Source organism: Chionomys nivalis, chromosome 2, assembly GCF_950005125.1.
Source record: "Chionomys nivalis chromosome 2, mChiNiv1.1, whole genome shotgun sequence".
In the NCBI taxonomy this organism is placed as follows: Eukaryota; Metazoa; Chordata; class Mammalia; order Rodentia; family Cricetidae; genus Chionomys; species Chionomys nivalis.
The window spans coordinates 48603044-48876398 of NC_080087.1; the positions used below are offsets into that span (position 1 = coordinate 48603044).

Sequence of the window (273355 nt, forward strand, 5' to 3'; positions counted from 1 at the left end):
TCTTTCATCTGTGTCTTTGGGAGACAAAATGGGAAACATTCCTGACTTACTAAGTAAGCCGTCTAGCAGATCTACATCCAAATCTGTAGGTCTCCTCTGCTGCTGAGCTACTAACTGGCAAAAGTCCTGGGCAGCTCTCACAATATCCGCTTTTCCATCTTCTGGGGACAGCACCTTCACTGCTGAAGGGCAATTTAAAACTAGAAAAAAAAAAAAACAGATAAGGTAATTTTTAAAACACACTCTTCCATATTTATTTCAAAATCAGTTTTATGAAGTAAGCTCAGACCAAACTAAAGACAGACAGCCAGGAACCACTCGAGTCCTTCGGTGTCGGTACCAAACACACCCTTTGCTCCTCTGAAAGGAGCCATGCAGCCCAGGTCACAGCGGTGCCTGTTTGTACATACCAGCTTCTCTAAATCCTCAAAGCAGCTTTGCATTGTGAGTAAACCCTCTACAAAAGACGCTAGCTACAATTTTTGCTATCTAAAAATGCCATCTACACTCACAGTCAATTTAGTAGTAACATAAAATAAAACTTCAAACTAAAGAAAACTGTGCTTCAGTGGAGTATGTGTGCACTGTCCACACACCTATCTGGCTCTGGAAGCGACTTTATAACTATAAGACTAGATAACTGGTAATAATATAAAAGTAGTACATTAAACATTCATATTACCCTATAGAAAAACCAGTTTTGAATCAATTTATATACTCATTAAATTTACTATTATAGACGTATCTGTTCTTGGGCTTCTCTGTTCACAGGGCTATAAAATCTGCATGGTTAAATAAATTCTTAAACATGGATTCATTTCTATAATGTCAATTGCTATTCTATTATTTTCTGAATATTATTTTCTAGCAATATAATTGATTATAATAAAGACCAACAGAGCAAAATAAATGAAGAATGTGACAAAATCCACCCTGAAACACATATGGTCATGTGCCCAGTTGCCCACATGTACTTACCTTGATCGTCTTTGTCATTACTATTTGCAAACTCTGGTGAGTATTTGGAACAATCTAGGCCCAAAAGTTCCTGTTGTTGTTTTAATATTTCATCCATCAATCTGGAATTATTTCTCTTGAATATACCTTAAAAAGAAAATTATGAGCAAAGAGATTACAACCAGGTTAGGTGACACTCTTCAATGACTACCAGATGTTTGCTGTGGATACAATACTAGACCCAAAACAGGATGCATTTCAAATACAGCAGTAATGGCTAGTCTCAAACTAGAATCTAAAAGAAAAGCATGATACACAAGAACTGTGAATATGACACACTAGGACTTGGGAAGGAATTTTAAGAGGTCCCTTACTTGAGACCTTTGTTTACTGACATCCTAAGAAACTGAAATTCAGTGTCCTGGGGGCTGGTCTAGAAATGTCTTTACTCCTGATTGTCGATCTAACATCTTTTCTCTGCAGGTTTATTAGCTAAATTAAATGCTACTGCCTCAATTTGATTTGTTTTATAAGAGAAAGCAGTATAAATTATGCACAAAGTAAAAAAAAAATCAGAGCATAACTGTTGAGAGGCCCTGCTGGTCAGATGTTACAGTCTACCATAGCCTGGCAGTTTTCTCTAGGCTTGGCAACAACGAGGACTCCCTCCTCCCCAGTGAGACTTCCTGCTCTCTACCTGCCCTTATCTGGAGAATGTTCCTAGACCCAGAGGACTGCCGTTATCTGAAAGCTGTCTAAAACCTGGACACCTGATTTATCTCTAGCATGACCTCTGGCACAGTTTCCTGCTAGAAACCTTCCCCTAAGAATTGTCCTAGGAGCTTTGCTATAGATCCCTGTTGCCACATACAGGAGCCTTATGATAGGAGTGTGCCATTTAATGCAAACTAGAGTTTGTTCCCTGGCTTCCCAATCCTATATATTTCCTATACTCTGGAATAAAGTTGAGCTGATTTGCTAAAGTCATCTCCCTGAGGGCTATCTCTGTCATATCCACAGTCATCCAAGCTCGGTTTCTAGCTTCTGCAGCCAATTATCCAGAGGAAGATACAGGACCACGCAAAACTCAAAAAATTTAAACCCAAGTACAAAAATAATTTTTTTTAATCTTCCAACCATGCACAGCAGTTAAGGTTTATGACCACCACATCCCTTAGAGAAAAATAAAAAAAAAAAAACTACATGACACCCATCTAACAATCTAAGTTAAAAAGAAGAAGAGGAGGAGGGGAAAGGAGGGGGTAGGAAGAGAAGGGAAAGGATCAGCAAGCAAATACCAAGCTGGACTCATCCACATAACAGTAATGTGGTGATTTGAATGAAAACAGCCCCCATAGGCTCATAGGGAGTGGCGTTATTTGAAAGTATTAGGATGCATGCCCCTGTTGTAGAAGGTGTGTCCTTGTTAGAGGAAATGTGTCACTGGGGTGAGCTTTCAGGTTTCAGGTGCTCAAGCCAAGCCCTGTGGCTCACTCTCCTTCCTGTTGTCTGTCAATCCAGATAACTCACAGCTACCTCTCTCCAGCACCATGCTTCTCTTCCCTCTAGGATGATAATGGACTAAACCTCTGAAACATAAACCAGTCCCAATTAAGTGTTTTCCTTTATAAGAGTTGTGTGGTTATGGTGTCTCTTCACAATTAAGATAAGCAGGAAAAAAAAAGTTTTCCAACAGAAGAAGGCTTATTACAAGAAGTAAGACTTGGGGGTCTCACAGATGTCTCAACAGGTGGGCAAAGGTGCTTGCTATGGGTTCAACCCCAAAAGTCCACATGGTGAAAAGAATCAATTCCCACAGTTGTCGTCCGACTTCCACACACATGCCCTGGCACACATTCACTGACCACAAATACACACACACACACACACACACACACACGCACGCACACACACACAAATAACAATCTAAATAAATAACTAAATTAATAAAGTGAAACAATTTTTCAGTGCAAGATTTGAACTAAATTCAATCTAGGATATTAAAAAGATGCCTATAGAGAAGCCATCAGACAGGGGAAATGTTAGACAGAGTGGGGTCTGGAACGCATAAAATACACACACAGACTGGCGATGCAAATGTTACGAGGAAAGGACTGAGATGCGACTCTAAGTTTTATTTCATACTGCTGGCCAAACAGATATTCGACAATGTAAAAGCAATGTCTAGACAGGCAACAGGCTCCTACAGGGCCCCACACAGAATCCAGTCGGAGGACTACTATAGCCAACCTGAGTACAGAGAGTATGACGTAAGAGAAGAATGAAGACCATCCCATGGCTTTCATACTAGGTAGTAGAAGACTACATTTTTTTAAAACTAACTTATTTATTTGGGTGGGAATGGCACACACAAGTCATAGCACACACATGTGAATGTCAGAGGACAACCTGAAGGAACTGGCTCTCTTCTTCGACCAAAGAGTGGGGAGAGCCTTGAGAGGTGGCTCAGCAGTTAAGAATACATATTGTTCTTGCAGCAGACCCAAGTTCAGTTTCCATATCAGGCAGTTCGACCACCTGTAACTCTAACCCAAACTGAGCTTATGTCTTCTTCTGGACTCTATGGGCACCTGCATTCACACCTACACATTCCCGTGTGTGTGTGTGTGTGTGTGTGTGTGTGATTAAAAGTAAAATAAATCCTTGTTAAACATGCAAACTTGAACAATGATAGTTACAGATGCCATTAAGAGCAAGTCAAAAGCCTCCCATGTATAATACAAAAATATCTGTGCCACTTCAAAGACCAGATAAATATATAATATAAACATACAAATATCACAAGAGTCTCATATCTATGAGGATGAAGTCCAGGTCCGTCCTCATAGCTCCTCGGAGAGAATTCCTCAGCCCTCTCTCTCTCACTACCCAGAGTTCTCCTTGAGTCTAGTCATTCAGAAGTCTTTAAATCCACTAGGGGGCAGAGCAAGGGTAAAATTTATACAGCAAAATTTAGGGTTCCTATTTAAAGGTATGCCAAGAAGTCTAGTAAAATAATGAGAAATCTCTGTGAGATTAATGTCAAGTCAACCATGTTGAACAAATATTTGAATCTGTAAGTAAGAAGGTGTTGTTTTGTTCTGAATACGTCCAGTTCATTCCAACCACAACTTTTACCTCAAAGTTCTGTAAACAAGCAAATGCAAGCAGGGAGAAGACTCAACAGCCATGGTGCCTACCTTTAATTCCAGCACTCAGGACACAGAAGCAGGCATATCTCTAAATTCAAGGCCAGCCTGGTCTACAGAGCAAGTTCCAGGACAGCCTAGGCCACAGAGAGAAACCCGGGGGGGGGGGGGGGGGGTAGAAGGGGGAAGACACCTGGCTCTCAAACAATCAGAACAAGTTGGGGGAGAGAACAATAGCTCACATCTGTAATCCAGCACTTACGGAAGCTAAAACCAGTGTGACTACTGTGGGTCTGAGGCCAGCCTAGGCTACATTCTAAACTCTAGGACAGCCTGGGCTATGACTTGAGACTGAGGCCTCATCTCAAAGGAAGGGGGTGCTGTAAAAGTAAGTTTTATGCATTTAGGGCCAAGGAATGTAGAAAAAGGCAGAGTGAGAACTACAAATGGATGAGGTAGGTGGGCAAGCATGCAGTTCTAGACCTAAAGGCAGCACGACCTGCCCAGCCACCCAGGCGTCATCTCCACTCTGCAGCACCACCACCTTCATTGCCCACGAATAAGCCAAAAAGAGCGATGGTCTCTACACCCTCGTTCCTTTTGTCCACTGCCATAGTAGCTTCCAGTCACTGCAGCCTTTTTCATGACAAGCACCTTCCAGCAAGTTTTCCTGCCCCTTCCAGAATGTTTCACTAGGCTAGCAAATCACTCAGCTTTGGGTACATCTCCATCTCATCCCATTCCAACTCAGTGTCTTCAATGGCTCCATGCAGTAATAACCCCCTCAACATAAACACTGCTGTCTCTGCTTCGACAGCAAACAGGGAGAAATAATGCATGTTTAGGAAATAAATCAACCTATTTCTTTGTAGCTCTATAATCAACAAAATTAATCAACCTTAGGCTTCTCAAACAGATGTAGTCACCCAATCCCTACCTTTACATGACCTTCAAAGGCCTATGCCTGCACAATTCTCCCAATTCCTTACAGAACAGCTAAAGTGTCATTTCCTTCCAGAGACCTTTCCCAGTGTCTCATTCGTCCCCTAATTCACAAGGATTTTGTTCAAATCCCTTAATAAACTTAATATTGCACTTTTTAAAGTAGCATTAACTTAACCAACCACCTCCATCAATGAACTTGATTCTTACCTGTGAATTTCTAGCTCATTTATCTTTTTTCTCCCAAGTCTCCCTCTAAATAACAGGAGTTCAGTGTTTACTTAAAAAATTGAATTATCAGCACACAAAGTGCCAACCAGCAACAAAACCTGAGGGGCATGAATAGAAACTCTCACAATAGGACACTTCCTGATTGCATGCAGAATTTACAAGGCAGAACGGTTGAGCCCGACTCAGAGAGAGCCTTGCTCTAGGCTAAGCTGGGCAGAGAACAGCTGATAATAAACTATAGTTTCTGCCCAAGGCTTACATGAAACAGGCACAGCTGACCCTATAGCTGACTACATTCTACAGCATTTATTTCATCCACAAAGTATGTGAGGATGATCAGTTTACGATACTCCTCGGCAATCAGAATCTACACGTGTCACATGGTACAAGAAAGACAAGACACAAGGCTGGCTTTGACTGCCATAATTTTTCAAGAAATAGCACAGGGTATGTGGACTTTGGTTTTTTCTCATTTATAATCTACCCTATTTGTCTTCTACAAGGTAAACTGATCCAAAAATGTTGGAATGAAAAAGAGGGTGAAAATTCATATTTGGATTTAACCAATTTGAAGAAAACCCATCTGAAAACACACCTTTGAGAAAGCAGAATATCATACTGCAATTTAGCCAGGTATTTTAAGACCCAGTGGTACATAACTAGACCCCAGCACTCAGAGGACTGTGGCACGAGGACTGAGGACTCCAGACCAACCTGAGCTACACAGTAAGACAACAACAAAAAGAAAGGAACTTTATCCCCTTAACGATAAGGAACTAGATTCAGGGTGGTCAAACAACTGTCCTTAGTGTTGGAAGGATTTGCTCTACAATCTCGGTCTAAATTACTATCAGTCAGTCTTTATTATTCTTGGTATTACTTTTGCTTGATGGGGGCGGGGGAGGTGCATCTGCCATGTTGAAGGAAGGACAACTTTGTAGAGATGTTTTTCCACTTTGAAATGGATTCTGGAGATGCAACTTGGGTTGTCAGGTATGGCAGCAATCACATTTAGCTGCTGAGCGTCTCGAAAACCCACAGTATTAGCTTTTGAAAAACTCAGAACTGTAGCATGTGGTGGTTTGAATGAGAATGTCCCACATAGGCTCATGTATTTGTACATATGGTCCTCAATTGGTGGCACTGTTTAAGGACGCTTCAGAGGTGTGGTCTTGCTGAAGGAAGTGTGTCACACAGTATTAGCACAGCAACAGAGAATTACTACCACAGCCACAGAAGGGACTAATACTATCTTTCTACAGTGTTTTAAAGGACTGAGAATGTTCACAGGGAAAACATGTATTTGTTGTGAGATGTTTGTTTACACTGTGTGAAGATGTATTGTTGTGATTGGTTTAATAAAGAGTTGAATGGCCAATAGCTAGGCAGGAAAGAACAGGTTGAACTTCCAGGCAGAGGAACTCAGAATGAATCCAGGGCTGTGAAGGATACCAGCAAGACATGGAGGGAGTGGACATACAGAATGGAAGAAAGGTAAAAAGCCATGTGGCAGAACATGGATGAACAGAAACAGGCTAATTTAAGTTACAAGAGCTAGCTGAGACAAATCTAAGACCAAGTTTACATAATTAATACATCTCCATTATCATTACTGGGGAGCTGGCAGTGACAAAGAAAGTCTAACTACAAGTATTCTTGTAGAATCCCCTAGTAATCTAATGTACGTTTTGTTATGATATAAGGAATTTCTGTTTTTGTTGCTCTATAACTATCTTACAAAGGCTTGATTTCCCAAAGTTATTATAAACAGATTAGTGAAAGAGTCGTCTTTGAAAACACACATACATGTACACAAGCACAAACATCTCAAATTCACATGAAAGAATAAAATTTTATGCTAGGAAAGCTGCACCTCAGGAAAAAAAATAGGGGTGTGTGTGTGTGTGGTGTTTCTTGATAAACAAGAGGTATGTGCTTTGGGAGCCAAATGTGTCTCTTTTATATTCTAGGAAATGTTTGTAACTGTGGTATAAAAACTAAGTACAAAGTTTAGACAACACTAGAATGCTCCCTGACCAGGGCACACTGGAATGTTCCTACCCTTGTCCTGGTGTACTCTGGAATCTGCAGCAGTGCAGTTCTTTGGTGCTGCTCTGTCACTGACACAAATGTATCCTTCCCTGCTCCATTCTCATGAATATGACACAAATGTATCCTTCCCTGCTCCATTCTCATGAATATCTCTCAATTCTGGTATTTTACCAAAAATGCTTCCGCTGATTTTGTTCAGGTCTCAAAATAGAGAAACTGGTATTTCCGGGACTGGATAATATAGTTCAGAGGTAGAGCCTAGCATGCACTAAGGCCCTAGGTTTGAATCCCAGGACCACATATCAACCAAACAATAAATCAACCAATCTTGCCTGTACTTCATAAAGGCTCTTGCAAAACTCATGTGACATATATAATCAAATGTATAAAATGACTATGAAATATATACTCAAATACTTAAAATACACATTTAACATATCTATTAGAATTTTCATAATTGTTCCTTCTGTAGGAACAATCCTTTTAAGAAACATCTAGCAAAAAGAATTCACAGGACAAAGACAACACTAAAAAAATCTCTCCTAGGTGCCAAGCTGTGCAATTAAAGCAGTGTGTCCTTATATACATGCCTTCAATTTTAATGCCTTTTATTTTCAACTAGAGATCTAAGTAAATTACCTGTTGGTTACCTTCGTTTAAGCTCTGTAACACACAACCATCACACTACTAGAGGAGAGTCTTTAGAGAAGAAAACATATACTTAATAGCACAATCATTTTAAATGAAGAATATATATATATTAAAATTTTACATGACTACTGCAGTCATAAACACAAATCCTTATAAGTCATTAAATTATTTTATTTTATTGGAGAACCTCAGGACACCTCACACATAACAATTTTATGCTAGGACATTAACATACTGTAGCAAGGAAACAAACAGGACTGATGGCTTCAGGTAACAGCTTTAAGCCCTCCAACACAAGTTGAAGACACACAGACTTTCTCAGTTCCAGCTGCACATTTTATTTAACTGTCTGTTTCATTAGCATCGGGATGAAGCACAGGGCTTTTCACACATGAGGCAAGCACTCCTCCCCACCCCAGCAACATCTCCAGCTAAAGTTGCACGTTCTAAAACCAAGAATGTCTTCATAGCTCTGCTAATCTGCTGAACAGTTAGTTCATGGAGAGCAAGAGCTCCATAGTTAAACTGCAGTGATTAGACAGGCATCCAATAGCTAGGGGTGGCTGTTTAGATCAGTGAGTTGGGAAACTACCTGCCTTAAAACGCCTTTTGTGAAGTTTCTATCACTTGATGTCAGTGCCATGACACAACATAGTCAGTCCATAGAGTGACTACTGTCTGTTTTCTAAATGATGAAAATAATATAAATTATAAGAACATAAATTAAATAAAATTTGGTTCAAATTCTAGACCTGTTTCCTTAGGCGATATGTCTCTTAGCATTTAGATTCTGTTTCCAGAGTTGGAAATCCTTTAGAATTATTGCATTTTTGTATAGCATGTACCGCACAGTAAGAATTCAACAGAGAGAATAGCAAGATGACTCAGCAAGCAGAGGCACTTGTCTTTGAGCCTGGAGTCCTGAGTTCAATCCCCCTGGACCTCACACAAAGGAAGAAGAGAACTAACTCCTGCAGGTTGTTCTCTGACCCCATGAAGGTGCTGTGACACACATAGCTCCATACCAAATAGCTAAATGTTCTTTTCAAAAAGTTAAGATAATTGTTACTATTAAAATTTAATACATGGGACCGAAGAGACACATCAGTAGTTAAAAGCATGTACTGTTCTTGCAGAGGACCCAAGTTCACTTCCCAGCGCCAACATAAGGCAGCCCACAGTTGCCCGTAGCTTCGGCTTCAGGGACCTAATGACCTCTTCTGGCCTCTGAGAACACTTTCACTTGAGGAACCTACATGCAAATTAGAAATAATAAATATTTTTTAAAAGGCTTAATCCATAGATTTATCACTATAGTTTAATAAAAAAGTGTTCAGAACAAATTATTCCTCACATCAAAAAATGAAGCAGGACAGAACCTTTCAGAGATAAAGCAAGAGAGAGATGAAATAACTCAAAGAGCCTACCCAAGGAGGCGGACTTGGCTGGATACTCTAAGACTCAATGATAGGATTCTGGTAGAGTCCTTTGCAAGAAAAACGAGAACAGGACATAGTGGGATGCTGAGATAAATGCAAAATTCTAGGAAAAGTGAGGAGTAGGGATGGAGGTTCCCTTCCATGAGTTTCTACCCATGGGAATACAAACACTCCAGATATACCGTTCAATATATCAAATACAACCATGTGTGCATTTGGACTTTCGATAGATCTGGCACCTCTGTAATTCAACATAAGGAGAACAATCATTATTAAGAGTTATACCTCCAGCTAGTATCTATGTCATAGGCCCAAGTAGAACAGACTTAAGTTTACGTTCCCGCTGCAACTCAGTTCCTTATGCTTGTGTATGGGAAGCACAGCCTCTCAGGAGTCAAAGGATGTGTACTGCCTGACCATAGCAGGCATTTAACACCAAGCCATACCCTGAAAGAAGCAAAAGGGAGTAGAGATGACATCCGTGGAATGATTGTCTGATGTACAACCGTGAAGTGCACACACACAGAAAACAGAAATATCTTTAGAGGTACCCGTCATTCTTAGGAGCTCCAGGAACAGAGTAAGAGAGAGGCAAGACAGACTAACTGGAGGTGATGCAGCATGAGACACAAGTCTGAGGTGAGGGTAGACCCACAAGGATCAGAGTGAGCTGGGTGGTGATGGCGCATGCCTTTAGCACCAGCACTAGGGAGGAAGAGGCAAGTGGATCTCTGTTGAGTCCAAGGCCAGCTTCGTTTACAGAGTGAGTTCCTGGACAGCTATGGCCACACAGTAAGACCCTGAATCAAACAACAAAAAAAGGAAGGAAGGGAGAAGGGGAAGAAAGCATTTCCAGCACTCCAAAAAGAAGTGATCATGGGGCTGGAGAGATGGATCAGAGGCAAAGAGCACTGACTGCTCTTCCAGAGGTCCTGAGTTCAGTTCCCAGCAACCACATGGTGGCTCACAACCATCTGTAATAAGATCTGGTGTCTTCTTCTGGACTGCAGGACACATGCAGGATGAACCCTGTGTACATAATAAAAAATAAAAATTTTTCAAAAAAGAGGTGATCACAAAAAAAAAAAAAAAACTAAATATGGTGTAATAAAAGGTACAGAGACCCATGAGAAATAGGTTGAGAAGGCTGGGTGGCACTGGGCAGTCCTGTTAGGGCTAATTTGAGAAATCACTACCCCAAACTATTGCACAGGACAGATTTACAAATAAAGAGATAGAAGCAGAAAGAACAAAATATTTTTGCTGTCTGGTTGCTGGATCTCATACAAAAAATACCTTGCTGACTACTCAAATTATCAATACATGAGAACAATGTGAAAAATGACGTGTGGAGGGGTGAATTTCGGGCCTCAGAACTACATCCACTACGCTCCAGCTCCAAGCCATGATTCATCTTGCATAGCCAAGCGCCAGAGTAGCTTTTGTTCTATGTTAAGGTCAAACTCCATCGTGCAGGGGCATCATACAAGTAGCTTGATAAAAACAGATGTCCAGCTGCCCAGTAAGTATGCTGAATCAGTATTTCCTATAAACATTTCAAGGACTCCTTCTCAAACTTCTCTAAACAACCACACAATAAGCAAGATACCAATGAGGACAGTACCCATCCAGACAATATGCAGGACTGTGTACTTCAAGTGTACAGAAGAAAGTGTAACAGCCCAAAGACCGTAACACCAAATACATTAAAAAAACAGTTTTTAACACAGTCCCTATCATAATCATTTCATAAATCATAATCATATAGACAAAATAACCAACTCTCCTTATGAGAACTGTGAGCTCAAAAATTCCTGACCAATCTTCTAAGAAAATCTCACTTTCCAATGAATGAACACGGCAGAAATTACCATGATAAAAACGTTCCCATGTATTATAAAAAGCACGAGGGCTGAACTGCAGAGCTCAGGGCTGTGTGCTCAACTTGCCAAAGACCCAGAGTTTGATCCCCAGAACCACCAAAAATTAATATATACAAAACATATTTGAAATGTGATTTTCCGATGGAGGGGGTGTTTGTGCGTGTGTGTGTGTGTGTGTGTGTGTGTGTGGTTAGGAGGGAACCTATAGGTCCAGCTTTAGGGAAGCTAATGCACAATCATCTGAATCCAGGTATTTGGGCAGCATAGGAAGAGCTCATTAAGTAAAAAATAAAAATAAAACAAGCCACAAACCTGTAATCCCAGCACTAAAGAAAACTGAGTTAAGAAAACCTTAATGTACCAAGCCAGTCTACCAAGATCTGCCTCTTTCTAAAAAAGCAAGCAAGCAAAACCATCAATTCACAGGAAGAGACATTTCAAAGTACATAAATACAATGGGTATTTTGGTCTAAGGATTAAAAACCATCTAAAACCCATCATAATTAGAATGAATGTTACGTAAATACAGATTTGAAGTTGAAGAGATACAGGATGGAGAAAATAAAATCAATAAGCTTGTCTCCAAGGTGACTGCCTCAGCTCTACCTTGAGGCATGAGCCATTTTCGCCACAGCTGAGAAGTAAAATCTATTTCCTTCACTCAAGACAGATGTGTGACTTCTGCTTAAGCTAGGTCCTAAAGCCTTGCAGCTTTGGTCTGCCCCGGAACACCTGACCTGGAGGCACTCTGTATATAAGGAAGCTCAGAGTAGCCATGTGGGAACCATATGAAGACAGATCTCCTCTCTCCTAATCCAGCCACTGCAGACCAGGAATAAAATGGACGACCCATAATGGCAACCTCTGCCTTCACGCCAGTTATCTGACTGCATCTCTGTAAGTGACCCCAGGAAAACTGCGCAGCTGAACTGACTGAACACATAATTATTTTAAAATACTGAACTTTAGGATCGATTTCTACAAAACCACATATAAGCAAAACAGCTTCTAAAGCAATCATCTTACTTAATTTTCCAACATTCTGTTAAGGAAACTTATCTGTTCCATTCACTGTTCCCAAGGCTCCATTCAAGGCTCAAAATCTTACCAAAGAGGTGGCATTTCCAGTTCACATATAGAGACAGCAGAGTATTCAAGCTCCAAATCCTATCTACTTTTGCGAGTTCCAATGCAAATGTCATTTTCCCTCTTAGAGCCACAAGAGGTTAACAGCACTGCCAAGAGATTTTTGCCTTTTTCTCTCCCTGAAGTCTTTCGCACTCAGCATTTGTGATTCATGTATCAGTCTTCGTTAATGTACAGTACACATCTCCTTGAATGTTATACCATCAGTCTGTGTTAATGTTCAGTACACACCTCCTTGAATGCTATACTTCTATAGCACGGCAGGTATTCAGAAAATGTAGCATTTATGTCTACAGCAATACACATAAACTTTCCTAAGTACCTGTAAGCTTAAAAAGAAGTATAGTGGAGGAAATAGTATAAAGTTAAAATATCTTTGTCTATTCAAAAGTTTGGCTTTCTCCTTGGCCACCCAATCTAAAACTTTATCTCTTTCCTCACTGTTTCCTTTCCGCTATCACCTTCTCTCCCCTACCTTACTTTTCCTGGTTATGCTTCTAAAACTATGTATTTTTTAACACACTAACATCAGATGCCAGACTTAGGTTCTGCTTTCATTTACTTCTGCATGCTCACGCCTGGAAAGGTATGGTATTCATATATACCCAACTTGCTTGCTGTGTGAAAAAATCAGTCAAAAGCCAGGATAAGTAAATTGAAGATCTCTTATTCAAACTATGAAATTATCGCCTAAAAATGCTTTTAAGTAGCACACAGAATCCTTCAAGTCCATTTAGTAAAAATGTTCCTTAAATCTGTTCAGTTCTCAGTCAAAACTTGTTCGAAGTTGACTTCTTTTCATGGCCAATCGTTTTCCTTCTGAGAGCACATGACAAAGGACTTGAGTCACATCAGAAACGCAGTAACAGGAATTGCAGGAACAAGGAAGTGATGTAGTATAATCTCTGCTTGGAAGCAGTTGAACAACTCAGCTTTGTCTTTTCCTTCCTACTGGATATAAGTCAATCCGCATTGCTTAATGTTTTTAATTTCCATTTTTTATTGCCATATTATATCCCTGTAAGACTGACTGCAATGGTTTAAGCAAGAGTTGTGTCATCAAACAGTCTCCTGGCTTCTACTGGTCTCTTGAGTCTTTAGGAAGCTCTGTATTGTCAGCCTCCGAATACACCAAGCTTTACCCTACAGGGCCAATCACCCGTTTCAGATGGACGGGCTCCTGTGGAACCGCGCTCCTTGGTAGTAGGAGTCACTGATTACTACTTACCCTATCCAACCCTGCACTTAAATATCGGGCTGGCAAAGAGTTAGAGGTAAAACCCAGGTTGCTCCTCTAGGGCAAGCAGGCAAGGCAGCACGAAGAAAAGTCATTTTTCTTCCCGAAACCGCAGCCCTAACTCATCCTTACTACCACGGCTTTATCTTTTAAGGAAATACCACTGCATTGGGGCTTGACTGAAATTCAACTCTGACATTTGGAGTCTCCACTCCCCACCCCCATTCTTCAATGCCCTACTCAAATTTCATCTCCTCTACACCAGCTCTCAAGTCCCTGTCTTCAGAATTTCTCTCCTTTCTAGTAGTAACTTTATCACCCCCCCCCCGCCCCAAACGTCACCCATCACCTAGGGTGTGCCTTTCCCCACCAGCCTGAGAGTACACAAGAAGAAGGCAAGATTCCGAAGAATATGTTTGGCATAATGCTTTAGGCGTGTTGCCATGCCGTACGTGCTGAATTTTGTACTTAAGTATGATGAAATTCATGGCCTCGATCAGAACTTACAGGAAGACAACCGCATCAAGTACCGTACGGGCCACTAAGGGTAAATGATCACACATGATCCCGAGCTTCAGAGATCGGGGTGTACTTTTCAAAGACAATTCAAATGCCATCTAACTCCAAAAGCTCATTTGGAAAACCTACGATACGGCTCATGTATAAATCCTTCACCGCCCGGTCGCACTTGAGATAAATGCACTGAACCCCTTTGAAGAGACGCTTTGAAGAATGCACAGACCGGTTACAATTATTTCCCCGTTACTACTTTTGTGACCTTGGGCAACGCAGTTTATGTTTTGAATGAACGTCAGCTCCCTCTTCTGTGAAACAAAGCCAAAACAGGTACCTTAACGGAACATAAGTATTTTTTAAATGTAAAACACACACACACAGCAAAATCCAAAGACTCGGCCAACGTTTAATAAAACTGATTTCCCTTCCTCGAAAGCGCTGGCACTGTGATTTATACCTGAACTCGCAGGGCCTGGCGGGCGGCGGCCTCGCAAGGCGACCTGGAGCAAACTAGCCAGAGGTGTAGTCCTCGGACTCGGAAGCGTCCTCGCCACCCTGCCTCCCACCGGTCCTCACCTTGGTGGTCGTAGACGCTAATGTAGGAGATCCCCACGGCCATACACCACACCACGAGGCTCGCGATGTCCGAGTAGCTGGGCTCCTGCTCCTCCTCGGTGATCACCAGGCCCATGTGCACCGGCAGCTTCTGCAGGGAGCGGCCGTCCGCGCGCCAGCGCAGACGGGGGTGGGTGGCGGTCGGCCCGGGTCCCCCGTGAAGGTGCCGGTGATGACGCCGGTTCCTGCCGCCGGCCGGGGGCTTGCGGAGCGTGAAGACGAGCGGCGCTAGGACCGCGGCGGAGGCGGCGCGACAGCAGCGCCGCCAGATCCAGTTCCAGGTGCCGAAGCGAACGCGGAGCCAGGAGGCGACCGTGCGGTGCAGGCAGAGCAGCGCGTGCAGCACCCGCCACACCAGCTCGTACAGCCCCGTCATACTCCCGTGGCGCTCGGGCACCGTCTCCTCCCTCCGGCCCACACCCGCGGCGCGACGGGGTCTTATCCTCCCCAGCGGCCGGCGCGGGCCATCGCTCCGCGGCCCCCCACCCCCCGCGCCCGAGCCCCTCGCCACTGCCAACACCTCACCTAGCCCCCGCCGCCATCTTCCTCCGCCCTCGGCAGCCCCGCCCCCGTTAGTACATGGACAGTTCTGATTGGCTGCCGGGGCGACTGGGAGGCGAGGCTGGAGTCGCCACTAGGCGACGTGGAAGAGCGTGCGCTTGAGAATGAGGCGGGATCGGGACGCTGGCGCCCCCTGGGGGTCGGGAGGGCGGCGCGCCAACGCCTATGGCTTTTCTCCCGTGCGGTGTCCACAGAGTAGTGGCTGGATTGAGACCAGAGGATTTGGGCATCCGGTGTTGTCCATCTCCTCTCACGGCCATGACAGAAAAGATTCAATCTAAGTAGGAGCCGGGCCTTTAATCCCAACACTTGGGAGGTAGAAACTTGCAGATCTCTGAGTTCGAGGCCAGCCTGTTCTGCAGAGTGAGTTCCAGAATAGCCAGGGGTACACACGGAGAAACTCTGTCTCGAAAAACAAACAAAACAAAACAAAAGTGATCTAAGTGAGTTGGGAATTACAGAGAGAATCCACCCCGTCAGCAAGTGCAGATGTTGGAAATCAACCAGGGTCCCCGAATAGATGCTCCCAAAGTCTAGAGTCTTCTTGGAGAGGTCTCATTACAGTTCCCTGTCCAATCCTCCCACCAGAATAAAACTTCCCAGAGTGGGAATGAGGACCTTCAGACCTAGAAACAGAACTGCCATGGCATCGTTACGGTCAGACTCGGACCCTGTCATCGCTAACAAGTCACATGCTGCCCAACCTCAACAGACCAATGAAGCAAATGACAGTGAAAGCAGAAAAGGGAAATTGATTCAGTGTGGCGGGACTGAGAAACGGATCAGAGTATACACACACACATACATATATATACACACACACATACACACATGTACACACACGCACACACAAGCACACACTGCCCATCTTATATGGCTTTTCTCCCATAGTTCCTTAGTGAAGTTCAAGTGCAGATAGAAAACAAGAGGTATGTGTAGCTAGAAAGTCCTGTTCAAGGTGGTGTACCAGCCACCCACCCATCATTGTGTCAGCCTCAGTCTCCCACAAGGAAGAGACTTTTTTCCAGAGAAAAGTCTTCTGGCTCCAAGTTCTAGTCTTTTCCTTCTCTCAGCATGAGACCCTTGGGGAAATCCCAATTTCTTGGGGTCCATTTTGTTTTAGTAGTCTAACAGCAAAGATCAGGGGACAGAAGTGTCTCTGGAGTTTCTCCATCTCTTCCTGAACCGTTGCAGAATCCTTATGGCTGCCCACCGCCACACATGTGTAAAAGGCGGTCCACCACCTGGCAGCCCAGTCTCTTCATTCATTCAAGTAATTCCGACCTCCAGTTATGAGTTAGGTTTCAGTGTATGGGAAAATGGCATGATGCCTTAGTCATGAGCTTAGTCACCTCGGTCATCTGATGTAAAGTGACCTCTAGCTCTGTTATTTTACAGCCTCAAATTCTAGCAAATCTTCACTTAAACTAATCCTCCAGGCCACGCTGAACTTCCCTGCAGCACTTCTGGATCATCACTGCCTCTTTTCTTCAGCCTCTTCCTTCTGAATTTTTTCCCAGCATGGTGTTACCCAAATTCCAACCCATTTCTCAAGGCTTACTTTATATCATGTGTGACTATAGCATTCGTGGGTATTATGTTTTTATACAACTATATAAATACATTTTTGAATCTGTGTAATACAACTAGTTTTTGTTCTCTACAGCCCCCTTTCCCACTGGGAAATGTCTACATGCCTTAATTTATTTTCTAACCATTGGCTCCTTTTCCAGACAGCCTCATTTCCGTTTGTAAGACTCGCTTTGCTTTAGTTCAAAACTTGAATCTCGTTTCCCTCTTGCAAGTGTTCCTGCCTTTGGCAGCTCAGCCTGAGGAAGTGCCAGCTAGGGCTGAGGGGCACCCTGCACACTTCTCTCCCTTTCGGTCTGCTAGGCACAGCTCTTCTGATAGTAATGGGAGGGGAAAGACAGTGACCAGCAAGATGCAGTCTTCCCCACCGGCTGCCACTTAATGTTCCGCAGCCCAGATGAACTCCTGAGGAAGTCTCTAGACACCCATTGCTACCTGGCTAACTGCTCTGGAGGCACCAAGCCTGCCCCTCTCAGCCAACACCCTACCAAGTTTCTCTGATGTACTCAGTACTTTGTCTTTAATCTTGCTACTCTGGCAAGACCACAGCCATTAATCTCAAGTCCTGTTGGCCAATTCTCAGATCTGCAGCAGCATTAGCAACAGCTTTCCTCCTAGAATAGCATTGGTAAACAATCCCTCTATGTTAAGGATGCTCAGCTTCCTAAGGGATGGAGCAGTAGAGGACCATTTTCGGCTTTTGTGCGTCTCAGTAGACAGAGGTGGAGTGTCTTATGCAGGACAGTTCTCTGTGTCCCTTTGAACTGATATATTTCTTCCTCTTTCCTGGGGGTCCTAGGAATACCTGTAGGCGGGTTTAGAATGCAACACTGTAACACCGAGGTACTGCCCTCAACAACCAGGTCTTTGTTCTAACACCCACCTAGAAATGATACTCTAACACTATAGCTTAGCCAATTGTCCAGATGATAAAGTCCAGTACAGGCCGCTTTCTGGAGTGGCCCGCCTGCAGAGGTAATGAGACATTTGAAAGTGAGGTACCATGCTCCCAGGACAGCTTTTGGGGATAGACTCATCTTGTGTTGTCCCCTCCTGCCTACCTAAATTAAAAGCACCTTGTGTAACTAGGTGTGTGGGTACATTTTGCCTCATTAGACTGAGACAATAGAAAAAGTACATCCAAGGTACCACAGTCTGGCATGGCCTGCGCACCATGAATCTATCTATAGCTGGCAGTGGTTCCCAGCCCCCGTCTTGCCTCTCTACTCAGAGAATGCCTTTCACTCTCAGCTGCTATTCTGAAATAACAGAAAAGCCACAGTGGGGCCTCCTGCTGCATTTTCTTATTTCGTTGTTTGCCCCCAAAGGAACTAATATAACGTTTTAAGGAAACTGGGGTTTCAGAGCATAAGATCTTGACTTATTAAACACATTAATAAGACAGCCTAAATTTGACCAGGAACAAAAGTAATAATAATCACATATAGTAATGCGGCCTGAGATAGGCACGAAGTCTCAAATATTTCAGAGTCAATATTTTCTTCACTTTTCGGTTATAAAATGCATTATTTGAATTCTCACAATGAACAAATGATCTGTGTAGGCAGGTGAAGCCATTTTGTTTTAACAAAAAATAACAGTTGACAGTTAATCAGAAATAGTGGAAAAGGGGCTGGCCAGATGACTTGGTAGTTAAGAACACTGGCTGTCCTCCAGAGGACTAGGTTCTCTTCCAAGTGCCCACACGGCAGCTCATCACCTTCTGAAACTCCAGTTCCGGGGGATCTGACGCTATCTTCTGGCCCCTGTGGGCACTGCATTAGCGTAGTATCCCCCCCCCCCCATAGATGCAGGCAAAACTTACCTATATACATTAAAATGATAATAAATAAAATGTTCAAAAATAGTTGTTACACTAAAGAATGATGACCAAGGAACCAGGTTCTGGCTCAGCAGACCCAATTCTACCCCCTTAAGACCTTCCTCTCCTTCCTGCGACCTCATCCAAGCAGAACTAGCTCTGTGGAGGTTCCTAACGATGTTCACGCTTCCCAGTTAACCGTGTTCCTGCTCTCTGATTGTCCTAAGGACTAAAGTAGTGGTGTGCTTGGATTGCTTCCTGTGTCTGGTTTGTGGTGAGTGCTCAGGAATGTCATCGGCTGCAGAAAAATCAATGAGTTAAAATTCCAATCCATGTAATATCTATTCCAGGGAACTGTAACCACATGACTGAATTCCTTCAAATAGCCTTTAACTTGTATTTTTCCCCCTCCACTGCATGGTAAAAAATAAAGCGGCATAAGTAGTAAAAAAGAGACAGTGTGATCTTCAGTTGGCTACATCCACCAATAATATGTGCGACTTCGGAGGCTCAACAAAGTGCTGAGGTGTTAGCTTCCGTGGAGCATGCGCACCCAGCTTTGGACGACCCAAAGCTGTAAGGCATAAATCTCGGCCTGATGGGCCTCACGCTGAAGCTGAAGCAGTGTGCTTAGGTGGCTGTCTATTGTTCCTTTAGCAGCTTTGCCAACTCCCGGGGCCCGACGACACCGAGCAGGTGATGAGTAGCTTCGTGTTCTCAGTCTCTGTGGTGCTGTTGTCCTAGCGGCAGAATCCTCAACCCATGATGCCCCATGCTCATGTCACCTAGTGGAGTTGGATCCTGGCCTCCTGCACACCTTCTGTCTGGCCTAACCTTTGGCTGCCTCTACCCTCCCCTTAGATGTTGTCCTAAACTTGCCCGAGTGTGGTCTCTGGACCCCCAGCTGACTGGAGGGAACTTAGACCTTTCTTTGGGGCCCTGCTCCTGCTTTGACAGAGGATGAAACCACAGACTTGCCTTTTGCCTTCCCTCCCTCGGCCACACTTATGGGAGACACTGTTCATATTTCTGAGTATTCACGTGTTTGCTTGTGGACGCCATTGTAAAATTTCCACTCTGAGAAAAAAATAAAATAAATAAAGAGACATGGCCCACCTTCTGGGTCATGAAGAGTAAAAAAAACAAATAAATAACTAGAATGAAGATTATTTAAAAACACAGTGTGTCACAGTGTGTCAAATTAGTATTTGCAATTAAGTTGGGAAACCTAATGTTGGGAACCTTAATATTTGCAATGACATCCTTGGTAATAAAAGCTTAAAATTTTCAAAGGAAAGAAAATTAAAATGAGAAGAAATACATGGAAGCCGCATACTGAAGTTGTCAATTTTTTTTTCCTGGAAAAGAAAACTAAGATACACAGTCCAAGCAGCACCCGTGAAACCACTGCCTCTTCCAGCTTCAGTCGTAGCAGCTGGAGACTGTACTGACACACCACTGTTTCCCACACTACAGTTTACGTAAGGGTTCACTCTTGCTGATATCCACTCTGTAGGTTTTGAAAACTCTACAACGTTTCCCCCATTGTGTTATAATACCTACACCATTGCCCCGAAAGTTCTTTATCCTCAGCTCATCCATTCCCCCTCCAGCGAAATCCTGGCAATCACTAAATCCTCTTACTGTTTCCACGGTCGTCCCCTTTCCAGAACATTCCGCAGTTGAGGTTACACAGGAAGTAGGCTACGACACTGCCACCTTTTACTTAGTGTGGATTAAGTTTGTTCTTGTGTTTTCATGATTCCATAAGTCATTTCTTTATAGTGTTAAAATGTTCCACTGCCTGAGTGGGCTTATCCGTCCACCTGCTAAAGGACATCTTGATGACTTCCAAGTTATGGTGCTTATAGATAAAGATGTTGTTCAAAACTACTTAGGTAAATACTAAAAGAATTTGATCCTAGCTCAGCTCGGTTAGTGGATCACATGGTCGGGGTAGGATTTTTTTTTTTTTTTTTTTTTTTTTTTGATTTTCGAGACAGGGTTTCTCCGTAGCTTTTGGTTCCTGTCCTGGAACTAGCTCTTGTAGACCAGGCTGGCCTCGAACTCACAGAGATCCACCTGCCTCTGCCTCCTGAGTGCTGGGATTAAACGCGTGTGCCACCACCACCCAGCCTCGGGGTAGGATTTTTTTTTTTTTTTAAGAAAATGTCAATACCCATAAAATAATTGGGTAAGACTTTCATTGGGAGTCAACCCATCGATTTTATAGACCAAGTTGACAAAAATCCCAGATCTTGACAATAATAAGTCTTTCTCTACAAGATCATTGGCCATCTGCTTCTTCAGTGAGTTGCTCTCCGGTTTCTTTTTTTTTTTTTTAGTGTACATTTTTTTGCTCATGAGTATTACACTTTTTTTTACTCATTACTCATTCTTTTTATTCACTGGAGGAGACAGAGAGCTGGAGACTGAACCCAAAGCCTTGCAAATGCTAGGCAAGTGCTCAACCAATGAGCCACAACCACTACCATCTCCTTCAAGTTCCTTCATCCATTTTTCAGAGCTCTTCAGACAGACATTAAACATATTTTGTCAGGCTTATACATAAACATTGCATTGGAATTCCAATATAAACAGCACTATGTTCTGGATTTCAGATTCCACTTGGCTACTGCTGGTCCACAAAGGAGTGATCAGTGATCTCTGTTAAGCTTGCGTCCCACAACCTTGCTACGGTGCCTGGTTAGTCTAGTAGCATCTCTCGTGGATCCCCTACATCTGCAGCTCTGCCGCCCACAATTTCTTCCTTCCCAACCAGTGAGGCTTTTGCTTGGCTTTCTTGTCTTATTGCATTAGCTAATACTTCCAATAAGATGGTGAAAACCGAGATGAGAGAGGACGCCTAGGTCTCGTCCCTGACCTTGCAGGAAGAGCTCGCAGTTCCTCACTGTGAAATGTGTCCTTTGCAGTTTTTGTAGATGTTCTTTGTAGAGTTGAGCAAATTTCCTTTCATTTCTGGAATAACAATTCAAGAGAGATTTTATTCATGACAGTGTAGTGTGTTGTCAACATTATACTGTGTGGTTCTTTTACCCTTTTGCTTTTTTTTTTCCTCATCCCTATAAAGAAACAAATCAGTTGGTGTACCCCTTTCCAGACTCAAGAGAACATTTCACTCCTGGCAACATTCTTTTTGATAAAAGCATCTTCTTGCCAACTTCTGGCATTTTTTTTTCAATTTATACAAGTTTTGAACTATTTTTGCCTTCCTGTTATACTTGGTGATTTCCTAAAAGTATGTACGTAAGGAATAAACACTGAAGTTTGGGTCAATCTTCAACCACTTTTCAAGGCCATCTAATCTTTATTTACATATTTAAATTAGTTTGTTGGCCCTTTAGATCCATGACTTAAACTTTATAAACCCATATGTAATTTATAAACGCTGCCTTTATTTAATATTGTAAATGATCAAGTTTTATGACCTTGACATTCTTATTTTTTATTGAAGCCTTGCTGTAGCAGCCATATATGTCAGGAACTAAGGGGAGCAAACTGGAAAAGCATGGGGAGCAAGCCGGAAAAGCAGGTCAGTTAAACCAGCAACTACCACTCTCCTTCATACTTAGCATTATTCACTTCTAACTTTTGAAACAGGACCTCATTGTTCCCTAGGCTCACCTTGAACTTGCTAGTGACTGAGGGTGACCTTGAACTTCTGATCCTTCTGTCTCCTCCTCTAGAGTGCTAGGATTAAAGCCACTATACTTGGACTATACAGTGCCGGGGAACACATCTCAGATTCCATGAATGCAAGCAAATGAGCTACATCCCCAGTCATGCACCTTGTTTTTTTTTTTTTTTTTTTTTTTTAAATGGTGAAGCAGAAATTTTAATACTTGCCCATAACTCCGCGCGTTCGGCCCTACCATCCTCTTTCGGCCATCTTCCCGCGCCGCCACCATGGTGCGCATGAACGTCCTGGCAGATGCTCTCAAGAGCATCAACAATGCAGAGAAGAGAGGCAAACGCCAGGTCCTCATCAGGCCCTGCTCCAAAGTCATCGTTGGGTTCCTAACCGTGATGATGAAGCACGGTTACATCGGTGAATTTGAAATCATTGATGACCACAGAGCTGGGAAGATCGTCGTGAACCTCACAGGCAGGTTGAACAAGTGTGGAGTGATAAGCCCTAGATTTGATGTGCAACTCAAAGACCTAGAAAAATGGCAGAACAATCTGCTCCCGTCCGTCAGTTTGGCTTCACTGTACTGACCACCTCAGCTGGCATCATGGACCATGAAGAGGCAAGACGAAAGCACACAGGAGGGAAAATCCTGGGATTCTTTTTCTAGAGATGTAAAACATAAATAAAGAGTCTTTATGGACTGTGAAAAAAAAAGAAATTTTAATACTTTTCAACAATGTTAATTTTTGCCCTTATTTTTATGTGGGAGACATACTGCTCCCTGGATCAGTTTCGTCCACCCTGTTGTGCTTGGCTTCTCCTACAGTTCTGATCTCAAATACCAGCTCTGCAAGGAGTTATTGCTCCATTGTTCCCGTGTTCTGAACATTCTGACTTTTCTGTATGTCGCAGTTAGGGACTTTGTGCCTGACCATTAGACCATGGTTAGGTTGCCTAATAAGTTACCTAGTAACCCACATGCACAAGGAGAATTTCCTCCTTTCCCTCACCCTATATGTACCTGGATTATTCCCTTGAATAAACGAGACTTGATCAGAATCCTGCCTTGTCTCCGTCTCTCGTGCCTCCTGCCCCATCTCATTCTCACTCCCTCTCTAGGGTCTCCGTTGACTTACCTGCGGGCAGGGGCATTTTCTTTTTTCTATTTATTTATTTATTTATTTATTTATTTATTTATTTATTTAAGATTTCTGCCTCCTCCCCGCCACCGCCTCCCATTTCCCTCCACCTCCCCCAATCAAGTCCCGCTCCCTAGTCAGCCCCAGGAACAATCAGGGTTCCCTGACCTGTGGGAAGTCCAAGGACCACCCACCTCCATCCAGGTCTATTAAGGTGAGCATCCAAACTGCCTAGGCTCCCACAAAGCCAGTACGTGCAGTAGGATCAAAAACCCATTGCCATTGTTCTTGAGTTCTCAGTAGTCCTCATTGTCCGCTATGTTCAGCAAGACCGGTTTTATCCCATGCTTTATCAGACCCAAGCCAGCTGGCCTTGGTGAGTTCCCGATAGATCATCCCCATTGTCTCAGTGTGTGGGTGTACCCCTCGCGGTCCTGAGTTCCTTGCTCGTGCTCTCTCTCCTTCTGCTCCTGATTTGGACCTTGAAATTTCTGTCCGGTGCTCCAATGTGGGTCTCTGCCTCTGTCTCCTTTCATCGCCTGATGAAGGTTACTGTTCAGGAGGATGCCTATATGTTTTTCTTTGGGTTCACCTTCTTATTTAGTTTCTCTAGGATAATGAATTATAGGCTCAATGTCCTTTATTTATGGCTAGAAACCAAGTATGAGTGAGTACATCCCGTGTTCCTCTTTTTGGGTCTGGCTTACCTCACTCAGGATAGTGTTTTCTATTTCCATCCATTTGCATGCAAAATTCAAGAAGTCATTGTTTTTTACTGCTGAATAGTACTCTAATATGTATATATTCTATACTTTCTTCATCCATTCTTCCATTGAAGGACATCTAGGTTGTTTCCAGGTTCTGGCTATTACAAACAATGCTGCTATGAACATAGTTGAGCACATACTTTTGTTGTATGATAGGGCATCTCTTGGGTATATTCCCAAGAGTGGTAATGCTGGGTCCAGGGGTAGGTTGATCCCGAATTTCCTGAGAAACCGCCACACTGCTTTCCAGAGTGGTTGCACAAGTTTGCATTCCCATCAACAATGGATGAGTGTACCCCTTTCTCCACAACCTCTCCAGCAAAGGTTATCATTGGTGTTTTTTATTTTAGCCATTCTGACAGGTGTAAGATGGTATCTTAAAGTTGTCTTGATTGGCATTTCCCTGATCGCTAAGGAGGTTGAGCATGACCTTAAGTGTCTTTTGGCCATTTGAACTTCTTCTGTTGAGAATTCTCTGTGCAGCTCAGTGCCCCATTTTATAATTGGGTTGATTAGCCTTTTACGGTCTAGTTTCTTGAGTTCTTTATATATTTTGGAGATCAGACCTTTGTCAGTTGCGGGGTTGGTGAAGATCTTCTCCCAGTCAGTGGGTTGCCTTTTTGTCTTAGTGACAGTGTCCTTTGCTTTACAGAAGCTTCTCAGTCTCAGGAGGTCCCATTTATTCAATGAGGCCCTTAATGTCTGTGCTGCTGGGGTTATACGTAGGAAGAGGTCTCCTGTGCCCATGTTTTGTAGAGTACTTCCCACTTTCTCTTCTATCAGGTTCAGTGTGTTCGGACTGATATTGAGGTCTTTAATCCATTTGGACTTGAGTTTTGTGCATGGTGATAGATATGGATCTACTTTCATTCTTCTACAGATTGACATCCAGTTTTGCCAGCACAATTTGTTGAAGATGCTCTCTTTTTTCCATTGTATACTTTTAGCTCCTTTATCAAAAATCAGGTGTTCATAGGTTTGTGGGTTAAAGTCAGGGTCTTCTATTCGATTCCATTGGTTGACTTCTCTGTTTTTATGCCAATACCCAGGGGCATTTTCATAGTTAATCTTTTATTCACTGTTCCATTTTGTCTTTTCTTTTTATATATTTTAAATATTTTATTGCATATTCATACATGTATAAATCCGCCCTCTATTTCTTCCCTTATTCTCCTCACTTACCCTCCCAACTTCATTTGCTTTCTTGATTTTATATTTTTAATAGCTACTGAGTCTGTTTAGTGCTGCCTATATGTGCATGAGGGTAGACAGAGACTGCTCATTCATTTCCCGGCTGCTGGTAAAGGTTCCGGGGCATCTGTCTCCTTCAGCAGCTACATGGCATCTCTCTGATTCCACTTACGTTCTCTCTATATCTCTGTTCAGATTTCCCACCTGGATTTACTCTACTGAACCATTGGCTGAAACAGGTTCTTTAATAACCAATGGTAATAAAACATATTTACAGCATACAGAGGGGAGTCCCACATCACAAGAGTAGGAGAGCATGGGTAGCCTCTCAGGACCTGCATCACCAGAAAAACGGATTCTTCCTCCTCCGACAGTCACTAACTGACAAAATCTTCTCAGATAAGATTGGGGCTTTGTTAGCCTCATCCCTGTCCATGTTGGGATTTGGGCTGGCTTGAACTTGTGCAATTCTTGTGCTCGCAGTCCCAGCCACTGTGAATTCATGTGTGCAACTTCACTGTCATGTCTGGAAAAATCTCCTTTTGCAAATGTCTTCTCCCTCTGACTCTTACCACCTTTTTGTCCCCCTCTTCTGCTATGATTCTTGAGCCTTGTGGGAGTGGGTGTGCTATAGATGTCCCATCTGGAGTTGAGCACTCCACAGACACTCATTTGCTGCACAATGAATAGGTATGGGTCTCTGTATTAATTGCCATCTACTGTGTGAAGGTTGAATGATGCACTAATCTCTAGCTATAAAGATAAGGACTTAAAGGGCAGTCTATTACTGTGTCCATTTGACAGAATCATAGTACTGGATTCCCTCTATGTGTAGGGGGTGGATGCTTGCTTGTTCCCCGGCTGCCCGGGGACTTCCAAAATAATCACACAGAAACTTTATTATTTAAATCACTGCTTGGCCAATCACTTAAGCATATTGCTAGCCAGCTGTTATATCTTTGGTTAACCCATTTCCATTATTTTATATTTTACCACGAGGCTCATGGTCTATCAGCAAGGTTCCAGCTGGCAGCTTGCATCTTTCCCTTCTGGCAGCACCATGGCGTCTCTGACTCCACCTTCTTTCTCCCAGCATTCAGTTCAGTTTTCCCTGCCTACCTCTATTCTGCCCTGCCAGGGCCAAGACAACTTCTTTATTAACCAATGGTATTCACAGCATACAGAGGGGCTCCCACATAAAAGCCCTACTAGCCAATAACTCGAGAAGAGGCGATCCATACCTGACACTGAACTTTTTATTTAATAGCTTTATTAATTGACTATCTTCTGCTGTGATAAAATACTATCACCAAGGCAACCTAATAGAGGAAAGAGCTTAGTTCGTCTTATGGTTCCAGGGGGATAAGAGGCTGTGCTGTCAAGAAGGCATGGCACCAGGAGGAGAAAGCTAAGAGATCACATATTTAACCACAAACATTAAGTCGTGCAAGAAATGGAGGTGCGGTGAGGCCATGAGCTTTCGAAGCCCACCCCCTAGTGATGTACTTCCTCCAGCAAGTCTGTACCACCTCCCCAAACAGCTCCACCAACTGGGGACCAAGTATTCAAATAACCTGAACCTATAGAGAACATCTCCCATTAAAACCATTATAATAACCTGTCATGTCCGGGGGCAGCATTGTTCACCCGTTAAAGGGCAACTCCGCTGAAACCCATAGAAGGCAGGAAACTAGTAAGACACCCTAGAGGGATATGAAAGTTTGAAGGAGAAATGAAACAGGAAAGCTTCAAGGGGGTGTATGTGGGAAGGCAGGATAGTGAGGGAAGACACTAGCACTAAAGATCTTTGAAAATGTAGAAGCCATTTAAAATGTGTGTGTGTGTCTGTGTGTTTGTGTATGTATAATGGAGCTGTCATTACACACTTTATGACTTGATTTTTTAGTTAATTCCACTGTATACATAATCGTTTATATGGTTTTCTGTTGATAAAGTTTGGGTTTTCTACTTTTTATTACAAACATTACATGAATATCTTTGTGTATAGCTTTTTTTATGCAGATGCATATAAATAGGATACAGTTCTTGAAATGAAGTTGCTGGGCAGACATGTTCGTGAAAACCCTTAAATTATACTTTTATCACAAATGGCATATGCAACAAATATGTAAACCACAAATTACAATAGTGTCACTATGTATCCATAGTCTTTACACTTTCAAAGGCCCCTAAAGAAAGGAAATGACGAGGAAATAGCTTAACATTCCCTCCTTAGGACTGAATACAACAGTGGAGGGAAGGGTTTTCTTAAAACTCCCTGGTGACACATATGTTTCCTTTGTGGAAAGGGAACCATGGGAGAGCGAAAGAGGACTAAAGGAAAAGGATGACAGTGGGAGAGGGTGAGGGGCACATGTGCCATGAGAGAGGGAGAGACTGGGGGAAGAAAGGGACGGGCAGGAGGGGTAAAGCAGCTAGGAGAGAGATAAATATTATAATAGATGTGTATGCAGCTTTCACAATGAAACCCATTCCTTTGAGTGATACCTAAAAACAATGAACCAAAAATAACCCTTAACAGTACACAGCCTACTTTGGAATTTCACTGTATTTCTAGATGAATCCTCATCATGAGCTACCTTTTAAATAACTCACGGACACTTGAGGCCTCTTTAAGCAATTTTCAGTGACTTTGTGATTACTAAGAGAAGTCAGTGTTGGGTATTTCACCCAGTGGTGGAGAACCTGTCCAATTTGCACGAGGCCTTAGGTCAACCCCCAGCATAAGAAATAAAAAGGAAAAGTGGCCGAGAAGAATTAAATAGCTTAAGCCTTACAAACAGTAATCCAATCCAGGCTTGTGGGTGGAGGGTATGGGAAGAAAGTACCTGAAGTTGAACGACTGTAAAGCATTATCTGAATCCATAGTGGAAGCATGAGCACCCCCACAGTACAGACCCTTGTCTCTGATGGTCTTAGCTACTTCTCTGTTTCTGTAGCTGAGCACCTGACAAGAAACAGCTTCATAAGACTAAATGAAAGGGTTTGTTTCACCTATGGCTTGAGGGTACAATCCCTCATGGTGGGGAAACCACAACAGCTGAAGCAAGAGGGCTGCTACTTGCTCACATCTGGGGGTATCAGAGGAAGGAGAATGCCCTGACTTAGTCCTTTTTTCCTTTTATTAGGTCTGAGCCCCAGTCTATGAGATGGCATCACCCACATTCAGGGTGAATCTCTCTCCAATTAATCCTTTTTGGAAATACCCCCATAGATTCCCTGGGGGTTAATCTCCTGCACAATTTTAAATCCAGCCAAACTGACATTAAACATTAATCATCAAGGTGATTACCTGGACATCTGAATAATGGCTATTATGTCAAGTCCTCTATATTGGATTCCTAAGAACAGTGTTTAGTGGAAAACTTACAGAGGGTATTAAAATAATATTTTGCCTTAGGGAGAAAAAAATAGGAAAATATAAGATATATCATTATTGTTTTTGTTATTATTAGTAGTAGTAGTATTTCCCATTATCAGAACTGGGTTGTCACCAGTCACCAAGCTTATTCTCATAAATTGTGCTTTGAGCCATTTGTGTCTTCCCTTTCGTTTCGGATGATACTCCGGCAATCATTCAGTTTTCAACAGTCATCAAACAAGTGCAAGTATATTATGGAAAACAGTTTAATTTCTGGGTCACTTATATGCACAGTAATGAATTCACTGATGTGTATGTGTGTATTTGATTAAGCAAATTTAGCTGAGTAAATTACCTAATTAACTAAAATATGTTAGACATAACTGAACTACAGTCCTTGACAAAACAGAGCTTTAAGTGTGTGTGTGTGTGTGTGTGTGTGTGTGTAGAAGTGGGAAGGGTTGTGTGCATGTGTGGAGATGTAGTAAAGGTTATATTTGTGTGTGTATATATGCTATATATATTTTGAATTTATGGGTCACTTATAAGCACAGCAATATACATATAAATACACACACACACACACACACATATATATATATATTGTGTGTGTTTATTTAGGGGCCTTTAAAAATGTAAAGACCATTGGTATTCAGGGTGATACTATTGTGTTTTGTGGCTTACATATTTGTTGCATATGTCATTTAAGATAAAAATTGAATTTAAGAGTTTTCATGAACATATCTTCCCAGAAACTCCATTTCTAGGAATGTATTCTATTAATATATGCATCTGCATAAGAAACAAGCTATACACAAGAAATAAGATATCCACATGATATTTGTAATAAAAAGTCAAAAAAAAAGAGTTTATCAACAGAAAACCAAATAAATTAATATGTATACAGTGGGATTAACTCAAAAAAACTACAAGTTTTTGAGTCATAGAATCGCTCAGTGCTGGTAAAATTCATGTAACTTATATAAAAGGCCTAGAAGTAAGCTGGGTCTGGATGCACAAGCCTGTAATCCCTACTCAAGGAGTTGGGGGCAAGAGGATCACAAGTTCAAACCCTGCCTGGGCTACAGAGTGAGTTCAAAGCCAACACAATGAGATCCTGTCTCCAACTTAAACATTTTTAAAGAACTGGGAGATTGAAAATTGGTAGAAAACTTGGCTAGCAAGCCCAAGGTTCTAGGTTCAATCCCTACACACGCACACATGCATGCACGCATGAATGCTATGTTGGAAGGCTGCACTCAAAATAAAAACAGATGCAGGGCTGGGGAGTGTTTCACAGTAGAACCCTTATTCAGCAAGCATCAAACCCTGGATTCAGTTCTTGGGAGCACTGAAAAAAAAAACAAAAACAATTCAAAAAAAAAAAAAAAAACAATTCAAGCGTGACCAAACCCCAGCTCCGAATTCTCCTGTCTGTGAGCCCCTCAAGACCAGCTCCCTCACGTGCAAAATGACTAGCTTCATTCTCAAACCCTTGCAAGTAGAAGCTGAGACTCCCCAGAAGGTGTTAGAGCACAGAAATCATTACACATCACACATAACTAATCTTTTTTTAGAGAGAAATATAGGTCTACTCTGTGTAATAGCAAGGAAAATTGTGTATAAATTCTCTGATTGATGTATTTCTGTGTTGAGGAAGGAAATGCCAGTGTACTAGCGAATCTCAGAAGCCTATATATATATAGGGTTCCTCTCAAAGAATTTCAATTTTCATGAAAATTTTGAAGAAAGAAAATATAAACATAAATCAAGTAAAGTAAAAGCTGTGTGAAATTTTAATGTAAAACATGCCAGTGGAGAAAGGTCTACCTTTGGTGGTCTCTTTGCCCAGCTTCCTGACTCCTATTTATTTTCTCTGCCTTGAGGGATATTTGATGGAAATCTTTCCAATCTATGCACAGATAACTCTTTACTAATGAGAACAAAAACTGACTTTGAATGGGGTTTCAAATGTATTTACAAATAGAGTGTACCCAGAAATGGACAGAGAAAAGTACTGTTCTGCCATCTGTGTGCTCCTATTCACAGACAAGCAACCAACCCTCAAGATGCAGCTAACCAGAAGGAAGGCACTGTGGAGCCTGTGGTTAACTCAGAGAAACTGAATGTTATAACTCAAAGCACCATGTGGCGACATCTGTGATAATACACCGCTAACTCACACTTCCTCTTCTGCATTTCTTTGGGTTTTGGTAAAGACCTTTTGGAGTCAACTAGGCCAAATGGCCTTCCTGCCCACTGCCTCCAAAGGTAGAAATCTTTTAGGGAGGAAAACAGACTCCGGAAGTAGTAGAAAGTGCTTTGTTCTCCAGAGAGAAGAGCCTTGGAGAAGCTAAGGATGTCTCCGATGCATGCTTCTGTGTGAGTCCCTCAAGTAGTTTGATCCCTAGCTCCCATACTCAAACCCACCCCACCATGCCACCATTGAAATGATGGAACTTAGGAGTACGGAGTAGTTAGAGGAATTCGGGTGATTGGGGGTTAGTTGAAAGCCATGTCCAGTTGGTTGGCTCCCTTCTCAAATCTCTTTCCTTCTTGGCTGCCGTGAGGTGAACAAGGCCTCTGCTACATGCTCATACCACACAACCATGCACTCAGAGACCACCAACCAAAATAACCCTCTCCTGCAGCTTGTCTGTCTGTCTCCCAGGAGCCTTTCCTACAGCCTGCTGTCTGTCTGTCTCCTAGGTATTTCACTCTCCTGAGAGGAAGGGAATACGCTGTTCTCACCAGACTCCCCAGCTTCTCCGTTTACTCTGTGAATTACTGAGAATTGTTCTAGTAACTTAGTCATTCTGTTCTCGTTGCTTATACTAGCAGTTTGTAGTGTAGGCCATTAACAGCAGCTTCATATAAAAATGTCAACAATTATTTGGTAAAACAAAATACTCTACTTATGGAAAGTTGATTAACTTTATTTTATTTTTTTATAATTTTATTTGACATTATCTTACCTAGGTTGCAGACTAAAGCACAAAATTGTTTCAAAGTAGGAAACACATCAATTGTTTCTTTTCCCCCACATTTTAACTAATCTTAACCCTTATTTCACCTTCAAAAATACAAAACCACTTACAAAGGAGACTTGCATATCTAAATGATAGCGTCTTTCTGAGAGTGAACATTAAAAATCATTTTCTAAACTGAAAACAAAGCTCATCACTAATCTATTTCGTAATCATCGTCGTCATCATCCAGGCTGAGTCTGACGCTGGAAGAGTCTTCCAGTTTTGATTTCTTCTTGATCTCTTTGCTTCTCTCATTCTGGTGTAAGTGGTGCTCGCATTGTCTCACGATCTTCTTGGAAGACATCCAGCTCTCCCCTTGTTGCTCTGCTGGGGCCGCACACTGCCCTCCTTTCACGTCGGTGCCCTTGGCCTTCAGGACTTCCCTGGCACGGAGGAGACTGCAGGTGCAGTTCCAAGGGTTTCCGTCCAGGTACAGGTGCCTGAGCCGGGGCAGCCCCTCCAGGGCCTTGAGGTCTAAGGCAGAGATCTTGTTGTTCCTCAGGTTTAGAACCTGAAGCAGTTTGAGGTCCCTGAGCTCCCTCTCAGCCATGTCCTGGATGGCATTGCCCTTGAGGTCCAGCCTGGCCAGGGTCTTAGGGAGCCTGCAAAGTTAAGAAACAGGAGGTGAGAGGAGGCTCCTTTCATCAATCATTGTTCAAAATCTCCAAGGCAACAGACAGCAGCCGCTTCTCTATACAGTTCCATCTCTTCTCAAGGCAGGAAACGAGCTGCATGTTATGACGTATGAAATTACAAAATGATTCGGTTTTAAACTTTAAAGCATTCCTCTCCCAAAGATATACTAAAAACTGTTGAGGAAATCCTGAGTTGTTTCTTTTAGGAAACAATGTAATGAAATGTAACAAGTTTAAATAATGTCATAACTCCAGCCAGGAAATAATAGAAAACATTCATATAGATTAATTTGCAAATATTTGTAGCATATTGAATTATAGTAGCAAAAACCAACAAAACACTAATGTCCGATATTTTAGAAATTATAAAATAATAAGTTAATGTGTGATTATATAATATTATCATAAAATTTAAATTACTAATTCTATTAAAAAAACTTCTATGACTCAAAATCTAGATGTTATTAAAAACTGATAAATCAATAAACCTAAAACATTTTGTATTGCAAAAGCCTTGTTCAAAGTTAGAGGAGAAAAGAAGAGGAAGCCTCTGTAGCTATGTCATAGACAACTCCCTAACACAGGTGGCATCTGATTACTGAGACAAGACCATCTGAAAACAACATGGAAGGCAGACAGGAAAGAGTACGAAGAAGCTCACTGCTCAAATTGTTAAAGTCCTTTTGGGGGAAGGAATAATCACTTTTTGATGTTTTGTACTGGCTATAGATATCACACTACACAATAAAAGTTCCTTTCCAGCTCAGGAAAAAATCTGTACATATTAAAGATAATTCTTCCTAGCTGGGCAGTGGTGGCACACACCTTTAATCCCAGGACTGGGATGGCAGAGGCAGGCAGATCTCTGTGAATTCAAGACCAGCCTGGCTCCAGAGCTACACAGAGAAACCCTGTCTCGAAAAACCAAATAAATAACAAATAAATAAATAAACAAATGAATATAACTCTTCCTTTCCTGATATCTTTGTAAATATGAGACTTTCTCATATTCTTCCAACAAGGAATTAGATTATAAATTTAAATTTTTCCCACATAAGTACTACCTGATGTTTTTCAAACTAAAAGTATCTTACCAAATATTCCCCATCCATGTTTCCTGGTATCCTTGCTAGTGGCTACCCATGCCTAGTCAGCCAGTTACACATACCATATACTTAGAAATCAAGATATACTTTCTACAGTGTGTTCGTCACTCTCAATAGCATCTGTGTATATTGTTCCAACAGCAAACATTAATTCCCTATGAATTCGGTTTGCACGCTAGGAAATTTCTGACTGTAACCCCTAGTTTTCTTTTCTAGCTGATGACTCTGCTGGGCAGCTGGTGTGTCCCAGTGCCGGCAGAATGCTTCTGGAACCTACAGCAAATGACAGTATTCACTCACCTCAGAGGTATGGACAACAGCAGATTCTGCTCCAGGGCCAGGTTGGACAGCTGAGAACACCTCTGAAGGGCTCCCGCCTCAAACAAGCTGACGACATTGTTGTCAAGAAACAGATGTTTCAGGTCTCGGAGGTCCTGGAATTCTGGCGCCGTCACTTTCTGGATGAAGTTACTGCTACAGTCAAGCTTCTGTAACCTTGCCGGCAGCCTGGGAGGCAATGTTTGAAGCCGGTTTTGGGAGACCTCAAGAGTAGTTAAATTGGTAAGCACCTGTGCCCCATCAATAGAAGACAGGAAGTTCTCTGACAGGTAGAGATGGGACAGGTTCTCCAAGTGTCTCACATCTCGGAACCTAATGACTTTGAGCTGGTTTCTCTCCATCTTTAAAGACAGTAAGGATCTGGGTAGGTTTATAGGAATTTTCGTCAGAAAGTTACCACTGAAACTGAGGAACTGCAAATTCTGCAAAGAAGCGAAGACAATCCCTGATATAAGATGGAGTTTGTTGTTCTCCATGCTCATGTACTTCAGATGTGGAAGGTTCAGTGGTCCAGCTATAGACTCTATATTGTTTCCATCCACCACCAGACTTTGCAAACTGATGAGCGAGGGGAACATGCTGGGAGACAGGGAAGAGATCAAGTTGTTTTTAAGTTCAAGGACTTTTAATTTCTTCAGTCCTTCAAAATCTGATCTATGTAGAGCACATATGGAATTATCGTTTAATTTTAACACTTCGAGGTTGGCTGGGAGAGCACTGGGGACTCGTCTCAATTTATTTTTCCAAAGTTCCAGGGTCCTTAAATTACTCAGAGTTTTGAAGGTGTCATTTTCGACAGACTCTGTTCCACTGGCCAGCAGAATAAAATCTTCCAAAGCCAACAGTCCCGTGAAGTTAGATAGCTGCAAAATAGCAACAACAGCAGCAGCAGTGATAGTGATGATGATGATGAGAGAGGGAGTGGACAAGAAAATAAAGAAATAAATTAAGATTCTGCCAAAAAAAGGCACATTATCATTGCAAGACTAGTGATATTTCAGACTTCCCTTTTGAGTTTTTCTTTAAATTATCTCTTAGAAGACTAATTTAAAATCAAGTCTAGATAAATTTTGAATTTCATACACATTTATAATGTAATCAGATCATTACCCTCCCTAACCCCCTCCACAATTCTTCCTGAATTCCCATCCACATCTGCCTCCCAACTTAGGTCATGAGAAACCTGACTAATGCCGCTCCCGTCAGTGTAAGACATTAAAAGCACTCTTTTACACACTGTTGGCAGATATATGCTATTAGTCAACTCTTGCTACATTTTTTTTTCAGATCCAGGAAATTCTTTTCTAGGCAGCAGTACTTAAAAATTGCACAATGCTTCATGCCCTAGAGTGTTCTTTTGTTGCATTACAATAGCCAGAAGTTCAACAATCTGCAAATGGCTCAGCAGACTGTAAAAAGTTTCTTATCCTAAAAACCACAATTACAAGAGGAAAAATATGAGAAGCCAAAGCTCGAATATCACAGAGTCCTCTGTCACTGGGCTATTACTCAAAATGCTTTCAGTTATGCTAAATTTGGAAAATAAGCCTGACTGTTTTCTATCCCCAATTTATACTTCACCAATGGAAAAGTTTCGCAAGGAGACAAAGGCATCCGTGTGTCCGCACAGCGCACACTGGCGTTGAGGTATACATTGCTGCTGGTGTTCACTACCTTCTCTGCGATCCATCAGCTACATTAATTAGCTCTCATCCTCACAGCAAGTGTTTCCTTGCACTTGCTCGGTATTGACGACTGCCATGTACTTTCTTAAATATTCCCTACAGATTCTCAACTGTCACGGCCCCCCTCGTCCAGCAAGGATGACGCGACCACCAGAGCTCTTCTCACTGCAGTTTTATTCAGGACCTTTTGACAATTGTAAAATCTCTCTCCCTCTCTCCCTCGGGCCCACCTCTCCCAGCCCTTAAGTAGGCCTGGGCCGCCAACCTCAGATTGCCAGGTGGGCACTGCCCATAGGTTCACGCATATGCAAGCAGCTGACAGTCATTGCATGATAATAGCATAAGTCAGGCTTTAGCCATAGGAGTTGATTGTCACAGAGAGCACTCGCTTTCGGGATCGCGGAGGGCGGGAGCCAGCACCATCAGGTGTGACTCCACGCAGCTCTCTACATTGCCATCAGGTGTGGCTTCATGCAGCTCACTACACTCAACAGCATTTCAAGTTTGCCATTGCCAATATTAGTACTGAGATGAGAAAACCAGGAAGTAGTGAGACATTCAACAAGATCTATGGATTCCAAAGCCACAGCATTTTTACTGTGTTTGGCCTATAATCATGACGTTTCAAACGGAACTCCAGATCCGGACACAAATCCACAGAGTTTTAGGAGAAATGGGCCTCCCATATCAATGGGGAATTTCAGTCCCCCCTCCCCAAAGGAACCAGCCTGTTCCACTTGCACGCTGAATTCTGAAATGACCTTTCCTAGATGTTTATCTTTTATATAAAGTCAGAAATAGACATGGACCTTCACTTCCTGACCTGTTGGATCCCCAAAAGAAGAATTAGGTGTTGCTAAAACTTCTGCTTCTCCTCAGGGACCAACCATAAACCCTGATAACACTGTACGAGTCATCTGCATGGATCCGAATGGGCGATTTGTTTGGGACTAGCCAAAGTATGCTGTCCGAGTTTCAATTTGCTTTCACTCCTACTTATGAAGTGCAGAGAGCACCCTGGATAATATATACGCGCTGCCACATCCTACCTGAACCTAGTAGCTAGATCTTTTTCCTTTAACAAGCATGGAAAATATTTTCTTATTATTTTTCTCAGAGTCAGCATAGATTAGTTTTGATGGCTATTAACTAAAATAGCCACCATTTTCTAAAGATTTTCTGTTTCATTTTTGCAAAGTATGTCTATGGACTCTTCAAAGATGACAGCCAAGGCTTAAGAATTGAAATTGCAGGACTGTGGAGGCACACGCCTTTAGTCCCAGCGTGAGGCAGGCTGTGAGTTAGAGACCAGCCTGGTCTACAGAATGAGTTCCAGGACAGTCAGAGTGGTTATACAGAGAAACTCTGCCTCAAAAAAACTAAAAAGAAAAAAGAGAGATTGAAATTGCCCACCCAACCATATGCTGACAGCAAGGGGAAAAGCTACCAGCATAGGTTTCTTATTCAAGTATATATTTTTAGGAACCATATGGCTGTAACATACTTGAGTAGAGAAGGTAGAATTCTGGTGATACTATGGTGAAGAAATCATTCTCTGATGTTGACCATTCGGAATGGGTTTGCTGAGCTGACAATGGGAAAATGAATTTGCCAGACCGGATTTCCCCTTTCTATGACCTCAGCAAGGATGTGTGCACAAAAATGGAGAGAGATGTATTTGCCCTACAGCTAACCTTGGCATGGCTGGCAGCTTCTTTGGGTTTCTTAACAGGACAAACAGGACGAAGCAAGCAATGTGCTATGGAGCAGGTTTGCCCCCACTGGCTTTCCCAGGAGAGGCTTTTCTTCTGGTTTCAGTCTGGGGCCAGCTATGGTCCAACTGTCAGGGTGTCACACACACACACCTTGGGCTCTTTAGAGGTCCAATATATGACAAAACTGCCAGTCCCACAAGGAGATGGCTTCTGGCCTATATGAAGCAACCAGCAAGTAGATTCTTTTCTGATTATGAAAGGAACATTTGTTCCCTATAAATTATCTTAATGTTCTGGGGAAATGTGGAAAGATAATAAAAATAACCTGTAATCCCACTGTTAAGTTGTCCAGTTGGAAATTGATATAACTTCTCTTCCATGTACACACAAATAATAATAATAATAATAATAATAATAATGTACATTAGAATAATTTTAATTGACTACCACAACTATATTCACATTTCACCTCTTCCTTAGAAGGAAATATAACACTTGGGCTTGTAGAAGTTTGGATGACAAGAGTGGGGTGATTTAGCTCTGTTTTGCAGACGTGGACACAAGGCACTGAAAGGAATCTGTACCTCTCAGTGAGAGAGCCCTGGCAGTGTTCACATGGTGCTTTGGTACCACATGCTTTCCATGTCTTTCTCTCAGTACAAGCAAGTACTTCACTGTGGCTTGAAAGTAAATATGAGTTAGTGAACAGCAATATGAGAAGATGGAGAATACAAAGGGGTAAGGATGATTGCTTTCTCATACCACACTTAAAAATGGACTGGATGAAGCCGGGCGGTGGTGGCGCACGCCTTTAATCCCAGCACTCGGGAGGCAGAGGCAGGCGGATCTCTGTGAGTTCGAGGCCAGCCTGGTCTACAAAGGGAGTTCCAGGACAGGTTCCAAAGCTACAGAGAAACCCTGTCTCGAAAAACCCAAAAAAAAAAAGAAAGAAAGAAAGAAAGAAAGAAAGAAAGAAAGAAAGAAAGAAAGAAAGAAAGAAAGAAAGAAAAATGTCCTGGATGTAGAGTGTGGACCTAAACGTGAGAGCTAAACTATACACTCTCAGAGGAAACTACAGGTATAAATATTCCCAACCTTGGGTGAGGTAAAGCATCTTAGACATGAGGCTGGAAGCACAAGTGAAGCACAGACAGACACACAAAAGAGAGACCAGACCAATTCAAAGCAAACAACATCTGTGCACTGAAAGGATGCTGCCAAAAAAAAAAAAAAATGAAAACAGCCCACAGACTGGGAGAAAACTTTGCAAGTAGTATCTATAGTAAAAAACCTATACTTAGACTGTCTGAAGCATGCTTACAACTTGATAATTAAAATACAAGTAACCTCACTTTAAAAAGCATTGAATTTGCATTTATACTTCCCCCAAAACAATGTGCAAATTACCAACAAGTAAATGAAAATAGTTCAATGTTGTTAAGCACTGAGAAGCACAAATCAAAACTGCACAAAATACTGCCTAAGCCATTATGATGGCTACAAGCACAAAGAAAAAAGACAGCGATAGTCAGTGAGGATGCGGAGTGGCTAGAGGTGTCAAAATTGCTATAGGAATACAAAATCATGTATCCACTGTGGAAGACAGTCCAAGAGTTATTCAAAATGCTGGTAGGATCCCCGTTTATGAAAAAAGTATTCCTATGTAGATACCAAAGAAAGGGACTATCTAGGTCCATACAAAAACTTCTGTACTGAAACACAAGTATTCATAGCACTATGCCTCACAGTAGAAAAAATGAAGAATACAATGTCTGATGACTACTATGAAAAATGACCTATCATTCATATGACATATATATATCAGATATTTACTATATATGTTATATTGTATATATATACTATATCATATATACAGTAAAACATATGGTGTGTTGTGCGTATGTATAGTAAAATCCAGACAGCCTTTAAAAGGAGGGAAATTCTGACATAAGCTACAGTATGGATGTACCTTGAGGGTATTCTGTTAAGTTAAAGAAGTCAATCACAGCAGACTCTAAGTAAGGGGGAAAGACTAAATTTATTTGAGGCATGTTATTTTGAGATCCTCATTCATACCTAAGTAAAGAATCCCAGTGATAGCTGAATAAATCTGAAATCTGGGGGAGGTGATAGGGAGAAGAGGAATAAAATGATGAGGTCTTCACTGTTGTAATAAGAGGGGCAAGTGTGTGGTTTAGAACCAAGTGCTAGGGAGGAAACGGCTACTGCTAATGTGGGGGTGAAGAAAACCAGAGCCAGGTCTGGAGAGAGGTGAGAAGGACATAGTGTTAGCACACACTGAGCAGGAATGATGGGAGTTTTGTCATGCTCTGTCAGCAGAATGAACCGCCAGCCATCCGTTGAGAGTGAGGCAGCAGTATTGGCTGGGACACCCAAAGCTGTACTGGGACTGTAGAAGATTGTGGGAGTGTAGGGCAAACCTGAACAAAAGAAAGGAAAGAAGAAAGGAAAATTGGGGTGCTAAAGAGATGGCTCAGAGGTGAAGAGCTCTGGCTGCTCTTCCACAGAAAGTGGGTTCAATTCCTAGTACCCATATGGCATCTCACAACTGTCTGCAATTCCAGTTCCAGAGGATCTGACACCCTCCCACAGACATACATACAGGCAAAACACCAATGCACATCAAATAAATCAAATTAAATTTTATAAAAGGATGAACAAAACACAGATGAGGTTGAAAACCTTGTATTCACAGTGGTTCCAAGCCATCTGATGTGTGAACATCTCCAGCAACACCTACTACTTGTCTAGGTAGAGGAGAAACAAAAAAGAATAAGCACCTTCTTTTAGGTTGAGTCCTTGCTGGAAGGGGGTTTTAATTAAATTAAATAATTTGTAACGTGGGTTGCGGAGAGAAACAGTAGAGAAAGGAGGAAGATAGGAGATAAACTGAGTATCTGGGAGAACGTGGGTAAATTCAGGGCTCTGAGTCTCCATAAGGTAAGAGAGGCTACTGAAAGGAGAAGTCAGGATTTTCGGGATGGAGATGGTCATGGAGGTAAAGGGAAGGATGAGGTATGAGACGCGAATTTCAGAGAACCAAATGATTGAACTAAGATGGCTGAGGAAAGGTGGAATTGAGGAAATGGTCTCATTTTGAGACCAAGGAGGCATGAGACCTGGACACTAGACTAGGCATCACATAGGGAATAAACACTCCCTAAGGATGAAGGACTTAGGATGCATGGGAAACCAATGAACTTGCTGGGAGAGACATGTAGTGTAAAGTGGGCAAAAGGAAAAGGAAGACTATATTGATCCAAAAGCATGAACCTCAGAGAAGCAGGGATTTTTACAGGCCAATCTAATAAGTAAAATTCCTCTTATCTTAAGGGCAGAAGCAGAATTTTTAGTCTTTTATCCTGAATCTCAAGCAGGACAGTCACAATCCCAAACACAGTTAAATTGCACGAACAAATAATAATCCCATTAAAGTGCTGCTTATATTAGTGTTTATAATAAAGTCATACAAAATTTATGTTACTAATAATATGAGGCTTTACTCCAAGTTGGTTTTCTTTCCATATGGGCCTAATTCTGTTAAGTCCAAACTAAATAAATAGAATATACCTTGTATTCCCTGTAGAATAGAGATTGTATTCACGGTGTACAAGCGAAATGTGGTCACTTGGAGCTCTTTGTTTTCCCCTCAAAACAAAGTGTCTTTCATCAATCTTTCTGATGTGACCTGCCCTTCCAAGAGACAACTAAGTCCTGGAAATACCCCTGTTCAACAAGCCTCAACAGGTGACAAATTGGCTCATTCAGTCACAGAATTTGATGAGTCATCAACTGACAACAGAGTGGCAGAATCATTACCAGACTCTGCAGGCAGCTGAGGTCGCAGAACAAATATTTAAGTGTCTCACATTTACCCAGCTGTCTTGTCTAAATGCTAAGACCCAACAGGCAAGGTCAGATTTGCTCTCTGGTATTAGGTACAATTAGAGTAGAAGGGAAAGCAAACAGATACAGATAGCTGTGCTTGTTGAGCCCGGATAGTAATTCCATGCCGTTTATATTAAACTAAGACACTCTGGGGAAAAATTCTCAACCAAATCAAAGTGCATAGGTGTCTCTATTTTGGAGGAGAGATTGCTTTACCTAAGGTCTCTCAGAGAGAGGTTAGCTCTCTAGTTATCAGAGAACTATTTCCTTATCATGCGGCTTGGAGCTCTGAGCCAGTAGCAGGGAATACTGGAGGGGAAATCAGAGAGCCATAGACTTTTCTATCCAGAAGATGACTTATCTAATGCAGCCTTCTCACTTCATCAAGAATAAAAATTGAGGCACGGAGATTTGCTAATAGCTTGTCTAAGATGGTCATGTATCTAGAGAGAGCCCTTGTCTCCTGATGCCTTCTGAAACATCAAAGATCAAACATCAATTTCTTTTAACTTACAAAAGTCAGACAAATCTGTAATACCATTTCCAGAGTCTTCTGGATAGAGAAGCAAACAAATTATCATTTAGGCCACATCATGAGAACTGCAAGTAGCTTGACAAAATTAAAACCACATATCTCCACCTTGGTTTTCAGAAACACCAGGAGCCCAACTGCATGTAAATTTGTAGGATTGAGTCTGGTCTGCCAGTTCATTTTGATAGTTTTGTGATACTCTGTTCTGTTATCTGTCGGATAAAATGAAACCTTTTTCTTTGAAAGAACTTGTTCTCCAGGTTGAGCAATGTGGCCTTTAAGAAAGAAAGAGCCTGTTCTTCACCTGTACTTTGTCAAACCTCGGTTTTAAACTTGTTGGATAAAAAATTGAAATAAAATTCCAACTTTCAGGGCAGGGTGTTTGTGACAAGCTCCCTAAAAAGAAATATCCAGAGGTATAGAGCATCTCACCACTGCCCAGGAAGCAGGTCGTACAAGAGCCTGATTTGGATGATTCAAGATAAAAATCCCCACAACTCAACCGACACCCTGCCCCAAGAATAAAACTGTAGCAACGTCAGAGGAGACCGACAGGGTACCTGGAGGTGCTGGATTCTGCTGTGGCTAATGTAGAGTCTCTTGGTGGAGGAAGGAATGCCTGAAGGTACTTCCATGAGCCTGTAGCATTGGACGAACTGCATAGGATCGCAGCTGCATCGTCCTGGACAGTAGGCGCTGAGGCCATTGCTAAGAGAGAGCCCAAGAAGGAAAGCGCAAAGCAGGAGCATCTTCCAACACAGAAGTTTGCGGGTAGCAAGCCACTGTTTAGGTGACACCGTACTCTTTATACCGTGGACTCTGATAACAGGATCTTATGAATGTGTACTCTTGTCAGTGAGAGAGGACAGAGGGGGAGAACTCCATTTGCCTGGGTTAGCAATCATTACAAAGAGGAAGGGCATAAACATTGATAAGCTGCCTTAATATCGCTAGGTGAACAAAACCCCGTGTTATTTATGGCTTGCTAGTCTAATCTGCAAACACTCCTATTATCTGAAGTTTCCTCGTTTTGTTAAATGTGACACTAAAGAATTAGTGGGAAAAGACAAAGAGCTGGTTTATAGTGGGCCATAAAACCTTTGCATTTTCTGTGACCCTGTATTAAAACCATTTTTTTGCAGGACCCGAGCAAGCAGGTGTTTTCTTCTCACATTAATTATTAAGGGGAAACAGGCGGTTTCTCTCCCTGTTACTGTTTCAGGCGCCCTTTTATTGCTAGATGAAACAATGGGTTACAATGAGAAACATTTAGAGCCGCAGATAAGGAACTTGGTTTACCTCTTAATTCACCCAAACACAATGTTCGGGAAAACAGCTTTCTTAAAAATATTAGCTCTATTAAAAAATGAAATACTAAATAGGCCTATTACCTTGATCTTTTTGTAATGATAGTACAAAGGGCCTTTATTTTCTTCAGAGGGATTTGCTGATTGCGAAATCTTGTAAGGGTATAGATGGACAGGGTCGTGTATCTGGGGTGATTCTCTGATGTGGTTTTTTGCCCTTTACAAAGCATCCCTGCTGAGGCCTTTGGAAGAGTTTAACAGAGAACTGAACTTTATCAGAGTGCTTCAGAGCAACCCTTTAATGCAGAAAAGCTCCAGTGAGCCCTCAGCTCTTTGATATGATTGCAATTTGAAACCAGTTTCACTGACCTAATAACCAATTGATTTGCTATCCAGGGTACCAGTACTATGTGTCTTATAGACGGTTTTCTTCATCTGTGGTTTTTTGCTGTTGTTGTTGTTTAATTTTATCAGAGGTAAACGGTGATAAAAAAGATTACTTTTTCACTAATGTTCTGCCTCTAACTACCTTATTGCTTTTATTTAATAATACTTTTTAAGTTTTCAAAAATTTCCAATATCAAAGTACATAGCTGATTTTAAAAAATTTGGAAGAAAATAAAAAGGTCAGTTGAGATGGCTCCGTGGTAAAGGCACCTGCCTACAACCCTGATGATCTGAGTTCAATCCCTGATAGGTAAGAACTGACTTTTAAAAGCTATCCTGAAACCTTTGCACGCCTGCCCTCACCCCCACCCCTGTCAGACACACACCTCAAAATATTATAAAAATTTAAGAATGATAGCAAGAAGGGGAGACATTCAGCTTTAGTCCTATCCCGAAGTTAAACATTGTTTTTCTAGCCCATTTCATTGCTTTGGTTTTGAAAAGACAAGACAAGAGCTCTCTAGACATGTATGACTTTGCGTGATGCTAAACAGATGACTTGAAGTTACTTTCCTGGTGTGTAGCATCTAATCTGGAGGTGGAGGGTTCCTTTCCCTATCTACTGTGCTAGGAAGTAGCCATAGAGTTGGCATAGTGGATCACCATAATCCCAACACCAGGAAACTGAGGTAGGAGGATTGCGAGTTCCAGACAAGCCTGCTCGATATAGGAAAACCCTGTCAAAAACAAACAAACAAACAAAACAAAAAACACAGAAACTGCCCTGCTGCCCATCTTCCCTTTACTGACATCTGGAACTTCCACATGCCAACCAAAGGGTAGCCACATACAGTTCAGGTTTCTAATTCTTGAACCTGAGTCACTAAGACCAGGGAAAAGCCATCTGCCTCTTCACATCAGAGGACCCAGAGTACTTCTGATGTTTGTACCAGGTAAAGGAATGCTATGTATTTCTCAGTCATGGAAATACAATGGCTTACCCAACAGCTCTCTTCAATATGCACCCCAGAACCTAGGTTTAATCTTTCTGCACAGAAAACAACAGTCTCAAGGAATTTAACTGGGCTTGGATTGGGTTTTTTGTTCAGCTTCTCAAACCAAGTTCCTTCCTTACTTATCTTTACTCTCTGTCTCTACTGAAAGTACTTTTTTTAAAAAAGAAACTGTTTATTGTCTATTTTGCTTCAGTGTTTGTAGAACAGCTTACAACCGATCTGTGGTGTTCCAACTCATTCAGTGTCCTGAGCAGTGAGATTTACAGACCAGTTCCCAGGAGCTGCCTTGGCACTCCCGTTTTCAGTGGACAAGCTCAGTTGCTACCTCTTCAGATCTGAAGAGGTCTGGCTACCTCTGGCTGAGCAACAGCTGTCATTCAGCCCATTTCACCAGCAGAGGGAGCTCTCCAGCTGCATCAAATGGGCTTATTCACACTGCTGAGAAGAATCTGTGCATATAATGAGCCTCTGTAAGGGGTTGATGGTAATGGACACAGTCACCACTTCTTCTGACCTGGCTCCTGGAAAGTTGCTTGAATCAGGTTAACGAAGAGCCTAGGAACGAAGAGACCAGCAATAGGAATGGCTCCGGTGGCAGCACTAATTTTCAGGAAATTTCAATGGCCAGTGTTCCTAGAAAAGATGACCCTGACATCAGCTGAGTTCTCCATGGCAACAATGGTTTGCGCTCCCAGCAGTAGCTTCTCCCAGGTTCTGTTCTGATTTATGATGTAGACTTCACCTCTTCTTCTGTCAGTGTGGCTGTTGTGTCTGGAAACCAAGGCAGCTGCCACCTAAGCGAGTTCCTGCCAAGAGGAGTTCCTCCTCCTTTGTTTGCAGGACTTCAAGGGCTACAGGCATGGTGAGAAAGCTTCCCCTAAGTTATGACCAGAATCAAGAGTACCATAAGGGCCCTTCCTGGGACACCCTGCAAAGTGAAACATGGAACTGCAGGGGAGGGAACAGTACCATTGGCCTCTCTCTGGACAAGCAGAGATGCTGCTAAACATCCTTCAAAGACAGGCTGTAGGAAGGAATTCCATCGGAAGGAAGTTTTGCAGTCCAAAAAATATTAGTTGTGCTATTGTTTAAAAAAACAAAAGCATCAGGAAATGGATATTGTCCTTTTCTGATTTATTAAAATCAAGGATCAAAAATAACTGGCCTGCACTCTGAAGTTACATAGTATTTTGTTTGTAACATTTTGAGAGCCATCACCACAAAAGGCACCATGAAGAACTCCCTAGAAATGTCTTTTAAATGATTATTTCTGTTACGTTAAATGGAGGACTTCAGTCGTGTGACATTTTGATGAATTTTAATTCGTGTCACTGGCTGTCAGCATGAAAAGAAAACTTAGTGATGATATATTTGATAACTTCTTCCCTGCTATCCGTAGAAAACTGAAATCCAGAAAAGAAATTGAGTTGCCTTAATTGCACCTGATCTGGCACTAGGGCAATCAGCTCATGGTCTGGCTACAAACTGACTAGCCAAATGCTAAGAACAAAATATAAGAACAAAAATAAGAACACATGGATTTCTTATGTTAAAAAAGATACTTTAAGGATTTTTTTAGAATGCCTACATGATTCTTTTAAAATTGTTTATTCTGGAGCATGTTTAACAAATGAGTTAAAGTGAAACAGAAAAAAAATGCACACTCTACATTTCATTTTTTTCCCTCCTATGAAATGAAGATAGCTGGGAATGGCACTGTTAGAGTTCCAGCACTCAAGAGACTGAGGTAGGAGAACAGTGAGTTCAAAACCAGCTTGCAAAAGCAAGCCTCAGAACAAATTCTGCCAAAGCATTCTTGTATTTTCAAATCAAAGTTCAAAGAAAAGAAAATGTTGAAGGGTATTTAGAACGTGCTTCTTGCAGAGGCAGTGCTTACTAAGTAACCTTTAGAAACATAAATGAGGGAGGTTAATGAGGGGGCGTTTGTGTTTGATCTGTAAAGACTCGACAAGCTGAGAAGTAAACAGTAACTTGACAGGGAATAAAGAGAAAGAATCAATGACCGGTAAATGCTGATAGCTATTGACAGATAGCAGCCTTAGATAATGAGCTGAGGGAGAGGGTAGGGGAAGAGTGTGAAGTAGGTCTCAGTAGAGAAGAACTTAAAGCTAGTCTTAGCAGAACAAAGGAAAACAGACAAGGTAACAGGACTGAAAAGCTTCTGTCGGGCTTTGTCTATACACAAAATATAGCATCTGGGAAGCTTTAACTGTGGAATAGGAAAAATAATTCTTGAAGCCCAAGTTATGCTGAACTTAATATTTAAGACAGAATATTGTTAAATAAAATTTTTTCTTTAGCCGGGCAGTGGTGGCGCACGCCTTTAATCCCAGCACTCGGGAGGCAGAGGCAGGCGGATCTCTGTGAGTTCGAGACCAGCCTGGTCTACAAGAGCTAGTTCCAGGATAGGCTCCAAAACCACAGAGAAACCCTGTCTCGAAAAACCAAAAAAAAAAAAAGAAAAAAAGAAATATCTCTAATCCAATAGCCAATATAAAAGTCTAGTTAGCTATGCACTGTTACAAGTATCAAAAGTATGTTTGAAAAATAACTGCTTTTAGAATTTCCTAGGTAAATAGTAGACTATCTATTTTGTTGTTGTTTTTCGAGACAGGGTTTCTCTGTGTAACAGTCCTAGATATCCTCAAACGAGCTCTTGTAGACCAGGCTGGCCTTGAACTCACAGAGATTTGCCTGCCTCTGCCTCCCGAGTGCTGGAATTAAAGAGGTATGCCACCACCACGCAGCCAATAGTAAACTATCTTAACTATCAAAGTTATCCATAGTTATAGCATTCCTCCTGTAGTCCAGATTCTAGGTTAGAATTCGAGAGTTTTCTTTTTAAGTGTATGTGTGCGTGTGCAAATACACATGCCCATTCATGTATATAAAGAGGCTAGAGGGTGACCTCAAGTGTCTTCTTTTGTCATTCTCCAATTTAGTTTTTGCAGCAAGGTCTCTCACTGAAACTGGATCTCATTGACTCAGCTAGATGGGCTGAGCAGAAAGACCCAGTCCCTCCTGTCTCTGCCTCCTTCCTGGCACTGAGACCAGAGATGCACACCACATTTGACTTTTCCAAAGAGGGTGTTAAAGGTCTCGACTCAGGCCTTCATTCTTGGGCAGTAAACACTTTATGCATTGAGCCATCTCCAAGGACAGCACCTGGCATTTCAGTATAAGCATGTTGCAAATTTGGGCTTGCAGTCTAAGGTGTTTCCTATGAGTATCACAAAGAGCTATTGACTGCAGATATTTGTAGGAACTTAAATAGGAATGGAGTCCATAAACTCACATGAGGAGAAAGAAGGGAGGCAAGAGTGGCTGAGCTAATCTAAATTACTCCACCAAATCCTCACATTCTTAGAGCATGACAGCAATCCCTTTCCCCGATTATATAAAGAAACAGAGTAAGGATGAGGATGAACACGCCACCCAGAAATGCTAGTTGATTTCTTTTGCCTGACTTTCTTTTTTTTTTTTTTTTTTTTTGGTTTTTCGAGACAGGGTTTCTCTGTGGCTTTGGAGACTGTCCTGGAACTAGCTCTGTAGACCAGGCTGGTCTCGAACTCACAGAGATCCGCCTGCCTCTGCCTCCCGAGTGCTGGGATTAAAGGCGTGCGCCACCACCGCCCGGCTTGCCTGACTTTCTTAAAATTATAAATTGTAGGGGGCTGGAGAGATGGCTCAGAGGTTAAGAGCACTGCCTGCTCCTCCAAAGGTCCTGAGTTCAATTCCCAGCAACCACATGGTGGCTCACAACCATCTGTAATGGGCTCTGTTTCCCTCTTCTGGCCTGAAGGCATACACACAGGCAGAATATTGTATACATAATAAATAAATAAATATTAAAAAAACAAATTATAAATTGTAGCAATGTTATGTAATAAATATAGTAACTATGAAATAAGTACAATATTGTGAGGTTTTTCCATGTTATGCAAATAAAATGGAAACAAACTTCCCTTGCATTTCTTCATACAACTGTTTATAACTATCAAGAGTACTTGATCTCTTTTCCTACTCCTGGCAGGGTTACAGGAAATTAACAGAAACAAGAGATGCTTATAAAGCCTGGAACAGAGAAGCGTTTATTACTGATAGTCTCCCTATCCTGTGACAGGCAGGTTTTCCATAGACTCCCAGTGTCCTCAGAGTTGGAGGTGCTCTAGAAGAATCTCCAGCACTCACTAACTTCACAGCTACCGACTAGCTTACCAGAGGACACACCAGCATCATCCCTCTCTCTAGTTTCCTCAGTCTTCACTCTGTTTGTCTTTAGTGGTGAAACTCGACATGAACAAAATAAGATTGTCAGGCTGAGTATCATGGCTCATGTCTGAATCCCAGCAATCGTGAGGCAGAGAGAGGAAGACTGCCAGGAGTTTTAGGCCAGCCTGGTCTACACGACAAGATCTAGGCCAGCTAAAGATACATAACACAACCTTGTGTCAAGACAACAATGACCAAATAAAATCGGATTGGTTTTATTATATTGTTTTATTCTAAATAACAGGAGCATGAGTTATGAGTTATTGGAAGTATCTTCTCAATCCAACTAAAAATAGAAATATCACAGTCTTTTCTAAGCCATGTGAAAATAAATGTCCCAAGTTCTGAAATGCCAAGTACCAATCCCAGCAAAAGCGACAAATGCAGATAGAGCACACCGACAATAGGTGGCAGCACTTGACCACTGAGCGTCTTCTCCACTTTGCTGTTCTATTGTGACTTGCAGAATTGCAGACTCCCCAGTCAAGACATCCTATGAGGAAATCTCAGGAGCATTTAAAAGCATCGCTGACTACGAATATGTGCGTACACAGGATGTGGCAACTGCTGCACAGCACGATCATGAGAAGGGACAATGTGACATAAAATAAGCCTGAGTCACCCAAGGTTACTTGTTGGGGTTTAAAGGCTGTGACAGAAATGAAGCTGGGTTCTACACCTCTGAAAATTAGGACATTTGTCATCATAAGAACATTGATCCATAAACAAAATGCAGTTTAGCGTCTCTCACATAATAAATTCAATATTTTTAAAGAAATATAATTTATATTTTCACACTAGCAACATGAGATGGAGTTTCTATTCTGTATCCTATTGTTAACAGGAAAGACTAGTAAGAAAGACACCTACATTGAAATCTGCTTTGTGATAGTACTAAAATGCTTAACCTGTCTACAATTCATTTATAAAAGAGTAATTATACCTACCACAGGACTTTTTGAGAATCAAAGAGATAACTCTGAATCGCAGCACATTCTTAATCATTGAAAGCTATTGTTATTGTCGTTTTAAGTATTTTATCATTCTCATATAGTAAATTTTCACTTATTTCAAGTTCCGGGGGGGGGGGTGGTGCGGGAACAGTATCACTAGAGAAAAAGGCCTGGAGCTTCCTCAATGTTCTTGCAAATAATGCATGTGAAAATATAACACACCTGCAGGAGGAAGGGGTAGGCAGGGAAGCTGGAAAGAGAGTTCAGAAGAAGAAGTTGCAGAAGAAGAATTTGGTTCCCAGCACTCACATGGTAGCTAAGAGCATCTGTAACTTCAGTTCCTGGGGATGTGGTACTCTGTTCTGGCTTTGGTGGGCACCATGCACGCATGTTGTACATGGAAGTACCATACAAGCAGGCAAGACACCCATATACATAAAAATCAAGTAAAATACAAGCGACATTAAAAGAAGGTGTTTTATATTATAGTGTATAAGGCCTTATGAGATGGTCTCTGTTTACGCTCAAGGAAGGATTGCATAGGTTTTACGTAGCTAAGTTTGCTGAAGCCAAAATACTTTATTGGTTGATGCTAACCAGTCTTGCATTGGTACTCACTGTGCAAACTAAATCTGTTGTTTTTTAAGTTCTTTGATCAGAGCCACAGAGTGCCATGCAGGTTTTGATTGATAATTGATTAGAAGGATCTGTCCCAAGAACAGCTTACAAAAGATTCTGGACTCAGTCTCCAAATACTCCCGTAGGCGAGGCGGGAGACACAGTTCCTACCAGCTTACTCGAATTAGTCTGGCTTCCTTCCTTCCGGACTGTCTACGCTTTGATTTAGACAGAGGTGGAGGTGGGGAAGTGGAAGAGATGGGAGGCGGGATGCAGAGAAGCCCTTGCTAAATGCTCCCAAATGCACCTTACATTAGAAGGAAAAGTTGTGCGAGCCTCACTAGCTTACGAGCTCAGCTTGAGGGAGGGTCGTTTCATGGGATTTTATGTCCTCGGTGCCTCAACGGGGACATGTATTCAATGTCTATGAATATATGAAAATGACACAGAAAGGGGCACTATCCTAGTTTATAAGATAATCCCAAGGGGCTGCTTTAGAAATACATGATCCATGATGTAGTAAGAGGAGTGCCGAGTGCCCACTGTTAACACTTTCACTTTACCTTCATACTAAGTGAAGTAAATTCTGGAAACTAGGTTACCAAGTTAGGCAACACCGCTGAGGTGGGGCAGCTAGCATGTAGGCCCTGAACGCAGACTTGCCAACCACACAAGAAGAGGCCATTGATTCCGCAAAACCAGGTCAGCAGCTTCCACGGACAGCTTCGGGCAGTTTCTACCTGGAAAGCACAGTCTGGTTTACCAAGAACAGCAAGTGTACACACCCACCCCGCCCTAAGTAAGAACAGGAAAGTCGAAGGGAAAACGTGGCTATTGCGCATGCTCACACGGCCCTCCGCGAGATCCCCCTAGACGCCCCAGCAGCAACTTTCCCAGATGACTGCGGACTGGTTCCCGCCCACTGTGAAGCCAAACTGGCGGATGCCAGTTCCCTCGGCGACTAGGATCCCTTCCTTTCCTCCGGTCCGTCCCTCTCACAAGTAGACGTCTCATCTCCCGGCTTCTCAGGGTTTTGCCAGTCGTCAATATGGCCGCCAGACAGGTTTGCGGAGGCGGAGGTTTCTCATTGGCTAAGGTCTCGTAGCGGCCCCGCCCACTTCCTCCCTCTGGGCTGCGCTGGCTCTGGGCTCCGCCACGCATGCGCGGCGGGGGCGGGCCGGGATGCGGGCGGGTCTTCCGTGTGGCGTCGTCGCTGCTTCAGCCGCGCTGTCTCTGCGGCTCTGGAGCTGCACTGCCGGCGTTGGCGGCGCGAGAGAAGGGAGGGCACCGGCGGAGCTTGTGTGCGCTCGCGAGGGGCGCCGTGGTGCCAGCAGTTCCCCTCAAGCGGGGCGGGTGGCCAGGGTGAGCAGCAGTCGGCGAGGCCCTGGACGGCGCCATGTCGGCGGGCGGCCCATGCCCGGCGGGAGCCGGCAGCGGCCCAGGGGGTGCCTCCTGCCCTGTGGGGGTCTCCCCTGGCGGGGTGTCCATGTTCCGGTGGCTGGAGGTGCTGGAGAAGGAGTTTGACAAGGCCTTCGTGGATGTGGATCTGCTTCTGGGGGAGATCGATCCGGACCAGGCAGACATCACTTACGAGGGGCGGCAGAAGATGACCAGCCTTAGCTCCTGCTTTGCGCAGCTTTGCCACAAAGCCCAGACTGTGTCCCAGATCAACCACAAGCTAGAGGTGAGCCTCGGGGGCTGGCAGCAATGGCATCCAACCCCAGGCTGTCCGAGGGCGTTAGATCCCATTTAACGCCCCAGGACAACGACCCTATAAAACTGGCTTACTGGGGCATCTCTCAGCTTCGAATGTGATCGAGAGTGCGTTTTATACGTGTGTGAAGCAAAGGAGTGAGGAGCGGGTGGGGGAGGAGAAGGATGGAGACCGACGGTGGGTCTTCAGGTTCAGTCATCCACCTCCCAGCATCTCACTGAGGGAGAAAAGGGAGCTAATCACACTATCTGCCCTATGAGTGTTACGTTAACACACATAACCAAGATCCTGTGTCGGGATTTTGGAGCCTGTCCTGGAACTAGCTCTTGTAGACCAGGCTGGTCTCGAACTCACAGAAATCCGCCTGCCTCTGCCTCCCAAGTGCTGGGATTAAAGGCGTGCGCCACCACCGCCCGGCTGATAATGATAATCTTGATAGATATATTTTCAGGAAGATGCAGCTCTGATTCTTTTCATCTCATAGCCCAGATCAGCGTCCATGGCTGTACACAGAGACATGGTTGAACTCTAAGGGAAAGTTCTTAGGGAAATGGAATGGAATATATGTTACTACCGTCCTTCTCGGCCTACTGCACACTTCGTCCTTAAATAACAGACAGATTTGTCTTGAGAGCTCCCTGTCAGTATTCAGATAACTTCTAACATCGAGGTGTATGTGTTTGTGCTTTGCAATATTTCCCACATTTTCGAGTATGTAAAGACAGTCTTTTGCTTTGGTCTCCAATCAAAGGGTGGGGGAACTCCCAAAACAAAAGTTCCAAACCTACCATTTGGTGTGGAAAATTAAATGAAGGCACTATTGCAAGATTTAGAAATAATGGTGTATTAATATTATGTGGAAGACACTTTAGAAGTAGACAATTTAAATAGATAATGGGTCTTTCATTTTAAGGAGGGAAAAAATGAGAGTCCGATGTGTGAAGTTCTTTGTGCCTTAGCTTTCCAAAGATCTCCTTATTATCACTGACTGTAATGATGATAGTGCCCATTGTGTCTAGATTAATGTGTATGCCAGATTTGTTTCCTGTCCTTGCTTAGTGGTCATCAGTCTTCCATATTCACCATGAAAAACATGGTGCCACTAATATTAGATTCGCATCTCTTTCCATATTTAGGACTTTATTGTTCCTTTTTGAAAAGGTTGGGTTGGAAAGTATTTACATAAAAGTATTAAGCATAACTTAGCAGCGGTGGTGCACGTCTTTAATCCCAGCATTTGGGAGGCAGAGGCGGGAGGATCTCTGTTGAGTTCGAGGTCAACCTGGTAATCTGGTCTACAAAGTGAGTTTCAGGACAGCAAGGACTGTTACACAGAGAAAGCCTGCACCGAAAAACAGCAGCAAAATTCCCAAACAAGCCGGGTGGTGGTGGCGCATGCCTTTAATCCCAGCACTCGGGAGGCAGAGGCAGGCGGATCTCTGTGAGTTTGAGACCAGCCTGGTCTACAAGAGCTAGTTCCAGGACAAGCTCCAAAAACCACAGAGAAACCCTGTCTCGAAAAACCAAAAAAAAAAAAAAAAAATCCCAAACAAACAGAAGTATTGAGTATAGAGGAGTGAAAATGTCTTCTGATTTTTATTTTCAGTGAATGATAATTTGTAGAAGCTGAGTAGTAAAATTGTATTTGGTAGTTTTTAAAATAGTATTTTAGTTTTAAAGATCAAAAATGGGAGCTTTTATCACATGAGAACTTACATGAGTATTTACATTTTTAACCATATGTTGGAGATAACTTTTTTTTTTGGGGGGGGGGGTTTCGAGACAGGGTTTCTCTGTAGCTTTGGGGCCTGTCCTGGAACTAGCTCTTGTAGACCAGGCTGGCCTCGAACTCACAGAGATCCGCCTGCCTCTGCCTTCCGAGTGCTGGGATTAAAGGCGTGCACCACCACCGCCCGGCCTAGATAACTGGTTTTTTTTTTTTTTTTTTTTTTTTTGATTTTCGAGACAGGGTTTCTCCGTAGCTTTTGGTTCCTGTCCTGGAACTAGCTCTTGTAGTAGCTTTTGGTTCCTGTCCTGGAACTAGCTCTTGTAGACCAGGCTGGACTCGAACTCCCAGAGATCCGCCTGCCTCTGCCTCCCGAGTGCTGGGATTAAAGGCGTGCGCCACCACCGCCCGGCTAGATAACTGGTTTTTAAGGAGTAAAACAATTTCTAACTTGTTTTTTAAAAATGACTCGAGGATGCCAAACAATTTTACTTTCTGATGTTAGCTATAAAATCTGATTTTGAAAATAATGGAATTTTTCTATGAATAGTAGGTGCTCAACGTTTAAAAAATTCTTAAATACTTTAAAGGAATATTTCTCTAGCTATTAGATCATGCATGTAAAATAACATGCACGTTCTCGTTTTTGTTTTTGTTTTTTTCAGAAATTGTACTTACATATTCTAAGTTTATGTCCCATCTTAGAAAGTAACATTTCTTAAAATAAGAAATGCTCAGACTGGTGTGGTAGCGAATGCCTTTAATCCCAGTCAGTACTCTGGAGGCAGAGGCAGGAAGGTCTCCATGAATTTGAGGCCAGCCTGATGTACAAAGCAAGTTCCAGGACAGCCTCTACTACACAGAGAATCTCTAGCTTGGAAAAGAGAAGGGGGAAGAAATGCTAGCGTAGCACAATGTGAGTGTTCTCAGGGTGTACGCAACTCTTGATTTAGAGATTAAAAACTGGTGAGGGAGATAATTTGATTTTTGTTGTTTATATGTATTTGCAACATATAAACATGTTTCATCTGTGTTTTTCTTGCACAGAAAACATCTTATGTAGTTTAGAAATAGTTGTGTACTGCTGTGAAAAGCTGTCGCTAGCCACACCTTTCAGAGCATCACACATAGAATTTCAGGGGATGCTGTATAAACTGTTGACAATCTACTGTCAGTATGGAAAACTTAGAAGAGATTTTGATGCTTTCTTACTCTGTTTTAATTATGTCCTTGTAAGCAAATGTGCTTGTTCTTTGAACTATTCTATATGGATGTTGAAGCAATATTTGAAGCTGCTTACTGCCCATGTAACAAATGTATACCAAGTTTAGTGGTTTTAGAGATTAATATTAACCCATCTTATAATAAATTGTTTTTATTTTCTCAGGACACGTGTAACTCCAGTGTGGGTAATTTATATCTGAAATCCCAGTACTTAGATGGTGGAGGCAGTGGGATCAGAAGTTTAAGGCTAGCCTGGATTACATGAAACCATCTCAAAACAAGCAAACAGCTCACGTAAATTGGTCTTCTGTATCCTTCCAAAGTGCCACTTTTACCCATTCCTTGTGTTTTTAGGAAATACTTACACTTAAGATTAATCTAGTGATTAGGAAAACAATTTTACTGAAAAAAAATCATGGGTTTCCTTTTAAATTAACTATAAATACCATCCATATAGCTTTTTGTTGTAAATTATATTTGACAAGTATTGTATATAGAGGGTTGGCTATTGAAAAAAATCAGACTGTTTTGAGGTGGTACCATTTCAAATTAAATCTCTCAAACTGCCTACCTGCCTGAGAATTCCTGCTGTGGTGGATCACTTGGTTAAAGCCCAGCTAGAGTCACCAACATAATATCAGTAGCGATGGCAATAGAGGAGCAAAGGCTATGAACCAATGCCTTAAAATAATTCACCTCTGTTTTGGGGTGTGTGTTCTGCTTGTTCTTTCAAAAAATAACAGCAAAACAATACACCTAGGCTGGTCATGGTGGCCCTTGTCTATAATCCCAGCGCTGTGAAGGTGGAAGGAGGAGGACCAAAGAAACCCTCAGCTACACACCCAGGGCTTCATTTCAAAATCAAAAAATATACCTCCTTCAAAATCAAAATATATACCTTCTACAACATGTCTTTCTTCCACAGAGCTGAACTAGTTAGTGTCTCTTTAAAGTGGTTTATTTTCAGATCATTAGTAGAGAAATGTTAAGCCTCGGTCAGAAGTTGGGTTGACATTAAGCTGGTGATATACTTGTCTTTGTGCAGCTTTAAGTTTGTTCTCTTTTGTTTGTTTAGTGTGTGTATGTAAAAAGGACAGAGCTCAACATCAGGTATCTTCCTCATGTTTTGAGAAGGGTCTCTCACTGAACCTGGAGTTTGCCAATTTGGCTAAAATGGACTGGCCAGCAGCCCCTGGGATGCCCTGTCTCTACTTCCTAGTCCTGGGGTTGCAGGCGTCCTTCCATGCCTGACTTTTTACCTGGGTCCAGGGGATCTGAACTCCAATCCACATTCATGCGTTTTATCTTTATCAACTGAACCATCTCCCCAGCTCCTTTATTTTTATTTCTGAAATAGGATCTCTTGAAATCATGGCTGCCTCAACCTCATAATTATATCCAAGGATGACCTTGAATCTCTGATCCCCTACCTTCGTCTCCCTGAAAAAATTACTGTTAACCTAAGACATAATGGATTACTAAAAATTAAGCTAAGAGATACAGAAATATTGTCCCACATTATGTAAAGTAGAGACGCTAGGAAGTGGAAAGTACCGTGATGGGTAAGAGCTCGTGGTGCATTCGCAAATATGGAAAAGAGTCGAAAGCATAAAAGAAATGAGGTGCCAGACCAGTTTGTATTGGTAGGTTGGGACTAAGCTTGCCTTGCTTCATAATTTGTGCCATAGACTCGGGCTTTATTACAAGGAGCAAGCATTTTAACCTGGATGAGTGTCTCGGGTATGAGATTAGAATAGGCTATCCTGGTGTGATATGCGGAAAGTTTGGGAAAATAAGAGTGAATGCAAAAACCACCCAGGAGTTTCAAATTATCCTTGTGACATTATGATAGCATAAAATAAGGAAATTTTTATTATTTTAGGTAGAGGAAAGTATTCAGAACAAGAGAAACTTTAAAGGTAAAAATCAACAGACTCTAGAGATGGATTAAAGTGAGGGAAAAATGAAGGGATTCAGGATGACTCTCTATTGTGCCACTGTTGTGCAGCTCTCTCCCTAAACAGACAGATGGGCGATATTATTAGCAATACTGATATATTGTTAACCTTACTAGTTACTATCGATTAGGCCCTGTCCTAAGGTTTTTGGTTTTGGATTCTTTTCATATGCATATTCATTTAATTTTCAGAGATACATTTATTTTTATGGGTTTTTTTTGTTATAGAAGTGACACAGGAGGCCCACACCTACAAAGCTGAAGAAATCATTCTGTATAAACAAATTTATGTTTGGAAGTGATTAGTAAAATAGAGAGAAAAACATCCAGAAGTGGGTGTGAATAATAGCTTAGAAAAGAAAAAGGAGGCTTCAAGGAAGGTTTTAATTCATTGCGTTTTTAAATGAAAAAACAAATGAGCATGTTTATAAGCTAGCAAGAATCACCCCTTTAAGGAAGAGACTGAGCATGATGGGAAATAGAAGAAGAATATTGTTAAGGTGCTGGGTCCAAATGAGATACCAAGAACTAGTACAGTATGTAGCTTTACATTATTTATATAGCAAGGAGTGAAAGTGACTGGAATGGATGAAGTGAGGGGCTTGCCGGAGTTTTTGTGTAGTTTCTTTATCTATAAACAGGAGCTCAGGTCAGTGACTGAAAGTAAGAGCTAGGACTTGAGAGTGGAGGAGGTTGTAGATACAGGTAAGTGGAAAGGCCCAGTGCCCAGGGAGATGAACTGCCAGGCAGTACTGTGGACCTAGTCGGGGTTGCTTATCATAAGCATCACGAGAGCCTGTGTGCCCTGTGGTTGACTTTATCCAACGGCATTCATCCATTTGTGTATGGACACGGTAATGAGAGTAATACTTAGATTCATCCGGTGTCACAGCAAAGGAGTCTGTTAGATGGACAAGGAAGTTATTAAAATGAAATGGTAATGATGAAGAAATGGAGACAATGTAAAGAAACACAAGAGTTGACATAATGCAGACACACTGGGTAAGACAGAGAAAGAAACGATCGTATCTCCTTTCTTGTAGGAAATGTATTTGTTAGTATATGTAGTCACTTAAATGTCCTTCTAATCCTAGTTTATATTTACCAGAGTGATGTTCAGAGAAATAGTGTCTTCCAAATTGAGTAGAATCCAAGTCCTTTATTTGGACTGACAGGCTCTGCAGGACCTGACCTCTGGATGTCTCTTCAACAGTGTTTCTTTCTGTTCTTTACTCTCACTCTTTATGACCCAGTGCCTTTCGAAAGCACTGACAGTATTCTCAACTTCTTTATTTCAGGATCCCTTGACACTTAAATTTAGGGGGCCCCAGAGAGCTTGATTTCTATATGGATACGTGTGTGTATCGTTACTATTTTAAAAGTTGAAACTAAGAAAGTTGTAAGTTTTAATATTTATTAATTTGGATGGGGATGGACAGTAAATAGGTTTCAATATGTAGTCTGTGCTGACCCTTTGGGGGTTCTCCTGCCTTGAGGCCTCCAAGTATTGTTCTAGCAGGCATACCACCACCATATTAATGTTAATATCATTTTTAATTTAAAATAGCTTTTCTAAAACCAAATTAAAATTAATGAGCAGAATAACAGTGTTTTCTATATTTTTCAAAACTTTTAACATCTGGCTTAATGGGTAATTGTTGGATTCTTGCATCTGTTTTTGTATTCAGTTTTATTGTGATCGCTTTTTGTTAGTAGGAAAAAAATATGACCAGACAGAGATCTGGAGCTTGGTAGGAAGGAGTCTTTTGACAGCCCCTCCACATAATTGTTGATATTCTCTGACAGTAATAGTAGACAAAACTCAGGCGGTAGAAGCAGGTAGATCCCTCTGAATTCCTGGCCAGCCAGGAGTGAGACTGTGTAACAAAACATTTTTTTGAGACATGACAAGAGATATTATCTCCCAAGATCAGACAAGATTTGATGTGTTAAGGGTATATTGCTATAGACATGAGATTAGGTTCTTTGTTATGTTTTATTTTTGGTTTTGGTTTTGTAAGATGGGGTTTCTCAATGTTTTCCTAGCTGTTCTGGAACTCACTCTGTAGACCAGGCTGGCCTCAAACTTGGAGACCCACCTACCTCTGCTTTCAGATGACAAGGTTGATTGTAATGTAGTCAAAAAGCAATAAAGTAAACTATTCATATAATGGGTTTGTTTTTAAATTGTTTTGTTTTTAGCGTACAAAATAATGAGTTTTATTATGACATTCTCGTACATGTTGATCTTTGTGCTTCTTTCCTCTGTCGCCTACATCTTTGCCACCTGACCCCCTCCTGCACCCTCCCCCACTGTTACATTAGTAATATTGGTCTGTCTAGTAGGTTGAGTGGCTCTACTCAGGGATGATTTTGTAATATAATACATGGATCATTTGTAAAATGGCTTACTGATACTATTTTAGGGCCTCCAGTTTTTGATACATCATATAGAATATTTTAGTATTACATTTGTTAGTGTTTCTCATGTCATCAAGAAAATCCTTAGACCTAGACAACCAAGAGAACTAAGAGAGACACATACATGGATCTACATAGGAAGGAGAAAAAGACAGATCTGAATAAATTGGGACTGTGGAGGTTACAGGAGAAGAAAGAAGGATAGGGGGAGGAAGGGAGGGTAGCAGAGAAAATTATATAGTTTAATTAAAATAATAAAAAAGAAAATCCTTAGATTTGGGATGTCGCCAAGCTGATGATATGGATTTCAGGCTTCCAGGGCTCCAGTTCTCACTTAAAACTCAAGTTTGCTCTGTAGTAGCAAACACTGTCATAGTCACTTGCAGGGATGGATCTGCCGCATTTAATTTATTAACTGGGGTTTCTCCCTTTTCTGTATTTTGTCTTTGAGACAGGTCTCACTGTGCAGTTCAGGCTGTCCTTTAATTCTTGATCTTCCTGGCTTACCCTCTTGGTGCTGGGGTTACTTTACAGTAGAAATGCTTTATTTCCATCGTGTCACATAAAAGGTTAAAAAGACTTGTATTCAAAGAGTGAAACATGTAAGAAATTAGTGATTTTTGTAATTCATAAGAGCATTATGTTAAAGCTGAGTGCCTGCAGTGAAGAGAATAGGAACTAGTGGTGCAGAACTATGTGCCTTCATGGTCCTGTGCACATAGGTCAGCACTTTACTTACCAGAGCTTTAGCAGTGCTAGTACAGACATCAGCCTAGGAAAAGGAAGTAATATTTTATTATCATGAAAGTGGCCTGCACCGTGAAACTGTCCCATGGGCCTTGTGAGGAAACTGTGCTTTAGTAATGGCTGAAACTGCAGACAGAAGAATAGTTATGTACCTCTTCTGAGGCTTTTATGTAAAATTTCTTTTACATAGTTTTTAATTGCATATAATTATATGTGTAATATATATAAATAGTAATATATAAAATTGACCCTATACATCTTACCTTACCTCCTTTTTTCCCCCAAGTTTTTTTTAAGGTTTATTCATTTATTATGTATACAATGTATGTATGCCTGCCTATATGTATGTACTGTGTATGTAGTACTTGTATGCCTGCACACCAGAAGAGAGCACCAGATCTCATTATAGATGTTTGTGAGCCACCATGTGGGTGCTGGGAATTGAGCTCAGGACCTCTGGAAGAGCAGCCAGTACTCTTAACCACTGGGCCATCCCTCCAGCCTGTTACCTTACTTCTTATACTTTTTTTTTTTTAAGATAATCAAAAATGCCTCTCAGAAGATTCTGAGACTTTTATTTTTTAAAATAATGCCTGGCACTAATTAGCATATATTCTATTCTTTTAGGTTCACACTGTGCACCAGGCCTCTATAACTTTTGCCAGAGCAAGATGCACCCTTGTTTCATTTGTGTTCGTGTGTGTGTTTGTGTCTGTGTGTCTGTGTGTCTGTCTTCAGATCCCAGCCCAGTGTTAGGTATGTCATTGGAATTCTGTGAATGTGTGATGTTGTGGAAACTGATAAATAAAAATATATTTTCATGTCTAGACTGCAGACCATTTTGGGATGACATAGTAACTAATGAAATTAGTGGTCTTTATGATTGGATAGAAAAAGACTTGTACTGGCTAGATAACATTTTCTTGGGAAACTTTCCTAAGCTACATGAGCACACTGTTTGAAGGCTGACTTGAAATAGCAAGGTATTATTTCCTACACTGTTTGAAGGCTGACTTGAAATAGCAAGGTATTATTTCCCACTTTGAGAAAATTTTTGACCTGTGAATGTGTTTTCAGTGTATAGGATGAGCCTTGTGTTTTAGAATGGGCTTCATTGGTTTCCTGTAATTTTGAAGAGTAGGAAAAAACACCACCTTGAGCATAGGGAGAAAAGAGAAAATAGAGGAAGATTCCTTACATAAAGAGCAAACTAAATTAACTGATCATTTGAATAAGAAGAATAGAAAAGAGCACCCTGCTAGCTGCATTGTCCCCTTGACTCTTGCCACAAGCAAAAAGGCCTGTGGAGAATGATTCTGCTGCTATCAGGTGGTTTACAATCCTTTGTGTAAGGATCATCACGGCACGTCCTTTTAAAAGTTTATTACTCGCCGGGCGGTGGTGGCGCACGCCTTTAATCCCAGCACTCGGGAGGCAGAGGCAGGCGGATCTCTGTGAGTTCGAGGCCAGCCTGGTCTACAAGAACTAGTTCCAGGACAGGAACCAAAAACTACGGAGAAACCTTGTCTCGGAAAAAAAAAAAAAAAAAAAAAAAAAACAAAAATAAAAGTTTATTACTCAGGGTGGGAGCCAGTGGTAACAGATAAGGTGGCTGGGCTTTTTTAGTTGGAGAAGCAGATGATATATAAAGGTTTTCTTAATAATTTGTAGATGAGTATTAAATGACAGTAAGTTGTAGTAAGTTCGTGTGTGTAGTATATGCATGTGTGTGTGCACATGTGCACAGGTGTTATGCACACGGTAGCCAGAGGTCAGTGCTGGGTTTCTTAGTTGCTCTCCACTTTGTTTTCTGAGACAGGACCTCTCACTGAACCTGGTGCACAGCCAGGTTGGCTGGTCAGCTAGCAAGCTCCAGGGAATTCTAGACATGTGCTACAAAGGGTGGGCGCACTGGTTAAGAATTATATGGTGGGGGGGAATAATATCAGCAAGGAATTGTCTTTGAAAAAAATTTACCAACTGGTTATCTAATACCAAGTGGTCAGCTCTGAAAACATACATACAAGTAAAATCACACAGATTTTATTTAGAAAGTATGTATGTAAATATATATATGTATACATATACAACAGTTAATGAGGAAAGAGGCCATAAATTATTAAGGGAGTAAGGAAGGATATACCAGACGGTTTGGATGGAGGAAAGCAAAGGGAGAAATGATATAATTACATTATAAATCTCAAAAATATAAGAAAAATTATTTTTTATGAATGACTGTTTTGCCTGTGTGTGTATAGGTGTGGGCACCACATGTGCCTGTTGCCCACAGAGGCCAGAAAAGCGGGTCCAAGCCCCTGGAACTAGAGTTACAGACAGTTGTGTGCCTCCATATGAATGCTGGGAACCCAGTCGTCTACAAGAGCAGCACTCTTAACCACTGAGCCATCTCTCTAGCCCCAGGAACTGACTTGATAGAACAGTTTAGAAGAGTAAAATGGGAAGTGGAACAGCAATGACTCATTCAGTGAACACCTATGGTTATCTTGTAGCGCTCTGTAGGTAAAATGCCTCTCTGTATCTCCATTTCTGGAAGTACAGATTTTACAAATATACTTTGCAGTATATTTAAAAATTTTAAATGTAATTTATGATTGACATGTAATTATTGTACTTATAAGCACTATTTTTGATACATTTATTACTTCTTTATGGTAAGAATGTGTAAAAACTGCTATTGCAGTTCTTTTGAAATATACACATTATTTTTAACTCAGGCATCTAGCTGTTCAGTAAAACCCCAATGTGTTGTAGGAGGACCGCTTGTTTGTTTGTTCCTGGCTGCTCAGCCCTAAAATAACCACACAGAAACTGTATTAATTAAATCACTGCTTGGCCTATTAGCTCTAGCTTCTTATTGACTAGCTCTTTCATCTTAATTTAACCCATTTCTGTTAATCTGTATCGCCACATGGCTGTGGCGCACTATGTGTGTGTGTGTGTGTGTGTATTTTTTTTTTTTTTTGATGCACTGATTTCATTTCCTTTGGATATACCAAAATTGTGAGCTTGCAGATGGTTGTATCTTTTTGGTTTTGCTTTTGTATGTATGTGTTTGAAAAAACACCATACTGTCCTCAGTGATGTCTATACTATTTGGGTTTCTTTTGTTTTTTCCCCCCTCCATATTCTTGCTAGTGTTTTTCTCGACTTATTTTCATTGATAATTGCCATTTTAATTCATGGGAGGGGTGATATTTTGTTGTAGATTTGATTTTATTAGTTCACTAGTGATCCCTGCTGTTGAACTATTTTTTTTAATGTAGCTGTTTCTGAATATTTTAGAAATGTTTACTCGGGCATCTTGTCCATTTTAAGTGGGGTATTTGGTTGTTGTGGAGTGGGCCTAGTACCTTGTGCACTTTGGATATTATCTCCCTATCCGATGTATAGTCTGCAAATACATTCTTCCATGCTGTAAGTTGCATCTTTAGTTGTTGGCTTGTTTGGCTGTTTCTAGTGTGTTGTAGTTCCTTTGTCTATTTCTGCTTTTGCTACCATGTGTCTTAATTACTTTTCTGTTGTTGTGAAGAAGCACCATAACCAGGACAACTTAAAGAAGAAAATGTATTTGGGTTTGTAGTTTCAGAGGTTTAGTGTTCATGACCGTCATGGCAGCAGGGAGCATGGCGGCAGCAGGCAGACAATGAAACTGACACAGTAGTCAGGAGTTTACATCTGATCCATAAGCACTAGGCACAGAGGTGTAGGCTGGAAACCTCAAAGCCAGTGACCCAGTGGCATACTTTCTCTAACAAGGCCACACCTTTTAATCCTTCTCAAATGGGTCCAACAACTGGAGACAAACATCCCATATATGAGGACCACCACACTGTGCTTTTAAGGTTTTATACCAATAAAAAATCAGGAAACGAAATTTAATAAGGCTCAAAAAATGGACAAATACCTCATGTTTAGTGTTGAAAGAATATTGTTAGACCATCCATACTACACAAAGAAATCTACAGATTTAATCCTATCAAAATACCAATGACATTTGTCACACATGAAAACCAAACTCTAAAATTTGTATAGAATCCCAAAAAGGCCTGACTAGCCAGAGCAGTTGTGAAAACAAAAAGGAAATAAACCACCAAACTGTAGTCCCCAGAACAGCAGTGTAATGATGCAGAAATAGACAGCCCAGAGACGATCTATTCAGATTTAGAGGGAACTGACCCTTGAGAAAGCAAGTAAAGGACAGACTTCAATAAATGGTATGGGGGTAGGGGAAATCCACACGTTGGAGATGTTAGGCTTATTTTTATAACCATATGCAAAAAAAGAAAATTACAGATCAATTCCAAGTGGGTTAGAGATGTGAGTGCGAGTGGTGAAACTGAGAACAGGAGTGAAGCCTGGTGACACTGGCCTTGAGCTGTCTCCTCACTCCTGATCTTGTGACCCAGAAACCACCTTGTGAGGGGCCACTGTCTTAGAGTTGTCCGTCCCCCGTCCCTGTCCCCCGTCCCCCACCCGGGGATGTCTGTAAATGAACCTTCCAGGTCAGATGTAAGAAAATGCAAAGATGTCTACCAAAGAAAAGCTGTATATAATGTTTTGGGTTTTTTTTTTTTTTTAATGTTTTGCTTTTGAGGCAGGACCCCACTGTGTAGCTTTGGCTTTCCTGGAGCTCCCTGTGTAGACCAGGTTGGCCTCAAACTCGCCTGTCTCTGGCTCCAGAGTGCTGAGATTCAATGCATATGTGACCACCAAAAAACAGTGTTCTTTTTCTTTAAAACACCTTTGGAGGATTAATCAAGGTTGAAGGTTAAAATCAGCTGGGTTTGGAATTTTTTTTTCATGTTTGTTCTTAAATGGTTACCCTAAACCCAAAAAATTCAGTGATCTCTGTTGCCTTATGGAAAGTAAGCTTTTATTTACTCACACCCTCTTTTTCCTTCCCTTCCTGACTTCCTTCCTTCCTTCTTTCTTCCTTCCCTCCACCTCCGGAGATGTGCAGACGTCCTAGAAAGGGCTCCTTGATCCATGTGAACAGTACTAAAAAAGACTTGGCTGAGCCGGGTGGTGGTGGCGCACGCCTTTAATCCCAGCACTCGGGAGGCAGAGGCAGGCGAATCTCTGTGAGTTCGAGACCAGCCTGGTCTACAAGAGCTAGTTCCAAGACAGGAACCAAAAGTTATAGAGAAACCCTGTCTCGAAAAAACCAAAAAAAAAAAAAAAAAAAAAAAAAAGACTTGGCTGTATAGTTCTGTAGTTTACTGTTTGTTCAGAATAAAAGTTACAGAGTAACTGAGGAGCTGTTGGCAAGTGATGGCTGCTTGGAAAGTGAAAGTTCCTTTAGGTCAGGAGTTGAGCCTGAGCAGCTACAACCTATGCTCCCCATGCATGGCCCTACATGCAGGTACATACTGGCAGTGCTGAGTAGATTCAGTGAATTTAAAAAATAAATAATAGGATGAAAGAAAGGAACAAACAAATAGAGGGAATTGGGAATGGGCTTGATTAAAATACTCTGTATCCGTGTACAGAATCCTCAGACAAATCCTTAGCACCCAAATAACACACAACCACATACACACAGTTAAAGCAGAACTGTAGTCTGTCAGTCCACTTTGAATAAAAAGTAACGACAAGCAAGGAAAACTTAGAGTGTGCTGTTTCGCTTGTAAACATCTTTAATGAAATTGTTCTGAATAAAAGGCTTCATATTATGCCAGGCTGTGGTGGCATACACCTTTAATCCCAACAACACTCAGGAGACAGGGACAGGCAGAACTCTGTGTTTGAGGCCAGCCTGGTTTACAGTGTGAGTTCCAGGCAGACAGGGTTACACAGAGAAACCCTGTCTCAAAAAAACCAAAAAAACCCAAAAGCTCCATGTTTATTTGAGAGGGGAAAAAGGTATGGTGTACAACAATGAGGTAAAAGATCCTCGAGCTTTTTTTTATTGTTAAACTAACTAGCTTCAGGTCTTGTTTGGCTGTGTGTTTTGAATGAGCTGTTTAAATCCTGATTTCCATTTCCTTAGCTATAAAAAAAAAGTTAAGTATGATAAGTAGAGCTCAGGCACATGCCTGCCATATGGTGGGTAGGTGCTTGCTTTGTGGGAGTGTGGCTTGTCAGGGCACTAACCATATACTGTAGTGATGGAAGCGCAGTTTCCTCTGGCTCCTGCGTGATAGCAATACTTAACAGTGCTGCCCTGGACACCAGAATTGGATGCAGGAATGCGACTTGGCCACTGACCACCTAGGTAGTCTTAGAAAATGCATCTTTAATTGCATTGCCTAAGTATTGTCATAATCATAGTCATCATAGTCTGTTCTTATGGGTTCCTTTCTAGAGCTATACCATGCTGTAGTGTGACCATTCAATAGTATGAAGACACTTTAATAAATCACTACGGAAAGTTTATCTGTGACTAAGTTTTCTTTGACAGAATGCTTACATTTTAAGCAAGAAGGAGTTTACTATATATTACAAAATTTAGAGTAAATTTGAAACAGTCTTATTCCCGAAATTTTGATACCTCCTTCTCCTCCTCCCCCCCCCCTCCTTCTCCTTCTTTTTTAATGTGTATGACTTTTTTTCTGCTTGTCTGTTTGTGAACCATGCATACCTGGCATCGGTGAAGACCAGCAGAGCGTAGGATCCCCTGGAACTAAACTGGAGTTACAGACAGTTGTGAGTCATCATGTGGGTGATGGGAATTGAACCTGGGTCTTCTGGAAGAGCTGCCAGTGCTCTTAACCACTTAGCCATCTCTCCAACCCCAATATTTTTATGTTGAGCAAACTAAAAGAAAATTATTTCATTTAATTGAACGTATATAATAGACCACATTCAAATTGATAACCTGTTCATAGCCCCATTTTTCTTGTCCTTTTAGGATATAGTTAAATTTAGGTGCTGGGCCTTTTCTCCTGAGCTTGAACACACAGTTCTCTATCTGGACAGTCAAGAAACCATGGTCAATGTTGGGAGGCTCTGCTGGTAACATGTTGCAGTCTTCCATGGCTTGGCAGCCCTCTGCCTGAGCTTATTTGGAGAATGTCTCTAGACCTGGATGCCTGACTTCTCTCTAGAGTGACCCTTGAACAGTTCCTTGCAAAAGCTTTCCCTACTGTCCATATGGTAATTAGGTGACATGCTCTGGCTATTTTGATAGGCCCGTTCAGCTACTAATCCAGCTCTATGATAGGAGCATGCCACCTAATGTAAATTAGGTGATTCCCCAGCTACTGTTCCCAAACCTACATTTGCCCTATATTCTGGAATAAAGCTGAGCTACCTACCAGAGCTTCTCCCAGAAGGCTATTTCTGCCTCTGTACAGGCTATACAAAACTCTGCCACCTTCTGCTCCTTTGTCCTTGTGGACTGGTGGCCAACAGACTTTGAAGAAAAAGGGAAACCCACAGGTCAAATTTAGATAAAAGCAATTTTATCTACTCACCTTTATTTCCTGAATGATACACTATAACAGTAACCTTTACAACTTCATTCAACAGTTTGTTTGTTTGTTTGTTTGTTTTTGTTTTTGTTTTTTTTTTTTTTTGGTTTTTCAAGACAGGGTTTCTCTGTGGCTTTGGAACCTGTCCTGTGACTAGTTCTGTAGACCAGGCTGGCCTCAAACTCACAGAGATCCGCCTGCCTCTGCCTCCCGAGTGCTGGGATTAAAGGTGTGCGCCACCATCGCCCGGCTCATCCAACAGTTCTTAAGTTCATTAAGTTGTATAGACTTTGAATCTACTTAATTTTGGTGTGTGATCCTTTGTCTATTTGCAGTTTTTTAAGAGAAAAATATTTTTTAAATGAAAATAAATAATACTATGACAATTATTTCCATAGCATTTTTATAAGTAATCTATAGGTGATTTGAGGTTTGTAGAGCACATAGGTTATATATAAATATTATCCATTTTCTGTAAGGGACTTGAGAGCATTCATGAACCTTTGTATCTACAAGGGTCTTGGAATCAATAACAAAACAGCTGCTTCCATTCTGTAACCCAGAATTCCCCTCCTAGAAACAGTCAAGATAACGACAGGTTGTTTTAGCAGTATCATACCTATAGCCGAAAGGGGTACTCATTGAAAGTAAAAGAAACTGACAAATTGTGTCTTGGTGAAAAATCACATAAAATGAAAACTAAGTATAGCATAAATCAATGCACCATTGAAGCAAAAGACTAGACAGTGAATGTACCCTATATGATCACACTTGTGTAACATCCAAAAACAGACTGCTTGTTTTTAAATTGTGTGCTAGTTAGGTAGATACTTATTTTTGTGTAATATGTTATTTGTATATTGTTCTGGTGTAAGTTATACCTGAATAGCAATGTTATAAAAAGGAAGGGAGGGCTGGGGATGTAACTTCATGGTAGAGCGTTTGCCTAAGATACACAAGATCCTGGGTTCGGTCAGCACCAACAGTGACAGCAACAGCAGAGAACAAGAAGGCCTAGTTTATGGAGGCATCAGTGGAGGCAAAGAAGTGGTGTCTTGGTTTCTTTTCTACTGCTGTGATGAAATGGTCTACCAGGAGCCACTCATGGTGACACAGCCCTGTAATCTCTGCACTTGGGAGGCAGGGATCGGGGCATCTGTGAATCCATGACCACCCTAGTCTTCATGTAGTCCTAGTCCAGCCAGGGCTACTAGACCTAGTTTAAAAACAGGAGCAACAAAAACCCTCATGGGGTAAAGGCATCTGACACACAAGCCCAAAGAACTAGCTTTTTTCTGTTCCAGAACTCATGTCAGAGTGGAAGAAGAGACCTGACTGGGCAAAGTTGTCTTTTGACCTCCTCATGCCCATACCCCCTGATAGTACTAATAATGAAATAAAAATAAAACGTCTATTCCCTGGCAGAAGCAACTTAAGGAAAAAGGGTCTCTTCTGTGTCACAGCTCTGTTACAGTCCATCATTGTGGGGAAATCATAGCAGCAGGAGCTTGAGACAGCAGGTCACATTGCATCCACAGTCAAGGAGCAGAGATGAGGAAATGCTAGTGTGCAGTGTTTTGCTTGCCTTCTGCATTTTATACTGTGTAGGATTCTCTACTCAGAGAATGGTTCCACCTACAGTTAACATGGGTCCTCCAACATGAATGAACATAATCAAAATACCACACACACCCCCAAAGGCCCATCTCCCAGACAATTCCGATTCTGTCTAGTTAGCAGTTAACAATAACTGTCTCATGTGGCATTATTTTTTCCACACCACATTTTTTTTCCTTTCCCTCTCAGACCATCCTTGACTAGTAACTTCCCAAGTCCCAGTCCCTGCACTCTCTTCTTCATGTACCTGTGTTGGGATATTACATCTCTGCTGCTAGTCCCAGTACAGTCTCAGCTTTGCACTTCTGATTTATGCAGACATCTGCATAGTTAAGCCCTGGCTGTCCCCCTCCCCCACTAGCTGTTAATCCTTGTTTTATTTTGTTTTTTAAGACAGGGTTTCTCTGTAGCTTTGGAGCAAGTCCTGGAACTCACTCTGTAGACCAGAATGGCCTAGAAATCACAGAGATCTGTCTGCCTCTGCTCCCAAGTATTGGGATTAAAGGTGTGCACCACCACCCAGCTCCTGTTAATCCTAATGTAACTGATCAGCGGCTGCACTTTGGAAAGGTGTTTGTCTTGTTCTGTTTTTTACCTTATTTTTTAATGTATTGCAGATGCTGTTTTTAACATTATGAAATCCTTTATTTCCATTTATAGCATCGCCATGGTAGCAGATCATTTAGAAAGCCACAACAGTGCTGCTACCCTAAATTGGCCTTCCTCAAAGCTGAGCTAACTCTCTTTGAACTACCTACATTTTTTCTATGACAGTATAGTTCTCTGACCTTTTAATTTTTAAGTTAAAAATTAAATTTTAAAATTCTTTTGAGGGCCGGGCGATGGTGGCGCACGCCTTTAATCCTAGCACTCGGGAGGCCGAGGCAGGCAGATCTCTGTGAGTTCGAGACCAGCCTGGTCTACAGAGCTAGTTCCAGGACAGGCTCCAAAGCCACAGAGAAACCCTGTCTCGAAAATAAATAAATAAATAAATAAATAAATAAATAAATAAATAAATAAATAAATAAATAAAATTCTTTTGAGTTGAATAGGAAAAGTGCAGGTGCTCCCTAGTTGGGAAGAACAAACATGACGGCCGTGTGCAGTACACAACAGTGAAACAATGTTGTCAGCTCTGCAGAAATGGAAGCATGAGGGCCTTGTGCAAGGCTTCTCTGCTGGAACTGAAAACTTGCAGTTAACTCTGACACTTAAGTTCACTATGATCTCAGTACTTGGCACTTTGGCACCTAAAATAATTGCTACACAGTGCAAAGGGAAGTTTTCTGACAAAAAAAAAAAAGAAGAAAGCAGCTCCATAAATTGAGGTTTGCGCTCCTATATGAGCTCTTAATGTGAGGGTCCCAGAATATTGGAGAACAGTAAAAGACCTCTGAACGTGCAGCAACCAAAAATGAATTCAAAATCAAACACATAGCGAACCCAAGGTGTTCTGGCAGCCGTTACCCGTGTTGCACCACACAGGGCTGAGGAACATGCCTGAAGCACCTTGGCTCAGATGCAGGCCATGAGTGACAGTGCTCTTACAGCACACATGGTTTTCTGCTCTTACGGAGTGTACGGCTTACAGAAAACAAAGACCAAATGTTTTCCCATTATTCTTCAGCATATAAAGCTCAAATTCACATATGCTTGGATTATATTGTATGAGAATACTAGATCTTAAAAATTGGTATTTGAGTTTCTGATTTTAGTTTCTTTAGAGAACAAAACAGAAAACCCGGGCCGTGGTGGTGCACGCCTTTAATCCCAGCACTCGGGAGGCAGAGGCAGGCGGATCTGTGAGTTTGAGGCCATCGTGGTCTACGTAGTGACTTCAGGATGGCGAGGATTACACAGACAACCTTGTCTCAAAATAAATAAATAAATAGAGGAGAATAAAAGGGAATAGAATAGTTAAGCCAAGGAGATGGCTCAGCAGATAAGAGGCACTTGCTGTACAAGCCTTACAACTTGGGTTTAGATCCCTTGAACCAGTGTAAAGTTGGTGTGTGTATATGGCACATGATGTGAAGCAAGGACAAGAGAATTTCCTAAAAGCTCAACCTGGAATATGCAGGGCAGCAGCAAGCAAGAGGGACTTTCCCTCCAGGTGGAAGGTAAGGACCAACACCCACGGTTATCCTCTGACCTCCACACACATGTTGCAGTGCTCACACACTGACATGTACACATACAAATAAATGAATAAATACATATTTTGGAGGTTGGAGAGATGTCCAGTGGTTAAGAGCATTTGCTGCTCTTTCAGATGACCCAAGTCAGATAACTCACATCTGTAACTCCAACTCCAGGAACTCTTAATACCTTCTGACTTCATCTAGAACTTGCACATATGTGGCATGTACACATACAGACACACATAAATAATAGTAAGTATTTTTAATTACTAATTTTTTATTGTTAAATGAATTTTGGCTTGGGATTAGGAAAGACTTTCCAACAATTTCTGAAATAACCCTAAGCATATTTCTGCATGTAGAACCAGTTATCAAATGAGAATATTGGTCAGCTCTGAAAAATGTTGAAGGTGCTCTACCTAAAGTTTGGCCAACCTTGTGATATGTGGTCATCTGTGAAGCTCACAACTGAGAACCTTGTAATTAAGTTGCAAAAAAAATTCTTGGAGGTTTTAAGTATGCTTACCATATTGTGTTGGGCTGCATTCATAGCTGTCCTCAGCCACATGTGACCCATGGGCTGCAGGTTAGGCATACCTCCTGTGTCTCATTGTATCACATCTTCAGCCAAGAACTATGTACAAATAAATAAACACACCTCATTATGAAAATTAGTCTTTAATAAGTGGGGAGATTGTATAGTGATTGTTTTAAAATAAACTTATGATATATTACTAGGAAATGTTTGTGTAATTATTTTATATACTTACGTACCTGGGGTTGTGTAAAAGTCCAGTGAAAAGGTTGTAAGAAAGGGAAAGAAGCTGGGAAAACTAGAGAAGTGGAGGGCAGGCATAGGCTCAACGCGCATCTAATTTGAGCACTCAGGAGGCAGAAGGATCTGAAGTTCAGAATCATCCTCAGCTTCATAGTATGTTCAAGGAACCTGGACCAGAAGCCATTGAAATTAATGAACGTTGCAAGTGGGAAAGTTGAAGAAGTCTAATGTAGACTGACAGTTTCTGGGTTGAAGACAGAACCCCACTAACATATTATTCATGGTAGTGACCACCATAACATACTGTCTGAACTGTAATTTCCAAAGCTCTGAAAAGCCTCTAAGAAGGTTTGTTAGAGTAAGCTGTGTGAAATGGAAGTTGCCTATGTTACTAAGAGATACTGCTTATGGCTGTGTTCTCTTGCCTCTTATGTTTTTCACGCTTGGTTTCTGGTCAGCTTAAAATTTTTAATTCTCAGCCGGGCGGTGGTGGCGCACACCTTTAATCCCAGCACTCGGGAGGCAGAGACAGGCGGATCTCTGTGAGTTCGAGACCAGCCTGGTCTACAAGAGCTAGGTCCAGGACAGGCTCCAAAACCACAGAGAAACCCTGTCTTGAAAAACCAAAAAAAAAAAAAAAAAAATTTTTTTTTAATTCTCATTTTATTTGTGTGTGTGTACGTGAGTTCTGAAGGTCAAAGGCTTGGTTGGCAGCATGTGATAGCACTCTTGTCAGCTAACAGTTGGCTAGTGTTTATGTTTTCATTTCCAGGATTATTTTTTTGTCATTCTTGAATAATAAAGAAAATTAAGCACCCTTATTGTTTCCTATTGCTCTCTAAGGCACAACTGGTTGATCTGCGGTCTGAGCTGATAGAGACTCAAGCAGAGAAAGTTGTTCTGGAGAAAGAAGTCCACGATCAGCTGTTACAGTTACACTCCACTCAGCTTCAGCTTCATGCCAAAACCGGTCAGAGTGTTGACTCTGGCACCATTAAGGCAAAACTGGTAAGTGGACCATGATGTACACTTGTGTTTTGCAAGGTGCAGAGATTTATAGCAGAGTCACAGTTATGAAATGTCATGTCCACTGTGAGAATTCAGGCAATAGAAAGTTTACAATCATCTATTCATCAGTAGCATCTGTGTTCATGTCAATAGCTACCTGAAAGAATGGAAAATGCTCTGTTTTAAAATGTTTGTATATTTAAAGGGTAGTTATGATATAGCATAAACAAGTTTTTGTTCTGCTGTTTGTCAGGGTTAAATTCAGCTGCTGTAGCAAAAATCCCAAGTAGCATTGAGCTTGTTCTTGTACAGTATGTTAGCTTTTTTCCTTAGCTAACCTCGAGGCAGGCATCCCAGAACTGATGCAGCCACTATACACACACACACACACACACACACACACACACACACACACACACACTAGGGGTTGAGGTTCTTGTTCGGTTGTGTTCTATAGTTTTTAGCAGATGAGTTCCAGCCTTGGGATTTCCTCTTGTCCGTGTCTAGGCAGGAACAAAGAAGAGTCTAAAGAGGGACAGAAAAATTCTTAACTATGTTAGCCTTTACAGAACACTCGTTAAGTTTCCTCAGTAATTTTTGCCAGTGCCTCATTCACTTAGCCCTAGCTGTATGTTAGTCTGGTGTCTTGGTAAAGTCAGAGTGCTGAGAGTACAGAGAAGGGACCAGTGTAATTAAATACCCACAAGGTTCTTAGCTCTCAGTAGAGCGTAAGCTTTTCTTCTGCTGTTGAACATTGTGTCATATCTATATATTGTTTCTCTGTGAGTTCACTCTAATTATCCATAACGCTCTTAATCACAACAGGCTATGTAAACAGAAAACAAAACTGTAAAGCTTGTTTCAATTTAGCCCATGTATTGAGTGCATTCCATCTGCCAGACATTTGGCTAAATATGTGAAGACGGCAGTAAGAAAGGTAAAGCTTGGGACAGAAAGGCCGTGAAACAGTGCTGTTGGTGTCCTGAGTGCAGAGCATACTAAGTTTTACCTAGTGTCCCTTGATTAGGTTTAACTGGTTTCAAGTACTGATATGTTGAAAATGAATTCAGCATCTCTATTCTCCTAAAGTCCTCATAAACTGAAGGCCTGTGTATCTTTTAATAGTGTCTCATTTAACCACCTTAAAAGACAGATCATAAATTCTTATTTGAGCTATGTAATATTAACATGGAAAAACATTCTGTATTTTCATTATAAGACTTCCTAAGCTTTTTGTTTGGTTAGTTTTATTTGGTTTGGTTTGGCTTGGTTTTTTGAGACAGGGTTTCTCTGTGTAGCCTAGGCTGTCCTGGAATTCACTTTGTAGACCAGGCTGGCCTGGAACTCACAGAGGTACACCTGCCTCTGCCTCCTTAGTGCTGAGATTTAAGGTGTGTGCCACTATTGCCCAGCTCAAATTCCTAAACCTTTAACAGTTTAGTGGGCCAAAATAAAAATTTTTATTTTTAAAAATTTTAGTCTAATAACTGTTGTTTATAGATTTGCAGATATATTTGTGCTAATGGACTTTATCCAACTGATACTCAACATATGGAAGTTTTCCTTATAATGATAATACCACTAGATAAATTTGTTTTTTCAATGGTTTTCTAATTGCAAAACTTTTTTCTTGTATCTGAAGTCTGTCCCCTCTGTGGAGGAGCTGGTAAGTCTCTATTTCTCTTGCTTTATTTAATGTGTCATGCTGAAGTGTTTTGGTGTTTTGTGTATTGCTTGTTGTCACACTTTGTATTTGAAAAGGATGTTAATGCCAGTTTTTTCATGTTCAGATACCTGGAAAGTTCAGAGGGTGCCCGCTGTGCTTTTCTCACTGCATGTGGCTAAAGACTTATCTCTCATTCGTGACTTATAGCCATTATTAGCAGAGCTTATCCATTTTTGAAAACTTTTGAGTCTTGTAACTTGCTCACACTTCTACTTTGGCAAAAATACCTGCATGAGGGTATTGAAGGTGTTTGAACCAGGCCTAGTTTTACCCCCATCAAGTTTCTTTCTGAACTTGTTCCCACTAAGAGGGTGTGCATGCTGATTCCTTCATCCAGTGCACGTGTTAGAGCCTTTTAGTGGGTTTGGGAATGATTGTGTAACCTTTAAAGCATTGCATTTTTAAATCTTTATCAGAAATTATTTTAGACAGTAACAGTATGTAACTTCTTAGTGTCAAGCTAGTCAGATTCCAGTTGACTTATGACTTCACCACTTCTGAAAATACATACTTTACGAGTCTAAAACCTGAAACAAACCTCATGCTTATTACCTAATACAGGAAGGTTAACCAGGAAACAAACTTACAAATTATCTTTAAATCTTAAAGTAATTCCCTTAATTATAGTCTTGTTTATACATTGTTTTAAATGACAGACTGTCCTTGAACTCACAGAGATTTGCCTACCTCTGCCCCCCACCATACTTGGGTAAAGGTGTGTGCTTCCCCATGGCTGGGTTGCATACTTGTCTTAATTTCAAGTCTCAGAGACTGTCAGATTCCTTAGGAATTTGAGTTATTAAAAGAAAGTGTTATCCTCATAAGCATCTGAAACTCATTAGTACCCTGTAATTAGCTCATTGAAGTAACTGGAAGGAGACAGTCCTGTAGTAACATTTCTATAAGCTACACACCCGAGGAATCCGGGTCCATGCAGGCAGTGGAGCTTGGTGAATGGAGTGCTGCTAGTGTGGAGAGCCCCGGGGTCTGTTTCCAGCACCACAGAAAAACGAGGCTAGGTAGCACAGCCAGCCTGGGCTGTGTAATGAAACTGTCTCAGAAGAGAGAAAGGACGGGGGAGGAGATTAGTAATTCCAGAGTTGCTGTGAAAAAGTCTGCATTACTAGCTTTCCAGATCTCTTGCTGATGATGTCTAGAATTGAGTGGGTATATATGTGTGCATGTTTACAAAAGATGAACAAAAAGCCTGCTTTTCTTCCTTCTGTTTGTCAGTTATATAAATAAATACTCCTACCAATGAGACAGGGTTCCCCTGGGATGATACCCATGTTAGGCAAGCACTCTACCATTAAGCTACACTCCCAGCCTTGTATAAAGCAGACATTTATACTGAAATTGCTAAATATCCCACATTTGATAGTGTCCCTTCCACATGTGTACACATACATAATGCACTTAAAATGCAGGTGTATTAAGAATATGTAATACTTTGTATTTGAGCTTACTATTTTTGATGTTGGTCAAAATAGAACAAAGCATCAACTTAATTTAGTACCAAAATGTATTCAACAAATTGGCCAACATTTGCTTATATTTGTTTTGTGTCCCCCCCCCCCTTCTTTATTAAGATGGAACTTGCTATATAGCCCAAGCTGACTTCAAACTTGAGCTGTTTCTCATGCCTCTACCTCCAGAGTGCTAGGATTACAGGAGTGAGCCACCATGCCCAACTGTTTTTTTGCTTAAGACAGGGTCTCCAGTAGCCTAGGCTAGCTTCAAATTTGCTGTATTGCTGAGCTTGGCTTTGAATTCTAGACTGTCGTACCTTGACTTCTCAGGGACTGGGTACATATCTAGTGTATACCTTCTCAATATCTAGAATAAAAGGAAAAAATACTTCATTGCTGTCTGTAACATAGAATAATACCATTTGCCAGCTTTTCAATAGAAAGTTTTTCCTTGTGAGAAAAGGAAAGGGGACTTAGTGGTGAATTGAGTAATGGAGTATAACCATATTTTCTTAGGCTCTGTGGACTTCTGTAAGTCAATAAGAGCAGATCTGATCCGGATGTATGCTATGTGGAATGTTTGGATGGGTTTGGCTCAGAACTAATACCTGTGGCCCCTCAATTCAACTGTCAGAAGAAGTGTGTTTGAACACACACATAGTAAGCATCTGATTTGGAATTTGCCTTGCCTTGGGCAGAACTTGTATCTTCCATTTTCCATTCTGCTTTGACTTGAAGCTTCCCATTTTATACCTGGATCTTGATTCCATGGTCTGTGAGCTTAAATATAGTATATAAACTCAGGGAACAGTGAGCATTAATTCTTGTATATGAACTTACAGTAAAAATTTAGCCAGGTGTGGCAGCGCACACTTTACAGTCTCAACACTCAGAAGTCAGAAGCAGGCAGATCCTCTGAGTCTGAGGCCACCCGGTCTGCAGAGTGAGTTCTAGGGCAGCCAGGACTACACAGAAACTCTGTCTTGAAAAAAAAAATGATGGTGATAATTTGGGGATTATGTCCTGAAATACCTTTAGATTCACATAGAAGGCTGAAGGTGGCTCTTTTATGAGAGCTGAAGATGAATGAATGACTATTTTACTTCATAGGAGGCAAAGGGAAGAAGTTGTTTTCCCTAGAAAAGTCACTCTGGAATCTGCTGTAAGTTACAAGTGCATGAATTAGATCCGGAGAGTAAGAATGCTGTATCCCATAGACACTCTTTCCTTCAAAAATGTTAAGTGTGTGTGTTCTAACATAGTAACTCCAGGTTCTCTGTGCATGGTTATATGGTGTTTTCTTAAAACTTAGAATGAAGCCAGGGACAGTGGTGGCACACACCTTTAATCCCAGAACTCAGGGAGGCAGAGGCAGGCAGATCTCTGTGAGTTCGAGGCCAGCCTGGTCTACAAAGCAAGTTCCAGGACAGGCTCCAAAGCTACATAGAGAAATCCTGTCTCGAACCCCCCCCCCCCCCAAAAAAAAAGAAAAGAAAAAACTTAGAATGAGACAGCAGGATGTTTAAGTGGGTAAAAGGGTAAAAGCTAGCCTGGAATTCTCTGTGTAGCCAAAGGTGACTGGGAACTTAGGATCCTTCCGCTGCATCCTCCTGAGTCTTGCCACCGTGAGCTAACATGGGTGCTTATTATTTTTTCTGTTAATCTAGCTTCTTCAGTCATTTTTACAAAGTAAGTGGACTCAGTGTCCTGCTTAAAGAAGTCTGCTCTGGCTTCTTTTAATATCAGGGTGCATCATGCATGCACTTATGCAAAAGAAGGTCCAAGACGTCTATTCCTGAATTTAAAGGAAGGCAGTCCAGCCAAGCATTGTTGTGTGCATCTGTAGTCACAGCACTTGAGAGATGGATGAAGGATTTCAGGTTCACGGTTAGCCTGAGGAACATAGTGAATCCCAGGCCAGCCTAAGATAGCTACCAAAACTTTATCTTCAAAAGCAAGACAGAATTATCATCTAAAGGGATGGTTAAGAGCATTTACTGTTCTTCCAGAATACCCAGCACCCCATCAACCTGCTCGCACCCTCCAGGAACAGCAGCTCAGGGACCTGATCCCTCCATTGTCCTCCATGGACAGTCCACGTATGTGTGGCACACACACCAGAACTAAATAAAAACATAACAAAGAACTGGAGTCAGCCTTTGTGTTCCAATCCAATTTTCCATGTTTTCATTGTTTGTATTATGTGCTGCACTTGTGTGTATTTTTAAGGAGCACCGTCTCCTGGCTGTAGAATCATAAAGACATTGTTACAAAATTATGTTTTTAAAATTACAATAGGAAAGAGAGCGTGAAGCAAATAAAACAGAAAAAGTAAAAGAAGCTGAGCTTGAAGCCGAAGTAAAGCTGCTAAGGAAGGAGAATGAGGCCCTCCGCAGGCACATAGCTGTTCTCCAGGCGGAAATCTATGGGGCGAGATTGGCTGCCAAGTACCTGGATAAGGAGCTGGCGGGCAGGTGTGTACTAAACAGCTCTGCTTGTATTCTTAGGTGACAAGCGGTTTACTCATCTCTTACAAATGAACCATTTTACTTTCAGTTATTTTGTGTAGCTGTAGGGTAGCAGTGTTGAATTAATATTGGCAGCATTGTTTATTTCAGATGTGTGGGTATATGTGTGTGTCTGTGTGTGTGTGTAGCTTATGCATATAGACTGATGCTAACTTATTGTGAAGTGCCTGTATCTGCAAAGCAATACTTTTCAGTTATTTCCTGCCTTGACTCTGCAACAGGCAGTGCTCATATGATCATCTGTAAGAAATCCCTTGGTCCTTTACATCTGATCATTTTGGTCCTTCAAAAGTAATTTTATTATACAAGTTAGTTCAGTTGACTTTAATATTGTTAGGGGAATTGGTCTCAAAGTTTGGTGACATGCTAGTATCAAAACATTTTATACTCATTTTAATATCTATTAAGAAATGAGATGAAGCAAAGATATTTTAAATTTATTTTTAGATTTTTAAATTTTATTTTATGTGTATGTGTGTTTTGCCTGCATGTTGTATATATACCATGTATACCAGAAGTCAGAAGAGCAGGTCAGATCACTTGGAGTAAGAGATAGAGATGGTTGTGAGTCACCACGTGGGTGCTGAGAACTGAGCCTGGGTCCTCTTCAGGAGCATTAAGTGCTCTTAACCACTGAGCTGTCTCTCTCCAGCCTGGAAGCAAATCATTTTTGTCATAATGAAATACAAATTTTCTAGTGACCTTTTAAAATAACCACTATGTAAAAATAAACTGTCTTTAAAGGAAATGTTCTTATATGGTCCATGTCGGCTAACTACTCCTATTTAATAGTATCCTGATTCAGTTATGCAAGAAATAAAGCATGTTGTCATTAATTTCAGAAAAATGTTTTCTTAGGTTTATTTAAATTAAGTATATAATTAAAGGAGTTCTCATTTTGCTAAAAAAATTTTTTAGCTGGTTTTCTCTTATAGATGCCTGTCCCTTTTATTTGTACAAATTCAGAGAGGAAAGACCTGGGTATTAGTTTTGTTATTAACTAAAATGTATATAGCAGCTACTTAAATTAGTAATTCTTCTCAATTATCTTAAATATAATAAGCGTACTAAAAGCTATTCTCTTTGCCCCATGTGAAGGGTCCAGCAGATACAGTTACTGGGACGAGATATGAAGGGACCTGCTCATGATAAGCTCTGGAACCAGTTAGAAGCTGAAATACATTTACATCGTCACAAAACCGTCATCAGAGCCTGCAGGGGGCGCAATGACTTGAAGCGACCCATGCAAGCACCCCCAGGCCATGTATGTTCCTGCTTCCCACTTGACCTCTTGGTTTGATTATGAGTCTTCTCTGTTCTTTCTTTCCTTCTACTAGTATTTGAAACCTTTACTCAATGTGTGAAAAGAAGGTTCGCTTATTCAAAGCAGTTACATACTTAAAAGGTTTAGTTACCCAACGAAGTTTTGATCATTTTTCTGACTTAATGTTCTAAGAATGGTGTTTCTGCAGACAGTCCTATCTAGCAAACACATATTGTTTGTATTTTAGATCATATTTTAAAATTTTTCTGTATCATCACTGAGCATACTTAAATTTATTAAAAACTTATTTGTGATAAGTTTAATTTGGGAGAACTTCAAGGGAATTTTTGGTACCTACATCCAAACATAGATTTGAAATACCATTTACAAGCCGGGCGGTGGTGGCGCACGCCTTTAATCCCAGCACTCGGGAGGCAGAGGCAGGCGGATCTCTGTGAGTTCGAGACCAGCCTGGTCTACAAGAGCTAGTTCCAGGACAGGCTCCAAAACCACAGAGAAACCCGGTCTCGAAAAACCCAAAAAGAAAAAAAAGAAAAGAAAAAGAAATACCATTTACATTTATTTGGTCTTTGACTAGATAGAATTTGAAGTCTGTGTCCAGTTTTCTGCTTCCATAGCCATCATTGTACAGGAGCATTCTACCTGGATAAATCCTTATTAAATTTTATTATATAGTGCAGACTTTAGCTATAGCAATTTAATATATTGGGCCAGGCATAGTGGCGCACGCCTTTAATCCCAGAACTTGGGAGGCAGAGGCAGGCGGATCTCTATGAGTTTGAGGCCAGTCTGGTTTACATAGTTTGTTCCAGGACAGCCAGAGATACATAGTGAGACCATATCTTACAAAAAAAAAAATAATAATAAAATAATATATGAAGCAGACTTTTCTATAGTGGTTTGCATATTTTAGTACCATATGAACATGGCCATTGTGTTAGTTATTCTTCTATTGCTGTGATGAAACACTATGTCCAAAACAACTTATAAAAGGAAGCATTTAATTGAGGGCTTACTTCAATTTCAGAGAGTTAATCCATGAACATCTTTACGGAGCACAATGACATGCAGGCATGATGCTAAGCAATAGCTAAGAGATGACATCTGCAGGCAGCAGGCAGAGAGAGGGGGGGGGGGAGAGAGAGGGAGAGAGAGAGACCACACCTCCTAATTCTTCCTTAACAGTCTACCAACTAGGAACCAAACATTCAAATATGTGACCCATTCTCATTTAAATCACCACAGCCTTAAACAGTAAAATAACCTGTTGCCTCCACAAACGTTATTATTACACTTAATGAAGAACAGATCACAGTGCATAGTTATGTCGTTGTCTTTTAGAGCCTGATGTTCTGTGTTAACTTTGAGGTCCAGTAGGTCTGAGGCTAGGTTATAAGGGGACACAGTGGTTGGTGTGGGGTGTATCAGTGATAAGGCATACTCAGCTAGCTTTGTGGCATCACCTTAACTAGTTAGCTAGAAGCCAGAAGACCAAAGTTATTTTACATTAAATGCAGACGTCTTAATTACTCTGATAATTATGGACCTTTTAAGTAAAGTAGTGAACATAATAGTACGGCGATGTGCCCGGCTACTGCAGTCAGAAAGACATAGTAGTGATGCAAGGAAAAATGAGAAAGGCTCATAAATGACATTGGAAAGGAAGAGCAGCTCTGAAAGAAATAGTGTGAGCAGAGTTGGCCTGGGCTGAGTCTTGATAACTGTTAGATAAGGAAGTGAGTAAAGAGGAAGCCTGAGCTTTTGCTTTGGCTAACCAAGTGTTCCTTGACTTTACTGATGAAGGAAGTACCAAAAAATGAAAGTCTGTGGGAGGAAAAATGACATCAGTTCTAGACAAGCAGTGTTTGAGGTGCTGGTGTGACATCTAAGAAATCCATCCAATTGAACCTACGACTGGAATTAAGGAAAGAACTCTTATGTTGGAGAGATATTAGGGAAGCAATATTTCTCTGGTATAATTGAAATCATGGAAGTAAGTAGTCAGCGAAAGGTCTATAAACCAAACAGGAATAGGAGGCCAAGGATAGAAACTTAGTATGGCGGGAGAGTTGGCCCCAAAGAAGTCAGGAACAGTCCGATGTAGGTCACCTGGGAAAGCAGCGCAATAGAAACAAAGGAAAAGAGTGGGTTTCTAAGTGGATATTTATTGGCCTCTTGTCAACTTTCTGCTAGGTAGCGTAGTCACTAAAAGTGTCCATTAGATTTAGCAATATTTTTACAATTGACCATAAAGAAAATTGCAGGCTAGGAAATAATCTTAATCATAGTGATTAATGTAGGAGGTGAGGAAGTAAGCGTGTGCAGAGGACAGAAGATAATGACCAAAAAGACGGGGAGGTGGAAGGGATGTTGGGTTGGGCTCCTTTTCTGTTTGGTTTAGGGGTTTGTCAGTATCTTAAAATTGGAAGATTTTGCCGGGCGGTGGTGGCGCACGCCTTTAATCCCAGCACTTGGGAGGCAGAGGCAGGCAGATCTCTGTGAGTTCGAGGCCAGCTTGGTCTACAAGAGCTAGTTCCAGGACAGGCTCCAAAACCACAGAGAAACCCTGTCTCGAAAACAAAAACAAAAAAATTTGGAGGATTTTAATTGGTTAGAATTATTTACCTGCTGAGTTGAAAAGGAGTTTAGGAGAGAGAAAAGGATCAAAGATACCAGAGGGAGTCGAGTGGGCCAGTGCAAAAAGTGTTTGCTTAGCATGCAATAAAATCTTAGTTTTGAACTTAAAAAAAAGGTAAGGGAGGTCAAAGAAAGCACAGTTAAAGGAACTGTTTTTATTTAGCAGGTAGGTTCTAGAGCTCTGGAAAATCAGAGAGTAATTAGTCATTCAAATTGAAAAAAATTCTCAATTCTAAAAATCAGTTAGCATTTATATGGGATATTAAGATATTTTCTAGTGAAGATATATGGTTACTACATTATTCCTTGAAGATACTTATTGATTCCTGGTAATTGTATAATGTCTTATAATCTAAACATATTTATTTACAAAAGGTGAGAAAAAAATACCTTAAAATTTGCCATACCTATTCAACAGCATTTTCATCTTCTAATGTGCTGTTTATCTATACCAGGAGATTGATAATGATTTCTAAAAGCAAGTTATGTATTGTAAGTTCTGTTTGGGTTGTTATTTAAACACTACATCTTTTTTCTTTTTTTTTCTGCAATAGGATCAAGACTCTTTGAAGAAAAGCCAGGGAGTTGGTCCAATTCGAAAAGTTCTCCTCCTTAAGGAAGATCATGAAGGCCTTGGCATTTCAATTACAGTAAGAAGTAGTGCTTCCGGGTTCTCTATGGACAGGGGTCTGGTAGAACCCGGCTCCTTTGGGAAGCAAAGTGTTCTATAGCTCAAAACAACTAAATTTGTCAAGACTAAGGCAGCAACACTTTTGAGTAAAACCTTCTCTGGGTATAAAACTTGGATAAAAAAAGAGCAAATAGGAGTCATTTTGTTTCATATTAGTGATTCATTTCAGTTTTCATTTGAGACTGTACAATATCAGTTCATTTGTTTTCTGGTTTTACCTAATGGAAAAAAAAAAAAAAAGGAAAGATTTAACCACTGGGTGGTGGTGACTCATGCCTTTAATCCCAGCACTTGGAAGACAGAGGCAGGAGGATCTCTGTGAGTTCAAGGCCAGCCTGGTCTACAGAGCGAGTTCCAGGACAGTCATAACTATTACTATTACACAGAGAAACCCTGTCTCAGAACTCCCCCCCCCCAAAAGATTTAACCAATATTTATTTACTTATTAAGTATATACTTAAAAAAAAAATGCCCTTGGGACTGGAGAAATGGGCCAGTGGTGAAGCACAGTGGCTGCTCTTTGAAAGGACCCAGGTTCAGTTCCCAGCACCTGCATGGCAGCTCATAACTGTGGGTAACTCCGGTTCCAGGGGACCTGACTTCCTAGGCACCTGGCCTGAATATGTTATAAAGTCATTACATAGGCAAAACACCAATATACATAAGTTTTTTTTAAAATAGAAACAATATACACAAGCTGTATAAAGTGAGACCAGTTAGCAATTACTATATTTCCTCAGTTCAACATTATATATTTTTCCTTTTTTGAAATTGAGGATTTATACTACATTTTTAAAATTGTCTTAGTTAAAGCGGTACATGATGGTACATGCCTTTAATCCCAGCACTTGTCAAGCAGATCCAGGGGATATCTGTGAGTTCAAGGCCAGCCTGGTCTACATACCAAGTTCCAGTGGGAGACCCTGTGTATGATTATACATAAAATAAAATTGATTCTTCTCATACATACTTTAGTCAGTGTTCTATTGCTGCGAAGAGACTCTGACTGAGGCTGAGGCAACTCATGAGAGAAAATACTTACTTGGGGCTTGTTTACAGTTTCACAGGTTTAGTTCATTATCATCATGGTGGGGAGCATGGCAGCAGGTACGGCACTGGAGCAGTCGCTGAGCAGAGTCACTGGCCTGGCTTGGGCTTCTGAAACCTCAGAGTCCATCCCCAGTGACACACTTCCTCCAGAAGGCCACACCTACACCAACAAGGCCGTACCTCATAGTCCTTATAATAATAATAATAATAACAACAACAGTTCTGCTCCCTGGTGACTAAGCATTCAATTATATGAACCTATGGGAGCCTTTCTTATTCAAACCATCACAGTACACAACAATTTAGATTTGATAAAAGTTCTGTGGAAAAGCCAGGCAGTGGTGGTACACGCCTTTAATTGGGAGGTAGAGGCAGGCAGATCTCTGTGATTTTGAGGCCTGGTCTACAAGAGCTAGTTTAGGACAGGTTCTGAAAGAAACTACAGAAAAACCCTGCCTTGAAAGGAAAAAAAAAAGTGCTATGGAAGGGCCCACAAGATGGCAAAAGTACTATGGAACACTGGTATATAATTTGCTTTTAACAGATTTTGGGGTCCATAATGATTTCATAAAATTTAATGTTTTTAGTCATTGAATGTGGAGGTGCCTCTTTGGTAGCATGTAAAATTTTACTTGGTATTTACAGAGACCCTCTGCTTATTGAAATGAGTTGTTAAGAAAATGTCTTGTCTCTGAGATGGTCTGTAGCTATTTTATAAACTATGAACTAACTAATTGCCTTTGATATTGTTATTGTTAGGGTGGGAAGGAGCATGGTGTTCCCATTCTCATCTCTGAGATCCATCCAGGGCAGCCCGCTGATAGATGTGGAGGACTGCATGTTGGAGATGCTATCCTGGCAGTGAATGGTGTTAACCTAAGGGACACAAAGCATAAAGAAGCTGTAACCATACTTTCCCAGCAGGTGAGTTCTCTTTATAATTAAAACTGGACTGGCATAGATCTTGTTTCCGTTCCTTGAAGCTTGTAGATGTCGTTTGGTCACATTTGCTGAAAAGGACAGTTACGTTTATTCCTTTCCAAAGCTGCTTAACTTTGGACAGATTACATAAAATAAGTCCTCTCTGCGGCAGTGTCATCAGTACAGTTGAAATGAAACCATAGGGTGTGTGATGATACTCAGAACAGGATAGGTAGTTAGGAGCATGATTGGCAGCATCACAGTAATATGGGGTGTAAGAGGAAGGACTGCTGGGAGAAGACTGGTTTAGTCACATGATTGTAACTGAAAGGACCCTTCGCGTTTCTCTAGCCCAATTTTCTTATTTAACATAATGAAGCTGGGTTGAGAGTTGGCTTAATAGTTAAGGATTCTTGCTACTCTTGCAGAGGATGCAGATTCGACTCAACACCTACATGATCCTGAATAATTCCAGTTCCAGGGTCGATCCTAAGCCCTCTTCTGGTTTCCAAGGGCACAGACATTCATGCAGGCAAAATACTAGTATATGAATAATATAAAATGATAGTGATAAATATTAAAGTAGCTAAGCTGAAATTCTTCGAGAATAAAGGATGTGTTCAGAGTTGCCTAACAAATGAAATTATAGAATAAGAATCCATATTTAGGGACTGAAGAGATGGCTCAGCAGTTAAGAGAACTGGCTACTCATACAGAGGACTCGGGTTCAATTCCCAGCACCCACATGGCAACTCATTCCTGCCTGTAATTCCAGTTTCAGAGTATCCCACACCCTCACACAGATATACATGCAGGCAAAACTCTAATAAAAAGAAAAAAAGAATCCATATTTAGATACAGATTTGTATCTCATGTTCTTAAAACCTCTGTTTTCCTCTGAGAATAGGGTTGAGGGAATTAGAACAATAGGGTGTGGGTCATTGACATGTATTCTAGTTTAGAGCAATCATAGTTGAATGTGATTATATGAATAATTAGCTCTACATGAAGCACGGAACATCTCTGTGACATTGTTTAAATAGCTTCAATAAAGGGACGGCCTACTGATAAAGGTTTTTTTAAGAGAGATCTTCTATATTAAGCCTGAAATTTGTGTTTGTATGTATTTCTAACCTTTGATACTGTGACGGAGCATTGTCACCTACAGAGTTTACTTTTTGGAATCACACAATGGAGTTTTAAAAATGACAAAAACAGTCTTGCAATGTTTTAAGTAAGTTTGTAGTTTTGTGTTGGGTCACATTCATAGGTATCCTAGGCACATGTATGTGGGCCGTAGGCTAGACATGGGCATGCCTTTGAGAAGACCACATTATCAATCTACCTTCACGCATCTTATTTTTAATTATGTGGGTGCTGGGACTCGAATCTGGGTTCTCTGCAAGAGCAGCAAGTGCCCTTAACCACTGAGCCATCCCTCAGCCCATCTTCATTCTGTTAAATAAACTAGGCTAGAGGAACGCTAGGGGTCCTTCAATTACAGTCATTGTGACTAAACCAGTCTACTCCCAGCAGCCCTTCCTCTAACGCCCATGTTACTGTGATGCTCTGTCATTTATATGAGAAAGGGTGCTGCTGTAGTCTCTTGAGTTAGTGTGTTCTGGGTTCAGCTTGACGATGTGTCAAGCATAAAAACTGGCTGAAGAGCAGCTATGGGAAAGGAGCTGTGGGTAGGTAGTAGAGAGTGTCAAACACATAGTCTGTAGACATTTCTCAGGGGTAGCACCAGGAAAGCAGAGCGCCAAAGACACTAAGTGGATGGCACACAAAACTGGCATATTCTGTGTTTTCAGAGTTACAAACACAAAACTAGGATGTGGTGACTATAGTCTCAGTAAATGACAGTTATACCTTGGGAATTTTCTTTACCTTAGAATTACTATAATTTTATACTCAAGCCTAAAGTAGTTATTAAAGAATAGCAATAGAAATATTGCATCTAGCCTAGCACAGTGAAATGAGTAAGGACTTCACAGCCAAATTGCTATTTCTTTATGCTTGCTTGTTATATGAGGAAAGCTATGTGTTCTCTTCAATACTCACCAAGGCTTCTCATTTACGAGAAGAGCATGGGAATGCTCTGGGAATCAATAAAAGCTCTAATTTTATGCAATAAATATAGCAATTACTGTTATTACTACATAAATACTTTTATTAATACTTATCTCATTTAAAAGTTTTTCTTTTAAACAAAAGTTGAAGAATTAGAAAAAAGTTGTGTGTACTAATTCACACCCAATGTGAAATCTAAGGCAGGAGGATTGCTACAAGTTTGAAGCTAGTGAGGTTGAGTTGAGTTCCAGGCTGGCGTAGGCTACAGAATAAGTTCCTACCTCAAAGGGAGAACAATAAATCACAGCATTTCTTTTTAACTGTTTGACACCCTTGTATGCAAGTTTATTTAATATCTGCTTAAATAGATTTGCTAAATTTCTGGTAAAGTGCAAGATGACTTGCATTTGTTCCAGTATTCTGTAAATTTCATAGTTAAGCTTCCTTTTTATTTTAGATACATTATTTAAAATACTGTGGTCAGGCCAGGCATACACCAACAATCCATTTTCCTAAGAGGTGGAGGCAGAAGGCTGGAGAGATGACTCAGCGGTTAATGGCTGCTCTTCCAGAGGTCCTGAGTTCAATTGCCAGCAACCACATGATGCCTCACAACCATCTGTAGTGGGATCTGATGCCCTCTTCTGTCATAAAGTTGTACATGCAGACAAAGCACTTATATACATAGAATTAAAAAAAAAAAGTAGAAGCGGGAAGATTAGGAGCTGAAGCTCATACTCAGCTGTGTGCGGATTCAAGGCCAACCTGGTCTGTTTGAGACTTTGTCTTGAATGAATGAATCCTTTGCTCAGTAGAAGGCCCTGTAACCGTAGAAAGAACTCCCTCGTAGAGGAAATCCACAGAGAGTCTGGCCATCATGGCCTCCTGCACTTGCAGCTCTTGAGATGTAGAATTTCATAGCTGACTGGAAAGGAGCAGTACCTGCCATCTCCTCCCGGGATCTGTTCCCAAAGACTGAGGATTGTGTCTCGATGATGGTCACAGTGATCTGACTTTCTGTCTTTACCTGTTTTAGAGGGGAGAGATTGAATTTGAAGTAGTGTACGTGGCTCCTGAAGTGGATTCTGATGATGAAAATGTCGAGTATGAAGACGAGAGTGGACACCGGTACCGTCTGTATCTTGATGAGTTAGAAGGAGGCGGTAATGCTGGTGCTAGTTGCAAAGACAGTGGTGGTGAAATGAAAGGATTACAAGGTAAAAATTGCTCTAATTTTATTACGAATATTTTGAAATGTGAAAGCCTCTGTGTTCGTCATTTTGATGCTGAAGAATGAAAGGAATGACTAGTCACTCTGGAAGTTTTATTATGCACCTCTAAGTTACATGTTTTCTTTTTCTTTTTACACACCAATCACAGTTTTCCCTCCTGCCTTTCCTCCCATTCCCTCCCCAATGCCAGTTGTTTTTGTACATTGCTTTTTAATATTCCACTTGATGAGATGCAAGTACACATGTCACTTCCCATCGCTTACCCAGCTTACATATGTAGCTTCACCTTGAACAAATACTCTTAGCAAGTATTGCACTGCTTAGGTTCCGAGCCTTTTTTGGAGGAATGACTGACAGATGTTGGTTATTCAGACTGTTGGGTGGCTATTGTCTTAAAATTTTTCAGTCTGTTACTTTAGAGAACACAATTGAGAGTATTTATTGCCAGAAATAACACACGAGCTCTTAAGTGAAAATTAGTGTTTTGTAGAACATAGCATCCATCCCCATGAACTTGACTGGTTCCCATATGTAAGTTTGTAAGGAGCTGGAGGGACACACTGATGAGAGTAATTCTTACATAATGCAATAAAGTGTGTCAGCTTTTGAATTGCTACTTATTTCAGCAATCCAGCGTTTTTCATATGACCCATATGTGATTTTACAAAATTCTGTGTGTTCACCTTCATGTGTGTTTGTAATGCCTGAATCCCACCTTGTTAGATTTCTGTGTAATACTAAACAATATTGACAGTTATTTAAAAAGACACTTAAAATTCTCTTTCCCAGCTACAGGTCTATGAAGCTGGTTCTGCATGCACTTATAAGAAAGTAAACTAAAACCTAGAGGCAAATCTAGCTGTCTTCTGTAAAGCCAACAGCTACTGGGGCTAGAGAGATGGCTCAGAGGTTAGGAGCACTTGCCACTTTGTGGAGGACTGGAGTTCAGTTCCCAGCACCCACATTTTTTGTTTTTGTTTTTGTTTTTTTGAGACAGGGTTTCTCTGTTGTTTTGGAGCCTGTCCTGGAACCAGGCTGGTCTCGAACTCACCCTAGCACCCACATTGTGCAGCTCACAGCCTAATGTAACTTCAGCTCCAGGGGGGGAATCGGATGCCCTCTTCTCGCCTCCACAGGCATGTAGACACATGTGTGCATACATATACACATAAGCAAAAATAAATCTGTTAAAACTGTTGTTTTTATGAAATGAATAGCAAGCAGCACCACTTAGGCTGAGACAGTTGAAACTAAGCTTGAAGCCAGTCTGGTCTACCAAGTGAGTTCCAGGACAGCCAGACTTGTATGCTTAAACTGTCTTGAGGAGGGAGAGGGCCACACAATGGACATGGATGAACTATTGTGGAATTTTGTCAGAACCTTACAGTGTTGAGCTGCGATCCTGTGCTTCCGTTATCTTTTTACGATCATGGGTATTAGAAAATCTGTTCACAGGACAGGCTCCAAAGCCACAGAGAAACCCTGTCTCGAAAAAACCAAAAAAAAAAAAAAAAAAAAGAAAATCTGTTCAACTTGGACAGTAGTGGAGCACACCTTTAATTCCAGCACTCGAGAGGGGCAGCAGAGGCAGGTGGATCTCTGAGATCAAGGCCAGCCTGGTCTACAGAGTTAGTTCTAGGATAGCTAGGACTACACAGAGGAAACCTGTTTTGAAAAGCCAAAAATACATGTTTCTTACTTTTTGTTATGGCTGAGGTTAGAAAACTTCTGTTACCTATGTAAACTGCAAGCACTTAAATCATGAAATATGACTCAGCCAAAATGTGTGCCATCTTGATATTACTGTTAACTGAGCCAGATGATGAAAGTTTATCTTTGTTAGGTTTGAGGTCTTCCTATGACTCTTAAATTGGCCAGGGACTCATTGTATAGACCTGGCTGTCTTTGAACATGGGATCTTTCTGCCTTAGCCTACCATGTGCTACCATACCTGACTAAAACACATCTATTGATTATTGTTTAATATAGACCTTTCTTAGCTTACTTAATAGGCAATAGGTTGTAGTCAATCAACCATATTTACTTACAATCCTGTTATTTGTTAGGTAAATTAACCAAAATTTGTTTTAATCTTGCCGACAAATTTAATGTTTAGCAGGCAACTGGCCTGTAGTTTAATGACCTGAAATAATGTGGAAGCAAAATATAGAAATCAAAATATTTGCATTCCAGTAGATAGTTATATAAGTAAAATTGAATTTTTTTTTTTTTTTTTTTTTTTTTTTTTTGGTTTTTCGAGACAAGGTTTCTCTGTGGTTTTGGAGCCTGTCCTGGAACTATCTCTTGTAGACCAGGCTGGTCTCGAACTCACAGAGATCCGCCTGCCTCTGCCTCCCGAATGCTGGGATTAAAGGCGTGCACCACCACCGCCCGGCAAAATTGAATTTTTTATTTTAGTTTGTCAACCCTAAGTTATTTAGAAAACTAGATAGATTTATTCCACAACTTTCAGGTAGCTTCAATAGCTAATACTTTATGTGTTTGGTGTTTGCTATCAGCTATAAATATAATAGTGTTCCCTTAAACACTATTAATTTGATAAGACAGTGTTAGTTTGCCACATATCCCTGCTAATAATTTTTTTCTCAGTAAAATTATAAAACTTAAACATATTTTCAGGCAAATATTCCTGATTTTTCTTCTGTTGCTTTCTTCCAGGATATAAGAAGACAGTGAGTGAGGCACATGAGAATGGGGACATGGGGGCTTCGGGCGAAAGCCCTCTGGATGATGGCACCGCAAGAGCAGCCGATCTGCAGAGCCTGCATCATAAAAAGGCTTACTAGTCCATCCCCAGGCATTTGTCAGACTCGCAGAATCCGGGGCACTAGGGAAAATGGTGGCAAAGATTGTACAAGATCAAGGGAGGCTGTGTGTTGCCTAAAGACAGGCGGGAACCTCAGGGCTTCGTGTGAGCAATTCTAAGTGCATACACCCCTGTTCTCTGTGGTATACCTTAATTAGCTATTGCATGGAAGGCATTTTTGATTTTCCTGGACTCTAAGCACCAAAGCATGTGTTTCCCAAGGGGTATTACTAGGCTCTTAAGTGCCAAGTGGATGCTATTTCATTTGGCTCCTTTTCATATTTAAGAGGACAATGCTAACTGGATTTTCTAAGTACCCTTTAAATACAGCAGAGTAATTGAATCCAAATCACATATTCCCTAAGGATAAACTGTAGACTTTCAGATGGCAGAACTTGACTCACGGAATTGCAGAAATCTAGGTTGACATTTTTGCTTAACTGAAAAATTTGTTTCGGGTTTTTTAAAAAAAGTGTATTGTACATTCCTGTTATCTAAATTAATTCATGATCATTTATTATAACGAGTTTGCTATCCAGTTTATTCAACTGCAGTACAAAATTGTTTTCTTTAGGCAATCCTGTATCAATCAATGCTGCAGTAGAAATAGTTTCTGAAAAGTTACAGTGCATTTGACTTTGGGTTTTTAAAGGAAACACAGATGAGTGTAAAATACCTGTTGTCAATTATGTTGATTGTGTGCATGGCACTGGAACATCACACTATCAGTGTTGGGTCTCAGATGTTCATACGTTTGAGTTGTTCGTAAGTTTCGTCTTGTGATGGTCAGGACACATTACTATGTTGTGAAATACATTGTGTTCAAGCTGCAGTTTGCTTTAAGTACCTGACTTGCCAATCATTTAAAAAGCCAGGAGCTAAAGTGGGCAAGATGAGGTAGAGACATTTTGGTACAGTAACTGTACTGATTTTCATATCAGTATATGTTTGACTAAAGCAATACTCGTGTGCAAACTCTGTAAATGTGTTGGTTCTCTTGTATCAGAACTAAGCAGAGTGCCTGTTCCCTCCTTCCTGACCCACAGCCCATTGCATCTTGCTGGGCAAAGTCAAATACTGTATTTAAGGAGGTGGTGAATTTTGCTATGTCACTGTTTGAAAGAATTTACACCTAGGGGAATACTAGGTGGGAGAAGCTTCCATAGAAGGCTTTTAGGATATTATCATTATCTCCTTTCTTGGTATGCTTGATTTCCCAGATACAGTATATATTTGTTCAAAGTTAAATCTATAAAATGTATATACTTTATTTTGTGATTTCACTATTTATAAATTTAGTTTGTAAGTGTTGCTCATTTCTGGTCTGTGTGGGTGGTTTCATCCTTCAGAGTATCACCATGTTAACTGGTCACTAGAAGTGCACTTCACCTGTATTTTGTTACTGCGGCTGAGATACTTTGTAGTGTAACATTACTTGTAAGCAAGGTTAGTATTTTAATTGTACAGATGAATAAAAAAGTTACATTATTGTTTGCTCCTGACAGGCTGGTAGGCCTCTTAAAAGAAAGATTGTTTTTCCTCATGTATTTCTCCCATGCCAAACACATATCCCACTGCATGGCTTGAGATCTTTAAAGTAGGTGGTAGCTCGTATATTCAGTTAGGTTAAAATATCCATGATAACAGATCTGAAAACACTTTTACTATAACATGAAACCATGTTGTTTCTGTATTCTTTCAACATACATTGCCAGGGCTCCCCCCCCCCCCCCCCCCCCGCCCAAAGAATATGCCTTATATGTATGACTGAATCTTTAGGAAATGTAAGCTATAATCCTTTGGATTTTTTCTTAAGATCTGCACAATAAATGGATAAGATTTTTAGAAACTAGATGGTCATTTTCATATATCCCCTATGAGAGACTGTGTGAGATGGTTACATTGTATATTTAGCAAGAGTAGTTTATGTTTCTGCAGGTCAATGGCCTTTACTCCTCTACTTCATGGTTTGGGAACCCATGAGAGTACATTGGCTTGAACATTGCTGTGAACATCCTGGCACTTTCCCGGGCATAGTTGGGAGTTTATTTTAGATTATGTGGTCATTAGGGCTAAACTGAGTATTTAACTAAACCTTTTCCAAGACACTAAATGAAAAGTGGTTTTTCTGTTTCACATTAATAGCAAAGATGCCCATATAACACTGAAGCTTCTTGGACAAAACCAAAAAGTCGGGGGTGGGGGGAACTATTACAAAGCCATAACAGTGAAAACATGAAAGAAAGGGAAATTGTTGAGTAGAACCTGAGGTGTGTATGCAGATACATTCAGCTTAACATGGGAAATGGTCTGCTGCTGCTTTCTGTTCTGAGCATGATTGTTAAACTAAGTTTAAGAAAGATGAAGCCTGTTGATTAGAATTGCACAATTACAAGATGACACAACCTGTCCATGGTGCTGGAATATTCCCACAGCAGTGGGCTTACGTTGTTTTCATATTTTAAAACAAAAATATATTGGTTCACATGTAAGGTGATTTATGATAAATGTATTATATCTAGTTAAATTGAGCATCATCTTAATTAGCCTGTAAATAAAAATATCCTCTTCTACATTAAAGTGGTATTGATCAGATTTGAAGGAAAATAAATTTTTTTTCCTTTCATTCACATTAAATATTTTGGTTTATTGTGGGTTCTAAGTAGCCTCCATGACTTGTACCAACATCTTATGTAATATTCAAAGGTCGAATCCAGATTCTGGAGTAGAATATTATGGGATGGATAGGAATTAATTGTTGAGTATTAACTGTTTCATCTGAATTGGTTAAAGATATGGTAGTTCAAAGGAACTTCGGAGCAACTCTCGGCCAGTAGTCTATTTGTTTTGTTTTCTTCTTTGTTTGGGAGTTTTTTTTGAGACAGAATTTCTCTCTCAGTTCTGGAACTCACTTCATAGGCCAGGCTAGCATGAATTCACAGCGGTATGCCTGTCTCTGCCTTTGCTGGAATTAAAAGTGTGCACTACAGTCTATTTTAAACCATTAGCAGAAAGCAGGAACCCTAGTCTCTTTGGCTTTGTTTTATATTACATTCTTGAAAGTTAATATTACATAACGAGGACAGTCTTGATAAAAGTGTAAACCGAATCCTATTAGTATTGGAAAGCAAATTCTGCCATGGCAACCTCTAATTTAGAATTTTCCAGATGATGTGTGAAATAATTTTTGGTAAACGTTTATAAACTCCTCCCACCATCAGTCACTGTGATTTAGTCCTGACATCTGTATGTACTCTGGGGGGACTGAAGCCACCGACCGCTTCCTTAAGTTCTCTGAGGAAGAGTTTTTTCCCAGGATGTTGTTTAGCCTGTGAGATAATAAAAAGTGACCTTCATTTTCGTTGTTGATCCATGTCGTGTTTTAGAGAAATTACAGTCTACATGCTATTGGTTATAAACATTTTCTTTAACAATAGTAAATCTTTTTAGGTTATCTTGAACCATAACCACCCTTGCGGCAGCCATGAGAACACATCTCAGATTATCTCCAGCGGGAAGATGTTTAGCTGTCTGGAGACCTAGCTGCCTCCCTTTGGAATTGTCTGTGTTCAGGCGGAGGCTGTGCTGTTTCGGGCGGCTGATGGTCGGTCAGTGACTGACCACGACCGAGATCCCGTGAGGCGTGGGGATTGAAGTTGCAGTCACACATCCCTTCCCCCGCTCCAGTCACGCACCGGCTTTGTGGGCTGGTTCCCTCCACCATCCCCACCCGTTTCTCTTTACCAGTGTTGTCACTAGTAGACCTGTTTGGCATAGAGAATGCCTTTTTCTTGTCGGTATCTTCTTTGAATGGAACCGTGAGTAACACCTGCAGACCAGGAGTGAAGAAATAGGTCTTAGATTGGGGGTGAGGAGCTGCTCATCGTTCCAGAGTAAGTAGGATGGTTTAATTGGACAACTCTAGTGCTTGCACGGGCATGACTTTGTTGCTGACTGTTTCAGAGACAGTATACAGAACACTCTTAGCTTAGTGGACAAAGATGTGTTGTCCTTAGAGAGGGCCACTTGATGTGGCTTCGGGTGCTAGGAGGTTCACATGTCTGAAATGTTTGCATCAACAGCAGAATTTGTGTTTGACATTTGCTTTCCTTCCGGGCATTTGGAATTTTGGTACACGCTAGGCCTACTAACTGACTATAAAATGTGGTCTAAACAAATCTTCGAGAAGCCCATACCCTTACTGTTGGGTTTATCTGTCTTCTGAGCTCATGTTTTCTTGTTTGTGTGCTTAAACCTATATTAAAATATATTTAGTAAACCCTAACTCTGATCATAAAAATTAGTTTTAGAAATAATGCTTTAGGCCCAGGCAGGCTTCGCTGGTGAATGGCGCTTGGTGCTTGAGGATGGTGCGAACCTGCCCAGCAGTGTTGGGAGCAGGTTGGACTGCACGTGGGCCTTTTCTCTGTGCTGGGTTTGTTTGTGTTCTTCTCTTACAAATCAAAGTTATGAGCCTGATCCTGTACTTGGTCCTGTGACCCTTTAGCAAGTCAGTCAATTAGAGGTGTGTCCTGGAGACTCCTCAGACAGTAACTAGGGAAAGATCCACAAGGAGAATTCTCTGGGATATTCAGCAATTTGGACAATTAGAAAAGCATTTCTATAATAGTGTCAGACAGCGGAAGTGACTGTTCCCGCTAGTTCGTGTTGGTGAACTGATGATAAATGAGCGGTGGGGAGGCTGTGATCAGATTGTCAGTGTCTCAACAGTAGAGATTGTCAGCGCCTCAACAGGAGAGCGAGGCCCCCAAGGTGAGAGGACTGAAGGAGGGCGGCCAGTTGTGCTTTCATAGACCATCTTCCTTAAAGAGAGTGGGGAAACCTAGAACCTTGAAATACATGGAAACATTTGAGTGGATGTCCCTAGGCTGGTGACCGCTGGCCCTCTTGTAAAGGTAGCCCACCCTTCCTATTAAAACCTCATACCAGCCCCCCATATCTTGAGATAGTAGTAGCCCCGCTCACTCTGCTGCCTGGCATGCAACAAGGGTTAAGGCCTAGCAAAGATATGCAATGTAAGGGAAAACTCCACAACAGGTAATGTTAGAATTAAGCTGGCATAGTGGCACACTCCTGTAAACCCCATCACTGGGCCACTCTGGAATACATAGTGAGCCCCAGGACATCCCAACCTATGCAGAGTGAGACCCTATTTCCTCCACTACCTAATATTACAATTAGCATAGTCTACCAAGAGCCAGTGGAGTACTCCAGGGATGGGATGATAAGAGGGTGTGGTCAAGAAAGAAAAAGAAATAAGAATGTGTAGCCAATAAGAAAGAATCCTAGTTGCAGGGAGGGGGGATTGATTAACTTTGGAAAAGGATGTTTATGAGGAGCATACTTAACCACAAGGACACAGAACTCAGGAGGGAAAAGAGAAGAATCACTGGATATAATTTTGTCCCCCCCCCCCAAAACAGATATGTTAATACAAAACAGATTAAGACAACGCGTCTGGCATATAAATGTTTTTACAGCTTACCACAAATGTGAAATAAGTCTAAGTTTCTGACCTAGTTACTTTCCTGTTGCTATGGTAAGACACCATGATCAAGGCAACTTAGCAGAAGAGTTTATTTGGGGCTTACATTTTCAGCGCCCATGCCATCATGGCAGAGAGCGTGGTAGCAGGCAGGCGGGCATCACGCTGGAGCAGCATCCAGGAGCTATGTATTGACAACAAGCATGAGGGGGAGAGCTAATTGGGAATGAATGAACTTTTGAAACCTCAAAGCCCAACAGTGACACATCTTAGTCCTTCCCAAACAGTTCTACCAATGTAACTAAGTATTCAAATACGTTAGCCTGTGATGGCCAGTCTTATTCAAACCACAATATGTTAGCCTATGAGGGCCATGCCTACTCAGACTACCACATCTTGTATATACCTACTTAAAATAACCTCAAAATATATAAAGGGAGGGGTCAGATGACTCAATGGGTAAACGCATTGGCCTTAAACTTGATGACTTGAGTTCGATCCCTGGAAACCACAATGAAGGAAGACATTCAACTCTTGAAGGTTATTCTCTGACCGCCACACAAAAGTCATGGCTCACACTATGTATGTGCGTGTGCATGCACACACACACACACACACACACACACACACTAATAAAATAATACATTTGAATTTGTATAGTTATCAAAAATTGGTAGAACCACAAAAATTATAAAATCCATCGTAGCAATACTTCAAAAGAGATCAAGATTTGAACAAGGTTTTGCTTTAAATCTTAAAGTTAATCTTAAAACCGTATTTTTTTTTTTTTTGCATTTGATAAAAGACGACCTGTAGTTTCTAATGAGGAAGATAGGTGAATGGTCTGTATCAAGGAAACTTGAGTAAATGTAAGACACTAAAAGGGATTGTTGTTTTAGAAAAGTAGGTGCAATTTGAGAAAGTGCCAGTAGGGGGCAAAAGATTCCAAAAACTACTGGGCTAGATGGCTTTTTTGAGGATCCTTAGATAAACTAGACTCATTCTAAGGATGAATAAGTTGAAGTTTGGAGAAGTTATGTCGTTCAAGGTTACCCAGTGTCAGTCATGATTTAAATTCCTCTCTTCACTCTTTAATAAGCCACGGAGAGAGAAAGGGAACTACAGATGAATCACAGGCTTTCAGTGTTTCATTTCATTAACATTTTCATTTTTCCTAAATGGTGCAAGGACTGATGAAGCCTGGGTTTGGAACAGTTTTACTTTTTTTTTTTAAATGGTGATCTAGAACTGTAAGTTGATAAAATAGAGGCAGATCCAAGGTTCAGGAGCATCCTCAGCTACATCATGAATTCCCTGCCCCCTGACCTATATGGGACGCTGTATCCAAAAGCAAAGCCAAAAGGACAGAATGGCATGCTTATCTGTAATCCTAGAACTAGGAATGTCCTGGAGACATAAATGACAGAATGAAATCTATGCTCCCATGATAGCACCTATGAGATCAGAACTGTCTATGTGTGTCTGGTCATCTGTGCTAATACTCAGGCCACAGGAAACCTGTTGTTCTGTGCTCACCTGCTAGTCCAGGCTTAGCTGTGGAGAGCTCATCAGAATGCCTCACTTGGGCTGGAGAAATGCCTCGGTGGTTAAGCGCATAGGCTGTTCTTCCAGAGGTCTTGAGTTCGATTCCCAGCACCTATATGCTGGCTCACAACCATCTGTAATGAGACCTGGTGTCCTCTTCTGAACTTTAGGTGTACATGTGGGCAGAATAGTGTATATATAATAAATAAATCTTAAAAAAAAAAGTTACACTCACTCACCCTGTTCTACACACTGAGGCCACACTCAAAAAGTGCTGTCTTAAACTCCCTTCTTTCATTAGAAGGAGCGAAGACATGCAGAGAAGAATGTAATGGGTGAAGAAGCATTGTATGAAGAGGCTGTGTGTGGTCACATAGGCTTATAATCCCAGAACTTGGGAGGCAGAGGCAAGCAGTTCTTTGTAAGTTTGAGACCAGCTACGCAATGAGAGCCTGTTTCAAAAACAAGCTAGCAAAAGGATTGCTATCCATAACTATGGTGGTTTAAATGAGAATGACCTCCATAGTTTTGTATATTAGAATGTTTCATTGGACTGCTTAGGAAGTAATTTTGTGAAGGAAGAGGCATGGTGCATGTATGGAGGTTGCAGAATAACTTGCAGGTAGTCTGTTCTCTCTTTCATCGTGTGGGACTTGGGGATTGAACTTGGGTTTTCAGGCTTGATGGCAAGTGCCTTTAACCCCTGTAGTGGGTAAAGGTTTTAAACTAGCACACAAAGCAATGGTTCTTTTGTTTTGTTAATGTTGTTTTTAAATCATTTATTTTTACTTTATATGCATTGGCATTTTGCCCGCATGTATGTGTGTCTGTGAGGGTGTTGGGTCCCCTGGAACTGGAGTTAACAGACAGTTGTGAGCTGCCATGTGGGTGTTGGGAATTAAAACTGGGATCCTCTGGAAGAGCAATCTGTGCTATTAACTACTGAGCCATCTCTCCAGCCCTGGTTCTTTGTAGTTCACAAATGTGGTTTGAAGACAAGCCTTCCATCCATGCTAAATGGGCCTCTGAAAGTCAGGGCACTCATTTAGTGTAGATCATTAAGAGTTGGTAATAGCAGAAGTGAGGGAGCTTTCATTCCAGCGACTATAAATCCAACCACACTTAAAGGCAGGCTATGGTCATATGTGCCCGTCCTAACATGGGAAGCAGAGACAGGCCATCACAAGTTCAAGGTTATCTTTAACTACACCGAGTCTACACCAAGATATTTTGTGGTACATCAGGGTCTAACACAATAAAATAAAAATAATATAAAAAAAACATTTTTTGTTCCTTTGTTTTGTTTTCGAGGCAGGGTTTCTCTGTGAGCCTTGGCTGTCCTGAAAATTGCTCTGTAGACCAGGCTGGCCTCAAACTCAGACACCCATCTGGCTCTGCCTCCCAAATGCTGAGATTAAAGACTTACACCACCATGGCCTTTTTCTGTTTTCCCTAAGAGCTAGAGATGGCAGGTGGAATATAGCTTGTCATTAATTTTAAGGGGAAGAGGGTTCAAGTCACCTTTGCAACAGAAGAAGGCCCTGTATGATTCTGGAAAGATTTGGGGAGTCCTAACATAGGGATAATTTCTATCAGACACTGGGAACTTTTGTGAGCTTTTCTGTTGTAGTGAGGAGGCTTCCCTCTATTCGAGGAAATTGTCTGTAAACTCTGTGAACATATGCACCTGGCTGTCAAGGTTTATAAAATAAAGTTTAATTGCCATTCTTTCTCTGCAGAGGTCTCTAATACTGGACAGTCTTTCAAAGTTGAAGAGTTAGCCAGGCATAGAGGTACACACATTTAATCCCAGCACTCAGGAAGCAGAGGCAGGCAGATACCTCTTTGTGAGTTCGAGGCCAGCCTGGTCTACATCAAAAACTCCAGGACAGCTAGGGTTCCATGGAGAGACCCTGTCCTACGAAATAAATATTTAAGTAAAAACTTAAGAAGGTAGAGCACAATGGTCTGTAACTATATAACTCCAATTCAATTCCCTCTTTGGGCCTCTGGAGGCATTGCATGCATGTGATACACATACATGCAGGCAGAACATTCATGAACATAAAAAATGATAATTTTAACTTGAGACACTAGGATGTTTTATATGAAAATTTGCCCATTTTGAACAATATTTTTATAGTTCTATGAAGTCCCTTTCCTGCAAGAGTATAAGCTATAAGCATAAGATATAAGACCCTATATCAGTCTTAGCCATTCCTTCCACAATAGGTTATCTCCTATGTTTAGGAAGTTTCATTGCTCCACTTTACAGAGCATGGTCTTTTATCAACCAGTGATCCATTCTGTCTTTCCTGTACTTTGGAGGAGGTGGTCTTTGGGCATTTTGATGAGATGAGGACTGTCTGGGACCACGGCCAGAAGTTTATGTAGTTGTGTAGTACTCTCCAGGAGAATTTGGGTTCGCTACAAACTTCTCAGTCTTATCTGCCCTATCAGTCAGTCCCTTGGCTCCTCATGGATCTGCTCCACTGATTGCCCCACAGTGAATTACTGCCTCCTGTTTAGGGAGCTGTGCTGCCTCCTAGGTTGGGAGAGTACACCTATATTCCACTGGGAAATTTTAGCCATCAACTTTCCGCTCCCCTTCCAGATGGGCAGACACTACAAACCTGTTCTTGGAGCAATTTCTATGTTTAAGATCTTTTCTTGTTCTAAGTGTAAGGCCTGAATATGGGCAATGAACGCTGTTTTAGGGACAGAGGCTTGTTGTGGGAGCTGCGGGCTGCTTCCTGCCCCCAGCTCCCAGCTGCCTGGCTAGCTTATGCCCCAAAATAACGACACACAAACTGTATTCTTTTAAACACTGCTTGGCCCATTAGCTCTAGCCCTTACTGGCTAGCTCTTACATCTGGACTAGCCCATTTCTAATAATGTGTGTAGCACCCCAAGATGCGCTTACCGGGAAGATTCTAGCCTACGTCCACCCTGGGTCGGAGCTTCATTGCGTCTGGCTCTGAAAGGAGCTGCCCTGCATCTGAGCTCATTTCCTCTTCCTCCCAGCATTCTGTTCTGTTTACTCCACCCACCTATGTTCTAACCTATGAGGGTCAAGCAATTTCTTTATTAATTAACCAATGACCTTCCTCTCAGAGGCTGAGAAGCATATTTCCTTTAAGGTCCAGGACAACTAACCATTGTGTGTTCTGCCCTTTATATGAGTTTTCTATCAAACTGTTGCTACCTATGAGCCATCAACCTCGAAGCCACAAAGAGCCATATCTTTAAGCTAATGAAAATTCACGTATTTATTATTCCTGTTATCATGTGTGTGTGTGTCGGGGGGTGGCTTGCACCTGCCTTGGATATTTGTGCAAGCTGCAGGATGACTGTGTGGAGTCCGTTCTGTCCCCTTCCATCTTTACATGGATTCTAGCATTGGACTCAAGCGCTTTGTCTGATGATGTCTAACACTGTTGGGACTTGGTGTGGTGTCTGAACTTCCATGTTGTCCCAAGATTAGTGTAGAAGTCTAGGTAACTAGCAATGTGGTTACAGCCACTGTTTTAAAACAGCTTGGCCACTCTACTGTGACTGAATCTAAATGCTTAGATGAGCAAGTGACTGTGATGGGTCAGTTTGGGGGTTCTATCCCCTAAAGTAGAACTTTGCCTTTTGTGTATATAGATTTCCTGTATACAGACATTACTTAACTCATCGTTTGAATTTGTCAAGTGTGCTTAGACATTTTTCAGACCAATGGAGAGGTTCTTTTTCTTCTCTGAAATGCTCCATATATAACGGTTTGCTGTAAACAACTTGATATTCATATTTGACAAGACAACCTGCTTAGAAACCCTCAAAGTTATCTTAGATTCAGGCTTAGATGATGAGGGCAGTTTCCACTGGGATGAGGGGGACAACATGCAGGCTGTGCAAAGATAAATCCCAAATACTAAACTTTTGGGACAGAGATCTGGCAAGAAAGCCGGGTAACTATGGTGATAAAGTTGCAGTCTCTTTTGGTGATGCTGCCTCCCTGGGCTCCCCCCTCCACCTGCCCAGGATGGAATGTGTCAGACTTGTGTGAGCTGTGTGAGCCAGCTGTATTCAGCACCATGAAAAGCTTGTGAGAGGAAACAATGCTTTAAGGATTTATTTCTGATCATGGTTTCAGTCCAAGGTTGTTGGCTCCAACACTGTGGGTCTGAGATGAAGAAGCTTGAAGGAGTCCTCAGCAGAGGAGACTGGCAATAAGGAAGGAGACAACATGGGAAGAAGTAAATTAAACCCTCCACTGGGTGTGTCTTAGGGAGACGTCCATTCCCTTCTAATGTTATCAGTTATGATTCCATTAAGGGATGAATCTAATGAGATGATCTGATCCATTTCTCAATGATCAGACCTACCAGGTGGGGCCCAAACCTTGAACAAGGAGCTGTTTGAACATCTCTTCCTATCCATTCTTCCCATTGCACTGGTACATTGAGGACATGTCACTCACAGCTCAGTGAACTCAAGTTTAGAGAATTTAATTCATGAGGCAGTCTGGCTGAAGGGGAAGAAATTATGGTGTCCAGTCTGCCTCTCCCAAACAGAATTTAGTGAATGTAATGGGCTATTATGCAAATTAAGACAGTATCCGATAAATTAGGCATTTTTAATAATCTATTTTTATGTGCATTGGTGTTTTGCCTGCATGGATGGATGTCTGAGTGAGGGTGTCAGATCCCCTAGAACTGGAGTTACAGATGGCTCTGAGCTGCCATGTGGGTGGTGGGAATTGGCATGTTTTGTTTGTGGCTCCCAGATTTTAATTGGTTGTTTTTTGAGACAGGGTCCTGGCGGACCTGGAACTTGCTTTGTAGACCAGGCCTGCCTCTGCCTTCCAAGTGTTGGAATTAAAAGCATGTGCCACCAGACTGGTCTACAGATCGAGTTCCAGGACAGCCAGGGCTACATGGGGAAACCTTGTCTCCAAAAAACAAAACAGTCATGCACTACCATGACCGATGTCTGTAGATTTTATGTGGTCACATAATTTTGATGTTAATGAAGCCTGTGTATGTAAAACAGAAGAAATGAAAATGTCTGGGGTTACAAGGGGGATACGGGATGGGGACAGAAAAGAGAAAGGGGGATTGGGTAGACTATGTTAGAAAAGAGAAAGGGGGGTTGGGTAGACTATGTTAAACATGGCATACACCTGCACAAAAGCATTAAAAATAAGATGAAAATAGAGAATTCCAAGGTAGAGGATTTATGCAGTGAGCCAAACAGACAGGTGACTGGAGGTGAACACAAGTCAGCTTGGGGGTGGGGGTGGGGCACATCAGTATGTGTAAACATGCTCACAGCTCTTCATGGAGCGTGTCCTAAGTGGCATTAATGTGACTGGAAGGTCGTCCTTTGACATCTAAGTTGTCCCTGGCACAGTTTAAATCAGTTTCTACAAATAGGAAAAGCAACCATCACCCAGGTGACCGGGCACCAAGAACTAGATGCTCTGATTCTAACTATTTAACTTGACAGTGTGACTAAAGCCTCTAAAAAGACAAAAAGGGAAACCAGATGTGACGGTGCCCATCTGTAACTCCAGCAAAGGCAGCAGGGTCAGAAATCCAAGGTCATCCAAAGCTACACTGAGAGTTGACAGCCATCCTGGGCTATATTAGAGACTGGAGTTAAAAAAAAAGTTGCAAACTGCCTTATGTGAATTCAGCTCCAGGGTGAGCCTCTCACTAGCCCAACAGGGAGGGGCCCAACGAGAGTTCAGGGGCTCTGATTTGGCATAGTTTATTACAATTAGTATACACACAAAATCATGTAAACTCCATAAAGTAAATGGTTTATCCTCCCTATAACCAAACAGTCGTCATGACCTTTCAGCACCCCATTTTAACACAGATCTGATTCATAGAAAACAACACTCACACAAAGACGGTTACAGTTTTTAAGGAAAGGATTGTTTTTTTGGTCCATTATTTTCTATTAACAAACAAAACACATACTTTTTTCCTCTTTGGCAAAAGAGGTTCAATTCCCCCAGTTAATTCACAAAGCAAACTTAGGGAAAACAACACTGAGGACGAGGTCCAGCCGAGACCGGGGCTACTCTATGAGTATAGTCACATATGGAGGAGAAACCAGCTTTTCTCACGGCCAGCTCAGCTACCAGTTCTCCCCTGGAAAAGTTCTACTCAGATTCACGGAAGAACACATTTCAAATGTCTGCTTGTTTTCCAGGGATAATGGAAGTCACCAACATGCACTATTTCTGGGGAAAGCTATGAGAAGTAGGTCTTCTGAGCTCAGCTACATTTTTAAGCTGGGGTTTAGGAATACCTGACAGTCCCCCGAGCTACAAACGCTCGGCTACCTTCATTACAAGTTGTGGAGAGAAAGAGTGGTCTCAGCACCCTGGAAAGGCAGATTTGCTTGTGAACACTGTGCTTTAATAAAGAAAGCCAAGCCCTTGCCTTAGAGAATGGGGTTCCTCAGGGTACAGCTGGGTCCCACACAGACCCAGGACACTGAGCTGCCCTCACTCACTCAGCAGGCAGCAGTATGCTTGGCTCGCATTATCTATGGCCATGATAGCTAAGAATCACTTACCCCACCCCTGTGTGCTTTTCAAGTAATTTCATTTCTTCCAGGAGAAAGAATTTTTTTTTTAATGCTTTTAGTTTATCAAGAATGAAACAAGCCACCACAACCAGACATGGTTTTTTAAACAGACCTCCAGCTAACAGTGTCAGATAACCAAACACACTGAGAAACAGGCACATATATTACTCATCTCTGCAAATTCCAAGCTTTCACCTTAGCCCCTATGTAGAAAACGAACACCACAAACTTCGTTACTTTAATTCATGTTAAATACAACTGTACAAATTGCACATGTTACAGCACAGCATCACAGTTGGAGAAATGAGAAAAGTCTCTTTATTCTAGCAAAACAGAAACCAACCGGCTCTGCTGGAAGGGTCGGAACAAAACCAGCTGCACGGTTCTGTAAACAGTAAGTGAGGTTGTCTCTAGGATCCTGAAGAGTCACACACGCATGCACGTACTTCTCCAGTGACTCGCAGCAGAGCTCGCTCAGTACCACAGCAGGTTTCTTTCACATTGGGTTCACAAAAGAGCAGTCACGGCCATCTGGTTGAGGGGTGCAAGACCGTTTCTGGGTGCTGAATAACCATCAGTCACCCCAGGAGTCATCTGCAACTGAGGAGTGGCATCTCCGCCGTCCAAGAAGCTACTGGCTGCAGGCTTGTCGTAGGCACCACCCACAGGCTTGGGGCTCGCTGGCCTCTGATAGCCCTCACTCTGGGTGGCTCCTGCAGCAGGGGAATACCCTCCGGAGGAAAGGGAGTGTTTGTGAGTGGGCCTAAACCCAGGCACTCGGTAGCCGTCCTGCGTGGAGAAGGTGTGGGCTCGTAGCAGGTGCCGCTCCACGATGGGCGTGGCGTACTCCGGCTCAGAGTGCGTCAAGGGCAATGCATACTCATGGCGGCCCAGGCGTTGAGGACAGTCATAGTGGCCACTGGCCTCAGTGCTCACCTTGGCCTCCTCAGTGTCTGTGTCCATGGGCCGGAAGGTAGAGCCCTTTCTCGTGACTGTTCCAGTGCCAATCATGAGAGGCTGCTGATAATCTGAAAGCAAAGAAGCATCATTAGTGCACCTGCAGACATGAGGGTGAGTGAGAGAGTCGCAGAACGTACTTTCCCTTCCACACGACTCTCCACTGGGAAATATGAAACGCAAGTCAGATCTGCAGCTGGGGCTTAAACCATCATAATACTGCCTGTTTCAGGAAGCCATAAAGGGCCACCGAACCATAGAGACAGTAGATAGACATTTGGTTAGGGGGAAAATGTTCTGTAGAGGAGAGGCATTTACTTATGCATTTATAGACAGGGTCTTGTTCTGTAACCCCACCTAGACTTGAACTTGTGATCCTCTTGACTCACCCTCCGGTGTGCTGGGCTTACAGGTGTACAACTTCATGTCCAATTTAGGGGTGACTTTTACTTATTTATTTGAGGTGAATCCCTGTGAGGGACTTTTTTTCCCCTCTTGATTAAATTAAATCATTTGAAGTGTGAAGACCCACTTCTAATCTGGATCTTTAAAGTGGGAAGATCCACCTATAATCAGGGCCACACTCTCTGCTGACAGCCTATATAAAGGAAAGGGAAAGAGTCTTCTATGACAGTGAAATAAGTCAAGTCTTTTTAGAATTTGTTCCACGTTACAAGAGGAAAAAAGCAGAGGAAAAAACAAGTGACTTTTCTCAGCTCACACAGCAATCAGCAGTAGAGTCAGGACTTGAAGCTGTTCCTACCATGTGTCAGATCACAGGGGTTCAATGTGTGAGACCTCAGATGCGGGGGTCTCACTCAGAGCCCACACACTAGCAGCCCGAGGGACCTTTGGGGGCAAGCTGAAGAAGATTAACAGTCCAGAGGTAAAACTGGAAGACAGGACACAGTGATGCTCTCTCAGAGACACTGAGCTGTTCTGACTGACAGATCCCTCAACGCAGCTCCCTCTGCTCAGCAGCAGAAGGCGTATTAAGTCGTCATTCAGTTAGCCTTTCTCGACCCTCTTTCCCAGTTCTTTAATAAAGGCCTGGCTGGCGAATACAGATTAGATTCCAGAGACTAGCAGTGCTGTGGGCCTCTGACTATCTGTGTCATTGTGTACCCTGAAGGTGTACCCGACTCACCTGAAGGAGCTATCAACCAATAGCTTAGTGTCAGCTTGAAACTCTGCAGAGTACAGAATGCTATGAGGGATCTTAGCCTTAGCACTGTCCCATTCCCTGTCTCCCGGATGACACTCACCTGCCATATCACTAGTGATAAGATCCAGCTTCTGTGTCATCTCCTTCTCATTGTCATAGCTGATGGTAAATTCAGTCGACTGATGCCTAGCAAAGGGATATTTAATCTGCTTCCAACAGCCTGAAATAAAGAGAATAGGAAACGATGCATCAGGCATCTAACTCACTATGCGTTCTTCCATGTGTCAGATAGAAGTCAGTCTCTTGCAGGATGTTGATAAGACCCTCGGTCAGTGTGACGACACAAACTCATCAATACGCACATTGCCCACTGATGGCTTTGTTTATTTTCTTGAACTAGGGTCTCTTTACATAGCGCTGGCTGTCCTGAAACTCATTATGTAGACCAGGTTTGAACTCACAGAGATCTGCCTGTTTCTGGCTCCTGAGTGCTGGGATTAAAGGTGTGCACCGCCATGCCATGCCCAGCTACGGTTGGTGTTAAGTGTACCTGTGGACTGGAAAGGTGGTTCAGTGGTTAAGAGCACAGGCTGCTCTTCCAGGACTGCATTTCGATTGCTAGCACACACATGGCAGCTCACAGCCATTTGTAACTCCAGACTCAGAGAATCCAGCATCCTCTTCTGGACTCCGTGGGCACCAGGCACAGACATAGTACACTGATATACATTCAGGCAGGCAAAATACCCATACACATAAAATAACTAACTTTAAAAAAATGGGCGTAGCCTCCAAGCTCTGGAACCATTTGGGCCCAGATTTCCATCATCCACTCAAGACTTGCACCCCAGAGGGGACAACACAGCTGTTGTCTAGACTTGACCTCTTTCCAACATCTTCAGGCCTCCGCTGTATTTTCCGGGAATGGATCAAGGAAGGATCATGTGCTTGTTCTGGAGAATTCTTAGGGCACAGGTCAGTGGTATCTACCCGTAATCCCACTACCAAGAATGCCACAGCAGAAGGATTGCTGGGAGCTCCAGACCAGTCCAGAATTAATAGTGAGTTCAAGGTAAGCCTGGGCTACATCGAGACATTATCTCAGGGACACAGAAAACCACCAAGGGAAGAAACAAAAAGCAGACACAGCAGTGAGTTAGCTGTGGTCTAAGAAAGACTGGAAGATGTCAGGTCTGTTTGTACGTTTGTACGATGTAGGGGAGACCCAGTCAATCACCTTGCTTGTAGGGCGGGGTCCCCCGAGGATATTTTTTACTTATAAAGATTGCCGGTGTGCTTCCCCCCCTTCCCTTCTGCTTTCCTGTTCTCCGCTGGAACTTCGGTTCTATGAGTCTTTCCCTAATTAAAGCTGAATATTTTATTATAATTTCCGTCTGCCGTTTATTTATGCCGCTACAGTACAGTCCTATAATCTTAAGATACTCAGGAGGCTCAGGCAGGAAGGGGGGAAAAAGGTTCAAGGCCTGCCTGAGCTACAAAGTGAGTTTAAGACTGGAAACTTAGTGAGACCATATCTAAAATAAGAAATGAAGGGGGGCGGGGAGACGACTAGTGTTGTAGCTCAATGGTAGAGTTCTTGTCTACCACAGTTGAATCCTCAGTTGTGCAAAGAGGTCTGAAAATGCTTCATGCATGTTATTTTTTAATTGTCCTGATTATTATTGGATGCTGTATATAATATGTGTGAGTGTGCCTGCCCATGTAATGGTACATGGAGAGTTGGGAGGACAACTTTCTGGAGTCGGGTCTCTTCTACCGTTACGTGGGTTCAGGGATCAAACTCTGGCCAGCACATGCTCAGTTCACTGACAGGACTGCTGTCACTCCTCCTTGGTGACAGAGAGTATGGTAATCTAAGTTCCCATACACATACACAGATGAAGAGTTTAAGTGGGATGGGACGCATGCTAAATACGCTAAGATGGCACGAACGCGCTGAAACAGAACACAGACTGCACACAATAAAATTCTTCATGTAGCTTTGCTAATTCAAAGGTTATAAAACTAACCTTAAAAAAACCCCAAATAGCCGGGCGGTGGTGGCGCACGCCTTTAATCCCAGCACTTGGGAGGCAGAGGTAGGCGGATCTCTGTGAGTTCGAGACCAGCCTGGTCTACAAGAGCTAGTTCCAGGACAGGCTCCAAAGCCACAGAGAAACCCTGTCTCGAAAAACCAAAAAAAAAAAAAAAAAAAAAAAAAAAACCAAATAGTAGTTTCATCTTAGCTCCTGTTTATTTTCCAAAAACAAAGGAACCACAAACCAAAAGCATTAAATGAAAGAATTCTAGAAGTAATTCATATCTTAAATGGCATGCTTTTCTTAGGAGAATAATGAAATCTTGCCCAGTGCTGCCTGGACTATGAACCACCCTCCTGTCTGGTGTATCCGCTCTCTCTATGCTACCTTCCTGTGATGGTCAACTTCACAGAATTTAGATTCACCTGGAAAATGGGTATCTAGAAGGGGGATTATCTTGATTGTATTAACTGAGGTGGGAATACACACCCAGGTATGATGGGGCCATTTCCTGCCTGGGATCCTGAACTGTAAATGAAGGGGGAGAGCGAGCGGGGAGAGGGAGGAGGGTTGGGTCAGGACACGGGACTGGGCAGTAGTTTGCATTGCATTGCATCTCTCTGTGTTTTCTCATCGTGGATACAATGTAACCAGGATGGAAGGATTGGGCCTTGAAAAGTGAATGTAAACAACTTCTCTTCCTCAAGATGTTTTCTGCCTTTTTTTTTTTTTTTTTTTTTTTTTTTTGAGACGGTTTCTCTGTAGTCCTGGCTTTGTAGACCAGGCAACCTCAAACTCAATCCGCCTGCCTCCGCCTCCCAAGTGCTGGGAATAAAAGCATGTGCCACCATGACCGGCTTTTAAGTTGCTTTTTTCCGAGTATTTTATCACAGCAGCAGGGAAAGGAACTAAACCCCTCTCCTTTGGTTACTTCACTTTATGATGCACCAAAGCAAGATGGTGACATTGGCCATCCGATTTCACTATATTATAGCTGACCTAGTCCACTATTATCTAGCTGTTTGCTAATCTCACTGTCTAATATATAAACTACACTTTGTCAGAGCTATGCAGTAGAAGCTTTCTCTAGATATATTATTTTGTTCTATCTACAGTTTTGAGGAACCACTGGGTCCTGGAACATAGCACCCACACCACAAACCATAGATAGAGTGGTTTACTGGGTACTGAACCCATGACCTTGCACATGCTAGGCAAGCGCTCTACCACTAAGCTATATTACCAATCCTACAAATGCATTGATAGACCTTGCCCCTTTCCTTAAAGACAGAATCAAATGCAGATGGCGTTTTAAACAAACCTGTTTTCTGAGCCTCGGCTGATACATACGGATTTCCTTTTTTCTTCCTCCTATTAAGACAAAAAGTCCTCCTAAATATTCGGAAGCCAACTTATCCACCTTGTCTCTTCACATAATATGAATATCAGAATAGTACTTACCTCATAGGCTTTTCTGAGGACTGAATGATCTAGAAGCTGTCATATGCTTACAATGTCATATATATATGTCATTATATATATATGATCATATGTAAAAATATCTTATAATAAAGGCCACAATATTTTCACTATTACTAATTTTATTTTGTGTGCTGGAAAGCAATGTATTATTATTTGATTTTCTCAATGGCCCAGGAAACTAATAAAATCCTTAAATAATTTGTAATGATCACCTTTATATACTATTTTCTATAAAGCACAAACTATAGGTGCCTTTGAAAGCAATTAATATTATCAGTTATATTAACTGTGTAGGATGACCCAGTATTCTCCCATATTAATGTTCCTATTTATGAGTTATGATGCTGTTTAAAATGTAAAAAGAGAACTTGAGAATATTTTCTACTTTTGCTTAAATCCAACTTCTAACATGTATTATAATAATAAAAATGGTGTATAAGGGTTATGGTACCCGTCATGGTCAAGGTCTTTGTTCTATGCCGGGTTGTTTGGTGACATGGGTGGGAGCTGAACCCAGGCTCCAGATTCTCTTTCTAACACACTCTTCATGGGTGGGAGAAAAGGGGAGACTTCAAATGGAGCATGTCAGCTCCCAGATGTTGACTTTAGCAGCGCTCATGTGGGAAGCCTTTGTCAAAGGTTTCTATGTGATGAGAACCACTTAGAAAGTAGTGCTGGGTATTTCTATATCAACATCTGTACCCAACTTACTTTAAAATATAAACTAACATTTCATCTCTAAAGAAGTCACACTGCTTCTTTAACACACATTTATCAGAGGCACAAGCATTTGGGGTTTGCGAATGTGTTAGGATTATCAACTTTGATGGGATTTAGACGCGCCATGGAAAAACACCTCTGGCTTTGTCTACAAGGGTGTCTAGGAGCCTAGAAAGGTTTAACTGACACAGGAAGATCCACACTAATTGGAGATGGTACCATTCCATGCACTGGGGTCTCAGATTAAAAAATAAAGAGCCAGCTGGCAGCATTCATCTCTTTGATTCCTGACGGTAGATGCGATGTGACCAGCTACTTCACACTCCTGCTGCCGTGCCTTCCCCAGCACAGCAGACTGTGTACCCTCAAACTGTGAGCCAAAACCAACCCTCCCTTTTTTAAGTTACTTTTGTCAGAGTGATGAGGAAAGTCAGCTAATAAACTGTACGTATATAATGAGAGAAAAAAAAAATGAAACTGTGCAAATTCACATACTTTCTGAAGACTGCAAAGACACCCATTCCAGCCAGGAGGAGAATAATGAAGACCACTGACGGGATAACCACGGTTGTAATATTCATTCCTAGAGGAGAAAGTCACTTCGTCACAACACCAATCACCCATAAGCAAAACTCAGAATCTGAAACTGCTTCAGAGCTGGGTGCAGTGGTGGACAACGTTAATCCCAGCAGTCAAGAGGCAGAGGCAGGAGAGGATCTATGTTGAGTTTCAGGACAGTCAAGGATAAATACAGATAGATAGATAGATAGATAGATAGATAGATAGATAGATAGATAGATAGATAGATGATAGATAGATGATAGATAGATGATAGATAGGTAGATAGGTAGATAGGTAGATAGGTAGATAGATAGATAGATAGATAGATAGATAGATAGATAGATAGATAGATAGATAGATAAAACTCAATAAACAAAACTGCTTTGCACACAGGGGAAATGACCATGCTTGGCCTTTATGGCATTACAAAGTAAAAGGGGATGATGTAAACTCTGAGCCAAGTCTAGAAAAACAAAATTGTTCCTCTACTTGAAAAGGGCAGCTTTCCATGCTCCAAGGCTTCACTTTGACTTGGAGCTTCTTGGTGGCTTGAGGCTAAATCCCCGAATCAGGACAAGACAGCTGAAGGGAGGAAGCTGCATGCAGAGTTGGCAGCAAAGCTCTCACCCTCAGGGTCCACAGCTGGGGGAAGGTTGACAGATAACTGCTACCTTGCCTGGGTTGGCTCCCCAAGGCTCTCATTGTCAGAGGTGTGGCTGAAGAGGAAATGCAGTCTGCTGTCCTCAAGCAGCATTTTACTCTGCAACTGAAAACACCAAGTTTCTCTACTGCTCTTGCTGTGCCTCAAATGAAGAGGCGCTGCTGCCCCAGAACCGACCCCTGGCTATCACTGTGAACAAATGCAGGCTATGACTCTGCCCCTTTCTCTGTGACCCTGGGGAAGAAACTAAAGGGCAATGGGAAGTAAAAATGTCAGGCCAGCGTGGTGGTGTATGCCTTTGATTCCAGCACCAGAGAGGCAAAGGTGCAGATCTCTGTGAGTTCAAGGCCAGCCTACAAATCTCATTCCAGACCACCTAAGGTTACATAATGAGACCCTGTCTCAAAAAGACCAACAACCAACGTAGCAATGTATAGTTCATGAACAAGAGGTTAAAAAAAAATACAGGTAAACCCCACTGCTAATCATTCGTAAGAGTAAAATTGCAGAAAAATCTAACAATGTAAATATTGTGGAAGGGAGTGGTTAATCAATGGCATATACATACACAGTAATTTAGAAAACACTCATAATTCAAAGTTAAATGAGAACTGTATAGTATAGCATGCTACTGCTTATTACTGTGTCTGTGTACATACACATACTTACTGCTTATTACTATGTGTGGGCACATACATGTTTACATATATACATGTTTACTACTCTGTTTTTTTAGGCTGGGTGTTGTGTAGTCCAGGCTGACTACAAACCTGAGGATGATCTTCAACTTGAAGTAGGTCACATGCCTAGCAAAGATCAGACCCAGCACCACCAAAGGAAACAAAGAAAACAAAATAGAAAATTCTTGAGCTACATAACCTGGGGGCTTTGCGGGACTAAATTCCCACAGAAGACTGTTAAGCAGTAACGACCCTTACCTGTGGAGGTAAACAGAAAGCGCTTTTCCGACAGCGAACCACTGAAATAAAAAAGACAAACAGGCACGTGAGCTGTCTTGTTAGATACTGGAGCCATCCTGCCAGCTTCCCGTTTTCAGCAGTGTCTTATGGATAAGCAAACCTAGAAGCCGCCACAAATTAAAGAAGACAGGTGACAAAGGCCAGACTCAGAGGCATGACCTCTCCTAATGTATAAATAGTATGGGTTGGTCGTACAAAATGCCTTTAACTATGGCATTCTCACGTGTCCACAACGTGACTTTGATTGCATTGAATCCCCTCACCCTGACTCCAAATTCTCCATGGCTTCCCCGACCCGAAGAGCCACCTATCCTCGTGTGTTTTCTGTTACTGCAACAAACACGGCGGCCAAAAGCATCTGGAAGGGGAACAGGTTTACTTCATCTCATAACTCTTAGATTACACTCCATCACCGAGGGAAGCCAGGGCAGGAACTCGAGACAGAAACCTGCAGCCAAGAACTCCAGTGGAGGAAATGAAGGAATGCTGCTTACTGGCTGGCTCAACCTGCTTTCTTACACAGCAAAGGACCAACTGCCCAGGGGTGGCACCACCCAATACACTGGGCACTCCCACACCAATCATCAACCGAGAAATTACCCCAGACATGGACAGAGGCATTACCCCAACTGGACAGAGGCACTTCTTTAACTAAGGCCCCCTCTCCCAGATCACCCCAGTGTGCTACATAAAAACCAAGCAGCCCACCCCTTTCTGCTTTGCTGCTGTTATCTTTAAGCTCTTGTTTATGTAGCCCCGTCTCCCTCGATCTCACAACGGTACCCTAAGCAAACCTGGCACAATCCTCCTGCCCACAGCTCCCTTAGCTCTGGTGTTAGAGACTGCACCACACCCAGACATTATATTAATCTAGGCTCTGCACATGAGAGAAAAATGTGATGTTTATTTTCCCAGGTCTGGCTTTCTTAACATTTTGATCTTTGGTTCTATTTTCCTGTAAATGCCCAAAGTTCATCCTGTATCTATTCATCTATGATGGACATTTAGTATGACCCCATATATTGGAGTAAGTGTGGACATGCAGGTATCTCTGATGTGAGGGTAAAACTTCTTTGGTCTCATGCCTAGACATGGTATAACTGGGTCTTACGGTAGTTTTGTTTTTAGGTTTTTTTTTTTAAAGATTTATTTATTTTTACATGAGTACCCTATTTGCATGTACACCTTTGCACCAGAAGAGGGCATCAGATCCCATTATAGATGGTTGTGAGCTACCATGTGGCTGCTGGGAATTGAACTCAAGACCTCTGGAAGAGGCGCCAATGCTTTTAACTGCTGACCTATCTCTCTAGCCCCTTGGTTTTAGTTTCTTAAGGAACCTCCATACTGGAATGAGAACCCAGCTCTCGTGACCCTCTGGGAAAGGGACATACTGTGGGGAATAAATTTAGAATTCATCAAGAGCCCCTCTTTTGTCTGATATTTTAATTTTCTTTCTCCTAATGTCCCCAAACTAAGAACTACATTGGAACATGGTCTCCCAAACGTCACATCAACCACGCGTTGCAACACAAATGTTTATGGTTGTTCTCGCTGCTGTGAGGCAACAAAACATCCAGTTTTGTTGTTTGTTGTTATTGAAGGGAATTAGAAAGGATAACTGTTGACCATGAGGAAGTGAGTCTTGTGAGACGGCTCAATTGATAATGGGCCCACTGAGTGATCCCTGAAATCCGCTTCTCCTACAAGTTGTCCTCTGATCGATCCTACATGAATGCTGTGGCATGCATATGCCTGCATGTGTACACACATACACGCAGACACAATTTTAAAATGAAACAATATGTTTTTATAAAGAGGGGAGGTTCTGCTACCAGCTCTCTGCCTGGCTTCCCTCCATATCAGCTGGCCTCTACAGGACACTGTATCAAACTAACTGACTGGGACAAAGCCACACTAAGGGTACACAATTCTCCTTCAAAACTACCACCCGGGGGAGGGCAGGGCTCTGTGGCACCCGCAATGAGGTGAATGAATTCCATCAAATTACAGCAGTAAGAAAGCTCCCCCGGGACTCCAGAGACAGACAGTCTGGAACAATCGGAGGTACACACAAAGGAAAGGCTGTCCCTGCAGACGGTCAGGGCCTCCTCCTTGGGATGAGGTCAGTGCCTCTTCCTGATTCCATTCTGGTCTCCGCAGATCCAGGAAGTGGCCTGACCCCCGGATGAGTCCCAGCAGGTCTGGATATTTACTTTAGGGACCCCTTCTTCCTCAGCTGCAATGCTTCCTTCTCTGTTTTTCCCCCGGACACTAAACAATCATGTGTGGGAACAGAAGTTCAATGACCGAATGTACAGTGCTTCCCCAAGGACAAAACATCACAGATCAAAACAGTTGCTCCCTGAAGATTTGGGATCTAAACAAGATGAGGAGACTGGCTTAACATACAGCTAACTCCCTGCTCAGAACAAAGATCAGGGAGAAATCACGAGAGCTAGGAGGAAGTACAGCCCTTGATATTATAATTTTGGACTTTCTACTCCCACCAAAACAAAAACAAGACAATTCACACAACTAAGTACAAGATAAACTGCCAACTTCCAAAAAACTGCTAATAATTTATGTACATCGTTGGTATGCAAATTTAACTTTCACATGAAAGTTACATTTATACATAAAGTCTAATTGCTACATGTGTAATTGAGAGAATTAAGCCTACTTTTAATTCAGCCATTTTAATGTTTTTCTTCAAAAGTAAAACAAAATCCAAGCAGTACACATTAAACTTGGTCACCATGAAGCATTCAGACACATATAAAAATAGGCCAAGTTGTTGAAGCAGTCTAGGCAAGAACATCTTATCTTCTTGAAAAAACACCAGGCCTTCAATAGACACACACAGAAAATTCTCAAAAGTCAAGATCAGGTTGATATTTAAAGGTTTACAGCACGATGTATAAACAATCAGTTCTGCCACAAGCAGGATGTGAAATTTAATGCTCCAAGGTTTGAGGTAGATAAAATATATGTTCAGGCTAGAGAGATGACTTGCTAGTTAAGCGCACTGGCTACTCTTCCAGAGGACCCGGGTTCAATTCCCAGCCCCCACATGGTGGCTCACAATACATTCTTGTAATAGGATTTCTACCAAACAAGATAGCCCACACTCTTATGAGGGCTGACTTAGTCAGGGTTACTACAACTGTGATACAATACTAGGACCAAAATGCAAGTTGGGGAAGAAAGGGTTTATTTGGCTTACACTTCCATCTGGAAGTTCATCGGTGAAGGCACTCAGGACAAAAACTTAAGCCGGGCTGGGCCATGCTTAAACTCCCAGGCAGTAAACTGAGACACTATCACATAATACAAGCCCTTGCTATTATTTTTTTCTTACTCCTCAAGAAACAGTCTCTAGAAATCTTTGAAGATCAGGGAAGACTCAGTGGTTCTATCAACATGTATTTCGGTTTCCTGTCCTCTTCTGTAGTAGGTTCAGTTGGAGATAATCAGTAATTTACCAAAACCATGAAAACGTGGAAGAAAAAGACATTCATTCTCTCCCGCAGGTTCAGCTGGGAACGGAAGCGGTCCTCCACGTCAGGGCTCAGGGCATTTTAACTCTCATGCTGGCACAACCAGGATGCCCATTTATTGCTACATTTATTTTCCACACAGATTATAAATGCTGTTGAAGCTCTCAAACATTTTTAAAGATTTATTTACTTTATTTTTTAGGTGATGAATGAAAACAAAGGAAAGAGAAGGACATGACTGCTCCTAGGAGTGGTGGAGGAGGAAGGTTATTGCAGATCTGTGGGAGAGAGCATCCTCAGAGGCAGGCGGGGGATCTGGGAGAGTGCAGAGTGGGCATGACCTTGAGCCCTGTGAGGAAAGAGGGGAGGGGGGAAGGGAAAGGGGAAAGAGGAGAACCAAGTGCAGCAGCCAGGAGGTCAAAGGTATAAGAGGGGAAGGGTAACCAAAATGTCTGGATTATACAGGGAAGAGCCTCTAGGGGAAGAGCAGCCCAGGCCCTGGGCTGGAGAGTCCAGGGTGGAGGACAGGGTAAGCCAGTCATACTCTAGAACAGGTAGAGACTGAGGGATTTTGGGAGAACCTGGCAGCCAGGTCTCCTTTTGATAATGTTAAATAGGCATGTCAGCTGTTTGCCCAGCGTTTGAAACTGAACAGTATGAGTGCTTTGCCTTAATGTATGTCTGGGCACCGTGTGCACACCTGGTGCGGAAGTGGTTATCAGACACCCTAGAACCGAAGTCATGGATGGTTGTGAGCTACCAATGTGGGAACTGAACTTGGGTCCTCTGGAAGAGCAACAAGTGAGAGCAACAAGTGCTCTTAACGGCAGAGCTGTCTTCCTAGCGCCATCACTGACATTTTCACAGCCGACTACAGGGCATCCTGCCGTACTTACTGCCGGGAGAGCACACCATTGGCCAGGACTCCTTCGTAATGACCGATGCCTTTGCTCTGCAGCAGATTGATGTGGCCCCCTAGTTCATCTGCGATGATCCCTGCGTGGATGGCAGCTTTGCACAACAAAGAGGTCTGAAACAGAGAGACACCATCACTCAGCACTCGCGGAGAACACGGTGGAAACAAAGCTGGAGTTTTCTGCTTTTGTTTGCTTGGGGTTTGTTTTGCTCTTCTAGAGACGGGGTCTCACTATTTAGACTTGGCTGTTCTGAAACTCACTCTGTAGGCCAGGCTGGCCTTGAACTCAGAGATCTGCCTGCCTCTGCCTCTGGAGTACTGGGGTTAGAGGCACATTCATCACATGTTCTGGTTTTGCATACTTAGTCGTTTACAGGAGTAGTCCTGCCGCCATGAATGATGCCTCTCCACGGCCAGGACTTCATGAAAACTCCTAGCTGGAAATCTGAACTGCGGCGAGGAGCTTGCCTTGTTCTGCCACAGGTAAAGAGGCCTTGCCAACTGTCACGCATATTAGTGAAGCCACAGGGATTCTTGAGCGCCTCAAGAGCAACTTCAGACTAGTGGACCGAAGAATCCATCTGTCAAAACTGCTCACCATGCTCATGAGCAAATAAAATGGTGGCTATTTAAAGCCACTGATTTCTAGATGGATGGTTAAGCACAAAGAGATAACGGACTAAGTCTCTTAGACTTGGTATACAAGAGAGACTATCGCAAACACAGTGGAAGGCAGCCTGGGGACTAGCCAGGAAAGTGAGCTTTCTAGACTCGGCATACAAGAGAGACTATCGCAAACACAGTGGAAGGCAGCCTAGGGACTAGCCAAGAAAGTGAGACTCTGTAGCACAGTTTCATATTACTCCAGCGATTTGGTATGGTGCCAAAACCAAGACAGCTGTCAGCCGCTATATGGAACAGAAACTTTCATGTGGAATGATGGGAAAAAAATTCCCAGCATTCATTTATCTCCTTTTCTGAATCCTTTCAGTGAGTCCAAGAGCCTGTGTCTGCAGAGGCACTGTGGGTCATGGAAGCCTTCAGCAAGCTGTATGCTATGTATGTCTAACACGTGCAGCAAAAGCAAGAGCAACCGACTGGCTCTGATTAAGGCAGGTTAGGGTGTGGGAATGGCTCTGATGGGGTGACCAGGTCCAAAGGTCCCCAGGAAGAGATGTGGGTGGGGAGGTGGTAGACAATTCTAAATGAAGCTGGGCTGTGTGCTCTGCCTCTGCCCGTAGCTAATACCCAAGCCAGCAGGACAGAGGGTCACGACACTGGGTCTCAATCACTGGGCTCTACCGTGTTCACGACAGCGCCAATTCCCTGATTCTCAATGGAAGTATTTCTTCAAGTTATAGTGGTTGGAGAAGGAAAGAGACGGATGGAACCAATCATCTTGAAGTTGCAACACCACCAAGAAATTCTGTGATTTTTTTCTTTTTTTAAAGAGACTTTACATTTCCCACCTGAGGTTTGGCAAAGGAAGCCAGTTCTGCAGTATCTGACATCATTGCCACAAACAGACCATATGACAGATGCAGATAACACATTCTGCTTTGGAAACAAAATTAGCCCTAGAATGAGGGGAAAGGATGACGCTCTTTATAGTAGAGACCCATTCTGCACTTGAAAAAAATCTTCCCCCAATCTGCCTGCATTAGGAAGCTTTCTTCATATTCAAGAACACCACAACCCCAGCGATTATGAAGTGTAGGCAGGAGGACCAGGAGTTCAAAGCAATCCCCAGCTACATAGGGGGATGAGCCTGGACTACACGAGACTGTCTTGGCAAACTGGGGAAATGGCTCGGCAGGTAAAGCACTTGCTGTGCCAATGTGAGGGCCTGAGCCCTCAGATCCCTAGAAGCTATAGAGAGTCAGACACAGCAGTGTCTGTAATCCCAGCATTCCTAGGGTGAGAAGGGAGTCAGAAACAGAAGGATGCCTGGACAGCCAGGCAGAGTGCCTGGACAGCCAGGCAGAGTGCCTGGACAGCCAGCCAGAGTGGCGTACCCAGGGTCAGCAGGAGAGACTGTTGAAACAAGGTGGAAGGCAAGAACAGACATTTGAGGTTGTTCATTGTTCTTCTCTGACCTCCACATGTGTACTGTGACGCACACACACACACACACACACACACACACACACGTTGGTGGGAGGGCTGGAGAGATGTTCTTTCAGAAACCCGGGTTCGATTCCCAGCAACCACATGGCAGTTAACCATTTGTAACTCCAGTTCCAGGGGATTTTAAGTCCTCTTCCAGTCTCTGCAGGCACTGTGCACACTCACATTGTACACAGACATACACGTAAGCAAAACATCCATACATATGAAAGCTTTTTTTTTTAATTTCAAAAAATAAATAGTAAAACATGGGTGGGAAAAGGGTGAGGAGATAGCTCCGTAGAGGTGGGGGTGGGACAAGGAGGGGCGGGAACAGACATGGACACACCAACGCTTGTGTCTTCTGACCTCTACACTCATGCTGTGTTGTGTGAACCCAATGGTCCCCACAGGCTCATACATTTGAATACTTGGTCTGCATTGGGTGGAACTGTTTGAGAAGGATTATGAGGTGTGGCCTTGTAAGAGAAGGTGTGACATGGGGCAGGGCTTTGAAGTTTCAAAGACCAAGCCATTCCTAGCTAGAGCTTTCTGGTTTGTGGTTATCCTGCCTGCCTTTCTGCCTGATGATGACACACTCCCAGCCATGATGGTCATGAACTGGGAGGAAGCCCCAGTTTAATGCTTTCTTTTATAAGTTGCTTTGGTCATGATGTCTTTTCACAGCAATAGAAAGCTAAGACAACCTACCCACAATAAATAAATGCAATGTAATTATTTTAAAGAGGACTATATAGCACAGTGGTAGAGCACTTGCCTAGCTGTGCAAGGTCTAAGTTCAATTCTCAGTCCCACTTGAAAAATAAATAAACAGATGATAAATAACTAAATAAAATCTTAAAGGAAAGGTAATGTAGGGCTGGAGGGATAGCTGCTCTTCCAAAGGTCCTGAGTTTAATTCCCGGCAACTACATGGTAGCTTCTAACCACCTCTAGTGGGATCTGATACCCTCTTCCGGCATAAAGGTATACATGCAGATAAAGCACTCATATAAATAGAATAAGTAAATCTGCCTCAAGCATTGATGGGAGAAAGGCAGGCATCTCTTCCCCATGCTGCAAGACAGATGAGTAAGGGGAACAGCTCTTCCAACCTCACCACTTCAGGACTGGCTCCCCCACATCTCTGCCAACAGGGTCAGCTGTATTGTGCTGTCCAGAAGAGGTGCAGTCTACTTTCCTGAGTACTGTAGTTGGTAAGGGGGAGGGTCGCTCCCTTGGCAGCTGGAGATGGTAGGGGGAGGGCATCTTTTCCTTGTCGCCACCACCACACCAGAGATGAGGGAGGTGGTACCAGCTATGCCCCTCTCATACCCTCAGGGCTGGCTCACGAAGGCACCTGTCAACACTGGGTCAACTCTACTGTGCCGCCCGTGGGAGGCGGAGGGTCCATTCTCCCAAGTGCTGCAGCCAGTGAGGGGGTTGCAGCTTGCACTTTTATTTATCTACTTTCATAAAAAAAAAAAACAAAAAAAAAACCCCACTTTCTGCATGGTAATGCATGCTTCTAACTCCAGCATTTGGGAAGTAGAGGAAGAAAAGTTAAGAGTTCAAGGCCAGCCTCAGCTACATATCCAGATTAAGGTTATCCTGGGTTGCACACATCCCTTGGCAGCTATATAGCCAGGGAAAGAGTGCTTGCTCAGCATGTTCCTGTCCGGGCATCCTGGCTCAAATCTAACTGCACTCATTACATGTGCGGAAGTTATTTCTCTGCTCTGGCTTTTCTTCCTAAATAAACCAGACAGCGATAAGGATAGACTAGATAATCTGGATTATGCAGTATCTACTCTGAATGCCTGCCACCTTCTGGCTCTAGCCAGGGCATGCTTTGTAGGGTTCCCACAAGCTTGTCTCCCTCCCTATGCCCCAGGAGAGAAGCGACTTAACTGTGGTCTGCTAGGCAGCTATTCCCAATGCCTTCAATCATTTCTCCCTCAGAATTCTGCCTGGTGATAGACGACCATCTCAGAAGCTATGTTCTCTACAGAGCTCCTGGTGACAAACAGACCAGAGGTCATTGAGCAACAATGCCCACGAGGGTAACTTCATGGAATAGTCTGATATCCCCCAAGCAGAACAGAAGGAGTCCAATGGTACAGACGTCTATGAAGGAAGGTTTTAACTATAGATACATCTCCCCATAATATTTAATGCATGGCACAGGATTCATCTCTAGGGGACTAGTCACCAGATCTGTCCATTAAATCATCATGGTTAAAATGACCAATCGTTCCCACAACTATTTCTTTATTTAAAAAAAAAATCCATCATCTAATAATTTAAACATAATTCATACTTATCAATGTCCCCTGTATCATTTTAAAAGTTGACCTTCATTACATCTGATTTTAAAAAAAAAACCAAAATACTTCCACTTGAACAACTAATATTTTGATTTTCTAGTTAGTTTTGTGGTGCAGGTATAACACAGTCAAATGCACATACGGGCAAACTCCATCACTGGTTTGTGTTAATTAGTGATTTCCTTTAGACAAGATTCATGAACTAAACAGAAACAACACTGCTATAATTCTGTAAGGAGCAACGGGAACACATACACAGCTCTAGCTCTTGAAGACAGCTTTTTTATTTTTAAATGTGTGTTTATGTATACATCTATGTACATTATTTGCACATATTTAGGAGATATGAGAAATAGCCTTGTCACTGTCCAGTTGACTTAGGAAGACGTGAGGGTTTTAAGTGAGAAGCCAGCCTGGGCTACACAAGGAATTTGACATCCATCTTTATGAAAATCAAATATTATTTCAAAAGAAAAAAAAAGCAAATGAAGCATCATCACACTAAGTTCACCATGCCACGGAAGTCAGGCAAACAGGATGCCATGGAGACCCACAGGACTTCCCGAGCGGTCAGCAAACCACCCCAGCACTGTGGCGTTTCCTTAAACTTCCTCTTAGGAAAAGTCAACAAGCTGTCAAAAGGACAGACAATGGTTCAACAAAAATAAATACAAAAGTAAGCATTTGGGGGGCTGAAGAGATGATTGGGCAGTTAAGAACGCTTCTTGCTCTGGAAGAGGACTAGAGTTTAGTTCCCAGTTCCCTTCAGCTCCAGGGGATCTGACACCCTCTTTAGGGTTCTGAAAGTATTTCTCGTACACGTGTTCCACTACATACACATGGTCATAAAATTTTTTAAAAAAATCTAAAAATAAATAATAAAAGAGCTTGCAGTTAATGAAACATAAACTTAAAAAGCCAGTGAGGTGCAATAAAAATAAAGCACGTGCTCAAACTGTCAGTCAAATGATGGCAAGGTGTAAATTATAAAACACACTCCAAAGCCATACTTGATGGTACTGATGGTACACGCCTGCAACACAAGCTCTAGGCAGACGGAGGCGGAGAGTTTCAGGCTCAACGTCAGTCTGGGCTACACAGGGAACTGAGTATCCACCTAACATACAGAGAGAAACACTGTCTCAAAAGATCCAATAAAATATATTTCACCTCCAATCATGTGACTTGTTCCTATGTGCTTTATTATAATTTGTATAGTCTTCATTTTAGCGTATTTGTAACATTTTTCTACACAAGTAATATTCTACAGAACTATGGAAAGTCACTCATATTGTCACTACATAGAAATACTTAGCATTATTCCGTTTTCCCTACAATTTTTTGAGTATACATAGGCCCAGTTTCTCACTTTCTCTGCCTAATCCAGGCATATACTTTTATTTTCTTGTATTTCTTGAACACTTTTTATTTTTATTTTTGAGATTTAATATAATTACATAACTTCTCCCTTCCTGTTCCTCCCTCCAAACCCTCCCATATATCCTTCCTTGCTCTCTACCTTTGTGGCCTCTTTTTCCATTAACTATTATCGCATACAAATGTGTGTGTGGTATGTGTGGTGTGTGTACGTGTGTGTGTGTGTGTGTGTATAACGTTATCCATATGTTTGTTTTCAGGACTGATCATTTGGTATTGGATGACCAATTGGTATGTTTTTCCCTGGAGAAGAGTATTTCTCCTGCTCCAGCATTCCTTAGTTTCCTGTACTTTTCTGAGTAGGGTTGAGGTTTCATTGACTTTCCCCCGTCCACTTTGGTAAGTCTACTCTTATTGTCCTTGTTGGCAGTTTCTTGAACATTATTTGAGACCAATGAATTTGTAAAATGAATTAGTGAAGGCCGGCAAGATAGCCTCACAAGTAAAAGTGCCCAATGAACTGGCATATAGATACTTAAAATCAGTGGTGGTCTGAATAAGAGTGGCCCCCATGGAGTCATTTGAATGTTTAGTCACCAGGGAGTGGCACTATCTGAAAGGATTAGAAGGATTAAGAGGTGTGGCCTTGTTGGAGGAAGTGTGTCACTGCGGTGGTTTTGAGGTTTCAAAAGCCCACGCCAAACCCAGCATCTTTCTTTCTCAGCCTATGGATGAGGAAGTAGCTCTCAGCTTCTGTTCCAGCACTGTGTGTAGCACCATGTTCCCCACCACGACAATAATGGACTAAACCTATGAAATTATAAGCAAGTCCCAATTAAATGCTTTCTTTTATAAGAATTGCCTTGGTCAAAGTGTTTCTTCACAGCAACAGAACAGTGACCAAGACAAGTTCAATTTCTGGAATCCACACAGTGTACACAAAATCAACTTCCACAAGTTGTCCTCTGATGCCCACTCGTGTGATGGTACACAGTACCCCCACAACAAAATTAATAATAATAATAAATTAGTTAATTGACGTATCCTATTGAAAAGCAGATGTATCCCACTATTAGCAAGCTGGAAAGGAAAGCTACCTTGTGGTCACATCTTAAGGAGAAGCTCAAAGGCCACACTGCTCTGTAGGCACTAAAAACAGACATGGTGTAGATGTCTACATAGTCAGACAATGAGACAGAGTCCAGAATCTTAAGGACTGAAAAAGACCCTTAAAAGTTTTTCATGTACAGCCTCTGAAGATCCCTTCTTTCCCCACCCCCAGGCACCTTCACTCATACATACTGTCACCAACCAAATGCCTGTAACGTCTACATATTTCTCCAACACCCTGCTGCAGTCTATGCTATTTAATTATTCCTTTTATGCAGCTGAAGTTGGCATCTCTATGGTGTTTATCCATTGATCCTACTGCTCATTGCCTTTTGGGCCCAGAGAATGAATCAATAACTTTTCTGTAACTATCTCTTCAAGACCACATATTCTCAATGTTGTATAATCCCAGCATTTGGGAGATGAAAACAGGAAGATCAGGGCTCAAGCCCAGCCATGGATACATAGAGATCAAGGTCAGCTTGGGCTACATGAGACCATGTCAAAGGCAGGCTGGCAGGCAGGCAGGCGGACGGACGGACGGACGGACGGACGGACAGACAGACAGACAGACAGACCAACCCAAGGACACATTCTCCCTCAAGTCAGAATGCTTGCTGCTTCAATGGCTCCTCAAGTAATTAGTTTTCCAGATTCTGTTTTTCTGATGTACAGGATGCTTTGGATTTGCAAAGACTCTCCCAAAAAAAGACTCATTACACGGAGTGTATTTCCTAAGAGGAAGCTGCCATGGAGCAGATGCTAAAATAACTCCCAGGATCTGCCTCCTGGTAATCCCCCTTGCAAAACGCTGAGTATATGCGGAAGCTATGACGTCTTCCTATTAACAATTCAGAGAACGTGACAAAGAGGTGGGATGTCACCCCTTTTCACTGTGTCCCATGTTAGTAGGAGATACTTTTGCTAGTCATTCTCCCTTGCTGGCTTCTAGGAGGTGTGCAGCCATGATAGGAAGCACACGGCAAGAATGACAGCAACAACAGGCAAAATCCAAGAAAGCAGTGGGCCTTTGGTCCACTGACGCTCAAGTCCTGAGTGCACCCAACATTGCAAGCTGAGAAGCCCACCTGTCACTGAGGGGCTGTAGCTCCAGCTCACATTTCAGCTGCAGTCTTAGGAGATCCTGAAGTGGGGACCCAGTCAAACCCCGCTCAGACTCCTCATCCACAGAAAATGGAAGAGACAGGGCCAGCAAGATGGCTCATAAAAGTGCCCGTGGCAAGTCTGACCATCTGAGTTTGATCCCTGGATTCCATCATGGAGAGAAAGAATGAAGTCCTGAAATTGTCCTCTGACTGCTACATAACAAATACTCACCTGCACACACAGGATACAGAGACACACAGACACACACACACACACACAAAATATGTGTACCTTAAAAAACCAAAAAGGCAGCTGTGGTGGTGCATAGCTCTGACCCCAGCACTTGGGGTGCAGAAGGCCAGCAGACCTCTGAGTTTGAGGCAAGGCTGGTCTATATTGAGTTCCAGGCCTGCCAGGGCTACATGTGAAACCTGGTCTCTAAACAAATAAGAGCATAAGTAAGAAAAGACAACTGGCCGGGCGGTGGTGGGGCACACTTTTAATCTCTGCACTTGCAGAGACAGGTGGATTACTATGAATTCGAGGCCAGCCTAGTCTACAGAACGAGTTCCAGGACATGCTCCAAAGTTATAGAGAAACTCTGTCTTTTTTTTTTTTTTTTTTTTTTGGTTTTTTCGAGACAGGGTTTCTCTGTGGTTTTGGAGCCTGTCCTGGAACTAGCTCTTGTAGACCAGGCTGGTCTCGAACTCACAGAGATCCGCCTGCCTCTGCCTCCCGAGTGCTGGGATTAAAGGCGTGCGCCACCACCACCCGGCCACTTTGATTAGTCTTAACAGGAAATAAGAATGAATGCATAGACTACTTTAGTTTCAAAATTAATACATTTCAACATCTCACAAAAATGTAAAATGCACATCTGTGTATTTCTGTCTCCTATTTTGCTTGATTTTTCAATCAATTCAGGCACAGCAACCAACACTTAAACCTTTGGTGACACCATTAATCACTTACATCTCTGTAGCCATCTTTCATATTCCCAGAAATGTCTCCTGCTATGTCTCTACAACCAGCTGGGCAGAATTTGCTGGAAAAAAGAATTCATATTTTATCAAATTACATTGAAACCAAAGAAAGGCATTAAACTAAACTTCAATTTAAAGTTATTAAAGTTATTTTTTCTTTTTAATAACACAAGCAACCATTATCTTGCTTTAAAGACAGACGAGAAGCACAATTTACAAAACCACAAACTGATATAAAATCTTAACCTGGAGACCAGTTTTACACAATAGTTTCTTGTTTGCTATAAAGATTTAAATATTCTAGTAGCTGTATTAGAAAAGTAAAAAGAAACAGGGAAAATTAATTATATATATTTAACACAATATACCTAAATTCTGTTAATTTCCATATATAATGGAAAAACAGCAAGAATCAAGGAGATAATTTAATTTTGTTTTTCCTTAGTATTGGGGGTATATTTTACACCTGCAGTGTACTTCACCTTGAACTTGACATAGCTCAAGTACACTGTCTTCAGGGATACTGTAACAGATAGTACCAATCTGTGCTAATAATAAATTACCTTAGCCGGGCGGTAGTGGCGCACGCCTTTAATCCCAGCACTCGGGAGGCAGAGGCAGGCGGATCTCTGTGAGTTCGAGACCAGCCTGGTCTACAGAGCTAGTTCCAGGACAGGCTCCAAAGCCATAGAGAAACCCTGTCTCGAAAAACCAAAAAAATAAAAAATAAAAAAAAAATAAAAATAAATAAATAAATAAATTACCTTTACAATTAAAAAGGCATATTTTAAAATTAGGGCTCATTCAGGCCTCATCATCCAAGCCTGTAATCCCAACTAATCCAAAAGCTGAGACAACAGAATCACATATTTAAGGGCAGGTGTGATCCATATGTGTGTGTGTGTGTGTATACACACACATACACAGTAAATAAATAATAAAACAGGGCTTGATTTACTTAACAATCATCATTCACGAAGCTGTGTAGTGTGTGTGTGTATATATATATATACACACTTAACAGTCATCATCACGGAGGAACGCATCATGGAAGCTAGTGTGGTGGAAGGGTCTCCATGCTGGAGTCTGGTGAGGTAACTTGAGCCATACTCTACTTAGCTAGTCGACCCTGAACTCCTCTCTCACCTCCCGGCTTACTCTCTATTTCTAGTTTCTTGAAGCATCAACACATCAACGGCAGCTACTTACATCTCTGAAACACACAAACCACGCACACACACACACCCAAACCACACACACACACACACACACCCAAAGCATAAAAACACCGACAGCTTTGAAGATGAATGCTGCACGCCCATTTCTATATAGACTACCCTCCCTCTACAATTTCCCCCTTCCCTTTCCTCCCTCCAAGCTTCCTACATAGCCCTCATTGGTCTCTTTCAGATGCATGGCCTCTTTTGTCATCGATCACTGTTACATATATGAATAAACATTTATTTCTTAATATATAACTACAACCCGCTTGGCCTCTACAATGCAGCTTGTATGTACATTTTCAGGGCTGACCATTTGGTACTGTACAATCAATTGGAGCTCTCAGCATTCCTTAGTTGCTTTGTTTATATTCTTTCTGTGGGGTTTGAGGCTACTTTACTCCATTTAACAGATTCCAAAATAGCAGCTGTATTATTATTATTATTATTAATTATTATTATTATTATTTCCTTTCCTTTTACTTTCTTCTTGCTGCTTAGAAAATCAGGGTGTAATGACAATTAGCGAGTGACTCCAATTAACATTTCATAGTTCTTTCCTAGTGGCTGCACGGCAGCAGTAATAAAGGAACTGAGAAATAAAAACAACCTCCTGCAGAGCCACAGGCCCTTAGTGCCAGCTAAGTCTCTGAATTCATAACATTCAGGACTGAGGGAAGTGGAACGCTGCCCATGATGCACATACTATAAGACCCCCACGGAGCCCACACATGCTAATCAAAGGCCATGTAAAAGCTCATATGGGAAGCACAAATGGCTACAGTAAGTAAAATGCAGAAGGACTAAACAGCCTCATGCTAATCTAGTCTAATTTTGCTGTCAAATGAATTGACAATCAAATGGGTAACAAAGGACTTCCAAAGATTGCCGTATTCCCGAATTATGGGTAAGGGCTGTGGGCCTGTACTAGCACTGGAAAATGGCTGCCTAAAGTGGAACCGATCTGTTATTGTAGGCTTGACTATATTCTCCTTCTCTGTGATGCCCAGGACCCCGAATGTGTGTGGCTGGTGAAACTTTAGAGGCCATTAGCCTGTGTGTGTGTGTGTGTGTGTGTGTGTGTTGAATGATAACCTTAGAAGGCAACATTTTTGCTTGTCTGTTTTGGTTTTTTGAGATAGGGTTTCTTTGCAGTTTTGGAGCATGTCCCGGAACTCACTCTGTAGACCAGACTGTATCGAATTCAGAGATCCACCTGCCTCTGCTTCCCAAGCGCCGGGATTAAAGGTGAACCACCACTGCCCGGCTACAAGGCAACATTTATTTTATATACTTTGGTTTCTCATGTTTCTCTGGTAGACTTAATATTAGCTAATACTGGAATTGATTCTGTACATCAACCACCTACACTGACAATGTCCAAATGTGTGAGATAGTTAAGAATTTGGGCTCTCAAACCTAACTCCCCGAGTACACTCAGTGTAGCTGACATAGTGGCTTTCAGTTTCCAATTTCAGGCTGTAACAGAACCTTGCAGGCATGGAACATCACAAGAGCTACTCATGAGTATGGGGTAGAGAGCCGCACTGACACCAAAATAGCACTCTATCATTGCAGTTTTGTTATTACTATTGGCAGCGACTTCTAGACAGCAATTCTCAGCTGGGGGTGCTTTTGTCCCTCAGAAGACATGAGGCATTGTCTAGAGCCGGTCTTGGTCGTCACAACTGGCATCTGGACAGTGAATTCAGGGAAGCGAGGCATCCAACAATGCCTAGGACAGCCCTACACAACAAAGAGTCGCAGAAAGAGCACGTCTATGGTTGGGAGTTTCCTCTAGACCCTACCACTTCATAAATGGTTGGGGAGGAAATTGGATCAGAGAGAGTAGAACTGTAGTTAAGGCTGAGCTAACAATCCATGCCTTTATTCTCTATAGGCTTTTCCGTAGGGTAGAAGGCAAAGACCCTATAAAAGTTATACAATTCATTTCCACATACCAGCCAGGAAACTGATTTCAGACTCAACTGTGGCTCATTGGTAACATAGCAGAACTTAGGGATAAGCAAAATGGTGGACCAAGTCCCAAATATGACCTGCTTCTACTTCTTTGTGTGTGTGTGTGTGTGTGTGTGTGTGTGTGAGAGAGAGAGAGAGAGAGAGAGAGAGAGAGAGAGAGAGAGAGCGCTACAGCCCAGGCTCAACCTCCTGCCTACAGTTCCCAGTGACCAGGACAATACAGGTATGTACCACCACACTCAGTCTGAACCATATCCTGACATTACTACTTTTTTCCCTCCAAGACTTTTTTATTTTAAATCAAGTGTACATGTGTGAATTTTTGTATGGGAATGCACATGTAAGGACAGGTACCCAAAGAAGTCAGAAGAGTACTGGATCTCCTGGAGCTAGAATTATAGGTGCCTGTGAGCTTCCTGGTGTGGGTACTAGAAACCAAATTCAGTCTTCTGCAAGAGTACTGTGTACTCCTAACTGCGGAGCCATTTCTCCAGCCTGGGCTTCTTCTTCTAAATAAAACTTTATTATAATACTAACATTTGTTTCCATCATCTACCTTTGCCTTTTTGCTTCAACACAACAGAGATTGCATGAGTCCTTGCAACAGAAACTCTTGGCCTACAAAACCTCTATTTACAGTGTAGTTCTAGACAAAAGGTTTGCAGACTCTGCCTTTTGGGAATATCTCAAATACTCCTTATCATTATACATAATTCAGGACACATATTTACCTGTATTTTTCCTCCGAATAATGATTGCCTCGTTCCAAGCATGTTATTAAATCTATTACAAATAAAGAGAAGTGCAATTAGCAGGTGAGTAGAAACCAAGCCACCTGTTCCTAAATATTTCTTTAGAGATAAAGTAAACTTTGAAAGCATTATCATGTTATTTGAATTTGTCTAAAAATAAATAATATCTGAGATTACAGTCTCCAGTGTTCAATCAGTATCTTTTTCTTGGCCTGTCATCGATGGTGACTTTCAGTGTTAATGTCTTGAGAACAATAACAGAATCTACTTCTAACAGTAAGCACTGGACACCTGCAGGTATAACACATACAATATCCTTGTCAGGAGAAAAGCCATTAAAAAACCATTCACAGTTCACAGAAAACATCCTCAGGAAGATTTTTATTTTATTTTACTTTTGTTTTTGTGGTTTTTTTGTTTTTGTTTTTGTTTTTCGAGACAGGGTTTCTCTGTGGTTTTGGAGCCTGTCCTGGAACTAGCTGTTGTAGACCAGGCTGGTCTCGAACTCACAGAGATCCGCCTGCCTCTGCCTCCCAAGTGCTGGGATTAAAGGCATGAGCCACCACCGCCCAGCTTTATTTTACTTTTGAGACAAAGTCTGAAGTAGTCCAGGTCTCAAACACTATGTAGTTGAGTATGACCTTGACATGTTGTGGTGGTTTGAAAGAAGATGGTCCCCAAAGAGACTGGCACTATTAGAAGGTGTGGCCTTGTTGGAGGAAGTATGTCACCGTAGAGGCGGGCTTTGGGGTCTTATATATGCTTAAGTCATGCCCAGTGGTTCAGACCACTTCCTGTTGTCTGTGCAAGATATGAAACTCTCAGCTACCTCTCTAGCACCTGTCTGCCATGTCCCCTCATGACGATAATGGACCGAACCTCTAGAAACATAAGTCAGCCCAATTAAATTCCTTTATAAGGGTTGCCATGGTCGCAGTGTCTCTTCACAGCAATAGAGACCTTAAGACACATGCTCTGGTCCTCTGGCCTTTCCTTCCTGAGTGCTGGGCTTATAGGTATATGCCCTCATGACTAGATTCATGTGGTGCTGGAGTGAGAACCTAGGCACACTATCCACAGAGTGATCGGCTCCTCACGACATCCCAATTCCAACAGTTTGGCCAGTGGCGCTCAGTGGCGCTCAGTGACATAGAAAAAGTTTATCAAGAACAGTGAGATGCTGATGAACGATCTTCTGACTTGGTTTTCTTTTTTTCTTTCAGGGTTTCTCTACGTAGGCTTGGTTACCCTCAAACTCACAGAGATCTATCTGTCTGCCTCTACCTTCTGAGTACTGAAATTAAAAGTGTGTGCCAGCTCATGATCAATAATCATGATCAACAATTGGAAACAAGTATGTAAAACAGAAGTTCCTTACAGGGGAACATACTTATTTACGTTGGCAAAATAGTTTCCCAAATACCCTACATTCCTGGCAATAGCTCCTTCTCTCCAGGAATCTTTTAAGAATTTTTTAAAAAAATGATTGATGAATGGATTGATTGATTATGTTTATAGTGTTCTGCCTGCATATATGCTTGCAGACCAGAAGAGGGCTCCAGATCCAATTATAGATGATTAAGTCACCATGTAGTGGTGTATCTGCATACCACCACATGGCTGTGGCTAACTGGCAAGGTTCCAGTGAGCCTGTCTCCTGCGGGCAGCTACATGCTTTCTCTCTGACCCCACCTACTCTCTCTCTATAAATCTCTTCTGACCTGGCTATATTCTCTTAAGCCATTGGCTGAAAGCAGCTTCTTTATTAACCAATGGTATACAGAGGGGAATCACACATCAAACCTCTGAGCCCATCTTTTAAGAATCTTAAGGAATAACATATGGGAAACACTGGCCATGATGACCAATCACATCTAAGCTACTCTGAAGGAAATGAGTGGCACATTCCCCTTCCATGCACATTTGTGCCAAAGAGGAATGAATACAACACTGGGTACATTGTGACCCTGGATGGTGATGGTGCGGGCTACCTGGTGAAGACTCTGCACCACATGAGGCTGAGGAAGAAGCCAACAGCTTCTCCCATGAGCACTCATACTCTTTCCCTTCTTTCCCAACCATGGTGTGTCACGTGGCAGTGACTTCTCCTCCTGCTACTATTCAGTCCCCAAGCTGGTGTGCTAGGTGTGTAACAGGGGTGAGGGTCACTAATTAAAACATTTGTTTACTGAGCAAGAAAGGAGGCTCTGGGGAAGGACATCAGAGAAGCCAGACCATAGCAGGGTTGGGGGAATTTCCCCAAAGATGTGTCATCAAAGTTTATAGGAAACAAGATTTACTCCATCTCAAGTGCATCATTGGATCCAATCACAATATGCTCTACAAGGAATCAGTATAGGACCAACTACTTACAAACGAGCTCTTCCACTCTGTCCTCAGGAGCTTCCCCCACTCTCCCAAGACAGGCTTTTACTTCATAGCCTTGACTGGCCTGAAACTCAATTGCAGAGTGGACTGACCTTGAAATCACAGCTACCAGGCTGCCTCTTACTCAAGAATGCTGGGATTAAGGCATGTCCGTCTTGTCCTCACATTTTACAGTTGTATCTGATATCACAATTCTGTCCAGAGGAAGAGATAAGGAGCAGAAAGATACTTCAGGCAGATAGGCTTTGTACACCCGTGGTGGCTTTTCTGCTGTACCTGGATGGTCACTGCTGGAATAGGCCAGCAGAAATCCCCGGCCAGAAATATGAGATCCGCTCCGGAACTGGACAGTCACCTCACTCGAGTTCACCCGGAGTTCTATGGGAACAGTCCAGCTCCCACAATATGGGCCTGGAAACAAAGCACACGGGCGGCACACTTGAAAACTTACAAAAAAAAAACAAATGGAATTTTGTCTAAAGACGAAATATACTCTACAACACATAAAATTTGCAATTCTTATCCATCTGGAATTTTGTTTGACAGAGACTGATCTGTAAATCTGATTAGACTGCTGAGCCTGGGGTGGAGTAGACAAGCAAGAGGTTGGAGGTTGTTCATTATGAACAACCATACCAATGGGTGGACCAACAGAGGTCAAATACATTAAGGAAAAATTTGTCATAGAGAATATGCTCTAGGGACCTACTAAGTTTGCTCAGAGGAACCAATTCAGAGGAGGTGCTAGATGAAAATACAATGCCCAATGCATGATTTTAAAAAAGATAGTGGACTGATGAGACGGCTTGGCTCCACAGATAAAAGTGCTTGTCACCAAGTCCATGTGGTGGAAGGAGAGAGCCAACTTCTATAAGCTGAGGTCTAACTGACATTGAGCTCTGTGGCACGCATATACCCACACACATAACACATAAATACAATTTAAAAGTTAATTTTTTGCTCATATGCATTGTTCACATTTTCCTCTTCCATTAACTTCTGTCTTAATACAAAATATGTTTTGATTTGTGCCACGGAGTCTATACAAAAGTGTGACGTTTTTCCCTGCTTTTGAGATAGGGTCTTAGAACATAGCCTAGGTTAGAACTTGCAATCCTCCTGTCTGAGTTTCTAAAGATATTTCTAAAGGCAAACACTATTTATAAATTTGCAAGGTTTGGAACCCCAGAACTCCTGAGGCAGGTATGTTGTTATCTCTGAGTTTCAGGCCAGTCAGGCCTCTATAGAGACTTCCAAGGCCACCAGGGATGCTGAATAAGAACCTGTCTCAAACAAACAAGCAAACAAGTAGATGAACGAACAAATAAACCAAAGTAAATCTGTTAATTTACTGAGTAATAATGTTTCTAGCTTGGTGTGGTAGCTTATGCTTGTAATAACAGGTCTCAGGAGTCTGAGGCAGGAAGATTGCCATGAGTTCAAGGCCAGCCTGAGTTACAAAATAAGACTTAGCCAAAAACAAACAAACAAACCCCAGAACAATGAAAAATGGCTATAAAACCATTTCTAGAGGATATTGCTTGAAAAGCAATAGCAATGTTAATAAACTTTCAAAGGGCAAATTAGACTACATATAAAACAAAAACTAAAATCCTTCCTACAACTACTTAAGTAAAGTCCAATAGGGCTCTGCATTCCACAGTGTGCATGTGGAGGTCAGAGGACTTTGGGACTTGGTTCTCTTTCTTCTTTGTGAGTACTGGGGACCAAACTCAAGCCAATGGGGCTGGTGGCAAACACCTTAGTCAAGGAACCATTTTGTGGGCTCCACAAGCAGGTTTTGTTTTTCCTTTCCTTTTGTGACACAGTCTCATTGTATACTCTCGGCTGGCTTGGAACTCACTATGTAGACCAGGTTGTCCTAGAATTCTCGGAGATCCTGACTGCTGGGACTAAAGGCATAGACCTCCATGCCCAGCTTCACAAGCAAGTTTTGAAGGTAGAGTCTTCACCAACTTCTCTTAAAACACTATAGAAGCAGCCAAGATCAGCAGCTACACCAATCAGGCTAAGAAGAAAGAGATGTGGAAAGAAATGACCGCTCCAATTCAATAGTAATCAAACCAGCTCACACTAACCCAAATAGGATCAAATGGGTAGAGAAACCAGAGCTCAAACCAGAGCTCAACCTTGTGTGTCTTTCTCTATTACTCTTGACTTTATTTTAAAGATTTATTTATTTATTATTACGCATATAGTGTTCTGCCTATATGCATGCCAGAAGAGGGCACCAGACCTCATTATAGATGGTTGTGGGCCACCATGTGGTTTCTGGGAATTGAACTCAGGACTTCTGGAAGAGCAGCGAGCGCCCTTAACCCCTGAGCCATCTCTCCAGCCCCCTACCAAAAATATATTTTGAGTGTTTGCATGCATGTATGTATGTACATACATACATGTGTATGCATACCTGGTGCCCATAGGGACCAGAAGGTGGTATTGGATCCCCTGGAACTGGAATTAGAGATGTTTGTGAGCTGCCATGTGGGTGCTGAAAACTGAACTTGGTCCTCTTCAAGAGCGACAGGTGTTCCTAACTGCAGAGTCATCTCTCAAACCCCTCTATCTTAATTTTAAAACAGTCTCTCACTGAAGCTGGAGTGTATGGATTTGGTTGGGCTGTGTGGCCAATGAGCTGAAGTGCCTGACTTTTATGTGGGTATTGGAGATCACAATTTGGGTACTCATGCTGTGGTAGGCACTCTGTCAACTGAGCCATTCTTCCAGCTCCCACTTCTCTTTACAAGCCCTCATCACATATTAATAATTCCCTGACGTAATATTGGCAGGCTACTTAGAATAGCTCATATGCCAAGAGCTCTATATGAGTCCTTCTTTAATAAAAAATGCATGTTTTCTATTTAGACTGTGTCAGAGCAAAACAATATCATATTCCCCTCTTCGTCTCTAGCAGAGTGCATTCTGTCCTTCAAATATTGCCTGCATTGAAATGATCTTCATTTATAATGATTTGTAAAAGCCAACCCCCAAAAAAAGAACATGTGTAACATTTTTTAAAATGTATTCTCTTTTAAATACCAGGAGAAAGAAGTGGCATGTGCCAAAGTAAAGAAATAACTGTATATCAGAGCTGGCTCACGGTGGTAATCTCAGCACTTGACAAGAGGAGGCAGGAGGCTTTGGAATTCGATGGTAGCTTGGGGTACCTGTCAGGGGAATGCCTCCGAACCCAAGGGCTGGGAATGTAAGTGACTCAGTGGTAAAATGCTTGCCTAGCAGATGGTTAATAATGATTCACAACTAGACAGGCTCTAGACTCACTTAACAGACAAGCCTCTGAGCATCCCCTTGAGGGATTACCTTGATTAGGCTGAGATGGAAGACCTCCCCTAAAGCTGGGGAGCACCATTCCCTGGCCTTGGGGAGAACCATTCCCTGGCCGTGGGGAGCACCATTCCCTGGCCTTGGGTAGGAGACTTCTCAGAGGGCTACCTGAGCATGAGGTGCATTGTTCTCTGCTTTCACACTTCAGTTGCGTTTTGACCAGCTACCCTGAGCTCCTGCTGCCAGGATTTCCCAGTCATGATGACTAGGTCCTTAAACAGTGAGTTGAAAGAATCCCTTTCTCCCTTAAGCTCCTTTGGTCAGGGTATTTTAATAGAGTAAGAGAAACATGCATATGTCATGGATAACTAGGATTTTTACAAATTTAAAAACAGCTTATAAATATTAAAGACAAGCAGTTAACTAATGTATCCTTACACGATTGTCCTTATTAGGTTTTTCTGCTGCTAGGATTAAACAATGACCAAAAGCAAGTTGAGGAGGGAAGGTTTTATTTTAGTCCAGAAGCCAGAGTCCATTAGCAGGCAGAAACTAAAGGCAAAAACTGAAGCAGAGATCATGGAAGAATGCTGCTTGTTGGCTTCCTCCCCATGGCTTGCTCAGCTTCTATTCTTATGCACACCCTACCCAGAGGTGGCACTGCCCACAGCAGGCTAGGCCCTCTCCCATCAATCATTAATCAAGGAAATTGCTCACAGACCAATACTGATAGGCAGTTTTCTAATTGAGAGTCCCTCTTCCCAGGTGACTCTAGTTTTGTCACATGAACAAAAATTAACCAGCCCAATTATGAAATACAATAGGCATTTTTGTAGGTTTATGCCAGTCATGGACAGTGCCTGACTCCCAGGTTGTATGACGTGTTTGAAATATATTTGCCAATTGCAGAGATTAGTATATTGGTGTATAAGCCAAAGAATGAAAACAAAGAAACTCAGAGCAGTTAGTAAGTTAGGATCTTCTCCTACCCACGTCTCTGCTGGCGCACTCCTCTCCAAACTGCTAACACTAAGTCTCTGCTAACTCTCTGCAGCATCCCAAGGAACTCTGATAAAAAAATTCAGGCAAACACATCTAAATTGGCATCCCAAATGAATTCAATTTCACTTTTTAAAAGTTTATGAAGAGTTGAAATGTTGCAAAACTGACCACTTATTCCAAAAATAGATAAAACTACAGGTCATCACACAAATTTGTACACTATATAATTCCCTAGAAGCCAAACACATGCAGCTGTAAAGTTATAATTTGGTTTTATCCTGCCAAAGTTATGATAAGCACACAGACATTTCTGGAAAAAGTTCAGAGAAAGTGAAGGCAAGCGCACTGTTCTTTAATGACCCTGATGCCAGACACCAGTCTCTCTCAGTCCTAGCACGCCACACAAGGGTACGTCCTAGAGGGAGTATGAGAAACCTTTCTCTGTATTGATGTCATATAGAATGGCTTTCCTGATTTCCTCAGTGACTACAGCATGAGTGAGGCTGAGTTTGGCGTGGGGATGGGGCTGTTGCAATGCAGCCTGTTGGGCAAGGCACCCAAATCATCACCCAATTCCAAGGCAGGACAGCTGCAGATTCCTTCCCACAGGCAAGAAGCTGTATAAACAGAAGACATGGCTACTCCAAGGTATGGTTAAGCAGAGGTTTTTATTATAGATACGTGATGTGGGAAGTCCTTCCGTATTTGTGTTGCTTTTATTGGTTAATTCGGCCTGCACAGAGCAGAATAGAGGTAAGCAGAGAAAACTAAACTGATTGCTGGAAGAAAGAAACAGAGTCAGAGAAACACAGCCTAGGACAGACACCGCTGGTACCTTGCCGATAAACCACAAGCCTTGTGGTAAAATATAAAATAACAGAAATAGGTTAATTTAAAATATAAGAGTGAACTAGAAATATACATAAACTAATAGGCCAAGCAGTATTGGAAACAATATAGTTTCTGTGTGGTTATTTTGGGGCTAAGCAGCCAGGAGCAAACTAGTAGCCTCCTACTACAGACTAAAGTACCAGCATGGTCAACTATATCCACGTAAAACCTGAGAAAGCTTAAAAAGAAATTCTAGACACACACACACACAAAATAAAAATATAAAGAAACAGAGCTTAACACAGCTTCTTGCTCTGTTTACTGACGGTGTGCCACTGTTCCTTTAAAAATGCTCTTTCTGATTCAGCAGTAGCAAAAGAAAAAAAGAACACAGTTTCAAAATGGCAGCTTCCTGGCCATGCTGCCAGCACAAACTCTAGCTCTTTCAGCAGGCTGAGCATGAACTGAATGGGGTTTGTGAGCAGAGTCTTACAATCTGCTTAATGGGGCGACATAGACCCACTGCATACCTGGAACTGGGGCAGTATGCATGAATCGCACAGGTGGTGAACATGCCTCTGCCATGTTGGACTGTGCGGAGCCAAAAGGCAAAGCAGCCTAGTAATGTCACTTAGCATTTTAAGAAGTGCTCCTGGACAGAAAAGGATTTCAGATATACAATAGGACAGTTTCAGATTTAAAAGACCTCTAAACGAGATATAGTATGTTTAAAAAAATGTACGTAGGCTTGGGGGAAAGAAGAAAGAGTAAAGAGACGGTAAATGTAATATAAAAGAGTACAGGCAGTCATTGATTAAAGGAGTCAAGATAATAAAATAAGTATTAAACTCATACAAAAAGTAATAGAGTAAGAAAAATAAGCCACATCAAGATGGAATATACACAGAAAGTCTGAATTATGAATATTATTGTGGTTTCTTTGTCTATTTTGACTGTGAAGGAGCTAAGTACAGAGAGACATTTCATTGTATGGGCTGCTAAGCTAAACCAACCTATGTATTTTAAAGGTATCTTGATTTCAAAATTTGGGTCTAGGGATTTGTTGCTTTGGAAAAGAGGTTCTTCTTTTGTTTCCACAGAAGATGAGAACCTATTAATTTCTTCCAGACTAATATGGTTTCATAGACCAAGACCCTCAAAAGGTAGTTGTGAAAACCACCAAAAATACTTCACCCAACAAAAAGAAGGAAGCAGTTTGGAGAGAACTACACCCATATTCCCAAATATTGTTTATAAATGTTTGTTTACATTTAAAGGGGGATATGCTATAGAGATTTACATCGGTATGGATCTTGGTCTATTGATATGAATTTAAGGTCAATTTTGCTATTTGTATATTTCTGCTCTTGATTAAGGTATTGTGTTTGTGCAGCTCATTTAAAAATGCAATGTATAATTAAGAAATATAGGTTAATAGATAATCATCTATAATGGTCAAGCTTGTAGTCATATTAGTTAAGTTTTCTAAATATACAGAGATATATTTCAGTTAGATAGATAATCTTAAAACCTTTCAAAGACCTATGGAACACGGCATTTAAAAAGTTTTAAAAACTGGGGATTTTTTTATGATAATGAGACATGTGTGCTCCTGGCAGCACCAATTTACTTCAAGAAGACAATGGGCATCGAAGAGGCTCTTCATGGAGTTTGCTAGCCACGTGGGCAAGAAACCGCTCTTGCCTGGACTGCTTTATGAACTGGATATGCAGGACCCACAGAAAAATGAATACTGAAGCTACCTAAAGAAGGTGTGATTGTCCTTCAGGGTTTCTGCTTCATGAAAGAGACTGCCAGACATTCTGCAAGATACAAAAGAAAATGACTGACAAACTGTCAATATAGGCAGAACTGTCTTTGAAATTTCCTGCCTCATGGAAAAGTCTGCCAGATACTATGGGCCTATAGGCTGAAGATGGATACCCCAATGGTACAGAAGAACTTTGGGCGACTATCCAGGTAGCGAGATGTATCTGTCAATTCTAGAGTTTTGAAAGTTGCTTACAATGCACTTCCTGTTAACTTAGGTAACATTATATCCTTTTGTGGTCTTTGATGGAGTTTAAGAGAAGATAGTTATAGTTTTCCTTACTTATAATAAAAGATAAAGTAGATATAAATAGTGTAATTATAATTCTTGCTTGATAACTGTATTATTATATGTAATTTTACTATGTTAAAATTAAAACCTTCCTTTTTATTCAGAGAGAAAAGGGGAGGTGATGTGGGAAGTCCTTCTGTATATGTGTTGCTTTTATTGGTTAATGAATAAAAAAGCTGTCTTGGACCTGTGCAGGGCAGTATAGAGATAGGCAGGGAAAACTAAACTGAGTGCTGGAGAAAGAAGGTGGAGTCTGAGAGACACCATGTAGTTGCAGCCAGGGACAAGACGCGCTGGAACCTTTCTGGTAAACCATAAGCCTTGTGGTAAAATATAAAATAATAGAAATGGGTTAACTTAAGAGATAAGAGTGAGCTAGAAACATGCATAAGCTAATAGGCCAAACAGTGTTATAAATAATACAGTTTCTGTGTGGTTATTTCGGGGCTGAGCAGCTGGGAACAAACTAGTAGCCTCCTACTACAGATATGAGGGAGAGAACAGCCAGAGGCATCTGGAAGAGTCCAGCAAAGAGAGAGAAGGTAGATTGAACATGACAAGCAGACTGGACTTAGCCATGAACAAAGGGGGGGTGGGGGGGAGAATAAGACATGAAGAGATAGAGTGTACCAAGAGTGGATGGCAAAAAAGGAGGGAACATAGCTCAAATAGCAGGGTTATAAGGAGAATGACTAGCTGGGGGAGGATAAGCCCATGAGTTGGAGGAAGTCTGGGGTGGGGGGAGGTGAGAAGAGAAGAGGTCAGAAGAGTCTGAGCTGCTGGACTGGTACTTGTGATAGTGAGGGAGCCTGGAGGCCAGGGTGAGCTTTGATATGCTAATAGGCATCACAGATAGCCTTTTGTTCCTTCAGCCAGTGAAAGGGGAAATGGTTCAGCTGGTAGAGGAATGCTGGCCTTTGTCTAACTGCCAGAATCTGGGGGAGATGGAGCTTCTTTTGGAAACTTCCCATCAAGCTAATAATTGTCTTCCTAGCGTTAAAAAGGAAAAGAGGTAGCCAACGGGAACCCCCAAGACACCCTGGTTACACTAGCAAAATTCCCAGAGTCCTTGGAGGATGCTAACCTGTTCCCTACACAATGTGTTACTCGGGTTGAACCTAGGGCCTTGCACGGGTTGGGCTAGTGCTCTCTCTATCACTGGGTATATCCCTAGTCCTCTTCTTCACTTTTTATTTTAGGACAAGAACATTAGCTTGCTTAGACTGGCCATGAACTCATGATGTAGTCCTTATGAAATTCTCCTGCCTCAGCCTGCGAAAAGACAGCATAACAGGCATGCGTGCACCAACAGGCTTGGTAGAATAGCAACTCTTCTTATGAAAACTTGTCTCCAGCCCATGTGTTCAAGCAGTAGGTAGGGTCGTGTGCCACACACCAGCACCCTGTTCAGTGATGAGCCATGTGTACTGTTGTGTGTATTACTGTGGCTGCCTGAAATCAAGATCATGACGTCAAAGCATTCCCGTTTACGGTGATGCTGATAAATACAAGCATCCTGAGCTGGATGGGAGGCTAAGGCAGGAAACTGCCATGAAAAGGAGGCCAACCTGAGTTACATAGTGAATTCCAAGCCAGCCTGGGCAAGATCGTATCTCACAGCAAGCAAACAAAAACAAAACAAAATTAAACTTCTTGTCCTGTTCATGGTATAAATAGAAGCAAAAAATATACAGTTATGGACAGTGGATAACACTTGATGGTAGGTGATTGTTATCCATTCATGGACTTGCTACATCTACTTCATTTTAGAGTCTATTCCATGTGTGTCTGTATGGTAAGCATGCATGCATGCCTGTGTTTATCTCTTCAAAAACAAAAATCGTGATCTCATGTGGTATAAACTGATTTTGAACTCAGTATGTAGCCAAGGATGACCTTGAAATCCTGATTCTCCTGCTTGACCCCACTCTCCCTCCAATGATGGACTAAAATCTTGAGCTAAATTTGTTATTCCTCCCTTAGAAACAACCCCCCCCCACCAGGCGGTAGTGATGCAAGCCTTTAATCCCAGCACTCCCCACACTGCAGAGGCAGGAGGATTTCTGTGAGTTTAAGGCCAGCCTGGTCTACAGAGCTAGTTCCAGGACAGCCAGGGCCACACAGAGAAACCCTGTCTCAAAAAAACAAAATAAATAAATACATACACACATACAGAAAAACCCTTCAAAAGAAGCCATGTTGAAGCCAGGCATAGTGGCACACATGTCTATAATCCCAGGACTTGAGAGATGAGAACAGGAAGACATTCAAGGCCCCATCCTCAGCTACCAGCAAGTTGTAACAGCCTGGGCCACATAAGTCCTTATCTCAGGAAACAAAACAAAACAAAATGCAACCCATGTTGAGCAACTGACTTGTACCGTTTTGGCTTGTTTAAGTACATTCACTAACAAACCTGCCCAGTGAAGTATTACTCCTAATGAAGAAAGAAATTGTGAGATCCATTTAAGTTTTGAATCCCTGGTTATTGGAAATCTACCACCGCCAATGTAATAAGCCAATTAAACCAAATTATTAAATACAGGTTTATTCTGAGCAAAGCACTCCTGGGTGCCCTCAGGAGGGTGGGAAAGGTATCAACTTGGCAAATATGGCTACCAGGTCTCAAGTAGTCTATAGAATGGTCTTGAGCAGCTCCAAGGAGGGGGTGCTAACTTTTGCTGGTTTTTTCAGGGGTGGAGTTTGAAGAGGGCAGCTCCAGAGGAGGGGACACCATTTAGTGAACTATTTAGAATGGGAAGAGTGAGACCTGAGTGTGGAATGAGACCCCAAGCTGGAGATCCCAAATATCCTAGCCCTTTTGGGTATATATGGACACAAGTAGGGCTTCCATGTAAACATAAAGTGTGCTTTGAGTTCATCACCATTAGGGAGTAGCAGGAAGCCCTAGGACTCTCCGCTCTATGGTCACTTCCTTGTCTCAGAATTCAGAGTCAGAAAGTTGCAGGCAGTCTGCTCCTAGACTGAACTCATTTGAACTGAAAAGAGGACCGTCCCAAGCCCCAGAATATTCACTAGATAAGATTTTGTATCTTGAATCAATAGGATAAGGAATTTGAGAAGGGAGATGGCTATGCTCGATAGGCTTTAAGATTGTAACTCTCAGCTGGGCGTAACTCTCAACTGGGCGGTGGTGGCACACGCCTTTAATCCCAGCACCCGGGAGGCAGAGGCAGGCAGATCTCTGTGAGTTCGAGGCCAGCTTGGTCTACAAGAGCTAGTTCCAGCCAGGCGGTGGTGGTGCACGCCTTTAATCCCAGCACTCGGGAGGCAAAGGCAGGCGGATCTCTGTGAGTTCGAGACCAGCCTGGTCTACAAGAGCTAGTTCCAGGACAGGCTCCAAAACCACAGAGAAACCCTGTCTCAAAAAACCAAAAAAAAAAAAAAAAAAAAAAAAAAAAAAAAAAAAAAGAGCTAGTTTCAGGACAGGAACCAAAAAAGCTACGGAGAAACCCTGTCTCAAAAAAATCCAAAAAAAAAAAAAAATGTAACTCTCTGTGGGAAAAACAGGGACTTTACTATTTTTTCATATTTATTTTATGCATGTATGTATGTACATGATTATGTGTGCTGATGACCTCAGGGGTCAGAAGATTGATGTTTGTGAGTCATTGGGTGCAGGGAAATGAACCCAGGTCCTCTGCAAGAGCAGCAAGTGCTCTTAACTGCTGAGCTATCTCTCCAGACCCTCACTCAGCAACTTTAAATACCACTATCCCAAATCAACACCCAGATATCCTTGGCCTTTCTCTGTCCCTTTCTGTGGAGGAAAACATTTATGTTCCACTTTTGTTCACCTCTTGAATTCATTATTATTACAGAGTTAGAGGAGGGTCTTGTTGTTAAATGATGCTTGCCTGCACTTCAGGCTGTACTTTACACTTAATTTTTAAGAGGGAGGGTTCCCCTATATTTAAACATTCAAAAAAGGAGCTGGAGAGATGGATCAGGGAAAAAATAGATTATCAAATCAAATGAGTACTCAGTAGCTCTCAACTTTGACCATTTTATATCACATGATTTTGATCATTTTGGGTTTACTCTTTGTTGTAGGCAGTGTTCTTTGGAAAGCCTGTTTCCATTCCATGTCAGGTTCAGCCTTATCTTTCTAAAATTAGGGCACACACTTTTTATAGATGTGTATTGGTGGGGGACAATTCTGTATTCTGTCAATTACATTTTAAATAAATGCTGATTGGCCAGACATGAAGTAGAGGCGGGGAAATGAGAACAGGAATATTCTGGGAAGAAGGAAGCTCCCTTGCCAGTCCTGCCCAGACCACTGAAGAAGCAGGATGTGACCTACCCAGCTGAAAAAGGTACTGAGCCATGTGGCTATCATAGATAAGGATAATGGGTTAATATAAGTTACAAGAGTTAACAAAAAGCCTGAGCTATAACTTATGGAAACATCTGTGTGATTTTCTTTGGGACTTGCCAGCTGTGGGAACTGGGCAGGACAGAAACCCCAACAAACTGGTCCATATGTTACAGTGTATAGCATGAATAATAAAAACCCAGAAACAGATACTGGGGTTCAACCTGAAAACCAGAAAAGCAAAGCAGCCAAGCCACTAGACAAATCTTACCTCTACCAAGGCTGGGCAACTACAGAATAAACCTCCCTCTCTCCTCCCATTTTATATTCCCTCTAGTGCTGGAATTAAAGGCGCATGACTCCCTAGTATTGGGTGTTTGGTTGGAAGCATCACCCAGTCCCTGGTATCCATATACCCAAAGAGTCCGGAATGTTTGGGTGGAGCATTCCATCCCAAGCGCCCTCTAGGAGTTGCCTCAGTCCAGACTCCACCCCTGAGAAAGCCCGCCAAATGGTGGTCCCTCCTCAGAGATGCTCAAGACCACTCATACGAGCCGGGCGGTGGTGGCGCACGCCTTTAATCCCAGTACTGGGGGGGGGGGGGGGCGCAGAGGCAAGCGGATCTCTGTGAGTTCGAGACCAGACTGGTCTACAAGAGCTAGTTCCAGGATAGGCTCCAAAACCACAGAGAAACCCTGTCTCAAAAAACCAAAAAGACCACTCACACAGGGTATTTAAACTGCCCCCAGAGAATAAACACGTGGTTTTCCAATTTTCCTTCCCTGTCTCCTCTCTAGGGACTGGAAGGCCACACTGGAGCACTGGTATCCATTAAACCTGGGCCTTTTCTAATTCGGTTTGATTTGGTCTGATTTGGATTATTGTGTCAATATTGTGTCGACGGAGAGGTTTATTGAGACGTAAAAAGTTTTCACTGGGATTGAAGGTGTGGGCCATCACCACCTGGATTTGTTTCTGCAATGATCTTGTGTAGCCCAGGGTGACCCTGAACTCACAGAGATCCATCTGCCTCTGTCTCCCAAATCCTGGGATTAAAGGTGTGTGCCACCACTGCCTGACCTCTAGTGGCTTAGCTTTACCCTTCTGATCTTTAGGCAAGCTTTATTTATTAAAACGTAAGTACTACTCTGGATGTTTAGCTCTCCACCGGCAGTGCTCTGCATGTCAGTGCACTGAATGGAACCTGTCACCCAAGTCCTCCTTTGTTGCTGCCCTTCTTCCTTTACTTCTCCTTCGGAGTCTAGTCTAGAACTTGGTAAGTAGCTAAGGATGCCCTTGAACTTCCTGCCTCCACATCCCAGTGCAAGTATGACATCAAAAGCATGTCTGCCCCTGCCTCCCACCCCATACCCAATGTGTGCAGTGACCCAGCCCCAGGATGCTAAGCAAGCACTCTACCAACCAAAGGATATTCCCAGTGCTGCGACCTCTCTTCTCATCTGTGGGACGGGTCACCGGGATAGAACATTCACGAGATAGGCAGAAAAATCAGGGAAGAAATCACTTTCACTTCTGTGGGTAACTGGGAGCCCTGGATCAAGGGAAGAGCTGAATGGAACAACACTGTAGCCTTTATCACCAGACAGGAAACCAAGTCCTCACAGACCCAGGCCAGGGAAGCAGGAGCTGGTTCCTCAGTGCATCCCGCTGGGCACCACATCAGTGGCTGAGAGGGAAACCCTTGGTTTCCATGCAGGAATAAAGCAGAGCTGTGTTACTAAGAATCAACTGCCTGCCCGCTTTGGCGATGTGTACAGCAGCTCACAGCTCTTCTCTACAGGCTGCCTCGTCCTTGGCCTGGCATGGCAATGAGAGTGACACTAGAAACAGTCCCAGACCCAAATCGTTTCTGGTGGGTAAGTGGCTCCCCACTTAAAGCTTAAAGCTGAATAACTACGTCACTATGGGTGAAAGGGTCCCATGCATAACATTAAGAACGCAATCCCCTCCTTCCCTACTATACAGCCAGTGTCAGTGGGGGAAAAAACAAAACAAAATACAGGGGCACCAAATGAAAACCTACCTCCTTCGAGGTTTGTCATAAATTAAAAGGAACAACAACAAAAAAGCCTCCTCAAACCCTTCATTAGTCCCTGGAGCCCCTTCTGAACTACGTACATAATTTTCAGGACAGATAAGAACATGCCTGGTGGGGTTCAGTGGCCTTCCCTGGGAACACCACCGGCAGGGCTAGCCACAGGCACAGCTGCCGGGAAAATGGTCCCCAGTGAGGCCCAGCTCTGTGCCGAAGGGCAGGCTGATAAAACAATCACCAGAACTGCAGGAGCTGCAGTGAGGGCTCTACCCATTTCTCATTTGGTTTTCAATGCAGTCAAACGGCAGGATTTGTCCAGGCTTGCTAATTGCAGCAAGGTCATTGTACAAAATTATAGAATTTTCAGGGCCATTTTCTTTGAAAAGGAGAATTAGCATTAAAAAGGGATACCCCTGGATTGTGCCATTAAAACCATAGTCACGAAATTTTGGTCTCTGGTTCTCAGACAAAAATCAGTTAAGACGTGACAAACGAGTCAGACAGATGCCCAGACAAAGGTGCAGCTTTCCCTGGGGTTCAGGGACACAAGAGTGAAGAAATGTCTTCCGATAGCACAGTGCCCTACCAAGTCATTCTTCACAAAGGGTGGCAACTGAATCACAGTGTTTCCAAGGAAGTAGCTTCTTCCCCGTGGAGACTATGCTTATGTTAATGAAATACCTAGAGGGGAACATTTAGGCAAATCCAGCCTTTTATATGTTGGAAATTCTTTTCAAGGTTCTGTGTTTTTAACCTCCAAAAGCTGAAGAATTTTACTGTTTACTTCAATACCTGTGAGAACTATTTGTGAAACAGTAGCTTCTGGGCTTGGGTTTTCTCCTTTTGGAATTAAAAAAAAAATCAAGAATCATAAGGACAAGATGCTATTACAGTATGCTAAATACCTGCCGTTCTGAAAACTTAGAAATCTTATTTATTTTTCTCCCATTACAGGGTTTCACTGTGTTGTCCTGGCTGTCCTTGAACTCAGAAATCTGCCTGCCTCCACTTCCCAGCGCTGGGATTAAAGGCAAGTGTTACCACCGCCTAGCTAAAATCTAGAAATGAGTCAAAAAAAACCTATTTGTTATTTCCTACTTTTTCCATTTATCTTGCTCTTAGTGCAATAAAAACATTAACAGTAAATGTCCTATTACAGCACTTGTAAGCCACTGGCAATGGTTAAAAATATATGTTAGGGGTGGGGTACAGGAAATGTAGACCAATCTTTGAACTTCCTGGTTTCCCAACCACTCAAAGCACAGAACAAAACAGGATTCCTCTAACTAACTGCTGCTTCCTTCCTCCACAAGCCACAGGGGCTTCCCACAGTAATCCTATCAGGAAGCTCCTTGGCTGGTTTCTCACAGCCTCAGCTTGGAGACCTGATGAAGTACCCATTTCCTCCAGCAAGAGCCACACAAGAGCTACAAACCTGCAGTGTAACACACAGGCCAAGAGCTCAGATGGCCTTTGTGGTGTTGAACTGGGATGGTAAGGTGCTTAATTAAGAGCACACTTTCAGAGTCAAATGCCCACTTGAATCCTAAGTGCTAGGTGAGCGTGAGCAAGTTCCCAGCCTCTTTGAACTTGAGCTTCCTTCTACACAATGGCTAGTGACAGAATCGGGAACACAGATACTGAGCCCAGGGCACTCCCACAGCTGTGTCCTGGGTCACATGCCCCCGAGTCCGGTGTCATGGATTTCCACACAGTAAGTGAAGAAAAGACATCTGCAGATGGACAAAGTCAAGTGTGATTCCTCCTCTGATGTGAATACAATGACATTCAAATTTCTCTTTTGTAAGAATCCAGTTTTATAGATTTGCTAAAACTCAAACTGCAAGCAAACATTGCATCTGCAATGGTGGGGTTATACTACTCAATGGAAAAAGAGGGATGAAGGGTCCTCCCAGCTCAAGGATACCCACTCCCCATACCTCAGGTAAAGCTGAAATGACTGCCTCATAAATGTGAAATAGGTTCAGAGTACGGAGGGCAAAATTGGAGCTGCAGGATATCAGAGAGCTTTCTAGAACAGGTGCCCCTGGACTGGTAACTTAACAGGTGAGAGGAGAGGGAGGAGGTGGGCGCATGTATACGTTAGAAGGAACCAGAGGGGAGGTGGGTGCATGTATATGTTGGAAGGAACCAGAAAACCTGGGAAGAGGAAATAGCAGCAAACATAAAGGGCCTGGAGTGATAGAGCCCTGACTAGGTTGTGAGCTGGTGAGTTTGAAGGTGACCTTGCTTATCAAGGACAGTCTAGCCTTGGACAAGCAATTTCGGGAAGGAAAGACTGGAGGAGGCAGGTAGCCAGCCTCCTATACTGTAACGACTTCCTTATTCTCAAGCCCCTCACTGCCTGCCCCATAAAGGGTCACAGCCAGCTTTTTACCCTGGCAGATCCCTCAATTTCTGGAAGTCGCCCTGACTGCGCTCCTCCACCCCACCATGTATGTTATTAATAAGCATCCTCTTGTCTGTCTTTTTCAGCTACCTCAGAAATCTAACACACATTTAGAGAAAAAACAATAGGTATGGAGATGGGGTGGGGTTAAGGAATAAAACTACAAAGAAGACTAGAAAGTAAAACGTCTGAATTCCATATACTGAGTTTTTGCAGATTGTAGAACACAATGATTTAATTATTTATTTACTTATTTGTTTTTGAGACAGGGTTTCTCTGGGTAGCCCTGACTGTCCTTGAACTCTGATCTGCTTGCCTCTGCTCCCAAGTGTTGGCATTAAAGGCATGTGCCACCATGCCCTGCACAGAAATACAACAAATTTTAAATAAGAAAATATTATGACAATGTTTAATAACAAGATAATCCTAGATGGCCTAGAAACCAGATGGGCTGGCAAGGAGGGAGGAGGGTGGGAACTTTTTCAAGAAGAAATACAGGTTAATTATCCCTTATTTGAGTGTCTGAGGCCGGGAAGGCTTTTGCATACTGGTATTTGTATAGATTTTAATCAGCTTAGCTTTTCTAATGTCAAACCTAGAACCTAAAGGGCTCTGAAATCCAAAACATTTTAGAATCTTATATTTACTTGTGTGGGGGTGGTGCAGATGCACACGGTGCATGCCATGCCCACGGCAGACGCTGAGCCTTCCCCTTGATTGCTCTCCACCATACATACTGAGTCAGTGGCTCACATGATCCCAGACCTTGCAGATTCAGCTTGTCTAGTTAGTCTGCTCAACCTTGCCTCCTATGTACGGGGATCATAAGCGGGCTGCCACACACTCACCTAGAATTACCAATTACATGGGTTCTGGAGAGGTGAGCTCTGGTCCTCAGGCTCTGATGGTATACTGTTTGCCTGGGGAGCCATCTCCCCATCCCATCCTATCTCATCCTTCTGGGTCAGGTCAGGGAATACGAAGCTCCTGAACCATAGATTTTGGGATATGGATTTTAGATTGAGATGCTCACTCGACTTATATGTTTCAAAGTAAATGTATTCAGTCCCTGAAATGAGCAGTTTCTACTATTTCAAGACATACATACATATGAGATGCTTTTCATCTTCTGAAAGATGGATCCCCTTCCATCTGAGACTTGCCAATGTCTCATTCTACACTGTTCTACTTAAATAACAGCAAAGCGGTTATTGGAAGAAATTCTGCTTGAAATAACCTAGAATAGGTACAGTTTTGATTAGAAAAAAAAAATCCCATTGGAGAAGACATTGAAAAGGAGGCAAATGGTGATGCTGCCATCATAATTCACATTTTGGAAGGACACACTACTCGCAGACTCTGATATTGAAAAGTTACTGTCTATTAATTATGTTAGTTTAGTTTATCTTCACTAGCTTTTTGAGACTGGGTTTGATAGTCTCTGGCTGGCCTTTGTAGTTGAGGATGACCTTGAACTCTGATCCTTCTGCCTCTCCGTACTAGGATTAAGAGCACTCACTACCAGGCTGAGCTAAAGATGACTTTAGAAGGTGGTACTGTGTTAGGTGTGGTGGGTCTTGAATGTATACTCAAAGCACTGGGGAGGCCGAGGTAACAGGATTGCTGTGAGTTCAAAATCAGCTACAGTAAGTTCCAGTCTAGTTTGAGTTACAGTGAGATTCTGTCTTAGTACAGACAGACAATGATAGATCGCGCTGGTTAAAAATGCAGTATCTGAATTTAATCACAAGGGACATCAAAGCAACCTAAACTGACAGACACTGCACAAAATAACTGGCTAGCACAAAAGACAAAGACAGACTGAGGAACAATCCTTGATTATAGGAGACCGAGGAGCCACGGCTGCCAACTGCTTCCCGATCCTGAGTATTATCCAGCATTCTTTCCTTCCTTCCTCTTCAGACAGGGAGGGTCTCTGGCTGGCCTGGAACTGGCTATGAACACCAGTCTGGCTTTTACCTCACAGAGTCCTGCCCTGTCACTGCCGCTGTGCCAGCATTAAACGCATGTCTGTGACACCATGTCTGGCTTAATCGACGGTTGCAAATTTTTTACTACTTCCAAAGCATTTAGCAGGGTCAGCTTCTTAACTCAGCCACACACATAAAAATACTGCCCTGGTCTGGTTTTTGGTCATTGTTGACACAGTTACAGTTATCTGAGAAGAGGGAACAATTGAGAAAATGCCACCGTAAAACCAACCTGTAGGAAAGTCTGTAGGGGCATTTTGTTAATCACTGTCTGATATGGAAGGGCACCACTGTGACTGGAGCCACCCCAGGGCAGGTGGTCCTGTAATGTATAAGAAAGCAAGCTGAGCAAGCCGTGGGGAACAAGCCAGTTTCTGCCTTCTCGATGTCCCGCCCTCACTTCCCTAGGTGGAAAGTGACCTGAAAGGTGTAAACTGAAATAAATCCTTTCTTCCATACGCTGCTTTTGGTTATGCTTTTTGTCTTGTTTTGTTTTTGTTTTTAAATCACATCAGTGACAGGAACTGGTACAAGGTTCATGGGGTACTGCTGAGACAGACCAGACCATGTATGGGGGAGAACTGTGGAAGGACCTCAGAGCACTGGGCTGGAAAAGCCACTGAGCCTTTCTTCATGGCTTTGTGAGCTCGGAAGACAAGAACACTGAGAGAAATGTAGACGATAGAAGCCTGGGTTGTGAAGTTTCAGAAGGTCTGAGAGTTCTTGAGATTCTTATCAGGGCCATTTGATATTAAATTAATAATCTGTGGTTCTAGTCAGCAGGGGCAGAAGAATCGCTGTGACTAACAGACCAGAACCACTAACGTGAACTTTGCTTTGTAGGCTAATTGATACTGTTCGGCTGGTGCTGAAGAATTAGAGGGGCTTCTAAGAGACCAGTATCACTGAGGGGAAATCTTTGGGTAGTGTTTCCCCGGGTCAGCACTCAGAATCTGAGGTCCAGAGGGGGCCCTGACTGTTCCTGAATTAGCAGCTGAATATGTAATGTGGACAGTTTCCCAGGTAGTGCTGGCTTTAAAGGCATGAGGGAGCCATGGGGAGAAGGTGAGGCTTGGCATCACGTGGAAGGATCAGAGCTCCTGAGAAGAAGCCAGGAGAGCTGATCAGTGAAGGTACAGCCCAGCTGCAAGAGAGACTCAGAATCTGAGATGCCAGTACCATGGACCGGATCACCAACGACAGCAGAGGAGCCACAGCTGTAGAGTGGCATCAGCTTGAGCCATGAAGACAAGCTGTGTGCTGCAGAGGATGGAGCTAGAGAAGTGGCTCAGGCCCTCCGTTGCCCAAAGAACAGGGAGTGGGCAGATGCTGTAGTTTTTATCTATTGGACTTTGGTCTTTGATTTGGTTGAGACTGTGACCTGGTTCTTCATTCTTGGAATAAGAAGGTATTTAATCTATCTTTTTTCTTTTGTTTTGTTTTATAAGAACCCACAGTTGAGACGTTGTATATTTTATTTAATTTCTTAATGATTTTATGAGTACCTGTTTTGTCTGCATGTCTATGTATCCTGTATAGGCCATGTGCTCACTTGGTGCCTGAGAAGGCAGGAGGGAGTCAGATCCTAACTGGAGTTACAGATGGTTGTGAACCACCACGTGGGCTCTGATTACTAAACCTGGGTCATCTGTAAGGATGGCCTTTAACTCCTGTCCTCCAGCCTCCACCTCCCAAGCACTTGGATTACAAACCTGTGCTGCTCTACCACCCATCCCCCCACTTACAGACTTTGTTTACATCATTGGTTCTCAATCTGTGGGTCATGACCCACTAGCAATTGAATGACCCTTTCATGGGGTCACCTAAGACCATTGGAAAATACAGATATTTACTTATTATTCATAACAGTAGCACAAAATTACATTTACAAAGTAGCAACGAAATAATTTTATGGTTGGGGGTCCCTACAGCATGAGGAACTGAGTTAAAGGTCGCAGTGTTAGGAAGGATGAGAATCACTGCTTTAGATGATGGAAGACTGGCATAGCCATATATGATGGGAGTGACAGAAGTCATAAAGCCAGCATAGCTGCTTGACAAAGATCAAACAAAGCGGAGCCACATGATGGCCGCCATACCACCACTGGTTTTCATCTCCACTTGTTGCATACTTGGGAGACTTTTAATATTTGTGCAATTTGAAAATATTGGATTGATGGAAATTTATTTATTTATTTATTTATTTGTTATGTATACAACTTTCTGCCTCCATTTATACCCACATGCCAGAGGAGGGTGCCAGATCTCTTTACAGGTGGTTTGGAGCGACCATGTGGTTGCTGGGAATTGAACTCAAGACCTCTGGAAGAGCAGATAGTGCTCTTAACCACTGAGCCATCTCTCCAGCCCTGATGGAAATTTTCTATGAATTGTTTTTGCCTTCTCCCAGGAATGCTGCTTCTAAGCTTCCCCAGGACAGAACGGTCCTGGGCATACTATTTCCCTGGCTTTAGGGAGCTATCCTTATCTACTTGAAGTTCTCCCTTATGCATTGGAGGTTGTGACACACAGAAAGAAGCCAGAGGTCACTTTATGAGGCTATGAGATGTTTTTAAAACATCTGTCCTTGTAGTTACTCGGGAACAAGATAATCAAAACAAAATAAACTTTAAAAGGTCAACAAGATTCGTTGGGTTAGAAGAGTTGACCACAGTTTAGATTACAAGTCTCTTCCCACTATACTCAACTATGTGCTATATACAGCAACAAAGTTAGATTAGCTTATAAGTCTCAGTATAAGTCTCTGTGTAGGACAAGAATCCAGTCAGGCAGTGATGGCACACGCCTTTAAACCCATCACTTGGGAGGCAGAAGCAGAGAATCCCCGTGACTTCGAGGTCAATCTCGTCAGTCTACAAAGTGAATTCCAGGACAGCCAGAGCTGTTACATGGAGAAACCCTATCTCCAAAAGAAGAGGAGGAGGAGGAGGAGGAGGAGGAGGAGGAGGAGGAGGAGGAGGAGGAGGAGGAGGAGGAGGAGGAGGAAGAAGTAGTAGTAGTAGTAGTAGTGGTGGTAGTAGTGGTAGTGGTAGTGGTGGTAGTGGTGGTGGTGGTAGTGGTGGTGGTGGTAGTGGTAGTGGTGGTAGTGGTGGTGGTGGTAGTGGTGGTGGTGGTAGTGGTAGTAGTGGTAGTGGTGGTGGTGGTGGTGGTGGTGGTGGTGGTAGTGGTGGTGGTGGTAGTGGTGGTAGTGGTAGTGGTGGTAGTGGTGGTGGTGGTAGTGGTGGTGGTAGTGGTAGTAGTGGTAGTGGTGGTGGTGGTAGTGGTGGTGGTGGTAGTGGTAGTGGTGGTAGTGGTGGTAGTGGTAGTAGTAGTAGTTAAGAATCTAAAAATGTAGATGACAAGATTTGGTCTTTGGTCAAGAGTTTTGTCTTTGGTTTCCAATGGTCTAACTCCAAGCTATCTATGGCTTAGGCTCAAAAGGCCATCATGATAATGACAGTACTTTCCTGACAACTTAAAGGAGAAAGGGTTTTTTGGCTCCCAGTTCAAGGGAAGTTGGGCAGCAGGTGCGTGCATGAGGCAGCTGGTCACATGGCATCCACAGTCTAGAAGCCGACAGTAACAAATGCTCCGGCTTGCTTTCTCTCTTTTTAGTCAGTATGTAGTTTGGGTGAGTCTTCCCACCTCAAGGAATTTTCATGCCCAGAAACTTGTCACCAAGGTGATTCTATATTCTGTCGATTGAGCCATTGATACTAACCAGCAAGACAATTAGCATCACAGGCATAAACAGAGTACCCATAGCACAAGAAACTGAATTTCAAAGGTTATTAGGGAAAGTCCCTTTGCACTGTTGTCCTTTCTCCTGAAAACTGACTTCTGTCTTACTCGCAAACCCATCCCTTCCCTTCACCCATCTCTGCACTCATGTTCTCCATATTGGAAGGACCTGCCTGTCCACCCCACCGAAATGACCATAAAATAGGCTGTGTAGGATTCCATCTCATTCTTCCTCACCACCTCTCATGTTATAAACACAGTTGTCTTTTCCCAAGGGAGACTCTCCATGAGAGGAATGTTGTTTGTTCACTGAATATAATAACCCAGTTCCTCATAGAACGTCCGAATCACAGCCACTATTCAATAAGTGCTGGCCAAATTAATGAAGGTATATGTTAGCCGAATGCCACATTTCTGATTCTGTTTCCAGCAAGACCGAGATTCAAGCTCATCTTCCGAGACACACGGGGCAGACGTTTAGTATCTCCTTCACCGCCTCCGTTTATGAAGCAAGAGGATCTACACGTCACCCTGCAGAGTTTACGCAAAGCGAGTTCTGTCTCCCCTCTTGCAGGTTGTCTGTGCTGCTCACCAACACACTGCTGGCCTTTCTCTCGCCTCAGTTTTTCCAGGCTTACAGAGCCCACCCCTCTTTCCTTACCATACTGATCTGTGGGGCTGGTGAAGAGAAGGTAGTCAGAAGTGCAGGTCTTGGACTCGATGTTCAAATCTCCCAACCTCAGAATGAGTCTCTTCCCCTTCGGGACCATGATGGTTCTTTCACACACAGTATGATTGGGATAAGTCCCCGGATAATTCTTAGATGTCATCGTGCCGCTGTCCTGAGAGGTCACTATGTGCCCACAGCCATCACCTGGTAAAGAAGAAAGAATGAAAGAATTAAGTACAATCCATTGCTATCGAGATCAAGAGTCTTCTGCACTCTCCAAGACAAGTGTTTCTCTTTGTTTTTTCCCTGAGAGAAGGAAGGGCTAAATAATAATGGCGGAAAGTGAATTATGTAGCTGCATCTCACTACACGTCATCTTTGGTACCCAGTGTCATCTGCTGAACTCGCTGGGTCAAGTTTGTGCTCTGAATGAGAATGCAGAGACCTTAGGATACACACCGCTTGCTCTCCTGGTCACCCATCTGTCTGCCATCTAAACCTGCTCAAAAGGCCTTGGTCTTTGTCACACATTTGTCAATCCACCCGAAAGCCAATGAATAATAATTTATAGCTTACTTCAGAGTGCTGCGGCTGCTGAGTGAAAGAACGAATATAAGAGATGCCCCTGACAGAATTTAGACTAATACAGACAGGATTTTGTTTAGGTGCAAATCTCTGAGCTGAACAACCATTCCATATTTATGCCTCAATTACTGTGACAGTCACTGATCCAAAGATTTCTCATAGACTCAGGATATCAGAAAACGTCAAGGCTTTACTGTGGAGTGCTTGGAAGATGCTAGACATGGTATTAACTACTGGGCAATCATACAAAGCCAGCAAGGGCTGCTTCACAGAACCTGAGTCCCTCATTTGATAGCTAATTCTAAGTCAGTTTCTCTCAACTTTCCTAATGCTGCAATCATTTAATACAGTTCCTTGTGTCGTGGTGACCCCCCCCACCATTATTCTGTTCCTACTACATAACTAATTTTGCTACTATTATGAATTGTAATGTAGATATCTGATATTCAGGATATCTGATATGTGACCCTCAACGGGGTCATGACCACAGGTCAAGAAGCACTGATCTAGGTGATACGTGCTATATCAACAATCCTAAACACACCTGGTGGAAGTGGCACCTGCCTTTAGTCCCAGCACTCAGGCAGAGGCAGGCGGATCTCTGTGAGGTCGAGGCCAGCCTGGTCTACAAAGTGAGTTCCAGGACAGCCAGTACTGTTACACCACCACCACCCAAAAAAATCTATAACACAATGCTAAAGGAGCATGAAGGAGAAAGGTATGAAAATATAATTTCATAAATTTTATAAACAACTTGCTAAAAGAAGAAGTTTAGCTTATTTTGAATAGTGAAGCCCACCAATTAATCAACAGACCGCACCAGTTGATAAGTAACCAAATGAATAGAACAACACAGGTATCTAATGGCAGGTGAACCAAGCCAGCTGCAAGGTGAATGGATGGCACCTGCAGTTGGGCTGCACACCAGCTGAGGTTGGTGAGGTGCAGCATAAATAGATGGAGCTCCGCTGGTAGAACCTGCCAGATGTACAAGAAATGGATTCACTCCCAAATACCAAATTAAACAGAACAAACAAAAACCCAAACAAATTAAGGAAGGAAGACTCTTAGGCAGTCAGAAGAAAGAATTTGTAGGGAACCTGGAGAAATTCTCTGGGGCATTAAAATAAGAGTCTCCATGGCCTGGCGCTCTCCCATGGAGGATACTCCCCCAGAATCTGGATGGCTCTTCATTCCTAGGCCTTTCCCCATTGAGGAGGGTTCACCCAAGTTCTTCCTTCATTCTAGATCTTCCCTGCCTGCTCCACAGTTTTTACCCCCAAGTGATTAAAAATGAAACACACTTTAAAGGCGCTGCATAACGTCAGAACCCACCCCATCTCAGCAGCCAATGCTCGGGGCCAGGAGGGAAAACCTGACCAGAAAAAGCAGGTTGGTGTTAGCGGAACAACAGGTGAAGCAGTGCCATAGGAAATGCCAGTCTGTTAAGGTAAAAACACACCGAAATTTGGAGATTTAGGTAGAGAAGTTGACGGGGGCAAAACTTTCCAAGTATGGAGTTAATGAAAGAGTATGAGAAACCAAGTGTGGTAACACACGCCTTTAATTCTAGCAGGGTGGTGAGGCCAGAGGACCCTGAATTCAAGGACAACTTGAGCTATGTAGTGAGTTCAAAGACAGTGTGAGTTCTATATCATGACCCTGCCTAAAACACAAAAACAAACAAGACAACAGGTATCAGAAAAAGATGATTAGCCTAGCTGGATACTGTTCCAAGACTCAGAGTTGGGGACGAATCCCACAGAGGAGGGCTGAGAGAGGGAAGCAAGAAGAAACGCCTCGGGGTTTACATAGCTACACAGGAAAGATAAGAGGAGACAAAATATTGGATGCCTTGAGTCCAAGTGGCCGGAAGGCTAAGGCTGATGCAGACAGGAAGGCAAATAAAAGGCGTCACTTGGGTTGGCAACTTTGGGGGCAATAGCTAAATTCCCTCGGCTCCGCAGCAGTTACAAGTATAAAACTGACGGTTACCCAAGGGAGAGGCAGATTACACAATGGCATATAGTAAATAGGGCTTTGGTTTAACATTTGAATTATTTGTTTGCTTTCAAAGGTTTTAATAGGAAACTAAACTTATAATTTCTCTAGAAAACTAGAAGTCATGTCAATCACATGAATAGATATTCTCACAGGTTGAGAGAAATTATTCCTGCTTAACTAGGCGAGCACCCTTGATCTCTGTTACTCATTTTTATCCCTTGCCCTACCATTTGAGCACCCAACAAAATCAGCCCTGGGTTAGCAAGTGTGAAAACAACCAGACATAATGACCTGCTCTACGTGCAGCTAAACCTCACAGCCACCAAGAAGCAGTGTGGCTGCATTCGAATGTTGCTCTCTTTCAGTGTGTGTGCTTCTTCTCTAACAAGATAGAAAATTGTTTAAAGATAACATAGGGCTGGTAAGAAGGCTACTGACTCTTCAAATTTGTCTGTCATACATACATATACACACACAGAGAGATGGATGGGGTAACTTCACACACACAAAAATTATTTTTAAGAAAACACAATTGGAGGGCATCATGGCACCTACAGTTTGGCATCCTAGAAGCAAAGGCAGAAGATCAGGAGTTCAAAGCCTGCCTGAGCTATGCAGTATATAAAATGAGGAACAAGCTAGGTATGGCTCACACCTATCATCCCAACTGTAGAGGCAGGGTGCAGGAAGGTTTATGCAAATTCAAGGTCAACCCTGTCTGCATAGTTAATTCTAGGCCAACTAGGGCTATATAGTGAGACCCTATTTAAAATTAATGAATTAAAAATAAGACAAGGAACAGTTCTATGAATCAACTTCAACATGATTATTATATTCAACAATTGCATCTTTTAAAGAGTGGTGACAATACAATGAAAATCCCCAGGGCATCATTTTATTCAAAGCCCTAATTTTACTTCCTTCCGGTCATTTATGCTCTTAAGCCCAAGGGGAACTCTGTCACCCAGTGGTGCTGCAAATGGGCTGCACCTCTAGACATCCCCATCATTGCTGTGTGAGGGACCTGGGCTTCTTGGAAAGATAGCCCTTCCTACTATCATTCAGGATGAATATCTGCATCACAGAAGAAGTGTGGCTTCACTAAAATGCTAGGAAGGCTGGGGGTGGGGGAGGCTAAACACTTTCTCTGGCATCTGAAAGTGGGCTGGAGGATTTGCTGCTGCAAATGTTGCTATCAGCTTATCTGTACTAAGTCAGCAAATTCATCCATTGTCTTTTGACAGTTTTGCTGACTTCAAATGACTGAGTAGAAAAATACGCCAGGAGAAAATAGGATGCAACTGTGCAAGAGAAAATGGAGAGAGTATCGTGTGCTAAGTGAGACAAGTCTGCGGAACGACCCTGGAAAGAAAGGCAGGAATCCCCTGGCTTCATCCTGACACTCACTGCCAGCTCCTCTTACTGAGTCACAAACAGGAAGGCAGAGTTGTTCAAAAATCTATCAATTTGCCTAACAGTGATGGCACATGTCTTTAATCCCAGCACTTGGGTGGCAGAGGCAGGTGGATCTCTGTAAGTACGAGGCCAGCCTGGTCTACAAAGTTCATAGACGGCCAGAGCTCTTATACAGAGAAAACCTGTCTTGAAAACAAACAAGCAAACAAAAATCTACCAATTTAGCCAGGCATGGGTAGGTAACCTAGTTGGGGGTGGGGCTGGAGGAAAACCAGGATGCCAGCTTGAATTACAGTCTCAAAGAAAAAATAAAAGAGAGAAAGACAAGTGAAACTTCCGTAGCTCTCACTTGAAAGATTAACCTTATAAAACCCTTTAAAAAAAAATTACTGTTGGGGCTGCAGAGGTAATTAAAATAACGGGGATTAAAATAGCTTCCCATTCTTGCAGAGGACCTGAGTTCAGTTCCTAACACTCATGTTGGTTTACACTCACTTGTAACTCCAGCTCAGATGCCCTCTTCTGAGTCTGGGGCACCTGCATTCGCATGCACATACCCACACACAGGCGCATAAATAAATGAAACAAATCTTGTAAAAGAGACCTTTTGTTATGATAATGTCAAGAAATAATTAGCTAATATAAGTAGCTGTGACATGGTGATGAAGTGGCATAAGGGCCTACGGACTGCAGCACAGTCGGGGGGATTGCTTCCACAGCACGAAGAAAACCCTGGATTCCACATAAGACACCCGTCAAAGAATAAAAGGAAGAAACAGTGCCATTTTTACAGACACCTACTGACTTACGCAGGGCTGAAATAGCATGCGATCTGAGATTTGCCTTAAAATACTTGACACAAACGGCGAGAGGCAGAATAAATGAAACGATTATTGTGACTGGTGGGGAGGCAAACGTGCACGGCGTGGAGCCTAAAACTGATAAAAGTGGTTGGGGATACTCGTTTCAGGGCTCTGAGCTCAATCGCCAGTACAGTAAACAGAAAATATAATCGAAAAGTCCAGGAACAGAATATAGAAATAAAGGCTCCAGGAACATAGAAATATAAAGTTGTAAGCCCAAACATGTTTTGGGAGAAAAAAAATTAATAAAGAAAGCTGGCAGCCACTGTTAACCTTTAACAAACACTTTCTGCCTAAGAGCAGACATCTTGGCAGCCACTGTGTACAGATGTGAACCTTTAACAGCTGTCTCCTATCGCTCAGCTTCCCAGCTAGGCAGGTCCTGCAGACAAAGGTTGGCTTCTATTACCTCTATCGACCCTCTGATTTCCTTAATTTTTAACTGTCCCCCTATGTGACTCTACTCTGTCTTGCATTCTTTCAGGGACAGTGAAAAGTGGCTGATGATGGAGGAAGGTCACTGGTTAAATAATAAAGAAACTGCTTGGCTCTCATAGGTTAGAACATAGGTGGGTGGAGTAAACAGAATAGAATGCCGGGAGGAAGAGGAAGTGAGCTTAGATGCAGGGCAGCTCCTCTCAGAGCCAGACGTGATGCCGCTCTTCTCCGGGGCAGATGCGATGAAGCTCCGACCCAGGATGGACGTAGGCTAGAATCTTCCCGGTAAGCGCACCTTGGGGTGCTACACACATTATTAGAAATGGGCTAGTCCAGGTGCAAGAGTTAGCCGAGAAGAGGCTAGATACAATGGGCCAAGCAGTGTTTAAAAGAATACAGTTTGTGTGTTGTTATTTCGGGGCATAAGCTAGCCAGGCAGCCATGAGCTGGGCTGTGGGAAGAGGCCTGCAGCTCCCACTACAGGCTGAGTCAGCACAAGCCTTCACAAACATTCTAAGTTAACACACTATAACCAAAAGTTATAAAACTTAAGCCTGACCCCAAGGTTGTAAAAGTTTTTTGACCCACACCTGGTGCTGGATTTTACTATAAGAGTAAACCAGTCCCCATTGCCATAGCTACAGAAGCCTGATCTCTGGCTGTGGTCACAGTTATAGCTGATAAGCTTTGTGTGCCCCATGGTTATTCCCACCCCCCCTTTTTCTGGAATAAAGCTTGTTTCTGGTTTAACAGACTTTGGTGGTCTGCCCATCATCATTGCATCACCCAAGGCCCAACAGTAATAAAGTCAATGTTTAAGGAAACGAATAAAATCAAAACTTTATGATTACATTCTTCTTCACAGAGCATTGGGGTTCTCTCCCAGGCAGAGAGAGCTGATGCAAGACTTGAGTAAGCAGTGGCAACCGGATTAAACTGCCACCTGCCCAACTTCAAAGGGAAGAGGAGAAAGGGAAGGAGGAAGTCTTGCTGCAGGGAATCTGTCAGCTCTTCAAACTTCTGTAACAAAATGTTTATCTGCTCCTTCCTTTGAACTGGAATTTAGTTGCCAAAGTGCAAGACTAGCAAGCTAGCATCTTTCCTTTTCCCCAGCAGGAAGCTGCCATCCACTACAGAATATTTATCTCACGGTGGTCCCTTCACAAGAGGTCTATATGTTCTGGCAACCCTCAGAGCAGCAGCTGCACTGGGAAAATGACCAGTTTACAAAAATAAAACCGTACAGGGATGGGGACTTCAAGGCCAGCATAGGTGCACAACAAGCTTAAGTCAGTTGGGTTACATGAGTCCCAGTGAGAGCTGTGCCATTCACAGGGAGGTTGTTCTCAAGGACCACACCCCCTCAAGACTTAGAACTGCTGGTGCCAGCCCCCAACTGCCACACAAGTCCATAGAAAGAGCTGGTGTCATATGGATGGAAGAATCAGATTCTGGGAAAAATAAAATGAAATTATATTTTATGAAAAAAAAATTAGGGCTGGGTGTAGGTGGCATACACCTTTACTACCAGCTCTAGAAGACAGAGGCAGCTGGAGCCAGTGTGAGTTTGGCCAGCTGGGGTTACAGAGAGGGAGATCCTGTCTCAAAGTAAAACTAAATTTGGGAAATAATACATTTATTTATTAGGTTTTGAAAATGTGTGGGCATTCACGTGCCGAAGCACGTGTGGTGGTCAGGATCATTTGCAGGAGTCAGGAGTCAGTTCTTGCCCTCCGAACACTGAGGTCTCAAGAATTAAACTCAGGTTGTCAGCCTTTGTGGAAGGCACCTGGACTTGCCATGCTATTCCACTGGAACTCTCAAAGTGATCTGTACACAGAAGTTCTTTCTCTCTGAACATTTGGACACAATACTCATTTAAAAAGAGACAGAGAGTCCCAGCACTCAGGAAGCAGAGGCAGGCAGATCTGTGAGTTCAAGGCCAACCTGGTCTACAGAGCGAGTTCCAGGACAGCCAGAACCACACAGAGAAACCCTGGCTATAAACAAACAAACAAATGGATGCAAATGAATGAATGAACGAACGAACGAATAGAGTAGTGAGCTAACAAGATAGCATGGGTAAAGGTGTCTACTGTCAAGACTGAGGGACCTGGGTTCAATGGTGGAAGAAGAGAACCAATTACCTCAAGCTATCCTCTGACTTCCTGACAAGAAGCAAGTGAGTTCCAAGGAGGCCACGACTGTTACACAGAGAAACCCTGTCTCGAAAAACCAAAAATGTATGTGTGTGTGTGTACAAAATATGGATGTGTAGTATAAGTTTCCAAGTGATTTTCATCTTGTTTATTATTATAAATTTATCTTCTTAAATTTTTACAAGTTATTTTATATTGATTGACTGTGTACATGCTCACGCCATGACACCTGTATTGAATGTACTCAAGTCAGAGGTCAACTTTTAGGAGTTCTCTCCCCCACCATGTGGGTTCCAAGGATCAAACTCACATCACCAAGCTTTGTAGCCTTTACCTACCAAGCCACCTCACTGGACCCTTATCTTCTTATCATGAATACATCTACATCAGAAAAGTAACATAAGAAAGACCAAATCCACCTAACATTCTTTAACAATTAAGCCTACTTGTAGCATAAACCACAGAGAGAGCAAAAACTCTCCATAAACCAATGAGCTCAAATGTCATTTTAAAAAATTATGCAACAGCTAGGAATGATGTAGCTCTTGCTTCAAGGAGCTCATAGTCATGAGGGGGAGATTATTAGCAAGGAACTTTTTGAGACAGTTTCACATATCTTAGACTAACGTTGAACTCACTGCACAGCTAAGGATGCTCTTGCAGTTATCACCCCACCTCTCCCTCCCAGTGCTGGGATTACAGATGGGCCCCCCCATGCCTGGCTTATGCGGGCCCTGGGATGGACCCAGGACTCTATGTACCCTGGGTAAGCATGCTGCTGACTGAACTGCATCCCTGCCTTCAGTAATTGTTGGGAGTAAAGTTGTGAATACAAAGCCAAACATAAGGACTAAACATACCCTGTCTACGACTGAGAATGGTGGCCATACCTTGTCTCTTTAACACTGGCTCTTCCAGAAGGAAGATGGGGAGGACGGTGATTTTCTAAATAAGCTGACTCCCCGATCCTTGTCTACAGGAGCAAACTTTGTATTTAGTCTACTCTAGTTCCTCCCACTAGGAAAGAAAAACAGCAGCTTCCTTAAACAGCTCTTGTCCTTTGATAAGGTCCATGTTTCATGAATGGGAAAAAGCAAATTAAGAGATACCTGTACGGACTCAGACCTACAGTACTAAAAGGCTTAAGGAGAAAACTTGGTGTCTGGAGAGACAACTTGGGTGATAAAGAGCTTGCCGTGTGGTCACAAGGACCTGTGTTCATATCCCCGGCAGCCAACTAAAAGTTGGGTATGTTAGCTCTTATGTGCAATGCCACTGTTGGGTGGACCCCTGCAGCTCAACAGTGCCTAGTTGAACAGATGCGCTCCAAGTTCAGTGAGAGACTCAGTCTCAAAACAGTCAGGCTGCTGCTGTAAACCTTGTCAAAGGTCCATGAACAGGGAGGTCATAGGCCTAAGCTGTAGGGTAACGGGAGGAGGGGGAGGGATACTATCACTGTTCTGCTAAACTGACATTGTAACACTCTTTCTAAATGTTTGTGCTTATACCCATTGATGAGTGCTGTCCTTGGCCTTGGCCAGAGAAGCCATGTTGTGCAGTGGGCAATGGCTAAAGTTCTGAAAGTAAGTGATGGTTGTGTGAATCAGAAACGGTTCATCTACATCAATACCCCCACCAAGGCTCTGGAAGCACAGTGGAAGAGGGGGAAGAAAGAATGGAAGAGCTGGAGGATGGAGAGAATTCTGCAAAAGGCTGTTTTCTGGACAGGACATGGCTGTTGTAGTCATGAACTCATGGCAGCTGTGGTTACCTGTACAAGATTTGCCCACGATGGAGTTCATCAACATTCCAGTACAGACAGGGGAGGGAAGGGTGAGGCCCCACTCTGGGCTGAGGAGCCATTGGCAAGAGATGGCTGCTAGGGAGGGGGAATCATTTTTCTTCAGTGGTAGCCACTGGTAAAAACCTATGCACAGTAAATAACCTCACCCCATGCTTATGTAAGCTATCCCAATTAAACCTAGTGGGACACACACACAAACACACAAACACCGGGGGGGGGGGGATTCCAGAGAGCAAGAAAGAGATAAGAGAGGAGAATGGGGATGAATTTAATCAAAGTAAATACATGAAATTTTCAAGAAATAGGTAAAGTTAAATAACATCTTTACAAAAGGTGGACAATGAGGAAGACGTTACATAGATCTCTGGCTTCCATACATACATGCCCATGCAGTCATATACACACAACCACACAAACACATACTACACACACAGAAAGCTTTTTATGGGTTTGTACTTGAAGAATTATTCGGGTGATGAGCAGTGACTATTGCACAAATACTCCCAGACCCTAGAGTCAAAACAGAAGCCTATTTGACTATGACCCAAGTAGGCACGTGTGAACAAACCGCCCCTAAACTTATCTATCCCATTCCCCGTCTACTCCATCGATTAGCAGCTCACGGATCGCATACTGGCTTTGCCTCCAGGACCAACATTACTAATGAATTCCAACCAGTAATTTGGGACAGAGTGCTTAGAAACAACGTGAGAGCGAAACCACTTCTAGACACAAGAAAGAGTTCATTCTGGCTAAATCTGTGCTGTTCGAACATTCAAGTCCCGACAGGTCTCCGCACACAATCACCCATGTGTGGGTGTGGGAAAACTGCCCGCCATGTCTAAGATCAAGCGGGCTCTTGATGACTGCAATCTTTTCAACCACAAAGGCAATCATCACCATGCTCTTTGTCTGGTGGTGAGGCGGCCAGATTCCCAAGGTATCACTAATTCTACTGTGAGCCATAGCTCTTACAGACACTGCTGTTGTCCAGCTATGCTCAACCATACCTGTGTGCTGCCAGGGGAAAAAGAGAAACAAGGCTGACAGATGGCCTAGCTCAGTGGTTCTCAACCTGTGGGTCACGAGCCCCTTGGGGTTGAATGGCCTTTCCACAGGAGACACCTAAGACCATCAGAAAGCCCAGGTATTAACATTATGACTCAGAACAGTAATAATGAAAGTCATTTTATGGTTGGAGGTCACCACAACATGGGGAACTGTATTAAAGGGCCAGTGAATTAGGAAAGTTGAGAATCCCTGACTTAGCAGGCAAAGGAGCTGGAGACAAAAGCCTGACAAGCCGAGGCCAATCCCGAAAACTCAAAGATGGAAGGAAGGACTCCACAGAGTTGTGCACTGATACCCGCAGGTAAGCAAGCCAGAACACACCCCCAGTCATCCCTCTCTGGCAATAACTATAAACTTGAAAAGGATTGTTTAAGAGAAGAACTGGACGGTAGTGGCACGCGTCTTTAATCCCAGCACTCGAGAGACAGAGGCAGGCGGATCTCTGTGACTGTGAGGTCAGCCTGGTCTACAAAGTGAGTTTTAGGGCGGCCAGAGCTACACAGAGAGACCCTGTCTCAAAAAAACCAAAACCAGAATTTTAAGAAATGGAAAAAACAAAGGCAGAAGGGCTGAAGCAACCACATGAGAATTAAAAAGCAAAACAGAAGTTGTGACCACAAAAACAGAACAGTTAGTCAGTCCTGAGTTTCTCTGAGCAGAAGAATGGTGCTTCTTACTAAATGGGTGCTGTCATCACTATACCGAAAGGCATTATAACTAGCTAGAAAACATGTGACCAAGTTCTTCAAACCTGTTCACTAATCTCTTCCAGTTCTGTTTTTACCACAGATAAAACTGATGCTAATGATATGATGAGGTCATAATAATTTTGTCTCAGAAGCTTAAAACCACTGAAGTAAAATAAAAGGCCATTGAGAGGATTCGCTGTTACCGCTGCCCTCCGTCAGCCCTCAGTTCTCAGCCTTTGGAAGTGCTTCCTCTGACTGACAACCTTCGTCTTGCCAAGGTCTTACCCACTTTTCCAGGGTGAACTCAAATTCATTAAGTTCTCAGATGCAGAAGAGGAAAACCCTGGCCTCCAGGGGACAATTCTACACAGCTCTCCCAGCTGCAAAATTCCCCGGGGGTCAGTCACAGCCTAACTTCTTCCCGTTCTTTTATTTTTTAAATGACTTATTTATTTTTATTGAATATACATTAGTGTTCTGCCTGCATGTATGTCTCTGTGAGAGTGTCAGACTCCCCAGAACAATTGTTAGCTGCCATGTGGGTGCTGGTAATTGAACCTGGGTCCTTTGGAAAAGCAGTCAGTGCTCTTAACCTCTGAGCCATTTCTCCAGCTCCAACTTCTTCCCATTCTTTAACCAACAGTTGTCAAAGCCCAAATCATGGTCTCACAGATTCCCTCTGCTGATCTACCAGTCCCTTCCCAGGCGCTGTGGTTATGGCAGCCCCTCCTCATATTTACAGCTGGAAACTAGTACACTCCTGCTGAGAGGTCAGAATGAATAAACTGTAGTACGACATCGCCACTCTGTAGTAGGTGGAACAGGCCGCGTCCTGCCGCCCAGCTAGCTTAACACCCCCCCCCAAATAACCACACGGAAATTGTATTAATTAAATCACTGCCTGGCCCTTTAGTTCTAGCCTCTTATTGGCTAACTCTCCCATATGAGTTTAACCCATTTCTAATAATCTGTATGTCACCACGAGGTCGTGGCTTTACTGGGAGACAGTCTACCTATGTCCGTCTAAGCCGGAGATTCACGGCATCTGCCACACTTCCCTTCTTCCCAGCATTCTGTTCTGTCTACTCCGCCCACCTAAGGGCTGCCCTATCAAAAGGCCAAGGCAGTATCTTTATTCAACCAATGAAAGCAACACAAATATAGAAGGACCTCCTACACCATTAAATTAGGGCCAAGATCTTAACACTGGGTTACTAGGTTTCAGTAGTGGTGACACACGCCTTTAAACCAAACAGGCAGAGGCAGGCGGCTCTCTGAGTTTGAGGCCTGCCTGGGCTACACAGTGAGTTCCAGAACCGCCAGGACTGTTACACAGAGAAACCTTGTCGAAACACTGTCCTTACACAGGACGAGTCAGATTTCCTTCTCTCTAGGGCACACATTTTCTGAGTCCCTGACCTTCCCTGTGGTCTTGGACTTTGCACCCTACAGAACTGTGAGGCAAAGCAATTTATTTTCCTGATGCATTAAAAAGATGGAGGTTGGGGAGGGCTGAGGAGGCTGGAAGTGGAGCACAGCTCGCAGAGGGTTTGCCAAGGAGGCATGAAACCTTAGGTTCTTTCCCTGGGACCACATAAAACAAACAACAAGACAGCAGCTGTGACATAGACCTACAGTCGGAGCACACTAGGCACCTTCAGCTACACAGTGAGCTTGAGGTCCACCTGCGCTTCATCAGACTACCCCAAAATGAAGAGAAAAAACAAAGTATCTCTCCAAAGTAATGATCGATACCAAGTCCTATCACTGGAAGTGTACCATCTGAAAATAAGCAAGGCATGTCCACGATCATCAAGGAATTCAGACGGTCATACGTTGTCTCTCTATCTGATATTTAAAGAGCTCCGAGTTATACATCACGTCCAAAGAAAGGAACCCTTATGACCTAATTCTCTATTATTCTTTAATGTGTGACAAATAAAACCAGTGGCAATCCTTGCTCTTGGTCACTCTATAGTCTCCACCACTAAGTTAAAGGCCACTGAGTGTTGTGGGGTGGAGGACAAAGGTCTGCACAGCTTCAATTTGGTTCTCTTTTTAATATGAGAAGAAGTCTGTCTAAAAGAAAAAAATCAAGTATCATGTCCATAGCTTACTCCAAACTATAATGTTTTTTGGAGGGTAGGGTTTTTGAGACAGGGTTTCTCTGTAGCTTTGGAGCCTGTCCAAGCCTATCCTGGAACCAGCTCTTGCAGACCAGGCTGGCATCAAACTCACAGAGTTCTATCTCTGCCTCCCAAGTGCTGAGATTAAAGGCATGTGCCACTGCTGCCCAGCCTAACTATAATTCTTTTTAAAAAAAATTTTTTTAAATATCATTACTGTGTATTTATGTGTATGCTGTGACTGTTGGAGGGGGAGGGACACACAACAGAACATGCCATGGTGTGTGTGTAGAGGCTAGAGGACAAACTGTAGAGCTGGTTCTCTCTATCCATCATCATATGGGTCCCAGGAATTGAACTCAGGTTGCCAGGCTTGGCCGCAAGCATCACTTACCCACTGAGCCATCTCACAGGCCCTGTAATTACTTTTTTCTTTCCTTTTTTGAGACTGTAATACAACTACATCATTTCCTGTTTCTCCCTCCAGTTCCTCCCAAAGACCCCTCCTTGCGCTTTCAAATCCAGGAACACTTTGTTTTCATTTACTGTTGGTATACACACACACGTATACACATATATTTTCCTAAATACATAAGCACAACATGTCTGTACAGTGTTATTTGTATGAGTGTCTTCAAGGCTGGGTCTTGGATAAACAAACGGTCTGTCCTTCCTTGGGGAAGAGCATTTCTCCAGCTCTGGGGATTCCTTAGCTGCCCGAAGGTCTCTGTGCAGGGTGGAGGCCTCTTCTACTGTCCCCATCCACATTAGCAAGTTTACTGTTGCCCTTGTTCAGCTCACAGATAGGCAGTCAATGCTGGTGAGACTTTATGGGTGCCTATAATTAATTTTTAAAGTGACGTTTGTCTTTGTTTATAAAGGTGATAACAATCTAACAGCCCACATAGCTTACAGTTTTATAAGGCAAGCAAATGTGTGTGTCTCAAATCTCATTTGAGGCAGTTTAACTTAAATGCACAGGCATTATTTACAGTATGTGTGACAATAGTAAGTAAAAAGAAAATCACATTCTCAAGAAAAAATTACAAAATATTTTTATATAGCACGTCTAAGAAGCTTACCAATGTCATTAAGTCAGTAGCATCTGTTGAGAGTCGGGCAGTGAGAGGGCCTTTACCAGGGGAGAAGCAGAAGAAAGACACTGGATTGCTTTGCACAGTTGCGCTGACCAACACCAGAGGTGCAGCTGTTGAAGGAGCTGCAGGCTGCGTTCCTGCCACCCAGCTCCCGGTCGCCTGGCTAGCTTATGCCCCGAAATAACAACACACAAACTGTATTCTTTTAAACACTGCCTGGCCCATTATATCTAGCCTCTTCTAGGCTAATTCTCACGTATTAATTTAGCCCATTTCTAATAATCTGTGTAGCACCCCAAGGTGCGCTTACCGGGAAGATTCTAGGTTACATCCATCCTGGGTCAGAGCTTCATCGCATCTGCTCCAGAGAGCAGAGCTAAGGCATATGAGCTCACTTCCTCTTCCTCCCAGCATTCTGTTCTGTTTACTCCACCCACCTAAAGGCTGGCCAATCAAATGGGCCAAGGCAGTTTCTTTATTAGCCAATGACCTTCCTCCATCATGCAGCTACCATTTCCATTTATTATTTTTTTAACTGAAATTGCATACCAGGTGTAGTGATGGGGAGCACTTGGGAGGCAGAGGCAGGCAGATCTCTGTGAGTTCGAAGCCAGCATGGTTCACAGAATGTGTTCCAGGACAGCTAGAACTACTCAGAGAGACCCTGTCTCAAAAAAATAAAACAAGCAGGGCGGTGGTGGCACAAGTCTTTAATCTCAGCACTCGGGAGGCAGAGGCAGGTGGATCTCTGTGAGTTTGAGGCCAACCTGGTCTACAGAATGTGTTCCAGGACAGGCTCCAAAGCTACACAGCGAAACCCTGTCTTGAAAAAAAAAAAAAAAAAAAAACACAAAAAAGAAAGAAAGGCAAGAAGGAAGGAAGAAAGGAAGAAAGGAGGGAAAGAAGGAAGAATACATTCTGATCTTCCGATCACGGTTTCCTCCCCCTCACCTTCTCATACAACTATCATTTTCTAGCTTCTTTAATTATGTCCACATCCTTGTAAGGAGACGGAGGGCAGTGATCACAACCCTGGGTCTGATACTGACTAAGGAGCCTTAGGTGATTGCCTACACCTACCTAGGTTTCCTCAGCCACTGCATAGAGACAAGGATGGTACCCATATCATAGGATGATCATGAGTACTGATACAGGCACAGGGCTGGGGGTGAGGGTACAACCTGAAACCCAGCACTTGGGAGGCGGAGCCAGTGGGATCTGGAATTTAAGGCCAGTCTCAAAGAAGGCCCTGTCTCTAACCAACTAATGTTGCAAAGCACAGAAGCAACAAAACGTTAAGGATTTAAGCTGGGCATGAGGCTAGAGGTGCAATTCAGCCATTAAGGTACTTGCTGCTCTTCTGAAGGCCCTGAGATCAGTTCCCCACCCCCACAACAGGTGGCTCACAAGTACATTTAATTCCAGTTCCAGAGGCTCTGCCACCTCTTCCTGCCTCCGTAGGTACCTCCCCCTACACCAACATAGTATTATTTTTATAAATTAAATTAAATTTATAATTAAATACACATAAATTAAAATATTCAAAATAAGTCTTTAAATAGCCGACCATGCACAGTGGCGCCTGCCAGTAATCCCAGTGCTCAGAAGACTGAGGCAGGAGAATCACTGTTGAGCTCAAAGTCAGACTAGGTCCGTCTCAGACAACGCTACTAACAACAAAAATTTAACATTCCATTTGTTCCTTTGTGTGTGAGCACACGTGGAAGTTGGGGGCTACTGTGGGCGCTGACATTCTACCTCACGGATTCCAGGGTTTAGATTCAGGTTGTCTGGCTGAGCCACTGTCACTGGCCCTCATCTTTAAATTACCAACCATAACAGGGTGTGGTAAAGATAAATGAGGCTGTGTGTGCTCAAGCCTTTAAACTGCTGAGAAAGTTAAATTAGAATACTCTTCCCAGTAGTTATCTAATGCCTACTTAATGCCAGCTCAGCATATCCTTAAGGACTAGTATCTCTGGTTCTAGTATTTGGGACATTTATATTGAGGTCATACCATCATCTCCAAAGAATTCAAGGCCAGACTGGGCGACATAGCAAGGCCAGACCCTGTCTCAAAGCCATAGCAGCAGTCATACATTAAGAATTCAAGCTGGGCAAGCCTGGTAGCCCATACGTGTGATCCCAGCACTAAGGCGGTAAGGGAACTCACAGACTCCACCTTCTGCTTTACCACACGCATGCCAAGCCCTAACAGTGCTCTGTGAAGCCCTAACCGGGGCAGCAGCCTGCAGTATTTCCCAGGGAACTCTTCTTCACTGGGCATCTCCTGGGACCCAGAATTCTGTGGAATATTCTGGTGATTGCCTGGACGAGGCTCTCCCAGAGAGATGTGCAGAGAGATCCCATTATGGGGTTAAAGGGCCAGTGTGGAGAAGTGGACGTTGGCCTTTAGAGTTCTAAAAATGACAATGAAATTGAACTATGTGACTTGACATTCAAAAACAAGACTTTTCTCACTAATGTTACCAAGTTACAAGTCTCTGGAAGCATTAACCAAACTGACAAAAAAGGAATCAAGAAGTTTCTTGATTTCATGGATGAAATTATAAGAAAAAAAATTTGTATAACAAAAAACTTCTAAGACAACTTTTAAAAAATATTTCTTTTGTTCAGATGTGTGTATGTGTACTACCTGTGCCCGGTGCCTGTGGAGGCCAGAAGAGGGTTATCAACCAAATCTGCTAGAACTGGAGTTAGAAGACGGCTGTGAGAGGCCACGTGGAAGCCGGGAGCAGAATCAAGTCCTCTGCAAGACCACTGTGAGCCATCCCTCCAGGCCGCAAGGGCAACTGTTTTATCGACATTGCACAAACACTCAGAATAAAGAAGTCAAAGAAAACTGGCAGCTAACTTTACTAACAATACCAGGTAGTTGGTGTTCAAGCTGCTGTGACTTAAACTGAAGAGAACTAAGTAATCTTAGGCAGATGTGATGAAGGGGGCCTACAACTCAGCACTTAGGAAGCTGAAGGAGAGGAACTGAGTGTAAGGCTAGCCAGACATCTCAGCGAGACCCCACCTCAAAACCCTGAGAAACAATTAAAACAGAAGAAGAAACAGCAGGCAGGCTGGCAGCATATAAACACACATATAAGTCAGATGTGGCTCAGAGGGCATGGAGAAGGAGGCAGGAAGCCTGTGTTTGGCCCCCAACACTGCGTAAATGGCTGTGGTGGATGGAGGCTCACCTCTATAATCTCAGCTCTTGAGTCAGGAAATCAGGAGTTCCAGGTCCCAGACTGTGTTGACTAATGTAGTGAGTTCCAGGGACTTTCATTAGATACATGAAACCCTATGTCCAAATATAAGTAAATGTGGGAGGCGTGTTTACTGTCTCTCGAATATGCAAAGGAAAATTTGTGGGAACTGGTTCTGTTCTGCCACCATGTAGGTCCCAGGTTATGTAAATCAGTTGGTCAGACTCGGTACCAAGTACTTTTCCCTGGCTCACTGCTCAAGAATATATGTATTTTCTAATGTTGATTTTACATTAGATAAGACACCAAAATGATAACTTCTTCTGTTGAGTCTAGACATCCAAGTATTAGCAAGCACAAAGCTCTCACATTTATCTTTTGCACATGCAAATGATTCAGTTTGTATTTATGGTTTTAAAAAAATGAGTAAGAGAGTTGGGTGTCGTGGGGATAGCCTGCAACTCCAACCAGCACTTGTGAATACAGGATCAAGTTCAAGGCCATCCTCAGTCACATAGTAAATTCAAGGTCAGCCTGGGTTCTGTGAGACCCTGCCTCAAAGAAAACAGCACTGGGCCACCGAGGTGACACAGTGGGTACAGGTGTTTGCTGAGCAAAGAGAAATGGGGTGGAGGGGTCACAAAAAGAATTATGTAGGGGCCCTTGCCAAAAAACCAGCATTTACCATGTGCTTATTCTATAAGGTTGCTACAGGATATTTTAAAGACTCTACACCATATGTCATTTTAATCTTTGTGACAGTCCTATGTGATAGACTTTACAAAGAGTGATATCTCAACTATCCAAGCACACACTAAGGAATACGTCCATCAAAACCCAGGTGACGTTCCCAATTGGCTCTTTCCCAGGCATCAGCGGTAGGTGCGTGCAGTTACAGCTCTGAACAGGCTATGAACCTAGTTTGACTCCACAGAGCACAGAACAGAATCACTGTACCCTGTAGCCACTTTTGCCTAAACTAAAAGTGAGCATCTGGAAGCAGAGACGAATGACGCTGCCCGGGCTCATTTTACTGGCAACGAGGCTAGCCCTGAAATCCACGCCACCTTTTGCCATTTGGAGCTGCATTTTGTCTCAAAATTAACATGAGGAGCCCACACCCAGCATGGAGGCACTGGGGAGGCTTAGGGAAGAGGTTTGCCATTGAGTTAGTTTGAGGCTACCCTAAGCTGCACAGAGTAAATGCTACACCAGCCTGGGCTACACTGTGAGGCTCAAGCTCAAAAGAACAAAACCTGGGGAAGATAGTCATGTTTAATTCAGGATTCTTACAAAAATCACACGAGAAATTGTTCCCCTTCCTTTCTAATTATTCAAGCACTCTTTACTAGATTATTCAGGAAACAGTCTGCAGAGGCAGCAGTTCACCTCCCACAGAGGTCCCTCGTGCTGCTTCCAGTCAACGTGGCTCCTAAATGACGAGTGGAAACAGCAGGCTCGTGGGGTAAAGTGCTGTTCCTCAAGCTTCAGCCCCAACAATCAATCACCTGGAGAACTTGATGAAACTCAGGATTTGGAAATTTTACATTTCTAAAAGCTCTTTGTAGTAATTATCCCGCTGGCCCTGGCAAAATGCGTTCTGCAGAAGAGCCGGGAAGAGCACTCACTGTTAATAGCGATGTCTAATGAGCCTTTCAAAAGTGCCCGAATTGCCAGCCTGGGGTAGCTTTATCCTCAACAGCTACTCCTAAAAAAAATCAGAGCACGGTATTGTCAACTTGCTAATACTCATTTTTCACGCTAGATGAGATGTGGCAGTCAGCAAAGCACAAACTCTAGGACCTACGGTAGAGTGCCCCCGTGCTACCCAGAAGTGTCAGCTTGGGAATGACTTGAGCCAACTGTGGAAAACACAAAGAAAAAGCATAAGACTGTTTGTCTGAGCACAGACACATAAAACGTGTATAGAGAAGGCAATCAATGTTGACTGACCAGAAAATAGCAAATCTCAGTAGGGAGATAGAGACTCTAATAAGGTATGGAGGCACACGCCCTGAGAAAGAAGAAGCCTTCCAACATGCCTATCTTTCCACAGTCCTGGAAACTGCATGGCCTTTGTGTATTCTGAACTTTGAATTTATCACAGTGGCAGAGGCAAATGGTTAGCTATTAATTAGGACTTTCAATAGTCAAATGTGATTATCCCTAAGAGAAAACAACAACTGTTCATTTAAAGCTTCGGTACATAAACTACCCTCTGGCATCATGTTCCTCCAAAATTTCTTTAAGTTCTCCCCTGGGCATGAGCATACAATGGCTTCCTTGTGTGAGTAGGGACCACATGAAGGCACTGGGGATTGTAAACCGTGTTTCTATATCCTAATTTATACACACAAAGTGCATAGACCCAAGATAAAGGACTCCATCTCTCTAAATCTCAGTTCCTTTAACAGTTCTCAAAATTATTGTAATTGAGTTAGATTAAAAAGAAAAATTACATCAGAATACAGGAGGTTGTAGTGGTGCCCGCCTGTGATTTCAGCACTAAGGAGGCAGAAAAATCACTCCAAGTACAAGGCCGACAAGGGCTAGCAGACCCGCTTTCTTGCTTTTCTGCCTGCCTGCCTGCCTTCCTTCCTTCCTTTCCTTCCTTCCTTTCCTTCCTTCCTTCCTTCCTTCCTTCCTTCCTTCCTTCCTTCCTTCCTTCTTTTGTTTGTTGTTTGTTATGTAGACAGTGTTCTGCTTGCCTGCCAGAAGAGGACCACAGATCTCATTGTAGATAGTTGTGAGCCACCATGCAGTGGCTGGGAATTGAACTCAGGACCTCTGGAAGAGCAGCCAATACTTTTAACCTCTGAACCATCTCTCCAGCCCTAGACTCTGTTTCAAAATAATAAAAAAAGGATCAGCCTGGAGACAATGACTGTAATCCTGGCACTGAGGTAAAAGCAAGAGAATTGGCGTTAAAGTAGCCCATGGCTACAGGACAGCTCAAGGCCAGCCTGACACACATGGGGTCTATCTGAGGAAAAAAATAGCAGACTGTATAAATTTTATTCATCTTTATAGTTTACATATATTCTTACATATAGTTTAATGTATTCTCATTGTTTCTATCTAATATTTAACAAAAACCACAAACTAGACAATGCACATGCATGACTTGGCTTAATTCAGTGCTAATGTCACTAGTTCCTAGTTATTTCAGATAGTCTGAGATAAAGAGGCCTGCTGCCCTAAATGTGGGCACATCTATGGAGCTTAGGGGAGCAGCTAGCTCACCTGTCCTCTTCCCAGGACGGCAAGAGCTGAGTTTACAGCAACTCTACTGCGGTTGCCTAAAGGGTCTCTGAAACCTCAGAGTGGCCAAACACAGACATGGCTGTTATGGCATGTATCTGCACTGTCTACCAAAGCTGGCTGTTGAAGGCTTGGTCTCCGGTGCTGTGGGACTGGAGGTGGCTAAAAGGAGGGCTCTGGCCTCGGCAATGGATTAATGCATGGAAGAATTCATAGATCAACCACCTACTGGCAATGACAGGAACTTTATGAGGTAAGTAGGTCTGTGCTCCCACATGCTCCCCAGCTCTGCCTTGCTACCAGTCTAGGAACAACCCAGTGGATTAACCTTAGGCTGAAACCTTTAAAACCTCGAGCCAAAGAAAATCTTCTTCTTTTAAGTTCATTCTCTCCTGTTTGCTTTGGAGGTGGAGGAGAGCAGTGTTTCAAAGCTGTATGTACAAGAGTCCTATAAACAGATGCTATGGAAATACCCTTGTGAATTTTACCCTTCCCCTCTCTTCCAGCCCTCAGCTGAGGCAGAGCAGCTTCCCCAGCCAGGCTGACTCAGGGAACAGTCATCCAGAGTCGTTATCTGCCAAACCCAGTACCAGGTACTAGTGGTAGAAACGATCAGGCTTGAACTCATGGATCTGAGAGACTCCTCCAGCCCACCCTCGACCCTCCAACAACCCTCCTCTTCAATCTCTACTCCCCCCCCACCAAAGAAACCAAAAAACCAAAACAAAGAAAAAAACGAAAGAAAGTCAAACAACAACAAACCAAAACCCTACAAGTCTGGCTTGGTTCTGGATTCAGTATACCAGGGCTCACAGGTTCAACTTCATTTTTAGGCTGAATTAGAAAACCACATGGTTTTCCTTTTTTTCCCCATCAAATAAGTGGCCCCAGTCACACAAGACAAGCAACTATATACTTTTTTATGTAAATGAACAATGGAATTAACATCTGGAAGGTGACATCAACATGAGTCTTCCACCGTGGAAATTACTTCACAGTCTAGTTTGTACAAATCTCTCTGATTTCCAGCGATATTTATCATTTTGCGCTCAGTGCCAGGCATCTCACACACTAGGGCGAGCTGTACTCTCACGTATATTTATTTACTTTTGTGTGTACACATGGGGGAGGGCAGGTCAAGTTTGCCTCGTTGTACACGTGGAAGCCAGAGAACAACCTGGAAGAGCCAGCTCTTTCCTTCCCACATGTGGGCCACAAGGATCAAACCTCAGGTTGTCGGGTCTGGTGGCAAACACATTTTACCAGCCGAGCCACCTCGCCAGCCTGAGTTCTAGCAAACCCACACTCTCAGACTGTTCCCTTACAACAACTGCGTAGGCAACCTCATTGTTTTGCTGTGTCCAGGTTTTGATTCTCGACCAGTGAGATCTGGGCCTTAACAAGAGGTGAGCATGTGTTTCCACTGCCTTCCCAGCCCTTCCCCAGTGAGTACGTAGCCCTACCAAGTGAGTCAGGTACTGTTCAAGACACAAGTTCCTCCCAGACAAACACACACAGATGTAAATGGCACATATGCTCTGCTGGAGGGCAAGTGCTCTAAAGAAAACAGAAGTGGGGAGGGGGAACGTGGGGCTCCGGGAACGGGAGAGGGCTCCCCGTGGTTGAGAGGGTCCACTCTGATGGGAACATCTAAACAGGCGGGAGTGAGCCCTGTGAACAGTCAGGCTGCAGGCACAGAGAACTGCACACACAACTGGCTCTGAGGTAGAAGAGACTGCCATCTTGGAGAAGCAGGAAGAAGGTCAATTGGTGAGCCTGTACAGGCCAGAGTAGAGGGGAACAGAGTGGAGAATGAATTAGAGCCAGCAGGAGAGGAAGAATGAGAACGTCTGGTGAACTGTCATGTTAACCGTACAGACAGGAATAAGAGTAAAGCAGCCGATGAGCCCTGCGCCCTGACTGTGTGCCATATGCAAAGTCCACAGGTAGAGAAAGCAACCAATTCTTCCAACAAGGACATACTGGCCTCACACCATCTGAATTAAAGCTTTAGGATGTAGACAGGAAGTAGTCCAAAGCTCTACAAGGTGTGCTTCTCTGAAGGTTTTATTGTTGTTCCTACCTTAAGATGATTAAAACATCTACAATTAATTAATTTCTCTATCCATCTTAGAAACATAAAAGGGCTGGGTGTGGTGGCACAATGCTTGTAATCCCAGTACCTGGTCTACGCAGGGAGTTGCAGGCAAGCCAGGGCTTACAGAGTGAGACCTTGTCTCAAAACAAAACAATACATAAAAAACAAACAAACTATACACACACCACCACCACCAGCAGCAACAACAACAAAAACCAGCCTTGGTTATGCACGCCTTTAATCCCAGAACTAGCAAGATACAGACAGGCAATCAGGAGTTTATGGTCATGGGTACCTAAAAAGAGTTCAAGACCTTCCTGGGTCACAAAACAAACAATAACAACAGAAAACTCCAAACAGAATACACCCCATAATTTCTCAAAGGCAACAGAGGTCTTACTTTCAAAGTGTGGGTTTTTCGTGATTTTCAAACCTGTTTTATACCACAAAGTTAAAGGGTTCAAATTATGAAGAATTTAGGAGACCGTGTGAAACCTTAGTCACAGCTCAAGTCCTGCTAGAAGGGACACCCTTTGATTTGGTGGCTGATTCCTTGACACAGCCTCTTTTTGTCCACAGATATGAGGTACAGCAATGGTTCTGAAAACTACAGATCATTCACTTCACCAGAGCCCAGAGCTTTGGGTGGATCGTTCTAGGGGCACATTCCCCTCTCGGCTGTGCTGACATGTGGAAGGTATCCTCACACACAGAAGCACAAGAGAGCAGGCGTGGTAAACACAATTAATGAGTGGAAGCAGCCGATGAACATAAAGAACCTCATTAAGGACTCTAGCAGTCCCTTCCCACTAATTAGGAAATGGTTTGAAAGCATCTCCTACACACAAGGAGATTGTTCAGTTCAACTCAGAAACATTCCTTGAGTGTCTCTGTCAGATGCTGGAGGCCAGGATGGCACGGATGGGGAACTTAGCCTGCAGGGCTGGCTATGCCTCACTGTCCCCTGGACAGGGAAGATCTGGGAAGGTCTGCACAAAGGCACACTGGTGCAGAAGATGCCAGAATAAACTTGTGCTTACTCTTTTAAAAAGCCACTTACCTAAAACACCAAATGGCAGCAGGTCTACCCAAACATAAATTAGTGATGAAGATTATTAGACCTTCAAACAGCAATAAGCCAAGAGTTGGGAAGTGGTTTTGAAAGGAATTTGTAAGCGTCCAGGAGTTGCTCTTCAAAGTATCAACTGTTTGTTTCCATTTCATTGATATTTAAATCACCAGGAGAAAATCTGTACTCCCCATATGCACATACATTGGTGAAAAGAGAATTGGGATTTTTAGATTCCACCACAACAGCCAAGGGCATTCTGGACTGTAAGGGTCCCCGGATGGGGAAGAGTGTTGTGAAATACTGTCTTGTGGACAAGAAGGGTGTTACTCCAGAACTCACAGCCAATGTGGCCGCCCTGCAGAAGACCTGCAGCACAGAATGTCAGTAAATATTCTGGGATGGGTAACAGAGAGACAGGCTCCACCCCTGGTTGAGGAAGGATGGGCAGGTGGCTTGCTGGGAAAAAGAAGTCACTTTTCTTCAGGAGCTGCTGGTAAATTACCCATCTCCAGAAAACCTCACAGCCATGCTTATGCAAGCAACCCTAATGAATTAACTCAGCGAATTAAAACAGTCGAGTTGGTAAGAGGAGGAGCGGTTGGGAAAAAGAAGGGGGACAGAGGTAGTGGGAGGAGAAAAAGAAAGGACAAGGGGGTATCATAAAAACCACATTACATTCTTGCATGAAATTGTCAAAGTAGAGAATACCTTAAAAAGAATTAAGGGCATTCTAGTCTACAGAACTATTATCAAGGTAATAAGGCTGGACCAAATCCAAGTATACAGATTGATACGAACAAAATCAATACAAATGAGCGAGCTGTATGTCATACTATTAATAAATTTAAAAAAAAAATGTGAAAAGTTCACTGAAATATGGAACCCAGGGAAAGAGAAACAAGGAAAAGAGGAAACAGTGCTGGGCAAGCACCCTGGGGAAGGACAGGTCTGGAGAAGCGGAGTAAAGGCACCGGACAGGCAAACAGCAGTCATAGCAAAGAATCACTGCAGCCTTGTAAGGCCACCGGACCCTCAAGTGAGAATTCAAATAATATCATTGTCGAGCATCATAAACAATTTAGGTGAAAACACGGTGCGGTGGCCCACGCTTATAACGCTAACACATGGGAGTCTGAGGCAGAAGGATCACCAATCTGAGGCCAGCCTGAGCTATAAGGCCAAGCCTGGGCCACAGAGTCAGACCCGGTGTCAAAAACAAACAAGCAAACAAAACAGAACAAATAAATAGAGTTGACTGGTTTCATTCCTGACACTATCTGACCCCATAAACTAAGAGCCTGGAGGAAATCTCCAGACCTAAAGTCAGGATGGTTGCTTACATTTATGAACACTTGAAACCTGTCTCACCAAGGAGTCTGGAAGACCACAGGTGTTTGAGAACTATCTCAAAACTCATATCACCCATGTGGTGATACAGGCTGCAATTCCAGCAATAGGGAGCCAGGCCATTCTGGGATGTGGAGTGAGACCTTGCCATAAACAAACAAACAAAACAGGGCTAGTGAGACGTAAAAGTCCTTGCTGATAAACTTGAGGACCTGAGTTTCATCCCTGGAATCCATGTGGTGGAAAGACTCCTGCAAATTGTCCTTTTATCTCCATACCAAAAAAAAATAGTGTTAAAAAAGAAAAAAAAAAACACAATATTTATCATTGGAATTTCTACCTAAATCCTTTTCAGTAAATATCCCAAACCTAAGTTTTACCTTTTTTGTGTGAATATCCACATTCATTCATTCATTCATTCATTCATTCATTCATCCATTTGTTTATCTGTGTATTTAATTGCCCATCCATCCATCCATCCATCCATCCATCCATCCATCCATCCATCCATTTACCTATTATTTTGACATAGTCCTGCAATGCAGCCCTGGCTGGCCTGATATTTACTGTGTATTTCAGGCTAGCCTTGAACTGGAGGCAATGCTCCTGCCTGTTTCCAAAGTGCCTCAGCACACCTCCACGCCTCCATAGTACTCATTTATTTTAAAATCCTAAATACACAAGCTGTTCTACAATAACCCTGACGACAGCATCTTCTTCCATCAGTCAATGGCAACAAGGTCTAAAATTCGACGCTGGGTAAGAATCTGAACTTGTAAAGTGCTCACTTAGCCCAGGCAAGCACTTTCCTGTGGAGGACACGCTGGGAGGTGGGCTCACAGATTACTGAGTTAAGTGCCTTTTCACCACTGCAATCCCAGCAACCCCAGCGCTGGAGGCTGGGGAAGAAGGATCCAAGGATCAGGAATTCAGGGTAAACAGTGAGTTTGAAGTGCAGGAAGTTTACAAAAGACCTTGTCTCAAACAAACAAACAAAAGTAAGAAAGGAAAACAGAAAGAAATTAATGGGCTGCAGCAGTTATGAGACCATATAGCTCTTGCCAAGGACCCAGTTCAGTTCCCAGCACCCACATCAGCTGGTCACAACTCCAGCCGCAGCATATCTGTGGCCTCTGGCCTCAGAAGGTCCCTACACTCATATGCACGCGAGTACTGTCATGAATTCAAGAGTAGTCTGTGGTACATGATGGGTTTCAGGAAAGCTTGAGGTATAAAAATAGAGCCCTGTCTCAAAACAGCAAATACAGCAGTAACAATAAATTAATTAGAAAATTTTAAAATGGGGCTGCAGAAATATTTTAGCGCGCATAAGGACATACTCCTCTTGCAACAGACTCAAGCCTGGTTCCCAGCACCAACACCCAGGGACTCACATCTGCCTATAATTCCAGGTCTAAAATTGCAGACACTTCTGGCCTCATTGGCATCGGCACTCAACACATATATCCCAACACAGATACCAGTAAACACAATTAAAAATAAATTTTTTAAGAAAAAACCCACACCAAATAAATGTAAAATGTTACATTTTCAAATATGAACTTGAAAAAGTGTGTTCAACATTTAAAACATTCAGGGGCTGGAATATAGTTCGGTAGGCGGAAGGCTTGCCTTGCACGGGGGTTCCCAGCACCGCAAAAGGAAAAAAAAGTACGTTTATAAAGTATTCAGAAGACCTCATATATTGCAAATTTAACATACGTTAGATTGTGCTATAGTAACTAAACGAAATTAACGTTACATGTTTGTGTGTTTTTAATACTATGCTGGATGTCTGGGTGAACGAACACAGTTTTCAATGAAAAAATTTCAGCCTTGGGTTTAACTTCGATTCCTGTTTCACCAGAAAGCACGGCGGGGGCGGGAGTGGGGGTGGCGTCCAAGCATTCTGAATAAACTCACTGCCTTTAATTAGCTCCAGTTACGAAGGAGCAAAGGCAGAAGAGGAGAGAAACAAAAACTAAAAGAAAAAAGAAAAAAAAAAACAGCAGAACGCTGGCCCTTCCTATCCAAGGAAAACTAATTAACGCAGATTAATGAAGCAGAGTCACGTAGGGCTGGGAAGCCAGATTCCTGCTTTAATCTGGTGAACTGAGAGTAAATCTGGTGGTGTTGAAAGCCAAAGCTACCGAGGAAAAGCAGGCTGGGCCGGCGTCGACTCCCTCAGATACCCTCTTGGAGCCGCAAGGATCCAACTCGGGTCGCTAGCCGGACACGCGTGAGGCTGTAGGGTCCCCGTCTGCAGCCCGCTCCCGGCCAGCTCAGCAGAAGCACCCCCACTGCAGGCAGAGACCGGGAGCCGGTGGGGCGCTCACCGGGAGCCAGGCCACTCACACCCGCCGCCAGGGTCGGGAAGTCTGGGAACTAAGTGGCCGGGCGGGGACACCGCGCAGGCAGCCGAGGAACAGGCGCCAAGCTGCCGCGCTCGTTTGTAGGGGGAAGGAAGGAGTTTTGGGGGGCGCGATCCGGAATGCACTCGCTCTCTGACTTCAACCCATTCCCGGCCTGACGAAGACCGCCCGCCCCTCCGCAAGCTCCCCGGAGGCCCAGCGCGCTCTCGGAGCCCGGGCCCGCAGTCACTTACCCAGCTCCTCCGCCTGCAACCGGAGTGGAGCGCACACCGCGAACAGCAGCGCCAGGACGCCCGGACGCCCGGCCCCGGTCCCCATGGCCTTGCCGGGCTCCAGACCCGCAGAATCGGCCTCCCGGCCCGTCCCCACGCCACCGCTGCCCGCTTGGGGCAGCCTCCTCGGCGGCCTGGCGCGGCGCGGGCACCCGGCACCGATCCCTCTGGGCGGCCCGCGCCCGCGAGAGGGCGTGTCCGCCCCGCCCAGCCCCGCCCGCCCCCTCCTCGTAGTGACCCCTGCAACCACCCGCCTCCGTTCAAGAGGAGCGCCCTGTTTCTTCCCGTTCCCCGCCTCCCCCCCCTCCGCGCGCCACCTGCCCCGATCCACGTGAACACGGAAATCAAAAGTTCACCTGGCGCGCAGGCTCGCCGGGAGCCGGGCGGCTCACGGAGACTCCGCCCCTCGGGCGATTTGTCAGCTGCCCGGTACTTGGAGGTCCACCCAGTGGATGCAGGGCATCCGAAATCTGATGGGGTGATGGCGGTAGCAGGCAAAATCCAGTTCACGTTCATTCATTTTCTCTCTCCCTCTCTTTTTCTTTCAGTGTGTCTTTCTGTCTCCGTCTCTGTCTCTCTTCCTCTTTCTTTCATTCATTCCGTTGTTTAGCTCAGCTGTCTGCTCCGCTGGGTGCTTAAATCCACGCGGCATTTACAGAGCTTCAAAGTAATCGCCCAGTACTAATTGCAATCGGTGACGCCGAGGATGTCCTTGGAGCACATTTCGGGGAGATCTTATTAGATGGATGGTGAGAGGGCTAGGGGGAGCAATGAGTTCGCGACCAGTCTGTTCAGAGGACTAAACCTCCAGGGTGGCCAGGGCTCGGTAGACAGGTGGGTGCCTGGCCAGAAGTGGGAACCGATGTGCAGAGTAGAGCTTGTAAGAGATGCTTAAGCGACAGTGTCCTTAGAGTTCCAAAAACTTCATACCGATCAATGAGTGATCGAACTCTGCGAGGTGATGGGAAAGTCTTGAGAAAGGTATCGTGGGCCGCTGAAGTGTTCGGAGATTATTGCCGAGTTCAGTTGGGATATTGGCCGTGAAACTGGACAGAGAAAGGGTAAAAACATGTTTTAATGGCCATCTCCTTTAGGGTGCCCTGACTTTCCTCTGCGGGGCCACAACCTTAGCACCATCTTGCGGCCTCTGGGAATTATTACACCTAGAGGTGCTATGGGGGAGGGAGACTTTAGGTGGCTGAGGAACTTCAGATCCTCCAAGACCACGTTATCTTTGGAATCCTTTCCGCTGGCAGGTATGTATAATTTTTCGCCTTAAAAGCTTTTTTTTTTTTTTTTTTGAGATTGAGGTTTCTCGTTTGTTTTGAGAAAGATCTTCTTGTACCTCTGGCTTGTCTTGCCTTTGCTAAGTTGAACTTCTGGTCCTTCTTTCTCCACCTCTCTGAGTTCGGGAAATACAGGTCCGCACCACCCTGCCTGGGTTACACTTTAACTTTTGAGATTTACAGTGAGATTTGGCAGTGGACTTTGCCTTCTCCACTGTAGCCACCTTAGAGGAAAGAATTCCAGCTTTCGAAGTGAAGCTCGCTCAGATCTGGGTCCAGCCTCAGACTGGGGCAGATTCTCTGTCTTCAGGATAACTCTCCTCATTGTCGTAGAAAGGAAATAAATATGTATATAAGGATTAACATGTAAAAGAGGTACTTAAATAGTAGGCTTATGTACAAATCAAAAGTAAATATACTTTCATGGAAATATTAAATATCGTTACACATACTCCATAAAAAGTTATCTTGATAAGAAACTATTTACTAACTTCATCTCTCCCTTTTTCCTTTCCTTTTAAAAAATAAGTTGTCTTCGAGGCCAGCTTGGTCTACAAGAGCTAGCTCCAGGACAGGCTCCAAAGCTACAGAGAAACCCTATCTCGAAAAACCAAAAAATAAAATAAAATAAATTGTCTTGTTTGAGACAGGGTCTAACTGTATAGCCCTGGCTTATCTGTAATTTGCAGATATCCTCCTGCCTCTGTCTCCCTGGTGCTGAGATTAATTTTGCACCACAACAGGCTTTTAGCTAAAATTTTAAAAATCACTTTTTTGTTTGTTTTGTGTATATGTGTAGACCCGCACATGCGGAGATTAGAGGGCAGTTTGTGGGAGTTCCTTTTGGCTTTCCACGGTGCAGGACCCCAGGATAGAACTCTGGTCAGCCAGACTTGACTGTGGACCCTTTATTTGCTGAGTCATCTCAGTGGCCACAGCTTTCCTTTCTCTTCTATTTATTTCTAAGAAAGTGAATTTGGACAGCCACTGGCTGGCTCTAACAGGTTTGGCTCTGTGAACCGTGAATGAAGCAAAGACAATCAGAAGCTTTGTTGGCCAGGGAGGAATGCATGGAGTGGGTCAGGTGACCTTTTCCATCTCAGTCAAGGCTTTGATATGAATAGTTCTGTCTTTCCACACTGAAGTCCTCAGTCTGTTGAAGGGAAAGCTTTAGAAACTGGTAACAAGGAGGATTCAGAAAGACCTACTGGCCCTGCTGCCTTCCATTATACTGTCCTTTCTTGAACAGGAAAGAAATGTCTCCATAAGAAAAGCCACAAGAACCAGCGATGGTGGATAAAGGTGCTTTTTGCTAGCCTCAGGACCAAAGCTCATCTTATTTGTATGTATAATATGCGTGTCCTAGTTTGCTTGAGTAAGAGAAATTAAATAGAATTGCAGGCCTAATATGATTTTAAAGTAATTAGAAGCCGAGCGGTGGTGGCGCACGCCTTTAATCCCAGCACTCGGGAGGCAGAGGCAGGCAGATCTCTGTGAGCTAGTTCCAGGACAGGCAACAAAAACTACAGAGAGGGCTGGAGAGATGGCTCAGAGGTTAGGAGCACTGCCTGCTCTTCCAAAGGTCCTGAGTTCAATTCCCAGCAACCACATGGTGGCTCACAACCATCTGAAATGAGATCTGATGCCCTCTTCTGGCTGCAGACACACAGAATATTGTATACATAATAAATAAATAAATATTTAAAAAAAAAAAAACTACAGAGAAACCCTGTCTCAAAAAATTCCCCCCCCAAAAAAAGTAATTAGAAAATTTCAAAATAGATTTTTGTTCAATCTGATGACCTAATCAATTTTATCCTTAACCTCGGGTGACCCTGAGTATGATTCCATGACTAGGATCTGAGATTCTGAGATACAAAACTGAAACCTTATAGGTATCTCTCCTGCTGCCAAGCATAGACAGAAATAGGGTCTTACTGTTTTGATTTTGAGATAGGATCCTCTATAGTCTGTGCCAGCCTTAAACTTTAGCTTACTTTGTATCCAAGAATGGCTTTGAACTCTTGATCCTCCTGAGTGCTTAAATTATAGGTGTATATTACCACAACCAGCTTCCCTGTTGACTGAAAAATCAAAACAGCTTGTTGCTGTTAACCATTGGAAAGCCATGTCTTCTAGGTCTGGAAAGAATTGTTGAATGCTATAGCTAAAATGGAAAACACTATCTAATTTTTTTTTTCTTTCTCAGCCCAGACACTCAAGCTTTTGTTCTACAGCTGCCCTTGCTGCTCCAGAATAGCTGGCTCTCTATCTTCCAGATAATTCTCCTGTCTCCATTGCAAGCTCATCGGCCCTTTTATAGTGATATTTTGTTTGTGTTTTAACAAATAAAGCTTACCTGAAGATCAGAGTGAAGAGCTAAGCCACTAGAGGTCAAGCAGTGATGGCACACACCTTTAATCCCAGGACGTGGGAGACAGAGGTAGATGGATCTCTGTTAGTTAAAGGCCACCCTGGGCTACTCAAAAATGATCTAGTCTAGAAGAGGAACAGAGCTCACAGAAAGGTAGAGACAGGAGTGATCTGACTGGGTGGAGAGAGGAATATAAAGTGTAAAGAGACGAGCTCATTGCAATCTGAGGAAGCAAGCAGTCTGAGATGCAGTCAGAGGAGACAGTCTGAGGACAGGATCGCCCTTTTGGTCTGAGGATTTGATAGAAGTAAAAGGTCTCTAGTGGCTGACTGCATTGCTTCTCTGATCTCTCAGCTTTCACCCCCTAATATTTGACTCTGAGTTTTTATTAGTAATATCAATTAGAATTCATATTACACCTTTCATCCATTTAGGTAGGTAGGTAGGTAGATAGATAGACAGACAGACAGACAGACAGACAGACAGACAGACAGATAGATAGATAGATGATAGATATAGATAGATGATAGATAGATAGATAGATAGATAGATAGATAGATAGATAGATGATAGATAGGTAGGTAGATAGATAGATAGATAGATAGATAGATAGATGATAGATAGCCTTTTCCTCCTGCTTTCACAGATTTATCTAAATCAATGTCCTTCTTTGAGTCGTGACTCTCAGTCATGGTGGGGAGGCAGGTAGGTGGGTATGGCCTGGTGCAATAGCTGAGAGTTTACACTTTGATCCAAAAGCACAAGGCAGAGAGGGTGAGCTGAGAACGGGATGTACTTTTGGAAAACCCACCGCTGTCACCTTCTTCAACAAGGTCAACCTCCTAATCATTCCCAGAGAGTTCCACCAACTGGACACTAAGTATTCAAATAAACAAGGCTGTGGGGACCACTCTCATTCAGACCACCACAGACTATAACCCTCTGAAACTGTAAGCCCAAATAAATCCTTTCTTATGTAAGTTGTCTTGGTCATGGTGTCTTTTTTTTTTTTTTTCTTGATTTTTCGAGACAGGATTTCTCTCCAGCTTTGGAGCCTGTCCTGGAACTTGCTCTGTAGACCAAGCTAGCCTCTCGAACTCACAGAGATCTGCCTGCCTCTGCCTCCTGAATGCTGGAATTAAAGGTGTGCACCACCATCACCCAGCTTATCATGGTGTCTTATCACAGCCATAGAAAAGTAAGAAAGAGGAGGAGGAGGAGGAGGAAAAGAAATAATAGTGTCTTAGTTAAGTTTCTATTGCTGTGAAGAGACACCATGACCATGGTGCCTCTTGTGCAGAAACATTTTATTGGGGCTGGTTTATAGTTTGAAGGTTTAGTCCATCATCATCATGCTGGAAAGCAAGATGGCAGGATGCAAGCAGACATGGTTCTGGAGAGGTAGCGGAAAGTTCTACATCTGAATCCGAAAGCAGCAAGAAGAGAGTGAGACCTCAAAACCCAACCCCAGCAACATACTTCCTCCAACAAAGCCACAATTACTCCAGCATGGCCACGCCTCCAAATAGTACCATTCCCGACAGGCCTATGGGGGCCATTTTCATTCAAACAACCACAATCAGCTTATTCTGTGATGAATAAAAATGCTTTTCTTAAGCAGATCTTGTAAAGAATGACTAGATCTTCACAAAACAGAAAGAAAAATATGAATGAGAAACCAGGATCTTGACAGACAGCTCAGCAGTTAAGAATGTGTACTTATCTTACAAGAGGACCTGAGTTCTATTCCCAGCACCCTCATCAACCAGGTGGCTCACAACTGCCTGTGACCCCACCTTTCTTCTGGCCTGTGGCACCTGTCTCTGCCTCCACAGGCACATATACACATAGATAAGCAGAAATGAAATAAGTATATAAAATAAGAGCTGGGTGATACTGGAAGGAAGAAAAAGCATAGTACCCCTAAAATATGGGCGGATAGAATAAATTTTCCTTCTGATATCAGGCATTATACGTTAGACTTAATGACCCAAGAAAATCTTCAACACCCTTTGAGCCAGGAGTAGTAGGGATAGCCTATAATATCAGCTCTCAAGGTAGAGGCAGGCTACATGAAACCTAACCAAAGTACAGAAATTAATAGGGAGCTGACAGATGTTAATAATTAAACTGTAGTAAGAAACAGGTGCAGTAATACATGCCTGCAGTCACCATTCCCTGGAGACAAAGGCAGGAGAACCAACATGAATTAGAGGGCAGTTGGAATTATATATCCAGACCTAGTCTTAAAACAAAACAGAGCTGTTGAGATGGGTCATCCCTTAAAACACTTCCCCAGGCAAGCCTGACCTGTGTTTGATCCCCAGCACCCAAAGGGTAGAATAAGAGAATCAAAACCCCCTGAATTTGCAGAGAACTCAACAATACTGCCAATAAATTGTATCTATTTTACAGAATATGCTACTCAACAACCCCATAACAAACACTCTTCCTTTTTTTTCTTTTTCCTTTCTTTCAAAATTTTTTTATATTTATTTTATTATTATTATTTGGCCTTTTTTGAGCAGGATCTCCAGTAGCTTGGGTTGGCCTTGAGCTCACTACTCAGGTGAGGAAGACCTTGCCTTCCTTATCTTCCTGTGTTTACTTCCTGACGGCTGAGACTCTGCTGCGGATTTGGACCCTGTGAGCAGGAGCAAGCAACCAATTTGGACTCATTGGTATAACATATACACACCAGAGAATGGGAAATAAATCTAACCAGAACTGAAGGGCCTTCTACCTCAGTGAAATTCTTAGGAGTCCAGTGGTATGGGGCATTGAAAAGAGATAAGGATAAGATATGGCACCTGGTCCCTCCCATCCCCAAGAAGGACTCACAGCAGTTAGTGGGCCTGTTTGGATCCTGGAGACCACATTCCTCACTTGGGTGTGTTACTCCAGCCCAAATACCAAGGGGTTTGGTAAGCTGATAGCTTTGTGCCTGGAACAGAGAAGGCCCTTCAGCAAGTCCAGGCTGCTCAGCCACTTGGATCATATGATCAATCCAGCAGAAGCAATGGGACTTGAGGTGTCTGTGGCAGACAGGCATGCTGTTTGGAATCTTTGGCAGGCCCCTATTGGTGGATCACAGAAGAGAGAGACTTTTGGGATGCGGAGCAAGGCTCTACCATCATTTGCAGACATCTATTCTCCCTTTGAAAGACGGCTCTTGGCCTGCTATTGGGTCTTGGTGGAAACTGAATGTTTGATAATGAGCCACCAAGTTACCATGCAAGCTGAGCTGCCAATCATCAGCTAGGTGTTATCTGACCCACCAAGTTACAAAATAGGACTTACACAGCAGCAAACCATTATCAAATGGGAGTGCTATATGTTAATAAGTTTTCTGTCCCAAATGATGTTTCTCCACTGATGCAGCATGCCAGATCAAGCTGAATTGAAAAAATGTAACGGCAGGTTTATTGTGAACAACTGGAAAGGTTCATAGTCTCAGAGAACAAGGCCAGGGAAGCTACATGCCCAAGCCAGCACAGGAAAAGTTTTATAGATTCTAAGTGAGCGGTGATGACGTGTCTGCTACAAGCTGGGTTTGTGCCCAAGTATGGTCAAAAGCTAAGCACTTAGGCAGGGACTTGGGTAACCAGCCGGCAGTTTCAGGGGAGGAAGCTGCAATAGTAGCCAAAGATACCAAACTAGGCTTTTTGGTATCTTTTCTTTGTTCAGAGACTTTCTGAGCAAGCGGGGTTTGGAGAGAGGAAGACATAGGAATGGGGCTTCCAGGACCATGCAGGGGTGAGCTGGAGGGTCCAAATGAACAAATATGTAGTCAGGCCTGAACAGGTCCTGAAAGCACAAGCAAGTTACATGAAGAAGATGGCCAAATGCTTATGGTTTCTACTCCCACTACAATACTGTCTGCTGCCAAGCATGCACTTAGAGCTTCGTGGGGTGTGCCCTGTTCCATTGAACGGAGAAGAGAAGACTGGGGCCCAATTTACTAATGGTTTCGCATATTATATAGGCAACACCCAGATATGGACAGCAGCATTACAACCCCTGTCTGGGCCAACTCTGAAAGACACCACCGAAGGAAATTCTTCACAATGGGCAGAAATTCAGGCCGTACACATGGTTAAACAGTTTGTTTGGACAGAGAAATAGCCAGATGTGATGTTATCAACTGATTCATGGGCTGTAGTTAATAGAGTAGCTGGATGGTCAGGGACTTGGAAAGAGCGTGATTGGAAAGTTGGTGGAAAGACATTAGGGGAGGAAGTCCGTGGATAGATCTCTCCAGAGGGATGAAGGATGGGAAGATATGTGTGTCCCATGTAGATGCTCATCCAAAGGGATGAAGGATGGGAAGATATGTGTGTCCCATGTAGATGTTCATCCAGAGAGGTGAAGTATGGGAAGATATGTGTGTCCCATGTAGATGCTCATCTAGAGGGATAAAGGATGGGAAGATATGTGTGTCCCATGTAGATGCTCATCCAGAGAGATGAAGGATGGGAAGATATGTGTGTCCCATGTAGATGCTCATCTAGAGAGATGAAGGATGGGAAGATATGTGTGTCCCATGTAGATGCTCATCCAGAGAGATGAAGGATGGGAAGATATGTGTGTCCCATGTGGATGCTCATCCAGAGAGATGAAGGATGGGAAGATATGTGTGTCCCATGTAGATGCTCATCCAGAGAGATGAAGGATGGGAAGATATGTGTGTCCCATGTGGATGCTCATCTAGAGAGATGAAGGATGGGAAGATATGTGTGTCCCATGTGGATGCTCATCCAGAGAGATGAAGGATGGGAAGATATGTGTGTCCCATGTAGATGCTCATCCAAAGGCGGCTTCAGCACAGGAGGAGTTCAGTACTCACCTAGATGGGATGACCCATTTTCGAGACAGTCAGTCTTTTCCCCAGCCATCCCTGTCATTGTTCAAGGGGCCCATGAACAAAGTGGCCTTGGTGGCAGAGAAGGGGGCTATGCCTGGGCTTGACACGTGGATTACCACTCAACAAGACTGACATGGTGGTTACAGCTGTTACTGAATGCCAGATCTACCAGTAGCAGAGACTAACACTGAGCCCTAGATATGGCAGCATTCCCTGAGGTGACCAACCAGCTACTTGGTGGTAGGTTGACTCCTTCCTCCATGAAAGGACGTTTTGTCCTTAATGGAGTAGATACTTATTTTGGTTATAGATTTGCCTTTCCTGCACATAAGGCTTCTGCCAAAACCACTATATATGGACTTACAGAGTGAGTTTTCCACTATCCACATAGTATTGCTTCTGACCAAGGGACTTATTTCACAGCCAGAGAGGTGTGACAATGGGGCCATGTCTTATTTTAGGAAAACATTTAATTGGGTGGCTCACAGTTTCAGGGGTTTAGTCAATTATCATCATGGTAGGACATGGTGGTGTGCAGGCAGACACAGTGCTAGAGATGTATCTGAGAGCAATACACTGTCCTTAACTTGGATCAGGTAAACGGGTTGTTTAAGGCAAGTTTCTGTTTAATATAAAAGCAGATCTCCTAAGGTAGGTTCCTATTTACCCTTGGTCCTACAGGAACCTCCCTTAACCTTCTCCCAAAGGTCAACTCCTTCTGAAAGGTTGTCAGTTTCCAGTCAGTTCAGGTCCCCACCCTGCTGACTGTCATATACAATCTGCTTGCTTTTCTGCCATTTTACTTTTCTCTCTCCTCCCCCTCCCCACAAAATGGTCTTGGCATTTGATCCCCAATAAATCTTTCTACCCGTGGAGTGGTTCAGTTCTATAGTTTGTTTTTTGCCATCACTTACAGAGTAGCTATAAGAGCACCCTAAGGGAACTTTTTTGAGGGATTCTGTCTTGAGTGCTACAGTATCAGTGTCTGGACTCTGGCTATATTGTTCAACATATTATTCCAACTCTAGAATTACACCAAATTAAAACGTTTCTTGTGTTTTGAATGAAAATAGCCCCCAAAGAGAGTGGCACTATTAGGAGGTATAGCTTTGTTGGAGGAAGTGTCTCACTGTGGGGGTGGGCTTTGAGGTCTCTTTTGCTCAAGCTTCTCTCAGTGTGACAGTCAACTTCTTGTCTGCAAGATGTACTCTCAGATCCAGCACCACATCTGCCTGCATGCTGTCGCGCTTCCTATCCTGGTGATAATGGGCTGAATCTCTGAAATTGTAAGCGAGCCACCCCAATTAAGTGTTTTCTATAAAGAGTTGCTGTGGTCATTGTGCCTCTTCACAGAAATAAAAACCTAACCAAGACAACATTGAAACAGACAAACAAAAGTTGTTGAGTTTTATATTATACCCAAAGGTCCACAAGAGAGAACTCAATGAAGATCTTGTAATGTTCATGTTGGCCTATGACCTACAAAAGCTGAATTAATTCTGGTGTTGCCTTTGAGATTTGGCCTTGTCTTGAGTTGTGAGTTTCCAGACAAGTCTGGATGATACACTCTTTCTTCTCAGTTTTTAAAATCTACTGTCTAGAGCAATGTGGTTCATACTCACTGAGAGAGGTAAATGGACATTTCTTGTTCAAGGACCCATTATATGGTCTATTTACCCCCATAGCCTCCAAACCAAGATATAAAAATAATGGTATTATTTTCAGATATATATCATAGGTCATATGAATATATTATCTTTATCGAAAAATTCATTGTACAACCTGATTGTGAAAGAAAAAAACAAATCCAAGTGACCACCAGAGGCATCTGGGAGAATCTAGAGCAAGGAATCAAAGTAGTGGACAAGACATGGCCAACAGATAAGACCTGGCCATGAGAGGAACAAGAGAAGAAGAGCTTAGAGAGCAAAGGAGACTGGGACAGGGGCCAAGAGAGAGAGGAACAAAAGAGAGAGGCAAGAGAGAGGTGGGTAAGTGGACAAAGAGGGCACATGGCCAAAATGGTAGTGCTATATAGAGTCCAAAGCTACACAGAGAAACCCTATCTCAGGGGGAAAAAATCCCAAAACTACCCCCAGTGATACACTGCTTCCAACAAGACCACACCAACTCCAATAATGCCACTCCTTCTAATCCTTGTCAAATAACTCCACTCCATAATGATCAAGCGTTCATATCTATGAGGCTATGGAGGCCATTCCTGTTCAAACCACCACAGGAGTAAAGGGTTTATTTGGTTTATACTTCCATGTCACAGTTCATCATTGAAGGAAGTTAGGGTGGGATCCTGCGGAATGGAAAAACTCTGCTTCCTGGCTAGTTCCTATGACTTGCTCAGCTTGCTTTCTTAGCAGCCCAGGACCTGTGCAGGGGCAGTACTGCTCAAAATGTGTTGGGCTCTTCCACTCCAATCACTGATCAAGAAAACATTCCACAGGCATTCCAGCAGGCTCGTCTGATGGAGGCAATTCATTAACCACATCTCTTTCTTCTCATTGATTTTAGTTTGTGTCAACCTGACAAAAACTCAACAGCACAGGAGTCAAGCTCACCATGCAGCCCAGATTGGCCTCAAACTCTCTGACTACCTGTGAGCACCATGAGAGCAGGATATAGACAGGTACCACCACCCCTGGCTTCCAAGTTGTTTCTAAAATCACTTAATCATGTAGTTGATGCAAATAAAGACGTCTTCTGGAACCAGGTAGTGGCACACCACTGTCATCAGACCCTCTGAAGGCTGAGGCAGAAGGATTGCTGTGAGTTTGAGATCCAGCTGGTGATACTCTGACTCAAACAAATAATAAAGAAATGGCTGGCAAGATGGCTTACAGCTAAGCACTTGTTGCTTTTACAGAAGATTGTAGTTAGTTCCCAACTGTATGTTAGGGGTACAGTGAAGAGGCTGCCAACACGACCGCTCAGTTAGCAGGTAGGTTTTTATTGTGGTTAACAGAGGGAAATATCCAGAGGCATCTGAAAGAGTCCAGAGCACAGAGAAAAGAAAGCAAAAGATATCGTCAAGGCTATCTTGTAAGAGAAGGCAGAGAACAGAGAATAGTGAGAGCGCACAGTGCACGCACGCATCCTTGCCATTATATAGAGAATGTGGTAGGAGGGAAGCCTAGGCAGCTAAAAAGGATACTAGCATGGGGACTCTGAAATATATAACAAGTACTTGTGAGTAGGGCCTGAGCTGGAGCCTGGAGGCTAGCATGGACTTTGGTATGCAACCAGACATACATGTCAATGGTCAAAGGTCAATATGTCCTTTCTGCCAGAGGCAGAAAGCGCTTACACAAGTGCCTGAGGAATACTGGCTTTTATAAGGTCCACTTTAAGCTCATTTTTGCATATGTGGACTGCCTAAGACTGAACACCAACCTCTAGTTTCAGGAAATCTGATGCCCTCTTCTGATCTCCAGGGACACTGCTATGTACATGGCACACACACACACACACACTCACACACACACACACACACACACTTACTACTCACACATATAAAATCAAATATAAATCTTAAAACTTATAAAAATAAGCCGGGCGATGGTGGCGCACGCCTTTAATCCCAGCACTTGGGAGGCAGAGGCAGGCGGATCTCTGTGAGTTCGAAACCAGCCTGGTCTACAAGAGCTAGTTCCAGGACAGGCTCCAAAGCCACAGAGAAACCCTGTCTCGAAAAACCAAAAAAAAAAAAAAAAAAAAAAAAAAAAAACCAAAAAACTTATAAAAATAAATATCTTCAATGTAACCATTGTTCAGAAATTGTTCAGAAGCTCTTATTGAACATGCAGAATGCTGTGAATTTGTGGCGTAAATATCTTATTACTTTGTTTTGTTTTGCTGGGTCTCTCTATTCAGCCCTGGCTGTGTGACCCTCACTACGTAGACCAGGATAGCCTCTAACTCAGCGATTTGCCAGCCTCTGCCTCTGGAGTTCAGGAATTAAAATTCTATGTCACTCACTATACACCACATATATATATTTTATATTGTGCAAATACTGCTTTTCATCAGAAGCCAAGAGAAATAGGAAAGTCTAACACATATGTCATTTATAACACAGACTTGCAAGCATTTTTCCATCTTAGAGTGATAGATCTTTTCCTTTTTTTCTCCATGAGAGAAGGGCTTGCTTACTAGGTAGCCCTGACTGGCTTGGAACTGTCTATGTAGACCGATCTGGCCTTGACCTTCTAGAGATCCGCTGGCCTCGGCCTCCACAGTGTTGGGATAAAAGGTGTGTGCCACCACACCTGACTTACAGTAGTGCTTTTACTTTGTTCTGTTTTTTTGACCATAGGGACCACAGTGGAACGTAGGCTGATCTCAAGCTCAGATGCCTGAATTACAAGTGTTATATGAATGGTCATACTGTAATGATAAATAAGAAAGAAAGGTGAAGTGGGGACCTTTGGGCGGCCCCTGCCAGGGTAAGCACTGAGCAAACATGCCAAGTGCAACAGAGTTAGTACAAGAGGTTTACTAGGAGAGGGGAAGAGTGAAAAAGGGAAGGCCTGCACCAAGTGTGGGCATGAGAGGAGCAAAAGACAACAGAGGAAAGAAGAGGTAAGAGGAGAAGAAAGAGGAGGCAAGAGGGCGAGCTGTGCCTGGCAGGCCCTTTTAAGAGCTGCACATCTCGCATTGCTGAGGTGGAAAGGCACCCAGAGACAGGTGATGACGTAACAACTGCTTTGGTGGCAGAGGTAGGCTACTGCCATGGTGGAACTAACACACCACATTGCACACGTGTAGGGGTGAGCGGGCTCAGCTGGTAAAGGTACTTGTCACCTAGACTGAGGATCTGAGTTTGATCCTGAGAACCTTCATGGAAGGGGAGAATCAAGTGTTTAACCTGAAAGTTGTGCGGAGAAAGATCACTTCCACAATTACACAACTGCACATCTTAATCCTAGCACCTGGGAGGCAGAGACAGGAGATGGGGGAGATCTCTGTGATCTGTGAGAGTTCCAGAACACTCAAGGTTACACAGAGAAACCCTGTCTTGAAAAAAAAAAAAAGCAAGCAAGCAAGCTATTTTTGTTACATATGAGGGTTTATCACAATGAGCTTCTTAACTTGCAAGGTATGTTGTTCCTGTTTTGGCCTCACACTCCTGAAAGTTATCTCTGAACTCCATACACAAAGCCCACTCACCGAAGCACCTTCACCAACATCACATTAAATAAGTAAACGTAATGCAAAGTATTAAAAAATGCAAACCACAAGGGTTGGTCACTCACAAAAGACCCTAGTTCAGTTCCTAGCACCAACTGCAGGCCACTCCCTCTAGCTCCAGGGGATCCAACACCTCTCTGGCCTTTGTGGGGACACACACACACACACACACACACACACACACGACATATATTCACAAGACAGATACACACACATATAAATAAAAATAATAAAAATAAATCTTAAAAACCTAAACAAAAACCTATACATCGGCACACAATGACACAGACAAAGAATGAATTAGACTTCTTTCTACCCCTCCCCATTTTGAGACAGGATAGCTCAAATCAGGACTACAAAAAAAAAAAGTGACCAGCCACACCCAGACACATCTTTCTAATTCCCTTCCCCCAGGCAACAATTTGAAATGTGTTCTTCCAATGATTCCAAAACATAGCTTTGATTTTGCTTTAGCAAATTGCTAGCTATGTGCAATTATTTTATTATGAGTGAGTAGACCATCATACAAATAAAAATTTAAATGCAGATACAGTTTGGTTTGAAATCCGTGATGAGCATGCACTTGAGGAACTATATTGTGATTAGATGCCTCAATTTCATTCTTTTGCACAGGAAAAGCTGGTTGGGCCAGTTTTTCTTGGTTTATAGAGCATTCTTGGCACATCTCATCTTTCCCAAAGTTCTTTCCTTCTCTCTCTCTCTCTCTCTCTCTCTCTCTCTCTCTCTCTCCCTCCCTCCCTCCCTCCCTCCCTCTCTTTCTTTTAAAAATTTATTTACTTTTATTTTATATGTGTTGGTGTTTTGCCTGCAGGTATGTCTGTGTGACTGTCAGATCTTACAGTTATAGACAGTGTTGGGTTGCATGTGGTTGCTGGATTTGAACCCACGTCCTTTGGAAGAGCACTTACCACCCTTACCAGCTGAGCCGTGTCTGTAGTCCTCTCCCAATTCTCATCTACCTAGTGAAAACATTCTTTGTATTAACTGTATATTTTTCTTCAGCAATTCTAGGGCAAATGACTTTATTTTTTTTTTTCTTTGTAGAAAAAAAGTCAGCCCATATTGGCCTCTCATAGCTCTGATGGGACGGAAGCAAAGGCTGCCTCTGCCAGGTCGAGAATTACTTGTCATTTTAAATGTAATTTTAGCCAGGCATGGTGGCACATGCCTTTAGTCCCAGCCCTCGGCAGAGGCAGGCAGATCTCTGTGAGGTTGAGGCCAGCCTGGTCTACAAAGCAAGTTTCAAGACAGTTAGGGCTACACAGAGAAACCCTGTCTCGGAAAAAGAAAAGAAAAGAAAAGTAATTTTAATGTGGCATGTACATGGTATTTTGATGTATATGCATCTTTACATTTTGCTCATCCTTCTTTACCCATCGCTTTTTCCCATCCTCGTTGCTCCTCCTGGTACCCTTAATAATCCTCCTCATGTTCTCATGTATGTACAGACACATATGTACATACAAATATTCATATCTTTAGGTCTAGAGCTGCATATAACATAGAAACATACAAAATTTTCTTCCTTACCCCCATGGTCTGCTCTTGTTTTCTCTGTCCCCTTTGGTCTTCGGGCCATGTATATTAGAGCACAGGGAGTTTTAGAAGTGAACACTTAGAACACCAAAACGAGTTTGGTGCGGCAACTCCTGCACGCAGTCCCGGTACTCTGATGGCTACAGTGGGAGGATGGCTGTGAGGCGGAGGCCAGCCTGAAGATTTTAACCTGGCTCTGCTTCCTGACTGCAAAGTGACCAGCTAGTGTGCTCCTCTTGATGCCTCCAGTGCCAGGATGGTATATGTCAGCGGTTCCCAGCCTTCCCAGTGCTGCAACCCTTTAATACAGGTCTTCATGTTGTAGTGACCTCTAACCATAAAACCACTTTTGTTGCTACTTCATAACTGTAATTTTGCTACTTTTATGAATTGTCTGTAAAAGGGTCATTCAACCCCAAAGGGATTGTGGCCCACACAGGCTGAGAACTTCTGATAGATGTACCTTTGAATAGGGCTCACAGCTAAAGACCTTGGGTCTCAGAAGAAACTTTGGTGTTGTAGAATATTATTTTAAGGTGTGCTACTTTTTCTTTTTTTTTTTCTTTTTTTTTTTTTTTGGTTATTCGAGACAGGGTTTCTCTGTGGTTTGGAGCTCTGTAGACCAGGCTGGTCTCGAACTCACAGAGATTCACCTGCCTCTGCCTCCCGAGTGCTGGGATTAAAGGCGTGCGCCACCACCGCCCGGCAAGGTGTGCTACTTTTATGTTGCTTTTGTTTAACTCTGTGAAGTTGTGTTACTTTGCCTGTCTAAAACACCTGCTTGGTCTGATAAGGAGCTGAAAGGCCAGTGGCAAGGCAGAATGGTTAGGTGGGGCTGGCAGGCAGAGAGAACAAATGGGAGGAGAGGAGGAAGGAACAAGAGAGGAAGGAGGAGGACTTCAGGGGCCAGCCGTCTATCCAGACCCAGCTACACACTGTACAGCCATGAAGTAAGCGTGAAAGTAAGATGTACAGAAGTAAGAAAAAGGAGCAGGGCCATGGTGACACACGCCTTTAATCCCAGCACTTTGGAGGCAGAGGCAAGTGGATCCCTGAGTTAAAGCCAGGGCAAGTTCCAGGTCAGGCTCCAAAGTTACATGGAGAAACCCTGTCTCGAAAAAACAAAACAAAACAAACAACCAAAAAAAAAAAAGAAAGAAAGAAAAGCAAGATAAAAGTCCCAAGGCCAAAGATAGATGGGGTAATCTAAGTTAAGAAAACTGACAAGAAACAAGCCAAGCCAAGGCTGGGCGTTTATAAGTGGTAATAAGTCTGTTTTATTTATTTTGGGAGCTGGGTCACGCCCCCCCCCCCCCCCCCCCCCCCGAGAAAGCCTAAAGGACAAAGAGTGAAAAGCAAACAACAGCACTTTCAAATTGTGAAAACCGTGCTTGGGAAGGTTGTGAACGCCGGAGGAAGTAGCTGGGAGCAGGCCTTGAGGTCTCCTAGCCTGGTCTCTCTTCAGGATCACTCAGCTTTGACTGCGGATGCAGTGTGACCAGCTGGCCTCCTGATTCTTTTGCCCTGGCTTTCCTGCCATGTTCCCTCCCCCACACAAATGTAAACCGGAACAAGCCCTTTCTTGCGTAAATTGCCTTTTATGAGGTATTTAGTTACAGAGACAGGAAAGGGTAGTAAAATAAAGCAACCTCCAGAGGAGATGCAAACAGTCCTGGCAAATAAATTCAAGCATATTTCTTCACCACAACAAAAGAAAAGAACTTGAACTTGTAACCCCAATGGGGTGATGCTCTTCTGTAACCCCAGCCCCTGAAAGGTTGTGGTGAAAAGATCGAAAATTCAAGGCCTTCTTTAGGCACAGAGTGGGTGATTTCTAGGTTGGTCTGGCAAAAAGTGAGATCTGCCTCATAAAATCAATCAAACCAAATCAGAAGAACAAACCCAACGAACAGAAAGCGTGTATTCTCTCCTGCTTCCAAGATGAGGCTTCTCTGTGCTCAGATTTCAGCAACACTGTGAGAAATGTCCGAGTCCACGTGCACAAACACAAACGGCTAAGAGGAATTGCAGAGACTTGGAGAGGCAAACAGGTGGAGCACGGGGAACCCTCGGAGGCCAGGTCGGGTGTCTTCTATTTCACAGCCATTGCAATCCACACAGAAGAGAAACACAGCACAACAAGCCTTTGCTACTTGATGCGAACTGGGTCTGTACAGACCGGTAAGGCTGAACTGAGGCTCTGTGCAGAAAGAGGACAGAGCATTGGTCTTTCAAAGGTCGCCCCTTGTCTCCATGAAAGGAAGGAGGCTTCTGAGGTCCTCTCCCTGCACCTTTAGATACTAGACAAACTAAAATCATTTTAACTACTAATTCTAAAGCTGGATGAGGTGTCACAAGCCTATAATCCCAGCACTTGGGTGGCAGAGGCCAGGACATCCCTGAGTTTAAGGGCAGCCTGGTCTACATAATGAGTTCCAGGACAGTTAGCACATGTAGAGAGACTCCGTCTCCAAAAACCAAACCCCAAAGCAAACAAATCAGCAAAAAATAAAGTAAATATTCCGGCTCCAACTGTTGGCAGAAAAAAAGTTATACATTGTTTTTAGACTTCTTTTTGAGAGAGAATAAAGACTCTCTCTCCCTCCCTCCCTTTCTCTCTCTCCCTTCTTCCCCTCCCCTCCTCCCCTGTCTCTGGCACTCACACATACACACACACACATTTCTCAAGCTGTCACACTGGATCCACGCTGTCAGAGTCTGTGCAAACTTGAGTCGTGTGTACCCTTTTCTCTGAGGGTAGGCATTTATTAAGAATGCTATAGAAGGGACCTGGTCATGGTGACTCATGTGTAATGGTAAAAATAAAACGGCACGGTTCCCCGAGTGGCAGCAGCCAGCAGTGGGCCCCACGCAGGGAGCTGTGTGGCAGGTGAGAGACAGAGACAGAGAGGCATGCCATACAGAGTGAGGTTGGATATTTATTTAGTGGGTTATGGAGGGGAAGAGAAAGGGGGAAGGGGGAAAAGCAGAGGCAGAGAGAAAGAGAAACAGAGAGAGAGAAGAGGAGAGGAGAAGAGAGGAGAGGAGAGGAGAGGCTACCTCTTCGGGAGAGAGATAGAAAGGAAAAGGCTCAGGCTGGAAACAGAAGAAAGACCGGCTTGCCTTAGTGTGTGTGTGTGTGTGTGTGTGTGTGTGTGTGTGTGTGTGAGGAGTGGGCAGGGCTTGCCTCCCAACACTTAGGAGCCAGAGGCAGGTGGATCTTGGGAGTTCTAGCTCAATCTGGTCTTAATATGGTAAACTTCAGGCCAGCCAGGGCTGCATAGTGAGCCCCTGTCCCAAATTTAAGAGAAAAAAAAAGTTGCAGAAGGTTAGAATTCAATGAGAGGTTGTTCTAAGATTATGTTTTTCACAGTTTAAGAATCCGGGGCGGTAAGATGTTCAGTGTGTAAACGCAGTTGTGGCCAAGCTAAGACCATCAGGCAGGAATGAGAGAACTGACTTCTGAAAACTTTCCTTTGCTTCCCACATGAATGCTATGTCTCGATAGACATGCACATGTGTGTGTGTGTGTGTGTATACCCGCGTGTGCGCACATGAATGTAAAGTGGTTCCTTTTCAATGTGTGTGTGCTTGTATCATATGCCTCAGCAGGAGCCTCTAGAGGCCCGGAAAAGACATCTCATCTCATCTCATCTCCCCTAGGACTGGAGTTACAAAGGGAATAGGCCGCGCTGTGGATGCTGGGAGTGGAACCTAGGTCCTCTGACAGAGCACAGGTCATGCTTAACCACTGAGCCTTTTCTCCAGCCCCAATTAAACAAAATCTAAAAAAAAAAAATCTTTCTTTTTTTGGGGGGCAGAGTCTCACGTAGCTCCAATTGGTCTCAAACTTAGAGTGCAGCCAAGAGTGATCTTGAATTTCCCAGCCTCCTCCCTCTCCCTCCCCAGTTCTGTGATTATAGTTTATATAGTGCTGGGAATGGAACCCAGGATTTCCTGCGTGCTAGAAGTCCTCTACCAATAAAAGAGCTACGTACCCGGCTCAGGGTCATGTGCTGGGACCACCTAAGTGTCCTATTTTGGGATGTATAGGTATGCACAACCTAAGTATCCTGAGGATGCACAGGCGCATCTCCGCCTGTCCTAAATGAAAGGAGAGGCAAGGGAATTACATCCACAAAATGTGCACATGCGCAATACCAGGTACGTGATCTCTGAAGAAAGCTGGAAACAATTTTGTGATTTTAAGGCTTCTACGATTCTATAATTCTGCTGGAAAGAAATTAAAATGCTTTGTGAAAGGCCTGCATCAATTAGTCACTCAACTGTTTGGTCCCACTTCCATTTCTTGTCCTGAGCAGAGTTTGGGGACATGGCAGTAGTTCTGGGTGGCTGTGGCTGGAGTGGGAAGGGGTCATTGCCCTCATGGGTAGTTGGCACTCTTAGGAGAGCCCTTAGCCGAGCAGACAGGTTTTTATTAGTTCTGTTTACCTGTTCTTGAGTCCCTGGGATGCTACACTGCCACTCTGTGGAGCTGAGGCCTTCGGTGTTCGCAAACACTGCTACTGTACTCTTGGAAATCAAACACTAAATTATACCCTAAAGCGAGTACATATGGAAATCACACACATTGCTGATTATGTAAAAATGAAGAGAATGATTGCTTTCAGTTAAAGGAAGGTATCATCCAATGATAGTTACCATGTGAATCAGTTTCTTAGAACATTTGTTTGAACAGAAGCCCCAAAGCTCATAACAGAAAGAAGTGGATTTTCTATGTTCTTCTGAGCTGTGTCCCAATATAGGATGACCCCACGTCTCATTATATCTGGAATTAATATTTTCCCAGGACCCCACATGTGCAAACCAGGAGAGGTCCCAGCCAGCCGAGCCCTGTCAATCTGGAGAAAAAGAAAGGAAATAAAAACAAAACAAGACAAAAAGAAAAAAAAAAAGAAAAAGAAAAATATTTCAACAATGAAATGGAGTGAAATACAGGCACGGCTCTATGTAAGAACCTTAAAGATTTTATACTGGTGACTGGAGAGATGGTTCAGTGGCTATATGAGCACTCACTGGCTGCTCTTCCAGAGGACCTGAGTTTGATTCCTGATAGCCTCATGGTGGGTCACAGACATCCAAACCTCCAATTCCAAGGACTCTGACGCCCTCTTCTGGCTTCCTTGGACACAGGAATGCAAATACTGCACACAACGTACATGTCAAAATATCCGAACTCACAGAATAAATAAAAATAAAAATTTAAGGGGGGGGCGAGAGATGGCTCACAGTTAAGAGCGCTAACTGTTCTTCCAAAAACCAGGGTTCAAATCCCAGCACCCACATGGTAGCTCACAACTGTCTGTAACTCCAGTTCCTGGGGGGGGGGGGATATCTGATACCTTCACACCAATACAGATAACATAAAGTTAAAATAAAAAAGAGCCAATAAAGGCATTGAAAAAGAAATTTGAAAAGACATTATACTCAGTCAAAGAAGCCAGGCACACAAAAGGCACACATTATATAGTTTATTTATACGGAAAGTCTGCAGTAGATACTTCCACACTGTTTACTAAGGACTGGCAGGAGAGGGAATGAAACGTAACGTTAATGGAAATTTTTCTGTTTGGATGATGGAAATATTCCAGAATTTGGAAGTAGTGCTCGTCGGACAACTCTGTAAATATACTAAGAGCCATAAGACAGCACACATTAAATAGAACTACATGCCATGGGAATTATATCTCGATATATGATCCCTGCAGCCTACAGTGAGAGAGAAGGATGTTGCGAAGGACGCGGAATATAAGAACGGAACTTACATGTCAAAGTTTCCATGGCTGAACTTTAGTTTCACAAACTGTAGACTCAATTCACTTGGAGACGACTGGAGAGAGTAGGGAAGTCAGCACTTTTACAAAGAACTGGAGATTTACAGGTACTTCTCAGTTTGACTTCTAGCTGGTCCACTTGGCTGCTGAAGCCTACGTTTCCTCACCTGCAAAGGTTTTGAGAACCGCACTCACTGAGCCGAGTTAGAGCAGGAAGGGAGGGGTGGTCTTAGGGGTAAGGGTGGATGTTCACACTTGTGGTCCCCATTGCTCTCTGTCAGGCACTGAGCAAGCTCTGAGTCCAGGAGGAGGGAAAGACGATCTTCTCAGAGCTGTACTGGGAGGCTGGACTGGAAGAGTTCTCATCCCCAGACTATCTAGAAGCAGACTGGGCTTTGTGTGCCCAAATCTCCAGTGTTTCTAAGGTCAGACTATACATAAGATGTGATGGCCTCAAGAGGCTTTTGTCCTTTCTTTTCTTTCCTTTTCTTTTCTTTTCTTTTTTTTTTTTTTGAGACAGGCTTTCTCTGTGTAAAAGCCCTAGCTGTCCTGGAACTAGCTCTGTAGATTTAGCTGGCCTTGAACTCACAGAGATCCACTTGCCTTTGCCTCCTGAGTGCTGGGATTAAAGGCGTGTGCCACCACTGCCTGACCTTTCTTTTTTATTTTAATTTTAAAATTACATTTATTGGATTGAGAAAGATGTCTCAGTGGTTAAGAGTACTGGCTGCTCTTCTGGAGGACCTGGGTTCATATCCCAGCACCCACATGGTGGCTCACAACTGTCTGTAACTCCTGTACCTCTTTCGGCCTCTGCAGGTACTGTGTACTTGCTTGGTGGTGCACAGACCATGAGTGGATTTAGGCAAACACTCATACATGTAAAATAAAAATAATAAAATCTCAAAAATTAATTAAAAATGCATTTATTACGTCCTCCATGTGTGTTCACAAGTCATGTGTTTGGGGATTGAGGAGAACAACTTCCGGGTGGTTCTTCTCCTTCCGCCAGGTCCTGGGTGTTGTACTCGGATTGGCATGCTTGGCAGCACGCAACTTTACTCATGAGCCATCTTGCTGTCTTGCTTCTTTTTTCTTAGACTGTTTGTTCTGTAGTCTTTTTTTTTTCTCTTCTGACCACCCCGCCCCCGGAATGATTATTTTTGACTCACACCACTAGGTTATGCCCTGTATTGAAAACAGAGTCATTTTTCTAATGCTTGACAGTGTAAGCCATTAGCGGAAGGTTTACATCTCAGTGCTGGTTTTTGGCCTCTCCATTTCATCAGATCACCTTTTGCCTTTATGAGCTACATAGAGCAGGTGTGCATCGCTCTTAGGTCCAGGTTATCGCGAGGTGGCACGTGGGGCTTGCATGCTGAACACTTGCATCAAGTGAAGCGAGCCAGTTCATAGCAAGAGGCCTTTGAGGTGGAGCACAGCACTCTAGTTAATATTTATCATGTTCCCTGACATTGCCTTTCTTTATTCCCTCCATTTAAAATCTCCACAATGCCTCAGCATAACCTGGACTCAGATCCCTAGACTTGGCGTCGCTGTACTTCTGCTTGCTGCTCTACTTGAATCTGAGGGGTGCTGATGGGATACACGCTGGCGGCGGTTGCGTATTTCCGGATAGGTGCTCTTGCCGGGGAGAGCCAGCCACAGTCCTACTCGGTTAAATCTGTTTCAGGAGAGGTACTGCAGGACAGAACGTAGACCTGGTGAGGAGTATCATGCAGAATCCACGCCCAAGGCTTTCTGAGAACTCAAGAGGTGGCGAACTCCCTCACAAAAGAATGAGGAAGGAAGGAAGAAAGTTGCTGGGAAAAACTGCTGGACTCGGATTTCCCAGTAGATCCACTTTGGGAATTTGCTATTGTATCGAGCCTGGAAAATGTCTATTACATCTTTCTGCCCCCGACCCCCAGCCCACTGCCCCACTGAGTAAGAAGTTGAATGTGTCTCAGGTATGGTTGTCCATACCTGTAGCTCTGGCTCTTGGGAGGTTCAGACGGGAGGATCACGAGTTCAAGGTCATCCTCAGTTAAACAAGGTACACTTTGAGTTCAAGGCTTGCCTCCACTACGTGAAACCTTGTCTCAAAACAAACCAAACAATATGGAGATTTTTTTTTGTCCTGAGAGTTTCTCTGTGTAGCCCAGGCTGTCTTGAAACTTGCTCTGTAGACCAGGCTGGCCTTGAAATCAGAGATCTGCCTGCCTCTGCCTTTCAAGTGTTGGGATTAAAGGTGTGTGTCGCCACAGCCTGGTATAAAAAGATTCTTTTTTTTTTCTTTTTCTTTTTTTTTTTTTTTTTTTTTTTGGTTTTTCGAGACAGGGTTTTTCTGTGGTTTTGGAGCCTGTCCTGGAACTAGCTCTTGTAGACCAGGCTGGTCTCGAACTCACAGAGATCCGCCTGCCTCTGCCTCCCGAGTGCTGGGATTAAAGGCGTGCGCCACCACCGCCCGGCTATAAAAAGATTCTTATCGAGTATAACTAACCAAGCCTGTATTGCCTGAACGAGTATTCAAATAAAAATAAACCAACGAAACAAACATGTAATGAGCAAGGTTTTTGAGTGAATTTCTGTGAGTGCAGATATGAAATCAACTAAAAATGTGTGTCAATGACAGAGTAGCTTGTATGCTATGTGTTATATACACTGTACTGAAGCATAAAACCATAGTAGGTCAGGAGACTATGGTTAAGTTAGAGTGTTTAATATGTGGGTCAAAGCTCACCAGAAAATAAGGGTTCTGTGCACATGTCTCACTGATCTGGAAATGCTATGTAGACCAGGCTGGCTCGGAAGTCACAGAGATTTACTTGCTTCTGTCTTTAGTGCCAAGATCAAAGGTTTGGACGACCACACCTGGCCGAATGTGTGTATCAGTGTGCTTGTGTGTGTCATGTATGTATGATAAGGTCTCATATAGCCCAGGCTACTCTTAAATTTGATATATACTTGAGGATGGCTTTTAACTCTTGATCCTTTTGCCTTCACTTCCCAAAGGCTGGGATTATACTCAGATACTTCCACATCTGGTTTATTTGCCTATTTACACATTTTAAGAAACTCATAAAAAATAAGATTTTATTAAATTGTGGGCTATCTGAAAAATACACAGTAAAGTTCAGAAGCTTCACCTTAATCCTTTACACAAAGACTGACAGTGTATGTTTATAAAACATAATCGTTGAATGAGTCACATTTCTTTCCATTTTGATTCCAGAGATAAACAAATTCTCACATCAAACTCCATGGTCCTCTGTGATCCTAGGGTTACTTCAGCTCAACCACAGCTCTACTCAAGCAACTTCCACTTTCATTTCTTACCCATTCTGCCCAGGAAACTGCTCTCTCTGTTCAGGAGAGGCTAGAGTTTCAAAAATTATTATCTCTCAAAAGTATAAAATTCATACAATAGAAAAAATCCTCCTTTTGATTTGTAGATGTTCATGAGATAGCATGCTTGCCTAGCATGTACAGAGCCCTGGATTCAATCTCTAACACAACATAAACTGGGTGTGATGGTACCCACCACTTATCTCAGGATTCAGGAGGTAGGGTCAGGAGGATCAGAAGTTCAAGGTCATCTTTAGCTACAAAGAGAATTGGAAGTCAGCATGGACTATGTGAGTCCTATCATACACTTGTGTGTGTGTGTGGGAGAGAGAGAGACTGATTTTTTTTGCTATCTTGTTGTTTATGTTTTTTTTATTGATATTTATTGAGCTCTACATTTTTCTCTGCTCCCCTCTCTGCCTCTCCCCTCCCTTCTTCAACCCTCCCCCAAGGTCCCCATGCTCCCAATTTACTCAGGAGATCTTGTCTTTTTCTACTTTCTACTTCCCATGTAGATTAGATCTATGTAAGTCTCTCTTAGTGTCCATATTGTTGACTAAGTTTTCTGGTATTGTGGTTTGTAGGCTGGCTTTCTTTGGTTTATGTTTAAAAACCACCTATGAGTGAATACATGTGATAATTGTCTTTCTGTGTCTGGGTTACCTCACTCACAATAATGTTTTCTAGCTCCATCCATTTTCCTGCAAAATTCAAGCTGTCGTTATTTTGTTCTGCTGTGTAGTACTCCGTTGTGTAAATGTACCACATTTTCCTCATCCATTCTTTGGTTAAGGGGCATTTAGTTTGTTTCCAGGTTCTGGCTATGAACATAAGCTGCTATGAACCTAGTTGAGCACATGTCCTTGTGGCACGATTGAGCAACCTTTGGATATATACCTAAAAGTGGTATTACTGGGTCTTGAGGAAGGTTGTTTTCTAATTTTTGGACAAATCGACACATTGACATCCAAAGGGGCTATACCAGTTTGCATTCCTACCAGCAGTGCAGAAGTGTTCCCTTTACCCCACAACCTCTCCAGCATATGTTGTCTTTAGTGTTTTTGATCTTAGCCATTCTTACAGGTGTAAGATGGAATCTCAGAGTTGTTTTGATTTGCATTTCTCTGATGACTAAGGATGTTGAACATTTCCTTAAGTGTCTTTCAGCCATTTTAGATTCCTCTGTTGACAGTTCTCTGTTTAGGTCTGTATTCCATTTCTTTTACTGGATTATGTGTTCTTTTGGTGTCCAATTTCTTGAGTTCTTTGTATATTTTGGAGATCAGACCTCTGTCTGATGTGGGGTTAGTGAAGATCATTTTCCATTCTGTAGGCTGTCGTTTTGTCTTCTTGACCATGTCATTTGGTTTTCAGTTTTAAGAGGTCCATTTATTAATTGTTTCTCTCAGTGTCTGTGCTGCTGGGGTTATACTTAGGAAGTGGTTCCCTGTGCCAATGTGTTCAAGTGTACTTTCCACTTTCTTTTCTATATGGTTCAGTGTGGCTGGCTTTATGTTGAGGTCTTTGATCCATTTGGACTTGAGAGAGACTGATTCTTTTCTGAATGTAAACTGTAAGTAATAAGGCCAAATATTTTAATTATTATACACACACACAGAGACTATAAAGTATTGTGCGTGTGGTGTGTATGTGTGTGTGTGCTCATATACACCACCACCCCCAGTTTATGTGGTCCTGTATGTATAGAACCTAAGGCCTCACGGACCCCAGACATTCGACCAACCAAGCTACATCTCTACATACATCTGAAGTTAAAATTTCACTTATACTTTTTACAATAAAAGTCAGGCTGTGGTAGCCTTGGCTTGTTTGGAACTTGCTATGTAAACCTTGTACACCCTAAACTTGTGGGCTGGGCTCCATTGAGACCCTGACTCAAAACCAACAACCAGCAGCTCTATGCCAACCCAGAATGCACAGATGCCCTGAGAACTGCGAGTTCTGTGTAGATTTCAAAAGAAGGAAATTAAACTTCAATACACAAAAGCAAAGAAGTTGTATCTCTGCAAAAGCTCTAGTGCAGGCCTCCCTCTCCCTGAGGATAACTTTAAAAATAGAAACCTTGAGAGACGCCCCAAGGCAATTTCTTTCTGGCCCCAGGTAGTAATGGGCCAGTTACCCAGCTTTCTCAACAGTGCTGTCACCTGATCCCCGCCCCCTGCTTTGCTCTCTCCTGTCGTTCTGTCCCCTGTGAACTAACCTAATCTATGAGAAGAGCCATTGGACAGGAAAGTAAGCAATACATTGTTCTATGGTGGAAAGATTTTGCAACTGTTTTGCATTGTGAAATTTCCTCGTTCCTATGAGTACCGAAAGGTTTGTCTCAAATACCCATGGCAAGGGTTGCAAATTCAGATAGAGGACCTGAAAAAAGAGAGGTAGGTGTTTTGTAAATCTGTCCGTTTCCTAGCTCTTCTATGAACAAACTGGACGTAAAGACTCTAAAATACTGTGCTTTGCTCTCCTTTGCTGACACAATTCGTACCTAAGTGGTCCAGGGCTCTCTGAAAGTCTGTGGGTATGAGATCCCCTCATTAAACATAAATGGCTAAAGAAAACAATGTCAAGTCTTTATTCAAGCAGGGGACAAGAGGAACAAAGTACAGGACACCACCTAACTCCATCTTCTACTGCCTGCATTTGAAGGTCAAGAACTATCTCTGGATCCAGCAAGAACTGAATATTACTAGCTGGGCCGTGGTGGCGCACGCCTTTAATCTCAGCATTTGGGAAGCAGAGGCAGGTGGATCTCTGTGAGTTCAAGGCCAGCCTGCTCTACAAGAGCTAGCTCCAGTACAGGCCCCAAAACTGCAGCAAAACCCTGTCTCGAAAAACCACAAAAAAAGAACTGAATATTACCACTACAGTAATTATTTTCAGAAACAAGAATTATAATAGGAGTACTTCTTCCTCAATTTTAATAAACGTGTTATACACGTGTATTTATACAAATATCATGTGGGTAGGCCTCACAAAAAGATGATAGATGAATTAAGAATATTTATGGTCAGACGTGGTTGCCACCTCTTTAATCACAGCACTCAGAAGTCAGGGGCAGGTGAGGTCCCTGCCTAAAATTAAAGAATATTCATTGCAACATTGAACACTAAGATAGGTGGACATATTTACAAGGTATTGCACATTATAGGTTTTACAGGAATATATGTTCAAAGCTTATCAGAAAAATAAAATTATTTACACAGACAGACTATAAACTCTTAACATACAGGTACAATAATTTTTTTGTTTGTTTTTCTGTGACAGGGTTTTTCTGTGTAACAGTCCTGGCTGTCCTGGAATTTTCTTTGTAGAACAGGCTGGCCTTGAACTCACAGAGATCCGCTTTCCTCTGCCTGAGTGCTGGGATTAAAGGTGTGCACCCCATCACCAGGCTGTCAGATGCAATCATTTTTAAGGACAGAAATCTAAAATATTCTTATTTTTCTTATTTCTCGAAAAAATTTAATGTGCACTTGGAAGGAAGCTTTTGTTTATTTATTTTGAGACAGGGTTTTACATAGCTCATAGCCTCAAAGTCACTGTGGAGCCGAGGATGACCTTGAACTCTTGTCCTGTCTCTACTTTACAAGTGTTGGGATTGGAGGCATGCACTAACATACCTTTATTGCAAATCATTACGTTTTGGTTTAGTTTCTGAGTCTGTAATAAATGTTCACGATATAAAATTCAACAATTATGAATGGATAGGGAGTGAAGAATGAAAGTTTTTCTTCTTTACAGAAAGAGTAAATTTCCTGTAAGCCGAGGTGCTCTACTTCCGTTTGGATTATGATATACACAATCTTTGTTTTGCTTTGTATCAACAGATCACAAAGCAACTGGTAAGTTGGGCATGGCAGTTTAGGCTGTAACCACAGCACTCTGGAAGCTGAGGCGGGAGGATTGTTTTGAGTTTGAGGCCAGCCTGAGTTACATAGTTCTAGGTGAGCCTGGACTACAGAGTAAGAGACCTATTTAAAAAATAGTTCAGGAGACCCGGCCTCTCTCATTTAACACACAGCCTTTGGGCAGAATCCCTTCTCTTTCAGAAAAGGCCGCTTGCCGAGCCGATTGCACCCGGTGACTTGCAGATCCTGCAGCAGGACCACTCACCTCCGGGTTTGCAGCAGCCCAGCCTCAGAAGACGCAAGGGGTACTGGGAACTTCCGAGAGACCTGACTGTCTGAGGGATGGTACTGGTGGCCTTGCTTAGGCTCAGCTGGTTCTGTTCACCCCTGGGAGCGCTGGTTCTGGATTTTAACAACATCAAGAGCTACGTGCAAGGCACTGGGAAGGGCTCACAGTGTGCCTTAGACAAGGACTGCAGTGTAGGAAAATTCTGCTTCACTCTCCGCGCCGATAGGTCGCTCTGTGCCACGTGCCGCAGAGCTCGGAGGAGGTGCCAGAGGAGAGCCATGTGCTGCCCAGGAACTGTCTGTGTGAACGATGTTTGCACTGCTGTGGAAGACACAAGGCCAGTAATGGGCAGAAACACTGATGACCAAGACGGCATCTATGCAGAAGGAACCGCCAAACGGCCTACAGAGGAAAACAGATCTCAGGGGAAGCCCAGTGTTAAGAAATCACAGAGCAATAAGGGACAGGAGGGAGAAAGCTGTCTGAGAACTTCCGACTGTGACCCTGGACTTTTCTGTGCTCGCCATTTTTGGACAAAAACTTGCAAGCCGGTTCTACTAGAGGGAAGTCTGCTCCAGGAGAGGACATAAGGACACTGCCCAAGCCCCAGAAATCTTCCAGCGCTGTGGCTGTGGTCCTGGACTAGTGTGTGGAAGTCAGGTGACTGGAAACCGGCAACAGACATGGCTAAGAATATGCCAGAGAATATGACTGTAACACGGTTGTAAACACGGGACTCACAGCCAGGCACTAATTTTATTAATTTTTTTTTTTTTTTTTTTTGAGATGGTTCTTCACTGTGTAGCCCCGACTGGGCTGGAACTTGCTGTCAACCTGGCTATCATGAACTCATAGAGATTCGCCTGCTTCTGCCTTTTGGGTACTTCTTTGGGTAGAGGGAGGAGTTTTCACACAGGGTCTCAAAGTAAGCTATGTGGCCCAGGCTGTCCTCAAACTCACTGTCTTCTTACCTCAAGCTCCAGGCTGGGATAACCGACGAGCACTATACCCAGCATAAATATAGACCCAAACCTAGCAACTGAAATACACAGTAACCAGAGTACTATGAGATGCTTTTTGTCTCCTGTCTAGAATACTGACATGATTCTACAATAAAACAATTCTGATACAGCCAATTCAATCTGTTCAAATAAATCTTTTCTAAAAAATTGAAAAAGAAAATAGTTCAGTGTGAATAGAATAATCCTGAACGAAAAGATTACAGTCATTTCTGATTTTTTCCACTCTACTCATTTCTATGTTTTGGCAAATTGTCAAAATTCTTTGAGTTTGTTTCAGTGTTCAGCATTTACCATGGCATTTTCTGTGTCTGAATATCTCCAAAAAATGTGTTTTATGTCTCTTGTAGCCCAAGCTGATCTGAAACTTGGTATGTATTTGAGGGCGACATTAAACTCCTGATCTTTCTGCTGCCCCTTCCCATGGACTGGGATCATGGGTATGTGCTCCATGTAGGGCTAGGGTGACTCTTCCTCGTTGGCATGGCTTCCTCTGGGGTATCTCTATTTTTCTATCACTATTATTTTCCTTTATTTATTTCCTTGGGCGACACTGTCTAGAGTCCGTCAAGCAACCATATTAGTATTATTATTATTTATTTATTTATTTTTGTTTTTTTCGAGACAGGGTTTCTCTGTGGTTTTGGAGCCTGTCCTGGAACTAGCTCTTGTAGACCAGGCTGGTCTCGAACTCACAGAGATCCGCCTGCCTCTGCCTCCCAAGTGCTGGGATTAAAGGCGTGCGTCACCACCGCCCGGCCCATATTAGTATTATTTAATTACTTATATTTCTCTGTATGTGTATTCACATGTGGGTTTTGTGCTTGCTGGAAGTCAGAAGAGGGTGATGTATCTCTTGGAACATAAATAACATGATGCTGAGAACTAAACTTTGGTCCTCTGGAAGACAGCAAGTGTGCTTAGCCCCATGCATCTCTTCAGCCTCAGTATTAATGTTGCTGTGGTACTATTGTTTGTATCTTGAATCGTTGCCACAGAGGCCCATTTTAAAGATTTCACCCCAAGGAGATGCTCTTAGGACCTAGTGGAAGATTGTAAGCTCTTGGTGACTTGTCCTCTAAGGTATAGTTTTTCTAGAATCTTCTCTCTACCTTATCAATAAGACAGGAGCGTAATCTCATAATCTCTCTCTCCCTCTCCCCCCCCCATCCTTCTCTCCCTCCCTCCCTCCCTCCCTCCCTCCCTCCCTCCCTCCCTCCCTCCCTCCCTCTCTCCCTCCCTCCCTCTCTCCCTCCCTCCCTCATAATTTCTCTCTTCCAGAATCTGGCCAGGTCTATAATTCTCTGTTACCAGTGGAATGCAGCAGATGTGACCCTATGATTTCTTCCTTCCTTCCTTCCTTCCTTCCTTCCTTCCTTCCTTCCTTCCTTCCTTCCTTCCTTCTTTCCTTCCTTTCCTTCCTTCCTTCCTTTCTTTTTTTTTCTTGAGTCAGGGTTTCTCTGTGTAAAAACCCTGGAATTTACTTGTAGACCAGGCTGGCCTCAAACTCACAGAGATCCTCCTGTATCTGCCTCCCAACTGCTGGGATTAAAGGCATGTGTTGCCACCACTGTCGCATCCCTGGCGACCCTGTGGTTTCTAAAGGCAGCACAGCTCATGCTTTGACAGCTGTCCCCCTCCAAGGCTCTCAGCACCAAAGAGAGTGGTCTGATTGCTCAGAGACCATCAAGCTGAGAGGAAATTTAAGTCAACTCACATGGAGAAGTAGCATGAAGTTCAGACAAATAGTTCGCACAGTGTTACATTTAGATTGCTTCTGATCAGTTTTTCCCTTTTGTGTATCTTTGAGGCAGGGTCTCATGTAGCCCAGCTTGGCCTCAGACTCATTATGCAGTCAAAGTCGGCTTTGAATTCCATGATCCTCTTGCCTTCATATTCTGAGCCTTGGGATTATAGACCGATGTCACCATGCCTGGCTTTTTTTCTTTTTTAATTCTCTATTTTTCTCTCCTGCTACACACCTCTGCTTAGTCAGGTACTCACAATGTAGTATGAGCTGACCCAAAATTGGTGGCAATACTCCTCTGCCTCAGCCTCCTGAGTGCCAAGGTTACAGGAGGTCCCAGCATGCCTGGCTGATTTTTCTTGATGAGAATAAATGCAGCAAACGTCTGTAAGAGTACTCCTACACACATGTAGATTCATGTGCTCATTAGATTACAAAATCCAGAGCAAACACACAGTGTTTAAGTTACAACACTTTTTTTTCATACCCTAGTCAAACAAATCAATGTCCTGAGTTTTCAGACCACATTTGAAAGTCGGTTTTTTTTTTCAAAGTAAAAGTTACAAGTGAGCCAGGTAGTGATAGTGCATGCCTTTAATCCCAGCACTCGGGAGGCAGAGGTAGGGGGAGCTCTCTGAGTTCGAGGCCAACTTGATCTACAAGAGTTAGTTCTAGGACGGGCTCCAAAGCTACAGAGAAACCCTGTCTCGAAAAACCAGAAAAAAAATTACAAGTGTTGCTTATGCTAACAGGACAAAAGGAACTAGCGGGTCAAGTGAAGAAAACTAAAGATTTATGCATTTTAATTTTACACGTATGAATATTTTGCCCACAGGTATGTATGTGCAGAACATGCATGCAATGCCCATGGTATCCAGAAGAGGGCATCAGATCCCATGGAACTAGAGCTACAGACACCTGAGCTGTGATGTGGGAGCTGGGAACAGAACCTGGGTCCTCTTCAAGAGCCCTAGCTACAACTTTTCTAAAAGGAGAAAAATTATTTTCTCCAGAAAGATGTTCAGCTTCCTAGGGTGTAGACACAGAGTAGCTGCGTATTCTTGAATCTCCATTTCTGAAAATGCAGAAGACTAACAAACAACAGGTGAGCAGCAGGCTCAAGGGTTTTTCAAGACAACAAAATTTTGTGCCTAAGTATGGGAGCCATCACTACCCATTCAGGTTTTGTTGTACCCAGAGTCAACATTTACCAAAAGGACGCTCAACTGCAGGCAAAGTCTCACATTTGTGTAGTGTGGGAACCTGGGTTCCCTGCAAAAGGTTAAATGATATTTGCTCTTATTTATTGAAGACAACAAGGCAGCTTATCTGACATCCCAGATGGTTATTAAAGAGAACACTACTAGTGCGAAGGCTCAGTGCCTAAAAGCGTTTGCTGTCAAGTCTGATAGCTTCAATCCCCGGAACCTTGTGAGAGTTGAGTCTCTCCTTCCCCCGTATAGGTTCCGGAGACTGGTAGAGTGCTTACCCAGCATGTTCAAGGCCCAGGGTTTGATCCTCAGTGCACTAAGCCGGATGTGGTGGTACACAACACCTATAGCCCCAGTGTTCCAGAGCTAGAGCAGAAGAACCCGAAGTTCAGTTATCCTCAGCTTCATAGTGAGTTGAAGGCTTACCTAGGCTATAGAAAATTCTGTCTAGGAGAGGAGAGGAAAGAGAAAGGAGAGAGACAAAGAGGGAACAAGCCCTCGTCTAGAGAAACCCTTGGTAATCTAGCCAGAATGACTGAATGACTGAATTCTATAGTTTGCAGAGTTCAACCTTTTTTGTAGCTTCACATGAACTTTGGGTGATAAGCTCACCAGGACTACAGTATTTCCGTCCTAAGGTGCTACACTTGTAAGTATCTTAGATCTCTATGGTGGTTGCTTTCTGTCTCAAGAGACCTGATAAGGCAGTATTTTAGTTAATATGTAGTGAAATCCTGAGAGTTTTTTTTTTTTTTTTTTTTTTTTTTTTTTTAAACAAACTTCCTTGTCTTGAACTCACCCTCAGAGAAATTGTCTATTCGTTTTCGGCTTTGTTTATTCTTTCATTAAAAAAAAAAAATACATGCTTGATTTCAAAGCATTCCTATTTTCTTTTCTGTCTCATTGCTCACTATTGAGGCTTCCAATTTTTAAAATATTTGTTGTAAGCTACGGTTTGCCAAGCATGCACAGTCCAAACCCAATTTCCTGAATAACTTAGCCAACCTCAAAGCAGTACGGTGGCTGACGGATCTAAGCATTCTGCATCAAGTTTGTGTGGCCCGGCTCGCTGGGGCGCAATCTGCAGACCCACTGTTTACTTTTCGCGTGGAGAGCTCTCCTAAGAGCTAACCTTAAGCCAGTGCATGCCTTTCGTTATGGGCATTAAGCTAAACTGTAAAATAGCCACACTGTGATGTTCCGAGCTATCTAAGATCCAAAGGTCTAAACCAACGGCTCTCAATGTTCTTTTAAGAGGGAAAGAGACTCTAACATCGCAAAAAGAAAACAGATAAGCCACTAGTCCCTCTTGCGACAGAAGTGATGAAGCCTAAAGAATTCCTATAGCAAGATGGAGACATGACGACACCAGCCGTGTAGGAAGCCAGCCTGGATGAGGGATGAAGAGCCCCGGCGGGCTCACCCCGAAACCTGCCAATGCTGTGATCCTCGGCTGCATCTGCATTTCTGTGGTACAGGGTACAGTTTTGAGCAGCTGCCTGACATCCTGCATAACTAACCTGGTAAGTTTCACTGACCTGATGCTTGTGTTCGCAGGAACTGGAGCACAATCTCCTGGTAACTGAGGTTCGTTTTCTCCTCATGACACCTTTTCTTTTTTTTTCCATGAGAAGGTAGCAAGGATTTCCACTTATTTTTTTAACCACTGAAGGCAAGAGAATATGTAATTCCAAAATATATGCAGGATATTTTAACTATTTGTCATCACACTCTAGATTTTTTTGGGGGGGAATTTGTGGATTGTTTAAAATAATCTTTAAATAGAATCAAGTTTACAAACTGTAAAATATTTCACTTAGTAATTTATTATAAAATCATTAATATTTGTTTAAAATATAAAATGGGCTTTTGGCACACTGTAAACTTTCCAGTTCCTGGTTAACAGTTGGTGGTACAGTGAATGGCTTGCTGACCAGGGAGCAGGTGCAGAGCTAGGTACAACATTTTCTATCAAGAGACAAGATTATTTGTGTCTCTTTATTGCTACCTATGCGTTTGCCAGGTTTGACTAATCAGTTTTGACATGTAAAGATTTTCTTGTTGTTGTCCCTTTTGCATGTATTACATGATATCATTTCAATAGCAACTTAGTTGTGCTTAAAACTTCCTTTTAAGTTAACTCTTATATATTTAGGAATTAACTCGAAAAGCCAAATACTGAAGCTGGGAAGACATGCATTCTTCCTCTCTAAAGATTAAATAACATAGTTGTGTAGTGGTGGTGCATACCTTTAATCCAAGGACTCAGGAGGCAGAGGCAGGCGGATCTCTATGAGTTTGAAGCCAGCCTGGTCTACAGAGTGAATTACAAGACAGCCAGGGCTATATGGAGAAACCCTGTCTCTAAGAATCAAACCAAACCAAACCAAAACCAAACAAAATGATACCCCCCCAAAAGATGAAATAGCATGACAGCTTGGGTATGACATTTTACAGCTTTATTATAAAGTAACTAAGTGCCAAGCACTGTGCTTATTCTTATGCTAATACGCTCAATGGAGAGTTCTCTGGAAGATTGGAGAAGTGTGTATTACACACTTATGTTTGAATATAAGTAAAGCAGTAAATCATTGCTTGGGCAAACTGTAGTTAGTAGCATTTCAAAAATAGTTACAGAAATCTTTGCCAAGATTTTACTGTCTTTGATGCAGAAATGTTTGCTTTAGCTTACATTAAGTTTTTATTGTACTTATAATACAAACTTAAAAATATCATGGAAGTCAGAGGATGTGAGGGAGGTTGAGGCAGGAGGACCAGGAGTGGATGCCAGCCTGGGCTATTGTTTTCTGCCCTAAAAGAGATTTCTTTTATTTTTTTTCTGATAATAATACGTATATGCTGCAGTAGAGGTTCATATCTATACATCTCATACTGTTTATATGATAAAGAGAAAAGAACGAAGACTGGTAATTCCACGGTTAACCCCTGATTATTTTTCTTTTGGTATTTTTCTCAAATGCATCTTGGTATACGTATATATGCATATACTGTCCTCAAACTCATGCCTCAGCTTGCCTACGGTTAGAATTACAGGAGCAAGCCATTGGGACTGACTTAAGCATACATATAATTTTACATACACCCGCCTCACTTCACATTATATTTCTCTCTATATCCCGCAATTCTATGGAAACAATCTCTTTGGCGTCCTTAGAGCGCTCTGTCATGAGTGTACCCTTGCAAGTTGCCCGTTCCCTTACTTTTGGAACTGACTGGAGTTCTGAAAACAACCAACGTCTTCATTTTGTTTCTAGCTCTCCTTATTGTTCTCTGTGTGTGGGCCCCATGCCCTCAGGGTTTGGCAGCTCGGACAGACAGTCAGTTCCTTTGTTGGGCTGCCTTCCGTTCACCACCTACAGAGAAGGGCACAGCCCCTGAGGTGGTAATTGCGAGAGACACAGTCTGCTGGTTTGACCAGTAAATGTTTTAAGAGTGTTCTGAGCTGGGCCTCCCACGCAGGTGTGGGAGGGACAGCAGCAGGTGGATGGATATCTGAACACAGCCGCTGTGTGGCATGATGTACTCCACTTTGTTATTTCCTGCTGCCTTTTTTCATGTGGACATTTGCTGCGATGAACACCTTTGATTTCCAGATTTTGATGGGTGTTGACATTAAGGCATTTTCTTTTTCATGTAGCCATGAGACACACTCTTGAATAAAAGAATGCAGGAATGAGGTCAGCCATAGTGATTCATGCCTCTAGCCCCAGCAGATACAGAATTGGTACAGGTTTGAAGCCAGCCTGGGCTACAGAGTGAGCTCCAGGGTACCCTGGGCCATGCAGCGAAGCAGACAGTGATGACAACCAACAGCAGAGAAGAATGTTAGAAGTGTGGGAAAAAGCAACCAACCACAGAGAAGAATGTTAGAAGTGTGTGTGTATGTGTGTGTGGGGGGGGAGGAAGCACCAGCTTGAGTTCTTGCTGAGCAGGGGCGATTCACATGGACTGAGGGAGCTTATATATGAGCTCAGTATACTAATGGCCTTGTATTTGAATTCTAGATGCCATGTTCTGCAGAAAAAAAAATAGCAAATTCCAATACCACTTGATATCACAGAAACAAACACAAACCCCAAAGATTCATAGTAAAGAATTTGTAGAAGTGCGTTTCGCTGTAGATCCTGAGGGCACAGCGGCAAATTAAAGGTTCGGTTTCATCACACTTTTCTCAGCTTCAGCAACGATTTAACAACTGAACTGAATTCAGAAGCGTTCGCTCAGCAGCGTCAGTCCTATTCAGTAGAGTCCCTGGGAAACCATGCACCTGCAGTTCTGCAGTGGCTGCAGCTGGGAACTCAAGGAAACCCGTTTCGTGACCGGTCGCCCTCAAGGAATCTGCAGTGCGCTGAAGTGTCAAAGTTTTGATCATTAGATAGTTAAAAGTTGCTCAAGCACTGTATTGTTGCTTCATCTTTGGACAAATTAGAGAATAATGACAATGCAGTTTAAAATTTACTTATAAAGTTCTAAAGGAACCCACTAAAAGATGATTAAGAAACAGGGCTCCAGAGGCTGTCCTGTTTAAAAAAAACACATGCAGGGCTGGAGAGATGGCTCAGAGGTTAAGAGCATTGCCTGCTCTTCCAAAGGTCCTGAGTTCAATTCCCAGCAACCACATGGTGGCTCACAATCATCTGTAATGGGGTCTGGTGCCCTCTACTGGCCTGAAGGCATACACACAGACAGAATATTGCATACATAATAAATACATAAATATTTTTAAAAAAAACACGCGCAAATATCAGTACCTTTTTTGTATGTGAACACAACATAAGCATCAACAACAAACTAACTGGGTCAGGTGGATGCTGGAGAGACCCCTTTCTGGTTAAGAGCGTGTACTGCTCTTGCAGAGGCCTTAAGATTGTTTTCTAGCCCCATACTGGGTGGCTCACAACCACCTGTAACTCCAGCTCCAGAGGATCTGACACCTCTAGCCTTTGAGGCACTGGTACTCAAGTGCACACTTGGAAATTTCCCATACCCCATAATTTAAAATAAGAAAAACAAATCCTAATCAGACTACGGAGTAAAACCCTCACCCCCTAATTCAGTGCAACGTCTAGAAATGTTCACAGTCTGTTTTCATGTAGAAACAGACTGGGCAGAAAATGGAAAATAATCCAGATCTAAAGCTATGTACATAGCTTACATAGGGAGTAAAGATAAAGATGGAAATTCATTCTTTGTTTTTCTTGTGACAGGGACTTTAAGCATTTTTATTTTTTTTTAAGTTTTTAGAATTTTATTTTTTTAAAAAAACCTCCAAAATGGATGAAAAGAATGATCACCAAGGATATAGTGCCAGACACAGGCCAACCAAGAGGGTAGCTTGGAAAGTATGGCTTAGGACCACGGAAGACTTCATCACTATCCTGCATTTCTGTAAGCCACGGCTAACAGCTGGCTTAGCTTCTGTACCAACAAGCCACGCATGGCACAGGTAGCTTGGTCTTGCAAGGCCTGTTGAAGGATCGCCTCATATACAAATAGACCGTTCTTTATAGCAGTCCTCTTGGCCAACAAAGATCTACATACAATCCAAGGTCCATGACAAGACTACTGCATGTGAAATGGGTTTCACACTTTGAAAACATGGCCCCTTCAGCACAAACCAGATATATCTTAATAATGATTGGTATACAGTCCTGTCCCACCCCTTTACACGTGGCTGAAACTAACTGGCTATGACAGAATGGTATGAACTGCTACTTCTGAATTACCACCCATTAAAATGAGTTAGCTAATTTTCACTACATATATTTATTAAGGAAATTATATGGGTTACTGCAGAAACACAGTAAAAAGACTGAAGTTTGACCCTTTTCTGCTCAGGACGTCCCTTTACTCCCAAGCTTCATGTTGTCCTTCTGGCCTCTTCTCTCAATGCCTTGCCACTGTTACTGTTTCTCCTCCTTCTGGTCTTCCTTCTGTTCCCCAGTACCAGAACTTCCAGAACCTTCCCGTTCAGATGCCATCTTTTTATATGCCATCTCAAAGAGCTTTAGTGATGCCTGCTGGAGCGAAGATGCTGCCTGTCTAATGTTTTCTCCCGTTTCACTGTCCTTCTGCGCAAGCAGTCCTCTCATTTTGGAAATCTATTACTTTAGCTTGCTGCACTCATCAGCAGGTAACTGATCCTTGAATTCTTCCATCTTGGTTTCCGTGTCATGAATAATTCCTTCAGCCGTATTAACTGCTTCAACGCGCTCCTTCTTTCTCCAGTCTTGCTCAGCATACTTCTCTGCATTTTTAACCATATTTTCAATGTCATCTTTGCTTAATCCACCAGAAGACTGGATCACAATCTGTTGTTCACATCCTGTTCCTTTATCTTTGGCAGAAACGTGTACAATACCATTGGCATCAATGTCAAATGTAACTTCAATCTGAGGAACTCCACGAGGGGCTGGGGGATTCCAACCAAAGTGAACGGTCCTAGAAGTTTGTTGTCTGCAGCATCTCTCGCTCTCCCTGACACACTTTAATCTCTACTTGAGTTTGTCCCTCAGCGGTGGTAGAAAATACCCGTCTCTCTTTGGTTGGAATAGTGGTGTTCCTATTAACAAGTTTAGTAAAAACACCTCAATACCCAGAGAGAGGGGAGTGACATCCAGGAGCAGCACATTGGTGACATCACCAGCCAGCACACCTCCCTGAATGGCAGCTCCGATGGCTACAGCCTCATCAGGATTCACAGCTTTACTTGGGGCTCTGCCAAAAATATCTTGCAGTCTGCTGAATCTTGGGCATCCTCGTCATGCCACCAACCAGAATCACTTCTCCTATGTCACTCTTGCTGACTTCTGCATCTTGCATCGCTTTCTGGCATGGAGTAATAGTCCTCTTGACTAGATCTGCGACGATGCCCTCAAACTGAGCTCGAGTTACCTTCATATTTAAATGCTTGGGTCCAGAAGCATCCATTGTAAGATATGGCAAGTTGATGTCAGTCTGAACAGATGAGGAGAGTTCGCACTTAGCCTTCTTAGCAGCTTCCCGAACCCTCTGAAGTGCCATGTTGTCTTTGGTCAAATCAACCCCTGTCTCCCTCTTGAACTCCTTGACAATGTGACGTAACAAAGCCTGGTCAAAGTCTTCACCGCCCAAGAAAGTATCCCCATTGGTGGATTTCACCTCAAACACTCCTTTCTGAATTTCCAGGACAGAAACATCAAAGGTTCCACCACCTAAATCATACACAGCAATGACTTTATCTTCGTATTTGTCCAGACCATACCCCAGGGCAGCAGCTGTAGGTTCATTAATCACTCTAAGTACATTTAGCCCAGATATCTGGCCAGCATCCTTAGTGGCCTGTCGCTGTGAGTCATTGAAATAAGCAGGGACTGTGATCACAGCATTTTTTGCTGTGTGACCCAAGTAATTTTCTGCAGTCTTTCATCTTCATCAAAACAAATGCTCCTTTCTGACTAGGAGAGTATAGTTTCCCATGAGCCTCAACCCAGGCATCACCGTTAGAGGCATGGACAATCTTAAAGGGAACATTTTTTGTGTCTTTCTGTACTTCAGGGTCATCATAGCAACGCCCAATCAGACGCTTAGTAGCATAGAAGGTGTTGTTTGGGTTGGTGACAGCCTGTCGCTTTGCTGGCATGCCAACAAGTCGTTCTCCATCTGCTGTAAAGGCAACAACAGAAGGCTTAGTTCTGGCACCTTCAGCATTCTCCAGGACCTTTGCTTGTTTGCCCTCCATAACCGCCACACAGGAGTGGGTAGTACCCAGATCAATGCCAACAACTGCACCCTTAATTGCCTCTGATGCATAATCTCTTCTTGAAACAAATCTAAAAGCTTCACGACTAACGCCATTCCAGCCATCCTGGTGACCGGCGGCCGCCAGACTCCGGGAGGCTGAGGCGCCCACGAGATGCGCCTCCGCGGCTCTGCTGACGCTTATCATGGCGGCTGGACGGAGGGGACGCGGAAGCAGAGAGCAAACACCGCACAGGTCCGGAGCTCGACTTTAAGCATTTTTAAAAGGCTATTTATTTATGTATTATTTATTTACTTACTTTTTGAGACATGGTTTCTCTGCTATCCCAAGAACTTGCTTTGTAGACCAGGCTGCCTTTGAACTCAGAGATCTACCTCCCTGCCTCTGTCTCCCAAGCATTGGGATTAAAAGTGTTGGCTAGATTTAAAAAAAATTATTTTATGTGTGTGAATGTTTTTTTTTTTTTTTTTTTTTGGTTTTTCGAGATAGGGTTTCTCTGTGGTTTTGGAGCCTGTCCTGGAACTAGCTCTTGTAGACCAGGCTGGTCTCGAACTCACAGAGATCCGCCTGCCTCTGCCTCCCGAGTGCTGGGATTAAAGGCGTGCGCCACCACCAACCGGCTTGTGTGTGAATGTTTTGCCAGCATGCATGCAGGTGCAGCCCCTGTGGGGCTTAGAAGAGGGTGCTGATCCTCTGGAACTGGTGGTAGAGATGATGGTGAGGCTACCACACGAGTGCTGACACCCGAACCCAGGTCATCTTCAAGAACAACAAATACTCCTAACTGCTGAGCCACCCTTCCAGCCCCCAAGACAGGGTCTTGTGTGGTCCTGATAGGCCTGGAACTCATTATACAGACCAGGCTGACTTTATAGTTGCAACCCTCTTTCTTCCTCTTCCTCCCAAGTATTGGGATTGTAGCTGGGCACCACCATGCTCAGCTTTATAGGTAAAGATTCAAACTATCAAAGCCCCACCCCACCCCACCATTTTTTTTTTGAGTTGGGGATTATATAGGTTGGCTTTTGAACTCCCTATGTATCTGGACAACCTTGAATGCCCAATCCTCTGGGTTTTTCTTCACAAGAGTTGAAATTATAGCTGTACACCATAATGCCTCATAAGGTACTATGCACTTAAAAAAAAAATCCCTCCATTAACCACCAGGTTCGAATAACCTCTCGGAGCTGTAAATAAAGGGTGTGATTGAAATACCAGCAGTCAAAGAACAAAAACCAAAGCACATTAAAGAAAAAAACAAAACAAAACACAACAGCCCCTACTTTGTCTCATTAAAATAGTAGCCAAATTTACAGGAGGCTATGTCAAAAGCCAAAAATGGGCTGGAGAGCTGACTTAAGGTTAAGAGCACTTTTCCTTGCAGAGGACCCAGGTTTATTTCCCATGAGCTATATGGGGGCTCACAACCATCTGAAGTCCTAGATCTAGGGGATCTGACAGGCATGCACATGGTATACATACACATATGCAGGCAAAGCATTTATATACACATAGTAAAAAAAAAAAATCTTAGAAAAGCCTGGGCCAGGCACCGGGGGTGCACACTTTTAATCCTAGCAGTCGGGAGGCAGAGACAGGTGAATCTCTGGAGTTCAAGGCCAGCCTGCTCTACAGATTGAGTTTCAGGACATCCAAGGCTGTTTCTCAGAGAAACCCAGTCTAGAAAAAAAAATCAAAAACCAAAAACCAAAAAAAAAAAAAAAAAAAAAAAAAACCCTCAAAGCTAAAACAGATTCAGATTCCCTAACAATTTAACTATTTAAAACTTCAATTATTCTGTGTATTAGGAAAATAAACAAAAATGATACAGAGAAAGTTTCAATGTGGAAAAAGCTATTACATTAAATTAACCAACTTGGACATAAATAAAAGCAGTTAAAATAAGAATGTAAATAATCACAAAAAAGAGCTTTAGGGCTGGTGAGATGGCTAAGTGGGCAAAGACGCCTAGTTTGCTGGCCTGGGTTCAGTCCCTAGGACTTGGCCAAGCCTAGTGATCTGGGTTCAATCCCTAGGACTCCGTCAAGCCTAGTGGGCTGGGTTCAGTCCCTAGGAATCATATGACGGAGAGGACCTACTCTTGCAAGTTGTTCTCTGACTTCCACATGTGTCCTGTAACTTGCTCAGCCTCCTCCAATAAATGTAATAAAATTAAAGAAAAAACCTATAAACTGCTAAAATGCATGTTTTAGCATGTTTTAGTCAGCCTCAGACTAAACACAGAACTGAAAAGGGAAACCAATATTTATTTCTGCCTTTGGCTTGGTAAAGATACAAATATTTATGCAGAAAAGTTCATGGTTAATAAAGGTGTGGGCAAGCTGGAGCTGACATTCACTATAGATTAGAATGCAAATTATAAATTTTAAGAAAACAAAGTTATTTATAAATATCAAAAATGATATTTTTAGCCCTGCATATCAGAAATTACTTGAGATTATTGCATAGTTAATCATGAGTCTGTGTGAAAGGCGGTGTATTGCAAACTCACACATGTCAAGAAGTTCCTAAGAGTTTGCACTAAACTGTGATTTTTTTTTCAGCTTTTTTTCAAGTCAGAGTTTCTCTGTATAGCTCTGGATGTCTTGAAACTCACTTTGTAGACCAGGATGGCCTCAAACTCACACAGATATACCTGTCTCTGCCTCCCATGTGCCAGGATTAAAGCCATGAGCCACCACGCCTGGCTAAATTTTGTGTGTATATATCTGTGTATTGCCTGAGTGCTTGGTGCTGTGGGACAGCAGAAGAGGGTATCAGACCCTATGGAACTGGGACTTTAGATGGTTGTGAGCCACTCTGTGGGTGCTGAGAACCCAGGTCCTCTGCAAGAACAATAAATTCTCTAAATCACTGATCCATCTTTCCAACACTTTACAATTCTTAAAAAAATAATCTAAATTTATGTGCTTCTATTTGGCAGTGCTGTGGTTGAGCCTTGAACCTTGTATATGGCAGGCTAGAGCTGTACCACTGAGTTATGCTCCATTTTTATTTTTTAATTGATAGGTAAAAACATAAAAAATTGTATTATACAAGTACATTGTTTGAATCTTCTCAGAATGCTATGAGTTGAACATTATTTTGTTATATTTTCCCTTTTTTTGTGAAGGGGTGCTTAGCTTAATTTTTTTTTTTTTTTGAGTCAGGATCTCATTCTCTGGCCTGGAATTTGAATCAACCTCCCGTCTTACTTATCTGAAAGCTGAGGTTGCAGGTATGAAGCTCATAATTGGCTTCTGGATTAAGTATTATTTTTCTTCTTAGATGTGAACTGAGAAATACTAAGTCAAATACATCTCTTAAGGAGCAACTATATGTTAAGATGAGGTAAAATGCAAGCCATTCTGCTTGGTTCCGTTTGTAAGGGAGGAAGTTAAGAACTCGATTAGTTCTAGCTCAGGTGCCAGGATAGAAAAGGCTGGGGCCAAGGAGTAGGTGTTGGGTTAGGAGGTCTGTGATGTGGGACCAGGTTTGTGTGTTGGAGGTGGCTAGCTCGCTGGAGCTTTGCAGGGACTGCTGAAGGTCCAAAGCACAGAGAACGCTTGTGCACGTTCACAGAGATCACAACTTCCGTGCTCTTTGAAACCGGAACCCGAGCGGTTTACCAAACTTTGGGTCTCGGCTATAAAACAGGGTTAGTAACAGTGCGTGTTATGTAGCGTTGTTGAGAACAGCTATTCAGATTTCCCATAAGACAACTATAAGCCTGGCCTGGGTTGGAGGGATGATTCTAGGACTGTGAGCTCTGGTGATTTCAAGGGGGATGGAAGGTGAGTGAACCGAGGTTGGGAAAATGCTGACATAATTCGCTCCCTTGGAAAACCACAGACCTGACAAAGGCTGGCTTGTCAAGGCTCGTGGTAGGCGCCTGTGCAGCTGGTTGAATTTCCTCTCTAGCAGTTCCAGGGATTCATGCCTGCTGCAATACGGCTTTGTAGCCATCAGGAATCTTCTCCTGTTTCCGTGTTTAACATGGACATAAGCTCAACTCAGCATCTTCTCTTTTGTCTTTATGAGCTAACATAATTTTGAAGAGATGGGAAAATAATCAATTATGAATCAGTTATCTTTCATCTGATTTTGTGTGATTAGGATTTAATCGTCCTACAGGAACCAAAGCTTCATTTTGAGCAAGGTCATGGACGCAAAGTCCTATTAAACATTTGGAAGAGCGGTATGGTGGCTCACATTGATAATCCCAGCACTTCGGAGGTGAAGGCAAGAGATTAGGAGAACAAGACCATGTTTGACTACCTAGTGAGTTCAAGACCAGCCTGAGGCTTTACCTCAAAAAAACAAAAACAAACAAACAGAAAAACCAGGGCTGGCAAGTGGTTAAGAGACATTTGCTGCCAAGTCTGATAACCCAAGTTCGATCCCCAGGGCCCACACGATGGGAGACAGGGCTGACTCCTTAAGTTATCTTCGATGTCCACGCATGCTGTCCCAAGACACCCCACTGCTCCACCAAATTAATAGACAAGTGTAATAAAAGATGCCAAAACAATAGAGCGAAGCTAAACAAAACAACAATAATAAAAACCCACATAACCCCCTCAGGAGGTTACAAAATTAACTTAAATGTCAGAGTTCTCTGTACAAAGTGTTGTTATTACTTGTTATGCAAAACAAACTCCCGTCTTCCTTTCGAGTATAAATCACCAAGAATGAAAATGTTTGTCTTTTCAATTTTGAGTTTGATTTCAAATTAACCTCACAGCATGAAGTCCTTGGATAAAGGCAACAGGAACTCCTAGAGCTTTTTAATTCGTGTGTGTGTGGGGCGGGGGGGGGGGGGGACTGGGGGCGTCTGCTTTTAAGCATTCCTTTTGCATGTAAATATTGAACAGTAGTTACCCATCAGGCATTTCTCCGAGTCCTGAAAAGAAGCCTGAAGTGCATGGGAGGGAAGGGGTATACCATTATCTTAGGAAAGGGCTGTCTCCTGTGATAGCTCTGTATGTTCAGAGGCTGCACTGAATGCTTAAACTACACTTTCATCCTTCTCAGGACTTTTTTTTTTTTTTTAATCATCTCCAGGGACATATTTTGTTTATAGAACTGGAAGCCAAGGATGAATACTATGTCCCTTGCTATATTGATTACATCTCTAACTCAGTGTTTCATATCAACAAACCATTATTGTTTTGCTTTGTGAGATATGGTCTCACTATAGTCTTGATTGGCTTGGAACCTACTATGTAGACCAGGCTGGCCTCAAACTCACAGAGATCTGCCTGCCATTGCCTCCTGAGTGTTGGTATCAAGGGTATGTGCCACCACACCCAACTTAGAAAACTATTCTTTTGAAATTTTTAAAAATTATTTTGAGTTTATAATTTTATAATTTCCCTTTTTCCTTTCCTCCCCTAAATGTGACAACGTAAATGAATGCAGACAGATTATAAAAATATATACAGCTTTAATAGAGAAATAGACTTACAGGACCACAGGTTCCCGTGGAGAACAGGAAAAGCAGAGAAAAGGGGCTGCTGGGATCATGCCAGGCAGATTTATCAGTAAGCATTAGCCCGAGGCGAACACGCCCCCAATGGGTGGGGCTATATCCCTACATCTAAATCTTCATATATACCCAACCTTTTGTTCTCTTTCAAATACATGGCTTTTTCTGCTTATTGTGATATATATATATATATTTATATATATATATATCTCACTATATATATAGTGTAAATCCACAAATACAGAGATACAATCTGCTCAATTCATATAATGCCACTTGTATTCATATGTTCTCAGGGCTGACCATTTGGTATTGAATAACCAATGCTGTGCTCTTCCCTAGGGAAGTCTATTTCCTTCCTCTCTCAGCGTTCCTTAGTTGCCTGTAGCTGTTCGTTTTGGACTGAGGCCTTGTGAGCTTTCTCCTTCAGCAAACTGCTAAGGTAGATACTCTTTGGATAGATAGGATGTTGCAAACCTGTATCTCTGGACTCAGAAGGTGAGGCAGTTGGATTGAAGGGTCTAGGCCAGTCTAGGGTATGTGAGAAATACTGTTTCACTAGACCAGACAAAACCAAGTCAAACCAAATTGCAGAGGTTCTGCTCAGGACTGAGCAGTAATAGAAATGTACATGTAAGTTGCCTCTGCCTATGGTTTTAACCCAGTCAGTAGAGCAGAACATGAATAAAAAGTAGCTCATAATCATGTGATATCACTAACCTGAGCATTATGGATCCTGCATTGCCATTCTTTATAATCTTCCTATAAATGAAGATTTCTTTTATTTTTCTTAAAACACTACCACCACTAAAACAAACCAAAAAAACCCAATTCCTAACTCCAACTAACAAACCACAGAAAACTTTCTTTTTTTTTTTTGGTTTTTCGAGACAGGGTTTCTCTGTGGTATTGGAGCCTGTCCTGGAACTAGCTCTTGTAGACCAGGCTGGTCTCACAGAAAACTTTCTTAAGTGCTTGCCTAGCATACAGGAGGCTCTGGATCTGACTCCCAGCACTGGGGAAATTGAAACAAAGCAGAACAAAACAAGAAACAACTAAACTCAATCACATTCTGAGTCACCATCTTCTTGTGCCTTCCAAGATTACATAGCAAGTTGGAGGGCCATCCTGTGCTACATGGTACCCTGTTTCCAAATCCAGGAAGATTAAACAAAATGAAACAAAAGCATTAAGACAGTATTTGTCATTTAATTTGTATGTGTGTGAGTGTCCCTGTGTGGGTATGTATCTGCATGTGGGTGCAGGCATCTGTGGAGACCAGAAGATGCTCCATCTAGAGGATGGAGTTGCAGGTGCTAGTGAGAAGTCCGATGTGGGTGCTGGCAACTAAACTCAGGTCCTCTGCACAGGTGGCACTCCAAACCAAAAGCTTCCTTTTCATTTTTTTCTTGTTTTTATCTTATTATTTGTGTGTATGAGTGTTCTGCCTCTGTATCTTTGCACCATGTTTACACTTAGTGCCTGCAGAGGCCAGAAGAGGGCATCGGATTCCTGAGAACTGGAGTCACAGATATGGATACTCAGAATCGAACCCCATGTCTTCTGGAAGAGCCAGTGCTCTTAATTGTGGCGCCATCTCTCTAGCCCAGTAGTCTTCAACCTTCCTAATGCAGTTTAATACAGTTCCTCAGGTTGTGATGACCCCCAACTATAAAATTATTTTTGTTGCTACTTCATAACTGTAATTTTGCTGCTGTTATGAATCGTAATGCAAATATCTGATATGCAGAATAATCTTATGCAACCCCTGAAAAGGGTTCATGACCCACAGGTTGAGAATGTCCACTAGCTCCATAAATGCCACCCTGAAAATTTCAAATATATGAGAACTAAAGAGAGAATTTATATTTTACTAAACATGACATTCCAAATTTGTATGTTTCCCTACAGTTACTGACTAATTGGAAAGAGAAGGGAAAAAATTGAAACTAGTTCATTTCTAATTAAGGAGACCTCTGTTTTGATCAGTCACCTAATCCCCGGGTTTGGTTAATTCCCCATGAGATTCTGTCATCCTTGCTCCGCCACACTCTCACCCCCATCCTTGTAGGTGCTGCGGGATCCTAGGCAAGACATCCGTAATTTGCATCAGCCTTTTGTCCAGCTTCACGCCAGAGTAAATGACTTGGAAACACTTGGCAAGTTATTCTACAATCAGCAAACAATGAGAAGAAATGAATTCCATGAAACTTAAAAACCCGTGCAATGGCGCACTGTGGGGTATTGGTGCTCTTGATGACGTTAATTGTCCTTTCTTGTTTCAGGGCAAACAGCTTGACCTTGGCCCACCATACAATCTGAATGAGGCGGTAAGTAACTACTTTTATTACCAAGAACTTTACAGTTTGTGTTGATTTTAAAAAGGGAATATTGGTGTAACTATCTTGTTCAGGACTGAGCACACCTCTGTCACGTACTCTTAGCCTATCAGGTAGCCACGAATCTCTGTATTCACTGTTGGCTGGAATAAGAGGCTTCTGTGGTCAATGTTGAGAATCACTTTTGCCTATGGATGTAAACACAAATATTTCTAAGGCAGCTTGAAATGATGTCAGTTTAGCTGACAGTGTTCAGTCCCTGCACAAGGCCTGGCATCTCTTCCACCATGGGTTTTGACCGGGTTTACAGCTACAGACTACTCTGGAGTGAGCCTTAGGTCCAATTAGAGAGCAATTGGTCACCTCTGCAACAGTAGTTCCACTATCGTGCAAGTGGTCAGTATCAACTCTTAAATTCAAGAGTTCTGACACAATATTATCCAAACACATACCAATGTGCTACTTCTATGATGGAGTATTATTTTAGTTATTTTCTATTGCTGTGAAAAGATAGCACAGCCAAAACAACTCATAGGAGAAAGAGTTTATTTGGGACTTAACAGTTTTAGGGGGCTAGGATCCATGACCATCATGCTGGAGAGTATGGCAATAGGCAGGCTTGGCACTGGATCAAAAGCTGAGAGCTCACATCTTGAGCTCAAAAAAAAAAAACCCAAAAATAAATAAACAAAGAAGTGGATGAATATGTGACCAGGTGGTTTTATTTTTAAGACAGGGTCTATGTAGCCTTGGGTACCCTGGAACTTGATGTATAGATCAGGATAACCTTCATGTTATGATGATCTACCTGCCTCTGCCTCCTGAGTGCTGCAATTAAAGTCCTATGACCCCATGCCTCATTTGGTTTGAAAAAAGACCTCTTCCCAAGAGGCAATTGAGAGTGCTCCTCCAATAGCATTTAGCACATTGTGAAGGGGCGCATCAGACAGCTGAGACGGTGAGTAGGGAGCCAGAGAAAAGTTGACTAGTGACCAGGTGGGTCAGGAGGACTTGGGGGATGCCTTGTTTGTGGTATGAGGGTTAGGAGTTAGAGAAAGAAAAACATACCTGGGTTCCTGTTTTAGTTCAAGCGTACAAATGGGAGAATGTTTGGATATGAGGGATTCAGTGTGTCACACAGGGAATCTGTAGAGACTCAGGTGTGGGTGCCTGACGCGGGAGTGCAGGTTTGGGTGGAGCTTGTTAGGAAGCCAGGCACAGTTCTGGGGGTTAGCAGCACGCAGCCTGGGAGAGTGACAGACAGATCCATGGGCCAGTGGTCCAACAGGAGACCAGCACAGCTGTAGGAGGACATTTGAGGGCAGCTTTGGTGTAAAAGCAGTCAGAAGGGAATAGATTAAGAAATGGTCTACTTATTAGCTTTGACATTCTGCCTGGTTATAGTTCCTGGTTATGAGCCTTGTTGGTTGTATGAGGACAACTGGAGACCCAGGATACACTTGATGTCTTGCTGTCCTGGACATGACTGGTTGACGTCTACCCAGCCGATAGGATATTGGGTGCTCTTGGGGTGCCATCTTGCGCAGGACTTAACTTCACTTTGCAGTCCTACCATCTTGCAGCGAGCCATACTGTGCCCTGGCCTGTCTGTAAATACGCAGCTCCGATAGTCCAGGGGGCTTATCTTAGCCAATGCATTCGTATTTCTAAAATACAAAGTGGTACTTTTCTTACTATGCACTCTCAAGTAACCAAAAATTCACAATTCTTTATTCACGCCCATGTCTTGTTATCTCTTGCAGTGCATCCAAGGATGTCAGTTTTGGAGCTCTGTAGATCAGGAAAAGTGTGCTTTAAAGTGTGTAAGTATTAACTATTGTTGCGTATTTTTGAGACAGGGCCCAAGATAGCCCAGGCTGGCCTCAAACTCATATGTAGCTAAGGACGACCTTAAACTTCTGATCTTCCTACTCTCTCTCCCTGGAGTGCTGGGACTACAATCATATACCACCACATCAGTTTATGAGACACTGGGGGTTGAACCTGGGCTAGCAATTTATCGACTGAACCACAGCCCATCTCCCTAATATCATTTTCTGTTAATGAGCTAAATTATAATGATGACACTTATTTGAGGATGTTGAAGTTGGGTTTGCAACCCATAACTGTGATCTAATCACTCTGGAGGCGGAAGCAGGAGTGACTTAGGGTTTGAACCCAGCTTGGGATACAAGCATCATGAATCTCTGTAAACAATTAATTTTTCATATGTGCACCTTCATAACTTTTCTTGCCTTGTAAACCTCAGTTATAAAAGTTATTTATGCCTCACTTGTGGCTGTGTGCATTATAGAATGAATTTTGCAAACAAAGTATTTGTCATTTGGACTGAATTATTCTTACATACCGTTACAAATTGCAACTTATTGTCTAGTTAAGTGTTTAATATCATTGATGCCACTATGTAAGTTCCTACAGCGCATGAAGCACTCAGCTTTTCTAGACCATGTCTCCTCCACTGACCAGGGTGGGCACAAAGCAGGTACTGATTCTGGCTGAGTGCATGAGTGGGCACACCATTTGTTGCCAGGCAACCATACAGGAAGCCACCAACGTGGGCAGAGGAAATTGCTGGCCTTTGCTAGTTAGAGCTCCAAGTGGTTTTCATTTCAAATTGTCTCTCTTGAGCTTCAGTAAAATTCCCTAGCCTGGTCTATTACAGGCTTCTCCCAGTTCACCGAGATTTTCTAGTAGATAACCCGCTTTACTGTTTTCCTACTGACACAAATATCATTTTTTTTTCTCGAGACAGGGTTTCTCTGTGTAGCTTTGGAGCCTGTCCAGGAACTATTTCTGTCTACCAGGCTGGCCTGGAACTCAGAGATTCACCTGCTTTTGCCTCCCGAGTGCTGGGATTAAAGGCATGCACCACCACCACCTGGCCAAATATCATAATTTTAAAGCTATTCACACAACAGGCTCAACTTTATTTATTTATTTTGAAGCAGGGTCTCCATATGCTCTTGAATTTGAGATCCTCCTCCATCAGTTTCCAAGTGCTGGGATTACAGGCATATGCCACTATGACTATATCAACTATATCAACTTATACCTAAAATAAGATTTACTTATTTTAGGTATGAGTGCTCTATCTGCATGTATGCCTTTATGCCAGAAGAGGGCATCAGATCCCCCTACAGATGGTAGTGAGCTGCCATGTGGTTGCTGGGACCTGAACTCATGACCTCTGGAAGAGCAGCCACTGTTCTTAACCTCTGAGCCATCCCTCCAGCCTCACTTGTTTGTCTTACTGCTGATTATCGGCCGTGGAAAAAAAGTTCAGTTGTAGGAAATTCACAGCCGAATCACTGAAGTTATCTGCAACGTTCAGGACATTAACTTCCCTTTCCTTTTATTTTCTATGCAGAATGATACTTACACCACCATTTCTGAGGTGAGTTCATAATCACTTACAAAGAAGATATAATCAAACCCAAGTGTGAGTTCTTAGACTTCCAAAGGCTACTAAAGGAAGATGAAGAATTTCTCAGTCATAAACGAGGGTCTAATCTCATTTTGGCATAGATATTTGCCGTTTGATGTATCCATGTATATATGTTAGTCTTTATTAATATGTATGCAGATACATACAAATTCACATGTATACATAAACCATCATCTGTCAGTGTCCAAGGAGAACAGGCTTCAGAAAATCCCCAAATTCACAAATCCCTCATTGAGAATGCAGTACTATATGCACACGACCTACATACGTCTTTACATCCGCCATCCTTCAAATCATGTATACTTCACTGTCCACAGCTATTACAATGTAAGTGTTGTGGAAGTAGCTTGTGTACCCTTCTCCTCCTTCTTTTTTTTTTTTTTTTTTTTTTTTTTTTGGTTTTTTGAGACAGGGTTTCTCTGTGGTTTTGGATCCTGTCCTGGAACTAGCTCTTGTAGACCAGGATGGTCTCGAACTCACAGAGTGCTGCCTCTGCCTCCCGAGTGCTGGGATTAAAGGCGTGCGCCACCACCGCCCGGCTTCCTCCTTCTTTTTGAGATATCTCATGTATGCCAGACTGAACTCAAACACTCTCTGTAGCTAAGGAAACTTTGAATTCGGGTCCTCCTGCCTCTACTGCCAAGTGCCGTTACGAGCTTGTGCTACCGTGTTCAGTTTAAATAGCTTTTAAGGTACATGTTTACACAAAACAAGTGTGCGTGTACATTCAGTTAAGATGCAATAGCAAATATGCTTGTCTCTCAGCTGTCTGAATATGAGAAATCTACTGTATATCCTGAGTCCAAGGACAGACCGTAACTTTAGTCTCATCTAGAAGACTCTCATTTCCTGTCCTGGACCAAGGGAAGGCCGATCTGACAGGGAGGAAAGAAGGGATATCCCTGCAGAGAGCATGTTCTTTTTTCTTTTCTTTAGGTTTACTTATTCATTTGGTGTTTGTGTTGGGTAGGTGGATGTGCTCATGCACATGCGTGGAAGTCAGAGGACGACTTTCAGGAATCATTTCTCTCCTTCTACCAAGTGGGTTCTGGGGATGGGACTCTGCTTAGCAGCTGGGCCACAAACTCCTTAACTCACTGAGTCATCTTGATGGCCTGTAATTGCATTTTCTTTCTCCAAACACAGAGTGCTCCACCAAACATTTTCACAGCACATTGCAGGAGACCTCTTAGGCCAGCTGTACATCTGTATTCCAAACATGTAGGGGCAGGTGAAATCACATGTTTGAGACCAGCCTACAGAGATCCAAAAACAAAACTGGAACAGAACAAAGCCAAACCCCAAAGAGAAACCTTTCATCCCTTTTATTCACCAAAATCCTTAGCCAACACTCTTAGTTGCATTTGCCCCTGCTTATTTGTGAAGAAATGTTATTATCGTTCAGTTAAAACCTGGTTATGGGATGGCAAGATGGCACAGTGAGTGAAGGAGCCTGCTGCCAAACCTGACGACCCGAATTTGATACCAGGCCACCATGTGGTAAAAGGAGAGAAATGAGCCGTGAAGCTGTTCTCTGATCTTCATCCTTGGGCCTGGTGTGAGCCTCCTCCCCCAGCAAACAAACAAACAAACAAATCAAAATGAAATAGTGCTCTCTGTGCCAGACACATGGCTTCAAATCTTCTACAGCCATCTAGGTGTCTCTCTTCCGCACGAATACTCTCCCTGCTTCTTGTAATTGCTCAAGTCATGGTTGAGCGTCATCTCTGTGCTGTTCCAGCTGACCACACTAAAGGAAGTCTCCTAGTCACGGCCCAGAACTTTGATCCTCTTGCCACAACACTCAGTCACACACTTTCGTTATCTGAGGTGTTTGTTTTAAACTTGTCAATCCTTTATTTTATACCCCTTCTAAGACAATGTAAGTTCCACAAAGGTAGGGAACTTAACCGTCTTCTTTGCTGCCCAGAACAACACCTGGGACAGAAAAGAGATTCAATAAATATCCTTGAATGAATGAAAGCTTTTTTGGGGAAGAATGTTGCAATCCATGCGGAGGTTGGAGAGTGTTTCTTCCGAGTGTTAAGAAAATGAGGAAAGATGCAGGCAGCCCAATGAGCCAGCCTGGGAAGTCAAGAGATAATAAAGATGGTCTCAGTACTGTGAGAAAGTGGTAGTGAGGATCGACTTAAAGATGGCAGATGGATAAAGCCCCTGGGCGGAGAAGTGTTGGCAGTCAGGTATCCTGGAATAAATAGGATAAATGTCTCATCTAGAAGCTTCTGGTTCAGTTTCTGTGAACTGCTTTGATGCAACCACCTCTATGCTCTCGCCAGGTCCCTTAGACTTGGGAAATGCAGGATGCCCTTATTTAAAGCCTGATGTTGCTTTGTCTTCATGAGTGGGGCAACGTAGCTGACAGTGTTGTCTCCACTTGAGATAATGTTTAAACTCTGAGATTGACAGAGTTTATTCTATGTGTCCTCTGGGGGGGGGGCAGGAAAAACAGGACCACAATTTTCTTCCTTCAATTTTTTTTTCAGATTGGCCTATATTTCTAAGTAATACATATTTCTAAACAAATTCTCTTTTTTCTTGGAGGAAAAACCTTCATTTTATGTAATGCTCTTCTTGCCTCTTGGTTTGTATCTTCTCCACAGTCAGTGGATATGCCAAGTGAGCTTTCCTCAAATTTCCAGAGAGGATGTGACAAGTACACGGACCTTTAAGTTAAACAATCCTGGGCCCACACCATGGTGTTTGAATTAATCCTTAACTAAGCAACCCTGGGCTTATCGGGCTCTACTTCCTCTCAGTGCACAGCTCAAACATCTCAAAGTTAATATTTGCACGTTCCAGCTCTTCTTCCCAGGGCAGATGCATTGTGCCGCGGTACCTACCATCATTGGGAAACTGACAGCAGGCTGTTCCTGGTATCGCAATGATAAACTCAAGGACACCGGGGAAGTTGAGCACAGCCTTGCTGGAGTTTTATGACGTGTGCTTTTTCCTCGCAGTTTTATTTTCTCTGTGACAGAGAGCGATGCACCTGTTAAGAGCGGCAGGCAGTTTTGGTTTCAGTCCTCAAATATGTACTCTGTTTTTTTTTTGCTTTAAGGAGATAAGCTGTCTATCGTGGTTTAGGCTGTTGTAGATCTTAAACGTCAGTATTGGTACAAATACCCAATAGAACGCTTGGCTATTGTGGAACTTGTAGTTAATTTTTAATTCTAAGGAAGAGTAGAGATAGCACAACAAATAGACAACCAAATGCATTTATGTTGGGTTGGAATTTTAGGTTTTCAGCTCATCAAAAGTTTAACCTAGATGGTAAAAATAAAAGTGAACTATTAAACTCAGAGTTTTTTTCAAACTATAAAATGACAGGGCCACAGAATGAATTCAGTAAATCAAGAGTCACAGTCAACGGAATGAAATGGAAGAAACTGAAATATATAAGGGCACCCTGTTGGGTTTCTTCCTGACATGAGGAAGGTGTTCTAAAATCACATTGTGTTGATGATGACACAATTTTGGAGGTCACTAAAACCCACTAGAGCTACTGTGTGGCTTTAAATGCTTGTGCTCTTTCTTACTCTCATGTTTTTGAGACAGGTTCTCTCATTTATTTATTTATTTCTGTTTTTCGAGATAGGGTTTTTCTGTATTTAGCCCTGACTGTACTGGAACTTGCTCTGTTGGCTGAGTTGGAGAGACAGGTTCTTATAAAGCTTAGGGTGCCCCAAACTTTTTGAGTAGCTAAGGATGGCCTTGAATTCGTGCCTCTGCCTGGAAAGGGCTAGAATGACATGCATGTGTCACCTCACCCCAATTATAAAGATAGATAAGGCACTTAGGTTCCCGATTGTGGTTGAAGTTTATCAGCAAACACAGTTCCAAGGCACTGACTCATGCCCCTTGTCTTCCACAGAGAGAGGCCTGTGAGGTCGGCTGCAGCACTGCAGAGGGTACCTATGAAGAGGAAGTGCTGGGTGAGAAAACACTGCTGACGTCATGAAGTAATCGCCACTGCCAGAGGTTTAGGAAAGGATAAGGGAGCTCCGCTCACAGAACCTACACTGCTGTATCTCAACAGCATTGAAAATATTTGTATATAAGGCCAGTGTGGCTCTCAGCTGTAGTCCCAGCACCCAGGAGGCTAATTTAGGAGGATTGCAATGAGATCAAGACTGGCCTGGACTGCAGAGGTCTCAAAATCCAAAACATTTGTATGTGAAAAAAAGAACTCTGTGATTTCAAACACTAAGGCCATGCTGATGAAGAGTCACTAGACTCTTGTATATAAAATACAGGCCATAGGAAACATGACTAAGGTCAGTAGACACACACACACACACACATATGATATATATATATCACAGGTTCTCACAAGCTTAAAAGGCATTGGATTTGATATACAGCCAAGGAAAACCTTGAACTCCTGATCCTCCTGCTTCTACTTCTATTCTGAGAATACTGGTGTGCACTAACGCATTTAGTTTTACGTGGTTCTTGGGATCAAATTCCAAGGTCTTGTGCTTGCTAGGCTAGAACTCTCGTGATGAGCTACACGCCTGGCTCAACCCCTGTTAATCCAGTGAGGGAGGAGGTACCACATCCTGAACAGACTTGATATCAAGGAGGGCTGCTATTTTGATGAGCCGATGGAAATCAGAATAATTTATTTAATGTGAAGTACATTGTTCGGCTAATAGTTATTCAATAAAGAATGTACCGTGTGCATGGCCACTCAGAAAAGACAGCAGGGCTTTGTGAGTGTTTAGAAGCTGTGCCTCCCAGGGTTGGATTGGGAATGGGTGGGAAACTCCTGTGCATGGCAGCTCCCTGGGCCTAATTTGAAACTGCGCAGGATGTGTTTAAGTAGGGGGCTTGATCCTAGTGAACTGATTCTCCATGATGTCTGAAGGGCCTGCATTTTGACAACTCAGCCTTGATGATGTTAGTGGAATCCAGCAGATTCCCCAGAGACTCCTCCCGCTGACAGATTTTAGCAGACTGGGTTTCCTGCCTCTTCTATAAGCTGTCATTCTTCTCTCAGAGGTTGGTTCCTTGCTTCCAGGGGCTGTTGGGGATTGAGGGGAGTGTGTTGCTTGCTGTCCCAGCATACGCTGCCCTTTAGTGTCTCATAAAGAGAAGGAACAGAAAGCAATGCTCTGCATTTCTGTAATGGGCAGATGTGTGGCAGTCTTTCCAACTACACTGTGAAAGTTAACTATGGATAACAGTTTGTATTTGTGGTTTCCAAGTGGTGCTCAGAAACACCCCCCAGGTATCATGGAAGCACCTGAAGCCATCATCACACCCCGAGGAGGGGGGAATACAAGAAATACAGTCCTCAGGGATACAGGGGTAGTGGACATCTGTTGGATGCTGTTGTATCAGCTGCTCACATGTGGTTGGTGACATAACAGTAGATCCTACTATACTCCTTCCCAGCTTCATTGCTAATAAGGCTGATACTTTTGGTGATGCCTATTGCAACAAAAAACTTTCATAAAAAGTGCAGTGGGAGACGGGAAGTGACTATGACAATACTCAATTAGATCACGCCCCTGGAAAAGTTATGAAGTGTTCAGGGGGCACATGAATGCCATTAGCATACAGTAATTTTTATTTAAGGTTGAAATAAAAATATAATTTGGTCCTTTATGTACTATTTTAAAAAATTTAAATTACATTTATTTATTTTAATTTTAAAAGTTTCGTTTTAGAGGCACACACCTTTAATCCCAAGCACTTGGGAGGCAGAGGCAGGTGAATCTCTATGACTTCAAGGCCAGTTTGGTCTATAAAGTGAGTATCTGGACACTCAGAGCTATTACATAGGGAAATCCTGTCTCAAAACGACAACAACAACAACAACAACAACAAAAGTTTTATTTTACTTCTAGGGTTTTTGAGACAGGGTTGCTCTGTGTGACAGCTCTGGCTGTCCAGGAACACTTTTTAAATCAGACTAGTCTTGAACTCACAGAGGTCCTCCTGCCTCTGCCTCCCAAGTGCTGGGATTAAAGGCCTGCAGTACCACATCCCACAAGTTTTATTATTTTTAATTATGTGTATATGTTGTGTCCGTATGTGGTTTTGTGCATGTGAGTGAAGGTACCCATGGAGGCCAGAGAGTCAGCTCCCCTGGAGATGGAGTTACAATCCATTGGGAGCCACTAGACATGGCTGCTGCGGGCTGAACTCAGGTCCTCTGTGAGATTATAAAGTCCTTTTAATCACTGAGACATCTCTTCAGTCCCTACATTTTGTGTGTGTGTGTGTGTGTGAGTGCCTGTGCGTATGCGTGCACACATGTGTGTGTGTGTATGTGTGCATGCTCTAGTATGCTTGTAGAGATTAGAGAACAGCTCATGGGTGTGACTTGGACTAGGGTCATCATGATGTGAGATTCCCCTCTGTATGTTGTGAATATCATTGGTTAATAAAGGAACTGCTTTGGGCCTATAGCAGAGCTATGGGGGAACCCAGCTAGGTGGGGAAAACTAAACGGAATGCTGGGAGAAAGGAGGTAGAGTCAGGAAGAAGCCATGGAGCTGCCGAAGACAGACACACTGAAACTTTGCTGGTAGGCCATGACCTCGTGGTGATCACAGATTAATAGAAATGGGTTAAATTAAGATGTTAGAGTTAGCTGATAAGACGTAAGAGCTAATGGGCCAAGCAATGATTTAATTAACCCAGTTTCTGAGTGGTTATTTCAGGGCTGAGCAGCCGGGAACCAACAAGCGGCCTCCATTCAACATCATCAGGCTGGGGAACAAGCACCCTTACCCTCCCTGCCATGTTGAGAGATCTTCTGTGCACTTTGTTATTGCTGCTTAGAGAAAGACTCGGCCTGTAGCTTAGGCTGGCCCGACATTCACTGCTTAACTGCCCTCCAGACTTGGCAATCTTTAGCCTCCTGAGTGCTGGGATGGCAGCTGTGAACCACCAGGCCTGGAACATGTGCCACTGTCTCCAGCATCTGCTAAGCAGTTGGGACACACACTTCTGAAGTCACGATGTCTGACAGAGCAAATGGTCAGATAATTCCTCTGTTCCACAGAGCCATGGCAAATTTACAGAAGCCAAGAATGTCAGAACTGAAAAGTGCAAACTGAACTCACATCCCTTTCTTATATTCTGTAATTATATTATTACCTTGGTGACAGTTATATAATTGTGCTAGATTATAAGATAATCAACTTTTACTTAAATTTCTCATTGGCTTTGGATCTGTGCTATTTGGCTCAAAAAATGATGTGTCAAGACTAGGTAAAGGCATTTATTGCCCCCCCCCCCCCCCCCCCACAGGTCCATCTCTAGTTCATTACTGCACTTATTTATTCTGCCTGGGCTTTGTTATTTGATTTTAGATGAGTCATATTCGTTTCTATGTGATAGGAGGCGTTAATTGCTAACAATGCATCAAAATAACAATCTACTAATCTGTGTGTGTGTGTGTGTGTAGCCTGTGTGTGTGTGTGTGTGTGTGTGTATGGGGATGCACATGTGTCCTGGTGCTTGTAAGGGGTCAGCAGACAACCATAGGAGTCAGTCTTCACCTTCCACCTATTTTGAGGCAGGATCTCTTTTCTTTTTTTCCCCCCACTGTGCTACGTACACAATGGCCAGTGAGTTTTTGGGAGATTCCCCCGTTTCTACCTTCCATCTTCCTGCAAAAGTGCTAGGATTAAGACATATGCCAGCTGGGTGGTGGCGCACACCTTTAATTCTATCACTCGGGAGGCAGAGGCAAGCGGATCTCTGAGTTCGAGTGCAGTCTGGTCTACAGGGCACATTCCAAGACTGGCTCCATAGCTTCTGAAAAACCCTGTCTCAAAAAAAAAAAAAAAAAAAAAGACACATGCCACTTCGTCCAGCATTTTTACACGGGTTCTGAGTTCACATTGTCAGACTTGCATGGCAAGCGTTTTGCCCACTGAGCCCCCCCCCCCATAGCTATTTTTATTTAGCATCTTTGAGTATGGCACTGCTGTTCTCCTTAATTTACCAGCTCCCTTTGTCTTCACAGGCAGTAAATGAGATAACTAACCCCACTTGTCAGATGGGAAAATTGGAGTGCAGTGTTTAAATAGTTGTCTGGGGTCATGGAGATAGTAGAGATGCAGCTGTAGTTACTTCCGTGCTGTGGTGGCAGAGCCCCGGATGTAGGATGAAGCTGATTTAGAACGACACTACTTCACCTATGCTGCTTCTCAGTTGACTCATTATTGCTGTGAAGTTTTATTTATTTATTTATTTTTTAAAGATTTATTTCTTTATTTCTTTATTAAAGATTTCTGCCTCCTCCCCGCCACCGCCTCCCATTTCCCTCCCCCTCCCCCAATCAAGTCCCCCTCCCTTGTCAGCCCTAAGAGCAATCAGGGTTCCCTGCCCTGTGGGAAGTCCAAGGACCACCCACCTCCATCCAGGTCTAGTAAGGTGAGCATCCAAACTGCCTAGGCTCCCACAAAGCTAGTACGTGCAGTAGGATCAAAAGCCCATTGCCATTGTTCTTGAGTTCTCAGTAGAACGGCCCCGCTTCACCGGTGTTGTTCCGTATGCATCACTGTGGTTTTGAAACTTTCTTTAACTGATGCTTACACAACTCTGACTCCTGTGCCTCCTGGCCATTTTCCTCACTGCCAGCGCCATCGCTGGACACCTCTTCCAGGTGTCAACAACCTACACGAACGGCGGATACTTAAGGGTTTACTGTAAAGGAAGAAGGTGGAGCCGGGCTTTGCCTGTGCGGTTTTAACAGCCCCAAATAAATGTAAACAAAGAGGGGTTGTGTTCTGTGTCATTCTGAGATGACAATGGCCTTAAGCTTTCTATATTTTGGAAAGGAGTTTTAATTAGTCCATATTCATTATTTGTAGCGGTGAAAATTGTCCCACTATTCACCTCCAAGAGAGCGAGAGCGAGGTTCTCAGGATTTGCATTTAATAGTTTTAAGCTCCTTACCAATCTGACAATCAGTACAGTGCTTTTTCAATAAATGAAATTTGAAGTCTTAAATCCATCATGAGTTTAGGCAAATAGAAAGACTGAAACAAGATAATGTCATTTTAGTAGCATATACCTTGCAGAAATCTAGCGAAGACTCATGAAGTCCCTACTAAGTGTATACCACTGTGACCCCTTTTTTGAGAAACCATGACATGTGTTGTAACACAGACCAGGGAGCACGTAGTCTTTGGGGTAAAAGCAATAGCTTGGTTCATATGAGAATAGTTTGCTGGGACTGAGGATGTAGTTCCCATGAAGCCTTGGGTTTGGTCCCCAGCATTGCACAAAGCTGGCTTTACTTTGTAACACGCCCTGTGGTCTACAGTAAAGAAGGCATAGTGTCAGGATCCGCAGCGATAGCAAAGTTTGAAAATGCCTTGGGGTACCATGCCCTGGATGCTTCTACTATACCACAGACAAGGTTTTGGCTTCTCCTCCCTTTGCCTGTAAGAAAATGGGGCCCTAAGAAAAGACTGGTCAGTCTCAGAACACCGTGTTGCCTTCCTGCGAGAGAAAAGACAGGCTGCTTTGAATATAATTTATACTCAGATGTGTTATTTAGCAGGAGAGGCCGAGACAAAACAGCCACACCCATCCACGGAGTGACTAGTGATTGACATGTGGTTTCCTTCCAGAAAGTATAGACCTCCCGACAGCACCCTTTGCGTCTTCCATTGGCACTCACAGTGTGACATTACGATGGAACCCTGCCAACATCTCTGGAGTAAGATACATCATCCAGTGGAAATATGACCGGCTTCCAGGAAGCTGGACATACACAGAGGTATGCAAAGCTATTTTCTTATCTAAACAAAGACATTTTGTCCCCCAGATTATTCAAAGCTCCAAGATATCCTTCCCTGTGGTTTCAGTTTCCAGAGTTTCAGTCTCCCGTGCTCAGATACTATTTACAATTTTTAAATGGAAAAGTATTTGAAATAAAGATTGAAGCCAGGTGTGGTGGCACGGGGCTGTCATCTCACTACTTGGTGGGCTGATGTGGAAGTATTTTGAGTTTGGGGCCAGTGTGGGTATATGGAAAATTCCAGGCCAGCATGAACTATGAAATAAACCCTGCCTGAAAAACCAAACCAAGCCAAACTCACCATGGCCACCACCACCACTGAAATGAAGTGGAAGTTTTAAATCACAGATTCTGAGGAGCTCTCGCTCATTGGAAAGTCAATCACACTTAGGTTCAGTTTTCTGCACCGTATACACCAGTCATCTGTCAGACAGCCTCTAGTAAGATTATTGAGCTGACTGTCACAGGACTGGAATTATGGTGTTTATAGTACCTACATGGGTTTGGTACTCTTGATGTTTCAAGCTTCTGCTGGGGGTTTAAGGAATCTCTCATGTGGATAGAGAAAATGACTTGTTGACATTAATGCATTCTAGCAATGATTGAGCACAGTGGCTGGATTAATTGAACCTTAATCTCTGCTACTCTGGAAACCCTTTATGAACAAAAAGTATACATATCACATATATAATTCCATCAGCATGGCATCATAGAACCATTTTTGCTTTTTATCCATACCAACCTGTAAAGTGATTCCAACTAGGGTGAAGGGCAGGAGGGAGATTCTCGAAGGAGTCTCTAATTTAGAAGAGCGGGTTATAGAAGGCTTTCTTTTTCCTTCCTTCCTTCCTTCCTTCCTTCCTTCCTTCCTTCCTTCCTTCCTTCCTTCCTTCCTTCCTTTCTTTTTTCTTTTTTTTCTTTTCTCTTTTTTTTTCTGAGACAGGGTTTCTCTGTGGCTTTGGAGCCTGTCCTGGAACTAGGTCTTGTAGACCAGGTTGTCTTCGATGTCACAGAGATCCACCTGTCTCTGCCTCCCAAGTGCTGGGATTAAAGGTGTGAGCCACCATCGCCCGGCTTATACTAGGCTTTCAGGATGGTCCCTTTCGGGAAAGCATGAGCACGTTCAGAAAAAAGATTGCCTAATGTACCAAGTGTAGTAACATGGGAAAATTCAAGTAAGTCCTTGAGATAAGTGCTGAGTCACCGAATGCTTAGCTTTCCCTGAAGGAGCGAATGCTGTGACTAATGCAGATTGGTGTCTGGAAGCTCGGCTCCTGGGCTGTTGTCCACGCAGCAGGATCTGGGCAGCCCCTTCTCCAAAGGCACACCCAAATTAATCTGAACTATGTGTCTCAGTGGGCCACGGTGATTGGATGCATGCTGACTTTTGCTTTCTCCTGGATCTAGACTGTGCCCAAGCTCTCATACGTGGTGGAGCCCCTGCATCCATTCACTGAATATATTTTCCGAGTGGTTTGGATCTTCACAGCCCAGCTGCATCTTTATTCCCCACCAAGTCCCAGTTACAGGACTCATCCTTATGGAGGTAGGCATACACATGCCACTTGTGAAGTAAGAACATTATTTCGAAGTTTTTGTTTAATTTGTTTTTGTTTTAAGCAATGAAAGAAATTGATTCCCTTGGTATTCCGTTTAGCCTTTGAGTCCTTAACTGTGTGCCAGGTAATGTTCAGAATTCCTCAGTGATCAGAACTATGACTCTTGTCAAACCTACATTGGTAGAGGGGAAACATGGCCACTACTAAACACATAAACAAGGGTTTCTGGGTAGTTATTGTTAACGGGACATAGGCTAGAGACATTAGGAAGAGGGAACGTCAATTGAAGAATTGGTTATATTAGTTTGACCTTTTCTTTTCAAGCATTTTCTTGATTAATGATTGATGGGGGAGGGCCCAGCCTACCGTGGGAGAGGCCATCCGTGGCAGGTTGTTCCTGGGTTGTGTAAGAAAGCAGGTTGAGCAAGTCAAGGGGAACGAGCCAGTATGCAGCGTTCCTTCATGGTCCATGCTTTAGTTCACTTCTTTCAGCCTCGAGTCCCTGCCCTGACTCCTTCGTGGCGGACTGAGATTGGAAGCCAGAATAAAGCCTTTCTCCCCCAGATGCTTTTTGTCAGTATCTTTATCACAGCAATGGAAACCCCAACTAAGACAGAAACTGGTACTAGAGACTTGACTGTTGCCATGTTGTTGCCTAGAGACAGGTCTGGTCATGTTGTTTTCAGAAAGATGGTGGAAGGAGTTAGAACTTTGGTCTTGTGCCGGGCGATGGTGGCGCACGCCTTTAATCCCAACACTCAGGAGGCAGAGGCAGGCGGATCTCTGCGAGTTCGAGACCAGCCTGGTCTACAGAGCTAGTTCCAGGACAGGCACCAAAGCCACAGAGAAACCCTGTCTCGAAAAACAAAACAAACAAAACAAAACAAAACAAAAAAAAGAACTTTGGTCTTGAAAAGCTAGCTATTGAGTGTTCAGAGTTCAGTGGGCTGTTTCGTGGGAGCTTGGAAGATAAGGACGTTGAGAGTGATACAGAGAAAGAAGACCTGGTGTGTGAATCTAAGAGGGAAGCAAAGACTCTATCAGAGCTATTTATGTGATACTCTGAATTAAGAATTTGTGGCTCTGGCCAACTGGAGCCGAAGAGTTGGTTGTGATGAACAGGGAACTAAAGTAAAACCTCTGTTTCTGGGGCCATTGATTCTCGTCCCCTGGTCTCAAACGTTCGTGGTGGTTAAGAAGAGATCATCATTGCTGAGGTAAAATCTTCTGAGTAGTGTTTCTTCAGGGTCACACAAAGACACAGTGGAACAGAGGCAACCGAGGTTGTACCTCCTTCTGGCAACTGAACTTGGACATGTGTAAGAGTATCCCAGGTGATGACAGGACGAGGGTCATGAAGAACAGCCGAGGCTTGGTGCTTTGTAAGACCAGGAGACGCCTTTAGGGACAGTCAAACCTTAGTTGTAGTAGAACTCTAGGTTGAAAGGGGTCAAGGAGAGAAGTTGAAGCTTGGCTTTATGTAGCATGAGCAGAGTCCCTGAAGAGAGCCCAGGGTATTAGTGAAAGTTCAGCTCGGTTGCTGCAGAGACTTTATATTGTGAGAAGGCCAGTACCATGGGGAGACCATTGAGGATAACAGTGTCTGTAGAGTAGAGTAGGCCCGAGACTAGAAGACAAGCTATGTGTAGTCAGAGGGCGGAGACGGAGAAGGGATGCAGGTTCCTTTGAGCCTGGAGGACTGTGAGTGGGAACCAGACACCAAGCACTTTTCCATGGTGTTGAATTTTGGTTTGGCTCTGATTTGACTGTGGCTGTGCCCTTCCTTCTTGGTGTAAGAAAATGTTTAATATTTTCCCCCAAAGAACCCATAGTTAGGAGTCACTGGATATTTTAGAAAGATTTAGAACTTTTCAAGAGACTTTTTGTTTGTTTGTTTTTATGAGATAGGGTTGGGTAGCACTTTTGTGGACCTCTCAAAGTAGACGAGGTTGGCCTTGATCTCACAGAGATCCACTTGCACTTTCCTACCATGTGCTAGAATTGAGCCATCAACCCACTTAAAGGAAAGCTTGAATTTACAGAACAGACATCCAAAGTAAGTCTTCCTTGGTACTGACAGCTCCCTAGTAATGACACATAGACTTCTTAATTATGAAAACTTGGCCTTACTTTATGCTTGTTTTTAACTAACTTTTATAACTTAAAACAACCTATTTCTGTTAGTCTGTATGTTGCCACATGACTCGTGGCTTTTATTTCTCCTCCTTCATGTCCTGCTTTTTCTGTGTCTGACTGGTGACCCTCCTTTCTCTCCCTCCTCAGAGACCTCTCTGTCCCCAGAAGCCCCACCTAATCTCTTTCTGCCTAGCTTTTGGCTACTCAGCTCTTTATTAAACCAATCACAGTGACATACCTTCATACAGCGTAAAGGAATATTCCACGACAGATCTTGCTGCCTCTTATTAAGTTTGTTAGCCAGGGAAAGATAGGGAGACCACACTGTTTCTTTCAGGGTTAGAATTATTACCTCTGTCTAACTGAGCACTGCAGTGACATAGCCGCTGCTAAGGAACAGGCCCCCATCATTCTGTAGAGAAAGGAAGGGTCAGAGAGAGGGATATTTACTGATTCCTGGGTAGTAGACATGGCACAAGAAAGCAGGGCAGGTATATAGAGGAGTAAATGCAAACATGAAAAAGAAACATAGGCCGTAAGGAATGCCTGAGGGTAGGACCCATTTTTGGATGTCTGGGTGATCAGGAAAGGACTCTCTGAAAAGGTTTTGAATGACGTAAGAGAAGAATTTATGCAAATATTGAGGAATGAGTTTTCCAGGCAGAAGGAAGAGTGGAGGCAAAGATCAATAGCAACAGTTAGCTGAGTGTGTCTGAGAAGTGGCTGATGAGGTTGGAAGGCACTGAGCTCAATGAAGAGGAGATTAGATATGGCAGGTATGCAGAGGTCCAGTCACATAGGATCAGACGATCTAAACTTTACTAGATTATTTTAATCAGAGGCACTGACACACACTTATGGGATGTCAAAGCAGGAAAATAATATCTCTAGAAATGCCAAAGGTATTTCTCCAGAGGAAGTTTTCTTTCCTTCTTTCTCTCTCTCTCTCTTTTCCTTCCTTCCTTCCTTCCTTCCTTCCTTCCTTCCTTCCTTCCTTCCTTCCTTCCTCCCTCCCTCCCTCCCTCCCTCCCTCCCTCCCTCCCTCCCTCCCTTCCTCCCTCCTTTCTTTCTTTGACTTGGATACAAGATGAGGAAGGAAAGGACAGGCCCGGTATCTGCATGAACAGAGTCAGAGAGTACGTTCTAAGCAGGTAAGGGGATGAGAGCACTTTGTTGTGGGAAGCACATGGCACAGGGAGAGAAAGCAGGAGGATTAGACTGGGTCCTGAGTGCCAAGGATTTTGAATGCCAGGTTACAGCACTCAGACTTTTTGAAAAAGCAATTAGGGTTATAGAAGCTTCTGAAGCAGAGGAGTCATTGCAGTCTCTTTAAAAAGAGAAATAGAGTGTATGGAAGGAATGAGGGATTGGAAGCCTATAGATAGAGAGCAGCTGGGAGAGTCTTTTAATACTTGAATATTTCAGCAAAGATGGGTTTAAAAAATGGCGTGCTCAGGGCGGGTGTCAGATGAGGGGCATATCTGGGGAGGGAGACAGGTGCATAGCGCACTCAGGGTGGCTATAAAATGCGGGGCACATTCAGGGAGAGTTGTCTGGAGCCATCATTCCCAGACTTAACTGAGGTAACTTGGGGAGACTTGCCCCAGGTCAGATGGATTGCACGTTCCTGTCATGCAGATACAGCCGTGTTCTCAGGTTGAACTTGGTTTTGGGTCTAAGGAGAGCCGGTGAACTGATGAAATCGGTTGGGGGCATTTTTCCTTCCTTGATGCATATCCTTTTTTTGATAATTAGGTCTCAGAGATTGTGTGACCATTTCTCCTGATAATTCTCTGACCATTTTCTCTTAGAACGCAAGGTCAGACACAATGGTCCAGGGCCATGCTTAAGAAGGTCCAGACTGAAATACAACACACAGATCTCTTTGCCCCAGCAATGCTTCATATACTTCCGACACACTGACCTGTTTCCTGGTACCAGAAAACCACATAATCCACGCTAGTCAGATTAAAATAACAAAAAAAGAGAAATTATTCTCGCCATCCTTTGGACTTTCTGCTAATGAGGAAGCTCAAGGATTCTCTAGTCTCCCGTGCCTTATTATGGTGTCCTTTGCACGGACAGCATCTTGTTTGTCAGATTCTCCCGCACATTTCTGGCCACAGTGCTGCTCATATACTTACATTCATGCCCATTGCCTTACAGTCATATTCTTTTTGGCCATAAGAGTTATATGATTTTAGTTGATATTAGAATCTTTTTCCTGGAGCTATTCCAAAGTTAGACCCACCCCAACCAAAAGGAGTGTTTATAAGGCAAAGTATTATCTTCTAAAGAGGAATGTGTGCGTGTGTGCGTGCGTGTGTGTGTGTGTGTGTGTGTGTGTGTGTGATATTTGGATAATGGTCATATCTTGCAGTGTAGGTGACTTTTAACTTGCTTGAAGTGGAACAGATCACACTGAGTGTTGACCCTAACGTGTTGCTGTTGGCATCCTGATTCTAATTCATTTGCTCTTCACACAGGCGACTGAGTACACAGAGGCAAGGAGAAACACAGAGATATTTGTGCTCATCAATGATTAGTCTGAGAGTTTGGGAGGGACTGTATCTGAGGCAGGCAATAGACCCATGGAAAGGTCTTCTAAAGATAACCCTGTCTGAGGGCTGAACTGTCTTACTTCTTCTACCTCTAGTCCACAAGTAGTGAGCAGAACATTTGCCAAAAGTGTTCAGAAGGAGGCAGGGTCTACTCAAGAGCAAAGATGTCAAAAGACACCGTTCTGTGCAAAGAGTAGAAACAAGAGTATTTCATGGGACTAAGGTATGACAAGTAGGTGGAGACATGTATGGAAGCTGGGCTGTCACCTCACTTTTCTGTTGTGAGTAAATAAATAATCACATAATTCGTGCTTCCCTCATCCACGACAAGGGTGGGGTGTTCCTGAGGTTGTCAGCAGGGACTTCTGGGGACTTTGGAGCACTGTGAAGGAGGCGTCATCTGGATTATCAGCGAAGACAGTAGTGCAAGTGAAGATTATTCTAGTTCCTATTAATCCAAAGCCACATCATCATCTGGAACCAGTCAGGCCATAGCTGAGGGAGTAAAGAGTCCCAGGGCCTGCCATGTGAGCTCGTGTCAATCATTCACTGTCTTTTGTGCAGACTCTAGTCTTCTAATGTACTTCCTCCCCATCATTCGATAGGCCTCCAGAAGGTATTTTGTTTGCTTGTTTGTTGTTGTGTGGTGTTTTTTTTTTCCTTTCAGCTCTTTGTCCAGAATATAGGTCTGGTTCGAGTCTCCTGTATTCAGTGTTATTTCCTAAGTTAAAAAAGAGGAAGATGCAAGGTTCTTGGTAGGGCTCAGGACTTAGCTGGTATGATTTAGAGAGGAAGAATTGCAGCTCAGAATTTCTAACTACCATCCCTCTATTGTGCTTTCAGTATTAATCAAAACTTTTTCCCCCTATTATTCTAGTCTAAGAGTACAGAAATGTGCCCTTTTGATGCTCACCCACGCCATCTTTATCTTTCCAGTTCCGGAAACCGCACCCCTCGTCACGAAAATCGAAAGCTCGAGCCCTGACACCGTGGAAGTCAGCTGGGCTCCGCCCCACTTCCCAGGTGGACCTGTTTTGGGTTATAATTTAAGGCTGATCAGCAAAAATCAAAAGTTAGATTCAGGGACCCAGAGAACCAGTTTCCAGTTTTATTCCACTCTTCCAAACACCACCTACAGGTAAGAGCTAAGCGGTACAGGTAGAAATGACACCTTTATTAATGCAGGCAGGATGATTATTTAAGAAATCTGCCTAAATATCAATTAAATGTATTTAGAGACACACCACTGACTCTATTCCGTCGTGTTGAAGTTGTACTTTATCTCAAATTTGCATGGGTATTATGATCACACCATTCTAAGCAAGAAAGTTTTCAATAATATTAAATGGCCCTTATAAGTATGAGGCAATAATAACATAAATACCATAGCTGTGATTTGTTTATTTCATGAAACATGGAAAAAATGAAGGAGGTAAAATTCTCTTAGTGGTATTTTTTATTAACCATTGAGGATTATTTTATTATGGCTAGTGTCACTGGCATTGACTAAGAGTTCTTCAAGTAGGGGGTGAAATGGTCATGCAGATAGCAGAGTTGAGCTTTTGACCTCAGTGACCCTGAACTGTTCTGTGGGGAATGAAAACAGGGATGTGATTGATGGCCATCCCAGGGCTGAGCGGTGACACCGAGTAACTAGATCTGTGCACCACCCCACCATCTTTAAATAGACGCTCTGTTGCTCCTATATTTATCTCATGTTCACAACATGCCACGTGAAACACATCTCTCCAAATTGTTTTTGGAATAGGTTTTCTATTGCAGCAGTAAATGAAGTTGGTGAAGGGCCAGAGGCAGAATCTGTAATCACCACCCCATCTCCTGCAGGTATGGTTTAGCCTTCCCCTTCGTGTTACACAGGGATAATGGTTGACTGGGGGTAAAGGTCAGAGTTCAGTGGTCATCTGGTAGACCCTCCTCTTATGCATGATCCCTCCTCTTATGCATGATTTTTTTTGTGACTGATAATTTAAAATTTCAAGTTATTCTACATATTTGGCAAATAGAAGGTTAGAGAGACAGTTGATACTAGAATTTTGAGACTTAAAAAATAGAATGAAAAACGTAAGCATTTTAAGAAAGGTGGCTTCAAACAAATTTTTGGTTTTCATTCAGATCACTAGGTATGGCCATTTGTGTTTACAAATTTAGGATTTACACATAAACTTTCCTAACCCGACATTGCTTCTCTTGTGTATTGTCACAACAGACACTTTCGCAGTCTGCTTTAATGTTTTTAAGTACATATAAACACTAGAATTTAAATATTAACTTTTGAAAATTCCTTCTGTGTATTCTATTTTTGAAAGTACTCTTTTTTTTTAAAAAGAATTACCTAGAGGGCTGAAATCTACTGGTATTTGTAGGAGCAAATGCTTTCGAAGAAGCAGTATATATATATACATACATATATATGTGTGTGTGTGTGTGTGTGTATGTGTGTGTGTATATATATTTGAGAAATGAATTAGAGTCTTGCCTAAGTCAAAGGTTCCAAATTCCTTTGGCCTGTTTTCAGCTTCCAGCAGAACCCCATCTCATGGCTTGACCACTGCTTGCTCCCATCTCTACACAACTATGCCTGTAGTATTGGATGCCATCTATCATCAGCCTATATTTTTGGCTTTTCCTAGACTCTAGGAAAACAAAGGTATTATTATCAGGCACGAAACACGCCCAAAGGGAAAGTTAAATATAGAGCGGGGTTAAGGTTGCTATGTGGTTATTGCATACCACTCATTAATGGTCCTGAAAGTGCCCATCACTCATGCACCTTGCATGAGTTTTCAGCGGAACAGGGTAGCAATCAGAGATCTGTAGTCTTCAAATTTAAGAACTGTTCTCCTGCTTGAAAGGGAAGAGGTTGAAGGCAATACCTTCAACATAACCTGTGTTATGTAACAACCCACTTTGGTTGAGGCTGGATTGCAACAGTTAGGGAAATTGTCTTGACTGGGGATAACAATTTAGTCTATTGGAACAAGGATGGTATAATAGGTCACATGACAAGTTCACATAGACCTACTTGATTGTCACCATATTTGTTACTTCCAACCATGGGTTTAGAGAGATTATGCCACAGGTGCAATACTGCTAAGTAACTTCAGAAAATTCAGTTGAGTCTTTAAAAGAGTTGTCTCCCTTAGGTTGAAGCACTGAAACTTACTCTGTTGCTATGTGTATGTTCAGTCTGCCTATAAATTATGTCTTTCAGTTCAAGAAGAAGAACAATGGCTCTTTTTATCCAGAAAAACTTCTCTAAGAAAGAGGTCTTTAAAGTACTTGGTAGATGAAGCACATTGCCTTTGGTCAGATACCATACGCCATAATATTACAGGTCAGTCTAATAGAAGCATGCCTTGTTACCATAAAAGGAAATATCTGGAATTGTGGATGGAATTTTCTAGAACAGAGGAATATTAAAATTTGTTCTCAGAAGCTGGTGCTAGCTATGGGGATCCCATAGATCCCTCAAATATTACAGAATATTGCCAATGCTCTTGGTTATCCTCTGGAACTTGAAGGAAGATGCTGTTTCTGAAAACATCCATTCTTTAGTCATAGAACATGGAGAGATCGAACTGGGTAAAGACCTGGAAGCTTTATCCTTTCTGGATAGCTTTCCTAGTGCTGAAATGTGCTAAGCACACTACAGGGCGACTATAGGGAAACTATTTTCTTGTTAGGACTAAGCAGTTGTACATCTGAACTCACAGTGGCTGTGATCAAACACACAAGTTCTCTGCGAGATCAGTCCAGACCAACCCAGCATGGAGAGCGGAAGGTACATGAACTCCGTCAGATATAACTGACTGAAGAGCTATTGACAACTGATGGCTGTTGGGAGATGGAGAGTCAGCTTTCTTCAGTGACCCCCGAGAGGCTGCCCATATTCCCAAATGACTCCATTTCCAAGCATATACTGGGACCACTATGTGGACTCAGAGGGCTTGAAAAAAGAGAATACAGAAAGCTAGGAGGGAATAGTGGTTGGGGTAGAGGATGGTGGGGAGAAAATGGGGGACGGATTTGATCAAAAAAATTTATGAAACTTTCAAACAATAAAAAATTATTCAAAAAAGCTTTCATGTTTGGGTATGTAGCCCACCGATAGGGGACATGCTTAAACATGTCTGAGGCTCTGGAGTCTTTCAGCACTAAACAAAGAACCCCACACCAAATTCACTTTACCCCAGTTTTCCCAATATTTCTAGAATTGACTATCTTGAATATTTGCAGACTATACTATTCTAAAATTCTTCAAGTATTTTATGTACATTATGAATATACCCAACATATTTGCACAGATAGGTTATATATACTAGAAAAATTCAGAGGAATATTTTTAAATTATAAGAGCTTCTATTTGACTTTAACAAACATTAAAGACAAATTCACTTCAGTCTCAGTCTTTCTGTTCCTGTGGACATAATTAACAAATGTATGTTCTTGCTTGACTTTTCTAGGAATAGCAGTCAATGTCCAACAGCAGGTGGTTTATTTTTCGGAAGGAACTTCCATATGGATGAAGGAGGCAGCCAACATGTCTGATATGTCTGATCTGAAAAGTTTTTACAGAGGCTCAGGCCTAATCTCTTCCATCTCCTTAGATTGGCTTTACCAGAGGATGTATTTCATCATGGATAAACTGGTTAGTCTGCATGAATATAGTTAGTTGTCAATATTAACATTCATATTTGGTGGTAAACATGACATTGTTTCACTGACTACTTATTTCAGATACTAGATCAACAATGAATCATGGACCTAGTATACAAGAACATCTAGCCCATCTCCATTAATCTGTGTATCGCCATGTGGCTGTGGCTTATCCGGCAAAGTTCTGGTGTCTGTCTCCAGAGGGGCTACATGGTGTCTCTCCCTGACTCTGCCTCCTTTCTCCCAGCATTCAGTTTTATTTTCCCCGCCTAGCTAAGTTCTGCCCTGCTATGGGTCCAAAGCAGTTCCTTTATTAACCAATGATATTCACAGCATACAGAGGGGAATCCCACATTACCCAGCAAGTTTTTATTAATGATATTTTATCTACTTTAAGAAAGTTCTTGTATTTGTGGCATCACTGTGTAAGACTGTCTATCGTAAGCAAAGTCTGCTGCATCTTTAACTCTATGGTAACCTGGGTTTATTTTAATAGGCCTCTGCAAATATGTTAGTACTGGAATCTTTAAGAAGATACAGTCTTCTTATCTTAAACTTGTGTTTCAAGTTTTCATTTTATAAGTCCATGTTTATTGAAATGAACAAAGACTGCTGCCCCACCTGAAGTTCAGAAGCTTGTATATAGCACAAATTTTAAAAATAATTGGGCACTTCCGTAAACCAACCAGTGAATTAACAAACCAACAAACAAATAAGAACAAAACAAAAAACCCCACTATATTTGCATATTAATGGTGCTAATAGAAATAAAAACTCATTAAGACATAAAATAGAAAGTTCCTTTTTCTCCCCCATACTGACTATTTTTGTATAGCCCAGGCTAGCCTGCTATTCACCATCTTCCTGCCTCAGACTCCTCAGCTCTGGGATTATAGCTGTGCACTAATTAAAATACCCATTAAGTGTTTTCCTTGTGTGCTTCGTAAAGTCCACAGTGATCATCACAACTCCAAGTACCAAACTGCTCTGGAAACACTTGGTGCCAAGATGGATGCAGACAGACATTAATCTCGTTGCTGTATTTTTGATTTTCTAGGTATATGCTTGTGACTTAGAAAATTGCTCAAATTTTGAGGAAATTACTCCATTACCTATTATTGCACCTAGAAAAGTTGTGGTTGATTCCTATAATGGGTAAGTGCTAGCCTTGTAAATATGGGTTCTCTTTCCTTGGCAAATGTTTCTGTGAAGTTTGCTTGTCAGTGCAGCCCTATAACACCTGACAAGTTCAACTGAGCACCTTGTTTCGGGTCAATTTAATTAAAATTGCTTTCAAATTTGGTCTTCTTCTACAGCAAACTATAGTTACATGGAAATGACCTTTTGTTAGAGACCTTGGGACTATGACTCTAGTCCAATACTTTATGATAGGAACCAATATCTTGTTGTTCCCTTCAGTGGCCATGGTGAGAAGCTGCTTCATCACGTCCTTTTGTGACTGAGCCATTCAGCTGCCTTTTATCCTCTAGCCTGGCTCTTGCGCCTATCAAGAGACTGTTTTACAAGTAGGCTACCACTATCCACCCTTATGGGACAGGATTTGGTGATTAAGAACAGGTACACATCTCAATTGTAAGGCTCCCTTTCCCTGATGGGAAAAATGAAAAACAAACAAAAAGAACAACATTTTGTCTCAGCTAGGTTGTGCAGTTGCAGTGAGATCCCTAGCAAGAAGCCAGTCTGTGGTATTGATTTTGACAATGAGATGTAGGATGAAATGAATTCTGAGAATGAGACAAAGATATTTATGTCAGATGTTTATGAATGTGTTTCAGCAAAAAAACATAGTTAGTTTGGGGATTATTTGGTCATATTTAATTTTTTTTTACTAATAAACATGCCCAATGTGGGTAAGATTAAACATTTTGCTTTGTTGTAGGGATAAGTTTACTTTAATTTTGAATGAAATAAAAAATAGAGCATATATTTTCTCACACTATCATTCTCAGAAAAAGATTGCTCACTGTTATTTAAAGCCAAACCTTCTTATTTGTATTCCTTAAAATTTTAGAAATTTCATGCGTGTGTATGTGTGTGTGTTCATGTGATGAATGCATGGCACAAAAAACATGTTAGAAGTTAGAGTATACATGTGTGGAAGACTGAGGACAACTTCCGGTGTTAGTTCTGGCCCTCTACAGTGTGTTTGAGACGTGTATCCTTGTCACTGATCACCAGTTTAGCGGGCCCGTGGGTCTCGAGACTCTCCCTCCCATCTTGCCTCTGGAGTCCTGGAATGCTCTTGCACTGGCTTTACATGGGTTCTGGTTATTCAAGCAAAGGTCTTGTGCAGGAAACACATTTATTTGCAGAGCAATCTCTCTAGCCCCTGAAATTTATTTTCATTTTAGGTTTGAATTCCTGACTCTAGATTTTTTTTTTTCCCCCTCAGGCTGATCTCAAAGTCATGAAATAGATGAGGACTGAGGATGACCTTGAACTTCTGATTCCTCTGCTTCCATCTCCCAAGTCCTGGGATTACATATGTGAGCCATGATGCCTAGTTTTAGGAAGTACTGAGGAACTCAGGCCTTTGTGCCTGCTAGACAAGAAATTTACTAGCTGAGTCACATCTCTACTCCAGATTTATAAAATGAAACAAACAAACCCCCAAACTCTGCAATATAGGATAAGTTCTGTAGACTTTCTAGATATTAAATAACATTTTTTGAGACAGATTCTCAATGTAGCTCTGGCTGGGACTGGTACTCACTGTATAGACCAGGCTGGCCTCGAACTCATGAAAGTCTGCCCCCATGTGACTCTAGAGTGGTTGATTTAAATACATGCACCTGTACAACCAACACCCCAATTAATAAGACAGATCACTTTATTGTGATGAATTTGCATACAAAAATATCACACAGCTAGATCAAGGTAACCAACCACTCAAATACTTACCCGGCCCCACCCAGGCTCTATTCTGTTGTGAAATTCCGTACAGTTAGGACGGCCCGTCTGAAGCAGTGGAGCTTCACTTGGGCTTTGTGCTTTCCTTGTCTTGTTTATAGTTTTATTTGCTTATCCAACACAAAAAGAAAGCTATGACGGAGTTGAAACTAGAAAAACAATGAGCCTTATATCTTTTTAAATGACTCATGTCATGTGTCTTTTTTTATTTTTTCAGTTTTTCGAGACAGGGTTTCTTTATGTAGCTCTGGCTGTCCTGGAACTCACGCTGTAGGGTAGGCTGGTCTTGAACTCACAGAGGTCCACCTGCCTGTGACTCCTGAGTGCCGGGATTAAAGATGCGTGTCACCACTGCCTGACTCACATGATCTTTTGACTGCATTTCCTTCCTCACTCAATACTACCCTTTCTCAGGCTCCTTTCTAAATGTTATACCGCAGTACATGTACAGATGTTTACATGTATACATGTATGTAGTAGGCTAGGATCCACATATGAGGGCGAGCAGGTGGTGTTTTTCTGTCCGAGTTTGGGTAACCTTGATTAATATTATAGTTTCTATAGTCATCCATTTTACTCCAAATTGCATGATTTCAACTATTATTATAGTTGAATAATATTCTATTTGGTGTACACCCCACAATTTTGTTACCCGTTCTTCAGTTGTTGGACAACTAGATTGGTTCCATTTTCTTGCTATGACAAACAATGGGTGCGAATATCTCTATGGCACACTACGGAGTTCTCAGCGATGTATGCCCAGGAGTGGAATAGCTGTTTTATATGGTAGTTCTGTTTTAAATTTTAAATCTAAACTGATTTCCATAATGGCTGTATTAACTCTTGTGCCCACCAGCAGTGAATCAGTGCTCCCTTTTTGCACACCCTCTCCAACATTTGTTGTCAGATTTCTTGACACTGGGCTAGGGTGTCAAGCCCATTTGGGCTAGGGTAAGGTGGTATCTCAGTGTAGTTTCAATTTGCCCCTAGGGATGCTGGATGCTTTCAAAAATAGTTATTAGGGGCTGGAGCGATAGCTTAGTGGTTAAGAGCATTGGCTGTTCTTCCAGAGGTACCACATGGTGGCTTACAACCATCTCTAGAGGAATCTGATGCCTCTTCTTGTGTAAAGTTGTTTATGCAAATAGAGCACTCCTATACATAAAGAATAGTTATTGGCTCCTTTGTGCTTCTTTTGAAAACTGTCTATAGAATTCATCAGATCATTTATTGATGGCAGTTCTACTTTCTTAGTATTCAACTTCTGCAATTTTTTCTAAATTCTCAATCTTATTCCCTTTCTGAAGTGTAGCTGGTTTAGATTTTCTCCCATTCTGTGTGGGCTGTCGGCTTGCTCTGCTGATAGTGTCCTTTGCTGCACAGAAACTTTTAAACATCATGGAGTTGCAGCTGCTGATACTTGGGGCCATTTCCTGTTCTGTTTAGAGAGTTCTTCTCTACCTGGTGTTTTGTTTGCTTCTAGCAGTTTTGGTTTTTCAAGTTTTAAGTGAAAAGTTTAATTATTAGTTTATAACCATACCGCCTGAATGTGTGCAGTCTCGTCTGGTCCAGATCTTATTTCCCTCATTTGTGAGGGTGTATGAGCCTATGGAATTCTCTACTGCTGTTAGCAGTTACACAATATGATCATTCTGTGGATAATGAACTTCACTTACCAAATCAGCCTTTCAAACATACCATGGGGTTCCTTTTCTCCATCAGAATAAAATGGATTTGTGCTTAGATTTTGAAATATGACCAGAAAAGATCATGATAATTAGGATTACACCAATTTTTATACTATGTATTACCCAAATCTTCCTTTCAATAATCGTTTTATACTGTGGTAGTTACCTTTGTTAGACGGGGAGGCTGAGACTCAAGCCGATCTAGCGATTGTCCACACTGCTTTACAGTGAGCCAGGATAGGACCCTCTACATCTGGCCCTTCTGATCGTCTTCTACATCGACAGGGAAGTTTCTATAAAATCCAGCAGGCAGCTTCCAGCAGGCCTGTGTCCTTAGGACACCGGATGTGCGCGGCAGTTTACAGCTGTCCTGGCGTTCACAATGGCGTCCTACTTTCCCGCCATTGCGTCATGCCTTTATGGAGTTTCTACTCTTCCCTTCTCCCCATCCTTTGTATTCTGCCTCTCACTTCGGTCTCTTTTTCTTCTCTCCCCCTTTCCTCTTCTTCCTTCTCCTTCTTTCCTTTCATATAGTGAGCAGGGTAGGAGTTCCACTTTCTTTCCTGTCTGTTTGAGGACTGTACTTCATTAACCCAGTTTTTCTTTAATATTTTCTGTTTCTCCAAATACTTTTTAACAGTTTTGAATTTGGTAGAGCAGGCAGACTAGAGCCATTGCTTCTGGAATGGGCAAACAACATAGATTCATAGCTCAAAATGAAGTTGCATCTCAGGGTTTTACCTGAGGCTGGAATGTGGTTGCAGTTATCAATATTTGGGAAGATCATCAAGAAGAATGATCATAGACTGAATAATGACAAGGAAGAGGGCCTAGCAGTTGTGATGTACATTAGAATGTAACACTGCATGGGGTTCTGATAAGATATTTTGGATGGTATGAACCCACTAGCATCTATTTTCATGTTCACAAATTCTTAATCAACAAAATAGCTGTTTTATATATACCAGTTAAAAATTTTAAAATATTTATTTTCTGTGTATGAGTGTTTTGCTTCTTATATGTTTGTGCACCAATTTATGCCTGGTTTCTGAGGAGGCCAGGAAGAGTGTGGTGGCCTACAAGTGACTCAGTTTCCATCTGGAGCCTATTCTGACCTATAAGTCCTTTGAGTTCAAGCTTGCTTGTTTCAGTTCCCTTGAGGGCTGTGAGAAAGTTCTGATAAAACCCACGGGAAAGAACTCGTTATCTACTAAGACACAGGCTGGTGAATGCCAGCCGAAGGCGCATACGGATAGAAAAGGAAACTGCTGGCTGCTAGCAGGATTCACACGATAGACAGTGGAGCCTGCCTGTGCTTTCTCCCAAGGACAGTGCAGGAAGGTTGTTAACTGCTTTTGGTCCTGCTGTCTGCTCTGAATCTGTATAAAAGGAAGTTCTGAAAAAAGCTCTGGGCTGTTTGGTGTTGACCAACAGACATCCCAAATCTTTCCCGTGTCTCTGTCTCGTTTCTTTCATCTGCCGTTTCCTCAACCCTCATCCCCCCATACCCACCCCCCGCACCCAGGTTGATTCGTCAGCAGGCTCTGACAGAAGAGGGGAAAAGGGTATCAGGTCCCCTGGACCTGGAGTTACTGATGTTTGTGAGCTACCGTGTGGGTGCTGGGACTCGAACTTGGGTCCTCTGGAAGAGCAGCAAATATTCTTAACTGCACACCTATCTTCTCAACCCCACTGGTTCAAATTTTACTTTGATATTTTATTGTTCATATAATATCTAACTGTATCTTTTCTTTTTCCATATTAGAAGATCACTAGATTCCACATAGGGCCTACATCTTTAACATATATTTATTTTGTTTTCATGTGTGTATGTGGGTGTATATTTGAGCATAAGTGGCCTCAGATGTCAGAGGCCTGAAGTCCTCTGGATTTGTAGGTTTGTGAGCTGCCTGATATGGGTATCAGGAATAGAAATCCTCTCCTCCAGAAGGGATAGAAAGTGCCCTTAACAGCTGAGTCACCTCCCAGCCCTTAACCTTACATCTCTGTCTTCAATTCTTCTATTGATTTCTATCTCCTGATAGTTGGGTGATCCTGCTCAGTCACCTTGGTCACTTGTTGCATATTCTCCATTGTTTGCAAAATGAAACATTTATTATTATAATTGCCTGACCTACTTATAGGCAAATTTTGTTAAAAGTTTAGGTGACTCCAGATACAAAATAGATCAGTTAATTGTAGCAAAATGCAAAGAGCTTAAGTGTTTTGTTTCTTCTGTTTATCATTCTCAGTGCAAGAGAAAATTTATTGACAGAATTCAGCTTAAGAATTTGGATATTCTAGAGGAAACATTTTTAGAAATTTATGTGTGGGGTGTGTGTGTGTGCGTGCACGTGTGTGTGCAAGCGCCCACTCTTATCTGTTCCTACACACGGAGTGACTGGAGGTCAAAGCTGGGTGCATTTCTCTATCACATCTGTGTTTTTGAGGCGGGGTCTCTCACTGAACCCGCAGCTCCGCATTTTCTGATAGACACACTTGCCAATGAGCCTGCAGGAGGTGCATCCCCAGTCCCACGGAAGTTGCAGGTGTGCATATCTGTGCTTGGTTTCTACATGGGTTCTGAGATCCACACTCAGGTCTCCATGCTTATCTGTAGGGTACTTTGCTCACTTGGCCATATCCCCAGCCCTAACTATGTGATTTGTATATATTATGCTTCCCCTGAAATCTTTACAGATACTTTTTAGTCTTAACTCTGATTCTTCAAAAGGCCTCTTGTAAGAATTAAAAGACCATGCATCATCATACAGGATGGAGTGCACAAGCCTTTAAATTCTACTTGTAATCCGCTGGGCGTATTTCCGGCTTTGACCTCTATCATTTTGCACTTCCGGAAGTCCTGGGATACCTGGTGCTGATTTTGTAATAGGCTAAAACAGTTAGCCTAGAACATCACACAGCCACCCTTTTGCTGAATTACACCCATCTTCTTTTGTCCCCTGTCAGGTACGTCTTTTATCTCCTGAGAGATGGCATTTACAGAGTCAATCTCCCTTTGCCGTCTGGCAGGCATACGGAAGCTGTGCGCATCGTGGAGAGTGGCACGCTAAAGGACTTTGCCGTAAAGCCCCAGTCCAAGCGAATCATCTACTTCAATGACACCATGCAAGTCTTCATGTCCACGTTTCTGGACGGCTCTGCTTTCCATCAGGTGCTGCCTTCGGCCCCCCTTAAGGACGTGAAGAGCTTTGCTTGTGAAAACAACGACTTCCTTATTACAGACGGCAAGGCCATTTTCCAGCAGGATTCCATGTCTTTCAATGAGTTCATCGTCGGATGTGACCTGAGTCACATAGAAGAATTTGGCTTTGGTAACTTGGTCATCTTTGGCTCATCCATCCAGTCGTACCCTCTGCCAGGCCATCCACAGGAGCTCTCGGTGCTGTTTGGTTCTCAAGAGGCCCTTGTACAATGGAGGCCTCCTGCTCTCGCCATAGGAGCCAGTGAGTACGCTGTGTGCAGGGTGACTAGTGGCCAGCCGGAAAGGAGAGAAGTCAGCATAGAGATTCAGTTTTGAGAGCCTGCATCAAGTCTTCAGTCAAGGGCAACTACTGAGCTCGAATAGTGTTTTATAGTGTCTTTACAGTTTTCTTGCTTTTATGACTAGCCTTGCAGTAGGATGGTCTTTATATTCCATCAGTAGATCCCAACAGAATAGCCCGCCATTTTTGGACATCTATTATGAGGTATACTGACTATCTAGTTTGAATGGAGTTGAGGCAGGAGGATGACACACTTGGGCTGAGGGGCTTGCATGAGTTTTGGCTATTCCCTGAAGTTCTCTGAGCTTGACTCTCCATCTCTGGGTAGACAGAATACAACACATGTGGTCGGAAGCAAGTTGGCTCTGGAGCTTTTCAGTTAAAAGAAGGGTAAACGATTCCAGTCTGTGGACAGATGTTTTTTAACTCTGAGCTGCTGTGGAAGCAGCTGTAGACCAGATGTAAATGAACAGTTGAAGCTGTGTTCTAGTGTGACTTTTCAAACAAAAGCAGAGAACAGCTTTGCCCCATGAACCGTCTTTCCAAAGCCTTTAATCATCTTCAGGCAGTAAGATTTAGTAAGCTTGGGCAAGTTTTACTGTATGACAAACTGATTATACCTATTTGCTGCATATCTCAAAAATAGCTGAGAACGAGGGCTGGGCTTGTAGCTCAGTTGGTTGAGTGCTTGCCCAGCATGCACCAAGCCCTGAGTTCAATCCCCAGCAATGCTTAAACTAGACGTGGTGATAGACACAGCAGTCTCAGTACTCAAGAGATAGTGGTAGGAGGATTAGAAGTTCAAGGTCACCCTCAGTTAGGTAAGAAGTTGAGGCTAGCCTAGGACACATGAGGATAACCTTCTCTGCCTCTCTCTCACACTCACATTGAGAATAAATTGGCAGGTTCCCCCCAAGTTGAATGGCTTCTGGTAATTACATTGGATATTAATTATTTTTATTAAGAGCCTGGTTATGCCTGGTAGTGTTATAGAGAATTTCTTTTACATGACACAGAGTCTATCATGTAGAAGGAACGACAGTCTTAGCTGGGCATGGTAGCACGTGCTTATAATCTCAGTACTTGAGTGATTAAGGCAGGGAGATTTTAATATTTAAGGCAAGCCTTAAATGTTTCACATGGTGAAATCCCAACTGATTTTTTTCTTTTTTCTTTCTTTTTCTTTTCTTTCCTTTTTCTTTCTTTCTTTTTTTTTTTTTTTAGCTTTACTAGACAGAGTTTCTCTGTGGCGTCTGTCCTGGAACTCATTCTGTAGTCTAGGTTGGCCTCAAACTCATGGAGATCCACCTGCCTCTGTCTCCCAAGTGCTAGGATTAAAGGCGTGCACCACCACTGCCTGGCCAAGTAAAAATGTCTTTAACAGTACACTGTTATGGCTTTACTTGCTGGAAATACAGTCTCCTTTACCAGTGCAGAGCAAGTGGCATGGGGGAAGAATGGGCACTGCTGTCACTTGACTCTGTTAGTCGAGTAAGCATGGCTGCTGATTACTCTACATTTGAGATAGGTTACTGATCAATTTTTCAGAATTCCTTGGTCTGCCCTTGTGGTATCATCCTGGTCAGTGACATCATTTAACCCCTTAGGCCCTTCTGCCTGGCAGAACTGGACTTATGAGGTGCAAGTTTCCACGCAAGACCTTCCTAAAACCACTCGAGTTTTCTCTAACATAAGTGGGACCACGCTGAACGTACCTGAGCTGCAGAGTGCGACACAATACACAGTTTCTGTGAGAGCGAACTCTCCCAAAGGCCCAGGGCCCTGGTCAGAGGCCTCAGTGGGTACCACCCTGGTTCCAGGTAAGAATGCGATCTGGGACTGGGAGGGAGGAGAGCCGTAGCCCGAGTGTCCTGTGAGCACTTACTTCAAATGTTAGAAAGGGATAAGAATGAGCTGTGCTGACCTCTTGAAGGTGAATTTTTAATCTGAGATTAGGGAATTAAATTAATCACCATGGATATTTGTATTTCTTACCTGATACCTTGTATACTTCAAGACATATTTGAAGAAATGTAAATTTTCTTCTTCACTGATTTCTTCTTAGTTTATTAAGACAAAATATCCTCACCTCTGATGGTCTTGGAGAGAGACATTGAGGGGGTCTATGAGTTACACTGAATTTCATCGTCTTGGCTCAAAGCAATAGAAGGACAACAGTGCCCATTATATAGTCATTACCACACCTCCTGCTGGGTTCTCAGAACGATCATAGCAAACAGTAGCTGTGGGCAGGGAGAGCGGCTGTGGTGACAGACCAGCAGCTCCTAACCTGTGGGTTTCGACCCCGTCAAGGTTGAACAACCCTATCACAGGGGTTGCATATCAGACATCCTGCATATCATATATACATTATGAGTCATCACAGTAGCAACTTTACAGTTATGAAGTAGCAACAAAAATAATTTTATGCCTGGGGCTCACCACAATATGAGGAACTGTGTTAAAGGGTCACAGTGTTAGGAAGGTTAAGAGCCACTGTGACAGACTGTGACATGACCCTGAGTGTCTGGCCTGGCACTATTAGACACTGTTTCAGAGGCACATTTGATTTCAAATATTTATATAAAGCTCAGAAGAGCATTTAACAGGATAGATAAGTTTATTAAACCGATGCAATTGCTTATATTATTCTATAATACTTTTCAAAGTGTTGATAGTTTACTTTTTTTTTTTGTAAAAGTATGCATTAGTTGAGCATGTTGGCACATGGGCTTTAATCCCAGCACTTGGGAAGCAGAGGCAAACATATCTCTGTAAATTTGATGCCAGCCTGGTCTACATAGAGAGTTCTAGGTCAACTAGTACTAGATAGTGAGACGCTGCCTTAAGCTAGGCTTTGTGTGAAATTTCTTACTAATTTCTTTTTATTTTATCATGTAGCTACTGAACCACCATTCATCATGGCTGTGAAGGAAGATGGACTTTGGAGCAAACCACTCAGTAGTTTTGGCCCAGGAGAGTTCCTGTCCTCTGACGTAGGAAATGTATCAGGTAGACACACTTTCCCAGGTGTAGGTTCTTACTTGGTGCCTTGCCAGGTGACTTAGGAAAAGGAAAGCACTGAGTTCTTGCTACCAGGGCTACCAAGAAGGGAAAATCCTGTAGGTGCTGTTGTTAGGAAAGTGTCTGCTCTAGGCAGGCATGTTATTTATTACATAAAATGTGAGGTTATGTCCTGTGTCCACTTCAGAAGGGCTTTGATTGAGGCTCATGAGTTTTAATTTATCAGCATTGTCTTTCAATAGCAACCTGTCTTGTTCTGTTAAGACAGCTCTTCTTAAGTGATTTTCCAAGACTTTGAAGTGAGAATGAAGCAAGAAGATTGCTGCTTATTATTTTAAACAGAGTACCGGGAAGCCCTGTTGGCGAGAGACCTGTGAGGCTGAGCCAGGGCACTATTGCTAGAAGTGTTCTTTCTAAAGGGCTGTGACAGAGATCTTCCCCGAAGGTTATCTCTTCTGTATTACCTACTTGTTTTATATTTCATCTTGGTTTTTAAGCTATGACGGCACTTCTACCCAACAAGGGAGCTGGACTAAGAAGGCCAGTGTGGCTCCAGTGGAAAGAGCATGACCTGGAATTGGTGGGAAACTTGGCTCCCTCTCTTTGATCTTTGATGTCTCAGACAGAATAGACAATCTCATGGAATCTAAGAAAATGACAATTCAGTCTGTCATCACTGTTTTAGGAGTTCAGTTAGGAAACAAAGCCCTTGGGACAATGTCAGGCAGATGCTCTGTGTGAATCTGTTCCTCTTCCTGGTTCCAGGAACTGAGATTTGGGACTTACTTTACTGAAATATTCTTTGTGTGTGTGTGTGTGTGTGTGTGTGTGTGTGTGTGTGAGAGAGAGAGAGAGAGAGAGAGAGAGAGAGAGAGAGAGAGAGAGAGAGAGAGAACATCTCACTATGAAGCCTTGGTTGGTCTGGATCTTACTATATAGACGGGGCTGGCCTCAAATGTGTGGACAGCCTCTGCCTCCCAAGTACTGTGATTACAGGCCTGCACCATCACAACCAGCCTTTGCTGAAATGTTTGACAGACCCTAAGTTCTCACAAACAGCTATGTCAATGCTATACTTTACAGGCATCAGTGTGATTGACTCACCCTGTTTCTCTCAGCACACATGAAGATAAGTGCCATTTGTTTGTCTTTGTTTTGAGATATGGATTGGTATAACAACAGCCTCTACTACAGTGACACCAAAGGCAATGTTTATGTGCGGCCCCTGAACGGGATGGATGTCTCAGAGAATTATCACATACCCAGCATTGCAGGAGCTGGCGCTTTGGCCTTTGAATGGCTGGGCCATTTTCTCTATTGGGCTGGGAAGACATATGTGGTAAGTTAGAGCTTGGTGTCTTGGGTGCTCTAAAGTGATGCCTGCCCACTTTGGTGACTTGTATGGCATGGAGCCATTTCTCCAACCATGGTAACTAATATCTTAAGAATAAAAAGTACAGTGTGTAGCATGCAACAGGTACTACATAATTAATGGGAGGAGGGGAGGAGGTAGAAATTTTTAATAAAAAAATAAAGAGAAAAAAGAATTAAAATTAGGGAAATATGTAGTAAAGAGGAGCAAGGAGAAGGCTCGTCCTCTGTGAAGACATGCTTATCCTTGTTAGTCTAAGGAAATCCCCCTTTTTTGGGAGTCAAGGGGATGAAGGGAGTCTTGTACATGCTGGGCAATGTTCTTTCATTGAACTACATTCCCAGCTCCCAGTCAAATACCAAGAATGTCACCAAGCATGTTCATCCCAGTCCAGACACCATCCTAGGGCTATATGGAGCTCTGAGTTAAGGGCAGTCTGGTCTGAGGTCTAGGCCAGACATAGCTATCTAGAGAGACCCTGAAAACGACTAAGGCATTCATGGGTACTTTGACTAAATTTATAATTAGGAATATTGAATGCTTTAACTTTGCTTACTTCTTACAGACATGAAAAGACTTTGAAAGTTCTGAGGCAGGTACTCTATCTGCTATTTTTCAAGGCTTAGGCTTCTACCCAGCAACCCAGCTGTATCTGTAGTTTTCCAAGGCTGAGCCCTTTACCCAGCAACCATAGAGTGCCGATACATATTTGTGGTTGAATGAGTAAATGAACATATAAATGAGTGAAATAACTTAATAACGATTGCAATACACACCCAGAAATAATTATGCCATTTGAAAGTAATTATCTGTAATACTGTTATGTTTTCTAGATCCAAAGGCAGTCTGTGTTGACAGGCCACACAGACATTGTTGCTCACGTGAAGTTGCTGGTGAACGACATGGCTGTGGATTCTGTTGGTGGCTATCTGTATTGGACGACCCTCTACTCGGTTGAGAGCACCAGACTAAATGGAGAAAGTCCTCTTGTACTACAGGCTCAGCCCTGGCTGTCTGGGAAAAAGGTGACAAAATAAGAATTAGGATGTAATTACTTAATGATGCTAAATAGCACTGTTCTATAGCAATGGTAATACTGCCGTTACTTACTGTAGCTGAGGTAGAATCTAACAGCAATGCTGTTAGGGTAAGATCACTGTATGACCAGCATTTCCATAAACCTTATTCTCTGGTCATAACTGATTAATTTCTAAGTTTGAATATAATATGAAGATTTCTGTAGTTTGCCTTGGCAGCTTTTTAATGTTAATTCATGCATATAATGCATTCCGATCACTTCCTCACTCCTGTACTTCCCTCCCTTCCTTATCAATCCCCACTCTTCCTTAGATTTATGACTTTTGGTTTTGCTCTGTGACTGATTTAGTTTAACCAGGACCGTCTGTGTGATGCCTGGATTGGAACTATGCACTGGAGCCAAGGGGGGTTGCCAGTGGATACACAACTGCAGGCAGTGTTCCTTCGCTTTCTGACTCTAGAGTAGCAAATAGCCCAGCAATGAGGGGTAGGGCCCCTGAGCTTCTGCTCCATGCACACCTGACTATTGATGGGAACATTCTTGTGTGGGCTGAGTGTAGGCATCATTAAGGGCAGTGAGTTCATGCATAGCACCCAGAAGATGTCATCTTGCCCCTTCACTCCGTCTTCTGACCCTTAGACTCTTTCCACCTGTATTCTGCAGTGTTACCTGAGCCTTAGAGGAGACTGCATATATGTCTTGTAGAGAGCCAAGCACTCATCAATAACTTATTCTTATCCCATTGGGCATCCACAAGTCTCTACATTGCCATCGCTAAGCAGGAAGAGGCTTCTGTGGTGAAGGTTGAAAGCTGTCTTTGTTTATAGACATGAACAAAAATATTTAGAAGGAAATTTGATGCTCTCTCAATGAAGCTAAACAACTGTACTCATTTCCTTCTCTAGAGCCTGTTCACTCGCCTGATGTGGGTTTGAACTAGGTTTTCAGTACTGGGCATGGGTACTCTCCTGTGCAGTAGCCCTCAAATGCGGTCATAGAGTTGGTTACCCCCTGCGCTCTAGCCGTAGTGCCACTAATGCGTGAGCAGTCATACCTTGCTTGGCATGTTTGTCTTGTAGTTACTAGGCTTCAAATGAGGTAAGACTGTTAATACCTTTTTCCCTAAGCAGCTAGCAGAAAGGCTTCATGGACCATGAAAGCTAGCTCTCAAGGAGAAAGCTTCCAACTTAGTTCCAGCTTGATTTTTCTGCTCACGCAGCCAAGATGTGTGTTATCTTCAGCAACAGGGTCCTGTCCTCTAGGTGTCTGCACCCTAGGTTTTGAGACTCAGTTTCCTCACTGAACCTAGAGTTCATCAATTTGGCTAGGCTGTCTGGTCAGCAAATTCCAGGGATTGACATTTTTTGTTCCCCTAGCACCGATGTTACAGATGCACACTGGCACACCCTGGCTTTTGCATAAAGGCTAGGGATCCAAACTCAGGTCATTATGCTTGTACATCCCGTACATCACCAACTGAATCATCTTTTGCGCTGCCTGGGCAAATCTGTAGAGCTCACCACCTTCCTTTATATCTCTTGTGGATTTATCAAAGTCACAAGCTGCTTCCAATCAGTAGACATAAGAAAACATAGTCACCTAATTGTCTGTAGAAAGACACAATTATTTTTTTTCTCATAGAAGGAAAGGTTTATTTTGAGCATACATCTAAGATAAGAGTACCATCACCATCATGGCAGGGAAGCTGGCGGCAAGCACCAGGCTTGTTGGCATGAACAAATTACACCTCAGACAGCAATCAGAAAACAAAGACCAAACAGAATGATAAAGCTAGGAAAGACAATTATTATATAATGAAGAAAAGAGATACATCTAACATGAATTAATTTATTTTTTTGTATTTGACAAATTCAATTTAGAGCATTAAACTTCAGTTTAGGTCAGACTACACTAGATGTGATGACTGTTACAGACATATATGGGACACTGTCTAGTTAATTTAGACACAGGGCAATGGACAGACACAGAGGATGAGAATGACCACACATAGGATTTACTTATGACTGGACACTTTGTTATATTTGGGCAAAAGACCTGTCGAATCTCTTGTTAAAACAGATAGTTAATGTGTAGTTTAGAAAGCTCTAGAGTATTTTATTACTAATAACTAGACAAAGAGCTGAAACAACTACATCCCAGCATAGGAGGAAGATCCAGGCGCAGAGGTGTGGAGCTGTAACCCAGCACTGGTGGGGGCCACAGAAAGGAGAACTCTGGGGCCTGTTGGTAAGCCAGAGTAGCCAGAGGGTGAGCTCTAGGTGCAGTGAGAGACCCTGTTTGTTGTAATAAGAGCGGCAGGGCTGTGTCCCCGGCACCCAGCCGCCCGCATGGCTAGCTTATGCCCTAAAATAATTACACGGAAACTGTATTCTTTTAATCACTGCCTGGCCCATTAGTTCCAGCCTCTTATTGGCTAGCTCTTACATATTGATCTAACCCATTTCTAATATTCTGTGTAGTACCACGAGCTGGCTTACCAGGAAAGATCTTAACCTGCGTCTGTCTGGAGTGGGAGAATCATGGCGACTCCTGACTCGGCTTCTTTCTCCCAGTATTCTGTCTGTTTACTCCGCCTACCTAATTTTCTGTCCTATCAAAGGGGACAAGGCAGTTTCTTTATTACTTAACCAATGAAACAACAGATAGAAAAATGACCCACCTCCATCATTTCCCCTTTTTCTGTTTAAACAAAAAAGAAAGGCATTCACTTTGACATAGTAAAATTACATATAACAGTTACCAAGCAAGAATTACAGTTACAATATTTATATCTATTTTATCTTTTATCATAACTAAGGAAAACTATAACTATAACTAACCATTCTTCAACTCCATCAAAGACTCCAGAAGGATACAATATTACCTAAGTACACAAGAAATAAGAAACTTCAAACTTTAGAAATGACAGAGACATCTTGCTGCCTCGACAGTCACCCAAAGTTCTTTTGTACCGTTGGGGCATCCATCTTCGGCCTACAGGCCCATAGTATCCAGCAGACATTTTCATGAAGCAGGAAATTCCAAAGACAGTTCAGTCACTTTCTGCTGTGTCCTGCAGAATGTCTCGCAGACTCTTTTATGAGTCAGGAACCCCGAAAAACCATCTCACCTTTAGGCAAGTTCAGCAGTCCTCTTTCAGCGGGTTCTCTGTGTCCAGTTTATGCAATAGTCCAGGCAAGAACAGTTTCCTGCCCAAGTGGCTATCAAACTCCATAAGGATCCTCTTCGATGCCCATCTTCCTCTTGAAGTAGCTTGGTGTTGCCATGAGCAGACGTGTCTCATTGTCATGAAAAACCCTAAGTTATTAAAACATTTAAATGCCATATTCTGCAGTCTTTGAAAGATATGAAGAATGCCTATCTAGCTGAACTATATCTATGCACATCTAGAAAATCTAACTAACATGACTAAAAGCTTGACAATTATTGATGATTATCCATTAACAAACTA

At 42.7% G+C, this 273355-nt stretch overlaps 5 protein-coding genes and 3 pseudogenes across 6 annotated transcripts in view; 4 read left to right on the top strand and 4 right to left on the bottom strand.

Moving 5' to 3' along the window:
- Positions 1-15317, bottom strand: part of Nus1 (NUS1 dehydrodolichyl diphosphate synthase subunit) — a 26539-nt gene extending 11222 nt beyond the window's left edge. Inside the window, exons 1-3 of the mRNA XM_057762905.1 lie at positions 14780-15317; positions 979-1104; positions 51-200 (exon numbers count right to left, since the gene is read on the bottom strand). Of these exons, the coding sequence (XP_057618888.1) occupies positions 51-200; positions 979-1104; positions 14780-15194 (691 nt within the window). The 5' untranslated portion in view covers positions 15195-15317. The remainder of the gene's footprint in view (positions 1-50; positions 201-978; positions 1105-14779) is intronic.
- A 7389-nt stretch (positions 15318-22706) lies between these two features.
- On the top strand, positions 22707-23127 carry LOC130870246 (40S ribosomal protein S15a-like; annotated as a pseudogene).
- An 8978-nt stretch (positions 23128-32105) lies between these two features.
- On the bottom strand, positions 32106-42621 carry LOC130890584 (nephrocan). Its single transcript, XM_057794665.1, has 3 exons — positions 42433-42621; positions 33993-34894; positions 32106-32553 (listed from the first exon to the last, which is right to left on the bottom strand). The coding sequence occupies exons 1-3, from the start codon at positions 42619-42621 to the stop codon at positions 32106-32108; spliced, it is 1539 nt and encodes a 512-aa protein (XP_057650648.1).
- Positions 42622-51620: 8999 nt separating this feature from the next.
- On the top strand, positions 51621-94996 carry Gopc (golgi associated PDZ and coiled-coil motif containing). Of its 2 annotated transcripts, XM_057762268.1 has the most exons (9): positions 51621-52130; positions 73048-73212; positions 74855-74878; positions 78706-78881; positions 80034-80199; positions 83412-83507; positions 85358-85522; positions 88629-88809; positions 91504-94996. In XM_057762268.1, exons 1-9 carry the CDS (start codon positions 51843-51845, stop codon positions 91629-91631), a joined length of 1389 nt encoding a protein of 462 aa, XP_057618251.1. In that variant the 5' UTR covers positions 51621-51842; the 3' UTR covers positions 91632-94996. The 2 variants fall into 2 exon arrangements, with proteins under 2 accessions (XP_057618251.1, XP_057618252.1); XM_057762269.1 differs by lacking the exon at positions 74855-74878.
- Positions 94997-104450: 9454 nt separating this feature from the next.
- Positions 104451-184169, bottom strand: Dcbld1 (discoidin, CUB and LCCL domain containing 1). Its single transcript, XM_057763177.1, has 11 exons — positions 183946-184169; positions 156081-156293; positions 133898-134032; positions 131213-131264; positions 127271-127343; positions 118252-118385; positions 113814-113854; positions 112149-112236; positions 110773-110822; positions 107513-107632; positions 104451-106318 (listed from the first exon to the last, which is right to left on the bottom strand). The coding sequence occupies exons 1-11, from the start codon at positions 184028-184030 to the stop codon at positions 105798-105800; spliced, it is 1512 nt and encodes a 503-aa protein (XP_057619160.1). The 5' UTR covers positions 184031-184169; the 3' UTR covers positions 104451-105797.
- Positions 184170-212621: 28452 nt separating this feature from the next.
- LOC130861827 (dickkopf-related protein 4-like) lies at positions 212622-213279 on the top strand (annotated as a pseudogene).
- Positions 213280-217741: 4462 nt separating this feature from the next.
- The window catches only part of Ros1 (ROS proto-oncogene 1, receptor tyrosine kinase), a 133976-nt gene continuing 78362 nt past the window's right edge, over positions 217742-273355 (top strand). The window contains exons 1-17 of the mRNA XM_057761983.1: positions 217742-218068; positions 232081-232125; positions 233898-233957; positions 235523-235549; positions 239493-239553; positions 245221-245369; positions 246798-246936; positions 252583-252784; positions 253415-253491; positions 254879-255001; positions 256131-256315; positions 257381-257478; positions 263913-264409; positions 266056-266268; positions 267350-267460; positions 268633-268811; positions 269678-269869. Coding sequence (XP_057617966.1) covers positions 217946-218068; positions 232081-232125; positions 233898-233957; positions 235523-235549; positions 239493-239553; positions 245221-245369; positions 246798-246936; positions 252583-252784; positions 253415-253491; positions 254879-255001; positions 256131-256315; positions 257381-257478; positions 263913-264409; positions 266056-266268; positions 267350-267460; positions 268633-268811; positions 269678-269869 — 2481 coding nt within the window. The 5' untranslated portion in view covers positions 217742-217945. The remainder of the gene's footprint in view (positions 218069-232080; positions 232126-233897; positions 233958-235522; positions 235550-239492; positions 239554-245220; positions 245370-246797; positions 246937-252582; positions 252785-253414; positions 253492-254878; positions 255002-256130; positions 256316-257380; positions 257479-263912; positions 264410-266055; positions 266269-267349; positions 267461-268632; positions 268812-269677; positions 269870-273355) is intronic.
- On the bottom strand, positions 221801-224545 carry LOC130869656 (stress-70 protein, mitochondrial-like; annotated as a pseudogene).

Coding starts and splice junctions, on each gene's coding strand:
- LOC130890584 (XM_057794665.1), bottom strand. CDS start 42,621: ATGCTCCTGCTTTGCGCTTTCCTTCTTGGGCTCTCTCTTAGCAATGGC. Junction 34,895..42,432: donor GCAGAATCCAGCACCTCCAG/GTACCCTGTCGG, acceptor GCTATTTTGCAG/CTATCTAACTTCACGGGACT. Junction 32,554..33,992: donor CTGTTGTCCATACCTCTGAG/GTGAGTGAATAC, acceptor TTAACTTTGCAG/GCTCCCTAAGACCCTGGCCA.
- Gopc (XM_057762268.1), top strand. CDS start 51,843: ATGTCGGCGGGCGGCCCATGCCCGGCGGGAGCCGGCAGCGGCCCAGGG. Junction 78,882..80,033: donor GATAAGGAGCTGGCGGGCAG/GTGTGTACTAAA, acceptor CCCCATGTGAAG/GGTCCAGCAGATACAGTTAC. Junction 88,810..91,503: donor TGAAATGAAAGGATTACAAG/GTAAAAATTGCT, acceptor GCTTTCTTCCAG/GATATAAGAAGACAGTGAGT.
- Dcbld1 (XM_057763177.1), bottom strand. CDS start 184,030: ATGGGGACCGGGGCCGGGCGTCCGGGCGTCCTGGCGCTGCTGTTCGCG. Junction 134,033..156,080: donor CAGCCCCACAGATCAGTATG/GTAAGGAAAGAG, acceptor CTTTGTTTCCAG/GCCCATATTGTGGGAGCTGG. Junction 106,319..107,512: donor TATCACTAGTGATATGGCAG/GTGAGTGTCATC, acceptor CTTTGCTTTCAG/ATTATCAGCAGCCTCTCATG.